We start from the raw sequence: 288358 nt of genomic DNA on the forward strand, positions 1-288358 counted from the left end.
GGCTGGGGGCTGACTCCCGTGGCCTGGACTGCCCACAAGGCTGCCATCAATCCCGCAAACACAGGCCCCTGGCCAGGTATCCCAGCAGGGGCCCCGAGCCCAGGCCGGCACTGGGTGGGCACTGGAACCACAGTAATGCAGGTTCATGATGAGGATGGTGAGTGCCGTGGAGAACGTGACCATGGTCATAGTGGCCATGTAGTACTTCCCTGTAAGAGCAAGAAGAACTTGGGGATTCTGAGCCGCTCAGCTGCCTCCCCCCAGATCAAAGAATCCCACCACCGAGCTCTCGGACTCTTCTAGCCCAAGGGACACGGAGGGGAGAGCCCTGTTCTCCTCCTCCCTCCTCCCTCCCAGTGATACCTCCTGCCAAGACCACCTGCTTTCTCTCAGCATCTGCGTGAAGACCTCCCACGCAGCTAATTGGCAGGTTAAAAAGCCCCGAGAGAGGGTGTTGTCTCTGGCCAAAGTACTCCCTGACTTTTAGATATTATTTCATAACTATTATTCTTTTGGTAATGATTCTTTTAACTCTCCACACGAATTGCTCCGGTGGTGTAAGATCAGGACTGTGAGAGAAACTGAGTCCGTGGAAAATAAACTTCCTGGTAATTTGTCTAAGCCTCTAAACGTCCTCGGCTTTGTTCAAATGGTAATAAAATCTAGTTAGAATTTAGATGCAGTGGCAGCATTCCAGTCAGTAATTACAAACACAGATTTCCCCTCTATCTCTGACCTTCATCCTAATCACTTACACAAAAGCCCTAGAAGGAAGGCAACCCGATGCCTCTATTTACCCCTCTCTTTGTGATCCTGCCCAGATACAGGAAGACAAACGTTGGACGTGACATCAAAGCAACCTAGTTTATGAGCAGCTAACACTGCCCAATACAATGGAGCTGAAGGCTAGGAAGATTCTTGACCTTTACACCCAGTATGAGCCCTGTCCGAGATGGGGGAGGTGCCACGTGGCTAAGGAAAGGATATTGCAAAGGGTCTGGGACAGGAATATGGATTATTTATAAGAGGAATAGGCTTCTATTAAGCCTATAGTTTGAGGAATAGTGTTCAGCAGCTAAGGAAATACATCTGACAACTAAATCTAAAAACTTCATGGTATTTTTGGTGTTTATCTGCCAAACTGTGTTGTGAGTTTGCTTAAGCTTTCAGATTTTAGAAGGCAAGGTGGGCGACACCTGGGAGAACTCCTTCACATCCACTTGGAACGCCACATCTCCCCATGCCTGCCATATGGACTAAGCCCTAAAGATGGGAAGTTCCAAAAAAGTTAAAGAAGATTCCATGAGAGGCCTCCAAGCCTTGGGTGTGCCCGTTTCTTCTGGAAGTTGCCCTTTGGAACTGCTTGTCTGCAAGATCCGGTGAAGATCCGAGCTAATCTCTTGAATGCCGGACTAGTTTTTTTTTTTTTTTTTTTTTTTTTTACCTTTGTTTACATATTATTCACTATTGCTTTACAGTGATTGCACTCCCCTCTTTTCTCTTATTATTAACCTCACTGGTGAAGGGTATAAATTTTTCTGGGTTCTTGTAATAATAATTACATGAAAAAGAATAAAATTGGACCCTTACCTAATCCCATATACAAATATTAACTCAAAATAGATAAAAGACCTAAATATAAATCTTAAGACTATAAACTTTTAGAAGAAAATCTGGGTCATAAAACCTCACAACATTGAAATTGGCAGTGATTTCTTGGATATGATTTCAATGGCACAGGCAACAGAAGGGTATACAAACTCCCTAAAAAATAAAATATTGTATATCCAAAGACAATGTAAACAGAGTTAAAAGTTACTGATAGAATGGGATAAAATATTTCCAAATGCTATATATGAAGGTATATTAATATTCCAACTAGAAATCCTAAAAATTAACAACAATAAAAGCAAACAATACAATTTAGAGATAGGTATAAGACTAACATAAATAATGAATCTCCCGGCATCGGAGCCTGCCGTGAGGCATGACCAGTGCTGGGGCCTCCGAGGCCGGGATCGGAGCCTGCCGAGGGGTTAGGCCGCTGCTGGGGCCAGTGAGGCTGGCATCGGAGCCTGCCGTGAGGCAAGGCCGGTACTGGGGCCTCCGAGGCCAGGATAAGAGCCTGCCGAGGGGTTAGGCTGGTGCTGGGACCAATGAGGCTGGCAGTGGAGCCTGCCGTGAGGCATGACCAGTGCTGGGGCCTCCGAGGTCGGGATCGGAGCCTGCCGAGGGGTTAGGCTGGTGCTGGGGCCAGCGAGGCCGGCATCGGAGCCTGCCGTGAGGCAAGGCCGGTACTGGGGCCTCCGAGGCCAGGATAAGAGCCTGCCGAGGGATTAGGCCGGTGCTGGGGCCAGCGAGGCCGGCATCGGAGCCTGCCTTGAGGCATGACCAGTGCTGGGGCCTCCGAGGCCGGGATCGGAGCCTGCCGAGGGGTTAGGCTGGTGCTGGGGCCAGTGAGGCCGGCATCGGAGCCTGCCTTGAGGCAAGGCCGGTACTGGGGCCTCCAAATCCGTGATCAGAGCCTGCCAAGGTGTTAGGCTGGTGCTGGGGCCAGCGAGGCCGGCATCGGAGCCTGCCTTGAGGCAAGGCCAGTACTGGGGCCTCTGAGGCCAGGATAAGAGCCTGCCGAGGGGTTAGGCCGGTGCTGGGGCCAGCGAGGCCGGCATCGGAGCCTGCCTTGAGGCATGACCAGTGCTGGGGCCTCCGAGGCCGGGATCGGAGCCTGCCGAGGGGTTAGGCTGGTGCTGGGGCCAACGAGGCCGGCATTGGAGCCTGCCATGAGGCTAGGCCGGTGCTGGGGCCTCCGAGGCCAGGATTGGAATCCTGCCAAGGGGTTAGACCGGTGCAGGGGCCAATGGCCAGCATCGGAGCCTGGCGTGAGGCAAGTTCACTCCTGCGGCCTCCAAGGTCGGGACCAAAGCCAGCTTAGGGGTTAGACCGGTTCAGGGGCCAGCGAGACCAGAACTGGGGCCTCCCATGAGGCAAGGCCACTGCTTGAGCCAGCGAGGTCTGGATCAGTCCACTGAGTAGCCAGGCCACTACTGGGACCATCAAGAGTAGGAATGGTACTTGCAACGCAGCATGCACAGAGAAATATCGCAGAAAATATAAATCAGACGCTTCTCTTAATCAGCAATAACTAGGAGGAAAAGGGCAACAGGAAGAGGTTGAGCTATAGAAAGGGCCCTATAGTGAAGCAACTAATATGACCAATCAGAGGGTATGTAATACTGGAGGACGGAGCCTCTTTAAAACGCAGGAGGTACATAAACAAATGTATCAAAGTAAATCACCAAAGAAGTGTGGGATGGAGAGAGGGGGAGGGAATGGGATGGGGGCTGGAGGAGGGCTAATTGGATGATGTGTGCTTGTATATCCTCTCAAGTCTTGTACTCCAATGTGATTGATATATGACTACAATGCACCAATTTAAAAAATAAATTAATTTAAAAAAATGTAAAAATAGGTCGGGAGTGTAGCCCGGAGATAGAAGGGCTTCCAGGAACCCCAGTACCACAAGAAAAAAAAAATTCTAGAACTATTAAAATAGGTTCTTTTTAAAATATGCTTACCTTTAGTTTGTTACTGACATAAGGAGAACATTTAACCTTTGTATTGAACAAAAAGCCTTAAAAACCTTTGAATTATTTAGACTGACAATTATTCTAGATTTTTAAAATTTGTTAGTTAAATATATCTTACATGATTATTGAAATATTTAATTTTTATTCTAATCATATCCTATATTTTTCATGATTTTTATTTCTTAATTGACTAATATCTATTAATAAGCTTTCCAATAGTATAATAAAGTGCCTAAGATAAATCCACTTATAAAAGAAAATAATGAATCTCCACAGAGAACTAATCTTAGTTGTCTGTTGGATGGAAAATCTTGTTTCTCTGGTTCTGGTGTGTGTTACCTATTTCTTCTTTGTAGTTAATCTCTTTGAGTATTTTCTCTAGTGCTGGTTTTGAAGATATAAATTCCTTCAGTTTCTGTTTGTCATGGAAGCTTCTTATTTTTCCATCTAATTTGATAGAAAGTTTTGCTGGGTAGGAAATTTTTGGCTGAAAGTTGTTTTCTTTCAGAATTGGGAAAATGTTACTCCAAGCCCTTCTGGCTCTCATGACTTGGTTTGGGAAGTCTGGAGTGATTCTAATTGGTTTGCCTCTGAATGTCACTTGGCCCTTTGTTTTTGTTGCCTTTAAGATTCTCTGCTTGGCTTCCACATTGGTCATTTTGACAATTATGTGGCGTGGGGATCCTCTTCTCCAATCCTGTCTAAAGGGAGTTCTATAAGTTTCCTGGACCTGTGTATCAACCTCTTGCTCTATGTTTGGAAAATTTCTGCTATTACTTCCTTGAAGAGATTGTTGATCCCTTTGGTTTCACTTTCTTTTCCCTCCTCTATTCCAATTATTCTTAGGTTAGCTCTCTTAAAATGGGCCCATATTTCTTCAATGTCAGATTCCTGCTGTCGGATATTTTTTTCTAGATTAGAAACTATGCGTTCATTTTTGGAATGATCATCTTCTAAGAGCGAGATTCTGTTCTCCATGTGGTGTAATCGGTTGTTCATGCTTTGAATTGAGGCCTTTACTTCATTAATTGCATCCTTTATCTCTTTTTGGCTCTCTCTGAGTTCTTTTCGAAGCACCTCTATTATTTCTACAGTTATTTTCCTGATTTGATCTTCTAGAAATCTCTGATTTTCTGTTTTATCGGGTTCTGATGTTGTGGGGTTGTGGGCATTCATTGCTCCAGTGTTATTCCTCTTTCCCATGATTTCGGAAGTTTGTGCCTTCTCTGGGTTCTTCCCTTGGGTCACTACGACTTCACTTATGGTGCTCTGGATCTCGAGTCTGTGGTTTCTCAGACCCCACCACTCCTTTACTGGGTTGTATCATAGAGTCTCAGACCCAGGGAGTTGATAGAGGCTGCTTTAGACCATGGGGGGTGCCAGGTTGGGCGTTCTCCTATGGAGTGATATCTCTGCCACCGCCACTCCCCCACTGGGTTAAGTCCCTGGGAGTGCAGTACTGGGATTTCTCCTCTGGGACCCGCAATTTGACTCACTGTTGTTGAGTACGCAGATATAGCTGTAGTGGACTCTGTGAATTCGCTGTTGCTGCTGCCAGTGGCATATGGTGCCGCTGCCACGCCCTCGGCCATGAGGCTGGTATATTTCTCTCTGGTTTTGAGCTCCGCTCTGAGTCCCTTGGCTCATTGTCCGCTGCTCCTCTCTGGAGCCTGGTGGGCTGTTGAGTGCATCGGTCTGTAGCCGTAGCTGTCTGGTGAGCTCGCTGCTGCAACCGGCAGTAAGGCGCTGCTGCCGTGTCCTCGGGCGTGAGGCCGGCGTATCTCCTCTGTGGCTCTGAGCTCTGTTCTGAGTCCCCCTCCTCTCTGGGGCTGGTGATTTTTTTGTTTCTCTGGTGATAGTGTTTTCTGGCTATGAAAGGTGCTGATTTTGTGGTAATAGAGTTGGTTGTTAGGGGGCTCTTAAGCCCCACTTTTCTCGGTCGCCATCTTCCCGGAAGTGCAATATATATATTTTTTGGTGGTACTGGGGTTCCTGGAAGCCCTTCTACCTCTGGGCTACACTCCCAGACCTGTTTTTACATTTTTCTTTGGAAACAGGGTCTCCTAAGCCAGTGCACGCGTCTGGCTTCAAACCTGCGTTATCCTGCGTGTGCCACCACACCCGGCCTGACCAATATATATATATATATATATATATATATATATATATATATATATATATATATTTTTTTTTTATCTTATCCTTTGAGACTAATTTCTGGAACACCCATCAGTTTAAAAGCTTATCATAGTGTTTTATTTTGTATGTATGTATGTATGTATGTATGTATGTATTTATTTATTTATTTATTGTGGGTCTGGGGGTGGAAACCAGGGGCATTTGACCTCCAAGCTATACTCCTGCCCTATTTTTTATTCTTTATTTTGAAACAGGGTCTCACTAAGTTGCAGAGGGCCTAAGTAGCCGAGGCTGTCCACGAACTGCGATCATCTGGTCTCAGCCTCCTAAATGCTGGGATTACAAGCGTGAGCCACCATGCCTGGCTCTATCATAATGTTTTAAGCTTCACATGTGTTCATGCAAATATTTAGCCAAAACAAATACTTCACTAAAAATTCAGCACCTATTTATGTTTTAAAGAAAACTGAAAAGAAGCGCCGAGCGTGGTGGCGCACACACGCTTTTAATCCCTGTTCTTGGGAGGCGGAGATGGGAGGATCACACAGGTTCAAAGCCAGCCTCGCTGGCTTAAGAGACCCTGCTTCTTGGAATGTAGCCTGGAGGTAGAAGGGTTCCCAGGAACCCCAGTAACACACACACACACACACACACACACACACACACACAATAAATAAATAAATAAATAAATAAATAAATAAAACTGAAAGCAATAGAGATAAACTAATAGGGAATGAGGAAAAACTGAAAGTATTCTCTCCAAAATCAAGAACAAGTCAAAGATGCTTACTGACTTCACGTTTACTCAAAATACTACTCAAAATTTTCACCAAAACAATCAGACAAAAAAAAGCAAGTTCAAAAGATACACATAGGAATAGAAATCAAATTATTAAGACATGCTATAATCCAACATTTAGAAGACCCTCCAAATCTTCATAAAAAAATTCCTGAGCTGATAAACTAATTCAACAAAGTAGCAGGATATAAAATTAACAACCAAGCTAGGCATGGTGCTTGTAATCCCAGTTTTTGAGAGGCTAAGACAGGAATATCTCAGGATACAATCAGCAGGGTGCAGAAACTACCAATGGAATGGGAGAAAGTACCTGCAAAGTGTTATTTCCAACAAGAAGTTAATATCAAGATAGTAAAAAAAAAAATGCAAAAAGTCTAATTCAAAAGAGGAAAAATATCTAATTCAAAAATAGGCAATAAGCCTGAATAAGCATTTTATAAAATTTGATATACAATTGACTAACAGGTATATGGAAAATGCTCAGCATCATTATTGACCAGGGAAATACAAATCCCAACCACAACGTGGTTCACAAGGCAGCAAGTTTCAGAGGGGGAGCCTGGAGGAGTTGGGTCACTAGGGGTATCATCTGGAGGGCTGTGTGTGTCCAGGCTGTTTCCTGTCTCTGTACCTCTGCTTCCCAGCATCCACGAGCTGAACAGCTTTCCTCTGCCGTGTCCTGCCGTTGTGAGGTGTCTGCCTTGGATTCAGTCGACCATGGCCTGAAACTTTAAATAAAACTTTCCCCTCTCAGTGGTTCTTGTCAGGTGCGTTTATCACAGTGACACAAAGTAGATTTAACACAGAGGGTCATGTAGCTTGGGAATTTACTCCTATCAACTCTGCTGTGGACAACACCTCTGACACATAGGTCACAATGTTAAGGAATGCCTAAGTCATTTTTTCAGGAATTTGGAAGTAGCTCAAACTAGTTGAAACCAGATTCTTCACCTGATCTGCACAAGTATGTGCTGGGTGACACTGTGACATCACAGGGCAAACTCCACCCTTGGCTCAGGCAAACAAGGCCATTTTCTGAACATGTGTCCTGGGAAGAGTCATGCACCTTGATTATGCACATGAAGACCACGGAATCACTTCACTTTTTGTTACCTGCCTCCAATCACTTTTTCCCTTGTCATGAGTGGACTTACAAAAATGCAGATCTCTGAAGCTTCATGTTGGCCAGCCAAAGAATATGACACGGGAAAACAATTCTGTAGGGTTCTGGGCTACATGGCAGAAAAGAATTTCAACACATGCTGGTCAAGGGAAAGACAGAGGTTTTGTTAAGGAAAGTGAGGGATTCGAGGGTAAAGGCAGGCCATCTTAAGACATGGCAGAGTGGCGTGGTGACACACGTTTGTAATCCCAGCATTTAGGAGGCTGAGACAGGAGGATCAAAGTTCGCTGACATCCTCAGCCACTGAATGAGGCCCTTTGCAACTAAGTGAGACTTTGTTTTAAAATCAAGAATAAAAATCCGGGCATGGTGGTGCACGCTTGTAATCCCAGTACTTGGGAGGCTGAGACAGGAGGATCACGCAGGTTCGAAGCCAGCCTTAGCCACTTATTGAGGTTCTCAGTAACTTAGTGAGACCTTGTTTCCAAATAAAACACAAAGTAGGTCAAGGCTATAGCTCAGAGGTAGAAGGCCCCCTGAGTTCCATCCCCAGTAACATCAAATACATAAATAAATAGAATAAAAAATAGGGGCCAGGTGTGGTGGTTCACACTTGTAATCCCCATGCTTGGGAGGCAGAGACAGGAGGATTGTGTTGGTTTGAAGCAGATTGTGTTGGTTTGAAGCCAGCCTCGCTGGCTTAAGAGACCCTGTTTCCAAATAAAAAATATAAGAATAGGTCTGGGAGTGTAGCCTGGAGGTAGAAGGGTTTCTAGGAACCCCAGTACCATCAATAAAATAAAATAAAATAAAATAAGGCTGAGTGTGTAGCTTGGAGTAGAATGCCCCCGGGTTCCATCTCCAGTATCACAGGAAGAAAAAAAAATATTCAGAGCAGCTGAGCAAGAGAGTCTTGGAGCTTTTGCAGATCTTCTATAGAATGTCCATGGGCGGGGTGAGTTCTCACAGTAAAGGTCTGGACTTCCTCTTAATCTTCAGGTTAAGGAGGAGGGGTGGTGAGTGGCCGGTGTCTGACTTTTGGCCTTGCATGGGCCTTTGTTTACTAAGCAACTCAGAAATCTCAGGTGGGTGAGTGGCCACTGTGATTATGATGTGGCTCATGGAAGCTTCTGCCTAAGACAGAATACACCCTATCACTCCCTATAGGATTTTTTAATTTTTTATTTTTGCAGGTCTGGGGATGGAACCCAGGGGCATTCAACTTCCGAGCTACACCCCCTGCCCTATTTTTTATGCTTAATTTTGAAACAGGGTCTCACTAAATTTCAAAGGGCCTCACTAAGTAGTTGAGGCTGTCCGTGAACCGCGATCCTCCTGTCTCAGCCTCCCAAATGCGGAGATTATAAGTGTGCACCACCACGCCTGGCCACCCTACAGGAATTTAAAACTGTATTTTTCTTTACTTTCCAATTTGTCTACCTAATATTTTATTTCTTACCTCACCCTGACTCAACATACCTGTTGCGGTGGAATAGTGGTTTCTGAGAGGCCTCAATAAGGACCAAGCACTGGCCCTGCTCCCCTTATGTAGGCATAGGCAGCAAGGATCTTACCCCCGAAGGGTGCGGATCCCAGATCGCGTACTGGCCACCACTAAGCTTTGTATAATAAGCCAGGAGGAGGTCCTCAGTCCACTATCATCCCCTGCACTATTTAATGGGGAATTCTCCCCTCCCCTGGAGATTCTGCCCTAGCTAGTCCATGGCAGGTGGGTCTCCATGGTTCCAGAGAGCTCGTCAGTGCCGGCAACCCAGTCATCCTCCAGGATCTGGTTCCATTCTGAGGAGGGTTACTGACCTTCTACATGCAGTGGCTTTAGGGCCACCGTTGGCTGGAGTCACCTAAGCTGTATAGATAGCCCTGCGTGGGCGCCAAATATGTTGTGGTGAAATGTGTTTGGTGTGTGAGGGGAGAAGTAATTCCCCCACCACATCCACACAAACATGAAAACAGAAAAACCGTGGATTCTTGTCCTAAGCTAAGAATAAATATGCATAGCTTGGACAGTTGTTGAAGATTTAAAGAAGTTTATTAAAAAGATAGAAATACAGGAGATAAGTACAGCCCAGTGCCTGAGAGAGAGGCATAGGGGGGCAATTCGAATGAAATATACCACAGAACTCCAGTTTACTAAGTGTTTTATCCTGACCAAGTCCGTGGCAGGTCCTTTGATATGCTAGCCCTTATCTCTAGCCCAGTCTCTGCTGTCTCTAGGCGATTTGCCCCGAAGTGGGGGGCAGCCCCCCATCTCCGAACACCTTTGGTTCCATCCCCCAAGATGTGTGAAATTGTTTCTCCAGGATCTGGGATTTTCTCCCATCCCTGGCTCCAGTTTCTTTCCTTCTCTTTAGAAATGTAAAGGAGCCCCTTCCCTGGCTCTGACCTTCTCTTATATTGGAAATCTTTCTCAATACTGATATATTAATACATTTTAAAACCTCTTTCCAATACTAGTACAGTACCCTCCTTCTTTATGCCATAAGAACCCTAAACACTCTCTCCAGAAAGGCAGATTTGAGGCTCACTCCCCATCTCCATGGCACTGGCTGCCTCATTACTAAACTATTTTTTGCATAACTCATCATTTCAGGCAATCATTTTATTGTTACCCCACATGGAGCCTAGTGTGGTAACAATAAAAAGACAACGGTAAGATGAAAGAAAAAGGTTAGAGTGACTCAATATGAGATAGTTAAAAATATTGAGAGCCTAGCCAGCCATGGTGGCGCACACGTAATCCCCGCGCTTGGGAGGCTGAGACAGGAGGATCGCACGGGTTCGAAGCCAGCCTCAGCTACTTACTGAGGCTCTCAGCAACTTAGTGAGACCCTGTTTCCAAGTAAAATATAAAATAGGTCTGGGAGGATAGCCTGGAGACAGAAAGCCCCTGGGTTTCATCCCCAGTGCCACCTGTATATATATATATATATATATATATATATATATATATATATATAGAGAGAGAGAGAGAGAGAGAGAGAGAGAGAGAGGGCGCCTGGCATGGTAGTGTATGCCTGTAATTCCAATGTTTGGAAGGCTGAGACACAAGCATCACAGGTTTGAGGCCAGCCTCAGCAGGTAAGCCAGATTCTCAACAAACTAGTTGTAACGTTCTTCAAAATAAAAAACAGCTGGGCGTGGTGGCGCACACTTGTAATCCCTGCACTTGGGAGGCAGAGACAGGATGATCTACAGGAGGATCGCGCAGGTTTGGAGCCAGGCTTAAGAGACCCTGTTTCCAAATGAAAATATAAAATAGGTCTGGGAGTGGAGCCCAGAGGTTGAAGGGTTTCCAGGAACCCCAGTACCACCAAATAAATAAAGAAAGAAAGAAAATAAAAAACCAAAATGGGCTGGGTGTATAACTGGCATAGAATGTCCGTGGTTCATTCTCCAGTAACACAGAGACACACGCACACGCACACGCGGGGTGAGAAAGGACTCACAGTTCACTTTCCACATCAGTTTATGACACAAAGGCAACGAATGATAATGGCTCTCTCTAAAATGCACATTTCAGCCCCAATCTCACCACCCTGTCTTCTGCTAAGATAATGCCACCAGATAGTTTGCTGAGAAGTTTGTGCTTTCTGAAATGATCAGGGTGGGACATGATTAGACAGCTGAAGCTGAGGTAGGAGAGAAAAATACAATTTTAAGTAGAAAGGAGATGCATTGGGAAGGAAAGAAAAATATAGTTTTAAAATCAGGAAAGGTTGAAGTTGAGCGTGGTGTCATACGCTGAAATCCCAGCAATGGGAAGGATGAGACTGGAGGATTGCAGGTCTCAGTCAGCCTCAGCTACTTAGTGAGGCCCTCTGCAACTTAGTGAGACCCTGTTTCAAAATAAAGAATAAAAATAGGGCAGGGGTGTGATTCAGAGGTAGAATGCCCCTGGGATCCATCCCCAGACCAAAGGGCAGGAGGTGTAGCTTGGAGGTTGAATGTCCCTGGGTTCCATCCCAGACCTGCAAAATAAAAAAGTAAAAATAAATAAATAAATAAATAAATAAATAAATGGACTAAAATGTAGGGTTGGGGTTTAGCTCAGAGGTAGAATGCCCAACCTAAGTACAGCAAAAAAGAGAAAGAAAGAGAGAGAGAAAGAAAGAAAGAAAGAAAATCAGGAAACGTCATAATGTGTAACTGCTAAGCGTGTGTCTTAGGCAGAAGCCTCCATGAGCCCACACCTGAATTGCAGAGCCCCTTTTCCCCGCCTGAGATTCCTGAGATGCCTAGTAAACAACAACAACAACAAAAAAAACCATTAGGAGAATAGATAAATTTGTGTCTTTGACAGAATGTGGTAGGACTTACATTCCTTTGCAATATTAGCATCTCTTAAGAGACTACAGGTGCTGACTCTCTGCCCATCATCCCCTGTACTGACCCAGAAGAATGTGATGCTGTAACTCCCATCAATAGGAGTTCAGCACAGGAGGAGCATTGTGTCAGGAATATAAGGCCCACCTGGTTCGTTGTCAGGTGTGCTCTCTATTATGGTTTTAGTGACCTTTGGGCTCTTTTACTCTATTCAACTAAAATGTGTTGAATAGGAAAATTAAAACTAATATAAATAAAGCCAGGCATAGTGGTGCATGCTTGTAATTCCAGGGTGCTTGGGAGGCTGAGACAGGAGAATCGCACAGGTTCAAAGCCAGCCTCAGCTAATAAGTGAGGCTCTCAGCAGCTTAGTGAGACCCTGTTTCCAAATAAAGTATAAAATAGAGTTGGGAGTATAACCCGGAGGTAGAAAGCCCCTGGATTCCACCCCCAGTACTACAAAAAAAGGAAGAAAGAAAGAAAGAGAAAAAAGAAAAAAGAAAGAAAAGAAAAGAAAACGAAGAGAAGGGAAAAGCAGTGTGCTGGCACACATGCTGTAGAGCCCAAAAGTGGAACTCTGACCCCCTCAGGACCCTGGCCTTTTAATAGATTTTGTATTCATATCTTCCTATCAGCATTACTTGAGCAATGGGCTAGTAACTTATCTCTTAGCTAAGTGGTGCCTCTTTGTCTCTTGGCAGGTAAGTGTAGGGGTCAATAATTTACCTGGCTTCAACCCTATCTTTATGGCTCTGACATGTCCTATGAAGAGTCACTGTGATTTTGGGGTTTTTAATTGTCTCTACACATTTTTAGGGCTAAAGGCTTTACATTATGATAAAGGGCAGAGAGGGGGGAATGAGAGAGAGAGAGAGAGAGAGACAGAGAGAGGGAGGGAGGGAGGGAGGGAGAGAGAGAGAGACAGAGAGAGAGAGAGAGAAACTCTGCATTGTAACAGCTGCTGCCCCTCCCTGCCTGAGGTTTTTACATTTTGTAAATTAACACCAGAGTAATTTTTCAATACCGGCACAATCTCTTACATACGTGGGGGCACCCTCTTTTGCAAAAAAGTAAAATCTCCATGCCATGCAATTTTTATTTATTTATTTATTTATTTTGGTGGTACTGGGGTTCCTGGAAGCCCTTCTTCCTCCGGGCTACACTCCCAGGCCTATTTTATATTTTTGAAACAGGGTCTCTTACGCCAGCACGGCTGGCTTCGAACCTGCGCGATCCTCCTGTCTCTGCCTCCCAAGCGCGGGGATTACAAGCGTGCGCCACCACGCCCGGCCTATGCCAAGCAATTTTTGATCATGTGTCTTTTTTTTAACTCCACAAAAAGTTATTTCTAACAAATTTGGCAGCCATGTCAAGCACAGCGCCCCTGTGAAGATCCCTTCTTCTCAAAGGAGATGTGTCCTACTGCCCTACAGCTGTAGCCTAGGAGGGAAGGGAACCCAAATCTCTGGAGCAGGCAACAAACTGCTATCGTTTGGGGGAACCGTCCCCAGGGATCTTTGTTAGACCCCTGGGAATAATTCCCCCAAAATACCACAAAAAGATAAAACGCACGGGTTCTTGTCCCGAGCTAAGGATAAGTATGCAGTAGCCCGGAATCTTGCTGAAGATTTAAAGAAGTTTATTGAAAAGATAAAAATACAGAAGATAGTTACAGCCCCATGTTACCAAGGGGTAACATGAGAGGGTGGTTCAAGTGAATTAACCAAAGAATCCCTGGATGCAAAGTACTCTTACAGGCAGCCAGACCAGGTATGAGGCAGGTCCTTTGATATGTAGATGTGCTGCCCTATCTCTAACCCAGGTAACCTGCTCTGTCTCCACCCCAGCCAGATCTGCCCCCTCTGAGGCAGGGGGCTACAGCTCTGTGTCTGGCACAGACCCCCACACCTTTTGTTACACTCCAAAATGTGTTAAGTTGCTTATCCAGAATCTGGGATTTCTCACATGCTAGAGGGAGATTGCCTCTCTTCAGAAATGTAAAAGTACCCTAGGCTTCTTCTATTCCTTTGCTAATTTATATCCATGGTGACATCTGTTGCCCTCTCCCCACAGCTCCTGGCTTTCTTCACTACCAAAGATATATTTTAAAATTGGAAATCTTTCCGAATACTGGTACATTAATACATTTTGAAACCTCTTCCCAATACTGGTACATTGAGGTTATATTTTGCCAAAACTTGTTAATACCAAATATTTCCATGTAAAAACATATAAAGCATCGACTCTGAAGGACAAAGTCACACCTCTGAAAAAGGCTGTCTCTCATTCCCTCAAGTTGCCGACTCCTCACCACCTTCAAGAACGCCTGACTTGGCCGGAGCTGGTCCTGGGCACCTGGATGTCAGGCTTGGGGGAGGGGGTCGTTCATGTATGTGCTTGAATGAGCGAGTGTGGGGTCTGCTTCTGTGGCTCTGGTGTATCCTTGGTGCTTCACACAACATAAGGCCTCTTCTCTGGGACGGAGCTGACTAGGGACTTTAATTGGCCCGGTGAGAAGTGCCCACCATGGATATATTTCCCATGAGAGAGGAAAGAGAAAGATGAAGCACATCGGGGAGAAAAGTGCTAGAAACCCCAGCAGGGGGAGACTAGACCTTAGTCAACTCAGTCAACCTTAGAGTGCGATTACACACCCAGGAAGGCCAAGTGGGAAGTACTTGAATGAGACTCAGCAGGTGTGGGGTCTAAATCTGCTGTTCTGGCATAATCTGCCCACTAGGTGCTTGCTCTGACCCGCAGAGGAGCGCCTACTGATAGATATCCCACAGACAGAGAGAGCAAAGCACCCCTGGGGAGGAACACCAGGAACCCCAGCAGGGGAAGACTAGTACCTCACTGTTCTATCAGTCTTTCACTAGAGCAACCAAGCAAGATGGAAAATAAAGCCTCTTCATCCAACAAAAAGGCTCCCAGGGAGGGAGAAGTATCACACAGAATTCCTTCTGGTTAGGCCTAATGTCACAATATTGGAGAGATGAGCGTGCAAAATTACAATGTATTAACAAATTGGCTATAACTCTCTTGTCCTCTATCCATGGGGATACAATGCCTGGCAAATTAAAGCTAAAAGATATGTGTTTGCTGTCTATTTATATGTATGTTATACATCTAAATTTATTGTTAAGCCGGGCGTGGTGGCGCACGCTTCTAATCCCCGTGCTTGGGAGGCTGAGACAGGAGGATCGCACAGGTTCGAAGCCAGCCTCAGCTGGCTTAAGAGACCCTTTTTCCAAATAAAATATAAAATAGGCCTGGGAGTGTAGCCTGGTGGTAGAAGGCCCCTGGGTTCCATCCCCAGTGCCACCAAAAAAAAAAAAAAAAAAAATTAATTGTTAGTGTATTGTCCACATGATACCAACATTAGTTTATATAATACTCATAAGGTTTTTTGTTTGTTTGTTTGTTTGTTTGTTTGTTTCGTGGTACTGGGGTTCCTGGAAACCCCTCTGGGCTACACTCCCAGACCTATTTTATACTTTTTTATTTGGAAACAGGGTCTCTTAAGCCAGCACAGCTGGCTTTGAACCCGCACGATCCTCCTGTCTCTGCCTCCCAAGCTGGGTGGTGGGGGGATTACAAGGGTGCACCACCACGCCTGGCTTATAATTTTTTTTAAAGGAAATGGAAATTAAGGCAGTTAAAGATTTTTTTGCATGAAAAAAGAGAGGCCCAAATCATAGCATGAACAGTTAGTAATTTTAAAGTAAGGCACCTAGAATTGTTTCCTGCTAGTTTTTCTGCCAAAGCTGAACCTTTTTTTGTATAGTTTAAAGTTGGTCATCTTGGTCTTCACCTTGGTCTCCATGCGGTTGGGACTGGGTGGTGCCATCTTGATGGACTTAGCTGCCCTATCTGGCTCAGCTCTCATGTAAATTAGGAAAAGGAAGCTTAATTCCTCCCCCACCCCGGGAACAATTTGAGGTGATACTTGATGCCAATCTCTCTCGTGGTGACAGTGGCCATATAAACTATTTTGTTTCAGTGTCATCTGTGCTTAGCAGTCCCTGCCCCTACACATCCCCTACGGTATGGGCTTCCATGTTTTCTAAAAAAATAAATAAATAAAAATAAGAGATGTCACTGGGCGTGGTGGCGCACGCTTGTAAGTCCTGAGCTTGGGAGGCTGAGACAGGAGGATCCCACAGGTTCGAAGCCAGCCTCGGCTACTCAGTGAGGCTCTCAGCAACTTAGTGAGACCTTGTTTCCAAATAAAATATAAAATAGGTCTGGAAGTGGAGCTCGGTTGTAGAAAAGGCCCTATGTTCCACATCCAGTACCACCAAAAAAAAAAAAAAAAAAAAAAAAAGATGTCATTAAAATTTAACAGATTTTTTTTTTTTTTTTTGGTGGTACTGGGGGTGGAACCCAGAGGCTTTCTACCTCCGGGCTATACTCCCAGACCTTTTTTATATTTTATTCGGAAACAGAGTCTCACTAAGTTGCTGAGAGCCTCACTGAGTAACTGAGGCTGGCTTCGAAACCGTGAGATCCTCCTGTCTCAGCCTCCCAAGCGCAGGAATTACAAGCGTACGCCACCATGCCCGGCCTTAACAGATGTTTTTTAAAAAATTTTTTTCTAAGCCAGGTGTGGTGACTCATGCTTGTAATCCCAGTACTTAGGAGGCTGAGACAGGAGGATCGCGTAGGTTCAAAGTCAGCCTCAGCTACTTAGTAATGGAGGCTCTCAGCAACGTAGTGAGACCCTGTTTCCAAATAATATAAAATGGGTCTGGGAGTATAGGCCGGAGGTAGAAAGCCTCTGGGTTCCACCCCTAGTACCACAAAAAAAAAAAAAAAAAAAAAAAAATAGGTCTGGGAGTATAGCCCGGAGGTAGAAATCCCCTGGGTTCCATCCCCAGCACCAAAAAAAGAAGATTTTTTTTTTGGTGTGTGTGATACTGGGGTTCCTGGAAGCCGTTCTACCTTCGGGCGACACTCCCAGACCTATTTTACATTTTTATATGAAACAGGGTCTCTTTAAGCCAGCGCGGCTGGCTTCAAACCTGCATGATCCTCCTGTCTCCGCCTCCCTAACAAGGGAATTACAAGCATGTGCCACCACGCCCGGTGGGGAAAAAATTTCTAGCTAATTAGAATTTTCAGTTCCTATTTGGTGTTCAAACTGCAATGTGTGTATATATATAATTTTTTTTTTTTTTTTTTTTTTTGGTGGTCGTGGTACCGGGGTTCCTGGAAGCCCTTCTACCTCTGAGGTACACTCCTAGACCTATTTTATACTTTTTTTTTTTTTGGAAACAGGGTCTCTTAAACCAGTGCGATCTTCCTGTCTCCACCTCCCAAGTGCGTGCACCACCACGCTCAGCCAATGTATATGTTTTTTTAAATGTTTTATTTGTTAAAATAATGACTTAAAGTACTGCCTATGGCTATTAAAATGGATAAATTAGCAGGGCATAGTAGCACACACTTTTAATCCTAGTGTTTGGGAGGCTGAGACAGGAGGATTGCACAGATTCGAAGCCAGCCTCAGCTACTTAGTGAGGCTCTCAGCAACTTAGTGAGACCCTGTTTTCAAATAAAATATAAAATAGTTCTGGGAGTGTAGCCTGGAGGTAGAAAATCCCCTGTGTCCCACCTCCAGTACCACAATAAAATAAAATAAAATAAATAAATTAGGTAGATATAAATTTTATAAATGGCTTGTATTTAAAAATCTAAATTGTATAAAAGTAAGTTAAAATGCTAAACATCAAAACATATCTGAATCTAGTCAATGTGTTTTTATTTACTGAAAGAGCAGCGAGGTGGGAAGGGAGTGATGCCTACCTCCATGACCAGGCCCTTTTGCTCACCAGGAACCCGACACCCTGCAGGCCAGGAGCTCTACTATACACCAGGTCACTGACTGATATGTGATTCTATACATATATAAAGCTAAAGAATTCTTAGGCTGTGTGTGTGTGTGTGTGTGTGTGTGTGTGTGTGTGTGTGTGTTTTGTGGCTCTGGGGGTGGAACCCAGGCCGAATGCCAGGATTACAAGCATACACTCTCAAACCTGGTGGCCTTAGGCTGTGTTTTGATAAACAACTATGAACATTATTAAATGCTTTTATCTAAGTGCTAAGTGTTTTATCTTACCTGAAAAAAAGATTATCTAAGTCAAGAGATTGATTATAGGGATTGTTTTAGTATAAGGAATTTTTTTTAATTTTTATTGAAAATAAATGGTATACATTTAAACTGTACTTGGAGTCCTCTCCCCTCCACCCCCACTTTCCCTCCCCCCCCTTCCACCAATGATTGCCCAGTATAACCATGCCATATTCATACTTTTACACATATTCAGATGTGGACCCTCATTAATCAAGTTCAGCCTTTAGTATAAGGAATGTTTAATTGTTTAAAGTTAAAAAATTCATCAAGACAGCCAGGCATGGTGCTGCATGATTGTAATCCCAGCATTTTGGAGGATGATACAGGAGGGCTGCGGTTTGCAGACAGCCTCAGCTACTTAGTGAGGCCCTTTGCGACTCAGTGAGACCCTGTTTCAAAATAAAGAATAAAAAATAGGGCTGAGGGTGTAGCTCAGAGGTAGAAAGCCCCTGGGTTCCACCCCCAGTACTGAAAAAAAAATTGATCAAGACAAAGGAAAGCTCAATAAATAATAATGAGATATTCAGAGGTATGAGGAGGCATTACAAATATAAAGAAGGGGAAATGCTTTTATATATATAAATATATATAATTTCCTATGGCAAAACTTTAGTGTAATGACGAAATTATCCTACAGGAAAAAGGAATTTGAAAACAAAAATGAATAGTTAAATAAGTCCAAGAGGGTTGGAGGAAGTTCAGGACAGAAATCATATCTTACTCAGATGCTATCTTGTGGCCAAGACAACATCCTCATATTATGCAGCAGTGAAGCAGATTACAGAAGCAGATAATAGGAGCTAAAATTCCTTTACATATCTAGGTTTAGTTAACGGATGCTCTTGCCTAAGGCTTCTGCTTTAAATGGACACACCGCTTCAGTGTTAATAATTACAGTCTCCTTTTGTAAGTTAGATGTATTTGTGTTTTATAAGTATCTTCTCAAATGCAAACCTTAAGAAAACACTTTGCCAATCTCATGTCCTCTAATAAAAATTGTTAATAGTAATGTTTTTAAGATTTGTATTTGTATATTCCTAAATTGTATTATGATCATCTTCAAACAAAGATAATTAAAGATTTACACTAGATGATAAAAGTCAAGACCAGGATATAGAAAAACAATTGCCCAGTCAAAATGAATTGAAAATTCTGCCAGCACCTTAAAAGTTGGCTGTTTTCATTTGTGCGTCAGCCAGGCCTGATGCTCAAGTGGTCCCATCTCCCCTCAGATGGACCTCACACTCAGCAGGCATGAGATGGATGGTAGCCCTCTTCCGGGACAGCCTAGCATGGGGCAACAAGTCTTGTAAGACCCTATCTCTCCTGTTTCCAGTGGCTCCGGGTCCAAAGCAAGAGCCCCCCAAAACCATTAAGCAGAAGTTTATTTGGGAAAGGGAAGGAAATACACATTCAAGAGAGAATGTGGCCACTTCAAGATGAGGAAGGCATTTTGGGGAGTTCAGGGTTCTCTTCTTATAGGGGACTTTGGTGAGGGGTGGGCTAGAGACGGTATGCGAGGATAAGTTCAGTCCGGTAGTCCCAAGGCAGTTCATGGTGGGCAGGTGGTCTGGTCGGCCTTAGGGTGGATGATCTCAGTCCAGTAGTCCCGAGGAGCTTCCTGATGGTCTGTGGTCTGGTCAGCCTTAGGGTGGATGATCTTGGGTTGACTGGGGTCCTCATTAGTTGATTGACAGGTAAGCTAGGGTATCCTAAATTATAGGTTTTCTCGGAAATATTGTTAACTCTAGGATCTACAGGTTCCCCAAGAATTTATGGTAGAGTCAGGCCTGGGAAAGAGAACTGGTTTGTGGACTAGAGACAGAGGCACTTCAGCTCCAGGTTCTTGTATTAAAGTTATACTTTTACTTTTCCTTCCTGTCTGTCTCCTTTCTACCTACTTATTTCTTCTATCCTACATCATTTTCACTGTGGCATTTCAGATCCCAAGTGAGTCACTAGATCCCTGAATTTATGTTGATTCCATCAGGATTTCCAAGGATGGTCCCAAACGAACTTAAGGCTACAAAACCATGTTGCTACGTGGTTTATACCAACATTACTTTGGTGGTCTATCACTAATAAAAAGGTAGATTGGACGAATGACATATATTACAATAAACAGACGGTTGTCAAACATGCCCTAGATGCCATACAGAAAATAGTTAGATGCTACTAACAAAATAATTAGGGAAAATAGACGAGCCTTAGATATGATATTAGAAAAACATAAAGAGGGATGTAAAGTGCCATGAAGAGGGATCAATGTTACACACATATCCCAAACAATACGGCAGGAGGTGGCACCCTAACTGAAGCCCTGGGAAGTTTGTCTGCATTAGCAGCTGAGCTAGCCAAAAAGTTCAGGGACAGAGGGTCCTTTTCCCAGCCTGATGGAACTATGATTTGAAAAACAAGGAAAAATAATGACTCTGATCATAATGTTTCTGAAAGCATTTGGAATAATGATCCTCTCATGGGAAAACACAACTAGTTTTGTAAGTTCTTGGCTTCTGTGTCGAAAAGAATTTCAAAACGCACTAGTCAGAGATAAAGGCAAAAGTTTTACTTAAGACAAAAAGGAGGAACTCGAGGTGAAGGGCAGGCCATCTTAAGAGGTGTATATTGTCCAAGCAAGAGCAAGGGCAAAAGGGCAAAAGTCTTTGCTGCGTTTTAGCTCTTTCATAGAACTTCCATGACCTGGTAGATCCCCATCTACCAGCTCATGAGGGACCCCTCCCTCAGTGCAGGTCTGGACTTGCTCTTAACCTTCAGGTTCCCCTGCAACGGGGAGGGGTGGTGGGTGGCTGGTGTTCCGACCTTTGTCCTTCTCCTCAGGTCCCCTTTGTTTACTAGGAATCCCAGGTTGGGAAAGGGACCACTGTGATTAAGAGTGTGGGCAGCCTACAGAAGAAAAGGAGTCAAGGTGGTTAAGAATGTGGGTCCCCCAAGGCTTCTGCCTGAGACACACCCTATAGGAGCTAGAGATTATGACCTTTTCAGATTTTAAAACTATATTTTCCTTTCATTCCCATTTCACCTCCATTCTACCTCAAACTTTATTTCTTCTATTCTACTTCATTAGTCCTACTAGGATGCAGTATAATCATCTGTATTAAGGCCATAGTCCTTAGGCAGAGAGAGTTCTAAACAGGTCATCCTCCACAGATTACCAAAATAATCTCTTGTCCAACACTTTCGAGGGCAAGAGTCGCCATATGTTAATAGAATTTGAAGAGTAATATGTATATAAAAGAGGGAGAAATTGTGAGAATATATTTGTGTCTTTTCTGTCAAAGTAGTAGCTTAAACTTAAACCACCATTTTGTAACCTGGCAGTGACTTATATTCCTTTGCAAAATTAGCATCTCTTAAGAGATTGCAGGTGCTGAGCCTCGCCCCATCTTGAGATGTAGCTGACTGGGAAGAATGTGATGCTGTAACTCCCACCAATAAGAGTAAATGCAGGAGAGGCGCTGCATCAGGGATATGAGGCCCACCGGCTTCTTTGTCAAGTGTGCTCTCTCACGCCTGGGGGCATCCTTTTTGCAAAAAAAGTAAAATTGCCTTGCCAAGCAATTTTTGACCATGTGTCTTTTCTTAACCCTAAATTATTTCTAGCAGAGGGACAAAGTTGGGTACCAACCAGCCACTAACAATCGATTTAGGGAGATGAAAGTCTAGGACCCTAATCCAGTCACGTGTCCCTAGTCACTCTAGGACCTCTATAAAGAGGAATCCCAAAGAAGCCCACCAACTCTCATACTCTTGAGACTATCCTGCTCGAGCTGGCCCACACTCTTCCTGAGCATGTATCTATGCAGGTATTGGAAAACTGCTTTATTTATTTATTTATTTATTTGGCGGGTCTGGGGATGGAACTCATGAAAATGGTCATTCTTTCAAAAGTGACCGACAGATTCAACACAACACCCATTAAATTACCAAGGTCATTCTTCACAGACATAGAAAAATCAGTCCTTAAATTCATCTGGAGCAAAAAAAACCCCAGACTAGCTAAAGTATTTCTCAGCAACAAAAAACATACAGGAGGAATCACAATATCTGACTTTAAACTATACACAAAAGGCGGGCGTGGTGGCTCACACTTGTAATCCCTGTGCTTGGGAGGCTGAGACAGGAGGATCAAAGCCAGCCTCAGCTACTTAGTGAGGCTCTCAGCAACATAGTGAGATCCTGTTTCCAAATAAAATATAAAATAGGTCTGGGAATATAGCCCGGAGGTAGAAGCCTCTGGGCTCCACCCTCAGTACTACCAAAAATTAAAAAAATAAAATAAACTATACTACAAAGCCATAGTAATTAAAACATCATGATACTGGGGAAAAAAAAAAACAGCTACATAGATGAAGCAGAATAGAAGACTCAGAAACAAATCCTCATACTTATAGCCAATTGATTTTTGACAAAGGGGCCAAAAACATACACTGGAAAAAAAAAATAGCCTGTTCAACAAATGGTGTTGGCAAAACTGGTTAACTATTTTAAAAAAATGGAAATAAATTCCACTTTCTCATCCTGCACAAGTGTCAATTCAAGATGGATCAAAGGCTTGAGAGTCACGCCAGAGACCTTGAGGCTCCTTGAAGTGGAAATAGGTCCAACACTGAGACACATAGGCACAGATAAAAAGTCTCTCAACGAGACCCCAAAGGCACAAGAAACTACAAGGCAGATCAACACATGGTATTGCTTTAAACTGAAGAGCGGCTGTACAGCAAAGGAAACTGTCAAGAGCCTCAACCGAGAGCCACAGAATGGGAGATTTTTGCCAATTACTCCTCCAGTAGAGTAATATCTACACTATACAGAGAACTCAAGAAACTCAGCACTAGGAAAACAAATAACCCAATAAAAACGGAAAAGTGAACTAAATACTTTATTTATTTATTTATTTATTTATTTATTTATTTATTTAGTGGATCTGGGCATGGAGCCCAGGGGCATTTGATCTCCAAGCTACATCCCCTGCCCTATTTTTTTATTCTTTATTTTGAAACAGGGTCTCACTAAGTTGTGGAGGGCCTCACTAAGTAGCTGAGGCTGTCCGCAAACTGAGATCCTCTGGTCTCAGCCTCCCAAATGCTGGGATTACAAGCGTGCGCCACCACGCCTGGCTTTAAATAGACACTTTATGAAAGAAGAAATTTAATGGCCAATAAATGCATGAAAATGCTCAACATCATTAGCAATCAGAGAGATGCAAATCAAAACTACCCTGAGATTCTACCTAACTCCAACTAGAATGGCAATCATTCAAAACACAAACAACAACAAATGCTGGTGAGGATGTAGAGAAGTGGGAACTCTAAGACATTGTTGGTGGGATTGCAAATTAGTGCAACCATTTTTTTTTTTTTTTTTTTTTTGCGGGTCTGGGTATGGAACTGGCATTTGACCTCCGAGCTACACCCCTGCCCTTTTTTTATTTTTTATTTTGAAATCGGGTCTCACTGAGTTGCAGAGGGCCTCACTAAGTAGCTGAGGCTGTCCGTGAACCACGATCCTCCAGGTCTCAGCCTCCCGAATGCTGGGATTACAAGCGTGTGCCACCATGCCCGGCACTAATGCAACCACTTTGGAAAACAGTATAGAGGATCCTCAGAAGAATGGGAATGAACTTACCATATGATCTACAATACTACTTCTGGGTCTCTACCCAGCAGGTGCTGAGCCTCCCTCCCTCTTCCACTGTAGCTGACTGGGAAGAATGTGATGCTGTAACTCCCACCAATAGGAGTTCAGCGCAGGAGGAGCCCTGCATCAGGGATATAAGACCCACCTGGTTTTTTGTCAGGTGTCCTCTCTCAAATACCTGGGGGCACTCTTTTTTGCAAAAATCGCCTTGCCAAGTAATTTTTTACCATGCGTCTTTTCTTCCCCAAAGTTATTTCTAACAGAGGGACAAGATCAGGTACCACCATCAATTCCGGGAGGTAAAAGTCTAGACCCCCCCATCCAGTCATGTGTCCCTAGTCACCCCACTCTCTAGGACCCCTATAAAAGAAGGACCCCAATGATACCCAATGCCTCTCAGGCTCTTGAGACTCTCATGCTCCCAAGCTGACCAACGCTCTTCTTTAACATGTATTTTTACTTTACATAAATTAAAACCTCTGCATTTATCTCTGACTGGCATTGTGGAAATTCTTTTCACCATGGAAAACAACACCCACAGAAGTTGCCGTGTTGGCCCATGACTAAGCCAGATATATCCAAGGTTCCAGGAGAAATAGGAATACTCTTCCTTTCCACTTCTCTGGCAAGCAGCCCTGCTGCCTGCAGCTGACCCTGCCTGACAGGGAGAGAAAAAATGGCAGGAACTGGCACCTCTGTCTTTTCCCAGGATGAGCTGATGGTCCTTCCTCTTATGCTTGCTTTTTCATTGGCAAATAGTTCTCACTGAACTTCAGAGGACATTAACAAATTCTTTTATAAGAAATACCCTCGTAGCCAAACTTTGAGGCTGTTGGAGAAGTGTGCTCCCCACAGCCTATACCAAGAGACAAAAGGAAAACTCCAGGGGCCAGAAATAGAATATGCAGGTCCTTTTTTAAGTTTTAAGCCCAGGCTGAAAACTTCCCGGACACTGGGCAGTCAAACCTTCTTATACAACTGGCCACCTAACTTCAAAAAAAAAAAGGGAAGGGAAGACATGAAATTTATTACACCTAACAGAAGCAGTACATAGAAAGCAGAAAATGTTTGTTACTCAAAGCCTTATCTCTTATCAGGCAGTTGTACCCTGGCTGGGCTGGGGCTGCCTAGTTTGTATATACAGATGACCCCTGTAGTGTCCTGTCTCCTGGTATACACAAGGGAGGACTGGTCCCATTGATTTGCAAACACTTTCTGATTTATGGTTTCCATTTCCCTTCCCTACCAATTGGAGGATGGAGCAGGGGTCTTCTCATGTTCCCTAGTCTAAGTCTAAATTGTTAACTACTAATATTTCCAGGACTCTGTTCTTTGCCCATATCAATGCTACTTGAAGGAAAGGATTAGATGGAGACTAGGGAAGTGACCACCAGAAACCTAGCAGCTCTTTAACCAAGGGGTTGGGGTATGTCTGCCAATCCAGAAAGCTTTTAGCCAAAACTGGGCAGAATTTGAAAATAGTAGAGGCAAGTCAGACACCTAGAGTACAAAATGGAGCCCTATGCCTCATGCCCCTGTCATCCACCTGCTCCTACCTTGGTGTCCCAGGTGACCAGGCTTTCCCCATGTACCCTCAGGATGTCTGAATGATCCCCTTTCCTTCAATGGATCGTACTACAGTCAGAATTTTTTAAATGAGGAAACTGACAGAAAAATAGAAAAACAAAAAGATAAGACTGCCTTGAGAAAAGACCTTACTAAGACCGTTAAGATAGGACTTAACCATGTGTGTCTCCACTCCTGTTAAACAAGCATTTCTCAGAATTGAGAGCATGCTGAGTTCTCTCAGTTCTGGGTGTTGACCAAGCCCGCATGATGCAACCAAATGGTGGAAGAAAGGGCTTGTACTTCCTGAGATTCTGCCCTGGCGCTCCCTGTGAAGAGACTGCAGGAGGGATCACACGGACTCGAGGGTCGGTGGACTCTCAGCATAGCCACAGAGGAGACACAGGCACCAAAAGGAGCCTCAGCACAGCAGTGCAAGAAAACTCCCCGGAGAAGCAGTGAAGAGGTTCCCCTCTTCCCTCTAAGCCTCCCTGGAATAATCTGTCAAACAGTAAACTGGAGAAGATGCGGACAAATTTAGTCATGTGCAAAATGGGAAAACCAAAGCAAGGTGGAAAACCCAAGGCATGAAATGATTGTCCTGACTAACATTATTCACAGATGTGTATATTACACATTTCTACAAGGGAGAGGAAGGGTGGGCTATGAAGACAATTTTGAGAGCATACTAACTATTATTGAGTGAAAGAATGGTCTCTGTGAAAGTCTCATTGGATTTTGGTGGTACTGGGGGTGGAACCCAGAGGCTTTCTACCTCCGGGCTATACTCCCAGACCTATTTTATACTTTATTTGGAAACAGGGTCTCACTAAGTTGCTGAGAGCCTCACTCAGTAGCTGAAGCTGGCTTCCAACCCGTGTGATCCTCCTGTCTCAGCCTCCCAAGTGCGGGGATTACAAGCGTGCGCCACCACGCCCGGCGTCTCTTTGGATTTTGAAGGAGCCCGGAGATGAATCTCTGAGGGAAGCCAATACTGGTGTTGTTACATTCCTCAGTCCTCTTTTTTGAGTAGATAATGAGACTTCCAATTGGAGATGGGAGACAATTTTATTCTCTTTTGCAGTGATGTTAATGCAGATGAGAAAAATTCCAGCAGGCCTCTCCCTCTACATCAAATTCACAACATGCCCCAACAGACCATCTTAGGGGTCACCTTCCCTGAGTCTCAATGACTCCAAGATGGTGGCTCTCAGGGGAAAGTGTCAGGGGATAAACATTCAGAATATCACAGCTGATATTCTAGAACCTCCCTCTTGTCTCTTCTTCTGACAGATTGGATCTTCAATGTCAGTAGACTGTTGGGGAGAAAAGAATTCATCCTGAACATGTATTTGAGGCCAATCACTAGCTGAGCTTAACCAAATCATCTCCTTTTATCGTCAGGACTGTTCCTGAGGTCGAAGATGGCACTGCCATGAACAAACCCCCCACCACCATTCAGCTGCCTCTCGTTGCTCAGGTCGCCCTCCCTGACCTGAGACCTAAGGACATAGACATACTGTAGGGGAGCTTCAACTGTGCTCTTTTCCCCCTATAGGTTTGATCATTTCAGTCTTTGAAACACACTGACCCTGTATATACCAACAGGGGAAAGCGCGTACAACCCCATTAATGTGCGCAAGCACGGAAACCATCACACAGGAGACTCAGAGGGGCAGGATGGATGGACTTTACATAGACCTGAACAGAAGGCTGAGGGGCCTGGAGCTCTGGGGGAAGGAAGGTGGCACAGGCTCTCAAAGGCTGGGGAGGAGGCGCATGTGCAGCCAGGGTTATCTGCGTTGTTCTCTGTGTAGTTCAGATGCAGTTTTCCAGGGAGCAGCCAACTGGGGCACCTCTGGCCCAGGTGTCAGACCCACATCTCTTCATTTTGTGGAAAAAAAAGTATTTTCTAAGTAGAAAGGATAGAAAATCCAGATAGAAAATCCTCTACCTGCCTTCTCTGTGCCATTTACTAATGCAGATAGGTATTCATTTCTTTACAAAGGGGCAGTTGCAGAAGCATTTTTGTATCTGAGAGGTCTATGTGAATAACCAAACAAAATATTCCAACAAGATATATTCGGATCTCCCTCACTGGCAACTGTTTTAACTTGGGTTGAAACTTACCACTGGCTCACATTACCGTTCTTTGATTTTATTTGTTTTGTTTTGTTTTTGGTATTGGGCCTTGAACCCAGGCTCATTCTCCCGTGGAGCTGCAACCTCAGCTGTTTTGTTTCTGTCTCTGTCTTTGAAGCAGGTATCACTACATCGCCGAGAGTCTCCTTTTATGGCTGAGGGGATCCTCCTCCTGCCATACACCTGTCTCAATCTCCTAAGTCCTGGGGTTAAGGCATGAATCACAACACACAGTTACAATTCATTCTTGCTTATTAGAAAATATCTATTCTCACACTCTAAAGGAAGAGGTGTTTTAGTGGTAAAAAAAAAAAAAAAACAAACACAAAAAACACTGTTTCAGTGGCCTTATATCCACTCTGCTCTTCATGTCAAATCATTGAAATTGCCATTACCATTTGCCCAAACCTGAGTAAACCAACTCAGATAGATATGCCAAATTACTTATTCAAAAATCTACATTTTGCTGGGCGTGGTAGTGCAGGCTTGTAATCCAAGCATTTGGGAGGCTGAGGCAGGGGAATCGTGGGTCGTGAACACACTCAGCTACTTAGTCAGGCCCTTTGCAACTCAGTGAGACCTTGTTTCAAAATTAAAAAAGGAAAATAGGGCTGGAGGTGTCTCTTGGAGGTAGAATGCTCCTGGGTTCCACCCCCAATACCGCAAAAAAAAAAAAAAAAAATTACATTTCTTGAGCACCCGTTTGTTTCATGTAGTTTGTCTATTGCTAGAGAAATAAACTTGTGTAAGAGAGAACCTCCCACAACAGAAAGGAGAACTAGGAGGTGCCCTGCTCTGGGGATAAATTCAATCCTCCTCAGCTGGGCAGCAGCAGCCGCCTGCCACTCTCAGAAAAGGAGCCTATTCCCAGCGCACTTCTCTCTGGAGTAACCTGAAGTCAGGCACCTGGCCTGAAGGAGTCAAGCAGGTGAAGAAGGGAGGTGGGGAAGTCGAGGGTGATGGGTTCGTTCCTCAACCGAAGAACTCAGGATGGGAGAGGTTTTTGGTTAATGTGATGGAAAATAATTTTATCATATGCCAGTTAGAGACGGAGGCATAGGTTTATTTAGGAAAGTCATAAATACGCACTCAAGGGAGAATGCAGGCCATCTCAGGAGGTAGAGAGACATCTTAGATAGTGCAGGGCTTTTTTCTTTTAGGGGTGTTTCAAGAGGGGTGGGCTTGAAAAGGTAGGTTAGGATGATCTCAGTCTGGTAGTCACTAGACAAGTTCTGGTGGTCTGGTCAGTCTTAGGGTCAAATAAAACAAGGTATTACTAGAATGATGAGAGTCTCACCACTTACTGAGGCTGTCCTTGAGCCTGTGATCCTCCTGTCTCAGCCTCCCACGTACTGGGGTTACTATTAATGTTTGTTTTTTTTTTTAATGTGTAGGGATTAACGGTACAATTTCCAGAGGAGGAGAAAGAGACGGCAAGTGTCGTGGGTCACCTCCACCATGCAGACTCCTGCCACAGGGTTGCTGTTCCTTGTGTCTGTGGGCCTCATGGGCACACTGCAGGTGTGGTCATGCTCTAAGTCCCATCCTCCCAGCAGGGAGGGCCAGAGGGAGGAGGGAATGCCACTGCTTCCCTGGGGAATGGCTCTGCCCAAGGGGCCAGCCCAGATGCTGGTGGGGGAGGCTGAGCCAGCAGTTCCCAAACCCCCTGCTCTCCAAGTGCCTTTAGGGCCTTGGGTACACCCTTTCCCTGGAGGGGAGAGCTGGTTGGCAGGACCCCATTTGGTAAGGGCCCACCCTCTAAGTCCCTGCTGCCTTCTCCTCTTCAGGTCCAGAGCCACCCAAGTGCAGTAGCACCAGAAGCACCCCTGGACATGGCCCCAACCTCCTTTGATGATCAATATGTGGGCTGTACTGAATCCATGATAGCTGCCCTCCCAGCTCTCAACGACACTGAGTTCAGGGCCAACGAAGTGTATGCAAAGGCTTGGACCCAGGCAAAGAGAAATTGGTCCCTATGCCGGGACCGGAAACACCTCCCCCCGGGCTTCCGTGATGAACACGGGGTGGCCCTGCTGGCCTACACTGCCGAGGGCCTCCTGTACAGGGAGTTTAATGTCGCAGTGCGCAGGGGGGGCAGTGACCGAGACTACTACCTCCACCACTTCAACTTTAAGACGTTCCATTTCCTGCTGACCCAGGCCCTGCAGCTGATTGTCAAGGACCAGAAGTCCCAGTGCCGCCATGTGTACCGAGGGGTGCGGGACGTGCGCTTAAAGCCATCAGGGGTTGGGGTCACGGTACGGCTGGGCAGCTTTACCTCTACGTCCCTGAATAAGAAGAAAGCTGAGAAGTTCGGGAAGGACACATTCTTTGACATCAAGACCTGCCTCGGGGCTCCCATCTGGGGATACTCCTGTTTCCCTAGAGAGGACGAGGTGCTGATTCCCCCCTTTGAGACCTTCCAGGTGGCCAATGTCAGCCAACCCGCCAAGCGTCCCATCTACAACACACTCAAGGCTCAGGGCAAGCACAGCACCTACAACTGCGAGTACATCCGAGGTGAGGCACGGGTGTGGGAGGCTCCTCCTCCTAGGAGGGACTTTGGCAAACCCAGCCCCTTCCCACATCCTAGGGATACAGAAATATTAAGAAAACTCCTCATGCTGGCTCACACCTGTAATCCCAGCTAGTCAGGAGGCTGAGAAAGGAGGATCACAGGTTTAAGGCTAGACGGAGCACCACAGAGAGACCCTATCTCAAAATGAAAAAATGAAAAGGGCTCAGAGTAGAGTGATCCTGGATTTAATCTCCATTACTGCAAAATAAATTATAAAAAAGTGAACTGGCAGTAAGGTGAGCAGTCATATGTACCAGCCCCTCCACGGACCCATCGAGGGGTACACTTAGGCTTCTGAAGGTGTCTAGACAAAAGCTGGCCACTTGCCTACTGGTCCTGGGCCATTTGAGGGGCAAGCACACCTGGTCACACTCTCCTGGCTGGAAGGGAATTCGTTTGCAGACATAGCACTGATACGCAGACTGCTGTCGGAGTAAGAGCCCATTAGAGCCAGAACAGGACTTGGGAGCCCCAGGGGTGCTGGGAAGCAGGGCTGAGAGGGCAGGTGGGCACTGCTGAAGTTCAGGCTGTGGCCAGCCAGGAGGTGGTGGCTACTCCTGTCCACCCCTGGGACTGGCCAGAGCAGGAAGCCCCAGTCAGGCCCAATCTTAATCTCTGCAGGGCTGTGGGGACAATCTCCTAGTTGAAGACTGGCAGCTGGCCGGTCCTGTGCACACAGGGACATCGGGAGGTGAGCCGGTGGGGCCGCGGGTCCCACTGTGGAGACAGGCTGGCAGCACAGACCCGCTCCTCCCTGGCTGGGACTCGCTGTGGCAGAGGGGAGCGTGGCAAGCAGACAGCTACAGGCGGAGGGAACAGGCGTGGCCTGGAGGGACCCTGCCCTCCGTGGCTGCCCCCTTCCAGCTCCTCTCAAACAGCATCCAGGGCGGTCCTGTCCCTAGGGAGAACAGGGTAAATGCACCCTCTTCTCCTAAGCCCACCAGGGCTGGCCAGCAGGGCGCTGAGGACCCTCCCCGCAGGGCAGCCGCTGAGGCTTTGTCTCTTTGCTGTTTCTGTCCTACAGCCAAGAAGTGCAAGTCTGGGCCCTGCCATCTGGACAGCTCAGGTAAGGGCTGCTGGGATCTCAGGGTTCAGCGTGTAGGGGCGGGAAGGCCACCCTGGGTCAGGCCCTTGCTTAGATCTCCTCCTGAGATCTAACCACCTACTTAATGATAATAATGAAATGGTGAGCCCTCTTAACCAGTAATTGTGGGGTCGCTAGCCTCTCCCAGAGGAGGTATATTTATGGGGGAAGGAGCCAGGACACCTGCTGTTCCCTGGCTCTGCCTCCCCTTCCCACGAGGGGTTATGGTCAGGCCCCAGAGATCTGGGCTGCTCCCACAACCACCTCCTTTGGGCCTTCTTTCCTGCAGATGCACTGTCTCTGGTACTCTTCTCAGGGGTCCCTCAGACCCCCTTCAAAGACAGAGGCTGAGGCTGTGGCTGCTGAAGGCCTGGCCTCTAGTCTAGGCTCCCCCCTAACTTTCTCTATGACCAACCTATTCTCTCTCTGGGCCTCAGTTTCCCTAGTTGGAAATAAGCAAATAGGGTCAGATGATACCTGAGTCCCCTCTCTGTGTCCCTTGAACACCTGCCGCACCTACTCCTACCTAGGCCAGAACGGCCCACCTCTAGGGAATGGCAGCAGCTCCCCGCCCCCACCACGGGTCCCTCGGCCCTCCCTCTGGGCTCTGCAGCGGTGGGCAGAAGGATTCCCAGCCTCCACGCTGCCAGTAGAACCAGAGTCCAGATGTGTCATGCCATTAATGCTACAACACTCCAGCAGTGTAGGTACTATCATTACCCCAATCTACACAGGACAGAACCAGGGCCCAGAGAGGAGAGGCGACCAGCCCTGTGCCACACGGCTAATAAGGGATGGACTCCAGGCCACTTGCCCTAGAGCCAGCTCTGAACCACCCAGCAGGACGGCTCTCACCCTCCCCGCACATCCCCTTGTTACATCTTCACTGTCTGACGGTCTGCTGAGGGAGGCAGGACAGAAACGTTCTTCTCACTCTTTAGTAAACTGAGACCAGAAATGAAAGCAGCTTGCCCAGGTGACAGAGTTAGTGGAAGAACCAGGTCCAGAAGCTGTCTGCAGCCCAACTCAGGCCTCCTCTTACAGTTCTGATGTAATTTCAGGCTCTTGGAAGGGCAGCTGGAGGTGATGGAGGTACTTGGGAGGCTGAGACAGGAGGACCATGGGTTTGAAACTATCCTCAGCAACTCAGTGAGGCTCTCGAAACCAGTGACACCCTCTTCCAAATTAAAAAGTAAAAAGGGCTCGCGGTACAAGTCTGAGGTAGATACCTCTGAATACAATCCAATCCCCAGTACCTAACACCACACACACACATACTCCCCGAAAGAAAATATTGGATTTTTTTCCCCACGTCCACCCAGCAAGTCTCCTCCAGGGTGTGGTTAGAGGAGCTTGGTCAGCATCCCTTGACCCCACTCAGATCCCTGCCCGATGTTCCATCCAGGCCTGCAACTCCTCCTTGTGTCTACAGAGGCAGGGGCTTAGCCCTATGGGCTCCGGAGGGGGGCTGGGCTCTCCCTGGCTCCCTCCTCTCTGCCCCCTTCCTCCCAAGTTCTTCAGGGCTGTCTGCACTGCATCTGCACCTCAGCCTTTCCAGCTCGCTCCACCTGGCTGGCTGGCACCTCCATGTCCTCACTCTGCTCCTAAATCTCTCTCCCTCCTGTTCCCTTGCAGCCTGGGGCCAGGGCTCTCTCTCCACTGCCTGGGTGCTCTGGATGCTCCTTGGCTTCCTTGTGGTGGGGCCCTCGCAGGGGTGCGGACCTCCTCTGACCAGCACACACTGTGCAGCCCCACCTGCCGCCTCTGCTGCCTGGGGACACTGGAGACCTGGGTGCTCCTCGTGTGACCAAGTTCCCCAGCAAACTCTGGGAGTGTAACAGCAGCCTGCTTCCAACCCTGGCAGCCAACAGATGGCCTCTTTCAAAGTTTGTTTTTCCTCTTGCCCTTTCCTTCTTCCCTTGTTTACAAGGAACAGGCTTCTAATAGTTTATGGACCGACGGAATGAAGACCTAGCTCCCGAGAGTCTGAGGAAGAACCAACCCAAGGACCACTTACACATCAAACCTGTCTCTTCTTACCAGCCCACGTGACCTCGATTCCTTTATTTGGGGAGAATCCATGATTTGATTTTGAATTCTTAAGTTCACTGTCTTTCTCCAGTTTGCTAGTAAATCAATAAATTTCTTTTTCCTTCTTCACAAAGGCTTTTACCAATTATTTGACTCTGCAAATTAATTTGGCATACCAAACTAATTTGGAAAATTAATTAAGGTACCAGGATTCGGATTCAAGACCGTATGACGGCTGCCAGTGGAGACACAGGAGAGAATTGGGGAATAAACCTTCCCCAGGTGGGAGGTCTCAGGACAGACAGACAGAAGCCAGGCTGAATCGCTGGCTGCTAATGGGGAGGAGAGCACTTGGCCAGGGGGCCAGTGCTCCTCAGTGCCCCCAAGACCTCCTGGAGAGCCCCCACTTACTCCTCCAGGAAGCCTTCTCTGGGTTAGGAGCCCTGCCTCCCTGCTCCACGGGTCCCGGGATGCTTCCCAGATCACACTGTGAGCTTCCCTAAGCAGGCACTGGCTCTGCCACAGGGATGGTCCAGGAGGTCCATGAAAGCCCACGAGGAGCCCATGCCTGTGATGAGCGGGTCCCTGCACGGCCCCTCCTCTGGACACTTTCCAGCTCTCCTCAGGGCAGTGAGTGGGAATGGAGGCCAGCGAGCAGGACACAGGAAGAGCTTTAAGTCCTCTCTCTCCCAGGCTCCCTGTCATTCCCAGGCATTTTTTCCTCAGTGAAGATGCAATTTCTGTGCTGCTCCTTGAGTCCTGAGGCTCCTGTCTCTAGAGACAAACCTGGACCCCCACCTCCACCAGCGTGGGCCCAAGGGGAAGCAGGACACAAGGAGGTGCGAGGCACTTACCTATTATGTAAATGTCTGCGCAGCCTCCTGCTCCCCAGGCCCCTGGCAGGGTCAGGCAAGACCAGGTCTGGGAACAGCAGCTGCTTAGGAAGACAGGAAATGCAGCAGCTGCTCCTGTTCTCTGCTCTTCTTCTCTAAGTACTGGGGATCGAGCCAGGGGCATTTATTCTACCCCCAAGCCACACCCTCAGCCCTTTCTGTTTTTTAATTTGAAGCAAGGTCTCACTAAGATGCTGATGCTGACCTCAACCAGAGATCCTCCTGTCTCTGCGTCCCAAGTACTGGGATTACAGGATGTGCCGCGGTGCCTGGCTGGCAGCTGGTTCTCACCCAGTGACCTGCTCTCTCCCACTCTGAGGTGTAGCTCTGAGCAGGGACAGTCAGTTGGCCTGGACCTTGATCCTGCTCCTTAGAGTTCCTCCTCTTTGTGTTTAGGGAAGTGGCGGCCTCTGGACCCTCTTGCTCAGGACACGGGGGCCACAAGTCTCCTCGGGAACTGTGAATGAGTAGTGCTGGTCCTGCAGAGGGGGCTTCCGGGGCTCTGCACAGCAGTGAGCAGGGACAGGCTGGGCCTGTGAGAACCAGCAGCCGGCCGGCCCTGCAGCCCTGCCTGTGGGTGCTGTGGTGTAGCAGCTCCCAGGGACCCAGTCCCGGCCCTCACAGGGCCTGCACCAGCACCAGGAGGCTCATAACCAGGGCCATGGAGAAGAAGATGCCCAGGAAGAAGCGGTCCATCACCCGGGCCAGGCGCTTCCAGTCCTCATGGCGGCGCTGGGCGGCCCGGTGGCTGCGGAAGGTGCTGGCGATGGTGGCGACATGGTGCAGTAGGGCCTCCTGCCGGCACAGACAACGGGGCTCCTGGCACGGGCCTGCTGGGGGCCCAGCGGAGGGCTGGGGGCTGGGGGCTGACTCCCGTGGCCTGGACTGCCCACAGGGCTGCCCTCGATCCCGCACACACAGGCCCCTGGCCAGGTGTCCCAGCAGGAGGGCCCGAGCCCAGGCGGGCACTGGGCGGGCACTGGGACCACAGTAATGCAGGTTCATGATGAGGATGGTGAGTGCCGTGGAGAACGTGACCATGGTCATAGTGGCCATGTAGTACTTCCCTGCAAGAGCAAGAAGAACTTGGGGATTCTGAGCCGCTCAGCTGCCTCCCCCCAGATCAAAGAACCCCAAGGACTCCTCAAGCTCAAGGGATACGAAGGGGAGAGCTCTGTTCTCCTCCTCCCTCCCAGTGGTACCTCCCTCTTGGGGTACCTGCTCCCTGTCTGGTATCCTCCCTGCTGGAGGCTCAAATGGTTGTCAGCATGACCAGGGCAAGATGCCCGTCCTGTTGTGCACCTGGGATACAAGGGACCCACCTCGTAGGTTTGCGGGGATGCTTTCCTGAGGCATTAAGGTCTGGTGCATGGGAGAGAGCCGGCGCGAGCAGGCACTCTACAGCTGGCCTGTCCTTAGGACCCTGGAGGCGAAGCTCTTCTTCCATTAAGGCCTTCAGGGAGGATCTACTTCCCTGCCCCCAGCGGGAGGGCTGTTCTCCAGGGAAGGCTCCAGCCTCAGGGTGAGGGCCTGCTCCCCCGCCGCCCTGCCAGTCTCCCTCTCCCGCAGGCCCTGCTCACCGATGAGCGGCACGCTCTCCGCGGGCGGCATGCTCTCGGCCAGGATCAGCTGGAAGACGGTGAGCGCCAGCAGCACGGTGACGCCGAGCGACACCTTCTCGCCCGAGGCGGCCGGCAGGTGGAAGGCGAGCGGCGCGAGCAGCGAGATGAGCACGCAGGGCAGCAGCAGGTTGCACACGTAGGCGGCGGCGCGGCGGCGCAGCAGCAGCGTGAAGGTCACGTCGGGGTAGGGCTCGGAGCAGCAGCCGTAGGTGAGCAGGCGCCGCCGCGCGGGCATGCCCAGCACGCGCCACTCCACGTTCTCCACGAAGTCGGCCAGGCTGGCGGCCGGGCCGCGCGGCCGCACGTCCAGCTGGTGGCCGCCGTGCGTCCAGGAGCCGAAGGTCAGGCCGCAGCGCTGCGCGTCGAACGGGAAGGCCGCCACGTCCACGCGGCACGAGCTGCGCGTGATGGCCGGCGCGTCCCAGCGCACGGCGCCGTCGTGCCGCAGCACCACGTTGGTGCTGGCCGAGCCCGGGGGCTGCGCGTCCGCCCTGCGGGGGGAGCGGGCTCAGCAGGCCGCCCCCGGGAGGCCGCTGCCGAAAGGGCTGAGGGGGAGCTGAACAGGAGGTTTGCACAGCGGAGGACCCTCCCGGCAAGTGGAGAGGCTCATCAACCTAGTGAGACCCTGTCTCACAATTTAAAAAATCAAGCCGGGCGTGGTGGCGCACGCTTGTAAACCCAGCATTTGGGAGGCTGAGACGAGGATCACAGTTTGCAGCCAGCCTCAGCTACTTAGTGAGGCCCTTTGCAACTCAGTGAGGCCCTGTTTCAAAATAAAGAATTAAAAAAATAAGGTTAGGGGTGTAGCTCAGTGGTAGAGTGCCCCTGGGTTCCATTCCCAGTACCACCAATTAATTAATTAATTATTTTTGTGGTACTGGGGGTGGAACCCAGGGACTTTTCTACATCTGGGCTATACTCCCATACCTATTTTATACTTTATTTGGAAGCAGGGTCTCACTAAGTTACTGAGAGCCTCACTAAATAGCTAAGGCTGGCTTTGAACCTGTGTGATCCTCTTGTCTCAGCCTCCCAAGTGTTGGGATTACAAGTGTGCACCATCACGCCTGGCAAAAATTTTTTTAATTAAAAAAAAATCAAATAGGACTAAAGTGTGGCTCGAAAGTAGACTCTCATGGATTCACCCCCAGTAACACACACACACACACACACACACACACACGCACACACACCTCATCATGAGTGGCCCATGGGATATTCAATGCCCTGTGTTGTCTGGGAGACAATTGGTTTAAGGTGACATAAAGAAATACTCCAGGGGCTGGATTTGGAGGAGAGACCCAGGAAGCCCTGAGACTCCTAGCTGCTGGAAAGGTGAGGTTGGCCATAGAAAGGCACGTGTGCTCCACACACCTCTCCTTGAGGGACAGAACTGGCCAGACCACAGAGTGGCTTCCCAGGAGACATTCAGTCAGCCTTGGCCTGGGACAGCCTAAAGGGACAGGCATGGTGGAGCTGTGAGCTCTGGCAGCTCATCAGGAGCCCAGGGAAAACTTCTAGGGCAGCACAACAACCAGCTTAGGTGGTGGGGAGGGGATCCGTGCGAGCCAGGCTGAGGAAACCCTGAGAGGGCAAGGGTGGGGAAGGGCCCAGGCAGGCAGTACTTGTTATAGAGTACGATGTCCGGCCGCCACACAAGACTGCTGGGGATGCGGATGGCATCCAGGCCGCCATAGGCTGCAGGGTCCCATCGTAGGTAGGCATCTGTCCATTCCTGCCGGATCCACAGGTACAGGGTCAGCACCTGGTTCCGTTCATCCTGTGGGGCAGGGAGTGGAAGGCTGTATGTGCACACCCTGACCCCTTTTTGCACACTCATCTGCAGGGCTCTGCTCAGCACCCACGAATGGGACTTGCCCATACGCTCTAGTCCCCTCCCGGGCCTGACTGTGCCCTCTCACCTGGCAGCTGCTTCTCGTGTCTGGGCCACACTTTCCTCAGCAAGCATAGGGATTCTTGCTTAGCAGGGATTCAATGAGTTCAAGTGTGCAAAGTTTGGGGCACACAGTGGGCACCCAGTACTTACTGCCTGTCGCTGTCATTAATTAAACACAGCCAAAGAACTGTGGAGAGAATAATCCCGGTCTCTCCTCCTCCCTCCCTTGACAGGGCTCCAGGTCACACCCCACAGTGTCCCACCACACAACGCACCATGTCGATGATCTGGGACAGCGTCACATCTAGCGTCACGTTCAGAGCCTGGTCTGTGTCCGCCACGGGTCTCAGGGCGCTGGTGTAGTTGGTGAAGAGGTCCCGGAACAGCTTGTGAGCCAGCCTGCCCTCGGCTCCCAAGCACGCTGCAGGAGCAGTCAGCAGGGCTGTCATCCATGACTGGTCGGGGGGCCTCTGCCCCATCCTCCACCCCGGCTGGAGTCCTGTCACCTGCTCCAGCAGGGGAACGGCCTCCTGATGTGTGTCCTCTGCCCTCTCGCTGTGGCTCTAGGTCCTCCCTGGCCTGCCTCCAGGGATGAATGAGGGAAAGCCGCAGCCTGTGTCCTGGGCAATACGGACTTCTTCCCCACCCGTCCCTTCCTTAGGTCCCGGATTCAGCCTTCTCTGCTCCAGAGTCTGGAAGGACCCAGATAGGCCCCAGGAGTCCAAATTTTCACCCAGGCATTGTGAAGCCTATCACCCCGTCCTCCAGTTTCTGGAACCTTTCCTTTCCTCCATCTGCATGAGAGTTGGTTTTCCCAAATATTCTGATATAGGCCATGTTCCCTCCTCTGCAGCTGCTTTGCTGGTTTGCTTTCAGAAGGGATCTCGCTGTATTGCTCATGTTCTCAAATTCCTGGGCTCCAGTGACCCTCCTGCCTTGGCCTCCTGAGTAGCTGACTACAGGTGTGTGCACCGTGCCCAGTATTCTCTCTTCCAAAAACACACTAGTATTTTTCCTTTCTTTTTATTTTATTTATTTTTACCTGGTGATAGAACGCAGGGATGTTCTATTTCTGACCGATAGCCTTATTTTCTTTTCCTTTTTTTTTTTTTTTTTGTGTGTGTGTGTGGGTCTGGGGATAGAACCCAGGGGCATTCAACCTTGAAGCTACACCCCTTGTCCTATTTTTTAATTCTTTAGTTTGAAACAGGGTCTCACTAAGTTGCAGAGGGTCTCACTAAGTAGCTGAGGCTGTCTGCGAACCATAATCCTCTGGTCTCAGCCTTCGGAGTGCTGGGATTACAAGCGTGTGCCACCACGCCTGGTGTTTACTTTTTTGTGGTACTGGGAATTGAACCCAGAGGCATTGTACCTCTGAGTTACACTTGCATACTTAATTAATTAATTAATTATATTTATTTATTTATTTATTTATTTAGGTGGTACTGGGGTTCCTGGAAACCCTTCTACCTCCGGTCTACACTCCTAGACCTATTTTTATATTTTTTATTTGGAAACAGGGTCTCTTAAGCCAGTGCGGCTGGCTTCAAACCTGCACGGTTGTCCTGTCTCCGGCTCCCAAGCGCGGGGATTACAAGTGTGCCCCACCACGTCCGGCTTTTTTTTTTTTTTTTTTTTTTTTTTGGTGGTATTGGGGTTCCTGGAAACCCTTCTACCTCTGGACTATACTCCCAGAACCATTTTTATATTTTTATTTAGAAACGGTCTCTACGCCAGCAAGGCTGGCTTAAAACTTGCATGATCCTCCTGTCCCCGCCTCCCAAGCGCGGGGATTACAAGTGTGCGCCACCACGCCCAGCTATTTATTTTTTTTTTAAAAACAAGCTCTGGCAAGTTTTATTAAAGAAAAATGTTGCATGGTGTACTTTTCACCAGTCTGTTCTGGCATGCTCCTAATGATATCAGAATCACCTGGATCAATGACAGCCAGTGTGCACACTCTAGTATTTTCCGCAAGCTGTGCCCAATTTTATATTATTGCCATTGTAGTGATGAACACCTGTTTTGGCCAACATGGCATAGTATTCTATTTCAGATTTCCTTAGAGCCGGGCAGTTGCTGGCGAGGATGACCAATTTCACTTTGCCCTGTCTGGTCATCTTCAGAGTCTGCGTGTACCCCAGCATGTACTTGCCACTTCTCATAACAAGCTGGAGCCTGGAGTTGATTGACTCCAGGAACTTTTTCGTCCTCTTTGCGGCCTTAGGCATGGGACGGCCCCCAACCACAAGCAGCCACCAAGATGGCCGGGAAATGAGAAAGGAAGGTCCTATTTTATTTTAAAACAGGGTCTCACTAAGTTGCTCAGGCTGGCCTCAAACCTGCCACTCTCCTGTCTCAGCCTCCCAAGTACTGGGAATCAGGCACCTGCCACAAGGCCTGATGTAGGATTTCTTTTGGGGATCAAATCCAGAACCTCTTGCATGCTAGACAAGTGTGCTACCACTGAGCTATACCCCAGCACACCCTCCCCATTTTATTTTTTTCAAATTTTGAGACAGGGTCTCATAAGTTGTCCAGGCTGAGCTTGAATTTTATATGTGTGAATATGTGTGTGTGTGTGTGTGTGTGTGTGTGTGGTACTGGGGTTCCTGAAAGCCCTTCTACCTCTGGGCTACAATCCCAGACCTATTTTATATTTTTGAAACAGGGTCTCTTAAACCAGCGTGGCTGGCTACGAACTGGCGCGATCCTCCTGTCTCCATCTCCCAAGCGCGGGGATTACAAGTGTGCACCACCACACCCCACTTTGAGCTTGAATTTTTTTTTTTTTTTTTTTTTTTTTTGGTGGTACTGGGAGTGGAACCCAGGGGCCTTCTACCTCCGGGTTACACTCCCAGACCTATTTTATTTTATTTTTTATTTTTATTTATTTAATTTTGGGGTCTGGGGATGGAACCCAGGGGCATTTGACCTCCGAGCTATACCCCCTTCCCTATTTTTTATTCTTTATTTTGAAACCGGGTCTCACTGAGTTGCAGAGGGCCTCACTAAGTAGCGAGGCTGTCCGCGAATGGCGATCCTCCAGGACTCAGCCTCCTAAATGCTGGGATTACAAGTGTGTGCCACCACGCCCGGCTCCAGGCCTATTTTATATTTTATTTGGAAATAGGGTCTCTTAAACCAGCTGAGGCTGGCTTCGAACCTGCGTGATCCTCCTGTCTCAGCCTCCCAAGTCCTAAGATTACAGGCACACACAACCAGCACATGCTAGGTTTTTATGACACACATTTTCCTCAGCCCTCAACCTAAAGTGTACTCAGAATCCTCTTCCTCTTCCCCTCAGTCCCAGACTTGTATAAACCACAATCCACTCCTGAGTTTGCTTTCATTTTTTGGTACTGGATTGAACCTAAGGACATCCTACCACTGAGCTCTACCCCCAGTCTTATTTGCTTTTGAAACAGGGTCTAGCTCAGTTGCTAAAGATCTTGCAAAATTGATGACGCTGGCCTTGAACCTGTGCTCCTCCTAGCTCAGCTTCCCAAGTACTGTGCTTCACCACACTTGGATTTTTTTTTTTTTTTTTTTTTTGTGGTACTGGGGATCGAACCCATAGGATTTCCACCTCTAAGCCACAACAAGCCCTATTTTATTAAATTTTGAAACAGGGTCTTACTAAATTACTGAGGCTGGCCTTGAACCTGTGGTTCTCCTGTCTTCTCCAGAACCTCTTAAACTCTACAGGTCCAAAATATAAACTACCTCCTGCCCACCCTCTGAAACTTGCTTTTTTGTGTGTGCTGGTGATCGAGCCCAGGCCTGGTGCATGCTAAGGATGAGCCCTATCACTAAGCTACACTCCCACCTCTGACACCTCCTCATAATCCTGTGTTCGCCATCTCAGCAAATGGCACCCTAGTGTCCTCAAGAAAACCTGTGAATCATCTTTCCTTTATTCTTCCTCCTCCCCATGTGTCCACTCAGTCTCCTAATCCTGCCGACATGTCCTGAATCCACCCTCTCCTCCTAGCTCAGCCTTCCTCCCTGGCTTGGACCAGAGCACCAGTGGCCTCCACACTGCGCCCTGCCTCCAGCCCACCTTTGCCTACCACCCTCCACATTTACAGTACATCACCTTTTTCTTTCTTTTTCTTTCTTTCTTTTGGTGGTACTGGGGTTCCTGGAAGCCCTTCCTACACTCCCAGACCTATTTTATATTTTTGAAACAGGGTCTCTTACGCCAGCACGGCTGGCTTCGAACCTGCGCGATCCTCCTGTCTCTGCCTCCCAAGTGCGGGGATTACAAGCGTGCGCTACCACACCTGGCGCAGTACATCAAGCTTTTGAACTTGCAAATCTGACCAGGCCAGTACCTGCTCAGACCTTTCAGGGCTCCCTATGGCTGCAGGACACAGCTTTGGCCTGGCACCCAAGGCCTGACTTTTCCAGCTCCACCTCTGGAAGCTTCCCACCCCAGTCAGGCAAGTCTCTCTCCCTCAGCACCCCTCTTCTCCACGCTCCCCAGATGGAGAGCTTGTCCCCACACATCCACTGGAGAGAGACAGACCATGTGGGGAGCAGTGTGGGAGCACGGGAATCACAGCAGAGACGGCCAGGGCAGCCCACCGGCTTCCTACCTGCAGGGAGCTGGAGCAGGAGCTGGAGCAGGAGCAGGAGGCCCGGGCACAAGCGGCTGCTTGGGGGCCCCATGATTGTCCAGCAGCCAGAAGTGGGCCGGGTGCTAGTCCAGGCCTAGCACAGCATCAGGCACGGTGACACAGACCAAGCCTGGAGGTGAGGAAGACTGAGGTCTCTGGCGAGTCTGCCTCTACTCCGGGTCTGGGGCCCTTTTGGTGGCCACCCTTCCTGCTCCTACCTGCCCTGCGATGTCCACTGTCTCCTCTGCTGCTCGTTCCTCGTTCGCCTTCTGGTCTCAGCCTCTAGCCCCTTCTAAGCCCCTGCACCTCCCTCTCACTGCCTCCCGTCGTCTTCTCTGGAACCTTCCGGGTGTCTCGCTCGGGTCTTCCTCTTACACCCCTTCTCTACCTTCTCTTCAGCCTCGTGAGTGCCGTCCTCCGCTCCCCAGCTTCACCTCTGCGCCTGGGCTCTAGGTGAGCCTGGCAACCTCTCAGAACAGGGGCCGGGACTGTCAGCCCCAGGACAGTGGCCCTCTTACTCTGCTGTTTATTAGCTTAATCCAGGGGTTGGTTTGCCTGTGCCCTTGGGAACAGAGCAACTGAACCTGACACCTCAGGCTTTTGAGATCTAAATTATTCAAATTCTGTAATGCGGCACCAAGCATGGTGCAAGGCCCATGGTGGGACTCTCCAGCTGGAGAGTCCAGGGACCTGGAGTCAGGATGTAGGAAGACCAGGGCTTAAGTGTGAGTGGCCTGGGCCTGTGCTCCCAGCTCTGCACTTTAGAGGCTCCTTTATCCCTGCAGCTCTCCTCGAGGGACCCAGAGCATCAGGTCAGGTATCAAACCAATGCTCCCCTCCAGGTGGAAGTGGTGGCTCTACAGAGCAGGGGTGGCAGCCCCATCCATTCTGCAGAATCCCTGGAGTTATTCAGACACTGTGGTGTGTGTGCACCTATAATCCCAGTACTTGGGAGGCTGAGACAGGAGGATCGCACAGGTTCGAAGCCAGCCTCACCTACCTTAGAATCTTAATGAGACCTTGTTTCCAAATAAAATATAAGATAGGTCTGGGGGTGTAGCCTGGAGGTAGTGGAAGGCCCCTGGTTCCATTCTCAGTACCACAAAAAGAAAACAAAAACAAAGACACAAAATAAAAAACAGAACATAGCCAGTGTAGTGGCGCATGCTCGTAATCCCAGTATTTGAGGCACTGACACAGGATTGCAGGTTCGCGGCCAGCCTCAGCAACTTAGTGAGACTGTTTCAAAATAAAAAATTAAAAAAAAAGGGCTGGGGGTGTAGCTCAGAAGCAGATTGCCCCTGGGTTCAACCACTAGTACTGCAAAACAAAACAAAATAACAGAACATAGAGGTGTGGTGGCGCACACTTGTAATCCCAGCATTCAGGAAACAGAGACTGGAAGATCACGATTCGAGGACAGTCTCAACTACTTAGTGAGGCCCCTTGCAACTCAGTGAGACCGTTTCAAAAATAAAGAATAAAAAAAAAAAAATCAGGGCTGGGGGTGTCACTCAGAGGTAGAATGCCCCTGGGATCCCCAGTACCACACACCCACACAAATAAATAAATAATTTAAAAAACTAGGGCTGGGGGTGTATCTTGGAGGTATAATACTCCTGGGTTCCATCCCCAGTAACGCAAAAAACAAAACAAAACAAAACACAATATGAGCTGGGTGTGGTGGCGCATGCTTGTAATCTCAGCATCTGGGGGGCTGAGACAGGAAAATCCGGTTTGCAACCAGCCTCAGCTACTTAGGCCGTTTGCAACTCAGTGAGATCCTATTTCAAAATATAGAATAAAATAAGGCTGGGGGTGTAGCTCAGATGTAGAATGCCCCTGGGTTCCATCCCCAGTACAGCAAAAAAACAAAAAACAGAACATAGAAAGGGTTGGGGTATAGCTGAGAAGCAGAATGCCCCTGAGTTCAGTACCACAAAAATAAGTAGATAAGTTGGCGGGCATGGTGGCGTGTGCTTGTAATCTCTGCGCTTGGGAGGCTGAGACAGGAGGATCGCACAGGTTCGAAGCCAGCCTCAGCTACTTAGTGAGGCTCTCGGCAACTTAGTTTATTTGTTTATTTTATTTGTTTCCAAATAAAATAAAAAATAGGTCTGGGAGTATAGCCCGGAGGTAGAAAGCCTCTGGGTTCCACTCCCAGTACCACAAAAAAAAAAAAAAAAAAAAAAAGATAAGTAAATGGAAGGTTTAAGGCTACAGTATAGCTCAGTGGTACAGCATGTGCTTGGCATGTATGAAGCCCTGGCACCAAAAAAGTAAACTATAAATGATTTTGAAGGCTTTTTTTTTTCTTACTTTTTTCTTTTCTTTTTGTGGTATTGGGGATTGAACCCAGAGGCATTCTATCTCTGAACTATACCCCCATCCCATTTTTAATTTTTATATTTACTTTATAGTGCCAGGGATTGAAACCAGGGCATTCTATCTCTGAGCTACACACCTAGCCCTATTTTAATTTTTATTTGGAAATGGAGTCTTGCTAAATTGCTGAGGTTGGCTCAAACTTGTGATCTTCCTGTCTCAGCTTCCCAAGTACTGTGATTGGAGGTATGTGCCACCATGCCCAGCTGCAAGTAGGCTTTGAATGATGGGCAATTTAAGGACCCTAACTAGGAATCTTTGTGAATAAAACTATGTGTACCAATCAGTATTAATCAATAACTCTCTTTCTCCTAAATTTGCCCCTATAAATCTATCCTTTGGGCTAGTCTGTATCTCAGTTTAACACCAAATTTTTCTTTTAATCCATGGCCTATCTCCATTTAGACCACAAATTCTAAAAAACACGCTAAATCAAACAAGACTACCAAAAAGATCCTCAGTGCAAGAAGGCTCAAAAATACAAAGGGAAAGCCAATACCAAGAATGCTATAAACATTTATTTATTTTTTTAAGAAAGTAGCTTCAGAAAGAAAATAATCTAGATCATTTATTTATATATATATATATTTAATAAAAACCTTTACATAATCTTCATGCATAAAAGACCCAGGGTGGCCATGTTGTCTATGACAGTTCTAACACCACTGCCATAGGCCAGTCCTGGGCTCCCCGCAGCTGGCAGCAATGCAGTGAAGTCCCTCTGCCTGCCCTGAAGTCTAGCTTCTTGCCCACTTTAGTGAGTTTTATCTTCTGGGAGAGTAAATGAAAGGTGGGCAATGCTTTGGGGCTAGAATGGGAAGGGTTAAAGAGGGCCACCCCAAACCTACCATTTTTATCCAAACTCTCCAGGCAAACCCAGACTGAGGTCTCAAGTGGACAAGTGATAATCAGGGACCAAACTAAGTTCTGGGAGCTTCCCAGAGACATGTGACATGTGACCAAGGACTGCTGCTTATAGGAGGACAGGAGGTTTGGTAGCCATGGAACATTCAAGGCAGGAACAAAGTAGGCTTTGGTGATTGTTCCCTCGGTGGCAGGCACTCCTGTCTACCCTCAGTGTCAGAAAGACCCTGTTCTGTCTTCTCAGCCAAACCCTCTTTTGTCTCCAAAATTCAGTGCTCACCATTCTACTTCAGAGACAAATTCCCCTTCCTTCTGTGGGTATTCATCTGTGAAGGAAGGGCAGTCCTAGATCAGCACTTTTGTCCCATCACCTGTCTCACCCCTTTCAGAAAGTCTAAGAATAAAGGGGCGGGAGTAGAAGTAGGGTAGTAAGTTGGCATGGAGGCTTGCAAGATCCAGACTGTGGACAGTGGAAAAAAATTCCCTGGTTCTTTGGGGGATTCTGCCAAAAGAGCTTTATTGACCATTTTTTGAAAAGAAAAAAAAAATTGAATGGTCTTGAGAATGGTAAAAGGAGCCTGGTCTCCTTCATTTGGTTCCAGAAGCCCTTATACTATAATCAGTATTAAGAGAAGCCCTGAACAACTGGAGGATGCTGCGTGGAGCAGCAGGGAGGGAGAGTGGATTCCATAGCAGACTCAGAGAATGGCAAACAGTGGCAATCAAAACAACGCCGGGGCCCGCTGTGTGGTGAGTGTGAATGAGCATGTGAGTGTGGTGGCAAGAGCCTGGGGCTCACTGGCTCCCAACCGTCAGTTCTCGCAGATAGGATTGAGTGAGGCTGCGAAGTTCCTCCAAGGCATAGTCCTCAGGCATGGGGAGCCGGCCAATATGGGGAGCCAACAGGCGCAGAGGGACTCGCTGAGGGTCTGGCGCTGAATCGGAGGTTGTGTCCGGGGCATGCTGCAGGCTCAGTACCACCCGCAGCAAGTTGGCTACACGTTTGGCCATGTCTAGAGAGAAAAAGTGGAGTAAGCAATGAGGATGGCGCTGGTGAGAAGTGGAAACTGGGATTGGTGGGGTGGAACATACTAGTCAGCAGGGAGGAGGGAGAGGCTATAGGCCTACCTGACTGAGCCAGGCGATCCTTGGCATTGTAACACTGGATCTGCTCTATCCGGTTGCACAGTGAAGTCACTTTGGTGTGTAACTGCTCTAGTTCATAACCTGAGCAATCCACCTACAGAAATGCAGAAAAACCAATCAGTTCAATCTGGCCTCGAACCTGTGATCCTCCTGTCTTAGCCTCCCAAGTACCAGGATTATAGGTGTGTGCCACAACACCCAGCTGAGATGGTATGGCTTCTTCAGAGCACATATGTAGTAAGAGGTGGGGCCCAAACTAGCACTTCATTTAGGTCTTCTGCCTCCAACTTCACAACCATTTCTAAAACACCACAGGGCCCTCTTTTTACCCTATACATTCTCCTCCTGTGTTATGATCTACTACTCCCACGGCTCTAATTATGATCAATGTCTTAAAATTCCTAAATCTTTATCTCTAGCCTAATATACTCAATCTTCCATCCTCTTTCCCATGACCACTGATCTAACTCTCACATCACCACTATATCTCTTGAAATATCTTAAAATACTGTCAGTATCAACCTGTCTGTATCAAATTTCCTCCCATTCTAGAACCAGAGTACTTTTTCAAAGAAGCATATGTATGTACATATGTGCTGGAGATTCAACCCAGGGACATGCCATGTCCAAGCTACAACCCCAGGTCCCCTTTAAAAAAAAAAAAAAATTTAAACAGATCTTGCTAGGTTGCTAGAGTCTAAGTTAACAAGGCTGGTCTTGAACTTGTGATCTTCCTATCTCTGCCTCTCAAGTACTGGGATTACCACCACATTCAGCCCATATCTATATTTTATCAATTTTACTTTTTTTTGTGTGGTACTGGGAGTGGAACCCAGGGGCTTCCTACCTCCGGGCTATACTCCCAGACCTATTTTTGGAAACGGGGTCTCACTATGTTACTGAGAGCCTCACTAAGTAGCTGAGGCTGGCTTTGAACCTGTGTGATCCTCCTGTCTCAGCCTCCCAAGTGCGGGGATTACAAGCGTGTGCCACCACGCCCGGCTTCAATTTTACTTATACTGTGAATATTTTCCAGCACAGCTTATCCCACTTGCCTCAAGTATGACTGTCATATAGGTCCTCTCTCTCATTCTTGCCATGAACCACTTTAAGTCTCCCATCACCTCCCTCTTCCTTCTCCCAATGGATCACACCATCCTTCCAACAGTATCTCTCATTTAATCTACTCTTAGGGAGCTTGCAGAGTCTATTATTTACTGTTTATAGCAGAACTATCCTTTTTATCTGCCAGAGTCATCTTTAAATTGATTTTAAACAATGATAAACAGGAGAAGATGGGAGTCTTTGCTGTCATGAAACTTATATAATAAGAAATTATCAGATAATAAGCCTTAAAGAATCAGGCCACACATATGCTAAGTAGGCTGATGTGGCAGAAAGAAACTGGATGGCTATTTTAGATTGGGAGGTCAGGAGAGGCGTCTCTGAGGAGGTCATATACAGGCTGAAACCTGAATAGTAAGGAAAAAACTATCAAGAGTGGTGAGGCACACACCTGTAATCCCAGGACTCGGAAGGCTGAGATAGGAGGATTGCAGGTTTAAGACTAGCTTGAGCGACTCAGCAAGACCCTCTTTCAAAGTAAAACTAAAAAGGGCTGGAGGGGGGATGTTGCCTGGACATAGAATGCATGTGGGTTCCATCCCTAGCACCACACACTCCCATACGCCAAATCACAACCCCCACCCTGCCCCAAAAGGAAAGGGTCAAGATTTCTAGGCAAAAATAACAGTAAAACCTTGTAAGTTGGGAACTAAAAGGAAGTTTTCATAGTAAAAGGTGGAGTCCAAGGAGAGTAGAACAAGATAAAACTGCAGAGGTTTTAAACTAAAATTAGTGTTTCTTTAAATTGTGGATGTAAACCAGCCGTGGTGGTGTGCACGTTTGTAATCCCAGTATTTGGGAGGCTGAGACAGGAGAATCCTGGTTTGGAGACAGCCTTGGCTACTTAGTGAGGCCCTGTTTCAAAATAAAGATTAAAAAATAGGGATGGGGGTATAGTTTGGAGGTAGAATGCCCCTGGGTTCTATCCCCAGTACCACACACACACACACACACACACACACACACACACACACACACACACACAATGGATCTAGCTCTTAGCTACACTGTGACTTTGACTCCCTCAGACTGGGTTAGGTAGTTTTTTTATATACTGCTTTATCAACAATACTCTTTAATCTTACACTTATCCTGCAGTAATTGCTGGTTTACCTTTAAATACCCCCCCATCAAATGAATACTTCGGTAATGGCAGAACACACACTATTTACATTTATTCCCATAATCCTCTTATAATGCCTGACAAACACTGGGATCTCAATAACTAGGTTGTGTGAATGAACTAATCAATGTTCAATGAGAAAAGGGCTTTCTTCAATGATTATTTAGGGAAGATGCTCTGAATCCATCCTAAAATAATATACACATAATGTGCCTGGCACTGTGCTAAGAGCTGGAACTTTGGTGAGGACAAAAATAAACAACAAATAGCCAGGCGTGGTGGTGCATGCTTGTAATCCCAGTACTTGGGGGATTCATGCCTGTACTCCCCAGCAACCCCCCCCACATAATAATAGACAACAATTATCAAACATTTAGTATATGTAAGATATTGTGCTAAACACTTTGAGGCTGCCTGCAAACGTGATCCTCCTTTCTTATCCTCCCAAGTACTGGGATTGCAAGCATGCACCACCACACCTGGCCTCCACTCTGCCCTTCACTTTTTTGTTTTTTTAGATGAGTGACAGGAAAGGTTAGTTAACATGCTCAAAGTTATATAGATAGCGATTAAGAAAGACATGAATGAAATCCAACAGCCTGATTTCTGAACATGAGCTCTTAATCTCTAAACTCTACAGCCTGTAATGTTACATCAAAAAAGATCACCCCAAAATGAGCGAGTGGTATCCTGGACATGTGAATAAATACAATGTAGTCTGACAGGTATACTAGTATAAAAATGTGCCAAGTATTTTGGTAGTAAGAAAGAAAGTGCAATGAATCTGAGAGATAAACAAGGAAAAGCAGAGCTAAGAGCAATTATGATTCTCCCTACCCCACACTCCTCCTTGTGTGGTACTGGGGATTGAATCCAAGGGCATTCTATTTCCAAACTACACTCCCAGTCCTTTTTGACTGAAAACAGGGTCTCAATAGGTTAATAAGAGTCTCACTACTTGCTAAGGCTGTCCTAGAACCTGCATTTCTCCTGTCCCACCCTCCCAAGTACTAAGATTACAGGTGTGTATCACCATGCCTGGCTGCAATTTAGATTTTTAAGGATGAAGATAAGTATGTTAGGTAAAGAGTAGAATATAAGCTGGGCATGGTGAAACACCTGTAATCCCAATACTGGGAGACTGAGACAGGAGGTTCGCAGGTTTTAGGATAGCCTCATTAAGAAGACCATGCTTAAAAAAAAAAAGGGTTGGGGGGTGTATCTCAGAGATAGAATGCCCCTGGCTCCAATCCTCAGTACCATAAAAAAAGAAAAAAAAGTTTGGTGGAAACACCACAAGCAATTTAGTGTGAGCAGGCCAGGCTGGCAAAGTTGCAATATGGGATAGAATTGGTAGGAGTTAAGGCAGGCATAAAAGTAAATGCTTCTAAGGGGACCTGAGTCCTATATTTATGAGTTTGGTTTCTGTGTGGTAACCAAGCAATGGAGGTCCACGTTATGGATTGACCAAAAATATTTTAATGAAGTCTTTGAGATTTGAAGAGTACACTAGGGTTGGAGGTGTAGCTGAGTGGTAGAGCATTTGCATAGCATGCTCGAGGCCCTGGATTTGATCTTCAATATTGCAACAAAAAGAGCTAAGAAAAAATGTTCCATTAAGTGCATACTAAGGACTTCTGAGGTCTCTTAAAGCCAGGGGAAAAGAAAACGAGGTAGTGGTTTAAAGAACTCAGGTACCTGTTGAATATGGTGGAGCATTTCAATGACTCGAATATAGTCCAAGTACACAAGTCCAGATGTTTCCCAGTCCTGAATTAGGCTGCTGCGCTCTGGAGGCGCTAGGTCTTCCAAGAACCCCTTCAAGTAGTCGTAGTTTTCATTAATGATAGCATCTAAAGAAAGAAAATGTTGAGTAGAATATCAATAAAGTGGATGGTTCCCCCAAGTGCAGAGGACCTGGAAGAAATCTAAGACAGGAAGGAAGGAGATATAATGTTGGGTCAGACTTGAGAATTAGAAATAGATACTATGAGCTAGGTGTGGTGACACATGCTTGGAGTCCCAGTGTTTGGGAGGCTAAGACAGAAGGATCTCGGGTTCAAGGACAGCCTTAAAAAAGTAGTGAGAGCCGGGCGAGGTGGCGCACACTTGTAATCCCCGCGCTTGGGAGGCAGAGACAGGAGGATCGTGCAGGTTTGAAACCAGCAGTGCGCGCTGGCTTAAGAGACCCTGTTTCCAAATAAATAATGTAAAAATAGGTCTGGGAGTGTAGCCCGGAGGTAGAAGGGCTTCCAGGAACCCTAGTACCACCAAAAAAAAAAAAAAAAAAAAAAAGTAGCGAGACTCAGCTGGGCATGATGGCACATGCTTGTAATCCCTGCGCTTGGGAGGCTGAGACAGGAGAATAGCGCAGGTTCGAATCCAGCCTTAGCTGGCTAAGAAACCCTGTTTCCAAATAAAATATAAAATAGGTCTGGGAGTGTAGCCCGGAGGTAGAAGGCCCCTGGGTTCCATTCCCAGTACCATCAAAGGGGGGAAAAAAATAGTGAGACTCTTGTCAACCTAGTGAGATTCTGTTCCAAAAAATAAAAATCTAAGCTGAGCATGGTGGCGCATGCTTGTAATCCCAATTCAGCTACTTAGTGAGACCCTGTTTCAAAATAAAGAAATTAGGCTGCGGGTGCAGTTCAGAGGTAGAATGCCCCCTGGGTTCCACCCTCAGAACCAAAAAGAAAAAAACAAGTAGATAGTGTGAAGCTGTGTGTGGTGGCTCATACCTGTTGCCCTAGTACTTGGGAGACTGAGAGAGGAGGATCACAAGTTTTTTAAATTTTTTATTTATTTTTTATTTTTATTTTTTGTGGTACTAAGGGGAGAACCCAGGGGCTTTTCTACCTCTGGGCTATACTCCCATAACTATTTTATACTTTATTTGGAAACAGGGTCTCACTAAGTTGCTGAGAGTCAGGAAGATCACAAGTTTGAGGCCAGCCTGGCAACTTAGTGAAAAAAACCCTGTTTCAAAATAAAAAAACAAAAAAGCTGGGAATGTTGGTCGGTGGTATAGTGCCCCTGGATTCAACCTATAGTACCAAAACCAAAGCAACAAAATGTAGATATCGTGCAATTTTCCAAAGAGAAATGTGAAGAATTTCTGGCTTCAGGTCCCTAAGCATGTATTTCTGGTGTTGTTGGACACACTTTCCATAAGTAAAAAATTTAAGGCTGGGTGTGGTGGTGCACGCTTGTAATCACCACGCTTGGGAGGCAGAGACAGGAGGATTGCGCTGGCTTAAGAGACCCTGTTTAAAAAAAAAAAAAAAAAAAAAAAAAAAAAAAAAAAAAAAAAAAAAGGTCTGGGAGTGTAGCCCGGAGGTAGAAGGGTTTCCAGGAACCCCGGTACCCCCCCACCCAAAACACACACACTTAATATAATTAATCCACATCAAAGATATTTCTAGCAAATGGTAACTTACAATATTGCTCTCTTCTCCTTTCTCCTCTGGCCTCACATCTGGGCCAAGCCTTTTCTGCACACAGCTTTAGCAAAGTATGGTTTGATTCTAGTCAGCTGTACTCTGGTGTGACCCTTCGTGGCGGTTCAGAATTTGGTAGAATTTGGGGTAAATTTAGCACTCACCAGAAGCTAAATGCCGAATGACAAGTTTGTGGCAGCTGTTCCAGTGACCAGCTTTAAACAAGTAGAGGGCCTCCAGGTGCTTGTCGGATTCCATGTGTGCACGCACTGCTTTGGCCTCATGAATCCACTCAGCAGGCACACAAAGCTTCTGGGTAAGGAAAGTCTCCTTAGCCCAAGAGTCAGGGGTCTCCAATAGCGGGCAGTGCCGGGTAAGGAGCTCTCGAACAGCCTTCTCCCGTGTGCTGTAGAAGAAAGAAGTGGGAATAAATAACCTCAGTCAGGGAGAATGCTGCCACTGACATTTTAGAGGGGCTCCTTGTGACAGTCTCTAAAACACAGGGTTTTGATCCTTGGTGAATCACTTCAACCCTCAAGGCCTCACACCAACATTTATTTTTAAAAATTAAAAGCTTATTTTCATGATTAAAAAAAAAGTCAGAATCCTAATATTCTGGAAAAGGGTGAACACTCCCCAAAAAAGACTTCCCCAGCTAGGGTCTCTTCTTTCCTGTCCAGTAACATTCCTCCCCACCACCTAGAAGATTAAGGACTTGGACAGGGGAATTCTGTTCCACCGAAGAGTCCTCTGAAATCCATTCCAACTTTTCCTTTTGCATTTCTCCTACACAATCAGTACAAGTAAATAAGAACAGCTTCTGAAAGCAGTCTTTCTTCCATGGCTTGCTTTCTTTTCTCATGACATTAGCCTTCCTAATTCATTCTTTCTTTACCTCTAGATTAAGGTCTCCTAAAAAGTCCATTTCTGTTTGGGCCAAAGGCCAAGTCATTTCAATTTCAGATCAAACCTATTCTCATGTTGGACTTTTTTTCTTAACTCTTTTTTTTTAATCCTTAAGAAAAAAAAGGATTTTGCCGGGCGTGGTGGTGCACGCTTGTAATCCCCGCGCTTGGGAGGCGGAGACAGGAGGATCACGCAGGTTCGAAGCCAGCTGTGCTGGTTTAAGAGACCCTGTTTCAAAAATAGGTCTGGGAGTGTAGCCCGGAGGTAGAAGGGCTTCCAGGAACCCCAGTACCACCAAAAAAAAAAAAAAAAAAAAAAAAAAGAAGATTTCTAATCTCATCACAACCACTTTCTTTATCATATTCTTTTCCAGGAAAAAGGATTTGCTTCCCTGGAGCCAACTTTGAAATATCAGTCATCCTATTAGCCAGCCTTTTACCATGTGAAATCCCCCATTAGTGTATAGAAGTAAGCTCAAAGGAATAGTCTGGTATCATCTCAATTTCTGGTAAAGGAGACGGGGAAAGAGAAATGATAATGAAGCACTTAAAATGAAGCACTAAATAAATATCTGTTTTTGTTACTAAGACCATGCTAGGCAGGCCTTGTGGTGCATGCCTGTAATCCTAGTACTTGGGAGGCTAAGGCAGGAGGTTCACAGGTTTGAGACCAGCCTCAGCAATTTGAGACCCTCAGCACCTTAGTGAGACTCTGTTTCAAAAATAAAGAATAAAATATAAGGCTGGGGATTCAATCTCCAGTAACACAAAAAAAGAAAAAAAAAAAAGACTAAATAAATAAAAGAACTGCAGAGGTAGAATGTCTCCAGGCTCAATCCCCAGTAAAATAAGAAACAAAAAACAAAGAATATACTGTTACCATTAACAAAAAAAGGGCTAGGTAGCTAGGTGCTGTGTTTCACACCTGCAGTCTCAGCTATTCCAGAATTAAAGGAGGATCATCTAAGCCCAGGAGCTCAAGGCCAACCTAGGAAACAGAGACTCTGTCTCAAAAAAAGGAAAAAAAGCTGGGCGTGGTGGCGCACACTTGTAATCCCCATGCTTGGGAGGCAGAGACAGGAGGATTGCGCAGGTTCGAAGCCAGCCGCGCATGCTGGCTTAGGAGACCCTTTTTCCAAATAAAAATGTAAAAATAGGTCTGGGAGTGTAGCCCGGAGGTAGAAGGGCTTCCAGGAACCCCAGTACCACCAAAAAAAAAAAAAAAAAAAAAAAAAAAAAAAAAAAAAAAGCCAGGTGTGATGATACACACCTATAATCCCAAACCTTGGAAGGCTGAAACAGGAGAATTGCAGGTTTGAAGCCAGCTTCAGCAACTTAGCAAAAACTTTTTCCTAATTAAAAAAAAATAGAGCTGAGGGTATAGCTTAGCTTAGAGGTAGAATGCCCTGGGGTTAAACCCCCAGTACCACAAAAACAAAACAACAAAAATAAAACATAACAAACAATACTCCCCCCTTCTAAAACAAAAACAAAACCAGAGCTAGGAATTTAGTTCAGTGGAGGAGTCTGACCTCTAGTACCACACACATACACACACACACACACAAAAAAAAAAAAAAACCCCAAAAAACCAAAAGAACAAAAAAACCTCCAACATTCTCTTTTCCACACCACAGTTAAGAAAGTGGTTCTCTAGTCCCCCTTCAGGACAGAGAACAAAACATACGTAATGAAGCACAAGATTGTGTTGGTAAACAGAAAACATCAAATTTAAGGGCTGGATGATAAGGGATAGAAGACCAGAGAAAGGTGAAAGCAGAGAGACAAAAAAACAGGGGCTCTCCAGCTAACCTATGATATCACTGCCATGGATCTACTAAGCCAGCTAAGATAACATTACCTTCTGCATAATTCATAAACATGACACATTTAATTAAATTCACCTAAGTTAATGGTATTATCCCACTCAGGTATATCCTTCTATTTCTACCTCTTTCTTCTTTTCTTTCTCTCTCTCTCTTTCTATCTTTCTTTCTTTCATTTTTCTTTTTTTGAGGTACTGGGGTGAAATCCAGGGGCATTCTACCTCTGAGCTATACCTCCAGCCCTATTTTTTCTTCTTCTGCTTCTTTTTCTTCTTCTTTTTTTTTTTTTGTGGGTCTGGGGATGGAACCCAGGGATATTCGACCTCCGAGCTACACCCCTTGTCCTATTTTTTTTATTCTTTATTTTGAGAGAGGGTCTCACTAAGTTGCAGAGGGCCTCACTAAGTAGCTGAGGCTGTCTGCGAACCGTGATCCTCTAGTCTCAGCCTCCCGAATGCTGGGATTACAAGCGTGCGCCACCATGCTCGGCTTTCTTTTTTTCCTTTATTTTGAAACAGGGTCTCACTGAGTTGCAAAGGGCCTCACTGAATAGCTGAGGCTGTCTGTGAACTGTGATCCTCCTGTCTCAGCCTCCCAAATGTTAGGATTACATGCATGTACCACCATACCTGGCTTCATTTTTTTCTTAATCTGATTTTACACACTTTTTTTTTTCGTCACTGGGGATGGAATCCAGGAGCATTCTACCTCCGAGCTACACTCCCAGCCCTAATTTTTATTCTTTATTTTGAAACTGGATCTCACTGAGTTGCAGAGGGCCTAAGTAGCTGAGGCTGTCCACGAACAGAGATCCTCCTTTCTCAGCCTCCCAAATGCTGGGGGTTACAAGTATGCACCACCACGCCCGGCTTACACACTTCTTTTTTACTGGTACTACAGGACTGAACTTGGGAGCATTCTACCCCTGAGGTACATTTTCAGCTGGTTTTTATTTTGAAACAGAGTCTCAGTAAGTTGCTGAGGTTGGACTTGAACTTGTGATCCTCATGTCTCAGCTTCCCACATATAGGAATTACAGGTGTGCAACACCATGCCTGGCTCTAAAGGCAGTCTCATTTTTAACTAGTTCACATGAATATAGAGACATCTGGGTTGAGGATTTAACTGTCTTGAGGTTTAGCACATGGCTAGATATATACATATACTAAACAATTACTTGCTCCTGAAGTACACTCTAAAAGACTGACTCATTGGCATTGCCCTGTAGTATTAGACATATCTGGTACATTTAATGGCTTCTCACTTACCTTGAGTTCTCAATGTGCAGGAGAACAAAGATAGCCCACTCCCAGAGCCCCTCGCTTTCAAGTTGACCAGCATAACTGGTCTGCAGCACACCCTCACACTGCTCTGAGAGATGAGTGTAGTTGAGAGCTCGTAGCACCTCCCACAGATGCCAGCTTAGGCGGTAGTCTAATGGATCTGCAGTTATGCTTCGAGGCTCCAAAAGTTGATTGAGATCATAATGTCTGCAGAAGAGAAAGGGTGGAGAGTTATATTCAGCTAGTAGATCACCTGAACTAAAAAGTTCAACTGCTGTGGCTATGCCCAAAAAAACAATAAAGGAATAAAGGGGCAAAAGTATTACAGGCCTTCTCTCCTTCTGAGTATGTGTTGTATCAGTCTACCTCTAGGTTCAGTGAGACTATAGATCCTACAAAGAAATATAGCTCCTTCTCTTATGAGGGGATGTGATCTAACAGGTTCACTGATTTGTTTGGTGTATATATTTTACCATCCTGCTATGTGGAATTCTTACAACCATGTAAAAAATCATAGCTATTTTAGCATTGTTCAGACTGATCCTCTGGTCTTGGCCTCCCAAGTATTGGGAGTATGAGCCACAGTGCCAGGATCCTCTGTAAGTTTTTTTTTCTTCTTCCTTTTTTTATGTACTGAGATTGACTGTAGGGGCATTCTGCCTCTGAGGCAGGCTCTTAGCCCTTTTCATTTCTTATATTTTAAAAAGCGGTCTTGCTAAGTTGCTGAGGGCCTAAGTTGTTGAGGCTAGCCTGTGATCCTCCTGTCTCAGCCTCCCGAGAACTGGGATTACAAGCATGTGGCATCATGCAGGTATTATTTTATTTTATTTTTTTGGTGGTACTGTGGATTGAACCAAGAGGCACCCTTCCTTTGAGCTACACTCCAGGCCTTTTTACTTTGAAACAGGGTCTCACTAGATTACAGAAGGCTTATGTTGCCAAAGTTTGCTGCGAATCTGGGATCCTCCTGTTTCAGCCTCTCAGGTTGGGACTGCAATTATTCGCTATCACATGTGGTGGTTATTATACTTTATAGAAATCCATGTTCCCTCGATAGTGCTTTGGATCATTTTTTTAAATTACTGGTGCAATGTAATCATACATCTTGATGAAGTTCAGGGTGACAGAGCATACAGGCATACAGGAATACCACTCTTTGAGCTTTCCTCTAGTTCCTACTCTATTCCCTCCTCCTCCCCTCCTTCCCTTGCTCAGCAGAGTGATTGACTTTGAAAAATTTGCGTATGTACATCATGTCCATTAAGGTATTCCGTACCCCCCCTCAGTCAGGTCACCTTCTTCGCTCATCTAAGGTTTCCCCTCCTTTGTCTGGAGTCTCTCTTCCCATTTTCTCCCTAGCTCCACATATTAGGGAGAACATCCAACTTTAAATTTTTTGTGACTAACTAATCTCATTTAGCATAATACTCCCCAGTTTTATACGTTTTCCTGCAAATGACATAATTTTGTTCTTTATGGATGAGTAAAATTCCACTGTGTACATAGCCCATAGTTTTGTAATCCATTCATCTGTTGGACATCTGGCTGGTTCCATAGTTTGGCAATTGTGAATTATGTAGCTATTAACATAGCTATGCAGGCATTAAAATGGTAGTTTAGTTTTCATTCTTTTGAGTAGATACCTAGGAATGGTATAGCTGCGTCATGTAATAGGTTCATTCCTATTCTTCTGAGGATTCTCCACGCTGTTTTTCAAAGTGATTGTACTAATTTGCAATCCCATCAATAATGTATTAGAGTTCCTATTTCTCTACATCCTTGCCAGCATTTGTTGTGTTTTTTAATGACTGTCATTTTAACTGGGGTTAGATGAAATCTCAGGGTACTTTTGATTTACACCTCTCTGATTGCTTAATATGAGTATTTTTTCATACATTTATTGGCCATTTGTATTTCTTCTTTTGTGAAGTGCCTATTTAAGTTCACTTGCCATTTTCTGATTGGGTTGTTTTTTGGCAGTGAATTTCTTGAGTTCTCTATATGTTCTAGACATTACTCTTATCAGAGGAATAGCTGGCAAAAATCTCCCATTCAGTTGGCTCTCTGTTGAGGTTTTGGAGAGTTTACTTTGCTGCACAGAATTTCTTCAGCTTAATGCAATCCCACGTATTGGTCCTCATTTTAATTTCTTGTGCTTTTGGGGTCTTGTTGAGGAAGTTTTGACCCATGCCTATGTGTTCAAGTATTGGTTCTTCTGTCCTCTTCAAGTAGCTGCAAATTCTCTAGTCTAATTTTTTAATGGACAAGGGGTGGGTTTTATATAAGGGTTTTAGTTATGACTAAACTACCTGTGTAAGAACAAGAGTATGTTTAATATCCATTTCTGGTTTTTGTTTCTCCATTCCTGGTAGTATTAAAGATCTCTGTTTTCTTTTCTCTTTAAGATGCTTAAAAACTGCCATAAAATAGACTACAAATATTTAGACTATACAATTTTGGGGGTTTTTAACATGTATATACCTGTGAAACTCCCACCATGATTAAGATGATAAACATGTCTATTAGATTCAGAAGTTTCTTTATGCTACTCTATAATCCTTCCCTACTGCCTTTCCCCATAACCACGTGTTGTCACTATAAACTAAGTTTTCATTTTATAGGATTTTACATAAATTGGAATCATATTCTATAGATGTTATTAGGGGTAATCTTTATGGGACTGGCTTCCTTCAAAACTAAGTAAAATTATTTTGCAATTCATTATTCAACACTTATCTCACCTTACAGCCAAATAGCATTTCATAGTATGATATATCATAACTTATTACCCATTTACCTGCTAGTAGAAATTTGTTTCTCTTTTTGAGCCATTACAAATAAAGCTGCTATGAGCATTCATACATGGATATGTGTTTCTATTCCTTTGGGGTAAATATTTAGGAATAGAATAGCTGAATCATACTGTTGGTGTGTTTAACTTTTTAAGAATAGACAAAAGCCAGGCGTGGTAGCGCACGCTTGTATCCCAGCATTTGGGAGGCTGAGACTGGAGGATCGCAGTTCATGGACAGCCTCAGCTACTTAGCAAGGCCCTCCGAAACTTAGTGAGACCGTGTTTCAAAATAAAAAAATAGGGTAGGAGGTGTAGTATAGCTCGGAGGTCAAAGGTCCCTAGGTTCTATCCCCAGACCCACCCCACACACAATACACACATATACACACGAAACCATTTTTCAATGTGTGTGTGTATAATTCCAGTTATTCCACATTCATAAAAGTTGGTACAGTGGCTATTTTTTTTGTGTGTGTGTGTGGTACTGGGGGTGGAACCCAGGGACTTTCTACCTCCAGACTACACTCCCAGACCTATTTTATATTTTATTTGGAAACAGGGTCTCACTAAGTTGCTGAGAGCCCCACTGAGTAGCTGAGGCTGGCTTCGAACCTGTGTGATCCTCCTGTCTCGGCCTCCCAAGCATGGGGATTACAAGGGTGTGCCACCACGCCCAGCTTCTTTTTAATTTTAGCCATCTTATTAAGTGGTTAGTAGTGTCTTAACATTTTTTTTTTAGTGGTACTAGGGATGGAACCCAGGGTCCTTCTACCTCTGGGCTACATTCCCTGACATATTTTATATTTTATTTGGAAACAGGGTCTCTTAAGCCAGCTGAGCCTGGCTTTGAACCTGCGTGATCCTCCTGTCTCAGCATCCCAAGCCTGGGAATTACAAGTGTGCGCCATCACTCCCAGCTTATCATGGTTTTAATTTATATTTCCCTTTCAATTATCGATGAAAAATTTTTCATGTGCTTAACTGACCTCTGGCTCTTCTTTCATGAAGCATCTATTTTAAGTTTTCTTTACAATTTTTAAGTGTGATTACTTGCTTTCGTGTGTGTGTGTGTGTGTGTGTGTGTGTGTGTGTGTTGCTAGAAACTGAACCCCTGAACCCTGGGTGTTTTTATTTCTGGGCTACACTCCTAACCCTGTTTTATTTTTTTAAATTTTGAATCAGAGGTTCACTGAATTGCTGAGGGCCTTGTTACATTGCTGAGGCGGGCCTTGAAAACCTGTGATCCTCTTGTCTCAGCCTCCCAAGATTAGAAGCGTATGTCACCATGGCAGGTTGCAGCTTTCTACTACTGAGCTGTGAGCTTTTTTTTTTTTGGGCGGGGGGAGGGACGGGGGTACTGAGGACTGAGTCGAGGTGGCATTCTACCTCTGAGCTATATCCCCAGCCCTATTTTATTTTAAAGCAGAGTTTCACTAGTTCGATGAGAATCTAATTACTTGCTAAGGCTGTCCTTGAACCTGCAATCCTACTTTCTCAGCCTCCCAAGTACTAAGATTACGGGCAAGTGCAACCATGCCTGGCTTGAAATTTGAGAATTCTTTATATATTCTGGAACAGGTCCTTAAGCAGACATATGACTGACAAGTATTTTTGTGCATGTGTGTTGCTGGCATTGAACCCAGGGCTTTCCACATACTGGGCAAGTGTTGTACCACTGAGCTACATCCCTAACCTCCAACTGTTTTTTCACTTTGAGACAGGAACTCAGTTAATTGCCCAGGGTAGAAATGAAGTTTTGATTATCCTACTTTAGTCTCCAATACACTGGGATTATGGGTGTGTACCACCGTAACAGGCTTCTTCATACTATTTTAAGTCTTTCAACAAAAGGTACTTTTCATTTTTTTGAAGTTCAATTTGCCATTTTTTTCTTTTATGTATCAAGTGCGCATCTGGTGCCTAGGAAATCTTTAAATCAGAGTTGGAAAGATTTTCTGCTTTGATTCATTTAATAAGGTTAATAGTTATGTTTGACATTTAAATTTATAATCCTTTTTTGTGTGGGATAGTTAACAGAGATAACCAATAAAATCAAAAGCCAGTTATTAGAAAAAAAAATCAGTGGCATTGCTAAATAAACTAAGCAAGAAAAAAGAGAGAAGACAAACATTAGCAATATCAAGAAGGAAAGAAATTGTTAAAATCCTATAGATAGTTTAAAAGAATATTAAGAAAACATTATGGGCTAGGCACAGTGGTTCCCACCTGTGATCTAAGTACTTGGGAGGCTAAGACAGGAGGATCACAGGTTTAGTGAGACCCTGTTTCAAAACAGAAAATAAAGTTGAATGTGGTAGTACATGCCTGTTATCCCAATACCTGGGAGGCTGAGACAGGAGGATTGCAGGTTTGTGGCCAGCCTCAGCAATTTAAGGAGGCCCTACACAACTTAGTGAGACACTGTTTCAAAATTAAAAAATAAGTTGTGGTGGCACATGCCTGTAATCCCAATTATTTTGGAAGCTGCAAAAGGAGGATCGCAGGTTCCAGAACAGACTCAGCAATGTAGTAGGACTCTCAAGCAGCCTAGTGAGACTCTATTTCAAAATAAAAAATTTTAAAAAGGGCTGTTGATAAGTTAAAAAAAAAAGGTAGAATGCCCCTGGGGTTCAACCACCAGTAGCTGCCCACCCAAAATATGACAATACCAAATTTTAAAGAGGATATAGAGTAACTATAGAGTTTTTATACATTACAGGTGGATTGTAAAAAGATATAACTACTTTTTCCCCCCAGTAAGTCTTGCTTTGTTGCACATGCTAGCCTTAACCTCATGGGCTCTGGTGATCAAACCTCTGTTGCTGTGAATTGGACAAACACATACCATTGCGCCTCACTTGACACAACTACTTTTAGAAATAAATATAGCAGCTTTAAATCTGGGTGTGGTGGTGCATGCTTATAATCCCAGTGCTTGGGAGGCTGAGACAGGAGGATCGCACAGACTTGAAGCCAGCCTCAGTTACTTAGTGAGGCCCTCGGTAACTTAATGAGACCCTGTTTCCAAAAAATTATAAAATAGAGCTGGGGGTATAGCCCGGGGATAGAAAGACCCTGGGTTGCCCCCCCCACCCCAGTAACACACACACAAGAAAATACAGCAGCTTTACTCATATTAGCTCAAAACAAAAGTTAACCATCATCAAATATGTATATAAATTATTTTTAAAACTCACAAAGCTAGTTGGGTGTGGTGGCACACATCTGTAATCCCAGTACTTGGGAGGCTGAGAAAGGAGGATTGTAGGTTCCCAGATAACCTCAGAAACTTAGGAAGGCCCTCTGTACCTTAGTGAGACCCTGTTTTAAACTAAAAAATAAAACAGACTTGGGAGTATACTTCAGAAGTAGAAGCCCCTGGGTTCAATCTCTAGCAACAAAAAACAAACAAAAAAAAAACTCCACAAAGCTGGGCATGTTGGTGCATACCTATAACCCCAGTACTTGGGGTACTGAAACAGAGGGTTACAGGTTTGAAGCAAGCCTTAGTAATTTAGTGAGACTCTGTTTCCAAATAAAATAGGACTGGGAGGTAGCTTGTTGATAGAATGTCCCTGGGCTCAATTCTTGATACCACACAAAAAAATAAATAATAATAAAAAAATAAAAAAGAAACCACACACAAAAAGCCAAAAACAACAAATAATACCTCTCCAAACCAAAACTATCTTCTGATACACATATTAATATGGATACATCTCAGAATCATTAGGCTGACTGTAAGAAGCCCAGCACTAAAGAGAATAGAATGATCTCAGTTATATGAAATTCTAGAATGGCAAAACTTTTTATATCTATAAAAGAAAATGCCAGCCAAGAGTTAATTGCAAAATAAAAAAAAGGAAAATTTTGGTGAGTAATATAAATATCTTGGTTGTGATAATTATGATCAAATTACGTATTTTATTAAATGTAACTTATTTATTTTTTTGGTGGTAATGGGGGTAGAACCCAGTACCAGGGGCTTTCTACCTCTGGGCTATCCTCACATATTTTTATTTGAAAACAGGGTCTCACTAAGTTACTGAGAGCCTCACTAAGTAGCTGAGGCTGGCTTCAAACCTGTGCAATCCTCCTGTCTCAGCCTCCCAAGAGCAGGGATTACAAGCGTGTGGCACCACGCCTGGCTTGTATGTAACTTATATCTCATCAAAGTTGATTAGAGCCGGGCTTGGTGGTGCACCCTTGTAATCCCAGCATTTGGGAGGCTGAGACCTGAGGACCGCAGTTCGCGGGCAGCCTCAGCTACTTAGTGAGGCCCTTTGCAACTCAGTGAGATCCTGTTTCAAAATAAGGAATAAAAACTTGAGTTGGCTGAGGGTATAGCTCTGAGGTAGAATGCCCCTGGGTTCCAACTCCAGTACTCACCCCCCAAACAAAATATTAAAATAATTTTTAGCCTTCTATTTCTAGTTCCACCAAAGGACTAGGTGTGGTGGCCTCTCCTTGTAATTCCAGTACTTGTGAGGCTGAGACAGGAGGACTGCAGGTTAGTAGCTAGCCTCAGCTACTTAGTGAGGCCCCCTGCAATTTAGTGAGCCCTTATTTCAAAATAAAGAATGCCAGGCATGGTGGCGCACGCTTGTAATCCCTGTGCTTAGGAGGTGGACACAGGAGGATCACGCAGGTTCAAAGACAGCTGTGCTGGCTTAAGAGACCCTGCTTCCAAATAAAAAAGTATAAAAATAGGTCTGGGAGTGTAGCCCGGAGGTAGAAAGGTTTCCAGGAACCCCAGTACCACCAATGAATGAATGAATGAATGAATGAATGAATGAATGAAAGAGAAAGAGAAAGGAAGGAAGAAAGAATAAAAAATAGGGCTGGGAGTATAGCTTGGAGGAAGAATGGCCTTAGTTTCAATCCTCAGTACTGCAAAATTAAATAACCTAGTTCCAATGTTCTTTCTATCCAACTATTATAAGTCGTGTATAATATACAAACTTATGGAACTTTGGTGGTACATAAGGGAAAGGACTCCTGGAGCACTCTCTAGTGACAATAGTGCCTAGCTCTCGTTTACCTGTCACTGTAGAGTTTCAGAAGGTGAAAGCAGATGTCCTGAAGTGGTCTCCGTGAGTCTTGCTCTTCTTCTACCACACAGCCAGAATCCTCCAGGTATGAAGGCAGGGGGGAGCAGGCATACCTGTCAGCTTCAGAGGTATTCTGTAGGGAAGAATGTGATAAAACAATTTTCAGCCGCTAGTTTGTTCTCACTAGATGCTATCATGTCTCAATTATTTGCACACTTGTGTTATGAATGATGTGATACTGTAAAGGAATCAAAGATTTTAAACATTTTTTTGCCCAGTGACACATTCCATACATTTTACCTGTTTTCTTTCCTTTTCTATTTTTTTGTACTGGGGGTGGAACCCAGGGGCACTCTACCTCTGAGCTACACCTCCAGCCCTAGATTTTATCTATTGGCCATTTTTATCTCTTCTTTTGTGAAGTGTCTATTCAATTCAGTTGTCCACTTTAAAAAAATTTTTTTTTACTTTTTTTGCGGGTCTGGGGATGGAACCCAGGGACATTTGACCTCCGAGCTACACCCCCTGCCCAATTTTTTATTCTTTATTTTGAAACAGGTCTTACTGAGTTGTGGAGGACCTCACTAAGTAGCTGAGGCTGTCCGCAAACTGCGATCCTCAGGTCTCAGCCTCCCAAATGCTGGGATTACAAGCATGTGCCACCACGCCTGGTTTCAGTGGCATATTTATAAGCCGTGTGAATGTATGCTGTCCGCGAACTGAGATCCTCCGATCACAGTATTTCGAACACTGGGATTACAAGCGTGCACCACCATGCCCGGCTCAGTTATCCACTTCTTCATTGGGTTGTTTTGCTAGTGTAGAGTCTTTTGAGCTCTTTGTGTATTCTTTTTTTTTTGGTGGTGCTGGGGGTGGAATCCAGGGTCTTTCTACCTCTGGGCTATACGCCCAGAGTCTCACTAAGTTGCTAAGAGCCTAAGTAGCTGAGGCTGGCTTTGAACCTGTGCGATCCTCCTGTCTCAGCCTCCTAAGCATGGAGATTACAAGCGTGAGCCACCACGCCCGGCTTCTTTGTATATTCTGAATATTAGCCCTCTATCAGAGTGGTGGTGGCTGATAAAGATCTTCTCTGATTCTGTAGGCTTCCTCTTTAGGTTCTTGATGGTTTCCTTTGATGAGAAGAAACTTTTTAGTTTGTAGGCCATCCCACTTATTAATTCTTGCCTTAATTTCCTGCGCTTTGGAGGTCTTGTTGAGAAAGTTACTGCCCGAGCCTATATGTTGGAGTGTTGAGCCTAAGCCCTCCTCTAATAACTTCAGAGTCTCTGGTCTAATTTCCACGTCTTTGATCCATCTCAAGTTGATCCATCACAGTGAGAGGTAAGGATTTAGTTCCCTCTTTCTACAAATGGATAGCCAGTTCTCCCAGCATCATTTTTTGAAAAGGTTGTCTTTTATCCAGCATATGAATTGGCACCTTTGTCAAAAATTAATTGACTATAGGTGTGTGGGTTTGTTTCTGTGTCTTCTATTCTGTTCCACTGGTCTGTATGCCTGTTATTGTGCCAATACCATTCTGTTTTTACTACTACTGCTCTATAGTTTAATTTGAAGTCAGGGATTGTGATGCCTCATGCATGGTTCTTATTGCTGAGGATTGCTTTGGCTATTCTGGGTCTTTTCTTTCTCCTATAAAATTCATGACTGATTTTCTAGGTCTATGAAGAATGTCTTTGGTATTTTGATAGGAACTGCAGTGAATCAGTAGATCACTTTTGGCAGAATGGCCATTTTGATGATATTTATTCTGCCTATTCCTGAGTACGGGAGATATTTCCATCTTCCAAGGTCTTCTTCAATTTCTTTCTTTAATGTTTTATAGTTTTCAGTATAGAGATCTTTTCTATCTTTGATTAGGTTTATTCCTAGGTATTTTATTGGTTTTGAGGTTATAGTGGATAGAATTGTTTTATTTCTTTCATTGTGGATCCACTGTTGGCATAAAGAAAAGCAACTGATTTCTTTTCTTTTCTTTTCTTTTCTTTTCTTTTCTTTTCTTTTCTTTTCTTTTTGCGGTACTGGGGATAGAACCCAGGGGCACTCAGTCTCCGAGCTACACCCCCAGCCCTATTTTTTATTCTTTATTTGAAACAGGGTCTCACTGAGTTGCAAAGAGACTCACTAAGTAGCTGAGGCTGTCCACGAACCGCGATCCTCCGGTCTCAGCCTCCCAAATGCTGGGATTACAAGTGTGCATCACCATGCCCGACTAGCAACTGATTTCTTTAGATTGATTTTGTATCCTGCAACTTTGCTGAATTGGTCAATCAGCTCCAGTAGTCTTTTGGTTGAGTTCTTTGGGTCTTCTAGATAAAGGATCATGTTATCTGCAAATAAGGATAGTTTTAATTCGTCTCTTCCTATTTGAATTCCTTTGATTTCCTTCTCTTGTCTTATTGTTGTGGCAAGAGTCTCAAGTACTATATTGAAAAAGAGTGGAGATAGTGAGCATCCTTGTCTTGTCCCTGTTTTTAGAGAAAATTCTTATAGTACTTCCCCATTCAATATGATGTTGGCTTTGGGTTTATTGTATATTGCCTTAATGATATTGAAATATGTTCTTTCTATTCCAATTTTCTGCAGTGTTTTTAACATAAATGGGCGTTGGATTTTGTCCAATGTTTTTTCAGAATCTATTGTTATGATCATGTGGTTTTTGTTCTTAGTTCTATTTATGTGGTGATAACATGTATTGATTTGCATATGTTGAACCAGCCTTGCTTTTCTGGGATGAAACCAATTTGGTTGTGGTGTACACTTCTCTTGATATGGTTTTGAATGCATATAGCTAGTATTTTATTTAGAATTTCTGCAAGTATGTTCCTCAAGGATATTGGTCTGTAACTTTCCTTTCTTGAGGTATCTTTATTTGGTTGAGCCTGGTTTTTAACCTTTTGAGACAGGCTCACTAAGTTCCACAGACTGGCCTTGAGCTTGAGATCCTTCTGCCTGAGTGACTGGGATTACAGATGTGTGCATCATATCTGAGCCTGTCAAAAAAAATTTTTTTTTTTTTTTTTTTCGGCACTGGGGAAGGAACCTAGGGGCATTCTATCTCCAAGCGACACCCCAGCCCTATTTTTTATTCTTTATTTTAAAACTGGGTCTCCCTGAATTGCAAAGGGCCTCACTAACTGAGGCTGGTTTCAAACCTACACAATCCTCTGTCTCAGCCTCCAAAATGCTGAGATTACAAGCATGAGCCACCATGCCCGGCTCACAATTCTTAATACATTTTTTTTCTTAACTGTTTTCTTTCTCCTAAAAATAATTCTAACAAACCATATCTAAGACAAATGCAAAACATAGGAAGAGTATTTAAGAAATAACAGAAGTAAAATAATACTGCTACTTTAGCCTCAACATTGACAAAGAATATGAAATATGATATTTAGAAACAAATTTCAAAGCCAGGTATGGTGGCACACGCTTGTAATCCCAGCATTTGGGAGGCTGAGACTGGAGAATTGCAGTTCGCAGACAGCCTCAGCTACTTAAGTGAGGCCTCTGCAACTTAGTGAGACCCTGTTTCAAAATAAAGAATACAAAGTAGGGCAGGGGTGTAGCTCAGAGGTCAAATGCTTCTGGGTTCCATCCCCTGACCCACAAAAAACAAAACAAAACAAAACCCACAAAAAACAACAACAAAAAAAAAAACACAAAAAAAAGAAAGAAAGGAAGAAAGAAAAGAAAAGAAATTTCAGGCCTTCTAACTTAAAGGCAAAACCAAACTTTGAGCATAGGCTGTATATCAAGAAATTCCCAAAAGGTAAGTTAGAATTAGAAATGAAAACCCTGGAATATACAGGCAGGAAAACAACAAGTAAGAAAGTAACTGTGAGCCAGGCATGCTGGCACATGCTTGTAATCCCAGCATTTGGGATGCTGAGACAAGTGGATTGCCATTTGAGGACAGCCTCAGTTACTTAGTGAGGCCCTTCGTAATTCAGTGAGACCCTGTTTCAAAATAAATAATAAAAAATAAGACTATGGTTGTAGCTCAGAGGTAGAATGCCCCTGGGTTCCACCCTTAGTACAAAAAAAAGAGAAAAAAAAAAAAAAAAGAAAAGTAAGTTAAATATGTAAGCTCATTTATTTATTTGGGGTATTTATTTTATTTATTCTGGGATTGAACAGTATACAGAGCAGTTTACCTCTGAGCTACACTTCCAGTCCTTTTAATTTTTTGTTTGCTTTCGTTTAATTTAAAATGAGTTTCAGCCAGGTGTGGTGGCATATGCCTGTTACCCCAGTATTTGGGAGGTTCACACCAGAGAATCAAAGATTCTAGGACAACCTCCGCAACATAGCAAGACTCTATTTCAAAACAACAACAACAACAACAATAAAGGGCTAAAGGTGTTGCTCAGAAGTAGAACACCTAATACCAGAATCACTAGTCAGTCAGTGAGTCAGTGAGTCAGTCAGTCAGTCTGTCTGTCTGTCTGTCTGTCTGTCTCCCCCCACACACACACACACACGAATAAAGTTTTCCAGATTCCTTAGGTCCTTTTTGATTTTGTGAAACATTTAAAAAGGGCAGTTAGCAGCCGGGTGTGGTGGTGCACGCTTGTAATCCCCGTGCTTGGGAGGCGGAGACAGGTGGATCGCGCAGGTTCAAAGCCAGCTGCGCTGGCTTAAGAGACCCTGTTTCCAAAATAAAAAGTATAGAAAATAGGTCTGGGAGCCGGGCGTAGTGGCGCACACTTGTAATCCCTGCACTTGGGAGGCTGAGACAGGAGGATCACGTAGGTTCGAAGCCAGCTGTGCTGGCTTAGGTGACCCTGTTTCCAAAAAAAAAAAAAAAAAAATAGGTCTGGGAGTGTAGCCCGGAGGTAGAAGGGCTTCCAGAAACCCCAGTACCACAAAAAAAAAAAAAAAAAAAAAAAAAAGGGCAGTTAGTAAAAAGGTAAAAAGTAGTATATGATAAAAAGTGACTGGATGGCTTTTTCTTAACAGGCTTTACTGGCCAAGACAGAACACCTACCAAGATTTTTGCATGGTGCTAATGGACACACATACCTGAAATGCTTCTTCATACATGCTGAGTGCCCTGGAGATGGAGGCTGTTGGTGGAAGCAAATACCAAAGATGGACAGCAAGGGAGCGTTTCCAATCCAGTTGGGAACACACATTGATTTGCTTCTGCTCTGAGAGCTGCCACACCTGCAAAAAACAAAATCCAGACTCATCACAGCTAAATTTTACCTTGTCCTTCCTTGCCTATCTGCAAGTTTATTCACTTGAGTGATATTTTAAATTATCTAGATTTCACTGTTAGTGATCTATATATAAAACACAAAGGCTATTAGTGGCAGGTAAGAGGGTAGATCTGGACAATAACAACCTATACTCTTTTTTATTTTATTGTTGTGGTTCTGGGGATTGACTCCAGAGACAGTCTACCTTTAAGTTATAGTCCAGGCCCTTTGTAACAGGGTCTCACTAACTTGCCAAGAGCCTCTTGAGGTTGCTGAGACTGGCCACACACTTGCAATCCTGTCTCATCCACCCAAATACTAAGATTACAGGTTTGTGTCACTGGGCCCAGTCAACAATCTATATTCTTAGAAGAAAATGTGTAAGGTTGCTAACTTTTGAAATTTTATAATGAGAACACACTCTTTTGGGGAGGGGAGTGAAACCAAGTTACTGCAATTGTTTATAAAGTCAATACTTTTTTGTTTTAAATGGTACCAGGAATTGAACCCAGAGGCATTCTACCTCTGAGCTACATCCCCAGCCCTATTTTTTATTCTTTACTTTGAAAAGGAGTCTATGTTACAGAAGTTCTCACAAGTTGCTGAGGCTGGCCACGAATCTGCTATCCTCTTATCAGCCTCCCAAGTACTGGGATTACAAGCGTGCATAACCATGCCTGGCAGTCCCAACTAACTCTTTTTTTTTTTTTTTGGTGGTACTGGGGTTTCTGGAAGCCCTTCTACCTCCCGGCTACACTCCCAGACCTATTTTATATTTCTTTTATTTGGAAACAGGGTCTCTTAAGCCAGTGAGGCTGGCTCCGAACCAGCGCGATCCTCCTGTCTCAGCCTCCCAAGCGTGGGGATTACAAGCGTGCGCCACCACGCCCGGCCCAACTAACTCTTAATGAGCATGAAAGTGGGAAAAGGCAGAGGTTTACTCCATGCTCAGGTGGGGGATGGAGTGGGATGGAAATCTGCATACTTTTTTCTCTTGCAACCATAGGTTGCAACATCTTCCTGAGCAGCTCAACCTTAAGACAAGAATATCAACAAGAAAGTCAGATGGCATGAGGTTTCAACTTGGCCATGAGGATCTTTGAAGTTGGCCCTGTCTACATATTGTAATGGAAAGGATAATCTGTCTTGAAATAAACAACAGCTTTCACACAAACATACACAGCATCCCACCACCTTCCATCTATACCACTCTTCCCATATAAGGGCCAATGACAAATACTGCCATCTACTTTCACTCCCCCCCAAAGTGAAAGCAGTAAATCTTCCTTTTATTAACTTCCCAAAATTTTATAAATAATAAAAGTGATACATAAGCCAGGCGTGGTGGCTCACGCTTGTAATCCCAGCACTTGGGAAGTTGAGACAGGAGGATTGTACAGGTTGGAAGCCAGCCTCAGTTTAGTGAGGCTCTCAGCAACTTAGTGACACCCTGTTTCCAAATAAAATATAAAATAGGTCTGGGAGGATAGCCCAGAGGTAGAAAGCCCCTGGGTTCCATCTCAAGCAAAATAAATTTTAAAAAGTGATACATAAACCATAGTGTTACATCTGAACGCAGACTCCGAAAGGATTTTGATGAGAACCAATTCTCACTAGTATTTTATTTCTGAATATCAACTTTAAGAAGATAATCAAAGAAATAGGAAGCAACAGAAAACTAGCTTAAAATAATTATGTTCCATCATCCATAAAATGAAACAGAAGTGGTTATTAAAAGAAATGATCAGAGTTGCACATGGTGGAACAAGCATGTAATCTTAGCATTTGGGAGGCTGAGACAGGAGGATAGCAGGTTTTTGGCCAGCCCGAGCTATTTAGTGAGGCCCTCCACAACTTATTGAGACCCTGTTTCCAATGAAAGAATAAAAATAAAAAATAAAAAAGAATGATTCTGAGCAGGGCGTGATGATGTACACTTGGAATCTCAGCACTTGGGAGGCTAAGACAGGAAGATCACTAGTTTATAGCCAGTGTCAGCAACTTAGTGAGATTCTGTTTCAAAAATTAAAAATGCTGCCGGGCATAGTGGCGCACGCTTATAATCCCCGTGCTTGGGAGGCAGAGACAGGAGGATCGCGCAGGTTCGAAGCCAGCTGCGCGCACTGGCTTAGGAGACCCTGTTTCCAAATAAAAATGTAAAAATAGGTCTGGGAGTGTAGCCCGAAGGTAGAAGGGCTTCCATTAACCCCAGTACCACAAAAATAAATAAATAAATAAATAAATAAATAAATAAATAAATAAATATGTAAAATTGGGCAGAATGTATAGCTCAGAGGTAGAATATACCAGGTTCAATCCCCAGGGACATTCTTCCTCCACTACTATTTAATTTTAATTTTAATTTGTTGCCAGGCGTGGTGGCACACGCTTGTAATCCCTGTGCTTGGGAGGCGGAGACAGGAGGATTGCGTAGGTTTGAAGCCAGCCGTGCTGGCTTAAGAGACCCTGTTTCCAAGTAAAAGAATAAAATAGGTCTGGGAGTGTAGCCCTAAGGTAGAAGGGCTTCCAGGAACCCCAGCACCACCAAATAAAAAAATAAATAATTTTTTTTTTTTTTTGCAGTACTGGGGATGAACCCAGGGGCATTCTACCTCTGAGCTATACCCCTAGTCCTAGTGGGGTTTTTTTTGTTTTTTTTTTGGCGTGTCTGGGGAGGGAACCCAGGGTCATTTGACCTCCGAGCTATGACTCTAGCCCTATTTTTTATTCTTTATTTTGAAACAGGGTCTCACTAAGTTGTGGAGGGCCTAAGTAGTTGAGGCTGGCCGTGAACCACGATCCCCCAGTCTCAGCCTCCCGAATGCTGGGATTACAAGCGTGCGCCACCACGCCTAGCTCCTCCAGTCCTATTAAAAAGAAGACGAAGGGCTGGGCGTGGTGGCGCACACTTGTAATCCCCACGTTTGGGAGGCAGAGACAGGAGGATCGCACAAGTTCGAAGCCAGCCTTGCTGGCCTAAGAGACTCTGTTTCTAAATTTAAAAAGTATAAAAATAGGTCTGGGAGTGTACCCCGGAGGTAGAAGGGTTTCCAGGAACCCCAGTACTGCAAAAAAAAAAAAAAAAAAAAAAAAAAAAAGAAGAATGATGCTGTATGACATTAAAAAAAAGTCTATATAAGCCAGCCACTGGTGGTACATGTCTGAAATCTCATTACTTGGAACGCTAAGACAGGATGATCACAGTTTAAAAAACAGCCTTTGCAAGTAGTGAAACTCTCACTAGTAAGACCCTTGCTTCAAAATAAAAAACATAAAATAGGTCAATGTCCCTAGGTTCAGTCCCCAACATAAAACAAGGGAAAAATATTATAGAATTGCTATGTATAATTAATTTTGCATGTATATACACATATATGAACACAAGTATGTTTATGTAGATTTAAATATGCCTGGAAATACAGATAAACTAGTGATACTGTTTACTATTATGGCATTATAAACATTTTAATTTCTATATAACTAGATTACTTTTACAACCTACCCATCTGCCTTTATCATTTAGAAATATTTCCACTGAAAATTAACAAATTACCGTTATATGTAACAGTGTGCAATGTATAAAGATATCTCTGCCTCAACCTTAATCAGCATAGAACTTATGCAAAAACTGGTGTGAGATTATGGTAAAAGGGTTAGGTCAATACCGGTTTTCCAGCCAACAGGGCAAAGATTCGCAATCTCTCATCCTGGATGAAGCTGTCAGCCTGGAGCTGATGCCAATCTACTAGTTGCATGGAAAGCAGCTCCCGGACAGACTGGCTACCCACCAACTGAGATAAAAGAAGGGCAAGACGATGATCACCTGTAAGAGAAATAGAAGTTCTGTGATGATTATTAATGATTTATGGACTTGGTGAAACACTTTGGGGACATTATCTTATTTTTTCCAGCTTCCAGGAAGGAGGACTTAACACCAGTGACTGCTTCTTGCACTGTCCAAAAATACTAATAAAAAATTACCATTTTCTTCTTGAATAAGAAAATCTGAAAAGTAGTTTAACCTAAATTACATGCAGACTGCACAGCACATAGTGATCAATGACAAATTTACTTCTACTTTTGTGACCCTAAGCAAGGCATTGCTGAAAACATCATTTAATTTAAAGGTTTACAGTGAAAATGAGATGACTGAATTAAAAACAAGTCCGATTAGAAAGCACTACCATAACAAAATGGAGGAATGAGAAAAATCAAACCTAAAGAAAAACATATGTCTTTCTAGTAAAAGTTGATAGCTTTCTTTCCTTTCTCTCTATCCCCACCCCCTTTTTTTGTGGTACTGGGGAATAACACCCAGGGATTTGACCATGGTAGGCAAGTGCTCTCTCCCACTGACCCTTAATCCCAGCCCCCTTTTTATCTTATTGAACTCAGGAACATCTACCTCCAAGGTATACCTCTAACCCTTTTTATTTTGAAACATGGTCTCATAAGTTAGTGAGGTTCTAGCTAAGTTGCTGAGACTGGCCTTAAACCTTTAATCCTCCTGTCCTAGCCTCACAAGTACTGAGATTGTAGGCATGCACTACCACACCCAACTTATTTTTCTTTTTAATTTCGAGACACAGTCATGCTAAATTGCTGAGGCTGATCTCGAACTTGCAACTCTCCTTATTCAGAACCCAGAGTAGCTAGGATTGCAGGCACGTGTCTGTCAATACTGCCTAGTAGGGTGTGTGTGTTTGTCAGACAGACAAAAAGAAATTGAACCTAGGAATGTTCTGCCTCCTAGCTAACCCCTGGCTTGCTTGCTTGGTTGATTTATATTTTGAGACAGGGTCTTGCCAAGTTGCCCAGGCTGGCTTTTAACTTGAGATCTTCTTAACTCAGCACCCCTAGGTACAAAGATAATGGACATAATCTGAGTCTGACACTATCATTTTTCTTTTTTTTAAATTATTATTCTTGGGATTAAACCCAGGGGCATTCTAACTGTGAGCTATACCCCTGCCCTGTTTTTAAATTTTGAAACAGGGTCTTGCTAAGTTGTGAAGGACCTCCCTAAGTTGCTGAGGCTGGCTGTGAATCTGTGGTCCTCCTATTTCCCAAGTGCTGAGATTACAGGCATGTGCCATCATGCTCAACTACCATAATTTTCTTAATAATTGACAATCTTTTTAAGTTTATAGAAGATCAATCCTGGAGATAAATCCTCACTGTACAAATGTATAATGATCATCAAAGTCACTGACCTAAATGTATCATGACTGTGACTGAATACAATAGGCTTATATGTTACTGATTTTAGATTTTTCTGGTGTGATTTGTTCCTTTTAATACCCAAATTGGCTAAGCCCTCCAAAAGAGATACCACTGATGGTTCCCACAGTTGGCTTTGGATAAATTATGTTCCAATAAGCAAAGTTTGATCAAGGATTTAATTTTTACATAGATTAAGGTAAAATAGGTTGTATTCTTACCAAGATCTGTGTCAAGATAGTCATTAAAAAAAAAAAAGTAAATACTTCAACCCAGAAATTAAACTTTGGGATGTTCCTGCCCATCCCTCTAAACCCACAAAGGGCTCTGGGATGGCCCTCACAACCAAAGGAAACAAGCCATGTATAAGGGTAGCTCTTCTTCCTCCTTTGTCGACTGTCTCCTGCTGCTGCTGCTGCTAAGAACATCCTCCCTCTCCTACATGAGGCTTTTTCTCTGTCCATCTCTCTCTCCTTCTGGTGACTCTCCCTATGTCTCAAGTCCTCTCTCACCATTCTACCTCATTTCCTTATCCCCCCTTCTTCTTTCAGTTTTACTACTAACTCACCCTTACCTTCCACATTGACTCTATGTGTTTCTTTACAGAGTCCCAGGTCTACTTGTCTGTAAGAGTGGGACCTGCCTAATAGTAAGGTACACAGGTTTTGTTGAGAGTTTAATCAGTCACTCTGATCTATGGTATTAGCCTTTAAAGGTAAGTAGAAAGAAGAATATGGCTTGCTCCTTCCCTTGGAATATTTCAGGTAATTGGAGATATCCAGTAGCAGTAGGTAGAAACAAAGGATATATTTACTAAATGGACCCAATAATAATTTCTGCAGGTATACAAAGAGGGTCTACGTGGGATCGTGGGTGAGGGACAAAATAGCATATGAGCTAGGTCTTGAAGTCAAAAGGTACAGATATGGCCCAATTCAAAGGACAAAGGGAACCACATGAATAAAGGTGTGGACATAGAAAGCATAAACTTTCCAAAAGAGAAGTTTTATCCAACCTTCCTCCTCCCATCACCACTGGCCCTGCGTGGGCAGTGGATCTGTGCAGTAGGCTTGGAAGCGGATGCCAAGGTCAGTCATCTTGAGAGAAAGATAGGTGGTTCTCATGGATTGAGGGGCCAGTTTACTTTGTGCCCTCTTTTTCTAAGATTGCTTGTTCTGATTCCCTCCCAGACCCTCCCATCAGCTGAGGAAGTGAGGCCATGGTGTCTATCCAGCCCTCTTTGAATTGCACTCCTGCAGAAGGATGGAGATATAGGAGCTGAACATTTGGCTCTCAGCCCTGTTTCCCTGCAACCTGACTCATTTTCTTGAGAATAAGCACATCTCCCTTCCCAAGATGGAAACCTGTCTACCTCTGCCTGGGAACCACAATGATCAGGGTAGTAAAGGGCCAGGGTACCTCAGTAGAGGAAAAGAGAAGGTATCCAGGATAGGCCCACCAACTCAATTCCCATGTCCCCTTCAAACTAAATCTTCCCTTCTCCCTATTTGGTTGAAATAAGTGAAATGATACAAAAGACCTATGTTTAAGATGTTCAGAATATAGGGAGAAAAGTAAAATAAAAAAATTAAAGTGTCTACATGTTAAAAGGTATTTGCTACCATAGTACATTTAAAAATAAAAGACCAAGAAATACTTGATTATATCTGTATTAAGGGACATTTGTCAAATGTTACATAAAAAAACAATATATATAGTTGGGCGTGGTGGCGCACGATTGTAATCCTGGTGCTTGGGAGGCGGAGACAGGAGAATCACGATGGTTCGAAGCCAGCCCCACTGGCTTAAGAGACCCTGCTTCCAAAAATAAAAAAGTATAAAATAGGTCTGAGAGTATAGCCCAGAGGTAGAAGGGCTTCCAGGAACACCAGTATCACCCCCCCTCAAAAAAATATATATATATTTAACAATCGGGTGTGGTGGCACATGCTTATACTCCCAGCATTTGGGAAACTGAGACAGGAAGATCATGGTTGGCGGACAGCCTCAGCTACTTAGTGAAGCTCTTCCCAACTTAGTGAGACCCTTTTTCAAAATAAAGAACAATTGCTGGGCGTGGTGGCGCATGCTTGTAATACCCATGCTTGGGAGGCTGCGACAGGAGGATCACACAGGTTCTAAGCCAGCCTCAGCTACTTAGTGAGGCTTTCAGCAACTTAGTGAGACCCTGTTTCCAAATAAAAATTAAAAAAAAAAAATAATAATAATTTTAAAAAGGTCTGGGAGTATAGCCCGGAGATAGAAAGCTTCTGGGTTCCACCCCCAGTACCACCAAAACAAAACAAAAAAACAAACAAACAAACAAAAAAAAAAGACAAAAAATAGGGCAGGGGGTGTAGCACAGAAGTAGAATGCCCCTGGGTTCCATCTCCAGTATCGCAAAAAAACAAAAAACAAAAAACAATATATGAGAGTAAACCATCTTTTAAAAGTTTACACAGTACCAGGTATAGTGGTGCATACCTGTAATCTCAATACTTGTGAGGCTGAGAAGGACTATAGACCAACCTCAGCAATTCCAACAAGACTAGCAGCAACTTAATGAAACTGTTTCAAAGAAATAAAAAAAAGGGCTGGGAGTATATGTCAGAGGTAGGATGCCTCTGGGTTCAATCCCCAGTACACACACGCAGACACACTCACTCACACATATATATACAGGTGTCACATATAAAGAACTTGTTTCAAAATAAAAAATAAAAAGGGCTTGGGATATAGTTTAGAAGTAGAATGCCCCTGGGTTCAATCCCTAATTATCTCCCCCTAAGTTTACATATATGTATTGCTCTGTGTACATTTTTTTTTTTGGGGGGGGGTGTGTGGTACTGGGGATGGAACCCAGGGGGCATTCTACCTCTGAGCTACCCCCACAGGCCCATTTTTTATTCTTTATTTTGAAACAAGGTCTCACACTAAGTTGCAGAGGACCTCACTCTATAGTTGAGGTTTGAACCTGTGATTCTCCTGTCTCAGCTTCCCAAGTAGTGGGATTACAAGCATGTGCCACCACGTCCAGCTTACATTTCTTTCCTTTTTTTTGGGGGGGGCTTTCTACCTCTGAGCTATAACACTTCCTTTTTTGTGTGTGCGTATGTGTGGTGCTGGGGATTAAACCCAGCGGCATTCTACTTCCATGCTATATACCCCCAGCCCTATTTTTTATTCTTTATTTTGAAACGGTCTCATAAATTTCAGAGTGCCTCACTAAGTGTTGAGGCTGGCCGCAAATCTGTGATTCTCCTATCTCAGCCTCCCAAATACTGGGATTACAAACATGCACTACCACGCCTGGCTCACCAACCCTACTTTATTCTTTATTTTGAAACAAGTCTCACTAAGTTACTGAGACTGGCTGTGAACCTTCAATCCTCCTGTCTCAGCTTCCCAAATAATGGGATTTCAGGCATTTCTCACATTTGGTGTGTATACACATATTTGTAGATACTTTGTATTACAAAGGAAAGTGTCAAGTACAAATTGCACATCAAAATGTTTACAGTGGATAATAAAAGATTTGGGTGATTTTGATTTATTGCTTTCTGCTTATCTGCATTTTTTGGCTTTACTTCAAATGTATATGTAACAACATTAAAATATTTTTAGTTAAGGAAGTTTAATTTTAAAGGTTGTAGAGAGACAGCCGGGCGTGGTGGTGCACGCTTGTAATCCCCGCACTTGGGAGGCTGAGACAGGAGGATCACACAGGTTCGAAGCCAGCCTCAGCTACTTAGTGAGGTTCTCAGCAACTTAGTGAGACCCTGTTTCCAAATAAAATGTGTGTGTGTGTGTGTGTGTGTGTGTGTGTGTGTGTGTGTGTGTGTGTGTGCATGGTCTGGGAGTATAGCCCAGAAATAGAAAGCCTCTGGGTTCCACCCCCAGTACCACTAAAGGTTGTAAAGAGATATTGAAGAGAATAAGACATGATTCCTATCCTGCAGGAATCAGTAATTTTCCTAGCAAGTCCATATATAAGGCAAGACATTTAAATTTAAAGGGTGAAGAGACAGTGAGTAGGATGTAGGCAGACACACAGAGAAGGAACATTCTTTACCTGACTGCTGTGCCAGAGAACAGGCTTCACTGATCCTATTGCCTGTGAGGTAACTGAAGACAGCCTCTACTGGATTGTCTTTTCGGGTTAAGGAGACTTCTTCTTCAATCTGAGGCGCAGCAGTATGGGACAGCCAACGGGAGAAAGCTCTTCTTCGCTCCAGAATCTGAATGTACTCACTAGGCTCATCTAGTTGGCCGTCAAGCTCCTTCAGGTGGCCCCATAGGGCTTCACATAATGTCCATGTCAGGCTCCAGTGCTTCACAACTAAGGACAGGACAAAAAGTAATACTATGACACCGAGTTTTACAATAAATCCAGAGAGGGCAACACTATGATTGTGGGGTAAAAATTATATAAATAAACAACACAAAGGCCCACTCAAGTTGAGTACCCTGAATCTGTCTCCATCTCATTGAGATTTGTCTTGCACATTCCAGAGGCATATATGGAATATTTATTTGTTCTCTTTCAGTGATACTTATCATAAATATAACTCTATGCTCTTTAAGCAGGTTCTTTTACCTCAATTTTGGGTAATATCTCAGATGATAAAGAAAAGAGTCTCTAATTTGATCAAGTTCTGTCAACAAAATGCTTTAAGAAAAGTAAAGGGAGCTGGGCTTGGTGGTGCACACTTGTAATCCCAGCATTAGGGAGGCTGAAACTGGAGGATCATGGTTTGGGACAGCTTTAGCTACTTAGTGAGGCCCTCTGAAACTGTGAAACCGTTTCAAAATAAAAATACAATGCAGGGGGTATAGCTCGGAGGATAAATGCCCTTGAGATCCATCCCCAGACCCACAAAGAAAAAAAAAAAGAATGATAAAGTGCTGTAAAAACTTATAAGGAGCCAGGTGGCGCATGCTTGAAGAAGAAAGGTAAAGTGCTATAAAAACTTATAAGGAACCGGGGGGGGGGGGGGGGGGTAGCACACGCTTGTAATCCCTGCGCTTGGGAGACACAGATAGGAGGATCACGGAGGTTCAAAGCCAGCCTCTTTAGCTTAAGAGACCCTGTTTCCAACTGAAAGTATAAAATGGGTCTGGGAGTGTAGCCCAGAGGTAGAAGGGTTTCCAGAAACCCCAGTACCACCAAAAACAACAAAACAACAAACAAACAAACAAAAAACTTATAAGGAGTTGGGTGGTAAGACAGGGTGATTGCAGGTTCCAGGACAGCCTCAGCTACTTAGTGAGGCTTTCCTCAACTAACAGGTGAGACCCTGTTTCAAAAATTAAGAATGAAAGCCGGGCGTGGTGGCACAGGCTTGTAATCCCTGCGCTTGGGAGGCTGAGACAAGAGGATCGCGCAGGTTCGAAGCCAGCCTCAGCTACTTAGTGAGGCTCTCAGCAACTTGATGAGACCCTGTTTCCAAATAAAATATAAAATAGGTCTGGGAGTATAGCCCAGGGGTAGAAAGTCTCTGGGTTCCACCCCCTGTACCACCCAAAAAAAAAAAAAAAAAAAAAAAAAATTAAGAATGAAAAATAGGGTTGGGGATGTAGCTCTAAAGTGGAATGCCCATGGGTTCAACCCCCAGTACCACAAACAAAAACAAAACAAACAACTTGTAAGAGATCATACTATTCTGTTATAAGCATAGCCTAAAACTTACTGGGTCTAAATGGTATTGTTCAACAATAAAAGCAACAAAAAGCATTTAGAATATACTAATTTTATACATTTCTATAGTAGTTAACTTCATGTTAAGAAGTAACTGAAGTATCTGAAATCCAGTGACTTGACCAAAGTTGTAGGCAAAATATAGCAGAGCCAGGACTCAAATATGGGTTATGAATCCAAATCCATTCTCTTTACAGAATGTTATATTGCCTTTCAAGAAACCCAACAGAGACAGCAATTTTATCATTTTAAGACACTTGCAAGCTGGGCGTGGTGTCACACACTTCTAATCCCAGTAACTGGGAGGCTAAGACAAGAGGATCATAGGTTCGAAGCCAGCCTTAGCTACTTAGTGAGGCCCTCTGTAACTTAATGAGACCCTGTTTTAAAATAGAGAATAGAGCCGGGCATGGTGGCGCACGCTTGTAATCCCCACACTTGGGAGGCTGAGACAGGAGGATCGCACGGGTTCGAAGCCAGCCTCAGCTACCTAGTGAGGCTTTCAGCAACTCAGTGAGACCCTGTTTCCAAATAAAATATAAAAAAAGTCTGGGAGTATAGCCCGGAGGTAGAAAGTTCCACCCCCAGTACCACCAAAAAAAAAAAGAGAGAATAAAGTTGGGCATGGTGGTGCACACATGTAATCCTAGCATTCAGGAGGCTGAGACCAGAGGATCGAAGGATCATGGTTCGCAGACAGCCTCAGCTACTTAGTGAGGCCCTTTGCAACTTAGTGAGACCTTGTTTCAAAATAAAGAATAAAAAATAGAGCAGAGGGTGTAGCTCAGAGGTCAAATGCCCCTGGGTTCCAACCCCAAACCCGCAAAAAAAAAAAAAAGGACACTTGCAGGGTGTGTCTTGGGAAGGTAAGTTTGATGTTTGAAAAAAAATGAGGTAAAAAACAAACACACTGAACTAAACATAAAAAGTCCCAAAATGTGTGGTAGGGGATACCCTAAAACACTACTTGTAGGGGTATTTTTTTTATTTGGCAATAGGGTTCCACTAAGTTGCTGAGAGCATCACTAAATTGTGAGGCTGACTTCAAACCTACAATTCTCCAGTCTCTGCCTCCCAAGTACTGGGATTACAGGTATACACCACCATACCCGGTTTACACTTTTCAGTAAAGGTGATATATATATATATTTATTTATTTTTTGCAGGTCTGGGAATGGAACCCAGGGGCATTTGACCTCCAAGCCACACCCCCTACTATATTTTTTATTATTATTTTTTTTTTCTTTTTCGTGGTGCTGGGGATGGAACACAGAGGCTTTCTACCTTTGGGCTACAATCCCAGACCTATTTTGTAGTTTTTATTTGGAAACAGGGTCTCACTAAGTTGCTGAGAGCCTCACTCACTAAGTAGCTGAGGCGGGCTTCAAACCTGCGCAATCCTTCTGTCTCAGCCTCCCAAGCACGGGGATTACAAGTGTGTGCCACCACGCCCGGCTTTATTATTTATTTTTGAAACAGAGTCTCATTAACTTGCGGAGGGCCTAAGTAGCTGAGGCTGACTGCAAAGCGCGATCCTCCGGTCTTAGCTTCTCCAATACTGGGATTACAAGTGTGCGCCTCTATGCCTGGTTTAAAGGTGATTTCTTACATGTAGTTATGTGTGATTTTCCTACTATTTGAAACAGGGAAAGAAATACAACTTCATAAATCCAAGGGATTTAACTGACCACAGTTCTCTGAAGAGAAATTTATATATTACAAAACACAATAACTGTAATCACTAATAGTTTGTTCTTACTTGGGACCCTTGTTTATTCTAACTTAACTACAGTAACATAAAGCTCAGGTATCTGCCTTTAAGAGTGGTATAGGAGCTGGACATGATGGCACACACTTGTAATACCCGTTCCTGGGTGGCTGAGACAGAAGGATCACACAGGTTAAGCCAGCCTCAGCTACTTAGTGAGGCTCTCAGGAACTTAGTGAAATCCTGTTACCAAATAAAGTATAAAATAGGTCTGTGACTATAGCCCAGAGGTAGAAAGCCCCTGGGTTCCACCCCCAGTACCACAAAAAAAAAAAAAAAAAAAAAAAGAAAGGAAGAAAAAGAAAAGAAAAGAGTGGTATAGGAAATTTGTCCTCCTACAAACACATGCTAGGAGGAATACATGTCCCATTTCTGGGGCATCAAAGGTTAGTATAGTGTGCACTCACTTTGTGCTTCCAACATATCTCCAGATGCTTCCTTAACCCAACCTGCATAGTCATGAATGACAGCAACTCCCGGATTGGGAACGATGAGAGGACATAGTTCATCCACATGGACAGTGCTATGTTTTAATTTGAGCTCCAGAGGTGTTTGGTATAACTGCAAGTCTTCATCCAGCTTCTTTTGTCTCAAACTGAGTTTTTCCAAATGAACTTTGAATGGGGACTCAGTTAGGCTACAATGAATAGTAATTGAAGAAGATAGAAAATGAAGGTTAAGACAAAAGTTAAGAGTTCCTTACAAAGTTTTGTTTCTTTATATGATTATAAACAGAATGCAAATATACACATATACATATACATATACATATACATATACATATACATATACATATACATATATTGGTGGTACTGGGGTTCCTGGAAACTCTTCTACCTCCGGGCTATACTCCCAGACCTATTTTTATATTTTTATTTGGAACTGGGTCTCTTAAGCCAGTGCGGCTGGCTTTGAACCTGCGCGATCCTCCTGTCTCTGCCTCCCAAGTGCGGGGATTACAAGCATATGTCACCATGCCCGGCAAATGCAAATATTTACCTGCAATTTTAAAGAAATTTTATTATGATCAACATGGTATAAGTATGTATAGAAATATCACAGTGGACCCATAAATATGTACAATTAATATGTGTTAATTCTAAAAATGTTGAAAATATTCACTCTGTAAAAGTCAATTTAAAATCTATCTAGAATATATATATGAAATAAACCCATTAGCAGGTTAAAAAAATAATTTCCTAATATCAAGCTATACTGAACTCATACTAGGTAAACAAACTATTTGACCTCCACATTCAGAACCAAAGGTTTTTTTATTTTTAGCCAGGTCATTCATAACAAGCATGGGAATCAACATAGTTGAACTTAAAACTGGTTTTGAGACAGGAGGACAGCACAGGTTCAAAGCCAGCCTCAGTTACGGAGTGAGGCTCTCAGCAACTTAGTGAGACCCTATTTCCAAATAAAATATAAAATAGGTCTGGGAGTATAGCCCGGAGGTAGAAAAGCCCCTGGGTTCCACCCCCAGTACCACAAAAAAACCCCAAAAAAACTTGTTTTGGCACGTTATCTGTATTCCATAAAATCAAAAGACAGAGTTCTTGTTCCACATATCAAAGTCAAAGGTAAGCTTATAGATACTAAAGAATAGTCTAAATTAATATTAACATATAGTTAATCTGGCCTTGATGTAATTTTTTAAATGTTTGTTTGTTTGTTTGTTTGTTTATTTTGCAGGTCTGGATGGAACCCAGGGGCATTTGACCTCTGAGCTACACCCCCTGCCCTATTTTTTATTCTTTATTTTGAAACCGGGTTTCACTGAGTTGCAGAGGGCCTCACTAAGTAGCTGAGGCTGTCCACAAACTGCGATCCTCCAGGTCTCAGCCTCCGAATGCTGGGATTACAAGCGTGCACCACCACGCCCGGCCTTGATGTAATTTTTAAGACTGATATTGACAACCTCCAAAATACCACAAAATCATGCTTAATCTGGAATTAATCAATAAATTTAGGATCAATATTCCTAATTGGGAGGCTTAAGAGATGCTGGGTTTTTTTTTTTTTTTTTTTTTAGTTTTTCAAATTAAAACTTTAAAAACTAAAAAAGACAATCATATAATGTGTAGTAAAGATAGTACAATTTTTTACAAATATAAAAAGCTAAGAAAATTATACACATTTTTTATTGAATTCTATACACATTCTGCCTGATAGCTGAAAACTTTTTATATAGGTACATATAGTTCTATATGCGACATATAAATACCTATAAGCACATATATTTGTTAACTGTGGAGACTATATAGAAACATATGCTACCATATATATAACATATGAGACATTTATGCATGGACTATTCATAGTTTATGTACACACATTTCAGGGTCTAATATGTATGAAATTTACTTAGTTGAGAATATCATTTATATATTAAGAAATCACAAATCTCTAAGCAATAAAACAGAAAACATGGTTAATGCAATAAGAAGGCTAAAACTCAAAGGAATGCTACAGTATTACTTTTGAGCCTATTACTTTCCCAACTAAAGTAACTATTTGTAAATATTATATGTTTCATAATTTGATGGTACAAGTGAAACTATCTTATTAACTGTTATAGTTCATAACTATAAAATATGTTCTACTACCTACAATTGTGCTAGGAATATAACAAAAAAGATCACAAAACAGTATCTTGACCTTGGGTTTCTTGATAATGAATAGTTTCACAACTACCATGCTGTCTTTCTGAAAAAACATCAAAAGGGTGAGGGATACAGATCAGTGATAACAGTGCTTGCATAGCATGTGTGAGGCCCTGGGCTCAATCCCAGTACCAAAAACAAAAGAATTCCCAAAATATGAAGAAATGTAACTCACGATTTAACAGCTACTGGATTGGGCAGGAATCCATATTCCATAGAATCAGCAATCTGATGATTTTCCAGTTCAAGGGAGGCATTCAGCCGTTCTCCAGTATTAACAAGAGTCCAGTTGGGTCCCCATCCAACCCGAAATGAACGTCCCATGAATAGGGCCATGTCCATCAAGAGTTTACCCTTACCATATGTGACAGACTTTTCAAGAGGAACTAGGCCTGGTTGCCTGCGTGTACCCACTGTTTTCAACTGAATCTCAGGGGCAGGGCTGGGCACTGTAAACACAGTGGTCAGGGGTGGAGGGACAGACCAAGGAGACGTGGATGGGACATTCATTAAAGATGATGCTCTAGGAGTACGACACTCTTGCACAGAGGCACTTGGTGAAAGAAAAACTCCACTTGTAAATTTTGATTGCAGTAACCCACCAACTGAAATAAATGAAGGGGAAAAAGACTTTAACAACAAAGTGTATGGTTTCTTGAACAACAATCAAAAAAATTCAGTATTTCACCACCAAGCTAATTAGACATAAATGACCAGAAGCAGGTTAAGTCAAAGTTTTGGCAGAAATTACTTTTTTAAATTCTATTTCCGAGCTACACCCCCAGATCTATTTTTTATTTTGAAATAGGGCCTTACTAAGTAGCTGAGGCTGGCTCTGAACCAAGATCTTCCTGTCTCAGCCTGGGATTACAAGTGTGTACCACCATACCCGGCTAGATTTCAATTGGGAAGTCAAGGCAAGAATTTTAGTGATGATAATGTCCATAATAATATTAACAAACAATACTACTTCTAAAAAATTATCCAGCACTAGCTGGGCGTGGTGGCGCACACTTGTAATCCCAGAGCTTGGGAGGCAGAGACAGGAGGATCGCGCAGGTTGGAAGCCAGCTGCGCCTGCTGGCTTAGGAGACCCTGTTTCCAAATAAAAATGTAAAAATAGGTCTGGGAGTGTAGCCCAGAGGTAGAAGGGCTTCCAGGAACCCCAGTACCACACACACACACACACACACACACACACACACACACACACACACACACACACACAAAGCCCCTGGGTTCCATCCCCAGTACCACCAAAAAAAAAAAAATCCAGAAACCAGCAGCAGTCTCTGTATATATTATCTCATTTTACTCTTTTATAACTTTTAACAATATGACTATTATCTTGCTCTTTAATAACTTTTAACAATATGACTATTATCAACCCCATTTTAAAAATTAAGAAAAATGTGCTTGGGTAGGTGACTTGCTCACATGTACAAAATAAGTTGCAGAGAGATAAGCTCAGGTTAAGTCTGGCATCAAATTTCATGCCTTTATTAGAATCAGATATGTATCCCTTTCTTAGGTCATATTAAAAAATTATATTAAGATCAAAACTCAAGTTTTTATCGTCTAATACTTAATAGTAAACATAAGGAAGCTGGGCATGGTGGCACACACTTTTAATCCCCACGCTTGGGAGGTGGAGAAAGGAGGATTGCACAGGTTCAAAGTCAGCCTCACTGGCTTAAGAGACCCTGTTTCCAAATAAAATATAAAATAGGTCTGGGAGTATAGCCTGGAGGTAGAAGGCCCCTGGGTTCCATCCCCAGTACCATACCACTAAAAAAAAAAAAAAAAAGCCTGGTGTACTGGCACACGCTTGTAATTCCCGCGCTTGGGAGGCAGAGACAGGAGGATCACGCAGGTTCGACGCCAGCCATGCTGGCTTAAGAGACCCTGTTTCCAAAATAAAAATATAAAAACGGATCTGGGAGTGTAGCCCGGAGGAAGAAGGGTTTCCAGGAACCCCAGTAACACAAACACACACACACACACACACACACACACACACACACACACACACACACACACCCGTAAGAAACAAAAACGTACTATAGCATCTTTTTTTTTTTTTGGCAGGACTGGGGATGGAACCCAGGGGCATTCGTCCTCCGAGCTACACCCCCTGCCCTATTTCTTTTTCTTTATTTTGAAACCGGGACTCACTGAGTTGCGGAGGGCCTCACTAAGTAGCTGAGGCTGTCCACGAACCCCAATCCTCCTGTCTCAGCGTCCCAAATGCTGGGATTACAAGCATGCGCCACCATGCCCGGCGATTGCACATGTACTTTTATTTTTTTTTTGTGGTACCAGGGATGGAACTCAGGGACATTGTACCTCTGACCTACACCCCAGCCCTATTTTTTAGTCTTTTTAGTTTTGAAACACGGTCTCACTGAGTTCTGAAGAGCCTCGCTAAGTAGCTGAGGCTGTCCATGAACTACAATCCTCCGGTCTCTGCCTCCTGAATACTGGGATTATAAGTGTGAGCCAACACGCCCAACCACATGTAGTTTTCTAAAGGACAGTCCTCCTTATTACTATTGTCTGTATTTCAATTGTATATGGTTCTTGTCTTAAACCATGGGACTAAGAATTAATTAAAGTATAAGGTTTTCATGTGGCTGGGCATGGTGGAGCATGACTGTAATCCCAGTACTTAGGTGGCTGAGATAGAAGGATCATAGGTTTGAGAATAGCCTAAGGAAGACAATGAGACTCTTAACAACTTAGAGAAGCGACTGTTTCCAAACAAAAAATTTAAAGTGCCGGGGATATAGCTGGGGTAGAATGGCCCTAGGTTCAATCCCTAGTCCACACACAAAAAGATTTTCATGTAGTGTCTATTATGAAAAAGATTATTAAGAATTTTTCTTTTTTGTGGTATTGGGTGTGAAACCCAGGGGCTTTTCTATCTCCAGGCTATACTTCTAGACCTATTTTGTATTTTATTTGGAAATAGATTCTCACTAAGATGCTGAGAGCCTCATTAAGTAGCTGAGACTGGTTTGAACCTGTGCAATCCTCCTGTGTCATCCTCCCAAGCACTGGAATTACAAGCGTGTGCCACCATGCCCGGCTTTAAGAATGTTTAACTGAGGGATAAAGATTTAGGTTGAGGAGTGGAGTGCATAGCTATGTAATACACCAGGCACAAAGGTTTGATCCCAAATACAAGGCATGCAAAAAATAAATAAAAAAGAGAAATTGACCAATGCTGTATCACTTAAAAATTTTTTTTTAAAGTAAAGTTTAAGTCAGGTGTGGTGGAGCATGCCTGTAATCCCAATATTTAGAAAGCTGAGACAAAAGATCATAGGTTTGAGATTAGTCTCAGCAATTTAGCAAGACTCTCAAGAACTTAGCAAAACCCTGTTTCAAAACAAAAACTAAAAATGACTGGGGGTGTACACCAGAGGTAGAATGCCCCTGCGTTCAATCCCCAGTGCTTATACACACACACAGTAAAGTTTATAATAAGGGCACACAATGAACTTAAAAAAAAAAAAAAAACATTGAGTTTTGAAGGCAACAGAAACGTCTCTCTCAGTTCGTCAGCTTTCTACACTGTCATCAATACTCCATCTTCAATCTCACTAGAAAAGTAAAAACTTTAAAACAAAAGGCAATGACTTCCCTGGAAATTACAAAGACTAAGGGAAATGCAAAATTCAGGTGAGTTTTGTACATTATAAAGAACAATATAATGGGACGATATAAAGGAACAATATCCCTTTCTATGGATATATAGCCCTAGAAAGCAGTAAGATAGTGTTAGAACTGCGCAAAAACATTACAGTGCAGGACAACTTGCAATATCTTCCAAGCAACGCATGGTAAAAATTATGAACTCAGAGCTTACTATGTAAATCCACATTTATAAGCAGATAAACATGGTGCTTTTCCCCATTATTTTGAAACAGAATTTCACTAAGTTTCGGTAGCTGAGGCTGGCCATGAACCTGTTACAGGAGGATCATGGTTTGCAGACAGCCTCAGCCACTTAGTGAGGCCCCTTCACAACTCAGTGAGAGCCTGTTTCAAAATAAAGAATAAAAAATAGGGCTAGGAGGTACAATAGCTTGGAGGTACAATGCCCCTGGGTTCCATCCCTGGTACCACACACACAAAAATAAATAAATAAATACAATTTAAAAATAAAACAAACAACAACAACAACAAAAAAAAAAAAACTGGCCATTCCCAACAGGTATAAAAATACAATTTCTTTTAGCATCCTTATTTCATAAATATGGCTGTTAGGGGTTATTTGGTAGAAGCCCACTCAGCTTAGAAAATATGTGAAAAGCAGAGCTAGATGACAGTATAGCTTTCCTATAAAATCACATTTTTGAGTCAGGTGTGGTGGTACCTGTCTATAATCCCAGTACTTTGGAGGGTGAGACAGGAGGATCATAAGTTCAAGGCCAGCTTCAACAACTTAGTGAGACTGAGACTCTATTTCAAAATAGAAAAATTAAATAGAACTAGGGATGTAGAGCACAAGTAGAATGCCCTGAGTTCAAACCCCAGTACCTCTTCCCCCCAAAAAATCCCAGCACATTTTATATAGTACCTAATGAACGAGGTTTTGATGAGTGGGATGCTGAAATGGGGAGTCTGGGAGAACAGATATCTTGAGAACTATCTCCTTTAGAAGGAAGATGACTGAAGCGTTGATCCATCATATCTACATCTTCTTCATCAGCAAGCAATGATGCCTTCATGATCTAAAAAGGGAAATATTTATAGAATGAAATGTGTTCCCCCAAAATAAAAGGCATTAAGGGGAAAATGCAGCTCATAATAACTTAAAAAAAAACCACCTAAAATATAAGTTTGGTTTTCATCATAAGGGTGGGTTATAACTTCACCTGTAAGACATGTGGATTGATTCCCAGTGAAGATGCAATGTGTGTTGAGGCAGACACAGGTTCCTGATCCTCAGGCACACTCTCTTCTAATACGGAATCCAAAACTGGCTCCTGGGTGATATCTACCATGTCACTGTCCAGTTCCACAACCCTCCCTAGCTGCTCCACCTCTGGGCTCTGGCTCTGTAGACAGCAGAAAGATCAGGGAAGGAGCATTAAATTACAACATATATACACAAAGCTGCTAGATCACATTTAGTTTATTTAGAATATGACACGGCAATATTAGATTCTGCTCATTCAATTGTGAGGTGAGGTAGATTTGCTAAAAAGGATTTAATATTAATTATGCCCCAAATCCTCTTATAAGTACTTGAGATCCAAAAGAGGATTCATGGAATCATCCTTTTGTAATACTACAGTCTGGCATCTGGAACCTAAGCCAGAAGCCAGACTGAAAGAAAAGGTGGTCTTTAGAGAAAAAGATTATACCTTAGCTGATTTAGCTAGCAACTAAATTTCTGGTTTGTACACAGTGACGGTCCCCTCATACAGCCGTGTAAGCAGTGAGAAGAGAACAAAAGGTTCAAATATCAAAGTCTTCAATAAGTACATTTGGGTGTTTTTTTTTTGAAGATTTAAAGAAGTTTATTAAAAAGATAGAAATACAGAAAATAGTTACAGCCCCATGCCAAAATGGCATGAGGGGGGAGGGTGGCCTGGGCCAACTCACTACTCCCCCAATAAGTACATTTGGATGGGTGGATGGAAGAAATGTACCAGGAGTGCTCTACCAGCCCTTTTAGTTTTGAGACAGAGTTTGATAAATTGCCTCAAATGGCCTCAAACTTGCAATCCTCCTGTATCAGCACCCTGACCAAGTATCACAAGGGTGCTCCACAGCACCTGGCTCCTGTAACTGCATTTTATTTTTTATTTTTTGGTACTGTGGATGGAACCCAGGGGCATTCTACCTCCGAGCTATACCCCCAGTCCTAATTTTTATTCTTTATTTTGAAACAGGGTCTCACTGAGTTGCAAAGGGTTTCACTAAGTATCTGAGGCTATCTTCAAACCACGATCCTCCCGTCTCAGCCTCCCAAATGCTGGGATTACAAGCATGCGCCATCATGCCCAGCTGTACATTTTGAACATTTTTCAAAAGAAAATATTCAGAAATAAATTTCTAATTGATACAACTTAGGGTTTGGAAACTTATCTTTTGGGTGAATAAATCCTAAGGTTAGCTACATTTTATCTGTGCAGCTATTACTACCCTATATTCCTTTAAAATACCCTTACTAAAAGAATGAGTGTTCCCATGGACAAGTGCAGAGAACCTGAGGTGTTAAAACACATGGTGAACTGTCATTGTGTGTCAATACTAATATAAACTAGATGAAGGCTGAAAGGCAAAGATGAGGTAGGAGTGTAGCTCAGTGGTGGAATGTTTTCCTGGCATATACAAAGACCTGGGTTCCATTCCCAACACTACAAAAACAACTAAATTCTAAGTTACTCAAGAGGCAGAAGGATGCTAAAGTTTGAGGCCAGCCCAGGCAACTTATCCAGGCCACCTCAAAATAAAATACAAAAGAACCAGGAGAGAGAGGCTGGGCATGGTGGTACATGTTTGTAATCCTAGCATTTGGAAGGCTGAGACAGGAGGATCACAGTTAGAGGCCAGCCTCAGCTACTTAGTGAGGCCCTTTGCAACTATGTGAGACCCTGTTTTAAAATAAAAAATAAAAAAGAGGGTTGGGAGTGTCTCTTGAAGACAGAATGCCCCTGGGTTCCATTCCTAGTCAACAACAACAAAAAAAAAAAACAGGAGTGGTGACAAAACTTGGTTGGGAGGCTGAAACAAGAAAATCACAGGTTCAAGACCAGTATCAGCAACTCAGCAAAACCATTTCAAAATGAAAAATAAAATAGAGCTGAGTGTAATTTAGAGGTAGAACAGCCCTGGGTTCAATCCCTAGTACAAAGGAAGAAAGGAAGGGAAGAAGGGTAGGGGAGTATTGGGCATATTGTAGCTTAGTGGTAGAACTTACCACATTCAAGGACCAAACAATAATCCTCCCCCATACTTGGTGCTAGGAATAGTACCAAAGGGCCTTGTACATCCTAACTATGTGGTGCATCACTGAGCTATACCCCCTGTCCCAATTCACTTTCATAAAAAGTTCTGATATTCCCCATCCTGTCAACCCACCAGTTATAAAATCATAGTGTTTGGCTTCCTATTTATACTTACTTCATACTATGTAGCAAAATTATAATTTTTTGTATATATATCTGGTCCACTGGGATTGTCATGGCTTGAACACAAGATTATGATTTACTATTTTTGGTCTCTAACACCCAGTATTTAATTCAGTTACGTTCAACATTCGCTGAATGCTTGCTTTGTTATTACTATTACCTAATGCAGAAGAGTGGAGATGGGTGGGAGGACAGGTAAAAAGGGGAAGATTGGTTCCAACCTACCACAATATTCAACAAAGGAATAATACTAGCAGCAAAGAGATGTTCATCTACAAAACATTTGGGTAAAATAAGAGGATTTCACAAAATAACTAGAGATGGAAGGGACACAGCATATGTTTGTGGAGAATGTTAACAATCAAGGTTTTATTTGTTCCACCTTCACACATAGACTTCAAAGGTTTAAGGTAACAAGTAATACATGCACAAGGGGGAAGGGAATTATTAAAGAACTATGATAATCTGGTAAGCTCCTGGAATATTCATTTGTGTATAAATCTTGTTAAAGCATGTTTAAGTAATTGCAATAAATGGCCCTAGCAGATGCCTGTGTATTTATTTTCAAAGAAATAATAGCAGGCCAGAAACTTCTTCAAAGTCAGTGTATAGAATAAAGCTGGACCAAGCCGGGCGTGGTGGTGCACACTTGTAATCCCCGCGCTTGGGAGGCAGAGACAGGAGGATCGCGCAGGTTCGAAGCTAGCCGCGCGCGCTGGTTTAGGAGACCCTGTTTCCAAATAAAAATGTAAAAATAGGTCTGGGAGTGTAGCCCGGAGATAGAAGGGCTTCCAGGAACCCCAGTACCACCAAAAAAAAAAAAAAAAAAAAAAAAGAATAAAGCTGGACCAAAAACGTTGGGTGCATTCTACCTCTGAGTTATATCCCCAGACCCGTTTTTATTTTTAAACAGGGTCTTGCTAGGTTGATGAGAGTCTCTCTACTTGCTGAGGCTGTACTAAAACATAGGATCTTCCTGTCTCAGGCTCCGAAATATGAGAATTAGAGGGGTATGCTATCATGCCTGGCTTAGAATATCATTTTAACTCTCCCTTTCTTATGATGTAATCTCTTAAAGACAGGATCATGCCTGGCATAATGGCATATGCTTACAATCCCAGTATTTGGGAGGCTGACACAGGAGGATTACACAGGTTCAAGCCAGCCTCAGCTACTTAGTGAGCCTCTCAGCAACTTGGTGAGACCCTGTTTCTAAATAAAATGTAAACTAAGTCTAGAAGTATAGCCAGGAAGTAGAGGGCCCCAGGGTTCCATCCCCAGTACCACACTCACACAAAAATAAAGACAGGCTCATACTTCTAAATGCCAGCACAACATATTATGAACTACATAAATAATATTTGTAAAATGACAATCTAAATATATGGAGGGTAAAAGTTTTTCTCCTGCTTGAAAGAATCTTCTAGGAGCTGGAGGTAGAGTTCAGTGGTAGAGTACTTTCATAGCTTACACAAAGGCCCTGGATAAGAGTTCCAGCCCTGGAAAGAAAGAAAGAATCTTTCTCATTCAAAGAAGATTGCCAGTTTCTTAAAAGATACAGCAACTAGAGGCCCTTTGCAACTTAGCGAGACCCTGTTTCAAAATAAAGAATAAACAAATAGGGCTGGTGGTGTTGCTAGGAGGTAGAATGACTAAGGGTTCCATCCCCAATATGGCAATATTAATAATAAAAAAAGATACAGCATCTAATGAAATACATCAAGACACTCTAATGAAGAGTAAATCTGACCAGTCCAAGGTCAAATGTCAATGTAATATATACTATCCTCTCAGCCAATTAGTTTGATCCAATATAACTACTACAGATACTTGCCTTCAAAATGAAGATTTTATATTTATTTTGCTTGAAAACCAGCCCTGTCAACCGGGTGTGGTAGCGCACACTTGTAATCCCTGCGCTTGGGAGGCAGAGAGAGGAGGATCGCGCAGGTTCGAAGCCAGCCGCTTAGGAGACCGTTTCCAAATAAAAATATTAAAAAAAAAAAAAAGGTCTGGGAGTGTAGCCCGGAGGTAGAAGGGCTTCCAGGAACCCCAGTACCACCAAAAAAAAAAAGAAAAGAAAAGAAAAGAAAAAAGAAAACCAGCCCTGTCGACAACACTGTGTTCTGCAAGAGAAATTCCACGTAAAGGTTTATTTCTTTTGTGGTCCTAAAGATTGAACTTGAGTGCATTTTACCTCCTAGTTACATCCCTAGCATTATTTTTTATTATTCTGAAACGATGTCTCATTATTCAGCTGATAAATCAAGCATTCATATTACAGAACAAAATACTGAAACATGCTATGTGAATAAACCTTGAAACTTTTTTCTTTTTTTGTGGTAACAGAGATTGTACCTAGGGGTATTCTACCTCTGAGCTACACCCCCAGCCCTATTTTTTAACTATTTTTAAAGAGGTTCTCATTCAATTGCAGAGGGACTCACTAAGTTGCTAAGGCTGGCCAAAAACCTGCGATCCTCTTGTCTTAGTCTCCCCAATATTGGATTATAAGAGTACATTACCATGACTGGCATCCATGTTAGAGTTTTAAAGGGTAATGAAGTATGTATGTTTTCTAGACATACACACTAAGTATTATTACTATAGTAGATGTCTTTTTTTTTTTTTAGTACTAAAGAAAAGGATACTCGATCACTGAGTTACATCCCCAGCCCCGATTTAATTTTATTATATTATTTTCCTAAATTGACAAAGCTGGGCTAGAACTTGAGATCATCCTGCCTCAGCATCTGAATCACTGGGATTACAGGCCTGAGCCACCTTGCCCAGACACAAGATGTAAGTCTTAATAAGTGTAACATATTTGATTTTAGGATTTATTTTAGCCAGGTGTAGTAGCGATGCTTGTAATCCCAGTTTGGAAAGCTGAGACAAGAGGATTACAGATTCGAGACCAGCCTTAGAAACTTACACAAAGGCGGCCGGACGTGGTGGCGCACGCTTGTAATCCCCGCGCTTGGGAGGCAGAGACAGGAGGATCGCGCAGGTTCGAAGCCAGCCGCGCGCGCTGGCTTAGGAGACCCTGTTTCCAAATAAAAATGCAAAAATAGGTCTGGGAGTGTAGCCCAGAGGTAGAAGGGCTTCCAGGAACCCCAGTACCACCAAAAAAAAAAAAAAAAAAAAAAAAGAAACTTACACAAAGGACCCTAATTTAAAAAAAAAAAGGGGGTTGGGGGGACTAGGAGTATAGCTCAGTAGTAGAATGCCTCTGGGTTTTTCCCCAGAACCAAAAAGGAAAAACCAACCAACCAACCAACGAACACACACACACACACACACACACACACACACACACACACACACACAGTTTGAGGCCAGCCTGGGCAATTTTGCAAGACCCTAACTCAAAATAAAAAAAACAAAAGGGATGGTGATATAGTTGGTAGAGCACCTCTAGGTTAAATAATGTCCAGTTTCTGTGTAAGCTAACTAGCTTGCCTTAATGGTACTGAACATAAGATACACTACAGTTATAATTACCTGGAAGAAGCATTAGAAAAATAAGTATGGCTGGGAGTGGTAGCGCATGTTTGTAATCCCAGGAGCACCCCCCACCCCCACCCAGTACTGGGATTAAAAGTGTGAGCTACTACACTTAGCCATACTTGGAAGGATCACAAATTGTTGGCCAACCTCAGCTATTTAGTGAGGCCCTCTACAACTTAGTGAGACCCCGTTTGAATGTAAAGAATAAAAATGAGTGTTGGCGGTGCAGCTTGGAGGTAGAATGTCCCTGGATTCAACACACAAACAATAAATAAATAAATGAATAAGTAAGTAAATAAATAAATAAAGTCGGAGCTCCAAGTCAGATTTATGGAATCAAAGTCATGCCAGAAGCTGGGTGTGGTGGCACACACTTGTAATCCTAGCACTATGGAGGCGGAGACAGGAGGATCGTGCAAGTTTGAAGCCAGCCTCGCTGTTTTAAGAGACCCTGTCTCCAAATAAAAATATAAAATAGGTCTGGGAGTGTAGCCGAGGTAGAAGGGTTCCATCACCAGTACCACCAAAAAAAAAAAAAAAAAAAAAAAAAAAAAAAAAAAATCATGCCAGATAATGGGGAAATGGTGGGCAAACCTGTAATCCCAGTACTTAGGGGTCTGAGACAGAAGACTGTAGGTTTGAGGCTAGCCTCAGAAACTTAGTAAGGCCTTGTTTTAATATGAAAATAAAAAAGGCTGGGGTGTGGGGGGGTGGTAAAAAATAAAAATAAAAAGGCTGGAATGTAAGTCAGAGGTAGGAACCCCCCCCCTCCGTGTTCAACCCCTGGTATCATAAAGTCATGACAGATATAAAAAATCAATGTCAAGCTCACCAGGATAGTAATATAGCCAGTTATAAATTAGATCTCAGAACAAGAGTTTGAAACTAATATTCTACCTTTAGAACAAAATATTTTTATAAGAGTTTTAATTTACCTGTGAGACAAAGTTTTTACCTTTCAACATGTTTTCTAACCTAAAAGGTATAGGAGAGAAGACCTGTGGAAAATTTAGTTAGCTTTGTGTTTTCCTTTTGGTTTTTTTGGTGGCACTGTGTGGATGGAACACAGGGGATTCTACCTCCAGGCTACAGCCCTAGCCCAATTTTTTATTCTTTATTTTGAAACCTGAGTTGCAAAGTGCCTCACTAAATAGCTGAGGCTGTCTGTGAATGCAATCCTCCTGTGTCAGCCTGATCCTCCTGTCTCAGCCTCCCAAATGCTGGGATTATAAGCATGAGCCACCACGCCCAACTTTACACCTTTGTGTTTTTTGATTACTTGTTTTATGAGCAAAAGGAAGTTAAAAACCAACCTGAAAGATGTAACTGAGGATAAGGCAAAAAACTAAATGTTTACCGGTTGTGGTGGTGCACACCTGTAATCCCAGTACTTGGGAGGCTGAGACAGGAGCATTCACAGTGAGGCTCTCAGCAACTTACTGAGACCCTTGCTTCTAAATAAAATAGATTAAAAATATATTTTTAAATATATTTAAAAAATAGGTCTGGCGATGTAGCCTAGAGGTAGACGGCACCTGGGTTCCATCCCCAGTACCACTAACTAACAAACAAACAAAAAAAGTGTGACCATTCAAGGAAAATGTAGACTTCAGACTTTCCTAAGTAGTTAAGAACACCTCCTGCCCTGCACCTTTCCATTAAAGAGCCTGAGATTGTATATAGGTTTAATTAAACAAAACAAAACAAAAGACTCCAGGAAAACCTGTCCCAGGGGCTGGGCCACAGTATAAAGCTTGGCTGCCTGAATGCCTCTATCCATTTCTCTCATTTTATGCTTCTTCTATCCAACAGCTCACTGTCCAGTTCCTCAACCAAGCCAGTCATCTGCATTGTACTATATGCCCATTTTGAATACTTATCAACTCTCTTTTGGCTAGAATTTTATTCTTACAGAAATTTTTTTTCTTTTTCTGGGGATAGCATTGGGTATTGAACTCTGGGACAGTCTACCTCTGAATGCCAACTCTTTTTAATTTTAAAATGGGGTCTTGCTAAGTTATTTCATGCTGACCTTAACATGGGACCTTTCTATCTTAGCCTTCCAAGTGCTGGGATTATTATATGTGCTACCACACATGGCTCTTTTGAAATTTTCTGGTGCTAAGTTTCACAAAGAACTCTTGCTTACTCTAGTGTCCTTAAAGAAATCCAGTTTTTTTTCCCCTAGTATTTATATTGTGGTGATTAATGGGCTTTCTAATTATTTGGTATAAATATTATTTGGTATAAATATTACATAATGTGTCCTGCCAATTCATAGATGAAGCTTTTCTTTATTATTATCTTTAGAATCCTACATGTTGGGTTTTGTTTTTTTAATTTTCTGGTGAAACTGGGGATCAAACCCAGAGGTATCACATAGAGTAGGCAAGTGCTCTACCACTGACCTATACCCCCAGCTAATACATACTATTTTAATTAACAGAAAATAAGGCTATTTAACTGTTTCCCTAAAAAATATAAATGATGTTGTCAAGCATGGTGGCACAAGTCTGCAATTCCAGAACTTGGAAGGCTGAGACAAGATGATCACAGGTTCAAAGCCTACCTCAGCAACTTATCAATACCCTCAGCAACTTAGTGAGACTCTGTCTCAAAATTAAAAGATAAAAAAGGGCCAGGGGTGTGGCTCGGAAGTAGAATGCTCCTGGTTTCAGTCCTCAGTACCTCCACTAAAGGAAAAAGTGTGTGTACACATACACATACCCATTTACATACACATACATAATGCTGAGATGAGAAACCATTTTAAAAAGAAAGACTGAGCCAAGTATGGTGGTGCACGCTTATAATCCCAGTGCTTGGGAGGCTGAGACAGGAGGATTGCACAGGTTCGAAGCCAGCCTCAGCTACTTAGTGAGGCTCTCAGCAACTTAGTGAGACCCTATTTCCAAATAAAGTATAAAATAGGTCTGGGAGTATAGCTTGGACGTGGAAAAACCCCCGAGTTCCACCCCCAGTGCCACAAAAAAAAAAAAAAAGAAGAAGAAAGACTGGATAACTGCAGAACCAAGTTCCTCCTGAGGTCAATCCCCAACCCAAGTTTATTTTTTATACTGTTGAGACAGGGTCTCCCTAAGTTGCCAAGGCTGGTCACGAAACCTGAGATTATCCTGTCTCTGCCTCCCAACTACTACGATAATAAGCATGTGCCATCATACCTAGCTCTTTTCTTCTTTCCTTTTTTTTTTCTTTTTTTTTGTGATACTAGAGATTGAATCCAGGGCATTCTATCTCTAAGGTACACCACCAGTGCTTTTTATTTTCATTTTACGTTTTTTCTTTGAAACAGGATCTTGTTAGGTTGTTAAGTCTCACTACATTGTAGAGGCTGGACTCAAACCTACAATCCTCCTGTCTTAGTCTTCCAAGTAGGATTACAGGTGTGAGCCACCATGCTTAGCACCCTTCTTTTTGATAGTATTAGAGATTTAACTCAGGGGCATTATACCTCTGAGCTATACCCTCACCAGTGTGTTACTGTGTACTGAACCATGGAGAATTCTACCTCTGAGCCACAACACCAGCCCTATATTAATTTTGAAAAAGGGTCTAAATTGCTGAGGGTCTTGCTAAGTTACTAAAGCTGGCCTCAAACCTGCGATACTTCTGTTTCAGCCTCCCAGGTACTGGAATTATAGAGATGTATCACTGTGCCCAGTTTATTTTTAATTTTGAAACAGGATCTCAATAAATTACTACACACTGCCTTGAACCAGTAATCCTCAAGTCTCAGCATTCCAAGGACTGGGATTACATGGACCACAAACCAGCTACAACATTTAAGTAGAAGCCGGGTGTGGTGGTGCACACCTGTAATGCCAGCATTCGGGAGGCTGAGACCGGAGGATCACGGTTCGCAGACAGCCTCAGCTACTTGGTGAGGCCATTCGCAACTCAGTGAGACCCTGTTTCAAAATAAAGAATAAAAAATAGGGCAGGGGATGTAGCTTGGAGGTCAAATGCGTCTGGGTTCCATCCCCAGACCCCAAAACAAACATTTAAGTAGACTTCGGCATTCTGAATACTACAAAGATTATAAACACGAAAGTTAAAATATCGTTTCTTACTTTTATCATCTCCCCTATGCGCGCAAATATGAAAATACATACACGGTATTCTCCAGAAAACGCCTCCCAAGAAATTATTTAATAAAACATAAAAATCTCACATTTCAGCAGCTGTAAGAATTGTAGCATGGAAAATTTCAAAAATCCAGCTCTTAGCAGCTGAGGTAGAAAGAAGATGCTTTACAAACAAGTCCCATATCAAGAATTCTTAATGAAATATGGCAGCAAAAAAAGTTATTTTAACTTGATTAAATATAAAAAGCATCCAAATTAAAATAAAACTCTTTATGAATTGGCATTCAAAGAAACTATCTGATATTTAAGGTACAAACCTTTTGCTATTATAAAGACAAAAGGTTAATACTGGCTTAACAATACTAAAAACAGTATGATACAAATAATAGCAATAAACAATGTAGCCCCTATTCTCTCCAAGTTAAATAAGTCATTGTATTCTAAAATTATCTATTTTCATAAAGATTATTAAAATACAAATATTAAGAGATTACCTGAAGTATAAGCAAACATAAGAAAATGAAGTTTAAAAATACTTGCATAAAGCTAATTTAGTTATAAAAAAACATGGAGGTAAGTAACATTAAATTGCACATCAGGCAGTCAATAAAAATAGTATATACTATGCATCAACCCACATAAGAAAAATGCTACCTAAAGTTGATCACTCGGAAGAGAATTACAAGTCCAAATGAGAAAGGGAAGTGTTTGAAAAGAACAATCTGTAGAGGAATGATCCAAACAGCAAACAAGAGAATTCTTTAAATCTCTCCTGTAAAAAGCAGATACCTGCTCCAACTCATGCCCTCCCTTATATTTGTCTCAACATGATTGCCAACATGTGTGTACTCTTCAGAGTTCCAGGGTCATAAAACAGCTTTGAAATAGCTGAATGACTTGCTTTCAACTTCTGTATCACGGATTCCAATGAAATTCACTGTCCTTTCTCTACCTGAGGTGGAGGCGCAGGTTTGCCATTAAGAGCCATCTGGAAAGGGGTAGCCTGCCCTGCTGGAGGCAAAGGGGCAGTCTTCAACTTCTTTGTACTAGTTTTGGATGGATGTTCCTCCTCCTCTTCATCAGAATCCTGAAGACCATATTTAGAAAAATGGGAGACCTAAAGAAGAAGAAAACCAACAAAATTATTTTAAACAGTTCAGAGGTTTCCAAAGTACCTGCCCTTGTAATCTTATAGCATTATCTTAGAAGGAAAGGATATCAAAATATTTACAGCAAAATGAAAGTCATAGACTATTTTCCCAAGATCTAGATGACTTTTTTGAGAAGTGTGGTTTGGGGGATTGAATCCAAGAGGATATTTTGAACTATACCCCCAACCCTTTTTTATTTTTTGTTCTGAAACAGTATTTCTAAGTTGCTGAAGTTGGCCTCAAACCTGTGATCCTCCTGTCTCAGCCTCTCAAGTACTGAGATTACAGGTATACACCACCACACCTGGATCCTTAAAATCTTTAAAAGTAAAAATAACAAATATTTATGAAAATCTGATCTACCAAATGTATTACTAAAATCATTAATGATGACCCACTGCACCCTAGAAGTATATCAAAATGCTTATTATAGAAGGGGTAAAGAACTTGAAACATATGCCCATAAAATCTGCAATAGCTGATTATTGTTGAGATTTAACTATGTAAATAATTTGGAGCGAATCATGATACACCTCTCTCTATATACCTCTATTTCTTAACTTATAAAAATAAGGAAAATTTAAGACAGAATCTCTTCCAACACAATATATTTTGTGACTCCAATGATAGTTTTATAAAATTCAGAATGGTGTTAAGTGACTATACCTTGAATACCCAAGAACCAGTTTCAGGCCGATATTCTTTGAACTGAGCTCCCTGTTTCCTTGAAACTGCTTCTAATCTTCCCTCATAGTTGATATCTGCAAGTCGATCTGGACTCTTTATTAAACAACGTGATGTTTTATCCGTTGGCCAAACTCCATCCAGTGTAACTTCAGCCTTCCTATAAAATATAACCAAGTAAAGTGTAAATGTTCCATATTTAAGATCAGAAAGCCAATAAACACTTATATGAATAGCAAATAAAGGTAATGTAACAATGTAACATAGTTACATTAGAATTATACTTTAGCTGTTTCATATACTTAAGTATTGTCTTCCACAGTAAACATAGGAACAGGGAGTTACTAACAACACTCAGTTGTTAGTATCTGGTTTTACAGGCAGACTGCATTTATTTCAAACTACTATGATACATCATTTACTTCCTTTTTTTTTCCCGGTACTGAACCCAGTGGCATTCTACCTTCAAGATACATCCCCAGCCCTATTTTTTTTTTTCTTTATTTTGAAACAGGGTCTCACTAAGTTGCAGTGGGTCTCATACTAAAGTAGCTGAGGCTGTGTTTGAATCTGAGATCCTCCCGTCTCAGCCTCCCAAGTACTGGAATTACAAGTGTGTACCACCATGCCCAATTTTCAATCTAATTTTAGTAATACTTAAGCTAAGAAGACTAAGTTATTTAGGTCACACTCCAGTGGTAAGACCATCTTAATGTAGCTTTTTTTTTTTTTTTTTGTGGTATTGGGGGTGGAACCCAGAGGCTTTCTACCTCCGGGCTATACTCCCAAACCTATTTTATTTGGAAACAGGGTCTCACTAAATTGCTGAGAGCCTCACTCAGTAGCTGAGGCTGGCTTCAAACCTGTGCGATCCTCCTGTCTCAGCCTCCCAAGAGCTGGGATTACAAGCATGTGCTACCATGCCCGGCTTAAGGTAGCTTTTAAAAGTGCCACTGGCCTTGTAATCCCCGTAACACTACATTATTTTCAGTTCTTGAGTATTATGAATAGTAGGGCTGTGAACATAGAGATGTGCAGATATTTCTTCAAGATCTTGCTTTCAATATTTTTAGATACATACATGGTTGAATCCAATCAACCATGGATCAAAAATATTCAGGGCAAGCCAGCCAGCTTGGGAAGCTAAGATAGGAGGGTCTCAGGTTCAAGGCCAGTCTCAGCAATTTAGCAAGATCCTATTTCAAAATAAGAAATAAAATAAGGCTGGAGCCATTGCTTAGGGATAGAATGTGTCTGGATTCAACCCCAGTACCAAGGGACCAAAAAAAAAAGGGGCAACTGGTTTCTGCATGTTGACTTCCTATCCTTTAGCTTACTGAATTTGTAGGTACTAAGAGTCTATATGCCTTTTATTCATTTTCCTTGCCTAGTTACTCTCATTAGGACCTGCATTGTGTGCATTAGAGCAGTGGAGAAAACAAATAGCCTTGACTTATTTTAAAGAAAAAGCTTTCAATTTTTTTTAATTTTTTATATAAATGGTGGAATTTTCATAATCAGCCTTTATTATGTTAAGATAGTTTTTAATATCTCTATTTTATTAAGTGTTTTATTATGAAAGGATATTAACTTTTGTCAAATGCTTTTTCTACCACAATTAAAATGATCAAGTGGTGTTCCCCTTTATCTTCTTAAAGTGGTATATAAAATTGATTTTTTTATGTTGAAGCATCCTTGCATTCCAAAAGAAATCTCATTTGGTCATGGTAAATAATATTTTTGTGTGTGTGTGGTACTAGGGGTGGAACCCAGTGGCTTTTCTACCTCCAGGCTATACTCCCAGACCTATTTTATATTTTATTTGGAAACATAGGGTCTCACTAAGTTGCTGAGAGCCTAAGTAGCTGAGGCTACTTAGCTAGCTTCGAACTTGTGCGATCCTCCTGTCTCAGCCTCCCAAATGCTGGGATTACAAGCGAGTGCCACCACACTCGGCAGCTGGATTTTTTTTGTGAGTTTTTAGATTACTGCTACAATCTCCATACTTGTCATGGGGTTTACTCAGATTTCCTATTTCTCCATTATTCAAGCTTGGTAAGTTACAAAGTTAAATAATTTCAACTAGCTTTTTCACCTGCCTAGAGAGATATGAGAGGCTATGATCTCAGGCTAAAGTAAAGAGCATTTGTTAATAAAATAAAAAGCATTAAGTATGGTCACAGTAGAAAGGAAGGAAGAAGGCAGGCAGGCAGGCAGGCATCAGTATTGCAAAAGGGTTTTTAAATTAACATGTGGCTGGATCGCACAGGTTCAAAACCAGCCTCAGCTACTGAGTGAGGCTCTCAGCAACTTACTGAGACCCTGTTTCCAAATAAAGTATAAAATAGGTCTGGGAGTATAGCCCGGAGGTAGAAAAGCCCCTGAGTTCCACCACCAGTATCATTAAAAAAAAAAAAAAAAAAAACACCTAACACTTGGACCTGTAAATAACAGAGTTTAAAAGGAGTCCTAAAGTCATATTGCAGCATCTCATGTATATTTGTGCTTTTTTTTTTTTTTTGGCAGTACAGGGAATGTTTGGAACCCAGGAGCATTCTACTTCCAAGCTACTCCCAACCCAATTTTTATTTTTTAAAATTTTTTTAATTTTTTTGTTGGGACTGGGGATGGAACCCAGAGACACTCTACCTCCAAGCTACACCTTCACTCTATTTTTTATTACTTTGAAATAGGGTCTGAGTTGCACTAAGCAGCTGAGGTTGTCCTGGAACCATGATCCTCCTGTCTTAGCATCCCAAATGCTGGGATTACAAGCATATGCCACACCCGGCTTTATTCATATTCTCTCTCTCTTTTTTTTTGGGGGGGGGGGTGGGTGGGTCTAGGAATGGAACCCAGAGGCATTTGACCTCCGAGCTACACCCCTGCCTTATTTTTAATTCTTGATTTTGAAACAGGGTCTCACTAAGTTGCAGAGGGCCTCACCAAGTAGCTGAGGCTGTCCATTAAGACTATCCTCCCATTTTAGCCTCCCAAATGCTGGGATTACAAGCGTGCGCCACCACGCCCAGCTTTTATTCTTTATTTTCAAGCAGGGTTTCAGAGTTGCAAAGGACCTCACTAAGTAACTGAGGATGTCTGTGAACCATGATCCTTATACTTTTATTTTTATTTATTTATTTCAGAACTGGGGATTAAAGCCAGGGGCATTCTACTTCCAAACTACACCCCCAGTCATATTTTTTATTCTAATTTTGAAACAATGTCTCACTAAGTTGCAGAAAGCCTCACTAAGTAGCTGAGGCTGGACATTAGCTTGCTACCTTGCTGTCTCAGCCTCCCACGTATATTTATACTTTTAAATGAAAATAAAGAAACAATAATTATAGTACCCAAAAAAAAAAGTTGCAGAAGTTAATTAGGAACCATTCATGTTTAAAGAAAAAAAAAATCTGTTTTAGTTATTTTCTATATGCACATAAGTCCATACCTATTTAATCCTTCACCCACAGGTGGTTTTTGGTTATCATCTAAATAGACAATAACTTCTTTCCTTCGGATATGCACGATATCATCCAAATTTAGATTTGTCAAATTCACATCTCCTTCAAAATAGATTGAGCCATAACCTACAAAGACAGCAAATTGTTAAAAATTCATCCTGTATGAGGGAGCAAATACCTAACTCTATAGCTATAATGATTAAATAATCAGAAGGAGTAATGAGCTTAAAAGAATATTTTAAATCATAGAGCAACTTTTGCAGTTGGTTATTTTCCCCATAATATGGTAAGAATACAGAAAGAGGGAATGACATCAATTACATTGTTACTGATATAGTATCTGTACTTTTACTGTCCTCAAAATAGCACTCTTAAATCTTTTCCCAAGTCTCTGTAATGCTGCAATATAAACAATACTTAGTATATAGCTGACCACATAAATTGCTAATTTTGGGGGGGAAGGGGCAGCACTGAGGATTAAACCCAGGGGCATTCTACCTCTAAACTACACTACTGGCCCTATTTTTTATTCTTTATTTTGAAACAGAGTCTCATAAGTTGCAGAGGGCCTCACTAAGTAGGGGAGGTTGGCCATGAACCTGTTGTCCTCCTGTCTCAGCCTCCCAAATACTGGGAATAAAGCCTGCACCACACACCTGGGTGCCTGAGCTCATGTTTTTGTTTTTATTTTTGCAGTCCTGGGGATGGAACCCAGAGGCATTCTACCTCCAAGAGACACCACCAGCCCTATTTTTTATTCTTTATTTTGAAACAGGGTCTGAGTTGCAAAAGGCCTCAGTAAGTAGCTGAGGCTGGCTTTTTTTTTTTTTTTTTTCTGGTGGTACTGGGTTCCTGGAAGCCCTTCTACCTCAGGGCTATACTCCCAGACCTATTTTATACTTTTTATTTGAAAACAGGGTCTCTTAAGCCAGCGCGGCTGGCTTTGAACCTGCGCGATCCTCCTGTCTTCACCTCCCAAGCGTGGGGATTACAAGCGTGCGCCACCACGTCCGGCCTGAGGCTGGCTCTGAACCTGCACAGTCCTCCTGTCTCAACCTCCCAAATGCTAGGATGCACCACCAAACCCAGATGCCTGAGCTCATTTCTAAAAAAATATAACAAGGTAAGATTTCCCATCCAAAAAGATGAAATTAGCTGTTAATAACTTAATAATATAAAGCTAAACCTAAGCATTAAATAATTTTTATCAATTATTCAATTTGCTTAGTATTTCTTACTATTTTCAGTATTTTAATTGTGGGAAACTACAATGAGACAGTTACTAGCCCCAACGGGTATACTTAAGCCTCCTAAAAGTTTTAAGATTCTAATCTATTTGTTACTTGTCAAAGATTCTACTAATCAAGCTAAAGACATCCCAAATGTAGGCAAAAAAGTTTCTCTTAATCCCAAATGTAGGCCATTAAAAGTTTCTCTTAATTCCAAAAATAAGGTACAAATCTCTAGCTTACACACTAACTCCTAAATTCACACTCACCTTTACGACCAATGGTGAAGTCAGAAACAATGCATTCTCCTTTTTCATTGGTAATTTTGGCAAGATCATCCATAGATGGAATAGTATAGTAACCAACTTTAGTAAGAACAATGCCTATGGAAGAAAAGAACAAAAGAAAAAAACACCGTGATTATCCTCTAGTAGAATTCCCTGAAATATTTTACTTTATATTTTTTAAATTTTTCTATGAAAAGCCAGGCATAGTTGCTTATGCTTGTAATCCCAGCATTTGAGAGGCTGAGACAGGAGGATTGTGGTTTGCTGACAGCCTCAGCTACTTAGTGAGGCCCTTTGAATTCAGTGAGACCCTGTTCCAAAATAAAGAATAAAAAACTCAGGCTGGGGGTATAGCTCAAAGGTTGAATGCCCAGTACTGAAAAAAAAAAAAAAACTATGAAAAAAAATTTTTTTGACAGTATAGGAGAATGCCCTCCTGGGGCATTGTACCTCTAACATATAGCCCCAGCCCTATTTTGTTTTTTAATTTTGAAACAGGGTTTCACTAAGTTGCTGAGGACCTCACTAATTTGTTGAGGCTGTCTTAAACTTGCAATCTTCCTGGTTAATCATCCCAAATACTGGGATCATAGAAGTGTATCACTAAACCTGGTTGATATGAGTATTTTTTTGTTATCCTGAATACTCACTCAGCATCTGTCATATAAAGTACAAAGTACAAAGGTAAAAAGGAATACAGTATATTACCAAACTTTTTTTTTTTTTTTTTGGAGGTACTGGGGTTACTGGAAACCCTTCTACCTCTGGGCTATACGCCCAGACACCAATTTCTTATATATATATTTTTTTATTTGGAAACAGGGTCTCTTAAGCCAGCAAGGCTGGCTTTAAACCTGTGCAATCTTCCTGTCTCCGCCTCCCAAGCATGGGGATTACAAGTGTGTGCCACCAGGCCTGGCACCAAACTATTATTTTTGTTAAACACATTTGTGAGAAAAACATATATTAAGTTTGTGGTCTAAAATGTTTGAGGAATATCCATATCCTTACTATGGACCCTGAAAATTTAAAATATAATGAAGACTTTAATTTTGCTTAACCTATTGTTTCCCACACTTAATTTGCCACATTACCTCTTTTAAAAAGACACACATTGCCGGGTGTAGTGGCGCACGCTTGTAATACCCGCGCTTGGGAGGCAGAGACAGGAGGATCGCGCAGATTTGAAGCCAGCCGCGCTGGTTTAAGAGACCCTGTTTTAAAAATGTGAAAATAGATCTGGGAGTGTAGCCTGAAGGCAGAAGGGCTTCCAGGAACCCCAGTACCACCAAAAAAAAAAAAAAAAAAGATACGCATTAACATACTATAATATGAAACAGATACCATAAAACATACTCTATTTAATCTACATTTCTTTTACTTTACACACAAGGATAACAAAAATTAGGGTGGAAGGTTGTTTAGGGGAAGTGAAGATAAAAATCCAAACCCAATACTTTTTTTTGGTAGTAGGTATTGAATCCAGTGGCACTTTGCCTCTGAGCTACAGAGCTACACTGCCAGCCCTATTTGATTTTCCTTTTTATTTTTTTTTTTTTTGCCATACTGGGGATGGAACCCAGGGGCTTTGTACCTCTGAGCTACACCCCCAGCCCTATTTTGTTTTTTCTTTATTTTGAAACAGGGTCTCACTGAGTTGCAAAGGGCCTCGCTAAGTAGCTGAGGCTGTCCGTGAGCCACGATCCTCCAGTCTCTGCCTCCTGAATGCTGGGATTACAAGCATGCACCACCACGCCCAGCCTCCATTTATTTTCTTAATCTTGAAAGAGTCTCACTAGCCAGGCATGGTGGCCCACGCTTGTAATCCCAGCATTTGGTAAGCTGAAACCAGAGGATCGCGGTTTGCGGACAGCCTCAGCTACTTAGTGAGGCCCTCTGCAACTTAGTGAGACCCTGTTACAAAATAAAGAATAAAAAATAGGGCACGGTGTGTGGCTCAGAGGTCAAATGCCCCTGGGTTCCATCCCCAGACCCACCAGGAAAAAAGAAAAAAAAGAGTCTCACTAAATTGCAGAGGGCCTAAGTTACAAAGGCTGACCTGGAACCTGTGATCCTCTCCTGAGCAGCCTCCTAAGTACTAAGATTACAAGTTCCCAGCCAAACCCATTACTTTTTGTTTTGTAACTTGTCTTCTTCAAAGCCCTGGTTATTGGTTAAAATCACATCTCCAAATAGCTAAATCAAGATGAAATGAAGGCGGGCATGGTGGTGCACTCTTGTAATCCTAGCATTCAGGAGGATGAGACAGGAGGATCACAGTTTGTGGACGGTCTCAGCTACTTAGTGAGGCCCTTTGCAAACTCAGTGAGACCCTGTTTAAAAAAAAAAACAACATTGGGCTGGGAGTGTAGCTCAGAGGTACAATGCCCATGGGTTCCATCTCCCAATACTGCAAAAAATAAGATAAAAATAAAAGACGAAATTAGAAAGTCCCAAAGACAAATGCAAACTTCCAGGTGTGCAAGCTGTGTTACACAGTCTGGCTGGTAATAAAGTGCTACAAAAGATCTTGACATCACATCTGGTCCTTAATTTGATGGGTTTAGAAACTCTTCTCCATTTGGTCTTTCTTTTCCTTGTGCTATCAGATATCATTTAGGTATTCATGAAATCTACCTAGCTGTTGTTTTGTTTTGTTTTTCATTTTAGTACTTGATATGGATCCAGCCAGGTGGTGGCACATGCCTGTAATCACAGCACTCAGGAGGCTGAGACAGGAGGATCACAGGTTCATAGCTAGCCTCAGCAATCTTGTGAAACCCTCAACTACTTAGTGAAAATGTCACTTCAAAAAAGTAAAATTGGGCCAGAGATATAGCTCAAAGGTAGAATACCTCTGGGTTCAATCCCCAGTACCACAAAAAATTTACAATAATAATAATAATAATGATAAATTGAAAACAGAGTCTTCCTAAATTACTGACAGCCTTCCTAAGTTGCTGAGGTTGGCCTTGAACCTATGATCTTCCTATTTCAGCTTCCCAAAGTACTGAGATTATAGGTGTGCACACCATGGTCCCCAGCTAATTTTTTTATTTTTTATACAGGCCTAAGTTACCTCATGAAGGCCTCGAACCTGTGATCCTCCTGCCTCAGCCTCCCAAGTACTGGTAACACAAGCCTGTACCACCATACCAGACTATATTACTCTTATTTTAATTTAAAAACTAATGAGCTGCCTGAGTTTACAAAGCTAGGGAAAATATCAGTCCAATATATCTGACTATATAATTTGACATTTGACACCAATTTAAAATATTCCTAAGGTATAAAAAGTATGTGAATCTGACCTGCTGGGTGCATATGGAAAGCATTGTTTTCTAGTTCTTCTCGGTCATCTTGCAGTGACTCATCATGGAATGAGGTTTCTTCACTGCTTCCTTCCAGCCCATTTCGCAAAGCAACACGCATGTTTAATGCAACAATAGTATCATCCACACTGCTGCTGCTGTTGTGTTTATTTCCAGCACTCTCTGGAGTTTGAGGAATGGGTTTGGCAATAGGATTGGTATAAAAACGTGATACAAGAGAATCATCATCTCCATCCTGCTGATGGTTCTCATCAACAGGTTTGCTCAGGAAACTAAATCTGAAGAGAAAGAAAATAAATAAGTAATATCTTAGCTTCATTGTAATGAAAATGACAATGGTAATAGCTAGCCTTTCCTAAGTATGTATCTAGAAATGTTCAAATAATTTCACGTATTAAAAGTTAATTTCACACTTAAAGCAATCCTATCAACTAGGTTATAATTATTATTTCTATCTTATAGAAAAGTAAACTAGAAACAGAAAAATACAGTAAATTGATCAACACTGTAAAACTGGGAGTGCTAGAGTTGGGATTTTAACTCTAGATGCAGTTCTAGACTCTATGCTTTTACTGCTTTATTTTCATAAATGAATGAATCCAAGAATCTCAATGTTTGGTTTAAAACAAAACAAAAATATACAGGAGGGGGGAAGAGCTCAGTGAATAAAGAACTTGTTAAGTATTTACAAGGCTCTGGGTTCCATCTCTAACACTACAACAACAACAAAAAAAGCCAAAAAATATGCTCTTTAGGAAAAATTGGCTAGTGATTAATTTCACGATAAAAACATAAAATTTTAGGGTGTTTTTTTTTTTTGTTTGCACTGCGGATTGAGCTCAAAGGCATTCTTTATACCCCCAACCCAATTTTATTTCTTATTTGGAAACAGGGTTTCACTAAGCTGCAGAGGGCCTAACTTTGAACCTGTGATTCTCCTGTCTCATTCTCACAACTACAGGGATTACAAGTGTTCACCATGATGCCTGTTTCAACCCTAGCCTTTTTTTTTTTTTTTAATTTTGAAATAGGGTCTACTTAGGTAGCTGAGAGTCTGACTAAACTGCTTAGGCTGGCTGTGAACCTGCAATACTCTTGTCTCAGCCTCAGAAGTTCTAGGATTATGGGCATGCACCATTATGCTTGGCTGCCGTGTGTGTGTGTGTGTGTGTGTGTGTGTGTGTGTGTGTGTGTGTGTGTGTTTGTGTGTTTTGCAGTACTGGGGATGGAACCCAGGGACACTGTACCTCCGAGCTATACCCATAGCCCTATTTTTATTCTTTTATTTTTTAAACAGGGTCTCACTGAGTCGCAAAGGGTGTCGCTACGTAGCTGAGGCTGTCTGCAAACTGCGATCCTCCCGTCTTGGCCTCCCGAATGCTGGGATGACAAGTGTGCATCACCACACCTAGCTTGCAGCATTATTTTGACTGAAGAAATATGAAATAATCTAAATGTCTACTAATGAAAAGGTAGTTGAATTATTTCATATGATGATACAATCATTAAAAATGAGGAAGTATATATATTCATACAGATATGGGAAGGCATTAACAATCAAATAAATAGAATTAGGCAGGTAACAGAATATCACATAATTCATGCATAACTTGTAATATATCATTAAGAATATTTCTTTTTTTTGTGGTACTAGAGATGGATCTCAGAGGCTTTCTAACTCGATGCTACACTCCCAGACCTATTTTATATTTCATTTGGAAACAGGGTCTCACTAACTTGCAGAGGTCCTCACTAAGTAGCTGAGGCTAGCTAAGAACCTGCGATCCTCCCATCTCAGCCTCCCAAATACTGAGATTACAAACGTGTGTCACACACCGGACTCATTAAGAACATTTCTAAGAAAACAAATTTCTTTCTTTTTTTTAATGGCACTGGAGATTGAACCCAGGAGCATTCTACCTCCAAGCTACAACCTTAAATCTTTTTTTTTTTTGTTTGGACAAAGGGTCTCACTAGGTTGCTGAGGCTGTCCTTGAACCTGTGATCATCCAGTCTCAGTCTCCCAAGTACTGGGGATTATAGGTGTGGGCCACAATTCCAAGCTCAATCAATTTCTTAAATAAAAGAATGTGTGGCAAACTATTAAGAATTAGTGTAAATACTTTCCGTCCTTTTTTTTTTTTTGGTACTGGTGTTCCTGGAAGCCCTTCTACCTCTGGGCTACACTCCCAGGGTGGCTGGCTTTGAACTTGCGCGATCCACCTGTCTCCGCCTCCCAAGCCTGGGGATTACAAGTGAGCGCCACCGCGCTGGGGCACCCGTACTTTTTTTATATAATCTATCCTGATTTTTTTTTTTTGTTTGGTACAAAGGCTAAGTATCACTTTAAGAATCATGAAAGAGCCGGGTGTGGTGGTGCACTCTTGTAATCCCAGTACTTAGGAGTTGAGACAAAGGATCGCACAGGTTCAAATCCAGCCTCAGCTACTTAGTGAGGCTCTCAGCAACTCAGTGAGACCCTGTTTCCAAATAAAATATAAAATAGGTCTGGGAGTGTAGCCTGGAGATAGAAAGCCCCTGGGTTCCATTCCTGGCACAAAAAAAAAAAAAAAAAAAAAAAAGTTAAAATATTCCTTCTTTTAAGGAGAGGCAATGGTGTTAAAATGCATGCTACTCCAGTAAAAAGTAATATACACTGATGCTGGGCATGGTGGCACATGCTTGTAATCCCAGTACTTGGGAGGCTGAGCCAAGAGGATCACGCAGGTTCAAAGCCAGCCTCAGCTACTTAGTGAGGCTCTCAGCAGTTTAGTGAGACCCTGTTTCAAAATAAAATGTAAAATACATCTGGGGGCATAGCCCAAAGGTAGAAAGCCCCTGGGTTCCATTCCCAGTATCACACCCCCCCACCGAAAAAATATATATGTATATACACTGATACCAAACTAGTTCCACCTAAGTTAACCACAACTCTAGTAATTTTATAATTTAAAGTACTCAAGAAGTAAAAATATGACTTAATGTCTAGGTGCCCTTATCCTTCTAAGCAATATTATTTAATCTTCATAAAATTCTAAGCTCAGAGTCTCTTCAAAATGAGAATAGGGTTCTTTACCAGGAAAAACCTCAAAACTTCAGTTTACCTCTCTCCATTTTCAGGATATTCAGATGGTGAGGCTAGATCTTCTGAATCACGGTTAACAGGAGAAAAGAGATTGCTATTGTTTAGGTTTTTCAAAACCAACTTCTTAATGCTCTTTCTACAAATAGAGACAAAATAAAAAGAAAACAAGTATATAGTTATGTTATATAATTTTTAAACTAGAGCCCAAACCAAACCACTCTTGTACACCGCAGTTGGTGAGCTCTTCCCCTGCTCATTCCCCACTCCCTTCTTCCTCAGGGAAAGGTTTAAAAAAAAAAAAAAAAAAAAAAAGACAAGTAATGGCATAAAAACCCATAATATCTAAAGAAAATAAACAGACACTTAAAGAGTTCTGTGTGTGTTAAGGTTTACATCAAGAATTTCCTACACTATATGAGCTTAAAGTAGTAGATAATAGTAGTAGTAAAAGATCTTAATTAACTTTCATGTAAAACCTAACTGAATGAATTATGTGTTCCATTTTTTTTCCTTTTAAAACAAAGTAGAAGGTGGGCATGGTGGCACACACTTGTATCCCAGTACTTAAGGAAGCTGAGACAGGAGGATCACAGGTTTGAGACCAACTTCTGCAACTTAGTTAGACCCTGTATCAAAGTTTTAAAAAATTGCCAGGCACACTGGGATTATATACCCAAAAAGTACTAATTTCTAGAGTAGAAAAAGAAATCATGCATATGTAAAATTAAAACCATTAATCATTAAGACATTTTTTTATTTTGGGTTACTGGGGATTCTACCCAGAGGCATTCTTCCTCTGAGCTATAACCTCAGCCCTATTTTTTTATGTTTTGTTTTGAAACAGGGTCTCACAAGGTTGCCAAGAGTCTCACTCTTAGCTAAGGCTGTCCTCAAACTAGCAATACAAATGCCTCAGCCTCCCAAATACTGGGATTACAGATGTGTACACTATGCTTGGCTTCATCAAAAAATACTGTTAACTATGGCTAACCCTAAGAGTGATTAAGTCATTTTTATTTTTCTGTGACAAATTATATTTTTCAAGTTAAGAAAAATAATGTGTATTACAACACATATGTAAGAATTTAATAAATATAATTGTAAACAATAATAATTTAAATAAAGATTTTTAACATTTAGTTTTAGTATTCATGTTAGGAAAAATAAACCCACTTGGGCATGAATGCTCCATTGGCTAGTGAAGGTTCATCGTCATCCAACCCATCAAAGAGCTGTGATTTGGCTGTGCCTGTTGTTTGTAAAGCTTTTGGCCGGACTCTGGTGGCAGGGCGAGGTGTCAGTTTATAGTGAGTAGGTGTAGTAAGAGCCTTCTGAGCTGCAGGATTTGTTGGTTTCAATCTCTGAAAAGCAAAAGAAAAGCATCAAGGAAAATTCTCACTTAATTCAAATGTATGGCACTGGCCTTAAAAGTCAGAAGATCAGCCAGGCGTGGTGGCGCACGCTTGTAATCCCCGCGCTTGGGAGGCAGAGACAGGAGGATCGCGCAGGTTTGAAGCCAGCCGCGTGCACTGGCTTAGGAGACCCTTTTTCCAAATAAAAATGTATAAATAGGTCTGGGAGTGTAGCCCGGAGGTAGAAGGGCTTCCAGGAACCCCAGTACCACACACACACACAAAAAGTCAGAAGATCAGAATTCAAATCTCTGCCATTTACCTGCTAGATAACTCTCAAAGTCTCAGCTCCTTTAAAGCACGGATATTAATGTATGCCTAAATGCAAATGGAAGCTAGGCATGATGGCGCACACTTGTAATCCCAGTACTTTAGAAGCTGAGAGAGGAGGATTATAGATTTAAGGACAGCCTTAACAACTTACTGAGGCTCTGTTTCAAAAGCAAAAATAAAAGAGTTGGGGTGTAGCTCAGGGTTAGGATGCCCCTGGGTTCAATCCCTAGTACTGCAAAAAATAAAACTACTTTTATTTCTCTATAACTGATTTTTACTCAGCTCTCCAGCTTCCACTTCAACTGATTTTCTGACATCTTTAAATGCAACGGAGATAGAGGATTTGAAACAGAATGTATAAATTAAAATGTACTACTACAACATATTAATATGCCCTGCCCATTTATCTCATAATTTAGATTTTAAGTTTTGTTTTGTAAAACAATGATGAAAAGATGTTCATTTTTTAAAAATGTCATTCCACAAAACTGTAATCAACAGAATTCATTTTTCAATTAAACTGAGACCCAGCTATGAATTATCCAATATCCGTGCAATCCAAAAATTTCTGTGTATCCAAATCACTTTGGAAGCCCACTGAGCGCAGTGGCACAGGCTTGTAATCCCAGCATTTGGGAGGCTGAGACAGGAGGATTGCAGGTTTGAGGACACCCTCAGCTACATATTCAGGCCCTCTGCAACTCAGTGAGACCCTGTTTCAAAATAAAGAATAAAAAATAGGGCTGAAGGTGTAGCTTGGAGGTAGAATGCCCTTGGGTTCCATCCCCAGTACCACACACACACACACACAAAAATAAACTTAAAGAACAAAAAAATCACTCTGGAAAAAGATACACGCTGTTGCTCTGTGTGTGTGTACACGTGTGTGTGTGTGTGTGTGTGTGTGTGTGTGTGTGTGTGTGTGTGTGTGATTATTAACATATGCTAAGAAGCTGGACTTGGTGACTCATTCCTATAATCCAGTACTTGGGAAGTTGAGACAGGAAGATGGCAAGTTTGGGGCCAGCCTCAGCAACTTAGTAAGAACCTCATCAACTTATCAAATACCATGTTTCAAAATAAAAAAAAGTAAAGCTAGGGGAGTAGAATGCCCCTGGGTTAAATCCCTTGTGTGTGTGTATGTATACCCCCCCAAAAAAAAAAGGCTTAAGGTTTATACACATAGCAAGTACTTTGTTACTTAACTTATCAGTTGAATGGGCTCTTCTATTACTATATATATATTATATTGGGCTAGAATAAATATATTTTAATTTTTTGGTGGTACTGGGGTTCCTAGAAACCCTTCTACCTCCTGGATACACTACCAGATCCATTTTTATATTTTTATTTGGAAACAGGGTCTCTTAAGCCAACAAGGCTGACTTCAAACCTGCGCCATCCTCCTGTTTCTGCCTCCCAAGCGCGGGGATTACAAGCGTGCGCCACCACGCCCGGTGGCTAGAATAAATTTAAACGCTCACAGGTCTGATGTTCCTCACTAGATAACTCTTAAGAGAATAAAATATTTTCATTTTGCATCCTCAGTACTCAACATGTACCCAGCATATATTTAGGCATCAAGTTGTATGTATAATGTAATTTACATCTAATTACAACTTAAACCTATACAGCACTGTAAAAAGTATCTTCACGTTCATATTTGGCTTGTCATATCTAGCTTATGAGGTTAATTTCAGAATCAGTTGAAGCCAGGCCTGACGGTGCAGGCCTGTAATCCCAGTCCTTGAGGAGGCTGAGACAGGAGGATCACAGGTTGGATGGAGGCCAGCCTCAGCAACTTACTGAGACTCTCAACAAGTTTACTGAGACCTTATTTCTTTTTTCTATTTTTTTCTCTTCTCTCTCCTCTCCCTGTCCTATCTCTCCCACCACTCCCATTTCTTTTTTGTGGTCACGAAGACTGAACCCAGGGGCATTCTAACTCTGAGCTCCATCTCCAGCTCTATTTTATCATTTCGTCTTGAAACAGGGTCTCATTAAGTTGTGGAAGGTCTAAGTTGCTAAGGCTCACTGTAAACCTGCGATCCTGTATCAGCTTCCTAAGTCCTGGAATTATAAGCATGAGCCACCATTTGAGCCAAGGATACTGTTTCAAAATTAAAATATAAAACAGGACATAGTGGTACACCCTTGTGATCCCAGTACTTGGGAGGCTAAGATGAGAGAATCACAGGTTCAAATCTGGACTTGGCAACTTAGTGAGGCTCTCAGCAACCTACTAAGACCTTGTTTCCATGTACAAATCTAAAAGATGGGAAGCCGGGTGTGGTGGCACACGCTTGTAATCCCAGCCCTTGGGAAGCTGAGACAGGAGGATAGAGCAGATTCAAAGCCAGTCTCAGCTGGCTTAAGAGACTCTGTTTCCAAATAAAAATATTTAAAAAAAAATATGTCTGGGAGTGTAGCCCAGAGGTAGAAGGCCCCTGGGTTCCATCCCCAGTACCACCAAAAAAAAAAAAAAAAAAAAAATCTAAAAGATGGGACCGGGGATGGTAGCTTGGAAGTACGATACCTCTGGGTTAAAGCCAGGTATTGTAGCCCATGTCAGTAATCCTAATACTTGGGACGCTGAGGCAAGATTGCAGATTCATGACCAGCCTCAACAACATAAATGACACCCTCTGCAACTTAGTGAGACCCTATTTAAAAGTAAAAAATAAAATAGGACTGGTGGTGTAGCTTAGAAGTAGAATGCCCCTGGGTTCAATCCCCAACTCCACAAAAATTATAAATAAAAAAATAACTGCAGCTGGAGTGGTGATGTACACCTATAATTCAATGACTAAGCAAGTTGAAGCAAGAGAACAGCAAGTTTGAGGCTGGCCTAGGCAACTTAAAAAGAGACCTGGTCTCAAAATATAAGAAGAACCGAGAATGTAACTCAGTGGTGGAGAGCACCTGGGTTCAATACCCAGTACTGAATAGTAAGAATAATAATAGTTGACATGATGGCACACACCTATAATCCTAGCTACTTGGGAGGTTATGGCAAGAGAATTACAAGTTTTGAGAACAGACTAGGCAACTTAGCAAGAGCTTCTCTTGACATAAAATTAGAAGGGCAAGAGATGTACCTCAGGTGTATAACATTTGCCTAGCATGTGAGGTCCTCGGTCAATGCCTAGTACCAAAATAAATTGATTAATTAATAATCATACCTAGGCTTTGCTTTCACACACTCCCTTATTCCCTCTCGTTTGTGTGGTACTGAGGACTGAACATGGGGTGTTTTCCCGCTGAGCTATACTCCCAGCCCTATTTTTAAATTTTGAAACAGGGTTTCACTATGTTGCCAAGATAGCCTCTAACCTGCAATCCTGTCTCTGCTTCCTAAGTACTGAGATTACGAACTAATGCCACCATACCTGGCTTTCCTTGCTCTCTTAATCTGTATAGCCAAGGAAGTATATTTTGCACATTTACTCTCTTTTTCTGAGAAGACATCTTACAAAAACATCTTTAAATTTACCTCTTCTGACTATGCTCAGATCCAACCTGGACTTGACCTCCTAGATTCATTTCTTGCCACCTCTATTTACTCATGAATATTAAACATCAAAATGCAGAGCTTTAACACTGCATATAGTTTGCTTGGAAATGTCTTTAACTGTGGTACCTCTAACAGACAAGTTAGTTTTCCCTAAAAAATAAAAAGATATTTACCTCTTCTTTCTTCTTAGGGTCTGACATAGGGTTCCGGAAAAGAGGGGAGTCTCCAAAAGGTGAGTATGTTAGACTATTGAGATGCTGCTGAAGAACAGCCTGCTGGGCAGCGGAAGCATTTGGATCTGTCAAGGCTTTTAAAAAACAGAAAAGTGAAAAAAATATGTCAGTTTGAAGATCTAATGCATTTAGAGTCCATGGTCTTCAAAATGTTCAGGATTAATCCAAGGCATTGCCAGGGAAGGTGAGGAGTAACTGTGGGAGAAAATATGAATTAAATAAAAGCCAGTTAATGATATGAAGGCTCATTTCATAAGAAATAAATGTGCATAAAAATCCACTTAGATTCATTTTCACTCATAATCTAAGAAATGAGTATTAAGCAATTTGAAGAAATATGATTCCTACCTCAACCTCAATGGTACAACTATACAAAAATGAACTCTAGAAACACTAAAGACTAGTATAATTTGTCCAGAAGAAACAATAACAATATGTAGAAGGACTGCTTTTACTATTTTGAACATAATAATTTCAACCAGAAATTTAACTCAAGAACCTATTAAACAGAAAAATATTCTCAAGTGCCCACTAAATGTTATCTGTAATAGTTAAGATTTACAAAAACCTATGTGCCCTATATTATGTTAATATTTATAAAAATCATAAATACATGTGTGTGATCATGATGCAACCAGGTATGATGGCACATGCCTATAAGTGCTGTACTTGGGAGGCTGAGACAGGAGAATTGCAGGTTCCAGGCAAACACCAGCAATTTAGGGAGACTCTCAGCAACCTAAGGAGACACCGTTTCAAAATAAAAAATAAAATAGGGCTGGGGCTGTAGCTCAGAGATAGAATGCCATTGTTCATGCCACTGTACTATTAAAAAAAATAAAAGAGCTGGGGATGTTGCTCAAGGTAGAGCACTTGCTTTGCATGTGTAGGGCCCTAGGTTTAAGTGTGCACACACATGCGCGTGCACACACACAGCACTAAGGGTATAAAGAAACACAGCATACAATATAAATGGTTAAGGCATTCTTATGTTCATTACTTACTTTTAATAGTCAAATATAAATCAAAAGAAAAACACTATCCAGTTAATTAAATTTTCTCTCCAAGTATAAGGAACAAACATTTGTTATCAGAAACAGAATAATGAAGACTATATTCATGATCTATAATTGTACAAATCATAAAAGCAAAATCACTTGCAGTATACTTTGATGATGAAATCCCTTTGTAAAATAAAATAAATTCTTCCAAAAATACTGATTAGATACCAAATCACTAGTGATTATAGAAATAAAAATGCTATTTTTTTTCTGGAATAATAATATATATATAGCTCAAATATAGTAAGATGATCCACATTAAAGGAGTGCCAAAACATCCTGGAAATTTACAGCAGAGTATGGTGGAACATGCCTGTAAACCCAATACTTAGAAGACTGAGTCAGGATGCTCAGAGGTTCAAGAACCTCAGCAACTTAGCAAGACTCTCAGCAACATAATGAGACCTTGTTTCAAAACAGAAAGCAAAAGGGAGTGGTGGGTATAGCTCAGAGGTAGAATGCCCCTGTTTCCAATCCCAAATAGAAGGGGGAAAAAAAGAAAAGAATACTTACACAATGGAAAGAAACAAACAAAACACCAGCAATAACAACAAAAATCCAGATTAGAAGCTACTGTTAAATAAATGAAAAGTGCAATTACCAAGTAAAATGAAGATCTCTTAAAACTGAATGTCTTCATTAAATACTAAAACACTATTTTATTTATTTATTTATTTATTTATTTATTTATTTATTTATTTATTTATTTATGTTGGGTGGTACTGGGGATGGAACCCAGAGGCTTTCTACCTCCGGGCTATACTCCCAGACCTATTTTATATTTTATTTGGAAACAGGGTCTCACTAAGTTGCTGAGAGCCTCACTAAGTAGCTGAGGCTGACTTCGAACCTGTGCGATCCTCCTGTCTCAGCCTCCCAAGTGCGGGGATTACAAGCATGCACCACCACGCCTGGCGTTAAAACACTATTTTAATATTTAAAGAAATAATACAAATCTGCTCAAGATTCTGACACCTTGAGGAGTTATCAATTTAAAAGAACATATAGTTATTCAGCTATGAAATCAGATGTGGTGACACTGAGACAGGAGGATTACAAGTTCAACACCAGCCTCAGCTACAAAGTGAGACCTTCCACAACTCAGTGAGACCCTGCTTAAAAATAAAGAATAAAAAATAGGGCTGGGGCTGTATGTACCTCAGAGGTAGAATGCCCCTGGGTTCAATCCCTAGTTCTGGAGGGAAAAAAAAAAAAAAAGTACCTTCTAATACACAGTAGTAGACATTATATAGCACAGTGTTATTTTGGAGACTACCAAGGAGACTAAAAATTTTATACAAGTCTAGTCATTTTGTTACTTGCAGCCATTAACCACTTAAAAAACACTGACCAGCAACAGTTGATTTCAAAATTTAAATATACAGGTCACACACTGTCTAGGCTTGCTCAAAGACTTGAAACTAAAAATAATGGTCCCAAATAGATTAAATAAATGAATGAATATAATTTTATTTTTATAATTTAAAATCTTAGCCAGGCATGGTAGCGCACGCTTGTAATCCTAGCATTCGGAAGGCTGAGAACAGAGGATCGAGGTTTGTTGACAGCCTCAGCTACTTAGTGAGGCCTTCTGCAAATCAGTGAGACCCAGTTTCAATTAAAGAATAAAAAATAAGGCAGGGGGTGTAGCTCAGAGGTTGAGTGACCCTGGGTTCCATCCGCAGACCCGCAAAAAAAAAGAGTAATCTGAAATCTTCCCTATTAGCTGCATTATTAAAAAAAAGAAGAAGAAGAAGAAGAAGAAGAAGAAAGAAAAAAAGAAACAAGCATGGTGATACACATCTGTAATCCAAGTTCTTGGCAGGGTGCGATAGGAAGAGTATAGGTTTGAGGAAAGCCTCAAAAAATAGACTCAAAAACCTAGCAAAATCTTATTTCAAGGAAGCCAGGGGTGGTGGCGCAGGCTTCTAATCCCAGCATTTGGGAGGCTGAGAAAGGAGGATTGTAGTTCATGGACAGCCTCAGCTACTTAGTGAGGCCCTTTACAACTCAATGAGACCCTGCTTCAAAATAAAGAATAAAAAATAGCCAGGCATAGTGGCGCACACTTATAATCCCACCATTTGGGAGGCTGAGACAGGAGGATCCGGATTCGTGGCCAGCCTCAGCTACTACTTAGTGAGGCCCTTTGCAATGCTGTGAGATCCTGCTTCAAAATAAAGACTTAAAAATAGGGCTGGGGGTATATAGCTCAGAGGTAGAATGCTTCTGATTTCCATCTTCTCCAGTAGTGCAAAAAAAAAAAAAAAAATCTTGTTTCAAAATAAAATAAGGGCAGGTGGGGGTTGGGGGGAGCTCAGAGATAGAATGCCCCTGGGTTCATATGTGTGTGTGTGTGTGTGTGTGTGTGTGTGTGTGTGTGTGTATATGTATATATGTATAAAAAGAGCTGATATGTTCACAAAAATAAGAACATACAAGCATTACTTAAGCTACCATGTCCATAAAAATTTGAAGACATACCAAAGAGCTAAATCATGACCAAGTGGTTAAACAGGGCAAAGTATGAAAATCAAGTTTTTTTTTTTTTTTTTGGAGTGGGGATTAAAGCCAGGATATTCTATCTCCGACTTACACCCCCAGTAACCCTCCCCCTTTTAATTTAGAAACAAGGTCTCACTAAGTTGCTGAGGATGGCTTGGAACCTGCAATCCTCCTGTCTCAACCTCCTGAAGTACAGGAATTCCAGGCACAGGGCTGACTTTATTTATTCATTTTGGTGGTGCTGGGGTGGAACCCAGGAGTTTCCTACCTCCGGGCTATATTCCCAGACCTACTTTTTTTATATTTTAGTTGGAAACGGGGTCTCACTAAGTTGCTGAGGCTGGCTTCAAACCTGAGCGATCCTCCTGTTTCAGTCTCCCAAGCACAGGGATTACAAGCATGTGCCATAACTCCCGGCTCATGGCTGACTCTAAATATAATCAATCAATCAATCGATCTCTCTCTCTCTCTCTCTCTCTCTCTCTCTCTCTCTCTCTCTCACCTTTTTTTTTGGCAGTACTGGGGATGAAACCCAGGGATGTTCTACCTCCAACCTACACCCCGAGCCCCAGCCCCTACTCTTTACTTTGAAACAGGGTCTCACTGAGGCAAAGGGCCGAAGTAGCTGAGGTTCTCTGTGAACCATGATCCTCCTGTCTCAGCTTCCCAAATGCTAGGGATTACAAGCATGTGCTACCATGACCAGCTAAATATAATCTTTTGACACACATGTCAAAAAAACCCGATAATATTTTATCTGGGAGAAACACAATGATTACCACAAAGAAATTATAACAATGCATTTGCTTAGCTTTAGAAAATGAAAGTAGAACTACTCAGTGGAAAGTCTGTGGTGGCAGATTTAGGTTTCTAAAAAACCCAAATAGAACGATGAACTGAATGGACTGTCACAATGGACTGAATGGACTGTCCTGGAAGGAAGTCATGGTAACAAGGTTTTAAGACAAGTCAACTCCTCCTGTAATTAGAGCAGGCTCATACAAGCTCTAAAGCTTCTTCCAACTATGATTCTGTGGTGCAGGGAACATTCTAAAAGGCAATAAAATTACTTTTTAAGTGAGCAGTAATACTAATATGTATACATAACTATAACATTAAATTATTCTACCATGACTTTTAATTGGTATGAAAAATGTATGGATTATTTAAAAGCAGTACTTAGGAGGCTGACACAGGAGGATCACAAGTTCTAGGCAGCCTCAGCAAGTAGTGAGACTGTCATCAACCTAGTGAGACCTATTTCCAAATAAGAAATAAAAGCGAGTTGGGGGTATACCTTGAAGGTAGAATGCCTCTGAGTTCAATTCCCAGTACCACAAAGAAAAAAAACAAAAAACAAAAAACAAAAAAATAAAATAAAAACAAAACAAAACTGGGAGCCTGAAGCATGAGGATCTCAAGTCTGAGACCAGCCTCATACCTTAGTAAGATCCTGTCTCTAATACAATTAAAAGGGGCTGGGGGTATAGCTCAGTGTTAGAGCCCTTGCCCAGCATGCATGGCACTCAGTGTTACTTCCCTAGTACCACAAAGAAGGATGAATGAATGACTAAAATAAAGGAAGAAAAAAGATGTGGAAAAGAGAAGGGGAGGTAAGGGCACTAATAGGCTCATGTAACAAAGGAGACTAAAGAAACACTATTGCTCACCCTATAGGAAAAAAAAGTATAAAGGTTTGGAGCTTAAATCAGCAAAGATTTCTTAAAATGTGGCATATGTACCACAGTAGCACAGGAGATTAATTTAGTACTTTAGAAACTACCTTTACGCTTTCCTTCAATCTATCTCACAATTACTCTATTACAGGTGATACCAGATTTTATTTTCTGGTGGAACACAGGATATCATTTTTTTTCCTAACAATACTTAAAAACTAGGTTAATTTTCTTAATAAAATAAATAAAGGTAGCCAGGTGTGGTGGCGCATGCTTATAATCCTAGTACTTGGAAGGCGGAGACAGGAAGATAGCAGGTTCAAGCCCAACCTTGGCTACTTAGGCCCTTTCCTTTGCAACTTAGTGAGACCCTGATTCCAAATAATGAAAAAAAAAAAATAGGACTGAAGATGCAATTCCGAGATAAAATGGCCTTGGATGCAATCCCCAATACTGCTAAATAAATAAATAAATAAATAAATAAATAAATAAATGTATGTATGCGAGGTGGGCAGAGTAGCATATATCTGTAATTCCAATATAGGGAGTCTGAGACAGGAGGACTGCAGGTTCAAGGCCAACCTCAGGAACTTAACAAGAGCCTGTTTCAAAAATAAAAACTAAAATAAGCCTGGTCGTATAACTCAGAGTAGAATGCCACTGGGTTTAATCCCTAACACTATTAAAATAAATAAGTAATTAATCAACTACAAATAGGAGCTGGGTGTGGTGGCCCATGCTTATAACCCCAGCATTTGGGAGGGAGACTGGATGATCGCAGTTCACAGACACCCTTAGCTACTTAGTTAAGCATTTCAAAACTCAGAAAGACCCCGTTTCAAAAATAAAAAGACTGCACCGGGCGTGGTGGTGCACACTTGTAATCCCAGTGCCTGGGAGGCTGAGACAGGAGGATCACACAGGTTCAAAGCCAGTCTCAACTACTTAGTGAGGCTCTTAGCAACTTAGTGAGACCCTGTTTCCAAATAAAGTATAAAAAATAGGTCTGGGAGTATAGCCCAGAGGTAGAAAGCCCCTGGGTCCACCCCCAGTACCACCAAAAAAAAAAAAAAAAAAAGGTTGGGAGTATTAACCTGGAGGTAGAAAAGCCCCTGGGTTCCATTCCCAGTACCACAAAAATAAAAAGACTGAAAAATAGGGCTGGAGAGTGTAGCTCGTAGGTACAATGACTCTGGGTTCTATCCTAAGAAGTGCCAAAAAAAAAAAATAGGGCTGGGCATATAGCTCAGAAGTAGAATCTCAATGGGCTCAATCCATAGTATCCCAGGCGTGGTGGCACATGCTTGTAGTCTCTGCGCTTGGGAGGCAGAGACAAGAGGCTGGTTCGGAGCCAGCCTCGCTGGCTTAGGAGACCCTGTTTCCAAATTTAAAAATATAAAATAGGTCTGGGAGTGTAGCCGGAGGTAGAAGGGCTTCCAGGAACCCCCAGTACAAGCAAAAAAATAATAAACAAACAACCAAACTAACTAACTAACTAAAATTAGAGCTGGATGTGTAGCTCAGAGGTAGAATGCCTCTGGGTTCTGCCTCCAGTACCAATAAATAAATAAATAAATGTTGTAAATAGGTACTGCAAAAACTGAGAAGTATTCAAATAAATAAAAGATACAAAATACTTCTACAGATAAAAGTAAATTTAGAGCCACGCATAGTATCACATTCCTGTAATCCCAGTACTTGGAAGGCTGAGACAAGGATCACAGGTTTATATGGTCAGCCTCAGCAACTTAGTAAGGCCCTCATCAACTTAGCAAAACCTTATTTCTGAATAAAAAATAAAGTAGGGTTGGAGGAATGGGATGTAGCTCAGAGATAGAATGCCCAGTAAGGCAAACTGGTTCAACTCCCAGTACCACCAAAAGAAACAAAAAGAAAATGTATGGAATTTAGTAAGTAACTATATTAGAAGAAATGGCGGTGAAAGGATAAAGGTGGTAAGTGAGCTAAGTACTAATCTACCATAACAAGTTAAATATACTTTGATTTAAAAACATATAAAGCACATTGTTTAACAATATGAAATTAATTACATAGCAGATGAATTAAAAAATTGTTAATATAAGCAGTTTATGTGAAGGACTAGGCCTCCATATGGGGAAGGAAGGAAAGCCAAGAGCCGTTCTGTAGTACATGATTGTTTAAGGACATGCATGTATATACTGCTTTAGTAAGGATGGGACAGGGGTGAAGTGAAAAATCAAGTAAGCAAGTTGCAGATTAGCAAGAAATAAACTGAATAAAGCCTTCTAAAGTGACTGACACTTACCTACTGGGGCCTGGGGGGCGCCAAAACCCAAAGTGGCTGTCGTAGTATTAAATCCAGGGGCCCCAAAGGCTCCTGTACCAAGAGGCCCTCCGATCTTAGGTTGGTTGTTCCCAAACAAAGATGCCTGTCCAGCACCAAGAGCTACGGAGACAAGAGGAAAGAAAAAAAGCGCCACAGAAGATCCTTTGAATGTTGTGCAGAGGTCAGAAAAATATAATACATTTGGACACTTCACAATGACCAGTTACATTTTAATAAAAGAGCTAATATGGTAAATACTAACCAGTTACATATTAGATATTGTGCTTGGTACAATATATATGCCATTGGATATAAAAAAAAGTTGATCTCTGGACTTCAATTTCCTCAATTATGAGATTATAATAGCTTAGGTATTTATTCTAAGATTATAATGAATAGACATATAGAAAGCAGAGATGTTTGATACATACTAAACACAATAATTAAATGTTAACAAATATACCTGAAGTATTATTTCCATTTTACAGATTAAAAAACTGAGGATTTAGTAATTAGCTCAACATCACAAATACTGTAAATGGTAGAAATCAGACTTAACAATATAGCCAGGACTTAAACCGCCACTCTATAATAAGATTCTTAAAAATTAAATCTCCTGCCAGGCGTGGTGGCACGCTTGTAATCCCCGTGCTTGGGAGGTGGAGACAGAGGACCGTGCAGGCTCGAAGCCAGCCTTGCTGGCTTAAGAGACCCTGTTTCCAAATTAAAAAATATAAAATAGGTCTGAGAGTGTAGCCCTAAGGTAGAAGGGCTTCCAGGAACCCAAGTACCACCAAAAGTAAAAAAAAAAAAAAATCCTGTTCTGATTGGGTATTTCCCAATACCCAATTAAAAAAAATCAGTGGTAGAATGGCCCTGGGCTCAATCCTCAGTTTATTAAAAAAAAAAAAAAAAAAAAGGCAAGGGAAAACCATGTTTTACAGAACCTTTTATTTTATGCATGAATGGCATTTTATGCTTAATAAAGGACTTACTTCCATAAATTGAGTGACACTTTATTACTTTATTTTGGTACTGGAGATTGAACCTAGGGGCATTCTATCTCCAAACTAAAACCCCTCAGCCCCTTTTAAACTTTTTTACATTTTAAAACATGGTCTTGATAGGTTGCTCAGAGTCTCACTACATTGCTGAGGCTGTATTCAAACCTCCTTTAAGTACTCAGCCTCCTAAATCTCAGTCTCCTAAGTACTCGGATTAAAGGTCTGCCCCACCACACCCAACTGAGAGACACTCTAAGTGTGGTGTTATATAGAATTTAAAAATGCTATTGCAATCTGTCAATACAAGAAAGTGTGCTATACTAGCCGGGTGTGGTGGTGCACGCTTGTAATCCCAGCATTCGGGAGGCTGAGACAGGAGGATCGTGGTTCGTGGACAGCCTCATCTGCTTAGTGAGGCCCTTCACAACTCAGTGATACCCTGTTTCAAAATAAAGAATAAAAAATTGGAAAGGGGGTGTAGCTCGGAGGTCAAATGCCTCTGGGTTCCAGCCCCAGACCCACAAAAAAAAAAAGTGTGCTATACTTAGAATTTTTGTCATAAGACATACTGGGGGAACAAAATGGTAACAGTGGTCTTAGACATTCTAAAAACATTCAAGAAAAAAAGTGAAAAGTTATATTGTTTTTGAGATATAACAAATATTAGAATTTATCTATCATATAAGCTTTTTTTTTCTTTTTTTCGTGGTACTAGGGATGGAACCCAGGGGCCTTCTATTTCTGGGCTACACCCCCGACCTATTTTATATTCTTTTATTTGAAACAGGGTCCCACTAAGTTGCTGGGAGCCTCACTAAGTAGCTGAGGCTGGTTTTGAACCTGCTTAACCCTCCTATTTCAGCCTCCCAAAAGTACTGGGATAAAAAGCCTGAGTCACCATGTATGGCTCATATTAGCTTTAGATAAAAAAAAAGTTTTCTATCTCTCTCTCTCTTTTCTTAAAATTCGTACAGTACTAGGGCTTAAACCCAGGGCTTCATATTTGCTAGGCAAGCACTGAGACATATCCCCACCCCTTTTTAATTGAGACAAGGTCAGCTCATTGGCCTAGAATTTGTGATTCTCCTGCCTCAGTTTCTCAAGTATCTGGAATTACAGACATGCACCACTTTGTGTAGCTTTCCTTTACTTTTTTTTTTTTTTTTTTGCAATACTGGGGATGGAACCCAGAGGCATTCTACATCCGAGCTACACTCCCACCCTTATTTTTCTTTATTTTGGAACAGGGTCTCACTGAGTTGCAAAGGACCTCACTAAATAGCTGAGGTTGTCCTTGAACTGCGATCCTCCTGTCTCAAGCCTCTGGAATGCTGGGATTATAACTGGGATTAAAAGGATGTGCCACCATACCCAGCTTCCTTTTTTTTTTTTTAATGGTGTTGGGGATTGAACCCAGAAGCATTCTACCTCTGAGCTACACCCCAGCCTTATTTTACTTTTCATTTTTCACTAGGTTACAGAGGAATTCATTAAGTTGCTGAGCCTGGCTACAACACTGGGATCCTCCCGTCTCAACCTCCCAAGTACTGAGATTATATGCGTACACCACCATGTCCAGCTACATATGGTCTAAAGAATCAACTTTATAACTGGGCATAGTGGCACACACTTGTAATGACAGCATTTGGGAGGCTGAGACATGAGGATCATGGTCAGCCTCAGCTACTTAGTAAGGCCCTTTGCAACTCAGTAAGACACTGTTTTAAAATAAAAAATAGGGCTGGGGATATATAGCTTAGAAAGAGAATTCCACTGGGTTCCATCCCCAGTACAACCAAAAAAAAAAAAAAAAAAAATCAACTTTATTAGACATACCCTTAAACGTATTACTTCATGAAAAACATTAAGAACTAAAACTTTGTTATAACAACTCCCAAGAAAATGCTATCATCTGACTGACATTGCTAATGATAATAACATTAAATGTGAAATAAGAAATCAATACTCATGACTTAATGAGTATTCCTTAGCCTGAACACAAGGAGATAAAAAATTATGCCATGATTCAATATTAAACCTCTTAAGATTGGTCACCTAAACGTAAACATACAAAAAGCTTTCTGGGGAGCCGGGCATGGTAGCGCACTCTTGTAATTTCAGTATACAGCCAGCCACAGCTACCTAGTGAGGTACTCCAAAACTTAGTGAGACCCTGTTTCAAAATAAAGAATAAAAAAAGGGCTGGGGGCCGGGCGTGGTGGCGCACGCTTGTAATCCCCGCGCTTGGGAGGCAGAGACAGGAGGATCGCGCAGGTTCGAAGCCAGCCGCACGCACTGGCTTAGGAGATCCTGTTTCCAAATAAAAATGTAAAAATAGGTCTGGGAGTGTAGCCCAGAGGTAGAAGGGCTTCCAGGAACCCCAGTACCACCAAAAAAAAAAAAAAGGGCTGGGGGTGTAGCTTGGAGAAGAATGCTCCTGGGTTCCATCCCCAATACTGAAGAAAGAAAGAAAAAAACCTTCTGGGGACATCAGCATGGCGGTGCACAACAGTAAACTCAGTAGTTGGGAAACCGAGACAGTAGGGTCCCAGGTTCTAGGACAGCCTCAAGCAATGTGGCAAGACTAAATAATCTAACAAGATTCTGTTTCAAAATAAATAAAACAAACAAACAGGGCTCAGGGTGTAACTTGGAAATAGAATGCCCCTTGGTTCACTCCCTAGTTGCGCGCGCGCACACGCATGCACGCGCGCGCACACACACACACACACACACACACACGGACACACCCCTTATATATCAGCACATTTAATATCTGTGTAGCCAAGAACTTAAGAAGTACCTAAAAGCCCATGTTAAAGGAAAGTTTACTTCTGTTGAAGTATGAGTTTGAATTTCCATTATTCAAAACAAGAAGCTGCAAACACCAACTTAAAGAATGTCTCCCAAAAATACAGTCCAAAGCTACAATGCTAGTTTACTTATAATATCATGAAATGCAAAGATAATGACTTGTTTAAATGCAAATCTCAGGACATGTTCCTCAAAGCTAAAAATCTGCTTTACAAGGAATTCTAACAATGTGTGCCTAGAAACTCTCATAACTCATTTCTCTATACAATCTATTGTTGCTAAGGCTGGGGTATAAAATTCTTTACCAATTAGTTTTTCTTTACCTTATAGTTTCTAAGGACAAGCCATACATGAGAAATATATAACAAATATGTGATTTGTTGTCTGTGAGGGAGAACTGTTTATGGAAAGTTGATTACAATGAATCAAAAGAATAGGAGAAAAGAGTCTCAGTAAAAAGGTATGGAACATTTTATAGTTTTGTACTAACTAAAAAAGACACTGCTAATCATGCAAGAAAACAAACTTAAAAAAGAATAACTGTAGTCAGACGTGGTGTCGCATGCTTGTAATCCCCATTCATGGGAGGCTAAGACACAAGGATCGCACAGGTTCGGAGCCAGCCTCAGCAACTTAGTATGGCTCTCAGCAACTTAGTGAGACCCTGTTTCCAAATAAATATAAAATAGGTCTGGTAGTATAGCCTGGAGGTAAAAAGCCTCTGGGTTCCACCCCCAGTACCACAAAAAAAAAAAAAAAAAAAAAAAAAAAACAACTATAATCACATAAAAAAAACTTGGCTGGGCATGGTGGCCCACGTAATCCCCACACTTGAGAGGCAGACACAGGAGGATCACGCAGGTTTGAAGCCAATCTTGCTGGCTTAAGAGACCCTGTTTCCTGCTGGGCGTGGTGGCACATGCTTGTAATCCCAGCGCTTGGGAGGTGGAGACAGGAGGATTGCTCAGGTTCAAAGCCAGACGCGCTAGCTTAAGAGATCCTGTTTCCAATAAAAAATATATATACATATATATATAAATAGGTCTGGGAGTGTAGCCCGGAAGTAAAAGGGCTTCCAGAAACCCCAGTACAACCAAAAAAGAGAGAGAGAGAGAGAGAGAGAGAGAGAGAGAGAGAGAGAGAGAGGGAGGGAGGGAGGGAGGGAGGGGGAGGGGCCCTGTTTCCAAATACAAATATAAAAAATAGGTGTCTGGGAGTATAGCTCGGAGGTAGAAGGGTTTCCAGGAACCCCAGTACCACCCCCCCAAAAAAAGAAGAAAAAATTAAACTTGTACATGAAGAAAACTTGTCTATAAACAAAATTAAATGATGAATAAAAGGGCACAGGTGAAATAAAGATGGTTCGCCGGGCATGGTGACACACGCTTGTAATCCTAGCATTGGGGAGGCTGAGACCGGAGGATCACAGTTCGCGGTTAGTCTCAGCTACTTAGGCCCTCTGCAACTCAGTGACACCGGTTTCAAAATAAAGAATAAAGTTGAGCTTGGTGGCGCACGCTTATAATCCAGCGCTTGGGAGGCGGAGACAGGAGGATCGCACTGGTTCGAAGCCAGCCGTGATGGATTAAGAGACCCTGTTTCCAAATAAAAATGTAAAATAGGTCTGGGACTGTAGCCTGGAGGTAGAAGGGTTTCCAAGAATCTCAGTACCATCAAAACATATAATAATAATTAATAATAATAATAATAATAATGAATAAAAAACAGGGCAGGGGGTATAGCTTGGAGGTCAAATGCCCCTGGGTTCTATCCCCAAACCCACAAAAAAAAAAAAAAAAAAAAAAGCAATAGTCATTCAGTAGAAACAGTACTTCAAATTTAGAGTTTTGATCTTTTCCAGAGCTAATGATGTGGTAAGATACTCATGTAAGTGTTCTGAATGTGACTAACATAGGTGAGGCTAAGCTATGATGTTCAGTAAGTTACACATGTTTGACTTTTGACACTTTCCATTAATGGTGGGTTTATCGAGACATAACCCATCGCTAAGTGCAGGAGAATGTCTTTCTCTAAGAAACCAAGAGTTGCATTGTGCTCAGGCCCATGAAAGAGCCATTTTTAATTTACCCATACCAAAGCCAGTTTTTCTTATAGGTTAGAAGAAAACATTGATGCATTCTACTTATGTACTGGGATTATATTATGCCAAAAAAAAAAAAAAAAGCTGGGTGTGGTGGCGCATGTCTGTAATCCCCTTACTTGGGAGGCTGAGACAGGGGGATCACACAGGTTTGAAGCCAGCCTCAGCTACTTAGTGAGGCTCTCAGCAACTTAGTGAGACCCTGTTTCCAAATAAAACATAAAAAATAGGTCTGGGAGTATAGCCCGGAGGTAGAAAGCCCCTGGGTTCCACCCCCAGTACAAAAAAAAAAAAAAAAGTGTGGTGGGCACAGGCCTGTAATTCACTTGGGAGGCTAAGACAGAAGGATCACAGGTTTACAGCCAGCCTTAGCAACTTAGTGAGGCATTTTGCAACTTAGTGAGACCCTGATACAAAATAAAAAATAACAGGCGTGGTGACACACACTTGTAATCCCAGCACTTGGGAGGCTGAGACAGATGCTCAAGGTTCACAGATAGTCTCAGCTACTTAGTGAGGCCCTTGGCAACTCAGTAAAACCCTGTTTCAAAATAAAGAGTTGAAAATAGGACTGGAGTGTAGCTTGGATGCCATCTGCAATACTGCAGAAATAAAAAATAAATAAAATAAAATAAGGTTAACGGTGTAACTCAGAGGTAGAAGAATGACTCTGGGTTTAATCTCGACTACCACAAAAAAACCTTTAATATTTTTTTTGTCAAATTTGCATAGTAGAATCTGGCTAAGTTAAAAAGCTCAAATGGGCATGGTTGCGTACGCCTATGATCCCAGCTACTTGGGAGCCTGAGGTAAGAGGACTAACTGAAACCACAAGGTAGAGACCAACTTGGGCAATGTGGTCAACACCACCATCTCAGAGGGAAAAAAAAAGAAAATCATAAATACAGAAAGCACCTTTTGTGTGTGTTTGCGCGCACGTGCACGTGTGTGTGTGTGTGTGGGGGGGGTACTTGGGATGGAACTCAAGGGCCTTCTATCTCCAGGCTATACCCCCAGACCTATTTATTTTTTATTTGCAAACAGGATCTCTCTAGGTTGCTTAAGAGCCTTGTTAAATTGCTGAGGCTGACTTCAAACCTGCAATCCTCCTGACTCAGCCTCCCAAGTACTGGGATTACAATGGGATTACAAGTATGCCACCACAACTGGCTTCATTTTTTTTTTTTGCAAGTCTGGGGATGGAACCCAGGGGCATTTGACCTCCGAGCTACACCCCCTGCCCTATTTTTTATTCTTTATTTTGAAACCAGGTCTCACTGAGTTGCAGAGGGCCTCACTAAGTGGCTGAGTCGTCTGCGAACCGCGATCCTCTGGGTCTCAGCCTCCTGAATGCTGGGATTACAAGCGTCCGCCACCACGCCCAACTTACACAACTGGCTTCATAAAGAACCTTAAAAAAAAAGATCAAGCAAAAGTGATCAAGCAAAAGTGATCAAGCTGGGCATGGTGGCGCTTGCTTGTAATCCCAGTATTCAGGAGGCTGAGACTGGAGGATCACGGTTTGCAGAAAACCTCAGTTACTTAGTGAGGCCCTTCATAACTTAGTGAGACCCTGTTTCAAAAAATAAATAAAAAATGGGGCAGGGGCTGTAGCTTGGAGGTCAAATGCCCCTGGGTTCCATCCCCAGACCAGCAAGAAATAAAAAAAAAAAGTGCTATGCTAGCATGGTGGCACATGCTTGTAATCCCAGTACTTGGGAAGCTGAGACAGGAGGATTGCAGTTGGCGGACAGCCTCAGCTACTTAGTGAGGCTCTTTGCAACTCAGTTAAGACCCTGTTTCAAAATAAAGAATAAAAAATAAGGCTGGGACTGAAGCTTGAAGGTAGAATGCCCCTGGGTTCCATCCACAGTACTTAAAAAAAAAAAAAAAGGAAAGAATAATGATCAAAGACTGTAAGTATAAAAGCTTACATAAAGATAAAGATACCTGCCTTTACCAGTAATCAGTGAAGTACAAACTGAAATATCCCAATTTTCACCATCAAATATGCAAGGATGAAAAGCCCAAAATAAACCAGGTGTGGTGGCACACACATGTAATCCCAGCATTTGGGAGGCTGAGACAAGAGGATCGTGGTTCTCAGACAACCTCAGCTACTTAGAGAGGCCTTTTGCAAATTAGTGAGACCCTGTTTCAAAAATAAAGAATAAAAAAAGGGCTGGGGGATGTAGTGTGGAGATAGAATGCTCCTGGGTTCCATCTCTAGAACCGTGCAAAAAAAAAAAAAAGAAATCAGAAGTCCAAGATGAAAAAGTGGGCACACCCGTAGTCCTAGCTACTCAGAAAGCTGAATGCAGAAGGATCCCTTCAGCCTAGGAGTTTGAGACCAGCCAAGGTATTACAGTGACACCTCATCTCAGGGGGGAAAAAAGGCCCTGAAATATGGAAAAAGTATGAGAAAATAGACACTTGTATACAGTGTGAACAATAATGCAAACTGATTTTTTTTGGAAGGAAAGTCTAGCAAAATCAACCAAAACTCAAAATACAGCAATTTAACTCATGAATTTTATAGTAACATATATATAAAATTACATAGCAAAGATTTTCACTAGGGGTTTTACTGATACCAAATAACTCAAAAGTCCATCAATAGGGAAAAAGTTAAATAAATTATGGAATGTGTATAGCATGTATAAATTATGCATGTGCATATATACACAAACCAATACTAAGCAGTTATTTTGTGTGGGAAGGGTTAATGGGGATTGAACCCAGGTGCACTCCACCACTACGCTAACACCCCCCAGGCCTTTTATTTTTAGTTTGAAATAGCATCTTCCTCAGCTGTGCCTCGAACTTGTGATCCTCCTTTCTCAGCCTCCCAAGTACTGGTATAAAGATGTGTACTACCATGCCTGGCTCTAAGAAGTCACTTTTAATATGAGATAGATCTCTACGTACTCAAGAAAAGAAAAAGTTAATAATATGGCAAACAAAAAAAGAATAAGTCATAATATATTATGTAAGGCAGTAGCTTTCAAGTAATTTTTTTTACTACACACAGCACATGATATGACATACAGAGACCCAAAACATATAATACATAATATAACAAGTTCATGAAAGGATAGTAACCTTACTGTGTGTGCAGATTTTTAATTCTAGTTCACTGACTTAAATCTAGTTGCAGCCCACTATAACAATATTACAATAAACTAATGCACCCCGATGAAAAAAATCACACATTTGGTCGGGGATGTATCTCTCGTACAACACATACCTAACACCTGTGACTGTGAGGTCCTAGGTTTGAGTCCTAGCACCACACAAAAAAGTAAATAACAAAATTTTTTTGGTGGTACTGGGGTTCCTGGAAACCCTTCTACCTCCAGGCTACACTCCCAGACCTATTTTGTATATTGTTTTGGAAACAGGGTCTCTTAAACCAGCAAGGCTGGCTTCGAACCAGTGCAATTCTCCTGTCTCCACCTCCCAAGTGCAGGGATTTACAAGCGTGCGCCACCACTCCCGGCTAAATTTTTTTTTAAATGAATTTAAATGGTGAATGATCAAATCACAGAAGCAAAAACAGATAACAAAACAGAAGCAGAGACTGTGAAAGTAAATGGTTTGCAACTAAAAGATCACACTTACGGTTAGACCAAATGAAAAACTATATGCTTTAAAAACCTTAAGTACACATGCTGAAACACTTGTCCATTTTATAACCACAACCCCTCCAATTTTTTAAAACAGCAGACAGGTAGAAAGGATAAACCTTCAAATGCACTGAAAAATAATTACTGATAGTAGAACAGGGGAAAAGGGTAACAACTCAGGTCTCTGTAATAGTGAAAAGAATAGAAAAGAAAATACAGACTTGGAACAAAAAGTTAATTGTGTTTTCATAATAACAATTTCCACATTATATACCGAAAATTCCAGACAAACCAGGATTAGAAGATGACAAAATATTTTGCTGAAAAGGCAATTTTCCTATAAAGAATTCTACATTTTACAGAACTTATTTCTCAGATAAACGTGCTAATATTAGAGGACCTAGTCAAATATATATATCTTAAAAATAAAAATTTAGGCCTATTAATTCCAGGTATACAATCAAACAGAGCTCTTAAGTTCTAAAAGTCAGAGAAACCAAGTAACTGTAATTCCTTACCTGTTCCAAATCCTCCACCAAGCCCAGTTCCCAGAGTTCCAGGTGCTGGTTTACTTCCGAAAATATTATTCCCACTGGTGTTTGTGCCAAAACCTAAGAAGACAAAAGAATGAGTAGATCGTACTTTTAACACAACTCTTGTCTCTATAAGGGAGTTCAACACAAAGCAGTCAGACTTTAACTTTTACATCCTTTCAGTTATTAGTGTTATTAATATTTAGGAATTCTAAAATAATAGGTTAATGACTTTTTAGAAATTTTGACATCTGCAAACAAATTTTCATATTTACTTAATTATGTTTCAGCCTTAAAATGTCAATTCAACCCGGGCATGGTGGTGTACGCTTGTAATCCCCGCACTGGGGAGGCTGAGACAGGAGGATCACACAGGTTCGAAGCCAGCCTCAGCTACTTAGTGAGGCTCTCAGCAACTTAGTGAGACCGTGTTTCCAAATAAAGTATAAAATAGGTCTGGAGTATAGCTCAGAGGTAGGAAGCCTCTGGGTTACACCCCAGTACCACCAAAAAAAAAAGTATCAAACAATGACACCTATATTAAATTGCTAATATTTTTGTTGTTCAGATATATCCAAAGTTTGAATATTCCTTTTGGAGCCAAATATCAACAAACTAATGAAAATATCATTACTCTCTCATGAGGAGGAAAAAACAAAAACAAAAAAAATCAACCAAGCTAGAAAGCTCTATTCATAAAACAGTTAAAAATCATTTTAAAAAAACTGTCATGGAGCCAAGCATGATGGCGCATGCTTGTAACCCCAGTACTTGAGAGAATGAGACAGGAGGATACCAGGATCATGGATACTTAGTGAGGCCCATCCCAGCCTCATCTACTTAATGAGGCCCTCTATAACTGAGACCTTGTTTCAAAATAATGAGGCAGAACAGACATGGTGAAACATGCCTGTAATCCCAGTACTTGGGAGGCTGAGACAAGAGGATCTCAGTTTTGACAGAAGCCTCAGCAAGTAGTGAAATTCATCAACATAATGAAATCCTGTTTCAAAATGAAAACAAAAACTAGGAAGCCGGGCATGGTGGCACACACTTGTAATCCCAGCATTCAGGAGGCTGAGACCCAGAGGATCAAGGTTAGCAGACAGCCACAGCTACTTAGTGAGGCCCTCTGCAACTCAGTGAGAACTGGCTTCAAAATAAAGAATAAAAAATAGGGCAGGGGGTGTAGCTTGGAGGTCAAATGCCCCTGGGTTCCATCCCTAAATACGCAAAAAAATAAAAATAAAAATAAATTTAAAAAATAGGGCTGAGAATGGTGGCGCACACTTGTAAACCCAGCATTTGAGAGGCTGAGACAAGAGGATCACGGTTCGCAGACAGCCTCAGCTACTTAGTGAGGCCCTTTGCAACTCAGTGAGACCCTGCTTCAAAATAAAGAATTAAAAATAGGGCTGGGAGCATAGCTCAGAGGAAGAATGCCCCGGGTTATATACCCAGAACCACTAAATAAATAAATAAATAGTAGAAAGTTTAGCTGGAGGTAAAATGCCTCTAGGTTCAATCTCCAGTATCATACACTGAAACACACACACATGATGATGATGATGGTGGAGAAGAAATAATAATGATGATGATGATGGTGGAGAAGAAATAATAATGATGATGATGATAATGATAGGGCTGGGGGTATAACTCTGAAGTAGAATGCCCCTGGGCTCAATCCTGAGAACCACCAAAAAAAGAAACAAAAAATAAAATAAAATAAAATAAAAAACTAGAACAAAATTGTTCATGAATAAGTTCAAAAGAAAACAAAATGGGCCGAGCGTGGTGGCACACACTTGTAATTCCCGCGCTTGGGAGGCAGAGACAGGAGGATCGTGCAGGTTCGAAGCCAGCCGCGCTGACTTATGAGACCCTGTTTCCAAATAAAAAATATAAAATAGGTCTGGTAGTGTAGCCTGGAGGTAGAAGGGTTTCCAGGAACCCCAGTATCACACACACACAAAAAGAAAACAAAATCAATAAAGAGAATATTTTAGAACAGATATAGTATAACTAAGAATACTATACTTTGTCATGCCAATTTCTATTTATTTTTTTGGTACTGGGTATTAAACCTAGGGCAATTCTACCTCAAAGTTAAACCCCCAGCCCTATTTATTTATTTTTGTAGTACTGGGGATGAAACCCAGAAACATTATACCTCCAGGCTACACCCCCAGCCCTATTTTTTATTTATTTTGAAACAGGGTCTCACTGAGATGCAAAGGGCCTCACTAAGTAGTAGCTGAGACGGTCTGCAAACTGCGATTCTTCTGTCTCAACCTCCCAAATGCTGGGATTACAAACGTATGCCACCGCACCCACCTAAATTTCACTTCACTGTCCTGGAAACTGTGAACTCCCTGTCTCATCCTCCCAAGTACTAGTATTACCATCTTGTGCCACCATATCTGGCTTTATTTTTATTATTATGATACTGGTGATTAAATCCAAGGGCATTCCACCTCTGAGCTACACTCCCAGCCATTTTTCCTATTTATGAAATAGGGTGTCAGTAAATTGCTGAGCCTGTCCTCAAACCTGTGATTTTTCATCCTCTAGTTCCAGCCTCCCAAGTAGTAGGATTACAGGCATGTGTTACCACAATAGGCTAAATATTTAAATTATTCTTTCAATGAAAAGGATTAAAAAAAATCTAATTTATACAAGCTTATTTTTCTCTATTCTTTTTTGCGGGACCAGGGATCGAACTCTGAGGCATTCTACCTCCAAGCTACACCCAAGCCTTTTTTTTCCCCTGCTACTGGGATGAAACCCAGGGGCATTCTACTTCCGAGCTACAACCCCAACCCTATTTTTTATTCTTTATTTTGAAACAGGGTCTTACTGAGTTGCAAAAGGCCTAAGTAGCTGAGGCTGTCCTCAAACCGTGATCCACCTGTCTCAGCCTTCCAGATACTGGGATTAACATGTGTCCACCATCACTCCTGGCTTTCTGCCATACTTTTTATTCTTTATTTTGAAACAGGGTCTAAGTTACAGAGGGTCTCACTAAGTAGCTGAGGTTGGCCTTGATACATGCAATCCTCCTGTCTCAGATTCTCACATACTGGGATTACAAGTGTGCACCACCACACCCAGTTAAACAAGCATACTTCACACATTTTTTTTTTTTTCTTCTTCGATACTGGGGATTGAGGCCAGGAGCATTCTATCTCCTTTTTTTTTTTTCTCCCAGTACTGGGGATGGAACCCAGGGGCATTCTACTCCAGCCCTATTTTTATTCTTTATTTTGAAACTGGGTCTCACTGAGTTGCAGAGGACCTCACTAAGTAGCTGAGGCTGTCTGCGAACCGCAATCCTCCAGTCTCAGCCTCCCAAAAGCTGGGATTACAAGCGTGCGCCACCATGTCCAGCTCCTAGCACTATTTTTTTTATTCTGTATTTTGAAACAAGGTCTAAGTCGTAAAGAGCCTCACTACATAGCTGAGGATGGCCTTGATACCTGAGATCCTTCTGTCTAAGCCTTTCATTTACTAGGATTACAAGTGTGTGCCACCACGCCTGGCATTGACACGTCATTTTAAAATTCAAAAAAGGAGGCCAGGTGTGGTGGCACACACCTATAATCCCAGCATTCGGAAGGCTGAGACCGGAGGATCAAGGTTCGAGGACAGCCTCAGCTACTTAGTGAGGGCCTCTTTAACTTAGTGAGATTCTGTTTCCAAAAAAATTCAAATAAGGAATAAGACTTAAACACATTTGATATTAATGCATTTATGAAATCTTTTCTAAAATTATGCTAATAGCTATCATACAAAAATGTAGTGCTGCCTACTCAAGCACAATCAACTTCCTTTAAAGAAAAAAAAAAAAGAAAATATACTTGGTGATAGTCTTTTTCAACTGAACTAGAATTTTTTAAATTTAACCAGAAAAGATCTTACAACCCCATTACAGGAGAAAACAAGATGCTCATGAAGTACCTCAAACCCACAAAAGGGAAGTAAATCCCAACTTACACTGTTTATACCACACATTTCCTCCGATTCTCCCTGACAAGTTATTAACTATTATTTAAAAATAATTTTACAAATTAAAGATAATTCAAGCACATAAGCTGGTGAGGCAAGTCATATAAAAATAAGACCTTCCACTTTCAATTCAGTGAACATGAATACCTTCATACAACAACAACCAAAATTCCAAGGAAGCCAGAAGTCTACAACTCTAGCATAAAATTAAATATATTCTTAGAATGGAGGCTAAAAAGAAAAGAAAAAAAGAATGGAGCCATGGAAAATATATTATCAGGAATAACCTATTTAAATACCCTGTCAGATACAAATAGCATGTAATTCTGAACATAAATATGCTATAATAAAGCTTCTACTTACACACTATGTCCCAGTATGTTATATATATATATATATATATATATATATATCTTATACCTATAAAAAACTTTACTTTGTTTTTTTGTGGTACTGGGGTTAGAACCCAGGGTCATTCTACCTCTGAGCTACAGCCCCAGGCCTATTTTTTAGTCTTATTTATTTTTTATTTTAATATATATATATATGGTTTTTTTTATGGTACTGGGGATGGAACCCAGGAGCATTCTACCTCCAAGTATATCCTAGCCCTATTTTTTAATCTTTATTTTAAAACAGGGTCTCACAGCCGGGCGTGGTGGCGCACGCTTGTAATCCCCGCGCTTGAGAGGCGGAGACAGGAGGATCACGCAGGTTCGAAGCCAGCCGCGCGCGCTGGCTTAGGAGACCCTGTTTCCAAATAAAAAAGTATAAAAAAAAAATAGGTCTGGGAGTGTAGCCCGGAGGTAGAAGGGCTTCCAGGAACCCCAGTACCACCAAAAAAAAAACAAAAAAAAAAAAACCAGGGTCTCACTGAGTTACAAAGGGCCTCACTAAGTAGTAGCTGAGGCTATCCTCGAACCGTGATACTACTATTCTCAGCCTCCCAAATGCTGGGATTACAAGCGTGTACCACCATGCCCAGCCTTATAAAAAAACTTTTTAAATGTTAAAAAGGATCTATAGGCCGGAAGTGGTGGTGGAGGATTTTAATCCCTGCACTTGGGAGGCGGAGACAGGAGGATCATGCAGGTTCAAAGTCAACCTCGCTGGCTTAAGAGACCCTGTTTCTAAATTTAAAAAAAAAAAAAAAAAATGTAAAAATAGATCTGAGAGTGTAACAAGGGTTCTAGCCCAGAAGTAGAAGGGTTCCATCCCCAGTACCACCAAAAAAAAAAAAAAAAAAAAAAGCATCTATAAAATTGCTCTTAATAGGTGTCATATAATAGAATGATAGGACATGATGGGTTAAACACATGCATTTTAAAAGAGAGTGAAAATTGGTTCTTAGGGGCTAACTCATAAATTACAATGATTTATGGCTCTCCAAAGTATCAGAGAATATAAACAGAGAAACTGCATATGTGTGGTATTAAAATTTCAGATAATGAAGCCAGGTGTGATGGCCCACCCTTGTAATTGCAGTACTTCGAAGGCTGAGAAAGGAGGATCATAGGTTTTCGGCCAGCCTCAGCTACTTAGGGAGGCCCTCCCCAACTTACTAAGACCCTGTTTCCAAATAAAAAGTAAAAGGGGGCTGGAGAGTAACTTGAAGGCAGGATTCCCCTGGAATCAATCCCTAATACTGCAAAAAAAAAAATTTTTTTTTTTTAGATGATGAACCAAGCCTAGTGGTGTGTACCCATCATCCCAGCTACAAAGAAGTCTAAAGCAAGAGGTGGAGCCGGGCTTGATGGTAATCCCTGCGCTTGGGAGGCTGAGACAGAAGGATCGCACAGGTTCAAAGCCAGCCTCAGCTACTTAGTGAGGCTCTCAGGACTTAGTGAGACCCTGTTTCCAAATAAAATATAAAATGGGTCTGGGAGTATAGCCCAGAGGTAGAAAGCCTCTGGGTTCCACCCCCAGTACCACAAAAAATAAATAAATAAATAAAGCAAGAGGTGCTCCTTAAGCCTATGAGTTTGAGGCCCTTCTACATTACTTAGCAAGAGATTAAGAAAAAAAAGGTTAGCTCAGAGGTAGAATACCCCAGGCTCAATCCCAGTACCAAAAAAAAAGAAAGAGAAAAGGTTCTTCAAAGGCTCCTTGGGAAATGGGAAGGATAATAACTGAAAATAAGAAATACTAGCCAGGCATGGTGGCGCATACTTTTAATCCCAGTACTTGGGAGGCTGAGACAGGAGGATCGGGCAGGTTCGAATCCAGCCTTAGCTACTTAGTGAGGCTCTCAGCAACTCAGTCAGACTGTGTTTCCAAAAAAAAATACAAAATAGGTCTGGGAGTGTATCCTAGAAGTAGAAGGCCCCTGGGTTCCATCCTTAGTAGCAAAAAATAAAAAGAAGAACACTATTTTGACCCTTAAGTATCTTTCCTTTCTAGGTTACACAGGTAAGAAACAAGTATACAAAACCATGTATCTTATCCATGCTAAAATCACACTTTCCGCCTCAAAACTATTCGTTAAAATAAAGAGTTCAGCTGGGTGTGGTAGCGCATGCTTGTAATCCCCGCGCTTAGGAGGCAGAGACAGGAGGATCGCGCAGGTTCGAAGCCAGCTACACGTGCTGGCTTAGGAGACCCTTTTTCCAAATAAAAATGTAAAAAAATAGGTCTGGGAGTGTAGCCCGGGGATAGAAGGGCTTCCAGGAACCCCATTACCACCAAAATAAAAAATAAAAATAAATAAAAAATACAGTCCATACCCCCAAAAAAAGTGTAATATCATCAGCATAAGTAAAAGGAGTTGTAAAATCAAGTACATAAATTTAGGAAATTGATACCTGACAGGACTTTTTTATATAGCTCATACTTCTGTGAAAACACATTAACTTAATGAATGCTTAAAATATTCTTTATGCCAGGCGTGGTGCTTGTAATCCCCACGCTTGGGAGACGGAGACAAGAGGATCGCGCGGGTTCAAAGCCAGCCGCACTGGCTTAAGAGACCCTGTTTCCAAATAAAAATATAAAAAAATAGGTCTGGGAGTGTAGCCCAGAGATAGAAGGGCTTCCAAGAATCCCAGTACCAAAAAAAAAAAAAATATTCTTTACAACTAGTATATTCAAAACCATTCAAGACTCACTTAATGGGGAAGAACACAGCTCAGTTTCAGAGTACTTGCCTAGTATGCATGGGTTCCTGGGTTTAACCCCCAACATCACAAAAACAGCAAACTAAAACAAACACCCAGAAACAACGAAAACAAAAACCTAAACACAATTAATGCCCAGTGATGTATCTGACAAACAAAATCGTCAGCAACTATTTTAACCATTATTTCCTTATAAATAAAAAACCCTTTCTATATCCTACAAAAATGTTAACTTGTTGGAAAACCTAATTAAGCAATAATGGATGACACTATTAATAATCAAATGTTTCTAATAAATTAGTTTAAACTTTTCCAGCTCACCTCTGAAGAGTAATTAGTTTTTTTTGGTTTTGTTTGGTTTTGTTTATTTTTGTTAAATTTTACTGGAAACTGAACCCAGGAGCATTTTACCTCCAAGCTATACTCCCAGCTAAGAGTCTTGCTAAATTGCTGAGGCTGGCCTAAAACCTGCAATGTTCCTGTTTCAGCCTCCCCAATACAAGGATTATAGGCATGCACAACCACACCTTTTTATTTTTAATTGTTTCACAATTTTACCTGTATTTTCTGAATTTTTAGAAATGATCATAAATTTAAAAATAAAGCTTCTGGAACTGATAGGAAACTACTGAATAATCCCCCCAAAACAGAAAGGTTTCCGCTTTTTTTTTTTTTTTTGCGGGTCTGGGGATAGAACCCAGGGGCATTTGACCTCTGAGCTATATCCCCATCCCTATTTTTTATTCTTTATTTTGAAACAGGGTCTCACAGAGTTCCAGAGGGCCTCACTAATTAGCTGAGGCTGTTCGCAAACCATCATCCTCCGGTCTCAGCCTCCCGAATGCTGGGATTACAAGCGTGTGCCACCATGCCCAGCTAGGTTTCTACTTTAGAAAGAATCACCTGGTTGCTCATCCTACAATATCAGTATTTGGGAGCTTGATCAGGAAGACTGCAGGTTTGTAGCTAGCCCTGGCAATTTAGTAAGATACGTCTCAAAATAAAATAGAAAAAGGGTTGGGGTATAGTTTAGGGGTAGAACACCATTTGGTTTGGTACCATCATGAAAAAAAAAAAAACCAAATCTCTTCTACATATTACACAGAAACATATTTCCATGCTTAAAACATGGCCTAGTAGACCATGTTTTAAGCATGGAAATACCTCAGCCAGCTGTGGTGTGGCACACACCTATAATTCCAATACTCAGAAGGCTGAGACAGGAGGATCATAGGTTCAAAGACAGCCTCAGGAAATTAGTGAGACACTCATTCAAAAAGAAAAAGAATGTAAAAAGGGATGGAGGTGTGGCTTAGAGGTCAAATGTCACTGGGTTCAATCCCCAATACCCCTCCTAAAACAATTTACTATTATCTAAACACAATGTATTTTATTTATGGTTTCTCAGCTATTGGAAAAGTAATCCAAAGGGTGGGGCTTGGAGGTTATCTTTGCTAAATACCTCAAGCTATGTCCACAACTCTTTCCCTCTGCTATCTCACATCAAGCTACGGCTTACCTGAGAATTTTTAAATATTTCCAATCATATGAATCAGGAGAATGATGTGTGGTATAGGCAGTATAACTTTCTTAAGATAGTCAAACCTGCTTTTTATATGTACCAAAATTGGAAGTGTTTGTATTGGTTCCTAAAGTCAGGGTTGGTTTGTTACCAAAGAGCCCGCCACTGGTTGTACCAAATGAAGGAGCACTGGTTGTGCTGGTTCCAAATGTAGTAAGCTTGTTATTGCCAAACAGGTTCTAAAAGGAACAGAATAGAGAAAAGTTTTAAATAATATGGAGACATACATCAAACACTAAATCAAGGCTACTTCAGATAAAATATACTGTGTGGGTCCGGGGTGGAAAAAAAGATGTTACAATTTTTTTAAAAAGTTAGAATGCAAATAAATAAAGGTTATCAGAAATTAAAAAAAAATAAAAATCTGAGTAAGATTATTAAACACAGAGTACTCCTGGGCTAAAAAGTTATATGATGTCCAGTGTGTGCAGGCCTTTATAATCCCAGTACTTGGGAGGGTGAGACAGGAGGATCAAAGGTTCTTGGCAAGCCTCAGCAACTTAAAGAAAACATCTGCAACAAAGTGAGATCTGTTTAAAAATAAAAAATAAAATAGGGTTGGGGGTATAGCTCAGAAGTAGAACACCCTTGTTCCAAGAAGCTGTGTATGGTGGCATATGCTTGTAATCCTGAAACATGAGGATTTGAGGTTTGAAGACAGCCTCAAGAGTCTTGAAGGTAGCAAGACTCTTAGGAACCTAGCAAAACAATAAATACAAAAAATAAAAAAGGGCTGGGAATGTAGTTCAGCAGTACTATTTCCCTGGATTTAATCCCCAGTACCTAGAAACACACTCAAAAAACTAGGAAAGAATCTCAATTAAGATGTAACAATTGAGCCAGGTGTGGTGGCACACTCCTGTATTTCCAGTACTTGGAAGGTTGAGACAGGATGATCATAGGTTTGAAGTCAGCCTCAGTAACTTAGCAAGGCCCTCAACAACTTAGCAATATCCTGTTTCAAAATTAAAATAAAAAGAGGAGCTGGGACATAGCTCAGTGGCAAAGCACTTGTCTTACAAGTGTGGTACCCTGGGTTCAAGCCCCAGTTTCAAAAAATAAAAAATAAAAAAAAAATATGGCTAGTGTGTACCTCAGAAGTAGAATGCCCCAGGTTCAATCTCCAGTACCACCACCACTAATTTAAAAAGATGCAAAAATTTAATCACCAGTGTTCCACAATATTCAAAAACTTCAAGTTTTCATGTTACACACTTAAGAACACACATTGTCAATTTAAAAATAACCAACCAGCCGGGCGTGGTAGCTCATGCTTGTAATCCCAGGTTTTGGGAGACTGAGACAGGAGGATCACACAGGTTCAAAGCCAGCCTCAGCTACTTAGTGAGGCTCTTAGCAACTTAGTGAAAGCCTGTTTCCAAATAAAATATAAAATAGGTCTGGGAATATGCCCGGAGGTAGAGCCCCTGGGTTCCACCCCTAGTACCAACAAAAATAAGTAAATAATTAAAATAACCAACTAAAGCCGGGCATGGTGACACACACTTGTAATCCCAGTACTTGGGAGGCTGAGACAGAAGGATTACAGGTTCAAAGCCAGCCTCAGCAGCTTAGTAAGGCTCTCAGCAACTTAGTGAGACCCTGTTTCCAAATAAAATATAAAATAGGTCTGGAGGTATAGCATGGAGATAGAAGGCCCCTGGGTTTCATCCCCAGTACCACAAAAAATAAAAATAAAAAATAACCAACTGACCCGGGCGTGGTGGCGCATGCTTGTAATTCCAGTCATTTGGGAGGCTGAGATAGGAGGATCACAGTTCGCAGCCAGCCTTAGCTATTTAGTGAGGACCTCTGCAACTTAGTGAGACCCTGTTTTAAAATAAAGACTAAAAAATAGGGCTAGGGGTGTAGCTCGGAGATAGAATGCCCCTGGGTTCCATCCCTAGTACCGCAAAAAAAAAATTTAAATTAAAAAACTTAAAATTAAAATAACCAACTGAGCTGGGCATGGTGGCACACACTTGTAATTTCAGCATTTGGGAGGCTGAGACAAGAGAATCACGTTTCACGGACAGCCTCAACTACTTAGTGAAGCCCTTTGCAACTCAGTGAGAACCTGCTTCAAAATAAAGAATAAAAAATAGGGCTGAGGATATAGCTTTGAGGTAGAATGCCCCTAGGTTCCATCCCCAGTACCACAAAAAAAGAATAAATAAAATAAAAATAAAATAAAAAAGAATAAATAAAATAAAAATAACTGGAATGATATTTTGCTATCAGAGATAAACTGCACACAAACATGAGGTAAAAGAATTTAATAACTAAAAGAAACCTACTGAAACTAATTAGTAACTTTATTTTCATCAAAGAGCTTTTATTTGCTCTAAATATCATACAATATACCCAATAAGAATACTTGGCAAACATTAAAATCTTTCTTAGAAATTTCCTTACTATAATTTACAGTAAATGTAAATACCTACCGAACCAACTGTACCAAACCCAGTATTGGTCCCAAAGAGACCTGTTCCTGTTCCAAATGCTGTCCCAGTGCTGGTGTTTGTAGCTGTTCCAAAAAGACTTCCAGGTTGTGAGGCTTGGGTTACACCAAATAAGCCCTGCAAAAGGTAATCCAGATTTAAATAAATTAATTTAAATAAATATCCCATAATACTTTGAGAATCTTAGATTAACAAAAATAGGTAACCATTATTTTAAAGCTTATAGGACAGATAATATGATAAATACTTTACATTTAGAAGTTCTTCCTACAAAGCATGAAGTATATAATACTCTCGTTTCCTAAAAGAAAAAAAAGCTCAGAGCCGGGCGTGGTGGCACACGCTTGTAATCCCAGCATTTGGGAGGCGGAGACAGGAGGATCGCAGTTTGCGAACAGTCTCAGCTACTTAGTTAGGCACTTTGCAACTTAGTGAGACCCTGTTTCAAAATAAAGAATAAAAAATTGGGCTGGGGGTTTAACTCAGAGGTAGAATGCCCCTATGTTCCATCCCCAGAACCAACAAAACAAGTAAGTAAAGCTCAGAGCAATTAACTTTCTCAAAATGTCACAGCTCCTGAGAAGAACCTAAGCCCCTGCTGTTTCTAGCATAAAGAGCTCCAAGGTCTTGGACATATACTAAAAATTTACATTAAGTCTGTGCTCTAAGAGTCCTTTAACTTTGCCAAGTGTAGTGGCATATGCTTATAACCCCAGTACTTGAGAGACTGAGACAGGAGAATCACAAGTTCAAGGCCAGTCTCAACAATTTAGGTAGGGTCTCTGAAACATAGTGAAAATAGTGCTAGGTGTTTAGCTCAGGGTTAGAATGCCCTTAGGTTAAATCCCTCTAGTAACACACACACACACACACACACACACACACACACACACTCTCTCTCTCTCTCTCTCTCTCTCTCTTCCAATTTTGTTAATGTTCAATATTGCTTTGGCTATGAGTTCACTTCTATTCTTTGCTGTGTTTTTATCATAAAAGGTTATCAATGCTTTTTCTCCATCTACTGATGTGACCGTGTATGTGTTTGTGTGTGTGTCTATATATTACTGGGGATTGAACCCAGGAGCATTCTACTTCCAAACTACATCTCCAGCTCTATTTTTTATTCTTTAATTTGAAACAGAGTCTAAGTTATGGAAGGCCTCACTAAGTAGCTAAGGCTGGCTGCGAACCTGCGATCCACCTGTCTCAGCCTCCCAAATACTGGGATTACACACATATGCCACCCTACCCAGTTGGTTTTTTTTTTTTTTTTTTTGCAGGTCTGGAGATGGAACCAGGGGGCATTTGACCTCTGAGCTACACCCCTTGCCCTAGTTTTTATTCTTTATTTTGAAACAGGGTCTCACTAAGTTGCAAAGGGCCTCACTAAGTAGCTGAGGCTGTCTGCAAACCGCGACCCTCTGATCTCAGCCTCCTGAATGCTGCAATTACAAGCATGCACCACCACGCCCAGCTAAGAAAAATATAGCTTTTATGCTTTAATATTAGAAAAATACTGTGCTAATGGACTATTGCTAAATCAAAAACTTTATTACAGCTAGGCACAGTGGTACATGGCTTTAATTCTAGTACCTGGGAGGCTGAGACAGGAGGAACACAGGTCCAAAGCCAATCTTAGCAACAGAGACCCTCTGCAACTTAGAAAAACCTTGTTTGTTTTGTGGTACTAGGGATTGAGCCCAGGGGCTTTTTAACCTCTGAGCAACCTCCCCAGACCTCTTTTATTCTTTATTTTGAAAGAGAGTCTCACTAGGTTGCTGACAATTTAGGTTATCAGAACTGGTTCTGAACCTGTGATCCAGTCTTAGCCTCCCAAATATTTTAGACATGTACCACCACACCAGGCTTATGACCATGTTTTAAAATAAAAAGGACTGGGACTGTACCTTAGAGGTAGAATGCCCCTGGGTTCAATCATCAACCCTTCCAAAAAATATTTTTACTGTAATTTTTTTTTTTTGGTGTGTGTGTGTGTGTGTGTGTGTGTTACTGGGGATGAAATGGGGGGGGGCATTCAACTTCCAAGATACACCCCTATCCCTACTTTTTATTCTTTATTTTGTTTTTTGTTTTTTTTGGTGGTAGTGGGGTTCCTAGAAACCCTTGTACCTCCAGGCTACACTCCCAGACCCATTTTTATATTTTTATTTGGAAACAGGGTCTCAAGCCAGCAAGGGTGGTTCGAACCTGCGTGATCCTCCTGTCTTTGCCTCCCATCCCGGAGATTACAAGCGTGCGCCACCATGCCCGGCTTATTCTTTATTTTCAAACAGGGTCTCACTGAGTTGCAAAAGGCTTAAGTAGCTGAGGCTGTCCTCGAGCCATGATCCTCCTGTCTCAGCCTCCCAAATGCTGGGATTACAAGCATGCAACACCACGTCCGGCTTGAAAGTTTACCGTATTGTTATATTCACTTATTTATTTACTGCTTTTAACTTTCCTGATGGTATCCCTTTGACAGATAGTTTTTATTTTATCAGTATTGAGGACTAAAGCCAGACGCTTTACCATTGATCTATATCCCCACCACTTACTACATTTTAAGGAAGAGTCTTACTATGTTGCCAAGGCTGGTCTCTAATTTTTGCTCCTCTTGCCTCAGCCATCCAAGTAGATCGGAATGCAGACATGAGCTACCACTGAGGGAGAGTTTTTAATTTTAGGGGAATGCTATGCTGGGATTGAACTCAGGGTCTTATTACATGTTAAATAAACATGCTACCACTGAGCTACACCCACAGTCTCTAAGATTTTAATGTTACTGAAGCCAATTCATCATTGTGTAACTCACTTTTTTCCCCTCAGAAGTTTTATTATCGCTTGTCTTCAGGTATCTGATCCACTTTTGAGTTTTTGTGGGGCTTATGACCAAACCAAGGACCTTACATACCACTATTACATCAGTGGTATAAAGAGATGATCTGATCTCATTCTTTTGCATATGGATAATCAATTGTTTCAGCACCACTTATTGAAAAGACTATTCTTGAGCTGGGTGGTGTAAGCTTGTAATCCCAGTACTTCGGAGGCTGAATAGGAGGATCACTGGTTTGTGGCCAGCCTTAGCTACTCAGTGAGGTCCTCCACACTTAGTGAGACCCTGTAAGAAAATAATTAAAAATAGGACTGGGGGTGTGTATAGCTCATAGGTAGAATGCCCTGGGTTCCATCCTGAGTACCATGCAAGGGGGGGAAAAAAAGATTATTCTTTACCCCAATAAGCAGTCTGGTATGTTTCAATTATCTATACTTATTTCTGGACTCTCAGTTTTATTCCATTGATCTATATGTCCCTCCTTCTGCTAGCAACCATTGGCCTGATTACTATTGCTTTTTATTAAGTTTGAAAGTCTACTAACTTAGCCAGGCATGGTGGCACATGCTTGTAATCATAGCATTTTGGAGGCTAAGACAGGAGGACTGCATGTTCAAGGCCAGCCTCAGCAATTTAGTGAAGACCTGTGCAACTTAGTGAGACCTTTTTTCAAAATAAAAAATAAAAAATATGGCTGGGGGGTGTAGCTCAGAGGTAGAATGCCCGTGGTTTCCAACCCCAGTACCACAGACAGACAGACAGAGAGATGAAGGGGGAGGAAGGGAGGAAAGAGAAATAGGGCTAGGGATATAGTTCAGAGGTAGAGTGCCCCTGGGTTCAATCCCCAATACTACATACATACATATATACATACATACATACATACATACATACATACATACATACATACGGCTTAGTGTGAGCTTAGAGGTTTAATGCCCCTGGGTTCAAAATCAATTATTTAGCACTGGCTAAAGTCTCTTAACCATTTTGCTTTCTTATTTTTCCTAAATATCCTCAACTCTAAAGAATAACAATAAATATAGAACTCGCTAGTTTGACATGACTGTAATCTTCATTACTTAGGTCTATAAATCAGAACTGGAGTTCATGAAGGGTGTATCTCCTTACCATGGTGTTCGTGCTTGGCTGTCCAAGAGTGCTGGTATTACCAAAGGAAAAGGCAGGCTGAGTGGTTGTGGCATGGCCAAATGGTTTGCTGAAGAGACTGGTAGTCTGCTGATTTTGTGGGCCAAAGAGACCACCTGGATTTGTTCCAAATCCAGTTGTACCTTTTAGGAAAAAGAGAAGATGGAAAGGAAAAATAATTGGAGGATGGGAGAACCCTGAAAAAAACTAAACACAAAAAAGTGAAATCTCACATTACCCAATAATTCAGCAATATATTTATGCTATTATCTAAATTTCTCAACAATCACTCACTATTCAAATACCTTTTTATATTCTATCACTTTCTTAGGAGAGGCCCCTTCTCAAATGTCACTTTAGCAAATAAAGCTTCCCTGTAACCATCTTTATTTAAAACTGTATTTCTCCCACCCCTACATGCATACCAGGCATTCCCTATTCCTCCAGTATCCCTAAGTTATTATTCTCCACAGCATTTATCACAAAATGATAACTATGTTTATACTTTGCTGTCTGCCATGCCTTAATATGGTCCAATACGGTATTAAGTGCTTACTAGTTCCAAAGGCAGTTTTGTTTTGACCATACGCAAAGCTTGAATTAGTGGTGGAAGAGCTGAAGAGTCCTGTTGCACTGGAGGTGGCTGGAGAAGACCCAAACAAACCAGTTGTGGTACCTGCTCCAACCTGGTTCTGTGGACCTTTCCGGTTAGCCTGATAATCCTCTAAACGCAGTTCCTAAATGAAGGGAAAACATATTTCCAAATTTAATATACAGCCAAAGATATTTAATAGCCTAAATACTTGAATTTAATATTCAAGTTCTAGGGTAAAACAGGAACCAAGACAAAGAAACAAAAAACACACAGAATGACATTAACTTACCTTTTCAGAACATTTCCAATTGACATTTAAATCCTTACCATAATTTCATAAAAGTACAGGACAAAGGGCTTACCGCATCTTAATATTATCTTGTAAACAAGTCTTTAGTAAACAAGTCTTTTAGTAAAATGCTATAAAATAATCTTACATTATCTAATGAACTGCTAACTCAAAAAAGCTACTTTCCAATGGAATCAAAAGGTTAGACTAATATTTTATATTACTGACCTCTAGTGACTTGCTTTCATATTCTTTCATAGCAGTAATACACTGGTGCTTGGTACTGATATTAGTGCTAACTCCAGCTTTGACCATAGTATCTGTACCAGTTGGAGGCTGCAAAGAAAGATAAAGGAACATTTTTAAAACAAGCTTTAAATTCCAACTCTCATAGCAACAATTCCTCTAAACTTGACCCATATGTCTTTTGTAACAAAGGCCAGGCACTCAAAGTGAAAAATCATTTAAGCCCAAAAGTTCAAGACTTTCTTGGGCAACATAGCAGCACACTGTCTCAAAACAAAAGCAAAGCCGGGCATGGTGGCGCACGCTTGTAATCCCCGCACTTGGGAGGCGGAGACAAGAGGATCGGGCAGGTTCAAAGCCAGCCGCGTGCGCTGGCTTAGGAGACCCTGTTTCTAAATAAAAATATAAAATAGGCCTGGGAGTGTAGCCCAGAGGTAGAAGGGCTTCCAGGAACCCCAGTACCACCAAAAAAAAAAAAAAAAGAAAGAAAAAAAAGAATAGTAAGAAAAATAAAGAAAAATAAAAAACAATATAGATCCAGACATGGTGACACACACTTATAACCCCAGTAGTCGGGAGGATAAGAAAGTATTATCATAGGGGAGTGGTGAGTTGGCCAGGGCCATCCTCCCCCTCATGCCATTTTGGCATGGGGCTATAACTATTTTCTGTATTTCTATTTTCTGTATTTCTATCTTTTTAATAAACTTCTTTAAATCTTCAAAAAAAAAAAAAAGAAAGTATTATCATAGGCTTGAGGAACTTAGATCCTGTTTCAAAATAAAAAGAAACAAATTAATAGGTCTGGGGATATAGCTTGGAGGTAGAGTGCTACTGGGTTCAATCTCCAGAACCAAAAAATACAAAACAAAAAAAAAAAGATCTTTTCTAGCTGGGCATGGTTGCACCCGCTTATAATCCCAGCTGAGACAGGAGGATTGTGCAGGTTCAAAGCCAGCCTCAGTTACTTAGTGAGACTCTCAGCAACTTATTGAGAACCTGTTTCCAAACATATAAAATAGGTCTGGGTGGAGATGAACATGGTGGCACACGCTCATAATCCCAACATTTGGGAGACCTAAGTAGCTGAGGAGGGCCACAGGCTTGTGATCCTCGTGTCTCAATCTCCCAAATACTGGGATTATTAGCAAGCAACACCACACCTGGCTTTCCTTATGCTTTTTAGTGATCAGCTTTTTAAACCCATTATTCACAAACAGTCAAACTAAGCTGAACTACAAAGAAAAATTTTACAATTTGGCCTACAAATGGGAAACACATTCTACAACTGGAAGAAAATACCTACGTTAAATTTAATAGTAGTCCCAGTAGGTGCTGCTGTAAAACTACTTGGCCCAAAGAGGGAGCCAGATGTGCTCCCAAAAGGATTAGAGGTGGTATTTGTAGTTCCAAAGAGTCCCCCACTGCTAGTACTTGTTCCGAAATCTGTAAATTAGAAAGAAAAAAAAAAGAATTAAAAAGTAGAGAACTTTAGAAGACACCTTTGGAGGAGAGCTTCAGCACTAAAGCACAGAACTTGCACATCATCAAATATCTTTCAGGTCTCCAGAGCAAATACATTCAAAAAGGTATTTGGTAGCTGGGCGTGGTGGCGCATGGCTTGTAATCCCCGCGCTTGAGAGGCTGAGACAGGAGGATCGCGCAGGTTCGAAGCCAGCCTCAGCTGCTTAGTGAGGCTCTCAGCAACTTAGTGAGACCCTGCTTTCAAATAAAATATAAAATGGGTCTGGCAGTATAATCCGGAGGTAGAAAGCCTCTGGGTTCCACCCCCAGTACCAAAAAAATAAAGGTATTTGGTAAAGTACTTCCAGTGTCACAACTTTCAAGTGAAAAAAGCTTGAATCCTTTAGTCAACTCTTTTTTTTTTTTTGGTATTAGAGATGGAACCCAAAGGCATTCTACCTCTGAGCTACATGCCTAGCCCTATTTTTTTTATTCTTTATTTTGAAACAGGGTCTGAGTTCCAAAAAGGTTTCACTAAGTAGCTGAGGCTGGCCACGAACCCGGATCCTTCTGTCTCAACCACCCAAATACTGGGATTACAAGCATGTGCCACCATATCTGGCTATTGAAGCCTTTCTTATACATTCTAAGAAAGCAAGTTAAAAGAAATATTACTTGGTTTCATGATAAATTTTATCTCATTTCTCCTTTCTTAGTAAGACTGTAAGACTAGACAAATAAAATTCTTTTTTTTTTTTTTTTTTTTTTTTTTTTTTTGCAGGTCTGGGGATGGGACCCAGAGGCATTCTACCTCAGGATCACACCCCAAGCCTTATTTTTTATTCTTATTTCGAAACAGGGTCTCACTGAGTTGCAAGCGACCTAAGTAGCCGAGGCTATCCACCAACCGCAATCCACCTGTCTCAGCCTTCCAAATGATGAGATTGCAAACATGTGCCACCACGCCTGGCAAAAATGTATGTTTTACTTATATATACTATTACATATCCTCACATATAAGCAAAAAAAATTAAGAACATACAAGTGGTCCTAATGGAACAATCAAGTAAATTAATGTAAAATTTGACCCCTTAAAATTTAGAAAAATTAGGCTGGGCATGGTGGCACATACTTGTACCACAAAATAAATAAATAAATAAATAAATAAATAAATAAATAAATAAATAAAATTTAGAAAAATTAGCAGGTATTATCTTTTTTCTTTTTCTTTTCCTGTGGCATGGGGGTTGAACCCAGGGACCTTCTACCTCTGAAATATGCCCCCAGCCCCATTTTTTCTATTTTGAAACAGGGTCTCACTAAGTTACTGAGGCTGGCCTCAAAGCTGCCATCCTCCTATCATGGCCTCCCAAGAACTTGAATTTACAGGCATGTCACACCATTATCTTGTTTGTCATTTTGTAGGAACTAATCCAGAAATAGCAGATCTTCTAATTATTTTACTTTTCCAAAAAGTTCAGTTTCCAAAAAAACTTGAATTAGATAAATTTAACTGCTATCCAGGGAATGTTTTTCAAAATATGAGAACTTTAAAAGTTCTACATATGGTGCCAGATATGTTAGTAAGCAGCAAAACTTTATCTGCCAATATTTAATATTAAATATCAAGCCGGGCATGGTGACGCATGCTTGTAATCCCCGCGCTTGGGAGGCTGAGACAGGAGGATCGCAGAGGTTGAAAGCCAACCTCAGCTACTTAGTGAGGCTTTTCAGCAACTTAGTGAGACCTGTTTCCAAATAAAATATAAAATAGGTCTGGGAGTATAGCCTGGAGGTAGAAAGCCTCTGGGTTCCACCCCCAGGACCACCAAAAATAAATAAATAAATAAATAAATAATAATAATAATAATATTAATATTAATATTAAATATCTCCAAACATCTAAGTTAAGAGAATTGTGAGCTGGACATGATGGCACACACTTGTAATTCCAATACTTGAGAAGCTGAGACAGGATGATCACAGGTTTCAAGGAAAAGTCTCAGCAAGTAGTAAGACTCTCATCAACTAGGTTAATTGTAAAACTTGACACGTAGTAAGACCCTGTTTCAAAATAAAAAACAGGGCTGGGGGTGTAGCTCAGAGTATCCCTGGGTTTAATCCTCAGTATCACAAGAAAATAATTGTGACTTCTCACTGGCAAACTGCTACTATTTCTTTCAATAAACATGTTCCAATATATGTTAACCTAAACTGGTACATCTCTCTTGAATTAGCACTTTAGATTCCACTTTATCTTGTCATGGTTAAATGTTCCAACATCCCCACAGGAACTTTTACTTTGGAAAACACTGATAACTGGCTAACTACTTATCCTACCATGCTCTTGTTCCAGATATAGCATTACCTCATAGGGCATACCTCATAACTGGTAGTGGTTATCTTATAATACTGTGTGGAGAAGCAGCTCAAGCCCATATGTGGACTTGCAAAAGGCCATCAATTAAAAACATGAATAAGGGATAGAGGAATAACCATATCATGTTTAGTATGTACAATCTGTACTCTATTGTTTTCCTACCAAATGTGAGTTACAAACAAGAAGGTTTCTCTGCAGCACAATATTGCTGACTACAAAGCATCCCTCTTCAGTTACAGAGGGCCTCACTAAGTTGCCAAGGCTGCCTTTGAATCTGCAATCCTCCTGTCTCAGCCTCCCAAGTACTGAATTACAAGCATCCACCACACCTGGCTCCTTTTAATTTTTTTTTTTTTTTTTTGGTGGTACTGGGGGTGGAACCCAGAGGCTTTCTACCTCCAGGCTATACTCCCAGACCTATTTTATATTTTATTTGGAAACAGGGTCTCACTAAGTTGCTGAGAGCCTCACTAAGTAGCTGAGGCTGGCTTCGAACCTGCACGATCCTCCTGTCTCAGCCTCCCAAGTGTGGGGATTACAAGCGTGCGCCACCACACCCAGCACTCCTTTTAATTTTTATTTTATTTTATTTTTTGTGGGTCTGGGGATGGAACCCAGGGGCATTTGACCTCTAGGCTACACCCCCTGCCGTATTTTTTTATTCCGTATTTTGAAACAGGGTCTCACTAGGTTGCAGAAGGCCTAAGTAGCTGAGGCTGTCTGAAAACCCCGATCTTTGGGTCTCAGCCTCCCAAATGTTGGGATTACAAGAGTGCGCCACCACCCCCAGCTATACTTTCTTTCTTTTTTTTTTTTATTTTATTATTTTGTGTGTGTGTGTGTGGTACTGGGGTTCCTGGAAGCCCTTCTACCTCCGGGGCTACGCTCCCAGGCCTATTTTTTATATGTTTATTTGGAAACAGGGTCTCTTACACCAGCACGGCTAGCTTCGAACCTGCGCGATCCTCCTGTCTCTGTGCCTCCCAAGCACGGGGATTACAAGCGTGCGCCACCATGCCCAGCTTTTTTTTAATGGTACCAGAGATGGAACCCATGGGCACTGTACCTCTGAGATACGCCCTAGCCTATTTTTTAGGCTTTTTTTTTTTTTTTTAATTTTTGAAACAGGGTCTCACTGAGTTGTGAAGAGCCTCACTAAGTAGCTGAGGCTGTCTGTGAACCGCAATCCTCTGGTCTCTGCCTCCCAAATGCTGGGATTACAAGCATGTGCCGCCACACCCAGCTTTCCTTTTAATTTTGAAACAGGGTCTTGCTAGGTTGCTGAGGCTGCCCTTGAATCTATGATTCACCTATATCAACCTCCCAAGTACAAGACTTATAAAAATGTGCCACCATGCATAGTTCCTCCTGCCTTAATACCAATGATACTACTCTGCCTGGCTTTTCATCTATCTCTGGCCATTCGATATCAGGTTCTCTGTATCTCTTAAATACTAAAGCTTCTCAAATCTTTATCCTTAAGAGAGATGTATCACCCTCTTTTCTAGCCTGTTAAACTTTTCAAAGCAAATGAATAATTTAATAAGAAAATCAAACTATTGGATGCATGAGTACAATGATGTCCTACTTACTCCCAAAGCCAGTTGGTTTATTTTGTGCAAAGGCATTGTTTTGGGATGAAAAAAGACTAGTCCCCGTGCTTGCAGTTCCAAATAAGCTATTTGACGTTCCTGTTGATGTACCAAATCCAAAGCCAGTGCTTGTGGAGGTAGCTGGCTGGCTAAATGAATTGGTTCCAAATAATCCTCCTAGGGAGATGTATGGGGAGGAAAAAAGACAAAAAGATCAGAGGAGAAAAAGAATAACCAAACTAATCAGAGTCATAAAGTCCTATACCAGCTACAAACAAACAAGCATTACTTCAAGAAAATCCTTACCTGGTTTGGTCTGTGAATTTCCAAACAGGCTTCCAGTATTGTTGCTAGAACCAAATGCAGATGTTCCAAATGCTCCTCCACTAGTAGTACCAAAGCCAGTGTCTGAAAAAGAAATATCCAAGGAAAATTAGAATTTAGAATAATAAGAGCAGGGCGTAGCGGTGCACACTTGTAATCCCAGCATTTGGGAGGCTGGGACAAGAGGATAGCAGTTCACGGCCAGCCTCTGCTACTTAGTGAGGCCCTCTGCAACTTAGTTGAGACCCTGTTTCAAAATAAAGAATAAAAAATCAGGCTAGGGGTGTAGCTCAGAGGTAGAATGCCCCTGGGTTCCATCCCCAGTACCACAAAAAAAAAAAAAAAAAGAAAAAAGAAAAAAAAGGAAACTTAAAAGGTATGACTTTCGCCGGGCGTGGTGGCGCATGCTTGTAATCCCCACACTTGGGAGGCAGAGACAGGAGGATCACGCAGGTTCAAAGCCAGCTGTGCGCTCTGGCTTAGGAGACCCTGTTTCCAAATAAAAATGTAAAAATAGGTCTGGGAATGTAGCCCGGAGGTAGAAGGGCTTCCAGGAACCCCAATACCACCAAAAAATGGAATGTGCTGTTAGTCCCAGCTACTCAGAAGGCAGAGGCAGGATGATCATTTAAGGCTAGGAATTCCAGGCCAACATAAGCAACATATAGAGACCCTGTTTCAAAAACAAAATCAAGAGCCAGGCGTGGTGCACACTTGTAATCCCCGAGTTTGGGAGGCAGAGACAGGAGGATCATGAAGGTTCGAAGCCAGCGTGGCTTAAGAGACCCTGTTTCCAAATTTAAAAAAACCTATAAAATAGGTCTGAGAGGGTAGCCCGGAGGTAGACGGGCTTCCAGAAACCCCAGTACCACCACCAAAAAAAAAAAAAAAAGAGCCGGGCATGGTGGCGCATGCTTATAATCCCTGCACCTGGGAGGCTGAGACAGGAGAATCGCAAAGGTTTGAAGCTAGTCGTAGCTACTTAGTGAGGTTTCAGCAACTTAGTGAGACCCTGTTTCCAAATAAAATTTAAAAAAAAAGGTTTGGGAGTATAGCCCAGAGGTAGAAAGCCCCTGGGTTCCACCCCCAGTACCCCAAATACATACGTACATACATACATACATACATACATACATACATACATACATACAAACAAAAACAAAGGTTGGGTGTGGTGGCTCATGCTTGTAATCCCAGTACTTGGGAGGCTGAGACAAGAGGATCACAGTTTCAAAGCCAGCCTCAGCTACTTAGTGAGGCTCTCAGCAACTTAGTGAGACCCTGTTTCCAAATAAAATATAAAAATAGGTCTGGGAGTATAGCCCAGAGGTAGAAGGCCCCTGGTATCACACACGCACACAAAAAAACTACAAGCCAGGCATGGTGGCACAAGTTTGTAATCCCAGCATTCAGAAGGCTGAGACAAGAGGATCGCAGTTCACAAACAGCCTCAGGTACTACTTAGTGAGGTTCTTTGCAACTCAGTGAGACCCTGTTTCAAAATAAAGACAAAAAAATTAGAGGCTGGGAGTGTAGCTCAGAGGTAGAATGCCCCTGGGTTCCATTTCCAGTACCACAAAAAACCAAAAACAACCAGGTGTGGTATAGCACATGCCTGTAAACCCAGTATTTAGGAGACAGACACAGGAGATTCTTAGGTTCGAGGACAGCCTCAGCAAGTAGTGAGATTTTCATATCAACCTAGTAAGACCCTGTTTCAAAATAAAAATAAAATTAGGCTGGGGGTGTATATCAGAGATAAAACACACCTGGTTTCAATTTCCAGTAACACAAAAAAAGGCCAGACACGATGATAGCACATTCCTATAATCCTACTAATTGGGAAGCTGAACAAGAGGGTCACAGGATAGAGGCCAGAGTAGGGTAAATTAGACCATTTCAAAGCCAAAAATTAAAAGGGTTGGGGGTATAACTCAGGGTAGAATGCCACTAAGTTCAATCCCCAGTACCAACAAAAGAAAAGAGATGATGTGACTTAAATGTATAGACGTTAGCTGCATGTGGTGGCACACAGCTGTAATCCCAGTAATTGGAAGGCTGAGACAAGAGAATCAAAGGTTCAAAGCCAGCCTCAATAACTTAGTGAGGCCCTGCTTCAAATTTTTTTTAAAAAGGGCTGGGAATGTAATTCAGAGGTAAAATGACCTGGGTTCAAGCCTCAGCACCACAAAAAAATAAAAATAAAAATAAAGGAAAAGTAGATGTTAAATGCTGAATGCTAAAGCTGGAAGATAAGCACGTGAGACTTCATTATACCATTTTTACTATCTCATCTAAGTCAATATTTTTTTTATAAACCTACATAAATAAGATCTTATCTTGGCCATTTTTCAAAGACTTTATCAAGACCAAAGTACAAATAAATTCCCATATAAGACTATATCAGAGTGAACTTGTTCTTAATTAGACCAGGCTAATTAAGATCCCCCCCCTTTTTGTTCCTTTTAAAACTTACTCTGGCCAAATGTTGAAGTTGTGCCAAAGCCACCTGTGCCACCCCCAAAGGGGGTTCCAAATGACTTATTAAACATCTTCAATGTGAGTCTTTGCTTCAGAAATCTGAAAAAGAAGAGAAATATTATCAAAGACCATAAAAAGTAATGTTTCAGCAAATCATTTTACAAAATTAGGCTTATTCTAACTACACCAAATATATTCTTATTCAATATCCTAAAACCCTGTACAATAAAATAAACCTTGTAGCTCTTTAATCTATGTTCCTGAACTAAAGAGTATCATAACAAGCAGTTAAAATTCAGAAATACAATCTCTCAAGCTACACCCCTAGCATATTTATTTATTTATTTATTTATTTATTTATTTATTTATTTATTTATTTATTTATTTTTGCAGTACCGGGGATGGAACCCAGGGGCTTTGTACCTCTGAGCTATACCCCCAGCCCTATTTTTTTTTTTTTAGTCTTTTTATTTATTAATTGTGTGTGTGTGTGTGTTACTGGAGGTAGAACTGAGGGGATTTCTGCCTCTGTACTACACTCCAGCCCTATTTTTATACTTTATTTGGAAACAGGATCTGACTAAGTTGCTGAGAGCCTCACTAAGTAGATGACGCTGGCTTCAAACCTCTGCAATCCTCCCGTCTCAGCCTCCCAAGTGCTGGGATTACAATCATAAGCCACCATGCCCAGTTACTCTTTTTATTTTTGAAACAGGGTCTCACTGAGTTGTGAAGGGCCTTGCTAAGTAGCTGAGGCTGTGTACAAACAACAATACTCTGGTCTCCGCCTGCCGAATGCTGTGATTATAAGGATCCGCCACCACGCCCGGCCTTATTATTTTTGAAACAGAGTCTCACTAAGTAGCGGAGGGCCTCATTAAGTAGTTGAGGCTGGCCATAAACCTGTGCTTCTCATGTTTCAGCCTACCAAGTACTGAGATTACAAGTGTGTGCCACCATACCCGGTTTATTCTTTGTTTTGTTTGTGGTACTGGGGATTGAACCCAGAGGCATTCTACCTCTGAGCTACACCTCCAGCTATTTTATTCTTTATTTTAAAACAGGGTCTCACTAAGTTTCAGAGGGCTTCACTTAGTAGCTGAGGTTGAACTTGAACCTCCTCTCTTAGCCTCCCAAGTAATGGGATTACAAGTGTGTGTCACCACACCCTGCTTATTCTGTTTTGTAGTATTGGGGGTTGAACCCACAGGCACTCTACCTTTGCCCTACACCCCCAGACCTATTTTTTTTATTTTTTTTATTTTGAAACAGAGTCTTACTAAGTTGTGGAGAGCCTAAGTAGCTGAGGCTGGCAGTGAACCTGCGATCCTTGAAGTACTGGGTTTACAAGTGTGTGCCACCATATCACCGCTTCTTTTTTGTGGTTGTGGGAATGTTGGAACCAGGGGCATTCTACCTCCAAGCTACACCCCTGGTCCTATTTTTTATTCTTTATTTTGAAACAGGGTCTCACTGAGTTGCGAAGGGCCTCACTAAGTAGCTTAGGCTGTCTGTGAACTGTGATCCTCCAGTTTCCACCTCCTGAATGCTGGGATTACAAGCATACACCACCATGCCCAGTCCACTTCTTTAAAACAATGTTTTCGCCGGGCGTGGTGGCACACGCTTGTAATCCCCGCGCTTGGGAGGCAGAGACAGGAGGATCGCGCAGGTTCGAAGTCAGCTGCGCGCGCTGGCTTAGGAGACCCTGTTTCCAAATATAAAATGTAAAAATAGGTCTGGGAGTGTAGCCCGGAGGTAGAAGGGCTTCCAGGAACCCCAGTGCCACAAAAAATAAAAAAATTAAAAAAATAAAAATAAAACAATGTTTTCGCCAGGCATGGTTTGCGCACGCTTGTAATCCCCGCGCTTGGGAGGCAGAGACAGGAGGATCGCACAGGTTTGAAGCCAGCCGCGCGCGCTGGCTTAGGAGACCCTGTTTCCAAATAAAAGTGTAAAAATAGGTCTGGGAGTGTAGCCCAGAGGCAGAAGGGCTTCCAGGAACCCCAGTACCACCAAAAAATAAAAAAATAAAAAATAAAACGTTTTCAACTTCTTATCCCTCTGGTACTAGATGGAATTTTAGGGCCTGCCACATGTTAGGCAAGAGCTCTACCACTCAGCTATGTCCCCAGACCTCAACTTTTTTTTATTTATTTTTTATTTTTTTGGTGGTACTGGGGTTCCTGGAAGCCCTTCTACCTCCGGGCTACACTCCCAGACCTATTTTATATTTTTATTTAGAAACAGGGTCTCCTAAGCCAGCGCGCGCGGCTGGCTTCGAACCTGCACAATCCTACTGTCTCCGCCTCCCAAGCACGGGGATTACAAGCGTGCGCCACCATGCCCGGCCCAGACCTCAACTTTTTTAAACAGAAGTTTGCTTTAAATAAAGATTGCAGCCAGGCATGGTGGTGCACTCTTGTAATCCCCGTGCTTGGGAGGCAGAGACAGGAGGATGGCGCAGGTTCAAAGTCAGCTGCGCTGGCTTATGAGACCCTGTTTCCAAATAAAAGATATAAAATAGGTCTGGGAGTGTAGCCTGGAGGTAGAAGGGCTTCCAGGAACTCCAGTACCACCAAAATAAATACATACATACATACATACATACATACATACATACATGAATAAAGATTGCAGCCAGGTATGGTGGCACACCCTTATATCCCACCATTTGAAAGCCTGAGACAGGAATATCGCAGTTCCAGAACAGCCTCAGCTACTACTTAGTGAGGCCCTTTGAAACTCAGTGAGACCCTGTTTCAAAATAAATAATATGCCGGGCGTGGTAGCAGTGCACGCTTGTAATCCCAGCATTTGGGAGGCTGAGACCTGCAGGATCACGGTTCGCGGTCAGCCTCAGCTACTTAGTGAGGCCCTCTGCAACTCAGTGAGACCCGGTTTCAAAATAAAGAATAAAAAATAGGGCAGGGGGTATAGCTCGGAGGTCAAATGCCCCTGGGTTCCATCCCCAGACCCGCAAAAAATAAATAAATAAATAAATAAATAAATAAAAGAAATAGGGCTGAGAGTTGTTACTCAGAGTTAGACTGCCTCTGGTTCCATCCCCAGTACAATAAAAAATAAAAATATAGAGCCAAGGATGCAGCTCAGTACTAAAGAATTTGATTAGCATGTGTAATAACTTGTGGTTGATCCCTAAGCCCTATAATTTTTATTATTACTATTTTTTTTTTTTTTGGCAGTACTGTGGATTGAACCCAGGGGCATTCTGTCTCCAAGCTATACCCTCAGTCTTATTTTTAATTATTTTGAAACAGGTTCTAAGTTGTGGAGGACTCAGTAAGTAGCTGAGGCTGGCCTTGAATTTGTTACCTTCCTGTGTCAGCCTCCCAAGTACTAAAATTACAAGTGTGCCCGCCCCACCATGCCTGGCTCTCCCAAGCCCTATAAAACAAAACTAAGCAAAACAAACAAACAAACAAAAACCTCTAAAAACACTTATGATAGGCTCAATGGTGCACACCTATAATGTGAGTACATGGGAGGCTGAGACAGGAGAATCACAGGTTCTAGGCAGATCTCAGCAACAAAGAAAGATCATTTCAAAATAAAATAGGGCTGGGGGTGTAGCTCAGAGACAGAATCTCCCTTGGTTCAATTCCCAGTACAAAAAAAAAAAAAGAAGAAAAAAAGAAAAAAAAAACCCAGGCAATCATGCTGTCTGGGTTTTATGACAGGTATAATGTGACCCTCCACTCAGTCTCCCAAGTACTGGGATTACAGGAGTGCACCACTACACTGGCTTATTTATTAAATACATAATGAGCATAATGGATAGACTGTTAGTAAAATCATTCATTTGAGAATAAATATTACATTTTGAGTTGGTTCCCACAAATATTCTAGAGTTCTGGTATTTCCAAGTGTCATAACACCTGAACATTTTGTTTCTGTTTTTTTTTTTTTTAATAATATGCTTATTGTAGCCAGGCATGGTGGCGCACGCTTGTAATCCCAGCATTTGGGAGGCTGAGACCGGAGGATCGCAGTTTGCGGACAGCCTCAACTACTTAGTGAGTGAGGCCCTTTGCAACTCAGTAAGACCCGGTTTCAAAATAAAGAATAAAAAATAGGGCAGGGGGTGTAGCGCAGAGGTCGAATGCCCCTGGGTTCCATCCCCAGACCCACCCACACACAAAATAATAATAATAATAATGTGCTTATTGGTGCATTATAGTCTCATAATGTAAATCATGTTGACAGTGTCATACATGCACACACACTTGGTGCACCCCCAACTCCCCATCTACCTCCCACCAGAACATTTTGCATATAACATTGAAAAAGATAAGATTACTTAAGGTAAGATCACTTAAGGTGACATACTTTCCTCTAAAATTTTCTAGAGAGAAAAAAAACCTCAACATTTAGTTCTTTTTTACCAGCATCTAGGAACAACTCCTTTGATTTAAAAAAAAAAAAAAAAAAAAAAGCCCATAGTTCCAAAGGGTCACATCAGAATTAGCTGATGGTTTTTGTTTGTTTGTTTTGGTGTTACTGGGGATGGAAACCTTCTACCTTCGGGGCACACTCCCAGACCTTTTTTTTTTTTAATGGTACTGGGGTTCCTGAAAGCCCTTCTACCTCCAGGCTACACTCCCAGAACTATTTTATATTTTTATTTGGAAACAGGGTATCTTAAACCAGCGCGCCTGGCTTCGAACCTGCGCGATCCTCCTGTATCCACCTCCAAAGCACAGGGATTACAAGCTTGCGCCACCACGCCCGGCTCCCAGACCTATTTTTATATTTTATTTGGAAACAGGGTCTCTTAAACCAGCAAGGCTGGCTTCAAACCTGCGCAATCCTCCTGTCTCTGCAGGGATTACAAGCATGCGTCACCACACCCGGCTGTTTTGTTGTTGTTTTTTGTGGTACTGGGGGTGGAACGCAGGGTCTTTTCTACCTCTAGGCTGTACTCCCAGACATATTTTATATTTTATTTGGAAACAGGGTCTCACTAAGTTGCTCAGAGCCTAAGTAACTAAGGCTGGCTTTGAACCTGTTTGATACTCCTGTCTCAGCCTCCCAAGAACTGGGATTACAGTGTGCCACCAACGCCTAGTTTAACTGATGGTTTTCAAAGCACCCCACCCTGAGCCCCTATTTCAGAAATACTGGTCTAAAATGTCTAGGATGGTGTATAGACATGTGTATTTTGAAAATGCTCAAGTGACTCTATCTAAAGCATGTCCTTAAAACTGGACGTGGTGGCGCACGCTTGTAATCCCCTGTGCTTGGGAGGCTGAGACAGGAGGATTGCAGGGGTTCGAAGCCAGCCTCAGCTACTTAGTAAGACTTTCAGCAATTTTGTGAGACCCTGTTTCCAAATAAAATATTTAAAAAGGTCTGGGAGTATAGCCTGGAGGTAGAAAGCCTCTGGGTTCCACCCCCAGTACCACCAAAAAAAAAAAAAAAAAAAAAACTGGAGGTTGTATTTGATACAATCATCATTTACTATGTAATCAGATGTGCTTTAAATTTCCTGTCTTTGGAGGATCCCACAGCCAGCCTCAGCTACTTAGTGAGGCTCTCAGCAACTTAGACCTTGTTTCCAAATAAAGTATAAAATAGGTTTGGGAGTATAGCCCAAAGGTAGAAAAATCCCTGGGTTCCATCCCCAGTACCACAAAAAAACTTAAATAAATTTCCTGTCTCCCCATTTTATCAGATGTTAACAAAGTAAAAGATCAACCTGGGCATGGTGGTACAATCCTGTAATCCTTGTGTTTGGAAGGCTGGAGCAGGATTGCAGGTTCAAGGCCAGTTTCCACACTGTTACAAAACTAAGCAATCTAGGGAGCCTCGGCTTCAAAATAAAAAATTAAAAGGGCTGGGTTATAGCTTAGAGATAAAATGCCCCCGGGTTCAATCCCCAGTATAATGCAAAAAAAAAAAAAAAAATCAAAAAAAAAAAGTGACAGATCAGGCCTTTACTTATTTTTCTTGGTACTAGGGATTAAACCCTGAGGCATTCTACCTCCAAGCTACACACCCAAGCTGATTTTATTTTTTTATTTAGAAATAGGATCTCACCGGGCGTGGTGTCGCATGCTTGTAATCCCGTGCTTGGGAGGCTGAGACAGGAGGATCACCCAGGTTCGAAGCCAGCCTCAGCTGGTTTAAGAGACCCTGTTTCCAAATAAAATATAAAATAGGTCTGGGAGTGTAGCCCAGAGGTAGAAGGCCCCTGGGTTCCACTCCCAGTACCACCACCAAAAAAAAAAAAAAGAATAAATTTATAAAAAAAAAAGAAAAGAAACAGGATCTCACTCATGTTGCGGAAAACCTCGCTAAGTTGCCAAGGTTAGGTCTGAACTTTCTGCTCCTCAGGTTTCAGCCTCCCAAATACTGGATTACAAGCATGCACCAACATACCTGGCCTTTAAGTAGCTGAGATTCTTTTTTGTGTGTGGTACTGAGGGGTGGAAGCCAGGGGTTCCTACCTCTGGGCTACATCCCCAGCCCTATTTTATAATTCATTTGGAAACAGGGTCTCACTAAGTTCCTGAGAGCCTAAGTAGCTGAGACTGGCTTCAAATCTGTGCGCTCCTCCTGTCTCAGCCTCCCAAGCAGTGGGATTACAGTGCGCCACCAAGCCCGGCCATACCTGGCCTTTAAATGCACCACCATGCCATATTAAATGGTGACTCTTATCCCAGGGAAATATTCTTAGAACTACTTAGCAGAAATTTAGACTTCAGTGGATCCACCTTTCAACAGTTCATTCAGAACCGACAGTGTTAGGGTTAGATGTCTCAATCAACTCTTTTCTATTGAACCCAGGGGCATGGTTCCTCCAAGCCACACCCCAGGCCTATTCTATTTCCAAAAAGGGTTTCACTAGGTTGCTAAGGGTCTCCCTATATTGCTGGGACTGGCCTCCAGTCTCAGCCTCCCTCAAATACCGGGATTATAGGTATGTGCCACCACACCCAGCTTATTTTTCAATTAACTCATTTTGATTGCAATCTCTCTTATATTACTGTCTTGAGTCATAGTATCTACTTGATACTTCCTGTATCTATTGACTAAGATTTTGGACCCACCATCTTAGATCAGTCCTCTTTAGAATTGCCAACACAAAGCCAGGTGTGGTGGCATTCGTTTGTAATCCCAGCATTTGGGAGGCTGAGACAGGAGGATTTGTGTTCATGGCCAGCCTCAGCTACTTAATGAGGCCCTCTGCAAATCAGTGAGACTCTTTCAAAATAATGAATAAAAAGAAATAGAGATGGGGTGTAGCGAGGTGGTAGAATACTCCTGGGTTCCATTTCTAGTACTGCAGAAAGAAAGAAAGAAAGAAAGAAAGAAAGAAAGAAAGAAAGAAAGAAAGAAAGAAAGAAAGAAACTGCCTACACAGAAGACTGCCTTTCCCAGGGTCATACCTCCTTCCTAAGACAAAAGATATCCACAGCTAAGGCTGGACCCCTTGGCACCAATTCAGGATAATTCTTTTTTTAATTTTTTTATTTTTTTTGGTGGTACTGAGGTTCCTGGAAGCCCTTCTACCTCCGGGCTACACTCCCAGACCTATTTTTGCATTTTTATTTGGAAACAGGGTCTCCTAAGCCAGCGCGCGGGGCTAGCTTCGAACCTGCGCGATCCTCCTGTCTCTGCCTCCCAAGCGCGGGGATTACAAGAGTGCGCCACCACGCCCGGCCTAATTCAGGATAATTCTAAAGAATGATTCCTGCTTTCAATTTTCCCGTAGGATTAGTGAAAACCTTCTATAACATGACGTACCCATAATCCCAGTACTCAGGAGGCAGAAATAGGAAGATTGAAGGTTCAAAGACAGCTTTGGCAATTTCACAAAGCCCTCAGTAACTCAGTGGGACCCTGTTTCAAAATTTAAAATATGGCTGAGTGTAGTGGTATACGCCTATAATCTCAGTACTTGGGAGACTGAGATAGAAGGATTGCAAGTTTGTGGCTAGCCCTAGCTACTACTTAGTGAAGCCTTCTGCAACTCAGTGAGGCCCTGTTTCCAAATAAAATAATAAAACAGGACTAGGGGTGTGGCCTGAAAGTAGAAAGTCCCTGAAGCACCACAAAATAATTTAATTCAATAGGGATGGGAGTATACAAGTAGAATGTCTCTAGGTTCAATCCTCAGCCTCCCTCTCTCTCTCTCTCTCTCTCTCTCTCTCTCTCTCTCTCTCTCTCTCTCTCTCTCTCTCTCCCTTTCTCTCTCCCTCTCTCCCCCTCCCTCCCTCCCCCTCCCTTTCCCCCCTCCCCCTCTCCCCCTCCCTCCCTCTCTCCCTCCCCCTCTCCCCCTCCCTCCCTCCCTCTCTGAATCAAGAGCCAGGCTGGACAACATAGTAGGATGCCATTTAAAAAAAAATGTCATGGTGGAACACACCTGTAATCCCAGTACTTGAGAGGCAGAAACAGGAGTGTCACTGGTTAATGGCCAGCCTCAGCAACTTAGTGACACCCTGTTTCCAAATACAAAATAAAATAGGACTGGGGGTATCACTGAGAGGTAGAATGTCCCTGGGTTCCATTCCCAGTACCACACACACACAAAAAAATATCCTAGTACTTGGGAAGGTGAGACAAGAGTATCATAGGTTTGAGGCTAGTGTGGTAACTTAGTATACCTTTTTTCAAAAATAAATCAGTATTTTAAAAGCAGGGCGTGGTGGTGCGCGCTTGTAATCCCCGCACTTAGGAGGCTGAGACAGGAGGATTGCACAGGTTCAAAGCCAGCTTCAGCTACTTAGTGAGACTCTCAGCAACTTAGATCCTGTTTCCAAATAAAATATAAAATAGGTCTGGGAGTATAGCCCGGAGGTAGAAAGCCTCTGGGTTCCACCCCAGTACCACCAAAGAAAAAAAATCAATATTTTTACACTACTCAGAATACTCTGAGTAGTATACCTTATAGGTAGAATACCTCTGGGTTCAATGCCAGTACCACAAAATAAATGAGTGAATTAGTGAATGGAATGAATGAATAGGGCTAGGATATAGCTCAGTGATAAAAATGCTTGCCTATCAGGAACAAATGCCTGAGTTTGGTCCCCAATATCTAATGGGGGGGGAGAGGGGAGGGGAGGGGAGGGGAGGAAGAAGGAGGAGGAGGAGGAAAGAGGAAGAGGAAGAGAAGGAAGTGGAGGAGGAGACAGAGGCAGTGGAAGCAACCTAGAGATTGAAATATCAAACATCTAAACCCATTCAAGTCTTTATCCTCCAAAATATATTAACTCAGCCAGGCCTAGTGGTGTACAACCATAATGGAGAACTTGGGAGACTGAGACAGCAGGATCACATGTTCCTGGCCAACTTCAGCAACTTGGTGAGGCCCTCTGAAACCTAGTGAGACCTTCAAAATAAAACTAGATCAGGCATGTCAACCCACATTTGTAATCCCAGTACTTAGGAGACTGAGACAAGCAAATCACAGATTCAGGGCCAGCCTCAGCTATTTAGTGAGGCCCACTGCAATATAGTGAGACCCTGTTTCAAAATAAAGAATAAAAAAACAGGGCTAGGGATGTAGCTTGGAGGTAAAATCCCCCTGGGTTCAATCCCCAGCATCACTAATTAATTAATTAGGGCTGAGCATGTAACTTGAAGGTAGAATGCACCTAGTTTCAGCCCCTAGTGTCACACACACACACACACACACACACACACACACACACAAAATAAACAAATGAAAAATAAAAATAGGGCTGGAAGTGTAACTCAGAGATAGAATGCCTCTAAGTTCAATACCCAGTATATGAACACATGTACGTGTATGTATGTATATATTTATATTACATTAACCTGGACTATACCAAAAACCATCTAGACATTTTGATGTCCTAGATGGAATTTCCTGCAGAAATTAACATTTATTTATTTATTTTTGTGTGGGAGGAAGTACTGATTGAACTCAGAAGTGTTTTATCTTCAAGCTACACCCCAGCTTTATTTTTTGTTTTGAAGAGTCTCCCAGCTGGGGATGGTGGCCCACACCTGTAATCCCCCCCCCTCTGGCTTGGAAGGCGGAGACAGGAGGATAGCACAGGTTTGAAGCCAGCCTTGCTGGTTTAAGAGACCCTGTTTTCAAATAAAAATATAAGATAGGTCTGGGACTGTAGCCTGGAGGTAGAAGGGTTTCCAGGAACCCCAGTACCACCACCACCAAAAAAAAAAAAAAAAAAAAAAAAAAACCAGAAAGAAAAAGAAAAAAAGAAAAGGGTCTCCCAGCTGGGCATGGTAGTGCATCCTTGTAATCCCATCATTTAGGAGGCTGAGACAGGATGATCACAGTTCGCTGACAGCCTCAGTTACTTAGTTAATTGCTAAGGCTGGTCTCAAATTTGTGATCCTCCTATCTCAGTCTCCCAAGTACAGGGGTTACACCTGTATGCCACTATGCCCTGCTCTATGTTAACTTGTATCCCGTTTCCCTTTATGTATGGACCTACTTATTGCAGTTTACTTACTCATTTACTTAGTGGTAACCCAACCCAGGGGCATACAACCTGAGCTATACCCCCGACCCCCACTTTTTTGTGTGTGATACTTGAGATCGAACCCAAGGTGCATTCTATCTCTGAGCTACACCCCTAGCCCTTTTTTATTTTGAAACAGTCTTACTAAGTCTTCAGCTCTTTTTAATTTTTTTTTGTTTTAAAGGCACAGGCAACGTGGTATATGCTTGTAATCCCAGTACTTTGGGGGCTGAGACAGGAAGATTATAGATGTGAGGATAGCCTCAGCAAGCAGTGAGACTTGTCAACCCAGCAGGACACAGTTTCAAAATAAAAATCAAATAGGACTGGGTTATAGCTTGATAGTAGAATGCTCTGGGATTCAATCCCCAGTACCAAAACCAAAAAAAAAAAAAAAAAATTTGTTTTGAAACATGGTCTCACCTGGTTGCTTAAAGTCTCTCTATATTGCTCAGACTGTGCTTGAACCTGTAATATTCCTTTTTCAGTCTCCAAGTACTGGGATACAGGTGTGTACCACCACATCCAGCACAATTTTCTAAATAAGGCATATTTAGAAAAAAAAGGTACAAGGGAAATAGTGCTATGCAGAAAAAGGCCTTTAATTTTAACCTGTTCTCTATACTCCAACAATCTTCTTTTGTGTGTGTGTGGTTCTGAGGATGGAACCCAGAGGCCTTCTACCTCTGGGCTATATTCCCAGACCTATTTTATATTTTATTTGGAAACTAAGCTGCTGAGAGCCTCACTAAGTAGCTGAGGCTGGCTTCGAACCTGCACGATCCTCCTGTCTCAGCCTCCCAAGCGTGGGGATTCCAAGCGTGCACCACCATGCCTGGCTCCAACAATCTTCTAATTAGTATTCAGATCCCCTGATATAGGATAGTCCACTCAGTAAACAAATATATTCACCCACTGTCTAAATTGACATTCAATAAACTAATGTCCTTGTTTATATATCGAATTTTCTGTGAACTTTATTAACTCTGAGTACAAGAGCAAAATTTAATTTTTTGCCCATAAAAGTGGTGGACAGATCCTGAAACATGGTAAAAATCAAGCGACTGCTAACTTTAAGCACTATCTAAATAAGCAGGTTTTCTAAGACATTTCCAGCTTACTGTTCTCTTAACTCCAAAAAGTTAACAAATGGAAAACAGCTTTTCCTTTCCATTTCACTGAATTCCTTTATATCAAAGTCAGCAAAACACAAAACAAGAAATAGTAGATGAATGAACCAGAATACTTTCCACTTCACAAAGCAGTTTTTCATGCACTCATCTAATCATAAAAATACTAGGAAAGGCAAAAATTACCACCCACAACTAAACTAAATGGAAAAATGACTGTCAATTTTTGCCTTGGATGAGAAGGAAGGATGACACATGAGGGCTGGGTAGAATTCCAAGAAAAAGAGAATGTCTTAATCTCCAAATATTACATTCCAACACAACTATCTGCTATGTTCCAATTGTTTTACACTATCATTCCTGTGATGGATCACCTTAAACAAGTCATGTGTTCCCTTGATTAGAACACTCATTCCTCTAAAAATTATGCCCCCTTTTCTTTCTAAAATTATTGTTGAAGTTTTATCTGCTTCAAAAGACTGCTCCATATTAGACTCTTCAGACTCTTATTAAAATAAAAACACTACCACCCTTAGCTGGGTGTGCTGGTGTATGCCTGTAATCCCAGTACTTGAGAGTCTGAGATAAGACCACAGGTTCAGGACAACTTCAACAAGCAGTTAAACTCTCATCAACCTAGCAAGACTGTTTCAAATAAAAATAAAATAGGGATGAGGGTGTAGTTCAGAGGTTGAAAGCCCCTGGGTTCAATCTTTAGTACCATAAAAGTAAAAAAATAGGGCTAAGGGTGTTCAATCCCCAGTAGCCCCCACATAAACGACAATAATAATAATGATGAAAGGGCTGGGGGTGTAGCTGAAATAGAATGCTCCTAGATTCCCAAGTATGCCATCTCAAAAAAAACTTACACTCCCCCCTTTCCAACACCAATTACATAAGCTAGTATCTCTCCGTTGTTTAAGTTATGTAATATATTTGTTACTATACCTGCCACTTGAAAATATGCCCTATTTGCTGCTCTGATATAACGCATTTTGACTTTGCTCACTGGCATGTAAGATAATTTTAATTAATATTATAAAATATTAATTTTAATATTTTAAAATATCTAACCTAAAGCTGGGTGTGGGTAGTGCATACTTATAATCCCAGCACTTAGGAGACTGAGACAGGAGGACTGCAGTTTTACAGACAGGCTCAGAAACTTAGATCATGTGCAACTAAGTGAGACCCTATTTCCACAAAAAAATAATAAAATAGGTCTGGGGTTATAGCTTGGTGGCAGAATGCCCCTGGGTTCCATCCCCAGTACCACCAAAAAAAATATCTAATCTAGTTCCTAATAGTATTGAGCAGCATTTTCTTCATCCCCTTAATATAAAACTCATCATTTATAAACAGTGAAAATAATATATTAGCTCTGGAGTGAGATAATCTGCTTAAATCTCTCTGCCATTTTCTGCTATCTTTGTAACTTTCTGTAAATCTAAAATTAATCCAAAAAAGCCGGGCGTGGTGGCCTTCGCTTGTAATCTCAGCATCTGGGAAACTGAGATAGGAGGATCTCGAGTTCATGGCAAACCTCAGCTACTTAGTGAGTGAGTCTCAGCAACTTAGTGAGACCCTGTTTCAAAATAAAGGATAAAAAATAGGGGTGGGAGCCAGGCATGGTGATGCACATTTGTAATCCCAGCATTCCAGAGGCTGAGACTGGAGGATCGCGGTTTGCAGACAGACCCAGCCATTTAGGGAAGCCCTGTGCAACTTAAGCGAGACCCTGTTTCAAAATAAAGAATAAAAAATAGGGTAGGGGGTGTAGCTCAGAGGTTGAATGCCCCTAAATTCCATTACCAGACCCGTAAAAAAATAAATAATAGGGCTGGGGTGTAGCTCAAAGGTAGAATGCCCCTGGGTTCCATCCTTAGTACAAGAAAGAAAGAAAGAAAGAGCGAGCGAGAAAGAGAGAGAGAGAGAGAGAAAGGGAGAGAGAATGCCCCTGAGTTCCATCCCCGGAAGCAAACAAAAAAAAAAACTAAAATTAATTCAAAAGAAAAAGAAAAGGCAGGGTACAGTGGTACACTCCTATAATCTTAATACCTAGGAGGCTGAGACAGAAGGATTACAGCTGGGCGTGGTGGCACATGCCTGTAATCCCAGCATTCAGTAAACTGAGACAGGAGGACCTTGGTTTATGGACAGCCTCAGCTACTTAGTAAAGCTCTTTGTAACTCAGTGACACCCTACTTCAAAATAAAGAATAAGCTAGGCATGGTGGCGCAAGCTTGTAATCTCAACATTTGGGAGGCTGAGACCGGAGGATCGGGGTTCGCGGACAGCCTCAGCTACTTAGTGAGGTAGCTGAGGCTGTCTGTGATCCTCGATCCTCTGGTCTCAACCTACTGAATGCTGGGATTACAAGTGTGCGCCACCATGCCCATCTTGCTTCCAAATTCTTAAAAGAGTTATCTGATGAGATGAATGGAAATAATAATGACTGTATAATTAAATTTGTCAACATGTAGAAGATCTGCATAACTTAGTGAAGTAATAAATCATGCATGAGTAATGATACATTCAGAGTATGAGATAGACCAATGAATCTTTTTTTTTTTTTTTTTTTTTGCAGGTCAGGGGACGGAACCCAGGGGCATTCAACCACCGAGCTACATCCCCTGCCCTATTTTTTATTCTTTATTTTGAAACTGGGTCTCACTGAGTTGCAGAGGCCCTCAATAAGTAGCTGAGGCTGTCCGCGAACTGTGATCCTCTGGTCTCAGCCTCCCAAAAACTGGGATTACAAGCGTGAGCTACCACATCTGGCTCCAATGAATCTTTTTTTTTTTTTTTTTTTTGGTGGTACTGGGGTTCCTGGAAACCCTTGTACCTCTGGGCTACACTCCCAGACCTATTTTTATACTTTTTTTTTAAATTTGGAAACAGGGTCTCTTAAGCCAGCATGGCTGGCTTTGAGCCTGCATGATCCTCCTGTCTCCACCTCCCAAGCACGGGGATTACAAGTGTGCGCCACCACGCCCAGCTCCAATGAATCTTAATGTAACACCACACATAAATTCAATGACATGGTTTCAGATTCCAAATTATTACAAACCCTTAAAAATGTATGGGTAATGGATACAGTGGGACAGGACATGGATGATATATGCCTATAAATCCCAGTAGTCAGGAGGCTCACAATTCAACAAGGCCCTCCACAACTTAGTGAGAACCTACTTCAAAATAAAAAATTACATAGCATTGGAGGCATAGCTCAGAGGAAGAATACCCCTGTGTTCAATCCCTAGTACCACAAAATAAGTTAAATAAATAAATAAGCCAGGCATGGTGGCATACGCTTGTAATTCTAGTACTTGGGAGGCTGATACAGAAGGATCACAGTTTTGCCAACAGTCTTAGGTACTTAGCAAGGCTCCCCGCAACTTAGTGAGACCCTGTTTCAAAATAAAAAATAAAGCTGGGCGTGGTGGCACACGCTTGTAATCCCCACGCTTGGGAGGCTGAGACATGAGGATCGCGGAGATTTGAAGCCAGCCTCAGTTGATTTAAGAGACCCTGTTTCCAAATAAAATATAAAATAGGTCTGGGAGTGTACCTCGGAAGCAGAAGGCCCCTGGGTTCCATCCCCAGTGAAACAAAAAAAATAAAATAAAATAAAATAAAAATAAAAATAAACCGGGCGTGGTGGCGCACACTTGTAATCCCCACACTTGGGAGGCGGAGACAGGAGTATCACACTGGTTCGGAGCCAGCCTCACTGGCTTAAGAGACTATCTTTCCAAATAAAAAAATATAAAATAGGTCTGGGAATGTAGCCCAGATGTAGAAGGGATTCCAGGAACCCCAGTACCACGAAAAAATAAAAATAAATAAAAATAAGGCTGGGGGCATAGCTCAGAGGTAGAATGCCCTGGGTTTAATCTCCAGTACCACAAAATAAATAATAAATAAATACAATAAAAGGACTATAAATACAACTTAATGGGAGAGCACTTCTGGGTTCAATCCCCAGCATTTAAAAAAAAAAAAAATGAAAACAGCCGGGCGTGGTGGCACATGCTTGTAACCCCAGCATTCGGGAGGCTGAGACCGGAGGATCGTGGTTCACGGACAGCTTCAGCTACTTAGTGAGGCCCTCTGCAACTCAGTGAGAACCGGTTTCAAAATAAAGAATAAAAAAAATAGGCAGGGGGTATAGCTCGGAGGTCGGATGTCCCTGGGTTCCATCCCCAGACCCGCAAACAAACAAATCATCAATTCAATTACAAGTTCTTTTGCCTCTTTTACAAAAATAAATATTGAGCACCAAGAGCAGTGGCACACACTTGCAATCCCAACATTTGGGAGGCTGAGACAAGAGAATCGCAGTTCGCGACCAGCCTAGACTACTTAGTGAGGCCCCTTGGAACTCTGAGACCCTGTTTCAAAATAAAAAATAAAAAATAAGGCTCGGGGGTGTAGCTCAGATGTAGAATGCCACTGGGTTCCATCCCTAGTACCACACACAAAAATAGATAATTGCTTATTAAACCAAGGCCTATTTTCTTTCAACAAGACACTGATTTTTCCTATGCCAGAGAAAGGGAAGCTGCCACAGATATGAGAGGAGAAACTTAAGAAAAGTAGCCATAGGATTCACACTTTTCAGCTTTCCAATACCAGAACTTTTCAGCTTTCCAATACCAGAACTTGACAACTTGAGGGTTTTTCATAGATAATTTATTTAATAAAATGCAATTTATTAACTGACTTTACAAAAAAAAAAAAACAAACAAACAAAATAAAGGTATGCTTTTACTAAAAGAATAAAAAAATTTTTTTTTAATGATTCTGGGGAGGAACCCACGGGCTTTTACCTCCAGGCTACACTCCCAGACCTATTAAACAGGGTCTCACTAAATCACTGACAGCCTCACTAAGTCGAACTTGTGCGATCCTCCTGTCTCAGCCTCCCAAGTACTGGGATTACAAATGCCTGGCTAAAAATGAATTTTTCACTAGAGCAGTGGTCTCAAGTAGACAACTTGGACAAATTTCTTGAGACTCTGATTTTTAAAATCTGGGAGGAAATGTTATGATAGATTAGAAGGCTGCTATAAATAACCTACAATATACAAGAGTCCCCCACATTAAAGAATCATCTAGCCCAAAGTGTCAATAGTCCTAAAACCAAGAAATCTTATTCTGACACTCATTATCTACCAAAGATTCAGTTCAATTCCAAAGAATGCACCAGAGCCCGGTGTGGTAGCACATGCTTGTAATCCCAGCATTTGGGAGGCTGAGACAAGAGGCTCACAGGTTCACAGCCAGCCTCAAGCTACTTAGTGAGGCCCTTCCAACTGAGTAAGACCTTGTTTCAAAGAAAAAAAAAAAAACAAAGGACTGGGGGTCTAGCTTGAAGGTAGAATGCCTCTGGGTTCAATCCCCAGTGCCACAAAAAAAAAAAAAAAAAAAAAAAGAATGCACCAAACTCAAGAAATGTTTTCATACCTTGTCTAAAATACTGATTGTTAAACTGCTAATTTCTTAGTCTCCTAACTTTTCAATAAATTGCATATTTACAAATTTTCTTAGAAATTATCAGCAGTAGTACACATTCTCAATGAACTGCTACCACATAAGTAATATTACAATAAAATAATGACTGCTTTTTTCCAATCTGTGAATTTGGTTTCCTGAAAATATTTGCAAGTTGGGCGTGGTGGCTCATGCTTGTAATCCCAGCACTTGGGAGGCTAAGACAGGAGGATTGCACAGGTTCAAAGCCAGCCTCAGCTAACTTAGTGAGGCTCTCAGCAACTTAGTGAGACCCTGTTTCCAAATGAAATACAAAAAATGGGTCTGGAAGTATAGCCCAGAGGTAGAAAGCCTCTGGATTCCACCCTTAGTACCACCAGGAAAAAAAAAAAAGGAAAGAAAAAAAAAATATATTTGCCCTTTGTTATTTAGGAGCTAGTAGACACAAAATCAGGTAACAAATATCCATCCCTTTATGGGCTATTTTTAGGCTTAACTTATCCATATTTGTTTATTCAAGCAAACACTTACCTGAGGGCCTACTATGTGCCAAATAATCTAAGCACAATGACAAGACAAAAACATTTTATGGCAATCTAATAAAAAGAAACAGCTGGGCTGGGGTGTGGTTCAGAGGTAGATTATTTGCCTAGCATATTTTAGGCCCTCAGTTTGATCCCCATTACCACCACCACATAATAAAAGACAAAAACAGCTAACAGCTCAAATACAAATGATGTACTATAAACAGAAGTATCAAATAAGTGTTATAGAAGTTTACACAGGAGAAAATGCCAGGAAAAGCTTTCCAGCAGAGGGTATACTGCTTGAACAGCAGAGGTAATGCTTGAACTGAGAAAATACTCAGAAAACACACCCAACTCAATTTTACTTATTTATTGTTTGTACTGGAGATTGAACCCAGGGACATTCTGTATACCAAGCTACACCCCCAGATCTTTTTAATTTGAAACAGGGTGTCACTAAGTTGCTGAGGCTGGCTTTGAAACCACCATCTTAACCTCCCCAAATATCGGGATTACAGATGTATACCACCCACTCCTGGCCTTATATTATAGTATTTAGACTAGTTATCGTCACTCTTATGTACTATCAGTTTTTAGTTTTTGCTTTGTCATATAAACAGCAGCAAAGTAAAAATGTAACTGATGTAAACTTATCAAAGTGGCAACTAAGTTGATTTCATCAAATCTTAAAAGTCAAAGAAAATTTTATCAAAGTAGTTCTCAGTACCTTCATCCTGTTCAACCTCTAGTTTTTTTTTGTTTGTTTGTTGTTTTTGTTTTTTTCCCCCTGCGAGTCTGGGAATGGAACCCAGAGGCATTTGACCTCCGAGCTACACTCCCTGCCCAATTTTTTATTCTTTTTTTTTTTTTTTTTTTTTTTTTTGGTGGTACTGGGGTTCCTGGAAGCCCTTCTACATCCGGGCTACACTCCCAAACCTATTTTTGCATTTTTATTTGGAAACAGGGTCTCCTAAGCCAGCGCGCGGGGCTAGCTTCGAACCTGCGCGATCCTCCTGTCTCAGCCTCCCAAGCGCGGGGATTACAAGAGTGCGCCACCACGCCCGGCTATTCTTTATTTTTAAAACAGAGTCTCACTGAGTTGCAGAGGGCCTCACTAGGTAGCTGAGGCTGTCTGTGAACTGCAATCCTCCGGTCTCAGCCTCCCAAATGCTGGGATTACAAGCATGCGCCACCATGCCTGGCTTCTTTGTTTGAAACTGAGCCTCACTATGTTGCTCAAACCATCCTCCTCCCTCAGTCTCTGCCTTGGAAATAGTTGGGACTATGCGTGTGCACTGTAATACTGGCTTAGTTTTGCCTTTTATTTTTAGTGGTACTGGGATCGAACCCATGAGTGTTCTACCACTGAGCTACATTCCTGGCCCCTTTTATTTTTATTTTTTAAAAACAGTCTCAGCCGGACGTGATGGTGCACCCTTGTAATCCCAGTACCTAGGAGGCTGAGACAGGAGAACTGCACAGGTTCAAAGCCAGCCTCAGCTACTTAGTGAGGCTCTCAGCAACTTAGTGATATCCTGTTTCCAAATAAAATAGAAAATAGGTCTGGGAATGTAGCCCAAAGGTAGAAAGCCTCTGGGCCCATCCCCAGCATAATAAAAAAAAAGAAAAGAAAGAAGGAAAGAAATTAAGGAAGGAAGGAAGGATGGATGGATGAATCAGCCAGGTCTGGTGGCGTATACTTGTAATCGCAGTATTTGGGAGGCTGAGAGAGGAGGATCAGAGGCTCACCAACCAGCCTCAGCTACTTAGTGAAGCCCTCCACAACTTAGTTAAACCCTGTTTCAAAATAAAGAATAAAAAATAGGGCTGGAGTGCTGGGCATGCTAGCGCACACTTGTAATCCCACCATTTGGGAGGCTGAGACAGGATGATCATGGTTTGAAGACAGCCTCAGCTCCTACTTAGTGCACTTTGAAACTTAGTGAGACCCTGTTTCAAAATAAAGAATAAAAAATAGGACTAGGGGTGTAGCTCAGAGGTAAAATGCCCCTGGGTTTCATCCCCAGTACTGTAAAAAAAAAAAGGGGGGGGGGAGGGCTGGGGTGTAGCTCAGAGGTAGAATGCCCCTGGGTTCAATCCCCAGTACGGCTTAAAAAAAAAGAAAAAGAAAAAGAAACAGGGTCTTGCTTAGGTACCCCACTAGCCTTGAACCTGTCATCCTCCCATCACAGCCTAAGTACTAGTACTCCTCCAAGTTCTAGTACTTGGATTACAGGCATGTGCCACCATGTTGGACTTGGCTTTGCTTTTTAAATATCCCACCTTTCTTTCACCAAGTAAACATTCTGTCACCCAATTTACTGTTGTTTCTTTCTGAACTTCTAAAACTGCCACATGGAAAGAACACAGCTCTTTTCTTTCAGTTAGTTTCTTCCTCCAAAACAGAGTTTAATTTCCCAAACTTATCCTACTACAATACTTCACTATAAATTTTGCACCTGGAAGAAGCAGTGAGTTCCACTGCACATCTACAAAGTGACTATTGCCTAATTTTTGTAGATATTTTCTGTTGTCTATTCCAGTAATGTTGTATGACACTAGACTTTTTCCTCTGAGTCTCTTAACAGCTAACACAAGTCAAAATTCCAAATTTTGAACGGGACACTAGCCAACGATTTTTATCCATTAGTTTTTAATACACAGCATCACTGACATTCTTTAGCCAATATTTAAGTTTAGCTGTCCTAAATCTAGCTTAGGGTACCACTAGAGGCTTCTACCTTATGAAAAGAGATGGTAGCAACTAATTTGGAAATGCTATGGAAGACTATGTTTACTTCTTACTACGGAATGCTTCGCCCCTCCCCCACCACGAGATTACCCAATAAAGAAAGACTGGAACATACACGAAGGGTGGAGTAGTAGAAACATTTCAAGACAGAGTTGGGCGATCTGGCATTCGCTAACCCTGTTTTTTGCTCTGGGCTTTGGTTTCAACTATAAAACATACTCCAAGGAGGTTGGCTGAAGTGGTTTCTAAGATCCTTCTGGCTACAGAAATCCAATCTTTCTTCAAATCTAGATTTACATGGAACGTGTGAGAATTAAACACACACACACACACACACACACACACACACACACACACACACACACACACACACACCCTGTATCTCGGATATTGTCTTGAAGAACTAACAAACTTCGACTCACACACCTTAACCCTCGGGCTGCCCAAAAGTCCCTCCTAGGGGGAAGGCATGACAGAGCTCACCCCGCCAGACCATCAGGGAAGTCCTGGGAGGCAGCGCTGGGGTCTCAAGGCACTGCCTCCGCCAAGGCCGGCAAACCGCCCAGCGAATGAATGGCTACAACCACATAGATGGACGCTGCCTCCGCGTGGGCTGCCTCCGCAGACCCTGGGCCTAGCCCCCACCCGTGTCCACTTCCTCTCCCGGCCCGAAGAGCCGGGCCACTGGGCCGCGGGCCCCGCCCCCTCCCTCGGGCCTCAAGGTGCGCGCCGGGGCGCGAGACCCGGGAGCTGAGGGCCTGGGACGCCCCGCGCACCCGCCCGCCTGAGGGGAGGAGCCTGCGGGTCCCGGGCGCCGCCGCTCCCGCTCCACTTACCGCAGTGCGCTGGGGGAGGGGCAGTGTCAGGAGTGAGGCCCAGGCCCGTCCGCCGCCCGCGGCTCACACAGCAGCGCGCGGCCGCCAGGAAACCGTCGCCGCCGCCGCTGCCGCCGCCGCCACCGCTACCGACCGCCGCTTCGGGCGCAGCGCGCAGAGGGCCTGACTGCGTCACACGCTGCCCGCCGTCACAGGCTCGCTCCGGTCGCTCCGCCCCCGCCCTTTGCGCATTGGCAGACGAAGCCGCCACTCCGGATCCGCCCCGTTACTCATTGGGCAACGAGTCTTTTGAAACCGAACGTGAAGGCGGTCCTCCAGAGAAGGAGATGGGGGAAGAGGAGGGGTTTAAGGAGATAAGGGAAGGAAAAAGGGAGGAGCGGTGGGAGGGACGCGGAGTCCCACCCCTCAGCCGTGGCGGTTGGCTGGAAGAGAGTCGTGACGTCACACAGGGCCCGTCGAAGCGGGCTGGTGAGTGGCTAGATTGGTGTGCTCCGGGCGGGCTGTGGGAGAAGACTGGTGACGCTTGACAGAGACCCCGCCCCCTTCCTTGGAGCGAAGAGACTCCGGCTGCGGAAGCTCGGGCCAATCAGAGGGAAGGCCTCAGGATGGCATGGTAACTATTCTACCCTTCCCTGCCCCAGTCCGCGGGCGCTGATGGGAAAGCGTCCTGGTCGCCCTCCTCCCAGTTCCTGGCCACACCACGTGCCGAGCTGGGGGACCCTCCTGAGAGGTTCATCTCTCTGTCGGCATAGCTTGTCTGTGGCCTCCTAAACCCCGGCCTGCTTCTCTCCCGACCCATGCCAGTCGCTGCACACCCCTTTTAACCCTGAATCCTTAAGATGGACATGAGCATTCGTGATGCCCTGAGGGAATGATACACTGTAGGGCCTGATGCAAATGAGGATTCTTGGAACTTCTTTCCCAGCTGCACTTTAAGAACTCCTACTTGTTATTAAAGACCTAGTTCAAATGTTCTCACATTCTCAGGGATACATTTGCCAGCCTCTGTCAGCGAGTTGGGCCCTCTGTTACGGCTTTGCCACGTGTGTGTGTGTGTGTGTGTGTGTGTGTGTGTGTGTGTGTGTGTGTGTGTGTTTTGTTTGTGATACCAGGGACTGAACTAGACCCCCAGCGTCTTTTTTCAGATAGGATCTCTCTAAGTTGCTGAGGCTGGACTTATAACTTGCAATCCTGCTTGGCCTTGTCACTTTGTGTGCTATTTACTCTCCAGTGATTAGAGTTGCATTTTTATCTTCTTGGTGTCCCTTCTCTCCTAGGACCTAACCCAGAACAGAAACAATACTACAAGACCCAACAAGACCCTGTTTCAAAATAAAAATAAAATAGAGCTGGTGATGTACCTCAGAGGTAGAATGCCCCTGGTTTCACTCCCCAGTATCAAAACAAACAAAAACAGTAAAGTGGTCATGACCAGGTGCAGTGGCACACACCTGTAATACCAACACTTTGGAGAAGGCTGAGACAGGAGGACAGCAGGTTCAAGACCAACCTCACAAATTTAACAAGCCTCTTAGCTAGTCCTGTTTCAAAACAAAACATAAGAAAGGCCTGGTGGAAGCCGGACGTGGTGGCACAGGCTTGTAATCCCTGTGCTTGGGAGGCTGAGGCAAGAGGATCACACAGGTTCGAAGCCAGCCTCAGATATTTAGTGAGGCCCTCAGCAATTTAGTGAGACCTTGTTTCCAAATAAAAATATAAAAATAGGTTTGGGAGTATAGTACAGAGGTAGAAAGCCCCTGGGCTCCAACCCCAGTACTACCAAAAAGAAAAAAGAAAGAAAGGCATTGTAATATGCTTGTATTCCCAATACTTGGAAGGCTAAAACAAGAGGGCAGGTTTGAGGACAGCCTCAGCAAGCAGTGGGACTCATCAACGTAACAAAACCCTTTTTGAAAATAAAAATAAGTTCCGGGCATGGTAGCACACGCTTATAATCCCAGTGTCTGGGGGGCTGAGACAGGAGGATCGCACAGGTTCGAAGCCAGCCTCAGCTTAGTGAGGGAGGCTCTCAGCAACATAGTGAGACCCTGTTTCCAAATAAGATATAAAATAGATCTGGGAGCATAGCCCAAAGATAGAAAGCCCCTGAGTTCCATTTCCACTACAAAAAAAAAATAAAAAATAAAAAATAAATGAGCAAATGAAAATAAAAATAAAATAGAGCTGGGCTGTAGCTTAGAGGTTGAATACCCCTGAATTCAATTCCAAGTACCACAAAAATGTTGAAAAATTTAAAATAAAGGGCTAATGGTGTGGCTCAGAGGTAGAATGTCCCTAGGGATTCAATCCACACCGCCAAAAAAGAAAAAGGAAAAAAAAAAAGTGAAGTGGTTATGAAAATAATATAGTGGAATGGAGGAACAGGATACATTGTATAAGTTCAGTAGATTATTGAAAGAAGAAAAAAGTTAATGTATAGATAGCCAAATAGTAATGCTAGTTTAAACATCTAACTGCAGCCATCTTTCCCCAACTTCTCTAAACTACCCCCTTTTTATTTGCAGTACTGGGGATGGAACCCAGGGGCATTCGACCTCCGAGCTATACCCCCTGCCCTATTTCTTATTCTTTATTTTGAAACCGGGTCTCACTGAGTTGCAGAGGGCCTCTCTAGGTAGCTGAGGCTTTCCACGAACCGCAATCCTCCTGTTTCAGCCTCTCAAATGCTGGGATTATAAGCGTGCGCCACCATGCCTAGCTCTTGACCATAGTGATTTCTAAGGACCTCTTATTAAATATTCTGGTAAGCCAGGCATGGTGGCACATGCTTGTAATCCCAGCATTCAGGAGGCTGAGACGGAGGATCGCGGTTCGTGGACAGCCTCAGCTACTTAGTGAGGCCCTCTGCAACTCAGTGAGACCCGGTTTTAAAATAAAGAATAAAAAATAGGGCAGGGGGTGTAGCTCGGAGGTCGAATACCCCTGGGTTCCATCCCCAGACCCACAAAAAAAAAAAAAAAAAGTATTCTGGTAAATATGTGGCTTTTCATTCCCAGGAACTGAGTAAGGAAGGACATTTTTGTGGAGCAGAATTATGGAAAGGTAACAGTTCCAAATCAAATTTATTCTCTTCCTCCCCCCCACCCTTTTTTTTTCCTTCAGTGCTGATGATCAAACCGAGGTCCTGGAGCATGCTAGGTAAAAACACTACACTGAGCTACATCTTCAGCCCAGTTCCAGTGTTTGTTCTTTCTTTATTTCTTTCTTATGATACTGGAGACTAAACCCAAGGGTATTCTACCTCTGAGGTACACCTTCAGCCCTTTTTTTTTTTTTTTTTTTTTGGTACTGGAGACGGAACCCAGGGGCATTGTACCTCCAAGCTACACTCTCAACCCTTTTTTTTTTTTTTTTTTTTTTTTGGTGGTACTAGGGATGGAATTCAGGGGCCTTCTACCTCTGGGCTACACTCCCAGACCTATTTTATATTTTATTTGGAAACAGGATGACTCAAGCCAGCTGAGGCTGGCTTCGAACCTGCGCGATCCTCCTGTCTCAGCCTCCCAAGCAAGGGGATTACAAGCATGTGCTCAACCCTATTTTTTTAATCTTTTTTTTTTTTTTCAGGTTGGGGAATGGAACCCAGGGGCATTTGACCTCCGAGCTACACCCCCTGTCCTATTTTTTATTCTTTATTTTGAAACTGGGTCTCACTAAGTTGCAGAGGGCCTCACTAAGTAGCTGAGGCTGTCCGCGAACCGCAATGGTCTCAGCTTCCCGAATTCTAGGATTACAAGCATGTGCCACCACTCCCTACTTCTAGCCCTATTATTTGTATTTGGAAACAGAGCCTCACTAAGTGGCAGAGGACCAAAATTGCTGAGGCTGGCTTCAAACCTGTGATCCTTCCAGGTTTTTTTTTTTTTTTTTTTTTTTTTTTGGTGGTACTGGTGATAGGACCCAGGGGCATTCTATCTCCAAGCTACACCCCCAGCCCTATTTTTTATTCTTTACTTTGAAACAGGGTCTCACTGACTTTCAAAGGGCCTCACTAAGTAGTAGCTGAGGCTGTCCTCAAACCGCGATCCTCTTGTCTCAGCCTCTCAAATGCTGGGATTACAATTGTACACCACCACACCTGGCTATTTTCCAGATTTTTTTTTATTGTGCATTTGAAAGAGAAGCAGAGCTGAAATCAAACACAGCCAAATTCAAATCCTAGATCTGCTTTTTTGTTTGTTTGTGTATTTATTTATGGTAATGAGGATTGAACCCAGGAACATTCAAACTCTGAGCTATACTCCCTCCAGCTATACTCCCAGCCCCCCTTTTTCTTTTTTTGAAACAAGGTCTCCTTACGTCCTCACTAAGTTGCAGAAGGCCTCACTAAGTAGCTGAGGCTGTCCACTAACCAGATCCTCTAGTCTCAGCCTCCTGAATGCTGGGATTACAAGCCTGTGCCACCATGCCCGGCTAACCTTTGACTTTTTTGGGGGGGTGGGGGCGGTAATGGGGATAGAAACCAGGGGAATTCTACCTCCAGTTGCACCCCACGCCCTTTTTTTTTTTTTTTTTTTTTTTTGGCGGGTCTGGGGATCCAACCCAGGGGCATTCGACCTCCGAGCTACACCCTCTGTCCTGTTTTTTATTATTTATTTTGAAACAAGGTCTCACTAAGTTACCGAGGGCCTCACTAAATAGCTGATGCTGTCCCCGAACCGCAATCCTCCAGTCTCAGCCTCCCAAATGCTGGGATTACAAGCATGTGCCACCATGCCTGGCTCCCCAGCCCTATATTTTATTCTTTATTTTGAAACAGTGTCTCACTGAGTTGCAAAGGACCTCACTAAGTAGTAAAGTAGCTGAAGCTATCTGCAAACCAATATCCTCCTGTCTCAGCCTCCCAAATACTGGGATTACAAGTTTGAGCCACCACCTCCAGTTTAGTCAGGATTTTATTTAACCCCTCTCCATCTTTTTATTTTTGTGTGTGGGTCTGGGGTGGAACCCAGGGGCATTCGACCTCTGAGCTACACCCACTGCCCTATTTTTTATTCTTTATTTTGAAACTGGGTCTCACTGAGTTGCAGAGGGCCTCACTTAAGTAGCTGAGGCTGTCCGTGAACTGCGATCCTCAGTCTCAGCCTCCCGAATGCTGGGATTACAAGTGTGTGCCACCATGCCTGGTGACCCCTTTCCATCTTTTCCCCAGCAACCACTCACCAGTCTCCTTTGTGTCAGATTTGCCTCTTGTGAACATTTCATATAAATGGAATCATAAAGCATATGGCCTTTGTGTCTGGCTTTTTTCACTTAGCAAAATGTTTTCAAGGTTCACCTATGTATGTATATACATCACGTATCAGTACTTCATTTTTGTGTGTGTGTGTGGTACTGGGAATGGAACCCAGAAGCAGTCTATATCCAAACTACACTCCCAGTCCTATTTTATATTTTATTGAGAAACAGGGTCTCACTAAGTTACTGAAAGCCTCACTAAGTAGCTGAGGCTGGCTTCGAACCTGTGAGATCCTCCTGTCTCAGCCTCCTAAGTACTGGGATTACAAGCGTGAGCTACCATGCCTGGCTTAGTACTTTATTTATTTTTTTTTTTAAGGAGTTCTTTTTCAGTCGGGTGTGGTGGCGTATGCTTGTAATCCCAGCATTCGGGAGGATGAGACCGGAGGATCGCAGTTCACAGACAACCTCAGCTACTTAGTGAGACCGCCTGCAACTTAGTGAGATCCTGTTTTTTTTTTGTTTTGTTTTGTTTTTTATGGAACTGGGGGTGGAACCCAGAGGCTTTCTACCTCTAATTTACTGTGTATTGGCCTCAAACCTGAAATCCTCCTGTCTCAGCCTGATTACAGTAGGGTAAAACCATGCCCAGCTTCAAATGCATTCTGACTTATCAAAGTGTCATGCTTATGCCGGGCGTGGTGGCGCACACTTGTAATCCCCGCGCTTGGGAGGCAGAGACAGGAGAATTGCGCAGTTTTGAAGCCAGCCGTGCGCGCTGGCTTAGGAGACCCTGTTTCCAAAATGAAAATGTAAAAATAGGTCTGGGAGTGTAGCCCAGAGGTAGAAGGGCTTCCAGGAACCCCAGTACCACCAAAAAAAAAAAAAAAAAAAAAAAAGTGTCATGCTTATCAATACCTTTATAGGTAAGGTAGAGTTTGTTGAGATGAATGGGGAGAGTGAAAACATTTCAGGCCAGATGAACAGGAGAAGCAAAGGGAGGCAAAAGCTGGGGGTAGTGGCACATGCTTAAATCCCAGTACTTGAGGAGATGAGACAGGAGGATAGCAGGTTCAAAGCCAGCTTTAGCAATTTGGAGAGGGTTCTCAGCAACATAGTGAGACTATGTTTTCAAATAAGAAATAAAATCAGGTTGGGGGTGTAGTTTGGAGGTAGAATGTCTCTGGGTTCAATCTCCAGGACAAAAAAATTAAAAAAGAAAAAAAAAAAAGGGAAAGGAGTATAGCTCAGAGGTTGAATGCTCCTGCGTTCTAACACCAGTACCACAAAAAAGAAAAAACAAAATACTTATCCAGAAGTGTAAATTGGGACTTTATTCAAGAAGTGAAAGAACCAAAGAAAGTTCTATAGAACAATGAAGATTCAATTACTGTTTGAGGTGAATCAGGAGAATCACAGGTTTGAAGCCAGCATGTTATTGTACTTAACTAGACCTTGTTTCAAAAATAAACTAGAAGCTGGGTGTGGTGACACACATCTGTAATCCCAGTACTTGAGAGGCTGAGACAGGAGGATAGGTTTAAAGCTAGCCTCAGAGCCAGGCATAGGGGCGCACGCTTGTAATCCCAGCATTCCGGAGGCTGAGACCGGAGGATCACGGTTCGCAGATAGCCTCAGCTGCTTAGTGAGGCCCTTTGCAACTTAGTGAGACCCTGTTTCAAAAATAAAGAATGAAAAAAGAGGTCAGGGGGTGTAGCTCAGAGGTCAGATGCCCCTGGGTTCCATCCCTAGACCCTCAAAAATAAATAAATAAATAAATAAATAAATAAATAAATAAAACCAGCCTCAGCAATTTAGTGAGACCCTATTTCCAAATTTAAAATAAAATAGGGCTGGAAGTGTAGGCCAGAGGTAGAACTCTGGGTTTCATCCCTAGTACCACTAAAGTAAATAAGTAAGTACATAAGTAAGTAAGTAAATCCGGGTGTTGTGGCCCACATTTGTAACCCCAGTACTTGAAAGGCTGAGACAGGAGGATTACTGGTTTGTGGCCAGCCTCAGCAGTTTAGTGAGGCCCCCTGAAACTTAGTGAGAGCCTGTTTCAAAATAATAAAAGCCAGGCGTGGTGGTGCACGCTTGTAATCCCAGCTCTTGGGAGGCTGAGACAGGAGGATCTCACAGGTTCGAAGCCAGCCTCAGCTACTGAGTGAGGATCTCAGCAACTCAGTGAGACCCTGTTTCCAAATAAAGTAGAAAATAGGTCTGGGAGTGTAGCCCAAAGGTAGAAAAGCCCCTGGGTTCCACCCCCAGTACCACCAAAAAAAAAAAAAAAAAGAAAAGAAAAAAAATATATGTATATATATGAAACGTTACTGAATTTAGTATAGAGAGATTCAGATGTGAGGACTGGTTCTGTCCTGACTATGTGACTTTCAATAAAGAACTTTATTGAAAAAATAAATAAAAATAAAAAAATAAAATAGGGCTGAGGGGGACAGATCAGCATCAGAGTTCCCTTAGGTTCAATCTCTAGTTCAATAAATAAACAAATAGGACTGGAAAACTAGCTCAGAGGTAGAACACCTCTGAGTTCAATCCTCAGTACTGAAAAAAAGCTGGTCGAGGTAGCACACACCTGTAATCCCAGTACTTGGAAGGCAGGAGGATCACAGGTTTGAGAACAGCCTTAGAAACATATTAATAACTCTCAGAAACCTAGTGAGACTCTTGTTTCCAAAAAAAAGGTCTGCAGTCTAGATCAGAGTTAAAAATACTCCTGGTTTCAGCCAGGTATGGTGGCACACACTTATAATCCCAGTACTTAGGAGGCTGAGACAAGAGGGTCGCAGGTTTGAGGCTGGCCTGAGCTTCTTAGTGAGGCTCTCTGCAACTTAGTGAGACCCTGTTTCAAAATATAGAATAAGCCGGGCATGGTGGCACACGCTTGTAATCCCCGTGCTTGGGAGGCAGAGACAGGAGGATTGCACATGTTCAAAGCCAGCCTCAGCTATTTAGTGAGGCTCTCAGCAACTTAGTGAGACCCTGTTTCCAAATAAAGTATAAAATAGGCCTGGGAGTATAGCCTGGAGGTAGAAAAGACCCTGGGTTCTACCCCCAGTACTACCAAAAAAGAATAAAAGATGGGACAGGGGGTGTAGCTCAGAGGTCGAATGCCCTTGATTTCCATCCCCAAGTTTGCAAATAAAATAAAATTAAAATATATATTATATATAATAAAAAAAGCTGGGCATGGTGGTGCACGCTTGTAATCCCCGTACTTGGGTGGTGGAGACAGGAGGATCGCACAGGTTCAATGCCATTATCGCTGGCTTAAGACACCCGTTTCCAAATAAAAATATAAAAAATAGGTCTGGGAGTGTAGCCTGGAGGTAGAAGGGTTTCCAGGAACCCCAGTACCACCAAAAATAAATAAGTAAATAAATAAATAAATAAAATATATAATAAAAAATAGATCTGGGGGTGTAGCTCGGAGGTAGAAATCTCCTGAATTTCAATCCCCAGTACTGAAAAAAAAGGAAAGAAAGAAAACAAAGAACAGAAAGAAAAAAGAAAAGAAAAGAAAAAAGAAAATAAGGAAATACACCCATGGTTTTACTCCTCAGTTCTACAAAAAAACAAAGTTCTTGATCCTAAAAGCTATGGGAGGATCGCTAAGTTGTTTGCAGCAAAGGATGACCATGGTCAGAACTGTGTGTTGTAAGAACTGATGTGGCAGTAGCCAGGTGTGGTAGCACATGCTTGTAATCCCAGTGCTTGTGAAGCTGAGATAGAAGGATCTAGGTTCAAGCCGGGCGTGGTGGCGCACGCTTGTAATCCCAGCATTTGGGAAGCTGAGACTGGAGGATTGCAGTTCACGGACAGCCTCATCTACTTAGTGAGGCCCTCTGCAACTCAGTGAGACCCTGTTCCAAAATAAAGAATAAAAAATTGGGCAGGGGCTGTAGCTTGGAGGTCAAATGCCCCTGTGTTCCATCTCCAGACCTGCAAAAAATAAATAAATAAATAAATAAATAAATAAATAAATAAATAAAATAAAATAAAAAAGAAGGATCCCAGGTTCAAGGACAGCCTAGGCAAAAAGTGAGATTCTCATTACATAATGAGACCCTGTTCCAAAATAAAAATAAAATGGGGCTCAGGGTGTAGCTCGAAGGCAGAATGGCTCTGGATTCAATCCTGGTAGAATGGTCCCAGTGCCACAAAAAAAAAAAAAAAAAAAAAAAAAAAAGAGCTGATGTGCAGTCATGAGTAATGAAGAAATGGAGAGGATAACAGACCAGCAAGGAATGTCTCCTACAGAGAGTGCCCTTGTTAAATATACTTCATATGCTGTTCCTTTCATCTGCCCCTCATCTATATGCCCCCATGCTACCGGAGGCTGGGTGGTTCCTGTGAACACTCAGTTGCCTGGGGGGTGTTTGGTATGTACATGTGGACAGGGAGAATGGAGAAGTGCTTGTGGCTAAAGCTGGAAACTGGTGGTGCTGTTTCAGGCGTGGGCCTCTCTGGGGTATGTCCAGACACCAGGCAAGAGACTGCGGAAGGTCTCGACAGCAGCAGCAGCTATTTGGACAATGGACAAATGCCGATTCAGCAAACACTGAGTGCCTACCAAATGAGAGCAAGACTAGATGCTTAAGTGCTTGCACGACTTCTTTATCTATAAAATGGATTTCATCAAATTTACCTCACCAGATTATAAAGAGGATCAGATGAAAGAGTGTAACATAAAGTCCCCGGCACACAGTAAGACCCAGATTTTTCTTTTACTTTTCCTCACATAAATCAAGGTAGGTAAGAGTCTTTCAAACTGACAGAATAAGAAATAGATTCAGAGTGAAACAGTGATAGCTGAGTTCAGACCATTCAGAGAAGGCTCACTCAGGATGAGTGCACACTGGAGCTTAGACATCCAGTTGTTATAACCATCACATGTTGCGTACCTTACACATATCTATATATTCCTTTTTTTTTTTTGCGGCACTAGGGATGGAACCTAGGGGCATTCTACCTCCAAGCTACACCCCCAGCCCCATTTTTTTTATTCTTTATTTTGAAACAAGGTCTCACCAAGTTGCAGAGGGCTTCACTAAGTAGCTGAGGCTGTCCACAAACCGCGATCTACTATGCCCGGCTTGCGTATTACTTCTAATTGTCACAGCAATTGTATGATGTGGATATTCCTAAAACCATTTTACAGATGAGGAAGTTGAGGCTCATAGCCATAAGGTAAATTGCCCAGATCATCAGAGAATTAATGACCGCATTAGAACACCTCAAACGGGGTTGGGAGGGAGACATTGGGAGTGATCTAGAGGTAGAGAGAAGGGACCCACACACAGCTCTGGCAAATCAAATTTGAGTCTCCGTTTCTCATTCTGCAAAGTGACAGTTATGGTTACTGTATGGGGTTAACCAGACATAGTGACTGAGGGAATGACCTCAGATGCCAGGCTTGAACCCTGGTTCTGATATTCACCAGCTGTGAATGAGGTACCTTTGAAGCCAGGCGTGGTAGCACCTACTTGTAATCCCAGTACTCAGGAGGCTGAGACAGGAGGATCACAGGTTTGCCTCCAGCTTCAGCAACTTGTAAGCCCTCCTCAACTTAGTGAGACCCTTTTTCAAAATAAAGAATAAAATAGCTGGGCATGATGGCACATGATTGTAATCCCAGCACTTGGGAGGCTGAGACAGGAGGATTGTGCAGGTTCGAAGCCAGCCTCAGCTACTTAGTGAGGCTCTCAGCAACTTCGTGAGACCCTGGTTCCAAATAAAAGGTAAAATAGGTCTGGGAGTGTAGCCTGGGAGTAGAAAGCCCCTGAGTTCCATCCCCAGTAACACACACACACACACACACACACACACACACACACACATTAGAGAGGTGGGTGTGGTGGCACAGGCTTGTAATCCCTGTACTTGGGAGGCTGTGACAGGAGGATCACAGGTTTGCGGCCAGCTTCAGCAACTTGTGAGGCTCTTTACAACTTAGTGAGACCCTGTTTCAAAATAAAGAATAAAAAATAGGGCTGGGGGTGTAGTTCGGAAGTAGAATGCCCCCAAGTTCAATCCCCAGTACTGAAAAAAACAAGAAAAAGAATAAAATAGGGCTGGGGTTATACCTTGGAGATAGAATGCCCCTGGGTTCAATCCCTAGTACCACACATACACACACAAAACGGTACCTTCACAGTTTTCCATTGGTTAAGTGGGGATATTAAGCTTGGTGTGGTGGTGCACATCTATAATCCTAGTTCTTGGGAGGCTGAGGCAGAGTATCACAGATTTGAGACCAGCCTCTAAGTTTAGCAAGACTCTCCGCAAACTGGTGAGACCCCATTTCAAATTTTAAAAAGTAAGCCAGGTGTGGTGTTGCACGCTTATAATCCCAGCATTCGGGAGGCTGAGACAGAAGGACCCGGGTTTGTGGCCAGCCTCAGCTATTTATTGAGGCTATTTACAACTCAGTGAGACCCCGTTTCAAAATAAAAAATAAAAAATAGGGCTGGAGCATAGCTTGTAGGTAGAATGACCCTGGGCTCCATCCCCAGTACCACACACACACACAAAAAAATTAAAAATGGCTGGAGGTAGAATGTCTTTGGATTCAATTCCCAGTACCAAACAAAGAGGGAATATTAATAACATCTGTCACCTAGGATTTTATGAGGAGTAAATGAAATAACACATTAAAAGTAGAAGAGTAGCGGGGTGGTGGTGCATGGTTGTAATCCCAGTACTTGGGAAGCTGAGACAGGAGGATCACAGGTTCAGCAAGTAGTGAGACTCTCATTGACCTTCAAAAAAACTTTTTTTTTTTGCGGGTCTGGGGATGGAATCCAGGGACATTCAACCTCCGAACTACACCCCCTGTCCTATTTTTATTCCCTATTTTGAAACAGGGTCTCACTAAGTTGTGGAGGGCCTAAGTAGCTGAGGTTGGCTGCGAACCATCATCCTCGGGTCTCAGCCTCCCAAATTACAGGTGTGGACCACCAGGCCCAGCTAAAAAACTTAGCCGGGCGTGGTGGTGCACGCTTGTAATCCCCGCGGTTGGGAGGTGGAGACAGGAGGATCGCGCAGGTTCGAAGCCAGCGCAAGAGACCCTGTTTCCAAACAAAAAAAAGTATAAAAATAGGTCTGGGAGCGTGGCCCGGAGGTAGAAGGGCTTCCAGGAACCCCAGTACCACCAAAAATAAAATAAAATAAAAATAAATAAAAAAACTGTTTCAAAACAAAAAATAAAAAAGGGCTGGGGGAAGCCAGGCGCGGTGGCACATGCTTGTAATCCCAGCATTTGGGAGGCTGACAACCTCAGCTACTTAGGCCCTTTGCAACTCAGTGAGACTGTTTCAAAATAAAGGGAAAAAAAATAGGGCTGGGGGTGTATCTTGTAGGTAGAATGCCCCTGGGTTCCATCCCCAGGATCGAAAAAAAAAGGGGGGGGGCTAGGGGAATAGTTCAGAGTTAGAATTCTCTGGATTCAATCCCTAATAACACACACACACACATACACACACACACACAAACACACTATGACTGGGGGATAGCTCAGAGGCAGAATCCCCAGTCCAATCCCCAGTACTTAAAAAAAACAAAAAAGTAGAAGGGTGCCCAGAATATAGCGGTGCTCAGAATGTGTTAATTGCCACTGTTAAGATTTAAATGGGAAGGTGTAGTCCTCACCAAGTCTAGTTCAGAAAGCCTTCCCCACTGGAGGTGCTCGGATAACCTTCCAAGAGGCCCACAGGAGGGGGTTTTGGTCCCCTCACCCTCTGTCCTTGTTGGAATAGGATGGTCTTTGGACCCAAGAACCCAGAATCAGGGCGGGAAGGAGCCAGCTTCTGGGAATCCACCCTCTCTCTGAGTGGAAACTCAAGGCAGGGCAGGAGATCTTTTTCCTGTGCTATATCAGATAGCACAGAGCGCCCTCTCCTGATCGTAGGCGGAACAGCACAGTCCCAGAGTTTACGAGGTGGGCCTCGTAGGATCTCACTACCAAGCAAAGTGCTCTTTCCTTTGCGGAAATGCCCCAACCCGCTAGGAAGAGCAAAGTTTGGAGGAGGGGCGCGAAGTCTGGGCGAAACTGGCTCAGCGTTTTAGAAGTGCTGGATAATTCAGTTAGAATGGGAGTGGAGGACGGGAGGACCGGGCTCAGGGAGTAACAGAAATCGGGGCCTTGTTGAATTAATTTTATGTTCTTCCAACAGGTGATGGAACGCAGCCAAAAGGTAAGGTGACAAGGTGGCTCATTCAACACGTCAAACCCAGGGGTCTGAGGCTCTTCTGGCTGTGCTCACGCAGCCAGAATTAGCTGGGCAGCCGTGGGCTGGACAGGCACGATTTGAGCAGAGGCCAGACTGAGGGGGAGAGCCCGGGGTTGGGGTGCCCCGCAGCTGGGAGGAGCCGGCAGTGGATGCGGGCCCAGTTTCCTCCCTAAGTTCCGCCCCTACCGTGTCGGCCCCGCCCCGCGCCTTCCCGCTCGGGCTGGCCCCCCACTGCAGCCCCCTAGCCGGGCCGGGCTCTGCTCGGCTTTGCGGCCTCAGGCCTGCGCCGGTCGGGCCTCCTCGCCGCCAGCGCTTGGGTGAGTATGGGGGTGGCTGTGCCCGCCCGCGGCCATGCGGTCGGTCTCCGCGGGACCCGGCCCGAAGCGCCTGGGGTCCAGGTCCCTGCCCTCCTCCAGCAGACACTGGGTATCCCGGGAACTGCTGCTGTCCCAACGTGCCGCGCTCGCCTTCTCACCCCCCCCCCACGTGGGGCTAGTAGTGCAGAAATTAAGCTCTCCCTTCTTTACTCTGCAGGGCCTCCTGGTCAGGATTCCTCCCCAGGCGCAGCGGATGCAGGCATGGGGGAGCCTTGGAACCCCATAGGCTAGTTTTCGAATGCCAGCTCTGCCAGTGACTTTGAGTAAGTGTTTATAACCACCTTAAACCTCAGTTTCTTCTTCTGGAAACAGGGTGTAGTGCCTACTTCATAGAATTATAGTGAAGATTAAAAGAAACAATGTCTATCAAGTGCTGAGCTGTATCAAGTGCCTGTGATTCAGTAAATGTGGATTGTGGAGAAGTGGGGAGTGTCTGCCAAGAACTACAGAACTTTGTTAATGGAGTAGGGATACTCCTAAGAAAACAGGTTGTTTGTTTGTTTTTACGAGTCTGGGGGTGGAACCCAGAGGCATTCGACCTGCAAGCTACACCCCCTGCCCAATTTTTTCTTTATTTTGAAACAGGGTCTCACTTAGTAGCTGAGGCTGTCCGGGAACTGCGATCCTCCGGTCTCAGCCTCCCAAATGCTGGGATTACAAGCCCGCGCCACCACGCCCGGCAAGAAAACAGTTTCCAGTTAAGTAGTACATGTGGGGAAGTTAAAGCAGGCTGGGGGAAGAATTTCAAGTATGGAGCTTTCTGTCCTGAAGTATGGAGTAGAGTGACCAGGCTGGAGGGGCCTTAGGCCCAGAGTGGCTAGGTGACTTGCCCAAGGTCACACAATTAAAAGGGAGGCCAAAGCTGGGTGAGGTGGTGCTCGTTTGTAATCCCAGTACTTGGTAGGCTGAGACAGGAGGATCACACGGGTTCGAAGCCAGCCTCAGCTACTTAGTGAGGCTCTCAGCAACTTAGTGAGACCCTGTTTCCAAATAAAATATAAAATAGGTCTGGGAGTATAGCACGGAGGTACGGAGATAGAAAGCCTCTGGGTTCCACCCCCAGTACCACCAAAAAAAAAAAAAAAAGAAGTCTAGCCTGGCGTGGTGGCACAGGCACTTGTAATCCCAGTGCTTGGGAGGCTGAGATTGTGGTTTGAAGACATCATCAGTTATTACTTAGTGAGGCCCTTTGCAACTCAGTGAGACTCTGTTTCAAATTAAAGAATAAAAACTAGGGCAAGGAGTATAGCTTGGAAGTCGAACTGCCCCCCCCTTCCATCCCCAGACCCACAAAAAAAAAAGAAGAAGAAAAAAGCTGGGTATGGTGCCGCATTTATAATCCCAGCGCTTGGAAGGCTGAGACAGGAGGATCACACAGATTTAAAGCCAGCCTCAGCTACTTAGTGAGACCCTGTTTTCAAAAAGTATAAAATAGCTCTGGGAGTATAGCCCAGGAGGTAGAAAAGCCCCTAGATTCCACCCTCAATGCCACCCAAAAAAAAAAAAAAAAAAGTTAAAAAAGTTAAAGAATAAAAAATAGGGCTGGGGCTGTATGTAGCTCAGAGGTAGAATGCCCCTGGGTTCTATCCCCACTTAAAAAAAAAAGGCCAGACATAGTTTCAAAAGGTGGAATAGAAGGTCCTTTTTAAGTTTGTGTGTGTGTGTGTGTGTGTGTGTGTGTGTGTGTGTGTGTGTGTGTGTTACTGGGGCTGGAATCCAGAGGCATTCTATCTCCAAGCTATACACCCAGCCCTGGTTTTTGTTTTTGTTTGCTTGTTTGATTTTTGCAGTACTAGGGATGGAACCCAGGGGCATTCTACCTCTGAGCTACACCCCCAGACCTATTTTTTATTCATTATTTTGAAACATGGTTTCACTGAGTTGCAAAGGGCCTCATTAAGTAGCAGAGGCTGTCCACAAACTGTGATCCTCCTGTCTCAGCCTCCCAAATTCTGGGATTACAAGTGTGCCCCGCCACGCCCAGCTCCCCAGCCTATCTTTTTTTGGTGGTGGTACTGGGGATGGAACCCAGGGGCCTTCTCCCTCAGGCTACACTCCCAGACCTATTTCATTTTTATTTGGAAACAGGGTCTCTTAAGCCAGCGAGGTTGGCTTGGAACCTGTGAGATCCTCCTGTCTCCGCCTCCCAAGCGTGGGGATTACAAGTGCGCCACCACGCCCAGCTCCCAGCCTTATTTTTTATTCTTTATTTTGAAACAGGGTCTCACTGAGTTGCAAAGGGCTTCACTAAGTAGCTGGGGCTGTTTGCGAATCAAGATTCTCCTGTCTCAGCCTCCCAAGTGCTGGGATTACAAGTGTGCACCACCATTCCTGTCTCAGAAAGTCCTTTTTTATTGTTTGTCCCTTATTTTGGAGACTATCTCTTGAGCCATCTCTTCCCCCCTGGACAGGGAGGGACAGGGCCTTTGCTTCCCTGAAGATATTAAGGGATCCCAGTAGTTCCTGAGGGATCTGGAGCACTGGCTTCAGGAGGGATATTAGGAGGGTGACTAGGTCTAGTCCAACTTCAGGGCCTGAGTTTGGACTGGGTAGGGAAAGGACTGTTGCCCATCTTCTGAGAGACTTAACAGTACATTTAGGAATGGTCCAGGGAATGCATTGGATCTGGGAGGGTCACCTGAGTCTCTTCCACCCTGATGCCTGTTCCCCCCAAAGAAAGTGAGGAACTTGAGAAATTGGAAGTGGCTGTCTGATTGGGTGTGGCAGAGCAGGCCATCAAGGTGAGTATGCTGAGGCGGGGCCACATGTGCTGTTCTGCTGGAAGCCAGCCTAACTGAGGTCAGAGTTCCTCCTGAGGGTGGGGCAGGTTGAGACCAGCAGGGCAGGTTCTTTATGTATCTGGAGTCAGTCCTAGCTTGGCACCAAGAAGCCTAAATTCCAGGGATGGCTTTCCCTCAGGCCCAGCCTTGGTGAAGAAGCCCTTTCTCCCTCTGAACCTTGGTTTCTTTACCTTTACAGTGGCAAAAGGGTTGACTAGCTCATCTATGTAGGATTTGGTCTTTTCTTCCTCCCCTTTTTCCCTCCAGTCTTTTTTTTTTTCTTTGCAGGACTGGAGATGGAACCCAGGGGCATTCTACCTCCGAGCTATAGCCCTATTTTTTTATTCTTTTATTTTGAAACAGGGTCTCATTGAGTTGTAAAGGGCCTCACTTAAGTAGCTGAGGCTGTCTGCGAACCAGTTTCAGCCTCCCAAATGCTGGGATTACAAGTATGCAACACCATGCTGGCAGTCTTTTATTTATGTATTTATGTATTTATGTATTTATTTATTTATTTATTTTTGTGGTATTGGAGATGGAACTCAGGGGCTTTCTCCCTCTAAGCGACACCCCAGCCCTATTTTTTATTCTTTATTTTGAAACAGGGTCTCACTGAGTTGCAAAGGGCCTCACTAAGTAGCTGAGGCTGGCTTCGAACCTGCACACTCCTCCTGTCTCAGCCTCCCAAATGCAGAGATTACAAGTGTAAAGCACCACACCCAGCTTCAGACCTATTTTATATTTTATTTAGAAACAGGGTCTTACTAAGTTGCTGAGAGCCTCACTAAGTAGCTGAGGCTGGCTTTGAACCTGTGCAATCCTCTCCTGTCTTAGCCTCCCACTTACTGGGATTACAAGCGTGCGCCACCATACCCAGCATTTCAGCCCTATTTTTTATTTTGAAATAGGGTTTCACTAAATTGTGGAGGGCCTCACTAAGTAGCTGAGACTAGGCCTGAACTTATGATTCTCCTGTTTCAGCCTCCCAAGTACTGAGATTACAAGAATGTGCCACCACACCTGGCATCTCCTTGTAGTCTTTTTTTTTTTTTTTTTTTTAAACAGATCTGGGGATAGAACCCAGGGGCATTCGACCTCCAAGCCACACCCCCTGCCCCTATTTTTTATCCTTTTTGTTTTGAAACCAGGTCTCACTGTGTTGCAGAGGGCCTCAGTAAGTAGCTGAGGGTGTCTGTGAACTGCGATCCTCAGGTCTCAACCTCCAGAATGCTGAGATTACAAGCGTGCACCACCACGCCTGGCTCCCTGTAGTCTTAATCTGACCTTTCTGCCCTGAGCTTTGATCCTGAGAGGAAGGAATTAAGGAAGGCAGGGTGGCAGTGTATAACTCTCCTGGGCCCCACAGCTCCAAACTGTTGGCTTTTCTATCTATTTGCTATATGACCTGGAATAGACTAGATTGCTGTCTCAATTTCCCCTTCTATACACTAGAGTGGCTGCGCTAGGATTCTTGATGTATACTGAATTCTTATGGTTCCTAACCTTAGTTACCCTTGTCTGAGGGAGAGCTCACAGTCCTCAAGAGCCCCTACCTGGTCTTAGGAAGGGGGTGGACTGGCCCGTGGGCACTGGGAAGCCTCCAGAAGCTGACCAAGCAGCTCTCTCCTGCAAACAGCAAGTCCAGGCCAATGCCAAGCCTGATTCTGCAAAGCCTTTCACCCTCAGAGCACATGAGGCAGCAGGCAGGGACAAATGGGTTCGAGGTTCTGTCGGCTTCCATGGAGTCCCTGTTCTCCTGGACTGCTGTGCCTGCACACACAGCCTGGGGAGGGACTGGAGGTGCAGGAGGGCCCTGAGCTGGTGGGAAGCAATGAGAGCTGCTGTGAGGCCCAGGCCTGGAGGCTGGGACTGAGGCTCAGGGCTTGAGGGAGACCGTGGGTCCTTCTGTCCCCTGGGTGGTTTTAGGATCAGTTCTTGAGACAATGGAAGGCTAGATAAACCAACTCCTGTACTCTGAGCCTGACAAGGCATACAGAAGGGTGAGGAGAAGGTCTCCTAGTTGACTCCAGCTTGAACCTAGTTTGGGTTAGGTTTGTTGTGTTCCCTCTGAAGTTGAGGTTGAGTGTAGTTTTGGGATTCTGAGGCTGCCTTCATCATCCATGGCAGAAGCCTTTCAAGTTTAGGAGATTTTTCTCTCAAGACACTCCACCCTATAGCTCAGCTAAGTTTAGGACTGAGCACAGGGGCTGACTCCCTTGCTGCCTGGGGCCCTGACAGCACACCACTCCATCCCCAGGTCTGACAAGATGTACCAGGTCCCACTGCCACTGGACCGGGATGGGACTCTGGTCCGGCTCCGCTTCACCCTGGTGGCCCTGGTCACGGTCTGCTGTCCACTTGTCGCCTTCCTCTTCTGCATCCTCTGGTCCCTGCTCTTCCACTTCAAGGAGACAACGGCCACACACTGTGGGGTAGGGCTTGGGGGGTTGGGTATCATATTCAGGCCTATCTGGATTTGTTGTTGTTCATGATTTCATTTTAATAGGATTAGCTTCTCTTCAGCTGGTAGAGTCAAACATACTAGGCTTTTGGGTGTGTGTGTGTGTGCAAATTGAGGTCTTAAGAAATTAGTGTCCTTGTACCTTCCATTAGGGGGTGGGGATCACAAATTGGGCAATCCCCAAACCTAGATCCCCATCATTACTTACTTAATTACTTACTCTTTTTTTCTTGTGTGTGTGTGTGTCTGGAGCTGGAACTCAGGGGCATTCGACCTCCAAGGTACACCCCCTGCCCTGTTTTTTATTCTTTATTTGGAAACAGGTCTCACTAAGTTGCCGAGGGCCTCACTAAGATCCTCTGGTCTCTGAGATTACAAGTGTACTGCACCACGCCTGGCTTAATTACTCACTTATTTACTAATGGTACTGTGGATTGAACCCAGGGGCATTCTGCCTCTGAGCTAAAACTCCCAGCCCTTTTTTCTTTTTTATTATTTTTATTTTTATTTTTTGTGGTACTAGGGGTGGAACCCAGGGGCTTTTCTACCTCTGGGCTATACTCCCAGACATATTTGATACTTTATTTGGAAACAGGTCTTCTAAGTTGCTGAGAGCCTCACTAAGTAGCTGAGGCTGGCTTTTTTACCCATGTGATCCTCCTGTCTTAGCCTCCCAAGCACTGGAATTACAAGCGTTTGCCACCAGACCTGGCTTTTTCTTTTCTTTCTTTCTTTTTTTTTTTTTTTTTTTTTTTTTTTTGGTGGTACTGGGGATTGAACCCAGTGACATTCTACCTCTGAACTACACTCCCAGCCCTATTTTTTTTTTTTTGCAGGTCTGGGAATGAAACTAAGGGGCATTTGACCTCTGAGATATACTCCTTGCCTTATTTTTTTTATTCTTTATTTTGAAACAGTCTCACTAAGTTGCAGAGGGCCTCACTAAGCTGAGGCTGTCCACAAACCACGATCCTCTAGTCTCAGCCTCCCAAATGTTGGGATTACAAGCATGAGCCACCATGCCCAGCTCCAACCTTATTTTTTATTTTTTATTTTGAAACAGTCTCACTAAGTTGCAGAGGGTTATTACAAGCATGGTTTATTTATTTATTTATTTTTGTGGTGCTGGGGATGGAACCCAGAGGCTTTCTACCTCCGAGCTATACTCCCAGACCTTTTTTATATTTTATTTGGAAACAGGGTCTCACTAAGTTGCTGAGAGCCTCACTAAGCAGCTGAGGCTGGCTTCGAACCCGTGCGATCCTCCTGTCTCAGCCTCCCAAGTATTGGGATTACAAGTGTGTGCCACCACGCCCGGCTTTTCTTTTCTTTTTTGAAATAGGGTCTTGCTAGATTGCTGAGAGTCTCGCTAAATTGTTGAGGTTGTCTTTGAACCTGTGATCCTCCTGTCTAAGTCTCCCAAGTACTGGGATTACAGGCATGTGCCACCATGCCCAGCTCCACCTATTTTATATATATATATATATATATATATATATATATATATATATATTTTTTTTTTTTTTTTTTTTTTTTTTTTTTTTTTTTCTGGGACTGGGAATGGAAACCAGAGGCATTCAACCTGCGAGCTACAGCCCCTACCCTATTTTTTATTCTTTATTTTGAAACCGGGTCTCACTGAGTTGCAAAGGCCCTCACTAAGTAGCTGAGGCTGTTGGCGAACCGCGATCCTCCAGTCTCAGCCTCCCAGATGCTGGGATTACAAGCATGCACCACCATGCCCGGCTTATATATATATATATATATCTTTATTTGAAAACAGCGTCTCTTAAGCCAGTGAGGCTGGCTTCGAACCTGCGTGATCCTCCTGTCTCCACCTCCCAAGCTTGAGGATTACAAGTGTGCGCCACCCCGGCTTCCAATCATTATTTTATAGAGGGCACATTTAGGAGCCCTGGGTTGTTTTTGAGGGTGAAGAGAGAATAGGACTAGACCAAAGGGCATTTGGTATTGTGGTTTTGTGCCTGTCTCTATGGGAATATGATTCTGTATACGTATGTGTATTTGTGACAGACATGACTGTATGTAATAGATTTGAGTGGGGCATGTGTGTGAGGAACTCTTACCATGTGGGGACTTGATTCTGCACATACGTTTATGTTCTGGGGCTGGTCCCATGACTTCTGAGGTTCCATGGATGGTCATCCACCCTCTGGACAGGAATATGAAGTTCCTGGGCCATGAAGAAAGATAAGAGAGTTTTCTCTGTAGGATATCAGAGTAAATGGGGTGAGACCCATGATGACCTTTGTTATCCTCCGAGTTCATCTGAGACCCAGAGACTGAGCTTCAGTTTTCTTTGTTAAGTGAGGCTGATGGTTCCTGTCCTGCTTCTTCCCAGGCCTGATGTAGAGCTCTAGGTAAGGGGAGGATGGGAAGGTAGTTTGGGAATGTGAAAGGTAAGGAACAGCAGGAGGAAGAGGAGACTGTCAGGTCCCTTAGGAAGGCAGGACAGGAGATGAAGTCAGCCTAGGGCCTCTAGGTGCAGAGGCAGGTCCTGAATGTAGGCCCTTGGGCAAGCCTCAGAGAGAGCTCTGAAGGCCCCATCTAGCCTCCTATATAGGAAGGTCTGGCTGGGAGTTTCAGGTGGGGACCCACTTTTTTTTGGTACTGGGGATGGAACTCAGGGGCATTCTACCTCTGAGTTATACGTTATACCCCCAGCCCTATTTTTTATTCTTTTTTTTTGGTACTGGGGATAGAACCCAGGGGCAATCTATATCTGAGCTACTCTCCCAGACCTAATTTTTATTCTTTATTTTGAAATAGGGTCTCACTGAGTTACAAAGGGCCTCACTAAGTACTAGCTGAGGCTGGCCTCGAACCATGATCTTCCTGTCTCAGCCTCCCAGATGCTAGGATTACAAGCATGTGCCACCATGCCCTGCTGACCCACTTCTTTTGTTCATATGACATGAAGTTTCTCCTTACTTATCATTGGGTAGACATGAGCATTGAGTTGTAGGCACCCAGTCTGATGAGACCTAAGGCTGGGAGCTCTCAGGAGGAATAGGACTGGAAGAAAAGGTGATCTGATGGGAGGGTCACCCTTTCCTGAGCTAGTATTGAATGTTCCCACAATCCTCACCAAACCCTGCTTATCCTACAAAACCCAGGCCAAAGTGTCTCCTCCCCAAAGAGCCTTCCCTAGCTTTGCCTCCTTGGGGCAAACTTTATTTTATTTTTATTTATTTATTTAATTGTGTGTGTGTGTGTGTGTGTGTGTGTGTGTGTGTGTGGTACTGGGGGTGGAACTCAGGGGCTTTCCTACCTCTAGGCTATACTCCCAGACCTATTTTTTAAATATTTTATTTGGAAACAGGGTCTCACTAAGTTGCCGAGAGCCTCACTAAGTAGCTGAGTCTGGCTTCAAACCTTTGCGATCCTCCTGTCTCAGCCTCCCAAGTGCTGGGATTACAAGCATGCGCGACCATGCCCAGCTTTTATTTTATTTTTTTGGCGGTACTAGGGGTGGAATCCAGGGGCATTTTCTGACATATACCCCCAACTTTATTCTTTTTTCTTGCAGGTCTGGGTATGGAACCCAGGGGTATTTGGCCCCTGCCCTATTTTTTATTCTTTATTTTGAAACAGGGTCTCACTAAGTTGCAGAGGGCCTCACTAAGTAACTGAGGCTGCTCTGCTCTGCTCTCACTCTCCCAAATGCTGGAATTACAAACGTGTGCTACCAAGCCTGGCTTTTATTCTTTATTTTAAAACTGGGTCTCACTAAGTGCGGAGGGCTACTAAGTAGCTGAGGCTGGCCGCGAACCTGCCATCCTCCTGTCTCAACTTCTCAAATACTAGAATTACAAGTGTGCAGCACCATACCTTGCTCCTTGGGGCAAACTTCCCTTCTCTGGGTTATCTATCTATCTATCTATCTATCTATCTATCTATCAATCATTCCTGGTGTTATCTGTCATACACTTATATTTTTATCTATCTTCCCCATCAGACAGGGTCTCCTTGAGGATAGATACTGCACCTGAATTAGAAAGTATTTATTGAATAATTGGATAGGACCCCCTAGTTAAGTCATAGTTCAAACAGAATTATAATAGATATACACATATGTTGTTGATCAGAGTAATATAGTAAAATGAACCAGGCATGGTGGGGCACTCCTGTAATCCCAGTACTTGGGAGGCTGTGAGAGGAGTGTCGCAGATTCGAGGCTAGCCTTAGCATTTTAGGAAGAGTCTCAGCAAATCAGCAAAACCCTGTTTCAAAATAAAAAAATGAGAAGGGTTGGGGATAAGCCATGTGCAGTGGTATGTGCTTGTAATCCCAGTGCTTGGGAGGCTGAGACAGGAGGTTTGCAGGTTTGAGAACAAGTGAGACTCTCATCAACCTAGTGAGACCTTGTTTCAAGACAAAAATAAATAGGGCTGGGGTGTAGCTTGAAGGTTAGAATACCCTTGGGTTTAATCCCCAGCAGGAAACACCCCAACACAAAACACAAACACTGCTGGGGGTGTATCTCAAAGGTAGAATGTCCCTGTTCAATCTCCAGTACCAAAAACAAAAGCCAAAAAACTGATTAAGTTGTTTGTTCTCCTTGTGGCTAGCCCTCGGGGCTAATAGAATTGAGAACCTTAGCATACCTTGTATACCTATTATCTACCCTTGACTACCATCCAGGAACTAAGGCCTGGGGTGGAGGGGTAACTGGCCCTCTAGAGTAGTACTAGACCTAGTGACCTTGGGGATATTTTATTTCCACTCTCTGACTCCCCTGTTGGGTCTAGCTGGGGCTTTTCATACATGCTTTAAATTTCCCATCTAGAACATCCCAGAAATGGCCAACCCAAGGAATGAAAGAAGCAACCTAGTCCAGCATATCAATTGATGGCTTTGCTTCAGCTTGTATGTCCCCTGTGATGGGAGGCTTCTTTGCTCTTCAGGTAACCTATTCTAAGGAGGCTTAGTAATTAACAATTAAATAGCAATCTCTTTCTTAGAGTGAGCACAGATTTTCTTTTCCCTGAATCTCTGCTCTGGTCCTGGTTCTGCTTTGATAGCCAAGGAGCTATTCCAGGCTTTACTTAGCACAGCAGAGAAGGCAGAGATGGGGATCCTTTTTTTTTTTTTTTTTAAGTCTTGGGGATTAAACCCAGGAGTGCTTTACCACTGAGCTACATTTCAGCTACATCTGGCCCTGTTTGTTTGTTTGATTGTTTATTATTTATTTATTTATTTATTTTGGTACTGGGGATTGAACCCAGAGGCCCCAGCCCTATTTTATTTGGAAACAGGGTCTTGCTAGGTTGATGAGAGTCTTATTACTTGCTGAGGCCAATCCTTCTATCTCAGCCTGTACAGGAATTACAGGCCTGGATCACCACGCCCAGCGTATATATTTATTTTTGAGATGAGGTCTCATCAAGGTGTCTATTCTCACCTGAAACCCGAGTACCCGGGCGTAGTGATGCACACTTGTAATCCCAGCATTTGAGAGGCTGAAACTGGAGGATCCGGGTTCGAGTCAGCCTCAGCTACTTAGTGAGGCCCTTTGCAACTCAGTGGAGACCCTGTTTCAAAATAAAGAATAAAAAATAGGACTAGGGCTAGGGGTGTAGTTTGGAGGTAGAATGCCCCTGGGTTCCATCCCTAGTACCACAAAAAAAAAAAGAGAAAGAAAGAAACCCCTGAGTAGATGGGATTATAGGTGTGTGTCACCACACCTGGCTCCTGAGTCTGTCTTCTTAGGTAGCACAAAGCTCTCTCTTCAGGAGACCTTCACAGAAGGTGGGCTCCAAGCTCCTCATTCTTTTTTTTTTTTTTGCGGTACTGGGAATGGAACCCAGGGGCATTCTACCTCTGAGCCACACACCCAGCCTTATTTTTTATTGTTTATTTAATTAATTTTTTGTGGGTCTGGGGATGGAACCCAGGGGCATTTGACGCTCGAGCTACACCCCCTGCCCTATTTTTTATTCTGTATTTTGAGACAGGGTCTCACTAAGTAGCAGAGGGCCTCACTAAGTAGCTGAGGCTGTCCATGAACCATGATCCTCCAGTCTCAGCCTCCCAAATGCTGGGATTACAAATGTGCGCCACCACGCCTGGCTACTTTATTTGTTTATTTTTTGCAGGTCTGGGGATGGAACCCAGGGGCATTCGATGCCCCCCCCCCCAGCTACACCCCCTGCCATGGTTTTTATTCTTTTTTTGTGTGTATGTGTTACTGGGGGTAGAACCCAGGAGCTTTTCTACCTCCGGGCTGTACTCCCAGACCTGTTTTATATTTTATTTGGAAACAGGGTCTCCAAAGTTGCTGAGAGCCTCAGTCAGCCGAGGCTGGCTTCAAACCTGTGCGATCCTCCTGTCTCAGCCTCCCAAGTGCTGGGATTTTAAGAGTGGGTCACCACACCCGGCTTTATTCTTTATATTGAAACAGGGTCTCACTAAGTTGAGGAGGGCCTCACTAAGTAGCTGAGGCTGTCCACAAACTACGATCCTCTGGTTTCAGCCTCCCAAATGCTGGGATTACAAACTGGGATTACAAGCATGTGCCACCACGTCTGGCTTTATTGTTTATTTTAAAACAGGGTCTCACTGAATTGCAAAGGGCCTCACTAAGTAGCTGAGGCTGTCCGCAAACTGCGATCCTCTTGTCTTCAGCCTCCTGAATGCTGGGATTACAAGAGAATACTGAGGTTACAGTGTGTGCCACCATGCTCGGCTCCTCCCCATTCAGAATGTGACCCTTGGACTTGATCCAGGTAGTAATGATTTTCTCTATGGTAGTCTCCATCTGGACATAGAACTCCAGGTGGCCTGGGCAATACAGGAAAAAGCAGGACTATTATTACTGACCATTAGGCCTTTGTTGATGCAGCCTGAGCTGCCATTAGCTGTTTTTCCACAGGTATAGGCTGGACACTGATCTCACATTCAGGACTGTCTAGATTTTTTTTTTTTTTTTTTGGTGGTACTGGGGATGGAACCCAGGGACATTCTACCTCCAAACTGCACCCCCAGCCCTTTATTTTGAAATAGGGTCTCCACTGAATTGCAAAGGGCCTCACTAAGTAGTTGAAGCTGTCCCTGAACCTTTGATCCTCCTGTCTCAGCCTCCCAAATGTTGAGATTACAAGTGAGCACCACCACCCCTGGTTCTAGATCTATTTTAGATCCTGATTGTGTTATCACAGGATTTGCCAGTTTTCCTATAGGGCTCAACAAATATACTCAGTCCTGCTCCAGTCAAAAAGGGCCAGATCCCATTCTGTTTTCTCTTTTCTTTTCTAGAAATCTGCCTGTGGCCCTGAACACAGCCCTCAGAGAGGTCCCCACCCCCACCCTGGCACAGATGCTGATGCAGTGGGTTGATCTCAGTCACTATCATTCTCACCATTACAGAGTGTTCTAGTATTTAAGATGTGGCCTTGTTGATCCTCGGAAGGCTTTGTTCCTGGGCAGGCGTGGAGAACTGTGCTCTGTGGGCGGGGGGCAGGCCCAGAGGAGCCAGGGGTGGGACCCTCCAGTCTTGGGGCAGTTTTAGTCTGGCTACAGCCCTCGACTCAAGCCCCGGACTCTTCGGCACCTGGTGTGAGTTGCTCAGTGAGCCCCCAGCCCCACCCCATCCCTGATGGGAAATGGGACTGGGGTCTCCTTAATGGAGGGAAGTGTGAGTCAGAAGGGGCGATCTGACCCTAGGCCTTTTAATACAGACCGATTTCTGTCTGTTCCAGCTTGCCCTGGAAGGGAGCCAGCTTGTGGGGTGGTGGTGGTCGGGGCTATAGGGATTACAGTGAGGGAGAAGTGAGTGGAAGAACTTCAGCTCCCTGGGTCTGCATCTGATCTGGGCAGAGGGTTCTTGGGTCTGGCCTAGCATAGCAGGCTGATGCTGAGTGGAGAAGGTTCCCATGGCCCTCAAATTCTCCCAGACTTTGAATCAGGTGGTATGGTCTCTTCAGAGGGAAAGGAGATAGGGTCTGGGCCTCCACAGTCACTTTTATATTTTGGAATCAGTGTTATTAGCCTGAGGCTTGGCTCATTCAGAGCCCGGGGGTGGGATGGCTGATAGCCTGTGGCCCCAGTGAAATAGATTCTAGGACACTCCCACTGTTCCTAGTTGAACTTGGGTGAGGAAGAGGAATGTGGTCAGACAAGGTCAGTGGGAGGGCTTTGGCCAGCACTTTGTCCAGTACTTAAAGGAAGCCTTGACTTAGAGCCTTAAGCTGTCTGACGACCATGTAGTGTTTGATCTGACATAGATCTTGGCCTTAGTCTCCCCTTCTGTGGCATAGGAATACTAAATAACCTTTCTACTCTGACCCTTCCCCTCAGTGGCTGTGAAGGTCGGGAGAATGAGGTGAGCCATGAGAACTCCCATGTCTAGTTCCTGGGGGCCTCTATTGTCCAGGTTCTTCAGGAGGTAGACCTAGATATAGTGTGCCAGGGTATTCCTCAGAGCGGTCCCTGCCTGTGTCTGCTGATCCTGTCCCATCTCCCTCTACTCCTTCTGCACACTACTCCTTTTTTCCCCCTTTATGTTTTTACCATTTCTGCTCTGGCTCTTCCTTATACTGTGAGGAACCAACTCTGGAGAAGACCCAGTTTCCCAGGACCAGGTATCTCATCAGGCCCCAAGTGTGTTCCTCTCCCTGCTTGGGCCACTCCCTACAGGATGTATTCTGCGACCTCCCAGCCCTTGGACCCTGATGGGACCGTGTTCCGGATCCGCTTCACAGCCTTGGTCTGGTGGGTCATCACTTTCCCTGTGTTCGGCTTCTTCTTCTGCATCATCTGGTCCCTGGTGTTCCACTTTGAGTACACAGTGGCCACTGACTGTGGGGTGAGTGCCAGGTTCCCCAGCACCTGGGTCAGGGCCAGGTCAAAAGACAGTGATAAGCCAGGAATGTTGGCACACACTTGTAATCCCAGGACTTCTGAGGCTGAGACAGGAGGATTGCAGGTTCAAGGCCAGCCTCAGCAACTTAGAGAGACTCTATTTCAAAATTAAAATAATGAGCCTGGTATGGTGATACATACTTCTAATACCAGTACTTGGGAGGCTGAGACAGGAGGATTGCAGGTTCAAGGATAGCCTCAGCAAGTAGTGAGACTCTCATCAACCTAGTGAAACCCTGTTTCAAGAATAAAAGTTTAAGTGGGGTGTTGTGGCACACGCTTATAATCCCAGTATTTGGGAGGCTGACACAGGAGGATCATGGTTTGAGGACAGCCTCAGCTACTAGTGAAGCTGTTTGCAACTCAGTGAGACCTTGTTTCAAAATAAAGACTAAAAAATAGGTCTGGGGGTATAGCTCAGAGGTAGAATGCCCCTGGGTTCAATCCCTAGTACCGCAAAAAAAAAAAAAAAAAAAAAAAAGAATAAAAATGTAGAACCGGGCATGGTGGCGCAAACTTATAATCCCAACATTTGGGAGGCTGAGAGAGGAGGATCGTGGTTCAAAGACAGCCCCAGCTACTACTTAGTGAGGCCCTTTGCAACTCAGTGAGACCCTGTTTCAAAAATAAAGAATACTAGCCGGGCGTGGCGGCGCACGCTTGTAATCCCCGCACATGGGAGGCTGAGACAGGAGGATCGCATGGGCTCAAATCCAGCCTCAGCTACTTAGTGAGGCTTTCAGCAACTTAGTGAGACCCTGTTTCCAAATAAAATATAAAAAAGGTCTGGGAGTATAGCCCGGAGGTAGAAAGCTTCTGGGTTCCACCCTTACAAGTGTGTGCCACCACACCCGGCAGGAATCTTTGAGTAGGAGAGAAAGTGTCAGAGAAGGGATGGGGTGAGTGTCAGATCAGAATTATAGAGAATTTGGGGACAGAGCCTCAGAGTAAAGTCGTAGTCCTCTAAGAGTTGAAAGAGGGTTATAGAAACTGCAGAGGAAGCCAGGTGTGGTAGCACATGCTTGTAATCCCAGCATTCGGGGGCTGAGACAGGAGGACAGCGGTTCGCAGACAGCCTCAGCTCCTACTTAGTGAGGCCCTCTGCAACTTAGTGAGACCCTGTTTCAAAATAAAGAATAAAAAATAGGGCTGGGGGTGTAGCTCGGAGGTCAAATGCCCCTGGGTTCCACCTCCCAGACCCGCAAAAAAAAAAAGGGGGGGGGGAAGTGCAGAGGAGTGGGGCAGAAAGGGTGATGTGGGGGAGAAAGGAGAGGACACTTGAAAGTAGGCCGGAGAGATCTTGAGAGGAAGAGACTGAAGAAAGACCAGACTGGAGATGGGCGTGGTGGCACACATTTGTAATCCCAGCATTTGGGAGGTTGAGACAGGAGGATCATGGTTCTCAGACAGCCTCAACTACTTGTGATGCCCTTTGCAACTCAGTGGAGAACCTATTTCAAAATAAAGAATAAAAAATAGGGCTCTACCCCCTGGGTTCCATCCTTAGTACCAAAAATAAAAAAAAACAGACTGGGAAAAAACAAAACAAAAACAGGACTGAGGAAGTACAATGAGGCCAGGAGCCAGGAGAAGTAACAGGTGACTAGCTCAGATTGTCAGATTGGGACACTGTCCTTAGAGGATCCTTAGCCCTGCTTCTGGTGCTCCTAGGCCCCATACTCTGTGGGGTCTATGTAGGGCTCTGCTAGATGGAAATCTAGATGGGCTTTTTGCTTTTCAAATCACTCTATGTCTTTCCTGGGGACCCAGGAGTAGAAATTCTGTGTCGGGGACATGGACTTGGCCTTAGTGTCTAATTCCTATAAGAGACAGCCCTTAAGCTGGTGGTCATGAGGACATACGCCTATGACCCCATTTCTTGGGAAGCTGAGATAGGAGAATCACAGGTTTTTGGCCAGCCTCAACAACTTAGTGAGGCCCTCTCCAACGTAGTGAGACCCTGTTTCAAAATAAGAGCCGGGCGTGGTGGCGCATGCTTATAATCCCAGCATTCTGGAGGCTAAGACTGGAGGACTGCAGTTCTTGGACAGCCTCAGCTACTTAGTGAGGCCCTCTGCAACTCAGACCCGGTTTAAAAATAAAGAATAAAAAATAGGGTAGGGGTTGTAACTTGGAGGGTGAATGCCCCTGGGTTCCATCCCCAGACCTGCAAAAAATAAAATAATAATAATAATAATAATAATAATAATAATAATAAGAAGAAGAAGAAGAAAGTCTGGTGTGGTGGCACATGCTTGTAATCCCAGCATTTGTGAGGCTGAGACAGGAGGATCGTGGTTTGTGGACAGCCTCAGCTAATTAGGCCCTCTGCAACTCAGTGAGACCCTGTTTCAAAATAAAGGAAGAAAAATAGAGCTGGGGATGTAGCTCAGAGGTAGAATGCCCCTGGGTTCCATCCCCAGTACCATGCAAATAAACAAATAAATAAAGGCTGAGGGTGTATCTCAGAGGTAGAACAGCCTTGTGTTCGATCTATAATAGCACGAGAGAGAGAGAGAGAGAGAGAGAGAGAGAGAGAGAGAGAGAGAGAGAGAGAGAGATAGTGAGTTAGTTCTTAAATGTACATAGTGAGCTGTGATTCTTTTTTTTTTTTTTGGTGAGTCTGGGGATGGGACCCAGGGGTATTCTACCTCTGAGCTATAGCCCCTGCCCTATTTTTTTATTCTTTATTTTGAAACCAGGTCTCACTGAGTTGCAGAGGGCCTCACTAAGTAGCTGAGGCTGTCAGCGAACCGTGATTCTTGGAGTGATAGAAAGGAATACAGGAACTAGAGGGTTGAGGAGGCACTTAACTCAGCTTGCATATTGGAGGAGACGGCATTATTGTTGGGGGGAGGGTAGGTGAAGAAAGATCTTTGTGAATGGCAGGCTGACAACTTTGGATTTTATCCTGAGGGCAGTGGACAACTTTGGAAAGATCTTAAGCAGAAAAAAGGGACATGATTAGGTTTGTGGTATAGAAGATCATTTCAGCTCCTGAGTAGAGAACAGATTTAGGGGTAGGGGCAAGAACAAGGAGACCAGGGTAGTTGGTAGTACAGTGGTTCATACTGCTGAAGACCTGAGCTAACACGGGGACTGTGAGGATGGAGTCTAAAGAGTAGAAGTTGAATCGACAGGAATTAGAGTTTTTGTCTAGTTGGCACAGGGTGGAGGCATCAAGGTCAGTAGAGAAGTCATGAATCCTCCCTTTATGACATCTGATCTACTGTCTTGTCAGAAAGGGGTTATCTGCCTGTCTCTCAGTAGTTTCAGCTTTGGGCTCATGGAGAGATTTGGAGTGAGCTCTGTATCTGGTTTCTGATGTTGCTTGTGGCTGACACAGTTGGTGAGTGGGGAATTTATGTACTGATGATGGAGGTGGAAATGAGGGTATTTGTACCTGGTGTGTGTGTACATGTGATGGAAGAGATAATTTCTGCTTTTATAATCCCACCTTCGAGCCAGGCATGGTGGTGCACACTTGTAATCCCAGTACTTTGGAGTCAAGACAGGAGGATCCGGGCTCGCAGCCAGCCTCAGCTATTTATTGTGGCCCTCTACAACTTTGTGAGACCCTGTTTCAAAATAAAGAACAAAGAAGCTGGGCGTGGTGGCACACACTGTAATCCTAGTACTTGGGAGGCTGAGATAGGAGAATTGCACAGGTTCAAAGCCAGTCTCAGCTACTTAGTGAGGCTCTCAGCAACTTAGTGAGACCCTGTTTCCAAATAAAATATAAAATAGGTCTGGGAGGGTAGCCCGAAGGTAGAAAGCCTCTGGGTTCTATCCCCAGCAACACACACACACACACACACACACACACACACACACACACTAAAAAACAGGATTGGGGGTATAGCCCAGAGGAAGAACAGAGGAAGAATGCCCCTGGGTTCAATCCCCAGTACTGGGGAAAAAAAAAAAAAAAAGTCTAATCTGAGAAGAGTTTGTGAAGACAGACTGGCAGTCACAGCCCTAAAAGTCTCTTCCTCCTGAGGCCTCCCCCGCCTCTGTATCATCTCCACCCAATATTTGTTCCCAGCAGCAGCAGTTGGCCTGCTCCAATGCTTTGAGCTCTTCCAGTCAGCTTTAGATGCTGGTCCTGTTACCCTTAAGTAGTGAGATTAGGGAGCAGTCTTCAAATGAATATTGCAGGAAGTGGGGACACATTCTCACTAGCCCCAAAGCCGCCTGCTGCCTGCTCACTGGTCAATCAGAGTGTACATCTGGGCCTGGTCTCAGTTGTGGTACTTCAAGCCATGGCGCTGAAAGCAGCATCTTCTCTTCAAGGGTTCTGCACTTAGCTTTATAACTCAGGGAAACCCAACTCTTTGGATTGGAGCCTATGAAGTTCCTGACCTGCCCTCTCCCGAGCTCACCCTGCCTATGACTTATCTCCAACATTGCCTGCCTTCCCAGTGATCTGGAGACCCATTCAACATCTCTATTGGAAGAAAGGAAGGGTCTTTTATGTTTTGTTTTGGGGATTGAACCCAGGGGCATTCTACCTCTGAACTATACCCCACTTTTATTTTTTTACTTTATTTATTTTTGTAGTGCTAGAGATGGAACCCAGGGGCTTCCTACCTCTAGGGTATATTCCTAGATCTATTTTTTTTATATTTGGAAACAGGGTCTCACTAAGTTGCTGAGAGCCTTGCTAAGTAGCTGAGGCTGGCTTTTAACTTGCATGATCCTCCTGTCTCAGCCTCCCAAGTACTGGGATTACAAGCATGTGCCACCACGCCCGGCCATCCCACTCCTTTTTTAAAAAAAAAATTTCTAAACGGTTTCAGTAAATTGCTGAGGCTGGCCTTGAACCTGCCATCCTCTTGTCTCAGCCTCCCAAGTACTACTAGAGTTAGGAGTGGCATGTGCCACCACACCTGGCTAAGGAAAGCTCTTTTAGAACTTCATTTCTGAAATTTGGTTCCTTCCTCTATAGTCAGAGAAGGGTCATTCCCTTGCTGAGTGACTGGGCTTTGGGCTGGCATGGTCCTTGTTGAGGGTCTAAAAATTTCTATGGAGCCAGATGTGGTGGTGCACGCTTGTAATCCCAGTACTTGGGAGGCTGAGACAGGAAGATTGAAGGTTTGAGGAAAGCCTCAGCAATTTAGAGAGACTTTCAGTGATCTAGCTCGTAGAGCTTGGAGGTAGAATGCCTCTGGGTTTAATCCCCAGTACCAATAAATAAATAATGTCCATGGAAAGAATGGGCAGTGGACTGGCATTCTTCTCATTCCTGGCTTTCCTATTCCATCTTAACTACTGTTCACTCATCCCCATCCTATCATCTTTCATGCAAGCCACACTAGTCCTTGCAGTTGTGGGAATATTACCTCCCCCTTTTTTCTCAACTATAAGGAGTAAGGCTGTGTTTCCTTAAAGAATGAGAAGTTTGGGGCATTGAGAAAAATAGGGGAGATGCACAAGGGCAGCCTTACTCTCTTACACTACACCAGGTCTAAAGCATCTCCCCCCCTTTTTTTTTTTTGCAGTATTGGAGATGAAACCAGGGGCATTCTACCTCCGAGCTACACCCCCAGCCCGCCCCATTTTTAATTCTTTATTTTGAAACTGGTCTCACTGAGTTGCAAAGGGCCTCACCAAGTAGTTGAGGCTGTCTGCGAACTGTGATCCTCCCGTCTCAGCATCTCAAATCCTGGGATTACAAACCGGCACCACCATGCCTGGCTCTTTTTTTTTTTTTTTTTGTACTCAGGATTGAACCCAGGAGCATTCCATCTTTAAGCAACCCCTCCCCTTCAGCCCCTTTTTATTTTTTGAAACAGGGTCTTGCTAAATTACTGAGTGTCTTGATAAACTGCTGAGACTGAAATCTGATAGGGTGGTGCCTGCTTGTAATCCCAGTTCTTTGGAGGCTGAGACAGGAGAATTGCAAGTTCACAGCCAGCCTCAGCACCTTAGCAAGGCCTCTGCAACCTAGTGAGACCCCCATCTCAAAATAAAAAAATAATAAAGCCAGGCATGGTGGCACAAACCTTGTAATCCTAGTACTTGGGAGGCTGAGACAGGAGGATTGCAGGTTCAAGGACAGTCTCAGCAAGTAGTGAGATTCATCAACCTCTAGCAAGACCCTGTTTCAAAATATAAAAATCGGGCTAGGAGTGTATCTCAGAGGTAGAATTCCCCTGGGTTCAATCCCCAGTACTACAAAAATAAATAAAGCAAATAGATCAATCAATCAATAAATAGGCTGTGTGTGGTGGTGCACACTTATAATCCTAGTACTTGTGAGGCTGAGGTAGGAGGATTACAGGTTCAAAGCTAGCCTTGGCCATTTAGTGAGGCTCTCAGCAACCTAGTGAGACCTTGTTTCCAAATAAGAAATAAAATCAGGCTGGGGATGTAGCTCAGAGGTAAAATACCTCTGGGTTCAAGCTCCAGTTCTAATAAAATAATGAAATAAAATTTAAAAATAGGGCTGGGAGCTAGGTGTGGTGGTGCACACTTTTTTTTTTTTTCAGGTCTGGGGATAGAACCCAGGGGAATTCGACCTCCAAGCTACACCCCCTGCCCTATTTTTTTTTTATTATTATTCTTTATTTTGAAACTGGGTCTCACTGAGTTGCAAAGGGTTTCAACTAAGTAGCTGAGGCTGTCTGCGAACCGCGATCCTCCGGTCTCAGCCTCCCAAATGCTGGGATTACAAGTGTGCGCCACCATGCCTGGCTGTGGTGCACACTTGTGATCCCAGCATTCGGGAGGCTGAGACCGGAGGATCGTTGTTCCGCGGACAGCCTTATCTACTACTTAGGCCCTTTACGACTCAGTGAGACCCTGTTTTAAAATAAAGAATAAAAATAGGGCTGGGGGTGTAGCTCGGAGGTAGAAAGCCCCTGGGTTCCATCCCCAGTACCACAAAAATAAATAAATACATAAAAATAGGGCTGGGGTTGTAGTTCAGAGGCTGGTTGTCTCTGGGTTCAGTTCTCACTACTTCCCCCATACACAGATACAAGTGGCTGGGACTGGACTTGAATCTGCAGTCTTCCTGTCTTATCCTCCCAAGTACTAGGAATATGGGCATGTCTGCCCAGCTAGAAGCACCCTCTTTCATAAAAATGAACAGGGTAGGGGTACCATTCTGGCCTAGCTCCCTCAGGACATCACAGCATCCTCTACCACTTTGGGACACTGCCTAGAGGAATGAGTAGAGTTGGGAGCACCAAGGGGAACAGCTGAACTGGCTGGCACTGTTCCAAGGAAGGTCAGGTAGACTGGCTCATCCCTCTCTTCAGGACTGAATCTAGAGTCCTGGCTTCCTGGGACTCTCACAGGGTTTTATCTTAGGTAAGCGCAGCTCTGAACTATGAGCATGGGGAACATCTTAACCCATCTGTGCGCCTGTCCTGATGATCAGGTTGCAATTTGAGGGAGATGGAGAAGTACTGCCCTGTCCCAGTACAAATGCCAGGCTGCCCGAGGAATGAGAATCAAGCAAACTGGGCCTAAGATCTGGAAAGGAAGGGCATTTGGGGGCTCTGGGAGGACCTGAGGGAGAACTTCTTGGAAGGGAAGGGGCTGAAGCAGAGCCTCCTGAGGGCCAGTGATTGATAGATGGGGGAGACCTCTTCTGGTAGTCAGGGCTGCAGAGGCCGGTGCCCGGACCAGTTGCTATTCCCTAGGTGCCCAACTACCTACCATCAGTGAGCTCGGCCATCGGCGGAGAGGTACCCCAGCGCTACGTATGGCGCTTCTGCATTGGCCTGCACTCGGCGCCCCGCTTCATGACCGCCTTTGCCTATTGGAACCACTACCTCAGCTGTGCCTCACCGTGTCCCGGCTACCGCCAGCTCTGCCGCATCAACTTTGGCCTCAACGTCGTGGAGAACCTCGCGCTGCTAGTGCTCACCTACGTCTCCTCCTCTGAGGACTTCAGTGGGTGCTCTGATGGCAGAGGGGTGGAGCGGGGTTTGGGAAGGGCACACAGGGTGAGGGCGCTGCTGCCTGCTATGAGTGCTCCCCATCCTCCTCTCTCCCTCCAGCCATCCATGAAAATGCTTTCATTGTGTTCATCGCGGCCTCTCTCAGTCACATGCTCCTCACCTGCATTCTCTGGCGGCTGACCAAGAAGCACACAGTAAGTCAGGAGGTACGGTCTACCCCTACTGGGTGCCAGGTGGCCCAGAAGAAAAACAAGGACATCTGTCCTCAGGATGCTGGTAATGAAGAAGTGGGAACTGAAGTTCTAATAGGAGCCCAGGCAGAGGAGTACGGGGCTTGAGGCTGAGGTTTAGGGGCAAATGTAGGTTGGTTAATTTGTCAGAATCTAGGACCCTAGCCGGGCGTGGTGGCACACACTTGTAATCCCTGTGCTTGGGAGGCTGACACGGAAGGATCAAAGCCAGCCTCAGCTACTTAGTGAGGCTTTCAGCAACGTATTGAGACCCTGTTTCCAAATAAAATATAAAATAGGTCTGGGAGTATAGCCCGGTGGTAGAAAGCCTCTGGGTTCCACCCCCAGTACCACCAAAAAAAAAAAAAAAAAAAAGAATCTAGGACCCTGTTTAGATGGTATGGGAGAGGAGAATAGAAGGCATGAAGGCTACAAATGGGGGAGGCTAAAGGGAGGGATATGCAGGGTCCAGTGAGACGCTGCATATGTAATGAGTCCAGGGCTCCACCCACATACATGCCTTTCTTTGCCCCACAGTACCTGGAGGTGTTGGGTGGGTGGTGGCTCCATTTAACTTTCACACTCCATGCCCCTAAAGTAGAAGGGCTGAGATGTCACTGCTCCTTGGCCTCACCCAAATGCAGGGGTGCAAACATCCTCGTTATTCCTACTGCCCTTGCTTATGCCCCCTGCTGTGACCACTGTGGGAACCGAGGGGGTGGTGGCCCAGCACTGAGGAGCTGGGGCTATGAGAGGAAGCCACCTCCATACCCAGCAAGCTGCAGGGTGACAGACAGCCCATCCTCTAGGATCGCAAGTCCTACAGCTGGAAACAGCGGCTCTTCATCATCAACTTCGTCTCCTTCTTCTCGGCACTGGCTGTCTACTTTCGGCACAACATGTATTGTGAGGCTGGAGGTGAGGCGAAGCTAGGATCCACGGTACTGAGTGACTAAGGGGCAGTTGTGATTTCTTGATAGTGGGCAGTGGTTTTGGGGCGCTGGTTGCCATTGTGTTCCCTGTGGTGAGATGGTCACGTGATGATTTAGAGGGGATAACAAGGAAGTTCACCATACCCTATTCCTTGTGTCCTTGCAACAGTGTATACCATCTTTGCCATCCTGGAGTACACTGTGGTTCTAACCAACATGGCGTTCCACATGACAGCGTGGTGGGACTTCGGGAACAAAGAGCTGCTCATAACCTCTCAGCCTGAGGAAAAACGATTCTAAACCCTTCTCTGCTACTGGGAGGAGGCAGCTCACAGCCCAGAAACAAGAAACCACTCTGGTCTTCCCCTTCCCCGTGTGTCCTCTCTGGGTCCTTCTGAAGTTGGGACCCCAGCACTGCTGGCTTCTCCCCAACCCTCACACAGGCACAGGGACCATCAAGCAACATCACCTTTAACTGAGAGGCTCCAAGAAGCTGAGCTGGAAGGAGAGCTCTTGGTGCTAAAAAAAAAAAAAAAAAAAAAAAAAAGTAACAGGTTCATGACCACCATCCCATTTTTGGCCTTTAAAAAGCCACCTTTCACTGAGGTCAGAGACTGCTGAGCAGTGGCTGCTACCTGAAAACCACCACCGTTTCTCTCTAGGTCATTCATGTGTCTAATTATCTACTGTGTCCCTCCAGGCCTGTGGCTTAGTCCCCTGCTCTGTTTTGCCCAGGTATTCTAGACCCAATTCAGCTCTTTAATATGATGTGGGCCCTACAGTGTGTACCCTTCTGTATCTGAGCCTCAGCTTCCATGTGTATGATGGAATTGTGCTGTATGGTTTCCAAGGGCTCTGCCAAGTGTGGTTCTCACATCATCTCATTAGAGGTGGTGTTCTGCACCTGAAGGATGACCCGTCTCAGAAAAAGCACCAGCACAGCATGTATTTCTCTTCCCTTCTAAAATCACTGTCTTACAGACTTTTCCCCTGCAAATGGATGAGGTGAAGGGGGTCAGACACAGTTCCTTGCCCCCAGATGGGCTCCCTGGTGTCCACCTTACTGCCCCAGGTCCTGAGCTCTTTTGATTCTACATTTTATTTCAAATGAAAATAAATTTTTTTTTCCTTTTGCCATCAATCTGTGCTAGGCTTGCTAGTCTTGGGGTTTGTTTCCTTTTTCAATAGTAACAATAGGTGAGGCATGTGCTCCAGGATGGAGGGAGTAAGCCCATGGGCAAGGGTATTCCAGCTGGCACCCTCTGGCTGGGAATTTCCTAAGGCTGAGCTAAGCCTCCATCTGATGAGCAGGGTGACTGAGCTGTTCCTGTAATGACTCCAGGCCCAGATTCTAGGACACCTAGGACTCTTCACTTGAGCCTGTGTCCCAGCTGCATCTCCTGTTGGTAAAAATATGTCCCCTTAAAGGAATACGAGAACAGCTCTCAGATGCACAACTGAAAGCACCTGCCTTCAGGCTGATGGCTCTCAGCTTCTCCCTTTCTGAAGCCCAGACCAGAAAGTATTCCCTCAGCTTTGCATCCTTGTCCACCACAGCATCTGTGACTGGGTCCTAGAGCTTTGTTAGGGAAATTGGGGGGTGACCCACAATGAAGCCTATTGTCTCCTGTCCCCTCTTAGAGGAAACAAAGCCTCCCAGTCTCTGGGGAGCCCTAGCCCATGCCCACCCCCTAATGCCCAGCACACAGGGAGGAGCCGGGGCCACTGGAGACAGGAGATTTTATTGATGCTGAGGGGGGTAGGAAAGGCCCCAGGAGCACGGGGGGCTGAGTCAGTCAGCGGATGCAAAAGGCCTGGACACACAGGGGCAGGTTAGGACACATTTATCTTCTCAGGATTCTGTGGCTCCTTCCTTGGAGGAGGGTGAAAGCATCTTGGGGGGCAATTCCAAGAGCAGTGAGGGCAAAGGTTAGAGATGGCAGAGAGCCCCTAACCTGAGAGGAGGCACCACAATGGGCAACAACTCTGTGGAAAGCTGGAGGAACTACTGGTCTGTAGCAGAGCAGGACACTGGGTTGGCCTCTTGAGGGAGGGTCAACCTTGGCCTGGGTAAGCTCATAGGAATACCTGGTATTCCCAAGCAGAGTGGGGCAGGGCTCAAAGCCACCTTTTCTGTGGGGCCTCCGTAAGGTAAACAGGCATTCAGGGAGCCCCCTGGCAAGGGGTGCCAGAATTAGTCCATAAGGCACAGCTGGGGGCAGACAAGGCGCCAAGGCACAACTGGCAGGGAGGGGGTGGGGGCAGCCTCTGAGCTGAGTGCCAGGGTCATAAGAGGACGCAGGACCGCCCACGCTTGATGGGCGTGGGGTTGAGCACAGCCCGGACAGCCTCGGCGAACACTTCCTTGACGCCGTCCTGCTGCAGGGCCGAGCACTCGAGGTAGCGCACCGCATGGATCTGCCTGGCCAGGGCCTGGCCCTGCTGTGGTGTGATGGGCGCCTGGCCCTGCTCCTTGAGGCGCCGCAGAGTGTCAGGCTGGGCTCTCAGGTCCTTCTTGGTGCCCACCAGGAGAATGGGCACATCGGGGCAGTGGTGACACACCTCTGGATGCCACTTGTGCCGCACGTTCTCATAAGAGGGTGGACTGGCGATGGAGAAACAGATGACAAAGACGTTGGTCTGAGGGTAGGAGAGTGTGCGCAGGCGGTCGTATTCCTCCTGGCCCGCAGTGTCCCACAGGTTCAGGTTCACCGTGCGCCCATCAACTGCGCTCTGGGCGCTGTAATTGTCGAACACTGTGGGGATGTACTCCTTAGGGAAGGCGTTGGTTGTGTAGCAGATGAGCAGGCACGTCTTGCCCACAGCCCCATCGCCCACCACTACACACTTGATGCTCTGCATTCTTGGTGAGGCTGCTGTAGTGGAGGCAGTGCCTCCTCCCTCTTCCAGGCCCCTCTGGATGCAGTGACCTGTGGAGAGATGGGAGAGACATTCTTGGTTAGGGGGGACACCCTTGGTTAGTGAGGCCTCTACCTATTGTTAAGAAAGGATGGGAGGCTGAGACAGGAGGATCACAGTTCTCAGCCTCAGCTACTTAGTGAGGCCCTTTACAACTCAGTGAGACCCTATTTCAAAGTAAAGAAAAAATAGGGCTGGGGGTATAGCTTGTAGGTAGAATGCCATGGGGTTCCGTCCCCAGTACCGCAAAAAATAAATAAATTATAAAATAAAGAAGAAAGAAAGGATGGGGTATACAAAGAGAAACCAGCTCTCCTATTCTGTTTAACTGGATAGGACGGAGAGATGAACAATAAACACAGTATCCAACAAGATGTTACAATGAAACCGGGTGTGGTGGCACAGCACGCTAGTAATCCCAGGCTGAGACCTGGAGGATTGTGGTTCTAGGACAGCCTCAGCTACTTAGTGAGGCCCTCTGCAACTCAGTGAGACCCCGTTTCAAAATAAAGAATAAAAAATAGGGCAGGAGGTGTAGCTCGGAGGTCAAATGACCCTGGGTTCCATCCCCAGACCGGCAAAAAAAAAAAAAAAAAAAAAAAAAAAGTTACAATGATGCCATAAACTCTAGTGCTAGAATGACTAGTCAAATCCTGGTTCTGCTGGTTCCTAGCTGTAATCCTAGACATATCATTTAACCTCTTTATGCCTCAGTTTTCTTATCTGATAAGCAAAGATAAAATATTAATCCCTGCATTTGGGAGGCTAACACAGAAGGATACAGGTTTGAAGACAGTCTTAGCAATGTAGCAAGATTCTTAGAAACTTAGGGAGACCCTGTTTCAAAATTTAAAAATAAGCCACGCATGGTGGCGCACAGTTGTAATTCTCGTATTTGAGAGGCCGAGATAGGAGAATCGCAGGTTTGCAGCTAGCTTGAGCAACTTAGGCCCTCCACAACTTAGTGAAACCCTATTTCCAAATAAAAAATAAAGCTGGGCTACTTAGTGAAGCCTTCTGCAACTTAGTGAGACCTTGTTTCAAAAGAAAGAATAAACAATAGGGCTGAGACTGGGCACAGGTTTGTAATCCCAGCATTTGGGAGTCTGAGACTGAGAATTGAGGTTTGAGGACATCCTCAGTTAATTACTTTGCAACTCAGTGAGACCTTGTTTCAAAATAAAGATTAAGCCGGGTGTGGTGGTGCATGCTTGTAATCCCAGTGCTTGGGAAACTGAGACAGAGGATGGCAAAGGTTTGAAGCCAGCCTCAGCTACTAAGTGAGGCTCTCAGCAACTTAGACCCTGTTTCAAAATACAGTATAAAATAGGTCTGGGAGTATAGCCTGGAGGTAGAAAAGCCCTTGAGTCCCACCCTCAGTACTACAACAACAAAAAGAATAAAAATAGGACTGGGGGTGTGGCTCAGAGGTAGAATGCCGCTGGGTTTTATTTCCAGTGCCCCCCCCCAAAAAAAAATAGGGCTGGGGCTGTAGCTGAGAGGCAAAATGCTCCTGGGTTCCATCCCCAGTCCTGGGTTTAATCCCTAGTACCACAAAATAAATATTTTAAAAATAGGGCTAGAAGTGTAGTTTGGAAGAACACCCCTAGGTTCTATCCCTAGTAACACACACACACACACACACACACACACACACACACACGATAAAATAATCCCTGTCTCAGTGTGAGGAATGTCCGGGCATGGTGGAGAATGCCTGTAATCACAATATTAGACATGTAAAGCCTTTACAGTAGTAACTGGTCAATAAATATTAGAGCCATGTGTGGTGGTACACACTTGTAATCCCAGCATTTGGGAGGCTGAGACAGGAGGATCATGGTTCACGGATAGCTTCAGCTACTTAGTGAGGCCCTTTGCAACTCAGTGAGACCCTGTTTCAAAATAAAGAATAAAAAACGGCTGGGGGTGTAGCTTGGGGGTAGAACGTCCCTGGGTTCCATCCCAGTACTGCAAAATAAATAAATATTAGTTGTTTTAATTTCTCCCCAGGTAGCACAGACAAAAGAGAGTATAGTGAGGAGTGGTAACACATGCCTATAATCCCAGTGCTGGGAGGCTGAGACAGGAGGATTTATGGTTCAAGACTAGCCTCGGCAACTTAATGTGACCTTCAGCAACCTAGCAAGATGCTGTTTCAAAAAAATAAAATAAATAAAAAGCCAGGTGTGGTGGCACACACATATAAGACTACTATTTGGGAGACTAAGATAGGAGGATCTCAGTTTTAAGGCCACCATCAGCAACTTAGACCCTGTTTCAAAATAAAATATAAAAAAAGTTCTGGCAGGTGTATTTCAGAGGTAGAATGCCCCTGGGTTCAATCCCCAGTACCAAAAGCAAAAAGAAAAAAAGGGTGGTGGTGGATATGTAAATATGTAAGTATAGCAATCTACTACAGTCTACTAAATATGGACACCTTTCACCAGCTTGATGGCTCACCATTGGTTCAAAAGACAATGTGTAGCCGGGTGTGGAGGCGCATGCTTGTAATCCCTGCGCTGGGGAGGCTGAGACAGGAGGGTTCGAAGCCAGCCTCGGCTACTTAGTGAGACCCTGTTTCCAAATAAAATATAAAATAGGTCTGGGAGTGTAGCCGGGAGGTAGGTAGAAAGCCTCTGGGTTCCACCCCTAGTACCACCAAAAAAAAAAAAAAGACAATATGTGTGGAGATGGGTGGAGGAATTCCCTCACTGGAAGCAGAAAAGGAACTTTGGTGGTGTGGGGGCTCTCTCCTAGGCCACAGCTTCCCCTGGGACCAGCTTGGAGGGAAATGGTTTTACTCTATAAGGTTGCCTTTCTGGTTCACATTAACAATGCTTCCATCTTATTTGCATGAGAAAGAGAGAGAGGTGAGTTTACAACTTCAGGACTTTCAGATAGAGACCCTGAGAAAGTGTGTTGGGGCTGGGCATGGTGGTGCAGGCCTGTAATCTCAGTACTTGGGAAGCTAAGACAGGAGGATCACAGGTTGAGTGACTGCCTCAGCAATTTAGTGAGACCCTGTTTCAAAATAAAAGATAAAATGGGCTGGGGTGTAGCTCAGAGATAGAACACCCTTGGGTTCATCCCCAGCACAAAAATAAATAAATAAAAGAAAGTGAGTCTAAAAGAAAGTGAGTCAGGGGAGCCGGGCGTGGTGGCGCACCCTTGTAATCCCAGCATTTGGGAGGCTGAGACCGGAGGATTGCGGTTCGCGGACAGCCTCAACTACTTAGTAAGACCCTGTTTCAAAATAAAGAATAATAATAAAAAAAGAATAAAAATATAGCTTAGAGGTCAAATGCCCCTGGGTTCCATCTGCAGACCACTCATTACTTGTGTCCACTGGACTATCTGGGAAGCCCTCATACTTCACAGAGCTCCTGGGCCTCTAATTCACAGCTCCACACAGGGTAGGAGAGTAGAGCTTGGCAATATGACTAAGAACTCTTCCCCCACAAGCCCAGCAGTGGGCTGGCCAGGGCAGGAAGGCAACGAGGGAGCTCCAGCCACCAGTCACAAAGCCCAGGAGACTGAAGGACAGCCAGCTCTCTAGGGAGGTAGTTATCAGCCAGCAATCAGTAAATCAGCCCTCAAAGGAATGGGAGGGTAGCTTCCGGGCTGGCAAGGGAAGGGGCTGACACCGGAAAAGGATTACGAGTGGGGTAGTGTCCCAAACAAGGTGTGGTGTAAGGCTGAGAGCTCCAGATACCTGAATCTTCTGAGCTCATATGCTGATCCTGGTTCTTGACAGAAAGTCCCCACATGGTACAAGCCTTTCTACATTGTACAGTATTATGTCATGATCCATATCACAACCTATTGGTACTATTTCTGTCTTACAAATGAGAAAACAAATGCAGAGCAGTTAAAGTAACTCAGCGTCACACAGCTAGTTAGTGTGGGTGCCAGGACACAAACCCAGTTTTGTAATCCAAAGTCTTATGTTGCCACTGATACGCCGCATGGCCCTCAAGGTACCCTTACCAGCTAGCTAAGACAGGATTGTGTGACCTTGAGCAAGTAAGTCACCTCCCTCCCTGGAGCCTCAGTTTCTTCATCTGTGTAATAGGAGCCTTAATACTTGCTCTCCCAGCCTCAGAGTGGCACGAAGGATCTATGCATGAGAAACTGTAATGTACTGTGCACACGGGTGGTGACAGAAGCCAAGCCTTTCATCCCAAGAGGCAGGAAGCGCTGATTATGCATAAGTGAGTGGTGGCATCAGCCCAATTCTCCCTATTCAGATCCGGTTCAGACCCTCATCCTCTCTCCCAAGACAACTCTTTTCTCTGAGATCCTTTGGCCGGAACTGAGTTGAATAGGTTCCCATAGCCCATTTACGGAGTGTGTATGCTGAAAGGTAGGGTCTAACTTGTGCCAAATAGGAAGAAGATATGTCAGTGCTGCAGGAGGCCAAACCAGGAGTGGCCTGCTTGGGATTGGGCCTGACTATGACTTTTTCACTAAGTGGCTTCTGTTTGTTTATTTTTAAAGAATCTTTGTTTAGTAAATAAATTGATGCCTGCAGATCTGTATAGTATTAGCCAAACTACAATGTCAATATAAGTGCAGAATGTAGGTACTTTGCCAGTATGAGTTCCCACCTCCTTGTTCAAGGGGGATCTTCGGTGTCTTCTGCAAACAAATCAGGATCATTCTTGCCTCTGAATTTTTACTCGTTTTTTCTTTTTCTTTTTTTTTTTTTTTTCCCCTGCTGCCATTTCCTCTCCCTCTTGCACATCTTCCTGATTCCTCTAGAACTAGTATAAATCTCACCATCCCATGAAGCTACTGAATTCTTTGAGTTTCCACAGAATGGTTATCTCTTAAACCTGCTCTGGCTCCTTTCGGTTCTTCTCCAATAGTCACCATAAGTTAGCCAGCTGTGGATGTCCCTTCAATATTAGAGGCTGGGCTTTTGCAGAACAGCTATGAGTACAGGATTGGACACACAGGAGTATGAGAACTGACTTTTGGTCTGTTTGCCGTAGCCCTCATCACTGAGGTCTGCATAGACTCCTTCAGGAATCCAGGATTGGGACACCTCGCCTCAGCCAACACTGAAGTGCTGAATCTTACTGGAGAGCAAAGACACCCAAAAACTAAGACTAGGATAGGCTAAACCTCTTTCTAGTATTAGCCTGAACTGGCTCCAACAGGGAGTCCATGGGAGCATAGCTCAAGAGGGGGCCGACCCATTCTGAGTGGGGTCCCCGGAGCCCAACCTGTACTCTGTGGACCCTGGCCTAGGGGTATGGTCCAGGCAGACTCAGAAGGGGAGGAAAAGGAAGCACTGATGTTTGCCTGATTGCCAGATCTCTGTGGCCGTTAGAGCAGGGGAAGTGTCCCAACTGGGAGTGGGGGAGGGGAAGAACAGGCTCTAAGAGATAGGCAATATGGAGGCAATGGGAACTTAGCACAGCCTTCTAACCTGCCTCCCTAGCATGGGCTCCCTATCATGTATCTCTGGGCATTCCAACCCTTGGCTCAGGCCACACCACACTGACCCTCTATGAAGTGGCCTCCATATTCTCTTCCCTAAAACACAAGTAGCAGTACTCACAGAGCCAAGCGCCAATGCCACCCTCTCCAGGAAAGTGTGGTGATAGATTGATTATTTTGGTATTGAGGATTGAACTCAGGGGCATTCTACCTCCAAGGTATACACCAAGCCCTTTTTATGTTTTTATTTTATTTTGAAACAGGGTCTTGCAAAGTTACTGAGGGCCTTGCTAAATTGCTGAGGCTGACTTCGAACCTATAACCTTCTATCTCTGCTTCCCAAGAACTGAGATTACTGGCACACCCATCCCCCCCCCCCCCCCCCCCCCCCCCCGGTCTGGGGATGGAACCCAGGGACATTTGATCTCTGAGCTACACCCCCTATTTTTTCTTTCTTTCTTTCTTCTTCTTCTTTTTTTTTTTTTTGGTGGTACTGGGGTTCCTGGAAGCCCTTCCACATCCGGGCTATACTCCCAGACCTATTTTATATTTTGAAACAGGGTCTCTTAAGCCAGCGCAGCTAGCTTCGAACCTATGCGATCCGGGGATTACAAGCGTGCACCACCATGCCCGGCTTTTTTATTCTTTATTTTGAAACAGGGTTTCACTGAGTTGCAGAGGGACTCACTAAGTAGCTGAAGCTGTCCGTGAACCACAGTCCTCCAGTCTCAGCCTACCGAATGCTGGAATTACAAGCGTGTGCCACCACACCTGGTGTGATTTATTTTTGTAACGCACCAAAGTCACAAGTGACTTGTTGCATCCAAAGTCTGGTCTCTGTCTTTCACAGGCATGTTCTTGCATCACGAGCAGGCTGATGTGAATCTTATCTCTTGTTGTTAGACTGGGAGGCCTAGAGGGCAAGGTCCTGGCTGATTTGAGTCTCCCTATGCTGAGCACAGCACTCACTGGCTGTCAGTAAATAACTAAATGAACTCGATCTGTCCTTCAAGTCTTTGCACATGGAGTTCCTCTTCCTGGAATGCTGCTCACCCCTTTCAGATTCCTCCTGTCCTTCAAGTTTCAGTTTTGTTCCCCAGCTTCTCCAGGATGTTACGGCAATCTCATCTCCTGCCTTACCTTTCCCAGCACTGACTGACTGTTCTGTTCATTGTGCTGGTTTAACTGGATGCTGCCTCACATGGAGGGAAGTCTGCCCTTCTATTTATTTATTTACTTATGTATTTATGTATTTATGTATTTATTTTTGCAGTTCTGGGGGTGGAGCCTAGGAACATTCTACCTCCAAGCTACACCCCCCAGCCCTGTTTTCTTTTCCTTTTTTTTTTTTTTGCGGGTCTGGGGATGGAACCCAGGGGCATTCAACCTCCAAGCTACACCCTTTGCCCTATTTTTTATTCTTTATTTTGAAACCGGGACTCACTGAGTTGCAGAGGGCCTCACTAAGTAGCTGAGGCTGTCTGTGAACCACGATCCTCCAGTCTCAGCCTCTCAAATGCTGGGATTACAAGTGTATGCCACCATGCCTAGCTTCTATTCTTTATTTTGGAACAGTGTCTCACTAAGTAGCTGAGGCTGGCTGCGAACCTGTGTGATCCTCCAGTTTTAGCCTCCCAAGTACTGGGATTATAATGCCTGGCTTGTCCTATTGTATTTGCAGAAGCCCAGACAAGGGCTGAGCAAAATCTACAGACTGACACACACCTCCTCCCCCATCAATCCACAGACATTGATGCTAAGAACAAGGAAAGCCACTATGCCCAGGAGACACAGGACCAAAGGTAGCCAACTTCTTCCTCACCCTGAGGAACAAAAGGGTGGGGTAACAAACATGCAAACCATGTTGCTTTGTGCTCAGATGGAAGGGTGAGGGGCGAGGCCGACAGAGACAGCTCAGAGGGAATGAGGAAGATGGGTAAGAGAAAAGTGGTCCTGTCCAAATCCAAGAGGCTAAGGATTGGACTGAAATACTTGAAGACAACCCCCCCTCTACCCTTGCCAGGGTGCTGTTGGAAAGGCTTTGTAAGTCTATTTGTTTGTTTGTTTTGAAGGGAGGAGAGAAGAGACACAAGGAGGCTCACAGGGGCTACAGCTGGCTGCAGCTGGGCTGGGAGGAAGAAGTGGGGGAGACATGAGGTCAGTGTGGGGCTGGGACCAGGCCAAGGGCTGAATCTCTTTCTTCCCCTTTTCCCCACTGGCAGGGAAGAACCGAAAAGAGCCTAGTTCCCAGCCTTAAAAAATAAAAATTAAAAAAATCCCTGCTGGAAAATTTTCCACCTTTTGCTATTCTCCATCCTTCAGCCCCTGATACTGCACTGCAGCAGGTAGGGTGAGAGGGTTGATCCTACCCACTAGGGGCTGGAGTGGAGGAGGCAAAAAAGATAGTGGTAGCTCAGGTGGGTGTAGGGGATAGGGTCCTTCTCACAAGTTCCCACCCTTCCTCCCTGGCACCTGGGGTCCCAGCACCTGCAGCAGCCCACAAAGGGTGAGCCCCCTGGCCCTGCCCAGCTCTGGCTGGGGGAGCCAAGGAAGCGGCCCCTCCCCCACCAGGCAGCACAGAGGAAGGCTCTGCACTGGCTTCCTCCTCCCCCCCAGCAGCAGCTCAGCAGTCCCTGGGCCCCATGAAAGGCCTGTGAAATGGCACTTCCTTTGCCTTTGCTCATTTCACACGAGGCTGTACAGAAGTGCCATCCTCCCAATCCCACCTCCCCCGCCTGAAAATACCCACAGAGAAACTCAGGGCTGCCTAGTCCCTTCAGCCTCGCCCAAGGCTTGAGGGGGTTTCCACAAGGGAAAATAACATCAGGGAGGAAACTCCGGCATCTATTTTCCACTATCAGTGGGGCAGATCTGGAGCAGGAGACTGGGTACTCCCCAATCTTGCTGCTCCCTGGCAAAATCCCAATTCTTTGTGGCCTTCTTATCTCTCAACCTATAGCAATTCTTGTGCTTTGGGGAAAGAGCCACTGTCCTGCCCCTGGACAGAGGCTTAGAGACTACCCAGTTCTGTCAGATCAACACTGATGTGACTGCCCAGAGTGGGGAACACTGCCATGAGGAGATTCTTGGGGAAGGAAGAGTCAAAGTTACCAGCGTTCGCTGTGCCCTTCGGAAGTATTGATAATGCAAATCTTTAATGCTGAAACAGAGCCAAGAGAAACTAAGTTGACCAGGGTTGTAGATCCAAGACAAGGACCCAGGTCTCCTAACCTTCAGCCTGATGTTACTTCCACAAAGAAGGTGAGGATTGTTATTCTGGTCTGGGAGGGCACACCAGCTCTCTGACTTCATTGAGAATGGCTCTACCATGGTTTATCCCTTCAGGAAATGGGCCAGTGGTGTCAGGTTGACATATATCTGAGCCCTTTTTGTTTCTAAGTTCCCAGGCCTCAAGTCTAGGGCAACCTGTTACCATTACTGGACAGCCAGCCACGTTGGCTCTGCCCCTGCTGAGACGCTCCTCCTCTGGCCTTTAGCTCCTGGGGTGACACCCTCCCCCAGTATGAGATGAGGACAAAAGAGGAAGCTGGACCCTGGACAGGAAAGCCAGTCTGATCTGGGGAGGTGGCCCAGGCTTTGTCTCTGGTTTCCCTTCTCAGCTCTTCTCACGGACCCCTGTAAACCTTGCCTCTAATGTATCCACACTGTATACACAAGAAGGGGGATCTTCAGTCCCAGCCTAGGCCCGCCTCTCATTCCTGGTTCTCCAACTATGGTCTTTCTGGTTATCCTACTATAGCCACCGCCTCTCATATCCCCTTCAAAGCTCACACAGCCCCCTGATCTTCCCTAACATCTCGCCAGAAGCCACTCTCCAAATTTCACATTCTCGACACTCACAGCCTTGGCCACACATACTTCTTCAGCTGTGACCTTTGGCACCTCCCAGGTTATGTCCCCCTCCCGTGGTATTTTCCCATTCAGACCCCTCCCGTCTGGGTCATATTTTTCTAGCAATGACTTTCTTGCAATTAAGCTCAAACTCCCAATGGAACCAGATCTAGCCTGGGAGAAACCCTGTCTCTTCCATACTGTCTTTACCCTCAGAGCCCTGTGAGTTGTGAGCTATGCAGAAGACTAAAATAAATGCTGATTTGCCAGACTGGGAGCCAGGACTCCTGGGGATTTTTATTGAGCTGTGATACTGGGGAAGTGCCTTAATGAGTGTCCTTTCCAGCAGGGATTTTATGCAGATCCTGGGATTTCCTCCTGGGGCCAAACCTCTGTACCTCCCAGAAATGACGGTAGGAAAGACAGGTGGGTAGAAAGGCAGGACTAGATGAAGGGACAATTTAGAGAGAGGGACAACTGTGAGACAAGAAGAGAACAGAGTGGAGAGTAGGGATAGCTCTTAAATTTAGCTGTGCTTGAGAGATCCCCAAAAGGCAACAGTTACTCCCCTCTACTTCTTTTATTTTCCTACTAATATCTATAATATATTTATTTTCTTCTTTCTTGAATCCTTCCTTCTTTTCTTTCTTTTCATACTAGGGACTGAACCCAGGGGCATTCCACCTCCAATCCACAGACTCAGACCTATTTAATTTTTTTTTTTTTTTTTGAAATAGGGTCTCACTACATTGCTGAGGCTGGCCTCGAACCTGCGATTCTCCTGTCTCAGCCTCCCAAGTACTGGGATTACAGGTGTGTGCCACCCTGCCTGGATTGGAGAATATTTCTCTAAGTATATATATTCAATTATTTTTTGGTGCTGGGGATTGAACCCAGGGCTCTATGCCTTTGATCTACACCCCAGCCTTTTTTCCTTATTTATTTTTGGTACTAGGGATTGAACTTAAATGCATTCTTCCTCCAAGCTACACCCCCAGTCCGATTTTATTTCTTATTTGGAAACAGAGTCTCACTAGGTTTCTGAGAGCCTCACTAAATTGCAGAGGCTGGCTTTGCACCTGTGATTGATCCTCCTGTCTCAGCCTCCCAAGTACTGAGATTACAAGCATGTGCCGCCACACCAGGCATATTTTTTTGGGGGGAGATTTTGTGGGGGGGGTACTGGGGGTGGAACCCTGGGGCTTTCTACCTCCAGGCTATACTCCCAGACCTATTTTATACTTTATTTGGAAACAGAGTCTCACTAAGTTGTTGAGAGCCTCACTACGTATGTAGCTAAGGCTGGCTTCGAACTCGTGCAATCCTCCTGTCTCAGCCTCCCTAGTGCTGGGATTACAAGTGTGCGCCACCACACCCGGCTTTATTTTAAATTTTGAAACAAGGTCTCACTAAGTCGGAGAGCTCCTCACTAAGTAGCTGAGGCTGGCCACGAACCTGCGGTCCCCTTATCTCAGCCTTCCAAGTACTGGGATTATAAGTGGGTGCCACCATGCCCGGCTTGGAGAGTATACTTCTACTGAATACTGAATACGGGAGGAGGCAGAGAGAAACAGGATCCCTCAGAATGCTCTCCAAGGCTTGAAGGAGGAGTTCTAGAGTGGAGACAGTAAGAGCCTATGGAGCTGGGATGGACTACAGTGAGTGGAGAGAATTACTGAGAGAGGGAGGGATAGGTCCTAGGTTAGTGGGAGCACTAAGGATGCCTGAAGGCAGATGGGTTGGCAGAAGAGGGTCTCCGGGTCACCAAGGCCCTGATGCAGGCCAAGACCGGCCTGGGCAGCAGGGAAGAGGGGACCGATACTTGCCTCACATCCTTCTTTTCCTGATTCTAAATAAAAGTTAAGACCGAAGTTAAATCAGCAGCAGCCTTCCCTCCGGAATCCCGCCTTCGTCCTCTCCTTCTATCACACCAGTGGCCAGTCTCCCCACTGGGGGGTGTTGGATCCAGCAGACGTGGGACTCAGGGACCTTCAGGCTATCCCCTGGCCCCAGGCCTGGCCTCTTGGTGGAGCACCCAAAGGTTGGGTGATTTTGATTTCCCATGGCCTCTCTCACTAGTCCTGACTACCCTGACTGCTACAGACTGCTTCCTCCTGCTTAACCACAATGCCACCCACTGCAGGCTCCCTTCATTCTGCTGGCTTTGCTCTGAGCCCTCTCAAGGCTGAAGGCAGTTATTTTGTCTCCAAGAGATAAAGAGTAGACATACAGGCACGCGTGCGCGCGCGCGCGCACACACACACACACACACACGAGTGCGCACACAGGTTTCCAGCCCTTTGATCATCTCTATTGCTGGGAGGTTGCAGCCTGCCTCTCCAAGCTAGGGAGGTTTGAAAAGGCTCTCAAAAACAAGTGTGCTACAGTAGACCGAAGGCGACAGGCAATGAGAGGAGGTGTAGCAAGCAAGAGAGAGGGGTGTGTGGCAGCCAGAAGCTGGGCAGCGAAGGGAAGGAGGGGGAGGCAGAAGGGGACGGAGAGGAACAGAGAGGTAAGCAGAGTGTGAGGTCAGGGCCTCGGCACTAGCCAGAAGATGAGAGTGGGTAGACTAAAGAAGGGGTAGAGGAAGACAGCATGAAATGCATAGGATTTAGGAACTAAGGATGAGGGAGAAGACTAGATGTCTCCCAACCATTAACCGAAGCCAGAGTCCCTGCTGCCTCTCAAAAGTCCTGTAACTTGTCCCTGCCTATCAGTACCTCTCTGGGTAAGTCCCACCACCCCCAGTCACAAGGCTACACCAAGCCTTTTCCTTTTTTAGTTTACTCCCTCCCCTGAAGAGCCAGGCCAGGCTCAAGTCGGCTAGGGACGGCCGATGGTGTGCTAAGTACCTGTTGCTCGGTTCCAGGGATGGAGAGGTTGGGGTTCAGAAAAGACATACAGAGAAAAGGAATGGGGTCGCCACGGCCGGCGCCCCTGAGTGCAGAACCCTCCGGGTGCAGCGTGAGTGTGGGTCTGGTCTGGCATCCATCTAGGGAGAGGGCTTTTCCTCCGCAGTCTCAGGCTTCAGAGGCCCCAGCACCGCCCCCCTCTCAGCCTCACCAATGTCACAGCCGCCGAGCACGGAGGCCCTCTCGGCTCACACGCTTCTGAACACCCCGAGCAACTTGAGGACACCCGGTTCCAAGCCCCATCTCGCAGCTCTGAGCGCTCCCATCCCCGCGCCTTCTCTCCCGGGAGCGGAGACCCTCCGGCCCCCGGGTCCCTCGCGGGCGCCGGCGCGGGCTGGGAGCGCACCCTCGCCCGGCCGCCCCCGACCCGAGTGGCCGGTCCCCGCCCCGCCCGGCCGCGCCCGCCCAGCGCCGAGCGCGCCGCCGGCCTCCCGCCCGCCGCCAACTTCCCGGCCCGCGCCCGCGCTGCCCCGGCCGCCGCCCCCCAGGACCCCCGCCCCCGCCCGCCGGCCCGGCCTCACCTGGTGCCCTCCCCGCGGCGGGGGACCTGGGGGCGGCGGCGGCGGCTCGGGGCTCGAGAAGGAAGTGAGAGCGGGAGGCCGGAGGAAGTGGGGGGGGCGGGCCGGGGCGGGCGGGGGGCGGGCCGGGGCGGGGCGCGACCAGGAAGTCCGCGCTCGTCCGCGCCCCCGGGGCTGGCCGCTCGGCGTCGGGGCTCGGGGGGCCTCTCCGCCCCCCCCCCCGCGCAGAGGGCGGGGTCCCCCCCCCCGCCGGTGCACCCGGCCCCGGGCCGCGCCCCCGCCCGAGCCCGAGCTGCGGCGGCGCCGGGAGCTGTCACGGGCCGGGCGGGGCCGCCCCGCCCCGGAGCCCCGCGCGGCGCGGGTGGCGGCGATTCAGCCGAGGGGAGGCCCCCGACCCCGGGGAGGGTGGAGAAGCTGGGGGAAGGGGCGCTGGCGTCAGCGCCCGGGGAAGGACGCGCTTGGCGGAGGCGCGGGCGGAGCCGCGAGCCCTGAAAACAGGATGTCGTGGGGGCTCCGCGCCGCCGAGCCGGGGCGGGGCGCGGGACGGGCCCCCCTGCTCCCCTGCTCCCCTGCGCCCCGCGCCCCGGTGCGGGGAGCCCGGCCGCGCCCAGGCCAGAGGTCCGGCTTCGGCCCCGGGACCGCGGGGGACGGACTCCTGGGCGCCCTCTGGCGCTTCTGCTCCCGGCCCGGGGCGCAGAGCTTTGACTGGGGGAAAGACAGTCTAGGCTCAGCACGAACTTTCTGAGCGCCCACCACGTGCAGAGAACTCTGTGCTGGGTGCTGTGAGAGAAAGAAACCCAAACCCGAGCGTTTTCCTAACTTCAAGAGGTTTTCCAAATTAAGAGTAGGGCCAATTCTAAGCATGACATAGTTTAACTTTTTTTTTTTTGTACTGAGGATTGGCATTCTACCTTCGGGTTGCACCCTCCGGTTTTTCTTTTCTTTTCTTTTCTTTTCTTTTTCTTTTTCTTTTTCTTTTTCTTTCTTTCTTCTTCTTCTTTTTTTTTTTTTGTGTGTGTGATACTGGATATGGAACTCAGGAACTTTTCTACCTCCGGGCTATACTCCCAGACCTATTTTTTATGTTTTATTTGGAAACAGGGTCTCACTAAGTTCCTGAGACCCTCACTAAGTAGCTGAGGCTGGCTTCAAACCTGTGTGATCCTCCTGTCTCAGCCTCCCAAGCAAGGGGATTACAAGCGTGCGCCACCACATCGGTCTGCACCCCCGGTTTTTTAAAAACAAGGTCTTGCTACAAAACAAGGTTAGTTGTTGAGTTAAATTGCTGAGGCTGGCCTCAAACCTGAGATCATCGCTGGGATTACAGGCATGAGCCACCATGCTCAACCATAGTTTTTATCTTTCTGAGCCTCAATTCTGCCTTTGGTGAAACACAACCTGGTAGTTGTGAAAACAACAGCGGATGGGTGTAAAAACATTGCTGTCGCTGCTTGGCTACTGTATCAGATGTGGATTTCAAAGCTGTATCAGATTCAGGCCGGTGAATGACTCTGAGCTGATGAATTCATTATCCAAGAACCTTCTTCAAGAAGCCTGCCCTGACCTCCCAGGCAGAGCGTGGGGTCTTGCTCCTTTGGTCCTCATAGCCTTTGTTTGATACAAACTTCTCCTCGTGGAAAGGGGAGAGCAAAAGGGACAAGAAAAAACTTTCATTCCCGTCCATACCGTGCTGGGAACACATGACTAGTACTTGGTGTTTCATGGATGAAGAAAGGACTGTGAGTCACATAAATGACAGAGTTCAGAGGCAGACCATGCACTAAAATGGCTTCTGTGAAGCCTCTAAAATGATGTCCCAGAACAAAGTTTTTTGAGCTGTGTTCCTTAGAGTTCCTTCCCTAGGACTTGAGGGCAGAGAAATAGTGGGGCAATGGACTCTTCCCTTCAACCAGAGGAGGTTGGTTTTTGTTTTGGGTACCGGTACTGGGGATGGGACCCTGGAGCATTCTACCTCTAAGCTATACCCCCAGCCCTATTTCTTTTATTCTTTGTTTTGAAACAGTCTCACTGAGTTCAAAAGGTCCTCACTAAGTAGCTGAGGCTAGGCTCCAACCACCATGAGGAGATTGGTTTTGCTATGATTTATATACTGGCGTTTGGGTTGAAGTGTGTGTGTGTATGTGTGTGTGTGTGTGTGTGTGTTTAAGTTTTCTGCAAAAAATTTTTTGAAAACAACTTAAGGGTATAGGGGTAAGAGCAGGATGCACACGATAGATCAAAATACTGGATTGGTAGCAAGGGGTCACTTCCTGGGCTTCTTGGGCGTGCTTCTCCCTGGTTCTGGAGTGATAACTTGACTTAAAGATCTCATGACTGAGCCTGGTGTGGTGGCATACACTTGTAATCCTAGTACTTAGGATGCTGAGGCAGGAGGATTCCAGGTTTGAGGTCCTTGCAACTTAATGAAGCCCATTGCAATTTAGACCCTGTTTCAAAATAAAAAATAAAATAGGGTTGAGGATGTAGCTGGAAGGTAGAGCTCCTCTTGGTTTTATTCCCCAGTACCACACACACACACACACACACACACACACACACACAATCTCATGCTTGGTTGGCCAAGCATGGTGGCCCATGCTTGTAATCCTAGTATGTGAGAGACTGAAGCAGGAAAATCAGAGGTTTGAGGACAGCTTCAGCAATTTAGTGATACCCAGTATCAGAATAAAACAAATTTTGCAGGGTGTGGTGACACATACCTGTAGTCCCAGTACTTGTGAGGCTGAGACAAGATCACAGGTTTGAGGACAGCCTCAGCAAGTAGTGAGACTCTCATCAATTTAGTGAAACTCTTTTTCAAAATAAAAATAAAATAGGGCTGGGGTGTAGCTTGGAGGTAGAATGCCCCTGGGGATAATCCCTAATAACACACACACACACACACACACACACACACACACACACAGCTTAAAGCGCCAGGCGTGGTGGCACATGCTTGTAATCCCTGTGCTTGGGAGGCAGAGACAGGAGGATCACGCAGGTTTCCAAACAAAATATAAAATAGGTCTGGGAGTGTAGCCCAGAGGTAGAAGGGTTCCATCCTCCAGTACCACCACCACCAAAAAAAAAAAAAAAAAAAAAAAAAAATTAAAAAAGAGCTGGGGTTGTAGCTCAGAGGTAGAATGTCCTTGGGTTCAATCCACAGTAACAAAATAAAATAAAATCTCATGGTCTGGTGGGATATGAGGCTGTGGCATAGGAAGCTATCAGAGAAGGAAGAAGGCCCAGAGCTGGGCTTAGAAGACCCTGGCTCAGCCCAACAGAAAAATGAGATTTTAGGCTAAGCTCTTCCTTTCTCTGGTTCTCAGACCCCCCCCCCCCTTCTGTGAAAAACAAGGGTTTGAACTAGATGATAACTTTGAGCTCCGACCTTCTGTCATATACTCTTCAGAATAATAATTAAGTAATTAGGGTTTATGCATATAGCTTATTGCTCATAGTTCTGTAATACCACGTAGGCCATCATGTTTTGTCCTCTAGTAAATGGTATCTGTGCTTAATGTCTGTCTCCTCCACTGCCTGTCAGTCCTTTGAGGTTGTGTCTGATTCATCTCTGTGTCTACCCACTGGGCCTGGCACAGTTGGGGTTGAGCCCACATTTGTCCTTAGTAAACAACTGTGGAATTAAATCGCTTGAATAAATAATTAATATGTATAGAAATATCAGAGTCCAAGTGACTTGGAGCCACTTTTTTTTTTTTTTTTGGTGGTACTGGGGTTCCTGGAAACCCTTCTACTTCCGGGCTACACTCCCAGACCTACTTTTTATATTTTTATTTGGAAACAGGGTCTCCTAAGCCAGTGTGGCTGGCTTCGAACCTGTGCTATCCTCCTGTCTCTGCCTCCCAAGCACGGGGATTACAAGCGTGCGCCGCCACGCCCGGCTTGGAGCCACTTTTTGTGGGACAGATGCCTGAAGGGCCAATAAGTCCAGAGGAGAGGAAGATGGTGGATATGTGGAGCTATCTCCAAAGGCATGCTCGGGGAGGGGGATGCTGAGCTAACGAAGTAGAAAGGGCACAATCCCAGATGGGCTCTTCTTTTTCCTACTCTTTCACCAGCTTTTGCTGAATAGGTGAGTTCTTGGTAGGTGGTGTGTGTGTGTGTGTGTGTGTGTGTGTGTGTGTGTATGTTCGTAAACAGCTGAAAGACAAGGACAGTAAGCCTAGATATTAGAAGAGAGATATGAAAGACAGTAGAACTTAGAATCAAGTTCATAGACATGTTCTGGAGCCAGACACATCATGACTCAAATACGTATACTGACAAGTATAGTGTGGCCTTTGGCAAATCATGTGACCTCTTACATTCAGTCTTTCAATGCATATATATACATATGCATATCTCTATATTTTTTTCGGTACTGGGGATTGAACCCAGGGGCATTCTACTTCTGAGCTACACCCCCAGCCCTAATTTTTATTCTTTTTTTGTGTGGTACTGGGGATTGAACCCAGGGACATCCTACTTCCGAGCTACACCCCCAGCCCTATTTGTTTTATTCTTTATTTTGAAACAGGGAGGGTCTCACTAAGTTGCAGAGGGCCTCACTAAGTAGCTGAGGCTGGCTGCGAACCTGCAATCCTCTTGTCTCCGCCTCCCAAGGGTGCATCAACATTATATATAGAGAGAGACTAGGATTGAACATCCGGGGACATTTTACCTCCAAGCTATACCCACAGCCCTATTTTATTTTTATTTCAAAACAGGGTCTCACTAAGTTAATAAAAGTCTCACTACTTGCTGAGGTTGTCTTTGAATCTGCAATCCTTCTCTTTCAGCCTCCTAAGTTCTGGGGTCACAGGTATGCACCACCACACCCAACCTCAATGTATATTTATTGAAAATCTTCTTGGTGTTAGACATATTGTTACAAGCCAGTGATATAGTGAAGAAAGCATGAGACAGGTCCTCACCCTGATGTAACTAAACTTCAAGCAGGTAATCATACAAAAATAGAGTGTTATAAGAGTATATAGCAGCTGCCAGGCATGGTGGCGCATGCTTGTAATCACATCATTTGGGAGGCTGAGACAGAGGATCGTGGTTCGCAGACAGCCCCTAGGATCCATCCTTAGTACTGAAAAAATAAATAAATAAATAAATAAATAAACAAACAAAGATTGAGAAGTTGGCTCTGCTATATGACCTTTTTTTTTTTTTTGCGGTATTGGGGATTGAATCTAGGGGTATTCTACCTCCAAGCTACACCTCAGCCCTGTTTTTTATTCCTTATTTTAAAACAGGGTCTCACTGAGTTGTAAAGGGCCTCACTAAGTAGTAACTGAGGCTGTCCACAAACTGCGATCCTCCTGTCTCAGTCTCCCAAATGCTGGGATTATAAGTGTGTGCTACCACACCTGGCTAGTCTTAATTTTTTAATTTTTTTAATTTTTATTTTTTGGTGGTACTAGAGGTGGAACCTAGGGGCTTTTGTACCTCCAGGCTATACTCCCAGACCTATTTTATACTTTATTTGGAAATAAGGTCTAAGTTGCTGAGAGCCTCACTAAATAGCTGAGGCTGGCTTTGAACCTGTGCAATCCTCCTGTCTCAGCCTCCCAAGAGCGGGGATTACAAGCATGTGCCACCATGCCCGACTTTTAGTTTAATTTTTAAATAGGAATGACAAGCTGGTCGTGGTGGCACATGCTTTTTTTTTTTTTTTTTTTTTTTTGGTGGTACTGGGGGTGGAACCCAGAGGCCTTCTTCCTCCGGGCTATACTCCCAGACCTTTTTTATATTTTATTTGGAAACAGGGTCTCACTAAATTGCTGAAAGCCTCACTAAGTAGCTGAGGCTGGCTTCGAACGTGTGCGATCCTTCTGTCTCAGCCTCCCAAGCACAGGGATTACAAGCGTGCGCCACCACGCCTGGCATTGGCACATGCTTTTAATCCCAGCATTTGGGAGGCTGAGACAGGAATCACATATATATATATATATATACACACACACATACATGCATACATATATACATAGGAATGAGATAGTGCTTTGTGGGAGTGTGAGAATTAAATGAGGTAATACATGTGGAGTGGGTTGCCCAACTGTATGACACATATGCATTAATTTCAACATCCCAGTGAGTGTTCATCTTTTTTTTTAAAGCCTGATCAATACTTCCCTTTTTCTCATAATCAAAATGCAAAAGCTGACTTATTTTTCCTGAAACAGCAGGGTGAGGAGAGCTGGAAGAGAAGAGTCCTAGATGATCTCACTGCAACCTGATGGCTTCTAAATGGACTTCTCTGAACTCCACCTGCTGTGGTTTACCAGTTATCCACAGGATCTTCTGCTCAACCCCAGCCTCAGCCCCTCCTGGCTAACCCTTTATTTTTATTCATCCATTTGTTTTTTTGTGGTGCTGGGGATGGAACTCAGGGCGGCATTCTACCTCTGAACTATACCCCCAGATCTCTTTTGTTTGGAAACATTGTCTAAGTTGCTGAGGCTAGCTGTGAACCCACAATCCTCCTGTCTCAGCCTCCCAAGTACTGGGATTACAAGCATATGCCACTGCTCCTTGCTTTTTGAAACAGGGTCTCACTAGATGGCTGAGAGTTTCACTAAGTTGCTGAGGCTGGCCCAGAATCTGGGATCCTCCTGTCTCAGACTTCCAAGTCCTGGGATTACCACCATGCATGGTTCCAGCTAACTTTATTTTTATTTATTTATTTATTTTTTGTGGTACTGGGGGTGGAACCCAGAGGCTTTCTACCTCCAGGATATACTCCCAGACCTTTTTTTTTTATATTTTATTTGGAAACAGGGTCTCACTAAGTTGCTGAGAGCCTCACTAAGTAGCTGAGGCTGGCTTTGAACTCGTGCAATCCTCCTGTCTCAGCCTCCCAAGCGCGGGGATTACAAGCGTGTGCCACCACGCCCGGCTCCAGCTAACTTTAAACCTAAATTCTTCTGATGTGGCTTTAGAGACTCAGTCTTCTAGGTACTCTCCCCGCCCCCCTTTGTTTGTGCTGGGGTTTGAACCCAGAGGCATTCTACCTCCAAACTACACCTCCAGTCCCTTTTCTTTTTTATTTAGGAATAGCATCTTGCTAAATTGCTGAGGGCTTGCCTTGAACCTGCCATCCTCCTGTCTCAGCTTCCCAAGTAATGGGATTACAAGGGTACACCACTATGCCCAGCCTGGGTCCCTTTTTTTTTTTTTTTTCTTTTCTTCTTTTTCAGAACTGGCGATTGAACCCAGGGGCATTCTACCTCTGAGCTACACCCCCATCCCTATTTTTTATTATTTATTTTGAAACAGGGTCTCACTAAGTTGCAGAGGGCCTCACTAAGTAGCTGAGGCTTGCCTTGAACCTACCATCCTCCTGTCTCAGCCTCCCAAATGCTGGGATTACAGGTATGTGCCACCATGCCCAGCCTGGGTCCCTTCTTGACCCCTTGGTCTTCCTTTTCTCAGCCTGCCTGAAGAGTACAACAGTCTCTTTTTTCTCCTCTTTATCAGTACTGCCAAAGACAAGATGAGTATTTCATTTTGTAGGCTTTGATGAACAAGACAAGAGACAGAAGACAGCAGAGAGAACTAACAAGGGAAGTGACAAATTAAACAAAGTTCTAGAGTCATGTCCTCTGATTCATTGTCCTGGACTCCCTTGAGGAACTAAGTGGAGGGGGAGAGGGGACAGTGGCCATGCCATGTCCTCCAGCAGAGTCCCTCCTTTCAGGCAGGCAGAACAAAGTTGTCCTGTTTGCTCCAGACACCTTTGCATCTTTGAGATTCTCTAAACTAGGTGGTACTGAGAGCATCTCCTCTCTTTTTCTTTTTTTTTTTTTTCTTTTTCCTTTTTTAAAATTTTTTTGGTGGTACTGGGGGTGGAACCCAGAGGCTTTCTTCCTCTGGGCTATACTCCCAGACCTTTTTTATACTTTTTTATTTGGAAACAGAGTCTCACTAAGTTGCTGAGAGCCTCACTAAGTAGCTGAGGCTGGCTTTGAACCCGTGCGATCCTCCTGTCTCAGTCTCCCAAGTGTGCGCCACCACGCCCGGCTCCTCCTCTATTTTTCATCGTTGTCCACTACTTGCCATGTGACCCTTACTGAATTTTTTTTGTGTGTGTGGTACTGGGGTTCCTGGAATCCCTTCTACCTGCAGGCTACACTCCCAGACCTATTTTATACTTTAAAAAAATTTTTTTTGGAAACAGGGTCTCTTAAGCCAGCACAGCTGGCTTTGAACCTCCGTGATCCTCCTGTCTCTGCCTCCCAAGCACGGGGATTACAAGCGTGCGCCACCACGCCCGGCTTACTGAATTTTTTAATAAGATGACTTAAGCCAGGCATGGTTGTGCACACCTGTATTCCCAGTACTTGGAAGGCTGAGACACGAGGATCTTAGGTTTCAGGACAGCTTCAGCCACTCAGTGAGACCCTGTTTCAAATAAATAAATAAATAAATAAATAAATAAGCTGGGTGTGGTGGTGCACGCTTGTAATCCCAGCATTTGGGAGGCTGAGACAAGGAGGATTGCAGTTCAAGGACAGTCTCAGCTACTACTCAGTGAGGCCCTTTGCAACGCAGTGAGACCCTGTTTCAAAGTAAAGAATAAAAAATAGAGCTGGGGGTGCAGCTTGGAGATAGAATCCCCGTAGGTTCCATCCCTAGTACCACACAAATAAATAAATAAATAAATAAATAATTAATAAAAAGTGTTGGGATTATAGAAGGCAGAAGGCCCCTAGGTGCAATCTCCAGTATCCAAAAACAAACAAAACAAAACCAACAAAAGCAATTGGAGGCCTTTTGCCTTGTTGCAGCCTTGGAAGCAAGACGGGTCATCTGCAGCTCCATTGGAGCCATCCTCGAGGACAACCAGGGCTCTTGTTCCTGCCACGTCTGTTCAAACCCACAAGGACCGATCAGGAAAGACGGCCTCAGCATGTGCTGGCAGTGTTTCTGTCAGTACGCGACGGACACGGGCTTCATCAAGTTGATCTGAGTTTTTCTCCTCCTCCTCCTCCTCCTCCTCCTCCTCCTCCTCCTCCTCCTCCTCCTCATTCTCCTCCTCCTCATTCTCCTCCTCCTCCTCCTCCTCCTCCTCCTCCTCATTCTCCTCCTCCTCCTCCTCCTCCTCATTCTCCTCCTCCTCCTCCTCCTCCTCATTCTCCTCCTCCTCCTCCTCCTCCTCATTCTCCTCCTCATTCTCCTCCTCCTCCTCCTCCTCCTCCTCCTCATTCTCCTCCTCCTCCTCTTCCTCCTCCTCATTCTCCTCCTCCTCCTCCTCCTCCTCCTCATTCTCCTCCTCCTCCTCTTCCTCCTCCTCATTCTCCTCCTCCTCCTCTTCCTCCTCCTCATTCTCCTCCTCCTCATTCTCCTCCTCCTCCTCCTCCTCCTCCTCCTCCTCATTCTCCTCCTCCTCCTCTTCCTCCTCCTCATTCTCCTCCTCCTCATTCTCCTCCTCCTCATTCTCCTCCTCCTCCTCCTCCTCCTCCTCCTCCTCCTCCTCCTCATTCTCCTCCTCCTCCTCTTCCTCCTCCAACCCAAGGGCATTCTACCTCTGAGCTATACTCCCAGCTCTATGTTTTATTCTTTATTTTGAAACACAGTCTCACTGAGTTGCAAAGGGCCTCTCTAGGTAGCTGAGGCTGTCTGCGAACCGCTTCGGTTTCTGCCTCCTGAATGCTGGGATTACAAGTGTATGCCACCATTCCCGGCCTGAGTGATCTTTTTTGAATGTATTATCCATGATGTCTACCCAGTGAAAACCCATGTTTCTTGGTACATAAAATAATTATTTTTTTCTGGTCTGGGGATGGAACCCAGGGGCATTCGACCTCCGAGCTATACCCCTGCCCTATTTTTTATTCTTTATTTTGAAACCGGGTCTCACTGAGTTGCAGAGGGCCTCACTAAGTAGTTGAGGCTGTCCGCAAACCATGATCCTCCAGGTCTCAGCCTCCCGAATGCTGGGATTACAAGCGTGCGCCACCACGCCGGCTAAATAAAATGTTTTTAAAAGACTATTTGAGAGTAGAAACTAGGCTGTTATGAATATGAGTAGATGTGCAGTGATGTTATGTGAATACATGAACATTGGTAGTAAAATTCTAGAAGTGGTTTGGGAAAGAGATACGATGCTCTGTTGCTTCTAAATTTCTAAAGCTCCCTTTTCCCCTTAAGCAGCCAGACCTTGGGCGATTTCTGATAGCTGTATAGCTGTATTTCCCATTTTTGGACACTAGGGGGCACCACTAATAATGAAGCCTAAACTGGATTCTTAACAGTTCTTGGGTAGATCTGAAACTTTTTGTGTGTGTATGTGTGTGTGGTACTGAGGATTGAACCCAGGGACATTTTACCTCTGAGCCCTATTTTTTTTTTTGTGTGTGTGTGGGGGGGAGGGGCCTGGGGATGGAACCCAGGGGCATTCGACCTCCAAGCTATACCCCCTGCCCTATTTTTTATTCTTTATTTTGAAACAGCGTCTCACTAAATTGTGGAGGGCCTCACTGAGGCTGTGAACTGCGATTCTCCTGTCTCAGCCTCCCAAATATCAGGATTACAGATGTACAGCCTCCCTGCGGGTTTTTTTTTTTTTTTTTTTGGTGGTACTGGGGTTCCTGGAAGCCCTTCTACCTCCGGGCTACACTCCCAGACTTATTTTTACATTTTTATTTGGAAACAGGGTCTCCTAAGCCAGCGCGCGTGGCTGGCTTCGAACCTGCGCAATCCTCCTGTCTCTGCCTCCCAAGCGTGGGGATTACAATCGTGCGCCACCACGCCTGGCCCCCTGCCGTTTTTTTTAAAACCACTGAGCCAAGTGTGTATCCCCTGCATCACTCTCAGGCACTTGCTTAGATATTCTGAAGATGTGAATTAAGCTGGGTACAGTGGCACACACTTATAATCCCAGTAGTTGGGAGGCTGAGATAGAGGGTTGCAAGTTCAAGGCTAGCTTCAACAACTTAGTGAGACCTTGTTTCAAACTAAAAAATAGCTGGGCATGGTGGCACACACCTGTAATCCCAATACTTTGGAGGCTAAGACAGAAGAATTGCAGGTTCAAGACAAGCCTCAAGACAGGCCTCTGCAATGTAGGGAGACTCTTAGAAATCTTGCAGACCCAGAGGCATTCTACCTCCGAGTTCTACCTCCAGCCTTTTTTATTTTTTAGTTTTATTTTTTGGTGGTACTGGTGGTGGAACCCAGGGGCTTTTCTACCTCCGGGCTATACTCCCAGACCTATTTTATACTTTATTTGAAAGCAGGGTCTCACTAAGTTGCTGAGAGCCTCACTAAGTAGCTGAGGCTGGCTTCGAACCTGCGTGATGCTCCTGTCTCAGCCTCCCAAGCGCGGGGATTACAAGCATGTGCCACCACGCCCAGCTATTTTTTGTTTTAAGATAGGATTTTGCTAGGTTTCTGAGAGTCTCTCTAAGTTGCTGAGGCTAGTCTTGAACCTTTGATCTTCCTGTCTCAGCCCCCCCCCTCCAAGTACTTGGATTACAGGTGTGCCTCACCATACTTGGCTAAGACCTGTTTCAAAACAAAAATAAAAAAGGTTGGGGTATAGCTCAGAGGTAGAATGCCCTTGAGTTCAATCCCCAGTACAATAGTAATTTATAAAAGGGGCTTGGGGAAGCTGGGTGTGGTGGCACATGCTTATAATCCCACTATTTGGGAGGCTGAGACAGGAGGATTGAGGTTCGCGGACAGCCTCAGCCACTTAGTGAGACCCTGTTTCAAAAAAAAAGAATAAAAAATAGGGATGGGGTGTAGCTTGGAGATAGAATTCCCCTGGATTAATCCTTAGTACCCCCCAAAAAGTGGGGGGCTAGGGGCATAGCTCGGAGGTAGAATACTCCTGAGTTTGATCCTCAGTACCACCCCATACACACAGATGTGAGTTAAGTCAGATTGGATGAACCAATTTTTTTGTTTTATGGTACTGGGTACAGGAGCATTCTACCTCCAAGCTACACCACCCCCAGCCCTTTTTATTTTTTATTTTTTGTTTTGAAACAGGGTCTTTCTAGGTTGTTGAGTCTTGCTACATTTCTGAGGCTGTCCTCAAATCTGCGATCCTCCTATGTCAGCTTCTCAAGTACTGGGATTATAAATGTGTGCCACCATGCCCAGTTTGGATTGGATTAATTTATTCGTGTGTGTGTGTGTGTGTGTGTGTGTGTGTGTGTGTGCGTGTGCGTGTGTGTGTGTGTGTGTATAAACCCAGGGTCACTCTGATACTGAACTACATTTCTAGTCCTTTATATTTTGAGACAGGGTCTTACTAAAGACCCAGGGAGGCCTTGAGCTTGTGATCCTCCTGCCTCAGTCTCCAGAGTCTGGATTAACTAATTCTATGCCTCTGTACTACTCTCTTCAAAATCTTTCACATCTATTATCTTGTCTCCTGGCAAATCTGCTAGATAAGCAGAGAAGCAAGCTTGTAATTCCAGCATTTCGGGGGCTGAGACCAGCTACTTAGTGAGGCCCTCCACAACTTAGTGAGACCCTGTTTCCAAATAAAGAATAAAAAATCAGGCTGAAGGTGTAGCTTGGAGGTTGAATGCCCCTGGGTTCCATCCCCAGACCCACAAAAAAAAAAAAAAAAAAAAAGAAAACGAAGATGAGAAGAGATGGGTGGGTGAGAACCAAGCTTGCTTCCTCTTTTGGTACTTCCTCCCCATCCTTCAAGCTCAAGTTAAATAGAAGCAATAAAAGCATCCATACCCTTATTAATGATGGCGGCAATGATGATCCAAGGTTTATAATTAAAAGAAACAAAGAAGGCTCAAAAGTGATCCATTCCGAGCCGGGCGTGGTGGTGCACGCTTGTAATCCCCGCGCTTGGGAGGCTGAGACAGGAGGATCGCTCAGGTCTGAAGCCAGCCTCAGCTACTGAGTGAGGCTCTCAGCAACTTAGTGAGACCCTCTTTCCAAATAAAATATAAAATAGGTCTGGGAGTATAGCCCAGAGGTAGAAGGCCTCTGGGTTCCACCCCCAGTACCACCAAAAAAAAAAAAAAAAAAAAAAAAAGTGACCCATTCCTTTGGTACCTTTCCTGACTTGCTTTATCTCACCAGATTTCTATATACCTTACTTATATAACTGGACTTTGACCATCTAATAAGTCTATCATTCAGGTGTGGTAGCACCTACAACTAAGCTATATTTGGAGCCCAGGATTTCCTTACCTTTTTTTTTTTTCTTTTTGCAGTACTGGGGATGGCCCTAGGGGCATTCTACCTCCAAGCTACACCCCCATCCCTATTTGTGTGTGTGTGTTTGTGTGTGTGTGTGTGTGTGTATGTGTGTGTGTGCCGGGGATGAAAGCCAGAGGCTTTCTACCTTTGGGTTATACTCCCAGACCTATTTTCTGTTTTTTTTTTTTTTTTTTTTTTTTATATGGAAACAGGGTCTAAGTTGCTGAAAGCCTAAGTAGCTGAGGCTGGCTTCGAACCTGTGTGATCCTCCTGTTTCTGCCTCCCAAGTACTGGGGTTACAAGCATGCACCACCATGCCTGACCTTCTCAGCCCTATTTATTATTATTATTATTATTATTATTTCTTTTAATTTTTTTTCTTTTAATTTTTTTGGTGGTACTGGGGTTCCTGAAAGCCCTTCTACCTCCGGGCTACACTCCCAGACCTATTTTTACATTTTTATTTGGAAACAAGGTCTCCTAAGCCAGTGCGTGCGGCTGGCTTGAACCTGTGTGATCCTCCTGTCTCCGCCTCCCAAGTGCAGTGATTACAAGCGTGCGCCACCATGCCCGACTTATTTTTATTATTTTTATTTTTTTAGTTTTATTATTTTTTGTGGGGGGGCTCTGGAGATTAAACCCAGGGGCATTAGACCTCTGAGCTACACCCCCTGCCCTATTTTTTATTCTTCATTTTGAAACCGGGTCTCACTGAGTTGCAGAGGGCCTCACTAAGTAGCTGAGGCTGTCCGTGAACCGCGATCCTCTAGTCTAAGCCTCCCGAATGTTGGAATTACAAGTGTGTGCCACCACGCCCAGCTCCAGCACTATTTTTTATTCTTTATTTTGAAACAGGGTCTCACTGAGTTGCAAAGGGTCTCACTAAATGCTGAGGCGTCTGCAAACCGTGATCCTTCTGTCTCAGCCTTCCAAATGCTGGGATTACAAGTGTGACCACCACTACTGGCTCATTTTCCTTACTTTTTAAGGCTACAATAATATTTCATTATATGCACATACTGTATTCTAATTATCCTTTCATCCACACATACACACTTGGGTTTCTTCCACCTTCTGGCTTTTATGAACAATGCTACCATGAAAATGGGTTGCATGAATGTTTTTTCTTGACCCTGCTTTTGGCTGGGCCTGGTGGTACATGCCTGTAATTCTGGCTACTTGGAAAGTTGAAATGGGAGGATCACAGGTTTGACGCCAGCCTGGGCAATTTAAGAAGACCTGTCTCAAAACAAAATAAAAAAGCCAGGCATGGTGGTGCATGCTTGTAATCCCAGTATTTAGGAAGCTGAGACAGGAGGATCGCACAGGTTCGAAGCCAGCCTCAGCTACTTAGTGAGGCTCTTAGCAACTTAGTGAGACCCTGTTTCCAAATAAAATATAAATAGGTATGGGAGTGTAGCTGGGAGGTAGAAAGCCCCTGGGTTCCATCCTCAGTACCACAAAAACAAAAACAAAAACAAAACAAAATTTAAAAATAAAAAAGGCTGGGAGCTGGACATTTGTAATCTCTATACTTGGGAGGCTGAGACAGAAGGATTGCAGGTTCAAGGCTAGCTTCATCAATTTAGCAAGATTCTCAGCAACTTAGTGAGACTGTTTCTCAAAATAAAAAAATAAAAAGGAGCCGTGTGTGGTGGCGCATGCTTGTAATCCCAGTATTTGGGAGGCTGAGACCAGAGGATCTCGGTTCACGGACAGCCTCAGCTATTTAGGGAGACCCTACACAACTTAGTGAGACCCTGTTTCGAAATAAATAATAAAAAATAGGACAGGGAGTGTAGCTTGGAGGTCTAATACCCCTGGGTTCCATCTCAGACCCACAAATAAATAAATAAAAATAAACAAATAAATAAAAAGAGCTGGAGAAGCCGGGTGTGGTGGCACAAGCTTTTAGGTTTGTGGCCAGCTTCAGCTACTTAGTGAGGCACTCCATAACTTACTGAGACTGTTTCAAAATAAAGAATAAACATGTACACACACACACACACACACACACACACACACACACACACACACACACACAGCTTTCATTTCTTTTACCCATACCCAGTAGTAGAATTGCTGGATCATTTGGTAATTCTATTTTTAGTTCCTAGATAACCATTTTAGCCTCACAGGAAATGAAACAGGCTCTGAGAAATTCAAGGTCTTGGTGTGAATTGGTAACCGACCCTGGTTTCTTATCCCTAATACCCAAGATTTTTCCACCAAGGGCATATGAAGGCTAAGAGAAATGCTGCAAATTTGAAGGAAGTTAGCCAGGAGCGGTGGTACACACTTGCAATCCCAGCATTCAGGAGGCAGAGACCTGAGGATAGTGGTTCCTGGACAGCCTCAGCTACTTTGTGAGGCCTTTTGCAACTCAGTGAGACACTGTTTCAAAAAACAAGAAAGACTAAAAAATAGGGCTGGGAGTGTAGCTCAGAGGTAGAATGCCCTGGGTTTTGCATGTATTCTTTTTTGTTTGTTTGTTTTTTGTTTTGCAGTACTGGGTATGGAACCCAGGGGCAAGCTACCTCCGAGCTCTACCCCCAGCCTTATTTTTTTTTTTTTAATTTTGAAACAGGGTCTCACTGAGTTGCAAAAGGTCTCACTAGCTGAAGCTGTCCACAAACTGCAATCCTCCTGTCCCAGCCTCCCAAATGCTGGGATTACAAATGGGGGTGAATTATGGAATGGCTGGATTTAAGTGTCATGGAGGACAACCTCTTACTATTCCCAATCACAACTGTAGGGGAGGGGGGAGGGGCACATCTACCCATGGTCCCCTCTGGCCAGACTGATTTTTTTTTTTTTCCTCCCAGTACTGGGGATAGAACCCAGAGGAATTATACCTCCAAGCTACATCCTCAGCCCTATTTTTTATTCTTTATTTTGAAACTGTCTCATTGAGTTGCCAAGGGCCTTACTAAGTAGCTGAGGCTGTCCACAAACTGAGATCCTCCTGTCTCAGCCTCCTGAATGCTGTGATTACAAGGGTGTGCCACCACGCCTGGCCACAGGTTAGGGGTTTTAAGAACTCTGGAGACATTGAACTCCATCTGGAAGAACAAGAGGTCAGCTAGCCCTATGCCCTTTGAAGAACCAGGAGGCAGAGAAGCTTTTCAGGCAGGTGCAACAACAGATATAAAGGCTGTGAAGTGGCTAAGAGTTTGTTGAGTTTGGGGAAGTAAAGAAGGTCATAGACTGGGTGTGTAGCTCAGTGTACAGTCTGGTTTAGCATGCCTCAGACCCTGGGTTTGATCCCCAGCACTGGGGGGGGGGCACTGTGATGGGAACTTAATAGAGTGGTAATAGATGACGTTAGACATTTATTTTTGTATCAACAGCCTAACCCTTAAGCCAGGCAGCTGTTGGGCAAATCCGTGCTCTGGTCTTCAAAGGGCTCGCTCAGAACAGGAATGGTTTAGCACTGTCAGTCAGAGGAGGGACAGGGCCTCATTCCTTCCCCAGCCTCCGGTGCCAAGGACAGGGTAGGGCACAGAGGAGGTTTCAATAAAGATCTGCTGACAGTATGCTTGAGAAGACAACAGGAAGTGCAGGCTTTGCCGAGGGAGGCCCAGGCCCAGCTCTTCTTTGGGCTACTCAAAGTCGCTGGCGCCTTCTCTAACCACTCAGGGGTGGGGAGAGTGCTCTGCAGGGAGGAATCAGCCACAAGACCTACTCTCAAAAACCTCAAGAGGGTGGGGACAGGAGTGGCGGGTAGAAAAATAGCCTGTGAGAGCTAAACCAGGGCATCCTAATCAGCTTGGAGGGGCGGAAAGGGGTGGGGTTCAGAAGGTAGATGGACCCTTTAGCTCAGATTCAAGGTATGTGTAGGGGAATTTGACCTAGGGTGATCTGGGCATTTCATCTTGGCTTTTGGCATCATTTCCTCTGAAAGCACTCGCAGGTCCCTAATGGGCCTCCCCTGGGGCGGGCCCTTGCTCCTAGCCCTCTGCAAAGGGGCAGGGCCTCCCAAAGCTCGTCCTCTTGCAGTACCGACACTTGCTCACCAGGGGACGCTGCGCACGAGCAACGGAGCGCGCGGGTTCCTAAGACGCAGAGAGGCGGAAGCCGATTGGTTGTGAGGCGCGGCGGGGGGCGGAGCCTGGGAGGCTGGTGGGGGTGAGGGGCTGGGAGTGCGCCCCCGGCCGATGCCAGCGGGGCTGCTGTCCCCTCGGGCGCTTCGCGGGCGGCGGCGGTGCGGGGGCCTCTGCCCAGCCCGGCTCTGGAGCTGAGGCAAGGGGGCCAGCGCCGCGGCCCGGGGGTCGGGCCGGCCGCCGCAGGCCTGGGTTACCTGAGCAACTGCGCGTCAGGGGCCGCCCGCCCGCCCGCCCAGGCGGTTAGCGCGGGGCCCGCCGGGGGGCGCGCAGGGCCGGCGGGGCCTGACCCGGGCAGCGGGGCGGGGGCCTGGCGGAGGCCCGCGCGGGCCGGGGACCCCGCCGGGGGCGCGGGGCTCCGGCCTGCCGCCTCCAACAGGTTATTCCGGGATAAGCCCGCGTGGGGCGGGCCCCGGCTCGGCGGGGGGCCGGGCGGCGCGGGGCGGGCCCGCGGGAGAGCCCGCCCCCGGCCCGCCCAGGCCGCCCGCCGCGGGGGAGCCGCTGTCCCGGCCTGGCCCGCGCGTACGCCGGCTGGACCAGCGCGCCGCCAGCCGCCTGGGCACGGGACTGGGCGGGGGCGCTGACCTGGGCCCAGGAGGCTCCGGATCCAGGGACGCCTGGGCCGCTGGGGCCGCGAGCCGCGCGCCCTCCCCGAGTTTCTGCTCGCCGCTCCCGGGCGGGGCGAGGTCAGGTGCCCCCCTTCTCTCCTCCCTTCTCGTCTCTCCTTCCCCCACCTCTGTGCCCACGGGAGATCCTGCCCGCCCCCTCTCTCACGGGTGCAGCAGGCTGCGGAGCTGACGGCCCCACAGCCACCCTGCCCAAACTCTCCGGAAGCGGCCCGAGCTCAGGCCGCTGCAGCCCGGGCGGACCCACGGTTGGACCCGAGGCGCCGGCCCTCCTCCCGAGCCCAAACTTGGAGCGCTTGACCTTTGGCAGTCGGAGGAGCGGGACCGCAGGTGTCTGGACAGCTGCGGCGCTGCGAGGGCATCTTGCCTGAGGACCATCGGCTGGACTCTCGGGCTCCCGGCTTTGCCTCTGGGATCCCAAGGTGTCCACATCGGGCGCATGTTGACTGAGATCTAGAGTCATGGATGTGTGCGCCCGTCTTGCCCTGTGGCTTCTCTGGGGGCTCCTCCTGCACCAGGGTCAGAGCCTCAGCCATAGTCAGAGCGAGAAGGCGACGGGAACTGGCTCAGGGGGGACTACTGAGGAGTCCACTACAGCAGGTAAGGCCTCACCACCGGCTGGGCTGGGCTAGGGGCTTTGACTTAGAAGTGAGTGCCCAAAGTGGGCAAGTCAATCTAGGTTTGTACACAAGAGGTTGGTGGAGGTTACACACATGGCACCGCCTAGACCCCGCAGTCCCAGAAGTTCTTTCTGTTTAAGTCATAGCTAATGTTACTAACCTCTGAACAACTTTCCTCATCCCTCAAGATGTCTTTGTTGGCAATGAGAAGAAGCCTTTGGGGCACCGTGACCTTTCAGATCAGCAAGGCAAGACCCCATCTCAGGACTAATTAAGTGGCTGGAAGAATGGCCTGCCCAGATGACAAATCTATTGCTTTTATCCAGTTTCAGTGCTTGATAGTGGAGGGGCTTTGAAGCCACTTGGGTTGGACAGGGAAAATCAGGGCTGGGTCAGCTCTGTTGCCTGATAGCCAGGTGTTCAGGTGTGCCTTTCTCTTCCAGCCACCGTGGGAACCCTAGTCCCTCCCTTCCCTTAGGTAATCTGCTGTCTCTTAGCTATGCCCATTTAAAATATCAAGGCAAGTCCTTAGATGGAATCTTATTTACCAGTAGGGAGTTAAATGGTTTTTTTTTTGACATTGGTGTCATATAATTTCTGGCATCATATAATTCCTGGGACCACTTGTTGATTTCTTCTGGCTGATGTGAGTAGGGATTCCATGTTGTTATATTTTCATCTGTCCTGGTTTTTCCTGTGCATTTGTAGAGCATAGTCAGGGGAGCAGGTGCCCTGGTATACTCTTGCACTAGAAAGGAACACTTTTAAAATCCAGTCATTTTACATAAAGCTTAGAAAATCACTTCTCTTTTCCCATTCCTCTCACCCTGTCACTGTGATCTGTGTAAAGACTCGAAGAGGGGGAAGATTTCATAGCTGAGTTGTTTTGAGGGTAGGCAAGCTCAAATGAGGGGATGTCTCAATGGGGACCTGCTTGCTGATACAAGTAGGAAAAGAAATATAGACTGAAGAGTTTAATGGATTGTAGCCAGAGGCGGGCATTAGTGGTAGACCTTTTCTTGGGCAACCCCTTTTTAAGTTCTTTGGCCGGGGTGGTTATGATTCCAGGTGCCCCAAGGGCTGGTTTCCAAATGAGGCTGTGATTACCCTGTATACAAGTACGGTACTCAGGCTGTTGCTTTTTCTTCTTCTTCTTTTTTTTTTTTTTGTTGTACCGGGGATTGTACCAGGGGTGCTCTACCATTGAGCTGCATCCCTAGTCTTTTTTTTTTTCTTCCCAGCACTGGGGATTGAGCCCAGGGCATTCTATCCCTAGCCCTGATTTTTATTTATTTTGAAACAGGGTCTCCCTAAGTTGTGGAGGGCCTCACTAAGTAGCTGAGGCTGGCAGTGAACCTGCACTCCTCCTGTCTCAGCCTCCCAAGTACTGAGATTATAAATGTGCACCCCCACACCTGGCTCCTAGTCTTTAGTACTTTTTTTTTTGTGTGTGTGTATGTGTGGTACTGGGGATGGAACCCAGGGACATGCTACCTTTGAGCTACATCCCCAGCCCTATTTTTTTAAATTATTATTACTGAGTTGCAAAGAGCCTCACTAAGTAGCTGAGGCTGTCCACAAACCACTATCCTCCTGTCTCAGCCTCCCAAATGCTGGAATTATAAGCATGTGCCACCATGCTAGCTTCTTAATTACTTTTTATTTTGAGACAGGGTCTCACAAAGTTGCCCAGGCTGGCCTTGAGCTTGTGATTCTCCTGCCTCACCTCCCAAGCTGGGATTACAGGTGTGCACCACTGCACTGGGCTCAGATTGTTGCTTTTTGTTTTGTGGGTCTGGGGATGGATCCCAGGGGCATTTGTTCTCCGAGCTACATTCTGCGCCCTATTTTGTATTCTTTATTTTGAAATGGTCTCACTAAGTTATGGAGGACTTCACTAAGTAGCTGAGGCTGTCCACAAACCATGATCCTCCTGTCCTAGCCTCTTGAATGCTGGAATTACAAACGTGTACCACCATGCCTGGCCAGACTGTTGCTTTTTAAAGATAGGTCCTTCTTTCAAGTTAATCCTTTCTCCCCATAGAAAGTTTCCCTGAGTCCTGAAACCTAAGCGAAAGCTTTTTTCCTGTTGGGCTATGAAAGGAAAAAGTTGCTTGAACTGTGAAGTAGACCTGAGGAGCAGCTCTGATGTTCCTAATGGCATTCCTGTTTATAACTGATAATATGTTCTTTTTTCCCCATGTCAGAATATGAGAGGCTAGCTGGGCGTGGTGGTGCATGCTTGTAATCTCCGCGCTTAGGAGGCTGAGGCAGGAGGATCACACGGGTTCGAAGCCAGCCTCCGCTACTTAGTGAGGCTCTCAGAAACTTAGTGAGACCCTGTGTTTCAAATAAAATATAAAATAGGTCTGGGAGTATAGCCCAGAGGTAGAAAGTCTCTGGGTTCTACCCCCAGTACAACAAAAAAAAGTTAGAATATGAGAGGCTGGTTGGGTGTGGTGGTGAACACTTGTAATCCCGTACTTGCAGGCTGAAACAGGAGGTTCGCAGGTTCATGGCCAGCCTCGGCTACTTAGATCCTCTGCAATTTAGTGAGACCCTGTTTCAAAAATAAAGGATAAGCCGGGCATGGTGGCACAAGCTTGTAATCTCAGCATTTGGGAGGCTGAGACAGGAGGATCGCGGTTTGTGGACAGCCTCAGCTACTTAGGCCCTTTGCAATTCAGTGAGATCCTGTTTAAAAATAAAGAATAAAAAATAGGGCTGGGGGCGTAGCTTGGAGGGAGAATGCCCCTGGGTTCATTTGATACTGGGGATTGAACCTAAGGGTATTTTACCTCTGAGCCCTTTGTTAATTTTTTATTTTGAAACAAGGTCTGGCTAAATTGCTAAGGCTGGCCTCTAACCTGCGTACTTCCTATCTCAGCCTCCCAAGTGCTGGGATTGTAGGTGTGTGTCACCATGCCCATATGAATAAGTTTGAGAGAACACATTCTATATTTTATGTATTTATTTATTTATTTTTGCACGTCTGGGGATGGAACCCAGAGGCATTTGACCTTCGAGCTACACCCCTTGCCCTATTTTTTATTTTCTTATTTTGAAACAGGGTCTCACTAAGTTGCTGAGGACCTAACTAAGTAGCTGAGATTGTCTGAGAACTGTAATCCTCCTGTCTCAGCCTCCCGAATGCTGGGATTACAAACGTGTGCTACCACGCCTGGCTTAATGTTCTATATTTTAGACACAAGATAAAGAAATGAAATTTTGAGTTTTAGGTATTAGCTAGCCCTCTGAAAGTCCCCACACTCCAAGGTAAGAGGCATTTTAGCATTTCTCAGGACCACCCCATGACTTGAGCTTATGAAGACAGTCCTTAACGTATGTCAGAGGCCTGGCTATGCTGATTATACCATATAGGACTTGTTTTTTGTTTTTGTTTTTTCTTCCTCAGTTCAGAAATTGGTTTCTGTTGTCACAGTAGTAGTGAATTCTAGGGAGGAAAGAGAGAAAGAGAGAGAGGGAGGGAAGGAGGTAGGGAGGAAGGGAGGGAGATATCCTAAGTGCTGTGAATGACTGTGGTTTGTGGGAATTTGAATGTCCCAGCACTGTTGTTCAGGTTGGTTGTTTCCTTAGGTCTGTCTAACTAAGACAAGGGATTTATTTTTGCAAAGAGGTGGCTCATACACGGGGCTCTGCAAAAGGGTTTGAGGAGAAACTAGGAACTCTTGGAGCCTTTCTAGCCCCTCTGTATCCTCAGGACACAGGAGAAGTTTTACTTGCTCTTAAAACTGCCCCTTTTCAGGCTGGGTGTGGTGATGCATGCTTGAAATCCCAGTACTTGGGAGGCTGAGACAGGAGGATCTCAGGTTTGTGGCTAGCCTTGGCAACCTAGTTGAGACCCTGTTTCAAAATAAAGAATAAAAGCCGGGCGTGGTGGCGCACTTTATAATCCCAGCATTCGGGAGGCTGAGACCTGAGGATCACGGTTCGTGGCTAGCCTCAGCTACTTAGTGAGGCCCTCTGCAACTTAGTGAGACCCTGTTTCAAAATAAAGTATAAAAAATATAGCCGGGCCTGGTGGCGCACTCTTGTAATCCCAGCGCTTGGGAGGCTGAGACAGGAGGATCGCACAGGTTCGAAGCCAGCCTCAGGTACTTAGTGAGAATCTCAGCAACTTAGTGAGGCCCTGTTTCCGAATAAAATATAAAATAGGCCTGGGAGTATAGCCCGGAGGTAGAAAGGCTCTAGGTTCCACCCACCCCCAGTACCACCAAAAAAAAAAAAAAAAAAAAAAGAATAAAAAATAGGGCAGGGGATGTAGCTCTGATGTCGAATACCCCTTGGTTCTATACCCAGACCTGTTTAAAAAAAAAAAAGAAAAAATAGGGCTGAGGGTATGTAGCTTGGAGGTACACACACACACACACACACACACACACACACACACACTTACTTTTCTAAGTCAGATTCAACATAACTAGCCAATTTGTATTTTCTCTACAGTTTGTATTTCACAGTTACACAGCTATTTTTTTGTCTAGAAAGTCTTACAATACCCCTATTAGAATGCATGGCAGGATAATACATCTTAGTTTTTTTTTTATGGTACTGGGGGTGGAACCCAGAAGCTTTCTACCTCTGGGCTATACTCCCAGACCTTTCTGTATATTTTATTTGGAAACAGGGTCTCACTAAGTTGCTGAGAGCCTCACTAAGTAGCTGAGGCTGGCTTTGAACTCGTGCGATCCTCCTGTCTCAGTCACCCAAGCGTGGGGATTACAAGCGTGTGCCACCACGCCCGGCATACATCTTAGTTTTTATGGGTGAAGAAACTAGGTCCTATGCTTAGTCTTATAGGCAGGTCTTCTGCTGCTTAAATCCTGGACTTCTTCCATTTTCTCAGGCCCTGTCCTGTTAAAGGAGTGCCAGGTGGGGCTAGAGAATGTGCTCTCTTGGCAATTAGGCAAGCCCTGGTGACTTTGTAGCTGAGCTCAAAGGAAAGAGCCGCCTCTGGCGAGTGTGCTGCAAAGGCCCAGAGAATTCGTTTTTGGATGTATATACCTATTTGATTTTTATTTATTTATTTATTTTTTGCAACACTGGGGGTGAAACCCAGGGGCATTCTACCTCCAAGCTATACTCCCAGCCCTATTTTTTTGGGGGGGGGGTTTGGGGATGGAATCCAGGGGCATTTGACCTCTGAGCTACACCCCTGCCCTATTTTTTATTCTTTATTTTGAAACAGGGTCTCACTAAGTTGTGGAGGGCCTCACTAAGTAGCTGAGGCTGTCTGGGAACCCTGATTCTCCAGTCTCAGCCTTCTGAATGCTGGGATTACAAGCTTGCACCATCATGCTCGGCTTCCAGCCCTTTTCTTCCTTCCTTCCTTTCTTTCTTTCTTTCTTTCTTTCTTTCTTTCTTTCTTTCTTTCTTCCTCCCTCTCTTTTTTTTTCTTCTCTTCTTTCTTTCTTTCCTTCTTTCTTTCTTGTCTGGGGATGGAATCCCAGGGGCATTCGATCTCCAAGCTACACCCCTGCCCTATTTTTATTCTTTTATTCTTTTTTTTTTTTTCTTTTTGTGGTACTGGGGTTCCTGGAAACCCTTCTACCTCTGGGCTATATCCCAGACCTATTTTATATTTTTATTTGGAAACAGGGTCTCTTAAGCCAGAAAGGCTGGCTTCTAACTTGCGCGATCCTCCTGTCTCAGCCTCCCAAGTGCAGGGATTACAAGTGTGCGCCACCATGCCTGGCTATTCTTTATTTTGAAACAGGGTCTCACTGAATTGCAGGGGGCCTCACTAAGGAGCTGAGGCTGTCCGCGAACCATGATCCTTCAGTCTCAGCTTCCTGAATTCTGGGATTATAAGCATGGGCCACCACGCCCGGCTATTTTTTATTTTTTTGAAACAGAGTCTCACCTAAGTAGCTGAGGCTGTTGTGAACAGTGATCTTCCTGTCTCAGCCTCTCAAATCCTAGGATTACAAATGTGTGCCACCACACCTGGCCCAAGATTTAATTTTTAGAAGGACCTAGTTAAAACACTTTTGTCTTTCTGATGCATACATGCATATACTAAACATTATTAAAAGCCCAGCTCTGCTGGGTATAATGGTACACGCCTATAATCCCAATACTTGAGGATTGCAGGTTCAAGGATGGCTTTAGCAACATAGGATATTCTCAGCAACCTAGTGAGATCCTGTTTCTAAAACACCACCACCAACAACAAATATAAAAAGGCTAAGGGTGAGCTGGGCATGGTGGCATCAGCATTCAGGAGGCTGAGACTAGAGGATCGTGGTTCATGGATAGCCTCAGCTACTTAGGCTCTAAGCAACTTAGTGAGACCCTGTTTCAAAATAAAGAATAAAATAAAAATAGAGCAGAGGGTATAGCTCCGAGGTTGAATGCCCCTGGGTTCCATCCCCAGACCCACAAAACAAAAAACAAACAAAAAAAAGGACTAAGGGTGTAACTCAAAGTTAGAATGCTCCTGGGTTCAGTCCCTGGTACTGAAGAAAGGAAAAAAAAAAAGCTAGAACCTGCAGTGAAGGCAGGTGCTCTGATAGGAGGCTCCCTCCGTGAGCAGGAGAGAGGTCATTTCTGTTACTTTTAGGCTCTTTAATACCTGCACATCCACCTGTGCCAAGCTGTCACTTTCTCAGTAAAGATTTGTGCGTGGCTGTGCAGCTCTGGGGGCTACCTTTCTGAGGTTGGTCTGAAATGGATACTTGGAACTTCCCTTAGACTCTAGGCTCATTGCCTCTAGAAACTCAGAAATGTTTTCTGTAGAATGTGTGCTAGAGATCTTCGATGAAGACTGAAGTTGTGGCTCCAGTGTTAGAAATGTTGAGGGTCAGTGTTAGAAATATTGAGGGGTTGTTTCTAGTCAGAAACTGGTTTGGTTATATATAGTGGTTTGGTTATATATAGTTCGAATAGGGCTTTGGAGAATAGGCGTCTAAGCAGTGTGCGGAGTGCAGGCTGGCTTCTCAAGCAACTCCTGATGGAGTGGCAGGCCAGAGCCCTGCCTGCCCACCCAGCTAGTTGTTGGCAGTCTCCAAGGCTATAAATGGCCTGACCATCTTGGTAGCTATGCTAATTTTAGCTGAGGGTGGCTCCCGGAACTGGACTGGAGCCAAGAGAGGTGGGTGGGGCTTGGCTGAAGCTAATACTGGGGGCTGAAGAGAGGGACACACTAATCCTGGGGCAGTCAGGATAGTCTCTGCTCCCAGGCCTTAGTGCTGACAATAACCTTTAGGTAGGTTAATTACTTCTGCAAGTATCAGACAGTGCCAACTCATGTGCTGTTTATTCAGCTAGTTTATGAGTGGCTGATCTGGACCAGGTGCTATGTATGTTTTCCTTTTTTTTTTTTTTTTTTGGTACTGGGGATTGAACCCAGAGGCATTCTACCTCTGAGCTATACCCCTAGCCCATTTTTTAATTTTTATTTTGAAACAGGATCTTGTTTGGTTGATGAGAGTCTCATTACTTGCTGAGGCTGTCCTTGAACCTGTAGTCCTTCTGTCCCAGACTCCCAAGTACTGGGATTACAGGTGTTCAGCTCTACGTATGTTTTCTGTGGGGATTCAAGGATGACCAAAACAGACATCTTCTCTCTGTCATGGAAATTATAGTCTTGTTGGAGAGAAAACAAACACATCATACTGTGTTAGGTGGCATGGAAGAAAATATAAACAGGGTGCTCAAGGAACTGAGAAGGGAACAGAGATCTAGTTAAAACTGGAATCCAGGGTCTAGTAGGACAGATAAGTACAATGGCATCAGGACAATTAATAGCAGTTAGCATTTTTTAGTGCTTAATATGTAGCAGACACTATGATAAACGTTTTTTTTTTTTTTTTTTGTGGGTGTGGGGATGGAATCCAGGGGCATTCTACCTCCGAGCTACACCCCCTGCCCTATTTTTTATTCTTTATTTTGTAACAGGGTCTCAGTTGTGGAGGGCCTCACTAAGTAGGAGTTGAGGCTGTCCTCGAACCACCATCCTCTGGTTTCAGCCTCCCGAATGCTGGGATTACAAGCATGCGCCAACACACCTGGATTATTATAAATATTTTATTTTATTCTTACAGCCATGCTGTGTGATAGATATTATTATCTTCATTTTATAGGCAAGGAAATTAAAATCATTAGAGAAGTTAAATAATTAGCCCAAGGTTACACAGATAGTAAGGAGAACCAGAGTTTGATTCAAGTAGTGTGATTCTTCTTATCTCCACTTTGGCCACTAAGCTGTAATGGAGGTATTGTATGTTTGTGTACACACACACACACACACACACACACACACACACACACTGTGGAAAGTCCAGGGGAGCAAGTGACTAACTCTGCCTGGGAGAGCAGGGGGCGGCCTTACAGTTTCCCTGATAATTTTTTTTTAGATCTTGGGAGATGGAACGTGGCTATCTAATTAAAAAAATAAGAAATGGAAACATCAGTTAGTTCAACCCACTTATTTTTACATATAAGGAAACTGATACCCAGAGAGTTATTAAATAGATGTTTCACTATAGGTTATTGGTAGGAAACTAGACTAAGACATTTGAGTCACGGACTCTTAACTCAGTCATTCTCACAAGTGAGAATAAGGTGCTTTGTACTATGGAAGGAACGTAGGGCTACCAAAGAAGTCCGAATTTGTAAGGTCATATATATTTAGGGAATATTAAATATAACAATACTCAGGCTTGATGAATACGGACAGTGTAGACTAAGGGTTAGGCAAGATCTGTTTAGGCCTGTCTCAGCTAAGGGAGGGCTTCCTAGGAAGGAAGGGGGTTGGGTAGAGGTAGGGGAGAGAGTAATCTTTTGGGAATGTTGGCTGAAAGTGGGTATCACTGTTTGGTGGCTGGATGATAACTAGACAGAATCACCTCACATTACACTTGTGGCTAGGAAGAGTGCAGTTGTATGTGATTCTAGTGCGTCTAATAATTATCATGATTTATTTATTTATTTTTTGGTGGTACTGGGGTTCCTGGAAGCCCTTCTACCTCCGGGCTACAATCCCAGACCTATTTTATATATATATATATTTTTTTTTGTTTTGTTATTTTTTTTTATTTTATTGGTGCACTGTATTCATACATCATAGTGGGATACAAACTTTTGTAGACATACATGCACACATCGCCCAGTCAGCCCCCACCCGATCCCCACCCCATTCTCTCCCCATCCCTCCCTCCCATGCTTGGCTTAGTGGTTGACATCTAGTATTATAGCAATTTATCCAAAATTAAAAATGATAATCTCACATAACAGTTTCATTTGTCTGATACCAAGCTTTTGATGACTTAAAGATAACATTTCAATATTTCTTTTTGCTTTCTTTCTTACCAGAGAATATTTTTTTCTTTTTTTTAGGTGAAACTATCATATATTTATTTTTCAGAAAAAAATCTATCCTGATATGGAATATGGACTCTAGATACCCAAAACAATCTCGAAGCAAAAACAAAGCTAGAAGATGTATATTTTCTGATTTCAAACCATATAAAGCTACAATAATTGAAACAGTGTAGTACTGTTCTAAAGGCAGATATATAGACCATTGGAGTTAAATACAAGCCTAGAGCTAACTTCTTCCCTATATTGTCAAGTTATTTTTGACAAGGTTTCCACGAAGATTTGGTGGTGGAAATAATAATCTTTTAAATAAATATTGTTGAAAAATAATAATTACATGGAAAAGAATAAAATTGGACCCTTACCTAATCCCACATACAAATATAAATCTTAAGACTATAAACTTTTAGGAGAAAATCTGGGTCATAAAACCTCACAACATTGAAATTGGCAGTGATTTCTTGGATATGATTTCAGTGGCACAGGCAACAGAAGAATATACAAACTCCCTAAAAAATAAAAGAAAATATTGTATATCCAAAGACAATGTAAACAGAGTTAAAAGTTACTAATAGAATTGGATAAAATATTTCCAAATGCTATATCTGAAGGTATATTAATATTCCAACTAGAAATCCTAAAAATTAACAACAATAAAGGCAAACAATACCCTTTAGAGATAGGTAAAAGACTAACATAAATAATGAATCTCCACAGATAACCAATCTTAGTTGTCTGTTGGATGGAAACTCTTGTTTCTCTGGTTCTGGTGAGTGTTACCTATTTCTTCTTTGTAGTTAATCTCTTTGAGTATTTTCTCTAGCGCTGGTTTTGAAGACATAAATTCCTTCAGTTTCTGTTTGTCATGGAAGCTTCTTATTTCTCCATCTAATTTGATAGAAAGTTTTGCTGGATAGGAAATTTTTGGCTGGAAGTTGTTTTCTTTCAGAGTTTGGAATATGTTACTCCAAGCCCTTCTGGCTCTCATGACTTGGTTTGGGAAGTCTGGAGTGATTCTAATTGGTTTGCCTCTGAATGTCACTTGGCCCTTTGTTTTTGTTGCCTTTAAGATTCTCTGCTTGGCTTCCTCATTGGTCATTTTGACAATTATATGGCGTGGGGATCCTCTTCTCGGATCCTGTCTAAAGGGAGTTCTATAAGTTTCCTGGATCTGTGTATCAACCTCTTGCTCTATATTTGGAAAATTTTCTGCTATTACTTCCTTGAAGAGATTGTTGATCCCTTTGGTATCACTTTCTTTTCCCTCCTCTATTCCAATTATTCTTAGGTTAGCTCTCTTAAGATGGGCCCATATTTCTTCAATGTCAGATTCCTGCTGTTGGATATCTTTTTCTAGATTAGAAACTATGCATTCATTTTTGGATTGCTCATCTTCTAAGAGCGAGATTCTGTTCTCCATGTGGTCTAATCGGTTGTTTGTGCTTTGAATTGAGGCCTTTACTTCATTAATTGCATCCTTTATCTCTTTTTGGCTCTCTCTGAGTTCTTTTCGAAGCACCTCTATTATTTCTACAGTTATTTTCCTGATTTGATCTTCTAGAAATCTCTGATTTTCTGTTTTATCAGGTTCTGATGTTGTGGGGTTGTGGGCATTAATTGCTCCAGTATTATTCCTCCTTCCCATGATTTCGGAGGTTTGTGCCTTCTCTGGGTTCTTCCCTTGGGTCACTATGGCTTCACTTAAGGTGCTCTGGATCTCGAGTCTGTATTATCTCAGACCCTACTACTCCTTTACTGGGTTGTATCACAGAGTCTCCGACCCAGGGAGTCGATAGAGGCTGCTTTAAACTATGGGGGGTGCCAGGTTGCACGCTCTCCTATGGTGTGATATCTCTGCCACCACCACTCCCTCACTGGGTCAAGTCCCAGGAGGCACAATACTGGGATTTCTCCTCTGTGGCCCGCAATTTGACTCACTGTTCTTGAGTACGTAGATGTAGCTGTACTGGACTCGGTGAATTCACTGCTGCTGCTGCCGCCGGTGGCAATATGGCGCCTCTGCCACGCCCTTGGCCATGAGGCTGGCGTATTTTTTCTTCTCTGGTTTTGATTTCCACTCTGAATCCCTGCAGCGTGTGCTGAGCTCAGCCACTGGGAGCTTTAAATGCTGTCTGCGCCGAAAGATCCCACCTGGCTGTTCCGCATCGGCTCACCTCCGCTTGCTGTAGCCGTCCGCTGAGTTCACTGCTGCCGCCGGCAGTATGGCGCTGCTGCCGCGTCCTCGGGCGCGTGTGTCTCCTCTGTGGCCCTGAGCTCTGTTCTCAGTCCGCTTTCTCTCTGGAGCCTGGTGGTTTTTTTGTTTTTCTGGTGATGGTGTTTTCTGGCTATGAAAGGCGCTCTTTTTGTGGTAATGGAGATTGGTTGTTAGCGGGACTCTTAAGCCCCGCTTTTCTCGGTCGCCATCTTCCCGGAAGTCCCCCTATTTTATATTTTTGAAACAGGATCTCTTACGCCAGCGCAGCTGGCTTCGAACCTTCGCGATCCTCCTGTCTCCGCCTCCCAAGCGCGGGGATTACAAGCCTGTGCCACCACGCCCGGCTTTGATTTTTTTTTTTTTTTTTTTTTTTTTTTTTTGTATGTGTGGTACTTTGGGATTGAACCCAGAGATGCTGTACCACTGAGTTCTATCCCAGCCCTTTTTACACTTTATTTTGAGACAGGGTCTCACTAAGTTGCCAAAGCACGACTCAAATCTGCAATAGGACTGTCTCAGCCTCCCAGGTACTAGGTTTATAGGTGTGCACCCCCACACTTGATAGCTAATTACTGTAATTTATTTTTTTGATGGTACTGGGGATGGAACCCAGGGGCATTCAAACTCCTAGCTACACCCCCTGCCCTATTTTTTATTCTTTATTCTGAAACAGGGTCTCACTAAGTTGCAGAAGGCCTTATTAAGTAGTTGAGGCTGCCCACGAACTGCAATTCTCCAGTCTTCCAAATGCTGGGATTACAAGCATGCACGACCACACCTGGCTAATTTTTTATTTCTTTATTTGGAAACAGGGTCTCACTAGATTCTGAGCCTTGATACATTGCTGACACTGGTTTTGAATCTGTGATCCTTATGTCTCAGCCTCCTAAGTACTTATTTTATTTTATTTTTTTTTGCAGAACTGGGGATTAAACCCAGGGGCATTCTACCTCTGAGCTATACCCCCAGCCCTATTTTTTATTCTTTATTTTATTATTTTTTTTTAAGATTTAAAGAAGTTTATTAAAAGATGAAAATACAGAGAACAGGAACAGCTCCATACTAGACTGGCATGGAGGGATGACTCGAATGAATACACCCTTATTCTTTATTTTGAAACAGGGTCTCACTAAGTTGTGCAGAGCCTCCCAAATACTGGGATTAAAAGCGTGGACCACCACACCCGGCTCAAGTACTTATTTTTATTTTTTATTATTTATTTATTTTTTGTGGTACTGCGGATGGAACCTAGGGACATTCTACCTCTGAGCTATACCCCCAGCCCTATTTTAATTCTTTATTTTGAAACAGGGTCTCACTGAGTTGCAAAGAGCCTCATTAAGTAGCTGAGGCTGTCCACAAACTGCGATCCTCATGTCTCAGCTTCTTGAATGTTGGGATTACAAGCATGTGCCACCACACCCGGCTACTTATTTTGAAACAGGGTCTCACTAAGTTGTGGAGGCTGGCCACAAACCTCTGCTCCTCCTGTCTCAGCTTTCCAAGTACTAGGATTACCGGCATGAGCCACCACACCTGGTAGTTAATATAATTTTGAAATAATGATGAATGCAAATAATATATTAAGATATATGTAACAATGTAAAGCGATAGGAAAATATCCATGATTTTTATTGGTGACAAAAATCATAAGTACTGTTAATATTGTGGTTGTTACCTATATATATATAATTGAAGGAAATACTTAGCTTTCTGTGATATTTAAAATCAAAGTGTAATTCCTTTCCCATCCAAATCCACAGGCCCTGAATTCTACTCATGGGCCTTTAGGGATGTAGGCCTTCATGCTAGGAATTCCTGTGCTTTGGCAGGAAGGAGTGAGGTCTTGCTGAGGGGAGTAGTTTTCTAGGGCTTCACAGGACTTTAGTTTCTTCCTGGGTGGCCTTTCAGATATGTTACTCAGTGGCTTTGTGGTCATGCTGTGGTACATTTCCCTCTGTGGGAAGTGGTTCTCCAGAAACCAGCTGCTCTGCCTATCAGGCTTTCAGGGAGAGAAAAAGATACCAAATTGGCCCCACATTTTTTTTTTTTTTTACTGCTGATAAAAAAATAATAATCATGAGATAATAAGTTACATAACGAAGTACAAAGAATAATACATTGAATACTCGTGTCTAAAATGCAGTTTGAGAAGTAAAACAGTAACAATACAGAGCTTTCTTTATTACTCCCTGAATACTTTGTATAAATTTCTAATGAAACACATGGCACATTGTATATATATATCTGCTCCCTCACAAGTGTAAGATCTCTGTGGAGGAAAATAGGAGGGGTTGTACTTTATTTATCTCTGTTTTTAACCTCTGTTAAAGTTTGTTGGAGCTGGGCTTGGGGACACACACTTGTATCCCAGTACTTGGGAGGCTGAGATAGGAGAATTGCAGGTTTTAGGACAGCCTCAGCAAGTAGTGAGACTCTCATCAACCTATTGAGACCCTGTTTCAAAATAAAAATTAAATCCAGGTGTGATGGTGCACACTTGCAATCCCAGCATTTGGGAGTCAGAGATAGGAGGATTGCAGTTTGCAGACAGCCATAGCTACTTAGTGAGGCCCTTTGTAACTCAGTGAGACCCTGCTTCAAAATAAAAGAATAAAAAATAGGTCTGGGGGTGTAGCTCGGAGGTAGAAAATCCCTGGGTTCTATCTGCAGTATCACACACACACACAAAAAAAAATAAATAAATAAAATTAAAAAATAAGGTTGGGGGCCGGGCGTGGTGGCATAAGCTTGTAATCCTTGTGCTTGGGAGGTGGAGACAGTAGGATTGTGCAGGTTTGAAGCTGGTGTGCTGGCTTAAGAGACCCTGTTTCCAAAAAAAAAAAAAAAAAAGTATAAAATAGGTCTGGGAGTGTAGCCTGGAGGTAGAAGGGCTTCCAGGAACCACAATACCACCAAAAAAAAGAAGAAGAAAAAAAAAAGGTTGGGGGTGTAGTTTAGAGGTAGAATGCCCACTGGGTTTAACACACACACACACACACACACACACACACACACCACCACCACCACCACCACCACCACCACCACCACCACCACCACCACCACCACCATCACCACACTACACCACACTACACAAAAATTATTTGTTGGAAAAACTGTAATCATGGCGCGTTTGAATGGATCCTATTTTCTTTTTTCTTATCAAACTATCTCATCCATCTTGGTATAAATTCTGGCCCTTTCCTTCACCTTCGGAGGTGTTCTGTTCACCCAGGGCACTTTGCATTATGTTTCATACAAGTTCAGATTATAAGTGTGTGTGCACACACATATGCAATGGAACCCAGAGGCATTCTACCTTTGAGCTATCAGGAGTCAGTAGAAAACCGTTTAATTCCACAGAAGACCACACATAGTGTGTGCATGTGTTGGGGGCAACAGTTGGGAAATGAGGGGCTGGAGCTGAATAGAAGCCAAAATAGAAAGTAGGATGATTGATTTGGCTTGCAGAAGGGTCTGAGTTGGATTTAGAGGTGCTTTTTACTTCTAACCCTCTTTACTCACTGTGGACTTAGTAGAGGGTATGCCACTTTGTCTTTCTGAGCCTTCATTTTTCATTTTTATCAGGAAGTCTTTTTTTTTGTCTTTTTGGAACTGGGTATTGAACTCAGAGTACCACACCTGCAAAGCAGATGCTTTGCCACTGAGCTACATCCTGGCCCCTCATTTTATCATCTGTAGAAAAAGAATAATCTAGCCAGACGTGGTGGCGCACGCTTGTAATCCCAGCATTTGGGAGGCTGAGACCAGAGGATGATGGTTTGTGGACAGCCTCAGCTAATTAGTGAGGCCCTCTGGAACTCTGTGAGACCCTGTTTCAAAATAAAGAATAAAAAATAGGGATGGGGATATAGCTAGGAGGTAGAATGTCCCTGGGTTCCATCCCCAGTATTGCCAAAAAAGAACAAAAACAAAAAAACAAAACAAGGCAGGGGGTATAGCTCGGAGGTCGAATGCCCTTGGGTTCCATCCTCAGACCCTCAAAAAAAAAAAAAAAAAAAAGAAAAAAAAAAGTGGTGGCGCACGCTTGTAATCCCAGCATTGGGGAGGCTGAGACAGGAGGCTCGTGGTTTGCGGACAGTCTCAGCTACTTAGGCCCTTTGCAACTCAGTGAGACCCTGTTTCAAAATAAAGAATAAAAAAAATAGGGCTGGGGGTGTAACTCAGAGGTAGAATGCTCCTGGGTTTCATCCTCAGTACCGTTAAAAAAAGAAAAGAAAAGGAATAACCTAGCAGGGCATGGTGGTGCACACTTGTAATTGACAGTACTTGGGAGGTGGGTTCCATCCCCATTACCGAAAAAAAAAAAAAAAGAAAAAAGGAAAAGGAATAACATTAATGAGTAAGTCTATGGTAAGGATAAAGTGAGATGACTTTTATGAAAGGGTTCGATAAACTATAAAATGACATAGAATTGGGGTAGCAGAGTCCTCTCAGCCTTTGCTTTTTTTTTTTTTTTTGTGGTACTGGGGTTCCTGGAAGCCCTTCTACCTCCAGGCTATACTCCCAGACCTAATATATATAATTTAAACATATATATATATATATATATGTTTAAATTTGGAAACAGGATCCTTAAGCCAGTGCGGCTGGCTTCAAATCTGTGAGATCCTCCTGTCTCCGCCTCCCAAGCATGGGATTACAAGTGTGTGTCACCATGCCTGGCTTTCAGCCTTTGCTTTTGTGGGCCTGAAGAGCTCTCACTCAGAATCTGAGTGTCCACTTATTGTAGCATGTCTCTAATGGTAGCTGCATCTCTGAGTCTGCTGTAACTCCATTGTTTTTCTTTAGCTGTACTCACCTGACTGGTATAAATTCTGGGTGTGGCCAAACCAGGCTTCTACTCTAGGCTCCCATTAGGCCAGGCGAAAACAGTCAATAGGGTCTGGCTAGTATTTTTTTATATGTGTGTGTGTAATATTAAGAATTGAACCCAGGGAAGCCGGGCATGGTGGTGCATGCTTGTAATCCCCACGCTTGGGAGGCTGAGACAGGAGGATCGCACAGGTTCGAAGCCAGCCTCAGCTACTTAGTGAGGCTCTTAGCAACTTAGTGAGACCCTTTTCCCAAATAAAATATAAAAATGGGTCTGGGAGTATAGCCCGGGGGTAGAAAGCCTCTGGGTTCCACCCCCAGTACCACCAAAAAAATAAAAAAAATAAATAAAAAAATAAAAAATGAACCCAGGGACATTCTACCCCCAGGTCTATTTTATTTTTTATTTTGAAACAGGTTCTCACTAAGTTGCAGAGGGCCTAAGTTGCTGAGGCTGGCCACGAACCTACAACTCTCTCTCTCAGCCTTCCAAGTACTGGGATTACAAGTGTGCACTACCACACCCAGCTCTTGGGAGCTGGAATTTGACCTTATTTCTGGCTTGTAATCCCTTCCTTTTTCTGGATCTAACTACTTCCCTAGCTCCACCTGTGGTCTTAAAATAGCTTTAGCAGATGGGCCTGGTCTCTACTTGTGGTGGTTATTTATTGGTGCATAACAAAATAACCACAAACGTAGAGACTTAAAATTATAAGCATTTTTTTTTCTCCCAGTTTCTGTGGGTCAGGCATCTGGGTACAGTTTACCTCCCTGGGTACCTCTGGCCCAAGGTCTATTATGAGGTTTCAGTCAAGCTGTTGGTTGGGGCAGATGGGGAGACAGTATTTGCTTTCAAGCTAATTTAGATGGTTGTTGGCAGGCCTTGGTCCCTTGCCCCAGGGGCCTTTCTCCTGGGCTGCCTCATGGCATGACAGTTGGCTTCCTTCCCCCAGAACAAGTGATCCAAGAGAGAGCAAGAGAGATGCCCCAAGATGGATGTCTCAGGTTTTTTATTGTCTAATCTTAGAACTGATATGTTATCACTTCTTTCTTATGCTGCTTGTTAGAAGCTAGTCAGTCTAGGCGTGGTGGTGCATATCTGTAATCCCAGTACTTGGGAGGCTGCGACAGGAGGAGAGGCCAGTCTTAACTACTTTGCGAGGCTCTTAGGAACTTAGTGAGACTGCTTCAGAATAAAAATTAAAATATGCTGGGGGTGTAGCTCAGAGATGGAACGCCCTTGGGGTCAATCCTCAGTACACCCCCCCCCACACACACACAAGGAAGCAAGTTAGTAAGTGCAGCCCATATTGAGTGTGAGGGTATTATACGAGAGCATGAACACCAAGAGGGCAGGGTCATTTGGGCCATCTTTTTTTTTTGGTGGTACTGGGGTTCCTGGAAACCCTTCTACCTCTGGGCTACACTCCCAGATACCCATTTTTTATATTTTTATTTGGAAACGGTCTTTTACGCCAGCGAGGCTGGCTTCGAACCTGTGCGATCCTCCTGTCTCTGCCTTCCAAGTTTGGGGATTACAAGTGTGCACCACCATGCCCCGCGATTTGGGCCATTTTATTTATTTATTTTTTAGTACAATATTTATTCACAAATAAGCTGTTTCTCATGTATACTTCATGTTTTATTTAAAAACAAAAAAGCCCTAAAAAGGGAGGCCATCTAGTCCTCAGACTCAGATTCATCTTCATCTTGACTAATCTGAAAGTAACGAAGATCATAAGTCTCCTTGTCAGAAGCAACCACACGAAGCCAGTCACAAAGATTATTCTTCTTAAGGTATTTCTTGGTAAGATATTTCAAATACCTTTTAGAAAACTTTCTCAGAAACTACTGTGATTTTATTCTTGAAGCATTGAATGTGAACATCATTCTTGAGATTTCCAGTCTTCCCGTTAACTTTAACTTTCTCCCTCAGAAATTGTTCAAAATCTGCAGCATCAAGAATTCTATCTTCTACTGGATGAGTAAGGTCCAAATGAAACTTCCAGGTTGACCTCTTGGGTTTCTTGTCTTTCTGCGGCGCCATGTTGACCGCGGGGCCTGTGAGCAGAGAGCGATTTGGGCCATTTTAAAGGATGCTTCTGACTTCACCCTAGAGCCATGCTCTTAGGAGCAGTGACTCCTAGGTACTGTGGCCTTCTAGCTTTTCTTTGACTTTCTTTGCCTATGTTATAGTCTTAGAGAATCTTCTTGGACTCCCTTTGGAATCATGTCTTTTAGTTCAGACATGATGTTATTACTTTGATGTGGTTCCTCCCTCTCTACCTCCTCTGCTGTCCGTTGGGCCTTCCTCAGGCCCAATACTAACCTGGCTTCTTATCTGAGGTCTTGCCTCCTAACTCCTTGCTAGATAACTTTGGAGCTTATTGGATAGACACTGACTTTGGAGGCTTTACTACTCCAGATTGGCTTTTGAGAGCTAGATTTATAAATTGACTTGACATTGACAGATGAAAAACACATGCTGACTTTGTAGGCCGTTGGTCTTAGGTGCTAGAACTTCATATCCTGGTATGTCATAGCTGGATCCCTAATGAATTTTAGGGATCATCTCTCCCATACTTCTCATTTTACATATGAAAAGAACAAACTAGCCTAAGGTTTTGCTAAGCCAGAGCTAGAATCTATTTTTCTCTGTTTCTTACTAGCGTGTTGTTTCCACTCTGTTGTGGAGTCTCTACCCTAATGTAATAATTTTGCACTGTTAGGGGTCTAGGACCTATATAGGGGAGAATCAGAAAGTAATTCACAATCTTGTATTATATTCACAGAAACTGGGCTGGATGAATTTAGGAGTAAACAAAGTGAGTATCAAGTGTTGCTTCTGAGGACCCACCAATCTAGAGAGCATTTATATAAGGAACAGAAAAAGAAGCCCCAGTATCTGTTGCATTTGGTAATTAGATACTCTGAGCTGGGCATGGTGGCTCACACTTGTAATCCCAGCATTTGGGAGGCTGAGACAGGAGGATCGCTGGTTTGCGGACAGCCTCAGCTACTTAGTGAAGCCTTTCGCAACTTAGACCCTGTTTCAAACTAAAAGAATAAGAAATCGGGCTGTGGGTGTAGCTTGGAGGTAGAATAGAATACCCCTGGGTTTCATCCCTTGCACTGCAAAAAAAAAAAAAACAACTCTGTATGCATGCGTGAGTGTGTGTGAGTGTGTGTGTGTGTGTCTGTCTGTCTGTCTGTCTGTCTTCTGTCTCTCTCTCTCTCTCTCTCTCTCTCTCTTTCTCTCGGATTAAACCCAAGAGTGTTCTGTCACTCAATGAGTTACATTTTTAGCTTTTTTTTTTTTTCTTTTTTGGTACTGAGGGTTAATACCAGGGGTATTCTACCTCCTAGCTATACCCCAGCCCTATTTTTATTTTTGAGACAAGTTCTTGTTAGGTTTATGAGAGTCTCACTACTTGCTGAGGCTGTCATTGGATCTGTGACTGTTCTGTCCTAGCCTCTCAAATACTGGGATTACAGGTGTGTGCCACCATGCCTGGAAATTTTTTAGTTCTTTTCTGTTTTATTTTGAGATGGAGTCTTACTAAATTGCCCAGCCTGGCCTTGAACTTGTGATCCTTCTGCCTCAGTCTCCTGAGTAGCTGGAATTACAGGTGTACATCACTATGTCTGGCTAATATTTGTGCTTTGTACCACTCTTGTGGCAATATCAGTTCAGAAGAAAAAGTTGGGATATGCAGAGCAGGCTCCTGAAGGAGGTAGGTCATAGCTTTATGCAACATGTCTCCTTACTGTTGTGCTCAGTAACTGGTTACTTATGGATTTAAGGCCATTAGTAGGGTAAATGTATCTAAAGCCTTTGAGGTTACTTATGGCCACGTGGAAAGCTAAGGGGAAGCTTTCAGGGCATTGAGAATTTGATAAAGCCTTGCTTGTGTTGGCACAACTTTGTAGGGCAGGCGAGACTTGAATAGGAATGGCTGTGGCCCTGTCATGTTTATCAGAGTGGAGCAGATTTATTTTGTGTGGGAGGCCATGCAAGGAAAAACTTGAAATGAGCCAAGGGCACTTTAACTTTGTTTTGTGCTGGGGAGATTGGAATAGAGAAGGTTCAAGTTCTAGAATCTCTCTGTGGTTGCTTTCTCAACTCAGTTTTAGCCCCAGACCACTTCACTCACTTCTTTTTGCTTCCCTCTCTGCATTCTTGATGCAGCTGGGTTTTTTTCTTTGTCCTTTTTTGCAGAACACACCATTATTATTCTGCTCCCCCATATCACTTTACTTTCCTCCCAGAATGTTTTCCTCCAGCTCCCTTTATTCTTTTCTAATCTCAGCTCTCTATGAAAGTCTTTCCCGACACTAATACTAGTCAAGAGATACCTCTCATTTCCCATGAAACCCTGGTAGCACTTGCTATCTCTAGTACTCTCCATGCACTTCATACCCTGCTCATGCCTCTTACAATGAGAAGCAGCTGGATGTAGTTATCAAGAGCACCGAGCACTGGCTTGAGTCTCTGCTGACAGTATGATTCAAACCATAGTTTCCTCATTTGAAAAATGGAATTAGAAGATAATTTTACATATGAAAAGGTTATATAGATTTTAAAGCCTTTTTATTTGCATAATTGCCTCTCTCTTGAAGGAAGAGCCATGTCTGGTTTGTCAACTATAGTATCTGTCCCCAGCATCTGTCACAATGCTAATAAGACAGTTTGTGCCCAAAAGATATCTGTTGAATAAATTAATGTATTGAATTGAGCAGGGAGGGATGGAGAGTGCCAAGTAATTGATATCAGTTCTTTTTTTGTGTGTTGCGGTACAGGGGATTGAACCCAGGAGGATTCTACCTCTGAGCTATACCCCCAGCCCTAATTTAATTCTTATTTTGAAACAGGGTCTCACTAAGTTGTAGGGGCCTCACCAAATTGCTGAGGCTGACTGTGAACCTGCGGTCTTTTTGTCTCAGCCTCCCAAGTACTGAGATTAAAAGTGTGTGCCACCATGCCTGACTTGACATCAGTTCCTACATAAAGCTTAGACAAATATGCTCTGAGATCAGGGGTAGAATTTATGTGTGGGTGTTCTCAGGAGTCTTTTGGGCATGTTTTTTTGCCTGACCCAGCACTTCATCCTTATTTATTGAGCACCTACTGAAAGCTGAGTTCACTGACAATTATCAGTCACACGGCGGGATGGGCCAGCCATCCACACTGGCTGGCAGTTTTTGTGCCTCTGCAATGGCTGTCCTGAGAAAGTGGCTGAGGTAGGCTTGGAGTAGGGCTACACTCAAAGAGGACATAAGATCAGTGGCCAAGGCTTCCTTGGGTTCTGATGCTCCCTGTCTTTGGTTCCAGGGCTCACGTGGGTTTACCTCAGGTCAAATTTGAGGCAGCCAAATGAACACATTGAACTTTAACTGCTTTTCTTAGCCTGGCTTGTGGGATGGAGGAGGCAACCTTCTTTCACCATTCCCACTGATGGGCTTGTGTAGCAGGGAGGTAGGATAGTCCTGTGACAATCTCTGGCTTTTTAAATGTTATCTCTGATGCTGAGAACTCCCTAGGTCTCTGAAAATTCCAGGCTGTCATCCCACCACTTTTTCCTTCAAGGCTAGGGATACCTCTGGGGAGACTTGATGAAGGAGGGAAAAGAATAAGAGTCGAATGCACCCAAGATTTTTTTTTTTTTTTTTTTTTTTTTTGTATTGGGGATTGAACCCGGGGGCATTCTACTTCCAAGCTACACCCCTGCCCTATTTTTTATTCTTTATTATTATTATTATTTTTGGTGGTACTGGGGGTGGAACCCAGAGGCTTTCTATCTCCAGGCTATACTCCCAGACCTATTTTATACTTTATTTGGAAACAGGGTCTCACTAAGTTGCTGAGAGCCTCACTAAGTAGCTGAGGCTGGCTTCAAACCTGTGCAATCCTCCTGTCTCAGCCTCCCAAGTGCTGGGATTACAGGCATGCGCCACCTTGCCTGGCTTATTCTTTATTTTGAAATAGGGTCTCACTAAGTTGTGGAGGGCCTCACTAAGTAGCTGAGGCTGTCTGCAAACTGTGATCCTCTGGTCTCAACTGCCTGAATGCTGGGATTACAAGCGTGCACCACCACGCCCGTCTGTTTTTAAATTCTTTATTTATTTTATTTATTTTTTTATAATACTGGGCATGGAACTCAGGAGCATTCTACCTTTGAGCTGCATCCTCAGCCCTATTTTTTAGTTTTTATTTTTAAACAGGTCTCATTGAATTGCAGAGGGGCTCACTAAATAGTTGGTACTGTCCTCGAATCTGCGGTCCTCCTGTCTTAGCCTCTTAAATTCTGAGATTACAAGTGTGCGCCACCACACCTGGCTTTATTCTTTATTTTTAACAGGGTTTCATTAAGTTGCAAAAGGCCTCACTAAGTAGCTGAGGCTGGCCACAAACCTGCAATCTTCCTGTCTCAGCTTCCCAGATACTGGGATTCCAAGTGTGCACCATCATGCCCCGCTTCTATTAGCCTTATATACAGAGCTCATGGCTATTTGTGTTGAGCTCTGGCCTAGGTAACCAGGACTCTCAGCAGCAGGCAGGCAGGCTTCCAAATCTTATGTGCCTCTATTTTTTAAAGTCTGATTCAGTCCTCTGCTCCTGTTCGGCTTCTCTGGGTTATCTCAGGCCCCTCAGGAAGCTCTCAAAACCCTCATCACTACAGCGTATGTTAAAACAAATGTGTCCGTGTTGCCAAGTTCCCAGAGCCAGCTTCTAAAATATAGCGTCCAGGGCAGAGTGAGTATGCTTCAGGCACAACTTATAAAGAAGGTTAGAAGGCAGTGTGTGCCTTTGTGTTTGTGTGTGTGTGTTGGTGAGTGGTCAAATTTGTGAAAGCCTTGTGCCAAGAAACTCGATGACAGGAGCATAGATCACTTAAACTTATAGTTTGTATCTCTGAAGAGGTAAGTAATTAAGACAACTCAAATGACTTCAATAATAAGAATGATGATGATAGCTACTATTTATTAAGCACCTTGCTAGGGGCTTTAAAACTACAACAACCTGTATAGGTGGATATTATTCTCCAGGAAACTATGACTCAGAGAATTTAATCTACTTAAGATATCTGAAATGAGATTTTAATTGAGCTTTATCTGATCCCAGCATCAAAACTGTTGCTACTTTTGTTTGCTAATGGGGGAGTTATATGAATTTATGTGTGTGTATATATATATATATATATATATATATATATATATACACACACACACACATATATATATATATATATATATATTTTTTTTTTTTTTTTTTGCAGTACTTGGGATTGAATTTAGGGGCATTCTACCTCTGAGCTATACCCTCTGCCTTTTTATTTACTGTTTTTTTTTTTGGTGGTACTGGGGATGGAACCCAGGGGCATTCTACCTCTGAGTTACACCCCCAGGCCTATTTTTTTATTCTTTATTTTGAAACAGGGTCTTACTTAGTTGCAAAGAGCCTCACTAAGTAGCTGAGGCTGACTTTGAACCTTCCCAATCCTCCTGTCTCAGCCTCCCAAACGCTGGGATTACAAACATGTGCCACCATGCCCGGCTTTATTTACTGTTTTGAAACAGAGTCTTGCTAGGTTGCTGCGAGACTCAGTAAGTTGCTGCAGCTGTCCTTAACCCCGTGATCCTCTTGTCACAGTTTCCTAAGTATTGGGATTACAGATGTGCATGACACGTGGTGAGATACACATTTTGATTAGAAATTATACAATAGTTAGTGGTATTTTTTATTCTATTGCCTAAGTGGCCTGGAAAAAAACTAATAATTTGAGTTAGGGAGCTGGAGAGAGGGAAAGAAATGGCTGTATTTCACTTGTGAATTCTGAATGGGTAGTATCACATTGGTGGAGTGTCTTGCTACAGAGTGGTGTATACTCAGTTTGTATCTTCTAAAAATAGCAATGTGGTTGAGCTATTTTGGTTATAATCCTTGGGTTTGGGGTTGTATCTATGTAGTGGGGTTTTTTTTTTTGGCAGTGGTGGGGATTAAACCCAGGGTTTTATACATGCTAGGCAATTGTTCTACCACTGAGCTACACCTCTAGCCTGTATTTAATGTTCTTTATCTCTTCCATCAACATATAACATGTTTATTATATGTTATATGAAAATCTCAATCCAGGAGGACTGAGTATGATAGTTAATATGTTGCTGAGGTTGGCCTCAAACCTGCAATCCTCCTATATCAGCCTCCCTAATACTGAGAGGCATGTACCACCATGGACCAGCTGAGGCTCTCCCTTTTTTTTTTTTTTTTTTTTTTTTTTTGCAGTACTAGGGATTGAACTCAGGCCCTTGCATATGCTAGGCAAACACTTTACCACTGAGTTGCATCTCCAGCCCGAGTTAAGATTTGCAGCTGCATTTTAAATCATAAAAGGGTTCCTTTTGCCAGGCGTAGGGGTACACACTTGTAATCCCAGTACTTGAGAGGCTGAGGCAGGAGGATCATAGGTTCAAGAACAGCCTCAGCAACTTAGTGAGGTTCTCTGCAACTTAGTGAGACCGTGTGTGTGTGTGTGTGTGTGTGTGTGTGTGTGTGTGTGTGTGTGTGTGGTACTGGGGATTGAAGCCAGGGGCACTCTACCTCTGAGCTACACCTTCAGACCTATTTTTTTTAAATTCTTTATTCTTGAAACAGGGTCTCACTGAGTTGCAAAGGGCCTCGTTAAGTAGCTGAGGCTGTCCATGAACCACTATCCTCCAGTCTCAGCTTCCTGAGTGCTGGGATTACAAGTGTGTACCACCATGCCCAGCGTTTTTTTTTTTTTTTAATGCAACACCTATTCTTTATCAGTACGGGGCTAGGTACTTTTGCCTACATCATCTTATTTGACCCTAATAACAAACCCTTTTTTATAGCTTTTTGGGCAAGGCACTGTATCTACACTCAGTTCTCTGTGATTGATATTGTTATCATCTCTGCCTAGAGAAACTTTGTGGAGGAAGTAGCAGCTTACAGAGTTTTAGGTACTTCAGGCAGAAATATAAAGGAGTTTGAGGGAAGCATTTCAGCCAGAGGAAATGTCATGAGTAAAAGTATTGTGTGCTAAAAACTGAAGAATCTTTGGAGACATTAATCCAGATTGGCTGAAGAGTGTTCTCTATCTGTTGGAGAATACTATAGAAAACAAAGACAAAAAAATTAAAGAAACACCATGGCCAGATGGGTAGTGCACACCCATCCTCGTGCTTGGGGAGCTGAGATAGGAGGATCTCAGGTTTGCGGCCAGCCTCAGCAATTAGGGAGGCCCTTAGCAACTCAGGGAGATCCTGATTCCAAATAAAAACTTAAAATCAGATTAGGGGGTGGTTGTAGCTTGGAGTCAAGAATGTTCCCAGATTCAGTCCCTAGCAACACACACACACACACACACACACACACACACACACACACACACACACTATAACCTGGTATGGTGGGCATACCTATATTCCCAGTACTTGGGAGGCTGAGACAGGAGGATTGTGGGTAACTTACTGAGACCTTGTTTCAAAATAAAAAATAAAATACGGCTGGAGGGAGGTAAAGCTCAGTGGTAGAGTGACCCTGGGTTTAATCCCCAGTAACACACACACACACATACACACACACACACACACACACACACACACACACACACACTCTTGATGGCCTCAAATTGTCTGCCTAAGAGTATAGACAGGCAGGGTGTGGTGGTACATGCCTGTAATCCCAGTACTTGGGAGGTCCAGACTGGAGGATCCCAGATTTGAGGATAGTTGAAGCAGTGTAGCAAGATTCTTAGCAACTTAGTGAGACCCTGTTTTATTTTTATTTTTATTTTTTTGGTGGTACTGGGGGTAGAACCCAGGGGCTTTTCTTTCTCCGGGCTATATTCCCAGACCTATTTTATACTTTATTTGGAAACAGGGTCTCACTAAGTTGCTGAGAGCCTCACTAAGTAGCTAAAGCTGGCTTCGAATCTGTGCGATCTCAGTCTTTCAAGTGCTGGCATTACAAGCATGTACCACCTTGCCCGGCTCGTGAGACCCTGTTAAAAAAAAATAGGGTTAGGTGTGCAATTTAGCAGTAGAATGCCTTTGGGTTTAGTCCCCAGTAAAACACACACACACACACACACACACACACACACACACTTTATAGTAAGTAGTTCCTGTAGGTTTTGAGTAGGGGAATGACAGAAACTGAGTTTTACTTTAGGAAGAATAATCTCACAGAATCATTGGTGGGAGTGAGACTGGAGGCAGGTATACCAGATGAGAGACTTTGCAGTTGTTCATGAGTAGAGGAGTCAGTAATGTGGAGGTAGAAGCAATACCACTTAGAATTTAAGTGTAGAGAGGGAAGGAAAGAAAAGAGGCAAAGGCATACTAATGTTTTGAGCATGATTGTAAAGAGCCTGGTGGTGCCATTAACAGAAAATATGTGGCAGAGCTGGGCATGGTGGTGCAGGCTCGTAATCCAAGTACTTGTGAGGCTGAGACAGGAGGATTGTAGGTTCTCCGCCAGCCTCAGCTACTCAGTTGCTCTCGGCAACTCAGTGAGACCCTGTTTCAAAATAAAGAATAAAAAAAGGTCTGGGGGTGTAGCTTGGAGGTAGAATGCCACTGGGTTCCATCCCCAGTACCACAAAAAATAAAGTTTTACTTTATTTTACTTTATTAAAAAAAAAAAAAGCTGGGTATGGTGGCGCACGCTTGTAATCCCTGCGCTTGGGAGGTGGAGACCGGAGGATCGCTCAGGTTCAAACCAGCCTCACAGACCCTGTTTCCAAATAAAAATATAAAAATAGGTCTGGGAGTGCAGCCCGGAGGTAGAAAGGTTTCCAGGAACCCCAGTACCACCAAAACAACAACAACAATAAAACAGGGCTGGGGGTGTAGCTTGGAGGTAGAATGCCACTGAGTTCCACCCCCAGTACCGCCTAAAAAAAAAAGTGGCAGAGCTGGGCGTGGTGGCGCACCCTTGTAATCCCCACACTTGGGAGGCAGAGACAGGAGGATCACGCAGGTTCGGAGCCAGCCCCGCGCGCTGGCTTAGGAGACCCTGTTTCCAAATAAAAAAATGTAAAAATAGGTCTGGGAGTGTAGCCCAGAGGTAGAAGGGCTTCCAGGAACCCCAGTACCACAAAAAAAAAAAAAAAAAAAAAGTGGCAGACAGGAGGGTCAGTGGTCAGTGCTAAGGGTGGTGAGTGTGTGTGGGTAGTTGACCTTACTTGATGGGCAAGGGCCACACTCCACAGCACTACGAATAGTTCTTCCTATCTTTGTTTCACATTGCTCTGTTTTACAGATGAGTTTTCTGGGTCCTAAAAAATGAAATGATTTGCCTAAGGTCCTGCAGTAACTGTAGTGGATCTAAGTTTGAGAATCTAGCTGTCTTTGCCTTTTAGCTATTAAGCTTCCTAAGAAAGCTGAACCTTCACTCCACGAACATCACCTGAGGTCAGCTTCAGCCTTGTACCCCCTCCTCCTAGCTGAATCTGGGCTAGGCTTGGGGGAAACCTCTTTCTACACTAGAGTAAGCCCAGGTTTGGGACAGAGGAAGTAGGGTGGAGCTGCTGGTCAAGCTAGTGCGTGGAGTCCTCCAGTGGTTATCTCTTCGCTTCAGTAAACTTGTTCCTGGGTCCTCCTGGGAAGGAGAGCAGGCTACACACACAAGTGTATTGCCAGATACCAGGACTGTACTTGTCAGCTCTTTGTCACAGAAGCAGGCCTGAAAGGGCTGTCTTATCTAATGTTCAGTTATATATGCCCTCTCAGTGAGTGAAAGAGGAATACAAAAAGATTTTCTTTAAAAAAAAATAGCTTCTTGGGGAGTGGTGAGTTGGCCCGGGCCACCCTCCCCCTTCATGCCATTTTGGCATGGGGCTGTAACTATTTTCTGTATGTATATATATATATATATATATATATATATTTTTTTTTTTTTTTTTTTTTGTGGTACTGGGGGTGGAACCCAGGGGCTTTCTACCTCTGGGCTATACTCCCAGACCTATTTTATACTTTATTTGGAAACAGGGTCTCACGAAGTTGCTGAGAGCCTCACTAAGTAGCTGAGGCTGGCTTCGAACCTGTGCGATCCTCCTGTCTCAGCCTCCCAAGTGTGGAGATTACAAGCGTGTGCCACCACGCCTGGCTTATTTTCTGTATTTCTATTTTCTATATTTCTATCTTTTTAATAAACTTCTTTAAATCTTCAAAAAAAATAGCTTCTTACTGTTTTGTAGCTTGTGTCTTGAAGCATTTTCTTTCCCTTTATTTCTCCTGGAACCCATGTCCCCACTCCAGTTTGGTTCTCTTGAGTCCTCACAGCTGTCTGTGTGGAATATCTAGTTTAATAAAGAAGACCACTGGCCTAGGAGTTAGTAGACATAATTTAGTTTGGGTTATGATATATATCTTTCTGGGCCTCAATTTTTCTATGCCAAATATTGTGGAAATAGCAGAACCTATCATACCAGGTTGACATATGCAGATCCTTTTTTGTGTGTGTGTGGTACAAACCCAGGGGCATTCTACTTTTTAGCTATTCCCCAGCCCTTAAAAAACATTTTTTTTAAAATTTTGAAATAAGATGCTTCTAAGTTGCTGAGGACCTTGCTAAATTAATGAGACTGGCTTCAAATCTTTGATACTCCTGTTTTAGCTATCCAAGTACTAGAGTTATAGGCATGCACCACCACACCCAGCTGATATGTACAGATCTTCTGAAATAATTTGATAAGCATTTTAGTCTACTATAAATGTAATTCATTATTATTAGTTTTCCTCCTCAGAATTATCTGATGATCTATCTTTGCAATTCTTCAGTTCATTCTGTATGTATTACTGTATGTATTACTCTATGTCTCCTAGATTCTCTCTCTTATAACATTGCTTTTAATTAATTAATTAATTAATTAACTTATTTTTTTTGAGGTACTGAGGATGGAACCCAGAAGCATTCTACCTCTGAGCTACACCCCCAGCCCTATTTTTAGTCTTTATTTTGAAGTAGGGTCTCACTGAGTTGCAAAGGGCCTCACTAAGTAGCTGAGGCTGTCCTCGAACCGCGATCCTCCTGTCTCAGCCTCCCGAATGCTGGGATTACAAGTGTGGGCCACCACGACCAGCTTTTTATTGTTTACTTGGAAACAAGGTCTCTCTTAAGTTGCTGAGAGCTTTACTAAGTTGCTGATGCTGTCCTTGAACCTGCCATCCTCCAGAGCCACCATGCCTGGCTCTGATTTGCTTTTTGTTACTCTTGTTTTTTTCCTTTTTGCAGTACTGGGATTTGAACTCAGAGGCATTCTACCTCCGAGCTACACCCTCAGCCCTATTTATTTATTTATTTATTTATTATTTTTTTGAAACAGGGTCTCATTAAGTTGCAGATGGTCTTACTAAGTAGCTGAGCCTGGCTGAGAACCTGCAATGCTCCTGTCTCAGCCTCCCAAGTACTGGGATTACAAGTGTGTTTCACCACTCCCAGCTTGTTTTGTTTTTACTCTTAATTTATAACATGAAAAGTATGGCCAAACTGGCTATTGCAGCTAACTCACTTGTGATGGAGAAGGCTTGAGCCCTTATGGAAATATAGTTCATTGGTTTTGGAGTACAATGTCATGTTGTTGTTGTTGTTATTGTTACTTATTATTATTATTAATTATTATTATTTTGGTGGTACTGGGGTTCCTGGGAACCCTTCTACATCCGGGTTACACTCCCAGACCTATTTAATACTTTTTTTTTTACTATTTTTGAAACAGGGTCTCTTAAGCCTGAGCGGCTGGCTTTGAACCTGCACGATCCTCCTGTCTCTGTCTCCCAAGCGCAGGGATTACAAGCGTGTACCACCACGCCCGGCCAATGTCATGTTATTAATGTGAACAAATCTTTTTACCCCTTTGTGCCCCAATTTTCACATCTGTCTCCTGGTTGGCCATTAGAGTTCTATTCTTCTTTTCTTTTTTGTGGTACTGGGATGAAACCCAGGGCACTCTACCTCTGCTATACCCCAGCCCTATTTTTTATTCTTTATTTTGAAATAGGGTCTTGCTGAGTTGCAAAGGGCCTTACTATGTAGCTGAGTTCATGAACATCAGTCCTCCTGTCTCAGCCTCCCAAATGCTGGGATTACAAGTGTATGACATTATGCCTGGCTAGTTCTATTCTTTTTAGTCTTGAAGTCACTTTCATTTCTGAGACTCCTTTATTTATAATAATAATAATAATAATAATAATAATAATAATAACAACAACAACATTATTATTTTTATTTGTGGTACAGGGGATTGAACCTAGGAGCATTCTACCTTTGAGCTATATTCCAAGTCCTTTTTTTTTTTTTTTTTTGTGGTACTGGTGTTCCTAGAAACCTTTCTGCCTCCAGGCTACACTCCCAGACCTATTTTATATTTTTATTTGGAAACAGGGTCTCCTAAGCCAGCAAGGCTGTCTCTGCCTCCCAAGCACGGGGATTACAAGCGTGAGCCACCATGCCCGGTGGAAGTCCTATTTTTTATTCTCTATCGTGAAACAGGATCTCAATATGTTGCAGAGAGCCTCACTAAGTAGCTGAATCTGGCCATGAACTTGTGACCCTCCTGTCTCAACCTCCCAAGTACTGGGATTATAAGCATGCACCACCATGCAAGGCTAAACTCCCTAGATTATATTTTTATTTTTATTTATTTATTTATTTATTTACTTATTTATTTATTTTTGCGGGTCTGGGGATGGAACCCAGAGGCATTTGACCTCTGAGCTACACCCCCTGCCCAATTTTTTTTATTCTTTATTTTGAAACAGGGTCTCACTGAGTTGCAGAGGACCTCACAAAGTAGCCGAGGCTGTCCACGGACCACGCTCCTCCGGTCTCAGCCTTCCGAATGCTGGGATTACAAGCGTGCGCCACCACGCCTGGCTAACTCCCTAGATTTTAAAATTCAAGCATTACTGTGTTCAGGTTACCTCCTAACTCAGGATCAAAATTTGACTTTGCTAGCTTTCTAGTATGATTTAGGTTGGGGTATAGTCACTGGATAGTGGGTCTCAGCAGACTTCTGAGTTGGAGTGTGGAGCTTGGCAAGAGGATGGTTCTGTTAGCTTAGTTTACATGTTCTGGAAGGGTGGTGGGACCTTGATGCTCCTCTTTTATAGCTCACACCTACCTGCTTTTACTGAGCTGAGTTTATGCCTACACTTTCAGCCAGAAGTCATAACTTGGTGAGCCTCATTCCCCAAAGAATTCAGTGATAGAAATTAGGGCACTTGAGTAGCTCTAATTGACTTAACTTATGTGAAGGGCAGAGGTTTTCCCTGGGGGCTCCTTTTAATCTCCCATAGTTATAGACTTTTAAGGTCAGACTAATTAAAATGTGTTGGCAGCTGGACTCAATATACTGTTTGCACTGGGTACTACCCACTCCAGCCTCCTGCAGTACTAGAAGTTGGCACAGGGCTGGCTTCCCTGGAGAGATGAGGAGTGGGTTTCCATTTCCTCTTCTACTAAATGCACAACGATGTGATATTTGTCCAGAATGGACTGTCAAAACATTTCTTGGTGTGGCGAAATACTGGCTGAGACTTGATGTGGCTGGGCTTGCTGCTCTCCAAACTCTTCAGATGCCCTTTCAGCTTGATTCCTTGCTCCATTAGCCCCCAAAGAGCCTTGCTCTCATAGCTGGCAACTCATTTCTATTGCTCCTGGACATCCTTCCTTGGTGTGTGTGTGTTTGTTCTAACCAGGAAAAAAGGATAAGGAAAGAATATTAAGTCCCACCATGTGCCAGGTAAGGACTATTATTTTACACAGCTGTCTTTTCTTTCCCTCCTTTAGTACTAGGGATTGAACCCAGGAGCATTATACCATGAGCTATATCTCTAGTCCTTTTTATTTTTTATTTTGAGACAGAATATTGCTAAATTGCTCCCCGGTGGGGGGGCAGGCTTGAACTTGTTATCTTGCCAGACCCTTCTTTTTCTTTTCTGAGGTATTGGGGATGGAACTCAAGGGGGGCATTCTACCTCTGAGTATTCCTCCAGCCCTATTTTTTTTTAAATTTATTTTGAAACAAGGTCTCACTAAGTTGCAGAGCGCCTCCCTAAGCAAGTTACTAAGTTACAAGAGGGCCTCTTTGTAATCCTTGTCGGAATTACAAGGGTGCACCACCATGCCTGGCTTGCCTGATCCTTCTGAGAAGGTGAGTGTAGTCATGGGCCACTGTTCCAGGCTACATAGCTATCTTTGATGTATACCAAGTGAAGAAACAGATTCAGAGAATAAAATAATGCTGGCTGCTCACTGTAGCCTGTAAGCAACTGAGTTAGAATCCAAGTCCAGGTATCGCAAGCTTTTGGTTCTGAAGGTAAAATAAAAGAGTTCATGTCTTTTTATCCTTCTAAAGCCTAGCTAAGTTCCCACCTCCAGAAAATTTCAGTTTCTTCAGCTAGAATGCTGATTCCTCCATCTTCCTCATCTGATTGCTTCCACTACCGAAAGGTATAGTACTCAGGGTATATTTGTGAGAGAATTGAATGAAGCTTGTAGTGTTGGAATTTCAGGTGTCATGATAGAATATTAAATGTGAGGGTTTGAGCTTAGTCTTGTATAGCTCCTTGATTAAAGGCAGGTCTGCATCTTCCTGATTGCCCAGAGGGAGCTGTTTTATGCTGGAGGCAGTGGGTCTGCTAGGCATGGTGCCTTTTAGTTCTCCATCCAGGATCATGCATTGCTTCCATTAGGTTATTTTTCTTGATACCTGGCTTTAGTGTTTCTTTCTTGTAGACTCCTTGTAAGCAGTAGAGCTAGGCTCAAGCTCTCTGGAGTGGTGTGATGAAGCCTTCAGCCTTGGTTGCCTGTTAACTGTAGTGCTCGTTTTTATTTTCTTCCCAAAGAACATGCTGGATTATTAAGCCAGCATTTGGGGCTTACACTTTTTGTAACTTCTCCCTAATGGTATGTGCCATTTCATGGGATAAAGAAAGCTTTTCTGAACACTTGTAAACCCTGCGGTTGGGAGCCTGAGACAGGAGGATTGCACAGGTTTGAAGCCAGCCTCAGCTACTTAGTGAGGCTTTCAGCAACTTAGTGAGACCCTGTTTCCAAATAAAACATAAAATAGGTCTCGGAGTATAGCCTGAAGGTAGAAAAGCCCCTGGGTTCCACCCCCTTGAGCTGGCTGTGGGACTTGTAATCTCAGTACTTGGGAGGCTGAGATAGGAGGGTTGAAGGTTCAAGGACAGCCTCACCAAAATAATGAAACTCTCAACAACCTAGTAAGAAAAAAATATATTTTCATCTAAATATGTAATATATATATAATACATATTTTACATTTGTGTGGGTCTGGGGATGGAATGCAAGGGCATTTGACTTCTGAGCTTTATATTTTATCTTTATATATATTTGTCTATATATATTTATGTATTTTATCTGTATATTTTACCTGTATATAGAAAATATATACATACATATATATACATGAATATATATATATATACATATATATATATGTATATATATATATATATATATATATATATACACACACATGGAGAGAGAGAGAGAGAGAGAAAGAGAGAGAGACAGAGACACACAGAGAGACAGAGACAGAGAACAGTGTCCTTGGATTCAATCCCCCAGTATTGCAAAAAAGAGGGGGGGAGGGAAGAACTTTCCTGGAGAAGGCAATCATATATATAGGTTTTTTTTGTTTTTGTTTTTTTGAGGTCCTGGGAATGGAACTCAGGGACATTCTACCTCTGAGGTATACCCCCAGCCCAATTTTTTATTCCTTATTTTGAAACAGGGTCTTACTGAGTTGCAAAGGGCCTCACTAAGTAGCTGAGGCTGGCTGCGAACTGCGATTCTCCTGTCTCAGCCTCCTGAGTGCTGGGATTATAAGTGTGCACCACCACGCCTGGTTATACATGTATTTTTATGTGTTGAATTATCTTGGAAAAAGTTATCTTGATTACTTGGAAAAAGTTATTAAAGTATTTTTCGGCCATTTTTCTATGCATACAGCATAATGTTTTTTTTTTTTTAAACATGAAACCTTTGTTCCTTTGTAAATAAATGAGAAATTGGAACATAATGAAATGCAGTTAAAACACCTTTAATGGGAAGAGTGATAAATATGAATAAATTTCACAAGAGAATGAGAGTAGTTTTTTTTGTTTTGTTATAATGGCAGATCTGAAATAGCTTAGGCAAACAAAGAATTAGATAGTGACAAAGCACCCTTTTGGTTTCTCTGCTATGGAGACTAGATTATGTTCTTAGGAGAAGGGGAGAAGAATGTATCTGAGATTGGAGAGAACCGTGCGGTATCTCAGTTCCTCTATTCAGTTGTGTTTTTGGCTAAGCTTTCTGGGTTTCTGCTTCTCTATCCATTAAATGGGAACAATACCTACCCTGTTTAATTTTATTAAGGTTAAATAATATTATGTATGAGAACGTGTTTCATAAACTCTGAAGGACTATTATTTTCATACTTACTGGGTGGCTGGAACCAATTTGCCAGCACTGCAAAGAAACTTTTTAAGATACAGCCTGATGTAGGTGGGAGGAAGGGTGAAGAATTAGTGGATTCACAGTTGAATGCTCTTCAGGCAGCTGCTGAGAAGAATAATGCATTCATTACTAAAGCACACATTTATTTTGTCGTGTCTAGTAAAGTAGAAATAAATACTGACATCTACCTTTTTTTTTTTTTTGTGGTACTAGGGGTGGAACCCAGAGACTTTCTACCTCCGGGCTATACTCCCAGACCTTTTTTTAAAATTTTATTTGGAAACAGAGTCTTGCTAAGTTGCCGAAAGCCTCACTAAGTAGCTGAGGCTGGCTTCGAACCCATGCGATCCTCCTGTCTTAGCCTCCCAAGCTCAGGGATTACAAGCGTGCGCCACCACGCCTGGCAATGACATCTACCTATTTAATTTGTGATATGCTAAAATATGGAAGCAGCTTTGTTTAGAAGGAAAACTCAATAAAGACAGGAGTTTAAGCTGGGCATGGTGACACATGACTTGTAATCCAGTACTTGAGAGGCTGAGACAGGAGGATCACAGGTTCAAGGCCAGCCTCAGTAATTTAGCAAGACCCTGTTTCAAAATAAAAAAGGTAAAATAGGTCTGAGGGTATAGTTCATATGTAGAATGTCCCTGAGTTCAATCCCCAATAATATGTTGCTATATATTCACTCAGTACTAAACCCTGACATGTAGTATAGTCTGC

At 43.7% G+C, this 288358-nt stretch overlaps 6 protein-coding genes and 2 pseudogenes across 24 annotated transcripts in view; 3 read left to right on the plus strand and 5 right to left on the minus strand.

Annotated features, from left to right (window-relative positions):
- Positions 1 to 28952: 28952 nt before the first annotated feature.
- LOC308258811 (GPI-linked NAD(P)(+)--arginine ADP-ribosyltransferase 1-like) lies at positions 28953 to 34543 on the plus strand (the record flags this gene model as incomplete). The annotated part of the gene is made up of 4 exons (XM_080689436.1): positions 28953 to 29015; positions 29282 to 30014; positions 31097 to 31138; positions 34455 to 34543. The coding sequence occupies 4 exons, from the start codon at positions 28953 to 28955 to the stop codon at positions 34541 to 34543; spliced, it is 927 nt and encodes a 308-aa protein (XP_080545562.1).
- Positions 34544 to 34698: 155 nt separating this feature from the next.
- CHRNA10 (cholinergic receptor nicotinic alpha 10 subunit) lies at positions 34699 to 35937 on the minus strand (the record flags this gene model as incomplete). The annotated part of the gene is made up of 2 exons (XM_080718863.1): positions 34699 to 35147; positions 35661 to 35937. 2 exons carry the CDS (start codon positions 35935 to 35937, stop codon positions 34699 to 34701), a joined length of 726 nt encoding a protein of 241 aa, XP_080574989.1.
- A 3496-nt stretch (positions 35938 to 39433) lies between these two features.
- LOC308258823 (large ribosomal subunit protein eL30-like) lies at positions 39434 to 39830 on the minus strand (annotated as a pseudogene). The gene has a single exon. The product of its transcript is annotated as a large ribosomal subunit protein eL30-like (transcript).
- Positions 39831 to 46265: 6435 nt separating this feature from the next.
- NUP98 (nucleoporin 98 and 96 precursor) lies at positions 46266 to 160382 on the minus strand (the record flags this gene model as incomplete). Of its 4 annotated transcripts, none has more annotated exons than XM_080699205.1 (32): positions 46266 to 46483; positions 46599 to 46710; positions 50563 to 50717; positions 52466 to 52707; positions 56301 to 56522; positions 64151 to 64293; positions 69204 to 69347; positions 73048 to 73205; positions 78675 to 78941; positions 82476 to 82705; positions 84913 to 85342; positions 89323 to 89476; positions 89621 to 89803; positions 100454 to 100618; positions 101319 to 101496; positions 104788 to 104926; positions 106299 to 106412; positions 109628 to 109926; positions 112753 to 112869; positions 113907 to 114094; positions 118106 to 118239; positions 125695 to 125835; positions 135779 to 135871; positions 144585 to 144672; positions 146938 to 147072; positions 150923 to 151083; positions 151497 to 151677; positions 152053 to 152160; positions 153377 to 153516; positions 157507 to 157683; positions 157813 to 157914; positions 160307 to 160382. In XM_080699205.1, the coding sequence occupies 32 exons, from the start codon at positions 160380 to 160382 to the stop codon at positions 46266 to 46268; spliced, it is 5394 nt and encodes a 1797-aa protein (XP_080555331.1). The 4 variants fall into 4 exon arrangements, with proteins under 4 accessions (XP_080555331.1, XP_080555330.1, XP_080555332.1 ...); XM_080699204.1 differs by having other exon boundaries at positions 144534 to 144672; XM_080699206.1 differs by lacking the exon at positions 125695 to 125835.
- Positions 160383 to 200405: 40023 nt separating this feature from the next.
- On the plus strand, positions 200406 to 218857 carry PGAP2 (post-GPI attachment to proteins 2; the record flags this gene model as incomplete). 8 transcript variants are annotated; one of them, XM_080700614.1, is made up of 6 exons in its annotated part: positions 200406 to 200570; positions 209244 to 209426; positions 217135 to 217387; positions 217495 to 217601; positions 218435 to 218543; positions 218727 to 218857. In XM_080700614.1, 6 exons carry the CDS (start codon positions 200406 to 200408, stop codon positions 218855 to 218857), a joined length of 948 nt encoding a protein of 315 aa, XP_080556740.1. The 8 variants fall into 8 exon arrangements, with proteins under 8 accessions (XP_080556740.1, XP_080556743.1, XP_080556744.1 ...); XM_080700615.1 differs by having other exon boundaries at positions 200437 to 200570; positions 209258 to 209426; XM_080700617.1 differs by lacking the exon at positions 209244 to 209426.
- Positions 218858 to 220843: 1986 nt separating this feature from the next.
- RHOG (ras homolog family member G) lies at positions 220844 to 221419 on the minus strand (the record flags this gene model as incomplete). Its single annotated transcript, XM_080703397.1, has 1 exon — positions 220844 to 221419. The coding sequence occupies one exon, from the start codon at positions 221417 to 221419 to the stop codon at positions 220844 to 220846; it is 576 nt and encodes a 191-aa protein (XP_080559523.1).
- A 31168-nt stretch (positions 221420 to 252587) lies between these two features.
- The window catches only part of STIM1 (stromal interaction molecule 1), a gene marked incomplete at both ends in the record, with an annotated part of 251029 nt that continues 215258 nt past the window's right edge, over positions 252588 to 288358 (plus strand). For 6 of the 7 annotated variants that reach the window (XM_080705393.1, XM_080705395.1, XM_080705394.1 and 3 more), the window contains one exon: positions 252588 to 252726. In XM_080705393.1, the coding sequence (XP_080561519.1) occupies positions 252588 to 252726 (139 nt within the window). The remainder of the gene's footprint in view (positions 252727 to 288358) is intronic. The other variant, XM_080705397.1, reaches the window with a different exon arrangement.
- LOC308270026 (ribosomal protein eL22-like) lies at positions 270820 to 271186 on the minus strand (annotated as a pseudogene). The gene has a single exon. The product of its transcript is annotated as a ribosomal protein eL22-like (transcript).

This window comes from Muscardinus avellanarius (genome assembly GCF_963383645.1).
Source record: "Muscardinus avellanarius genome assembly, chromosome: 1".
Taxonomy (NCBI): Eukaryota; Metazoa; Chordata; class Mammalia; order Rodentia; family Gliridae; genus Muscardinus; species Muscardinus avellanarius.